Consider the following 258,286-nt stretch of genomic DNA (forward strand, 5'->3'; position numbering starts at 1 on the left):
GTCTTTGTAAGCCGCTCACCGCCGTCAGCGCTTTAGTCACGCTCACGCAAGGAGCTTTAATGGTGTTAAGAGCCAAGTGGAGCCATTGTGTTCGCTCGGAGCTTTGCTCGGCGCTAAACATGGCCGCCAGAAGCGAGTTGACATGCAAATCAGTTAGGAATGCAACTCTTTTTGCCATCTGTTGCGATAATGATGATTGTGTGTTTACGGCAAATACTATTAAATGTCAAATGCTGCAGGTGCCGAGTATTATCTGTGTCCAAGAGGATTGTTAACCCCAAGAAATGTACAGAAAGTTCCAAAAGCTATCCAATGATTTCAAACACCTTTTTTTTTTTTCCTGATAGAGACTCCCACTACTAATATTTCTAGAAGGGTATTTGATTCGGACAATTACATAAACACTCTTCTTCCCCAACTTGTGCTTCCTGAATAGCAAACATGCAACGCAGCGCAACGCACTGCACTCTGCACTGACATTTGCAATGTAAATGTGCATGTGTGCTCTGGCTCTCTATTGAATTGTTTTCTTAATGGCTTCCTTTGTGCCAAGAAGCAAAGAAAACAGATTGTGTCTGAAGAGCATTGAAAGTGCCAATGACCCCAACATTAGGAGTGCCAGAACAGCAGATAAAGAGCCAAAAGGGTCAAACACTCTGTCTTGCCTTGATTGCTAGGACCAACATTTTCTCATCAGCAGGAAAATTCAAAGAAGAAAAACAAAAGAGCTCGAAACGGAATTTACCATTGCTATTTATTTATTTAGGTATTTATTTATTTATTTATCTATTTATTTATTTGTTTGTTTGTTTGTTGCTGTGTTTCTTGTAAGAATTTCTAGATGAACTAATACTTATACACCAGTGCTGGTGAATGTATTTTCTGTTGCACCCAGGGAAAAGAAAACTATTTGTAATTAAAAAAAAAAAAAAAAAGGTCATAAGTACACCCCTGTATACCATTGTATAAATATATAATAAATAAATAATAAATATAATAAATAAATATATATAATTTTTATTCAGGATTCCAAAATAGAAAGAAACAATAGAATGACTTTTTTGTCATTTAAGATCTTCTACCGGAAAGAATGAAAATATATTTCTAAATGCCTTTACAGGAAGTCCACAAAAAAAACAAGCGGCAGCGGCAGCGGCTGAAGGATGAGAAGCAGGCCCCGCAGATAACAATGTTCTGCTGGAAGAAATTGGTTTAATTAATAGGACATTTTACATAATGATTACAGTGTAATTGCGCCGACTAGCAGAGTGTCATTAAACATATCCTTGCTCCTTTACAACACCCTCCGGCTAAAAATAATGACTTACATTGGAAATCACTATGCAACAGGTTCATAAATAACATTTAAAGCCATACATGGCAAGTACTTATAAATAATAAATATTTGCCTTTTGTATTTGATGGGAATAAAAAAGGACGGACTGCCTTCTTTTCCTGTTGCTGCATGTTTCTCTGGTGTGAAGGAGAAGGACGCCCCCCAAGAGCTGAATAATTTATTTGCCGCCTAATAGTCAACACTGTCAACACCTGGAGGTTAAAATATACCTGTGTCCGGATAAATGCAGTAGCAAGCCGCAAAGCGATTATGCCCTGCTCGCAGTTATGCTGTCACTGTATATACTGCAGTAAATCACCAACTTCCAATTACCTTCGTCCATAAAACAAGCCTTGTATTCAAATCAGGCCACAAAAGAGGAACAGAGATGGGGACAAGTGAACAAAAGCCTGGGGGCTGCTGCGGCTGTGTGTAGGCCTATGTGTGTGTCTTGTGAGTGGAAAGAAAGAAAGAAAGAAAGAAAGAAAGAAAGAAAGAAAGAAAGAAAGAAAGAAAGAAAGAAAGAAAGAAAGAAAGAAAGAAAGAAAGAAAGAAAGAAAGAAAGAAAAGTTCACTTTGGAAAATCAAGCCACTCCACAATCAGGCACTGCCATATTATCCAATGACCAAAGTGGCGCTCATTGTTTGATCTGTCTGGGGCCCAAAACCAAATTCTGACAATCAAATGACCAAAACTGAATCACTGAAAGAAAGGATTGAAAAATGCTGTAGTACTTTAAAAACCTCAAAAAACATACAAATATATGTATATATACATTTTTTTGTCCAGCGTGTCATGTATCTGATTTCTGCTTGTCAATGTGAAGAATACAATTGCATTTTCTGATCTAAATTTGACAAAGGACTCCTTCATATGTCTCTAAAAATCAAATTAAATATACACATCTAAATATAAATAGAATATATGCAAGTCCATATTTTTGAGGTCCAATCAGGTCTTAAGGTATTTTGTCCGCATGAGATCATGTCTTTTTCACTTTTTGCCATTGACTTGAATTTCCATGATTGTCTTTTTCGTCATGTCTAGTCATGGCCAGCATTATATGTCAACTCATCAGCAGTCCTTTTTTTCCAATCGTGGCTCTTCTTTGCCTGCCGATGATAGCGATTCCCATTTGATCACTTCCACGGCAAGGCGGGGAATGAAAAACACTCGGGACGCTCCTGAGCACGGCACACGTGAACGCAACACAAGTCATTCCCCTCAGTACCTATATTCCACCCGTCGACGCCATCTGTGTTCTACGAGACGCATCGCTAATCGGACAAAACTAAGAGGCCTTGTCAGGGATGGCTGCTTGTCACAGCCCCGTTGTAAAAGATCATCTGAGCCGCAATCGGGCATTTGTGGCATGGAAATTTCCCGCTCCTGCGCTCTCATCGCTCGAGGCGGTAATCACCGCACACGGAGGCCTCACGGAAATGAATACGTACATAATTTTCATTCAAACGTATTAACAGTCCAAATATGGGGATTTGTCACGGCGGCCAGGGAGGGAAGCAATCAGGGCCTCTGCGTGTGTTCTTTGTCTTTGGCAGCCAAAGAGACAGTGCGCAGATTACTTGCGCCAAGCAAGGCTGTTTTGCATAATGACCTAGCTACCCCCTCGGTGCTTTTAAACTTTGCTGCCGATCGATCCATTAGGTTTACCGAGCTCGCTTTCCCGCCTGTCTTTAATATCACGCTGCCTTGGAAAGGAGATCGGGACGAGCATTTAAGGACCTTTTTATTAAGGTGGCCATGCGGGCCTCCATCCATCTTCCCCATCGGGAAGACACGTTTATGTTCCATGCATGGGTTATGTACCGCCATCTTAAAGAGCGAAAACTTGCCCTTTTTACCTCGTTGGGAAGACGGGGGAATTTTGGAGACGGGCGGCTGCGCTCAAGGACATGAGAGGACTCTCCCAAATGTCTCAGCGTGACACATTTGAGATCACCATAAAGATGTGTCGAGCTTGCAATTTACGCATCCAAAAATCATGCCTGTTTCTTTTGGCCCATCCAAAGATATGCCTATTAAGAGCACGGAGAAACATACATACGTGGTCGTTCTCCTTTTCAGGATCGGGCTTTCCATGGCAAACGCTAATGTTTTCCTAAGAGTTGTAACCTCTTAATGATCCACAAACACAATTGCAAGATATGTCTTTGTAATATGACTTTCAGTGTCTTTCACTTAGCGGCACATTTGAGGTCAGCGGGGGTGCAAAGCTCAGGAAGAATAGAAGCCTAATGAAACATTTCGGGGATCGGCGTAAAGCTAGTGAGGGATGCTCTCATCATCTGCCATAAAGTACGCCCATGCAAGGCAAACAGCCATGGATCACAACTCTTTTCATTACGCCGACCAGAGGATTCGTGCTTTCCATTTCTCGCCATCAGATTTAAGCACTAAAAGCAAAACTTTGATGTCAAGTTCCATCCTAAAAAGAATAATAATGTTTCTGTAGTTGCTGCTTAATGAATTGAAACTTGGCTGAGTGCTGGCACGGAGCTTTATAGATCCATTTTTGCCATATTCTTCTCCTCTAGACGCAGGCCATATGAAGTAAACTCTTCTTTTCAACACTCATTTTAAGCAAGCAAAAGGATGTTACTGTATATTCATTTGTCCCGTTGCTAGTATATGATCTTGAAATGCGCTATATCTATCAAGAAAGTTATATTGGATCATATTTTCATCTTGGATCTCTCTGATTTTGGATTTGTGCATTGAACATCAGAGCACAGGTGTAAAGTTGAGATATCATATTTTCACGTCCAAACATACTGTAGGCTAAATGATATATCCGACTTTGTAACGGCATAACGCCAGTGAATCTGACTCCTGACACATCAGTGATTCTGATTTTGGATTGCCCTCTGAGGAACAATTTGAAGATTGAACTGAACGTGAAAGCGTTTCAGAGATGCTCTCAATGATCCGGTCCGGTCTCGGAGGAAAGCTACAACGTGAGAGTGTCATAATGATCGTTAATTTAACAACAAGAACAAATAACGTGGACATTGGGCAGAACTCTTTTTGGTTATGTTATCATCAGCCAACTGGTTGTGACTATTGGGTGAATGTGCTCACCTCTCTGGCACTAGATGCATATGGGATCCGGTGGCAGGTGTCCATTTTATAGAGTTATTCACTTGGCTCGGGATGGGGCGGAGAGGCCTGGCCAGATGATTGTTACTGCCCAGCTGACATCTCACAGGCTGCCCTCTTCACTACCATACTATTGGTCATTCCTAGCCATATCACACCTCCTGCTGCTCGATGGCTAAAGAGAAATGAAATATGAACAGCTGTCATTGGATGAGACCCAGCACAAACTGGTGGATTTTCTGCAGAAGATTGAACTTTATAATAAGAGCGATGGCACCAAAATCACGTGACACCACCTGCGCCACAACTTAGACCTGTTCAGAGGTGATCTAACGTTTGGTCTACTCTCCATCACTAAGGTCCGGAGGGATGTGGGAAAGAAAACAGCCTGAGTGCTCATCCCGCTCCGTTCCGTGACATGCATTGTGTACGAAAAAGCACCATGTATTCTCAAACACGAGGCATGTTTTTTTTTCTTTCATGTGTGTGTTTGAAATGTTGAATTGGAAAGAAAACTATGGAGAGCTAACACGGGGTATTCATCAGACCGGTGTAGATAGAGTGAATAGCAATATTCAATTTGCCAGACACATGTGCAGATGACAAGGTACTTTGCCTGAGTGAGTAATGAGATCTGAAGGCCCCCGAGGTGTCGCTTATGGCTGCTGTGGTCTGCTGGGCAGCTGCTGGACCAGAGGATCCGCTCGCTCGCTCGCTCGCCATCTTGTAAAAAACAGCGGGAGAGACTACCAGTGAGAGGGACAAACAACCCATCCCGTTTTATCAGTACATATGAATGTCGTTGATTTTCCACTTTGATTTTGTGAAATTCAACCCATCTTCCATCCATATGTTTGCGTCCCCTTTCTCTGCAATTCTCCCGTTCCTCATTGCTGCCACATTTCTAGTTTACACGGCTTGAAAAGGGCCATTCATGAAGGCTATTGTCAAAGGGCAGCATCATTTGAGGGCCCATTATCCCAAAAGAATGTGGGAGACAACGTCCAAGACAGGCTAGTGACAAATGATGGAGCCCATAATAGGCTGCAGGACACGCTTACCATGCTAACAACACGGCGCAAAGGGTGAACGCAGCCCCTGACGAAAACAAACAATGTGCTTCCAATCTATCATTGCTGATGCGTGCGCTCATTACCCCTCCGCGGCGGGCCGACATCAGCATGACAATGCAACACAATGCATTAGTAGCACGGATTACATTCATGGCAGCCATCTCTTATGGGGGGAGTATTAAAGCTGGAGTGAGTGGAGAGAAACAGATTGATGTCATGTTCTCTCTGCACAGAGCACTTTACTTACTGAGTGAGAAGAGTGTGCGTTTGAATATGTGTGTGCGCCGCCGAGCAGGTGAAGTGTTGTGTTAATTCCGTACAGGTTGGCCTAATGCGGCACCCGGGGGTCCTCTTGTGTTGCCAAACGGACTTGCTGATTAGAGATGTAATTAAGAGCAGCTTTGACACAGACACTGTCCTCCAAGCTCTTTTGCAAGCCCCGGAGCGAGTTGCCATTGACGTTTATGGCGCTTCCTCCTTTATCCGACAACAAAAGGAGCACAAACGTCCCGCCAGCTGTGCGCCTGACACGGCCGGCCGGGGATGCACCACGCCGGTGACAAAGGCCCAAAACAAAACAAAAAAAGCCCAACTTGAATTTCAAGCAAAAAAGTTCCAGCATATTTTCACAGACTAACTCTGATGAAGACGAGGGCTTCTCGCGTAGGTATCAATATAAATATTACTGGAAGGTCAATTAATATGTAAATGAACTCCTCCATTTAATTAGCTATTTGACTATTTTCCAAGACATGGACATATTAAATCATGCTTAAAGACCCCTCTAACTAGCCTCCTGACAATAGTGCCAGGGAGTCGTGGGCTCATAAACTACCGGCTTGACCTATAAAGAGCCCCGAGTCTGCTAATTCCATCTCAGCCTAATTTTATGACTTGCATAAAATAACCATAGTGCAGCTTTGTAGCTGTAAAGATGATATGGGTCATAAAATGGAGCCGGGCAAAGCATCAGAAGGCTCTTCTTCACTCGAGTCCTCATTTATTATTCTATTATTCTTTGCAGGCTTCCAAGCTCATGTGAAAGACAAATGACCTTATTATATGAAATCATTTGTGAGGATATTAACCGTTAATCACGCATAAACAGCATTTAAAAGGTATTGATTCTTCAGCACTCTCAACAGCTTGTTAAATTAACATCCAATAACAGGATAAGAGTTAATCAGGCCGATGGTGCCGAGTCGGAGGGGACAAAGAAAAGGAAAGGAAAGGTAACGCTGACCCCGACATTGCCGTACATCTGGCTCGTCGTGTGACCTTGAGCGCCTCGGCGAGTCGAGCCAGTTGACTAGGGTTAACTTAAATGTCAAATTAAAAGCCAAGTACAGTCTAACCTTCATTTCCTTAAATGACATTGATGGTAACATTGAAGTGTTGTGCTACCTTCTTAACTGCCGACTGATGGCGATTTGTAAGCAATTTTTTTCCATTTTCCGAGGGGCTGACTAGATAACGTGGCAGTCACCGTAATCGTGATGTTTCCGAGACTTTTGTCGGCCTCGTGTCTTCGGATCAGCGCCATGACTTTTTGACGCAGCCTTTCCCCCGACCGTGTGGGATTTCTACCTGCGTCCCAAGCTAAATGGGATCCCGTTTAGGTCCGGAAAGTCCTCCGAGTTGCTCTTGGGGGAGCTGACAATACCACAATAATAAATTGGCTTCAGGTAACAGAGAATAGCGAGCCGAGCCGAGCGGCATGCAAATCCATCTTTGTGTCCCTCTGGGGTCTGAGCGTTGGGGAATGGAGAAAATGAAGCCGTGTCCCTCCAAACACACGCTCTCTTTTTCTCCCGGGCCTAATATTCATTTCAAGGGAGTGAGCCAAGTAAGGTGTCGACCCATCTCGGTTCTCCAGCCGCGTAGACGCACCTAGGTTTGTTGGAGAGATGGATGTGTGAGAGGATAGACTCGCATCATCGCAGTGCCTGCCTGCCACACGGCAGATTGATTCATTGTGACAGGGCCTTCGTATCAAGACAAGGAGTGCAGAAACAGAATTTGCTCTGGGTGAATCACCTTTTTCCGTCACGGAGGCAGCTAATTATTATTAGCTTCATTTTTGCTGCTGCTTTTCATTTTGGCCATTCACCTTAAGCAAGACTGCCAAACATAAAGCCCCACTTGTCTCACCAATGACAAAAACAAAGTCATCCACGGATTGCAATTTGATTGGAAACAAGAACTGCACAAAACATTTCAAGATCATATTGGTCAGCCCAGTGACACTCTCAAGCAGAAAGATAATCATCTTAACACTGTGGACAATCTTGGGCCCATAGTCACCCACGACCCTTGTGAAGATGAGCCGTATCAAAAATGGATGGCGGCGCGCTATGGCTTGCACATTTCACAATAGGTCGATGGCGGAGTAATTCAATTACTGTGTGCTAGTGCAAGACCAATTTTATAGCCCGTCCTTAGCTCTGTGAGCGCACTCCCAGCTAAATGAACATGACAAGCAACGGTCATCTCCCCACTTGTTACAAGATAGCTGCCACGGCGGCTTCCCGGACTATTTACCAGGCATAGAACAATTTTCATTTGCTTGGTGGGTTTAATTTTGACAAATGTGCCAATGCTTATCAGTCAGTGAAAAGGCTTATGGAGCACAAAAACAAAACCATGAGTGTAAAATTGCAGAACAATGTCCAATTGATTTCAGCCTTGCAGTTAAGCTTTTTTACGTCATGAAAACAATTCGATATCCATTTTAGATGATTATCTCCACCAATGCTTGAGATGTGCTTTTTCCGTTCATCAAGTCATCCATCTGTCTGTGTATATGGCGCTGCTCTGGTCAACTGTATTGATTCTGATCCACTTTCATTTTTGGAAGCGGACGCCATTTGACGTTGTGTTTGGGTACCTTTTTGACAGCCCTCTGCTGAGCGCTGTCAAAGACTATTTGACAGAGCGGACAAAGGTGGGAGCGAGACAGAGGAGGAGGGACGGAGGGAAAGAAAAGCTGTTGGGCTCAGCAGCGGCGGGTGGCCACGGCCCGCCCGCCTCAGCCTTGGAATCAATTCTGTGTGTTTACAGACCATTTCACAGCCCTTTACCTGTAACATCACTTAAAAGCTGCAGATATAGAACGCTTGAATTAACATCATGGCAAAAGCCAAGCAAGCCCTTGGACTGTGAACGTCCAGCAAATGTCAACATGTTCTCTTCACTAAGCCAATTAAAGGCTATTCAAAGTCCTGCTCGGCTCATCAACGTTAAAGACAATTGTTTCCAAACGGCAAGCTTCCAGCCTCCAGATGGAATGTTAGTAAACACTCATCTAGCTTTGACTCCTGCTGCTCTTCATCTTCAGGCCACTCCACAATTCAACCTTGAAACTTGATGACTGGCTTGGCTTTTAAAATCATCTACTATTGACTAGTTCCCCTGCTGATAGAAAAAGGAAGAAAAAGTTCAGCCAGCCAGCTCTCCCGATTGTTTTGTGCAAAAACAAAGCCTGTATTCATCTCAAGTAATCAGGTGAGAATTCCAGGATCTAATAAACTCACACACGCTCCCTTATCAGCCAGGTGCAATCTCAGGCCGCTGCAGCTTAAGCGGGAATTAAACAATTTTCAATGCCGCTGCCAGCCAGCCAGCACTTTAATTGATTGATGTTTAAAGTTTGCAAAATAAAAGCTCGTTCGCTCGCTCGTTCGCTCGCTCGCTCACGTTATTCCAGGCCCCGCTGATGGCCGATCTCGGATTAGATGTGGCAGCTCTGATTTTGGCCATCAGCCCGCGCTGTCATCTTGACCCAGGCTGGATGTGCACTTCTCATGGAGAGCGAGCGGCAGCTGAAAGACACATGTAGTCCAAGGAAGCGAATCAATAGAACACTTAATGAACAATTACCAGAACAGCTGTAGGCCTGTCAGATAGCCATCTGTAAACAGATCTGCTCGGAAAGAGGGAGAGCCTTGTTGTAGCTCTGAGGCTATGGCTTCAGGACATGTGCCCCCCACTCCCCCTTTGGCCAATCTCCATACATTTTCCACAGCGCTCCCTCCTCCTTCATCTACAAGCCCAAATTAAGCAAGCAGACCTCCATCTACAAGCATCCTTCACCTCCCATTAGCAGCTTAAAGATATGGAAATGGCTGGAGGAATGGGCTCAATAAATTTGACAATCCATGGCATTTAATTAAAATGCCCGCCCGAAGCCAGGCAGTTTGTTTTTTTGCAGGGGGCCCGGCCGGGCCCAGTGTTTATTGCTCAAATGAATACCTAAGTGTATTCTTAAGCATGCAATACATTAAAAGCCACCTCACTGGTCGCAATGGGTCACAAGGAACTTTGCGCTTCTAATGCACCCACAGCACAAATTCATACTGCATTTGTGACGCATAAGAAGATATTATCATTGAGCGCGCTGACAAATGAACGTCAGAAAGTGTCACTTTTCCTGATTTGCCCGTCTGTGAAAGCGTCGACCTTACGTGCCAGTCAGGACGAAAAATAGTCAACAGGAAGCGGACGGTGACACAAATGTTAGATTGTTTCAGCCTTCGTGCGTAGAACGGCAAGCTGTGACTGACAGCTATTATGGCACGGGAATCGGAGAGAACAATATCAGGGGATGGGCAAAAGCTGATCGTTGACCTTGGACGGCCTCTAGGTCGCTCGCTCTTTATTAAAACTTCAGTGAAAGAAGAACAACCCCGGGTGGCGGCGGTGGCGGTGGCGGCGGCGGCGGCTGCCACTGCCGCTGCTGCTGCCGCCGCCGCCACCAACTCTTTAGCCCTCCTGCCATAATGGATTACACAGGCATCCATTACATATTCAGCACACCAAAGTAGGGCCCAAGCTTAGGACCTGCTTAAAAATATATATTTTTAGTTCTGAAAATGAATGTGTTCACACAAGCCACTGAATCATTTTAAATGTTCTTTTTTTAGTGTATAGGTATGTGTTGAAAGGAGCCAGCCAGCCCAGTAGTGGGAGAGTAATGACCTTTTTAATTTATTCATGGCTTGAGTTGTTTTTCCCATTTTTCACCCCTCTGGATGTTACACTTTGATCATCCATTGCATATGGTATCATGTTCAATACAAAATCTTCATCTCTTATCATATGAAATGGACTAAATATGGATGTCGTGGATTCCCACCCATATTTTGAGTTTGGGTGTAAGCCTCCCTCTACATCACACACAGCCATCCCAAATGTTTGACAGGTGAGCAATGTAAGCAATCCCCCAAATCCATCCCAACCTCGGATAAAACTCGCTGGCATGCACGAAGAAACAAGTGGACAGTTACACAACAGGCAATATCCCTCGCTTCAAGCTATGCGCTTGTTCCGGAAGCATCTGCTTAGTAAAAGCTGACACATCCAGGGCCGGCCATGCCTCACAGGGCAGGCGGGAGAAGGAGCAATCTCAACGCACCTCCATCCACACAAAATGCTCATTGCTTTCCTTGTCACCACCTTGAATAGCAATTGAAATGGGGAGACACATCTGTTATCTAAATGTTAACTCCAGTGGCCTTCTTCTTGTCACAGCCCGCGGGGAAGCTTTGGCCCTCTGCCATGGTACACGGCGCCGTTTCTTCAGGAAAAGACAAGGAACACGGTGCCGAGCTATTTCAGCAAATTCTGAAAATTTCAGGAAATTCCATAGCTCTAAGAAAGCGGAAAAAAAAGACGTCTATTTGCAAAAAGACCACACCTGTTAAATTTCAAATATGACACTCATGATGACTTTCGATGACTTGGTCACAAGTCAAACCATATTTGTCAATTTTGGCGACATTTCAACTTAAACTTCAAGGGATCAGTATGATTGACAGCATCTATTTCTGAAAGATTTTGAAGAATGCGACCTTTGGAACGCATTTCCACCTTCTTGTGGTGCTGAATAATGGCAGCACGATGACACTTGTCTGACGTGACTTTTGGCATTCTTGCCCATGTGCCAACATGAGCTTTGGTTTGTTTAGTTCCGGGAAATCATTTGTCAAAACGAAGATGCAATTATTGAAGAATGGAATTTGCATTCTTTTCGTTTTGCTACTCATTTTTATCATTCATCATAGTTCTGCCAGATCAAAGAGGACAGAGAAAATCAATTAAGTGCATGGCAATCATGTCATAAAATGAGCAATAACATCATAAAATCAGATGACTGGCAGCAAGTGCTCTTGAAAATAGATGATTTACTTTCTTGATATACAAATGATTAGCAACCGATAAGTCTTTTCAAACAAACAAAGTGAGTCTTAGATGGGTGTGTTTGACACAAAAATGACCAACTCCTTTCTTTGGTTGGAAATGTCATTGGAAGTGGAGTAGATTTTCAGGAATCTGCAATGTCAATGGCATGTTAGGCAGCTGCCTTGAATAGCATGATCTGTGTGTGTGTGTGTGTGTGTGTGTGTGTGTGTGTGTGTGTGTGTGTGTGTGTGTGTGTGTGTGTGTGTGTGTGTGTGTGTGTGTGTGTGAGGGACGGGATGCTTTGTAAAGCCATATTCCATTTCCCCTGGGCGTGAGTCATTAATCAAATATTCATACATGGCCTGTAAATACATGGAGAACACAGCGGTGGTGTGCCCCCCAGCACAAGCGCTCTTTCAAAATGTCCGCTTCCCTCCTGACACCATTGGAGCCGTGCTCTTTGTGTCCAAGAATGTCGCCGCTCTTTTTGCTCCTGCATATATTTGATGTTGTGGCTAAAAACAACCGCGGCGCCCTACGCAGATCAGACGGGCCATCTAAATGCTGCCTTTATGTGCTCTGTGCTAAGGAGAACAGATGAGGGATTCTCCCGTTGGTCCATGCTCACCCTTGGCCCGGCGTTGCCGCAGAAGGGGCATTTCCCGCCTTTAAAAAGCCTCATAATACAAGAATTTGTATTGTACAGCAAAACAGTCAATGTGAGAGCCATGCCATAGTAACAGAACACAAGGATATTTTCTTTTCCTGCAAAACAGGACACAGTGTCAGTGGGTCACATATTTTCCGGTGCCTGGTTAATGGCCCGGAGACATACCATGAGTTTGAATCGACTGCATTTGACGTTCTGCACAAGATCCGTTGCAATGAGAAGGTTTGTTCAAATAGTTGCTTTTCATTTTTTACTTCCCGCTAAGAACTGGATTTATGGCAGTTTGAAACATTTGACGTCCCAGTGAGAAGTGTTCATTTTTGCAACGTTTCTAACTTTTGCCGCCGGTATTCTATGTTGGAATGTGAAGTACGATTGGAGTCACTGTGACGTACTTGAAGATATCTGATAATGCTGTTTCATAAGCAAGGTTCCTTTATTTCCAAGATACTTATTTACAATTTTCAAATGAATTCAAAACTAATTTCAAGCCTTACTAAAATATGCATCCTATTTGAGATTTGGAGAAGTTCGTGGGGATAACTCTAAAGAAAAAAGTCATCTTCATTCAAGTCCAATCCAAATCATGCCATACAAGTTGTATGCAGGGAACTTAATGTTCTTGATTTGACATGCAGGCGTTGCTGAACTCGTCTTCATATCATAATACTGAAATGTCTGCTGGGAAAAATAAAATAACAAGTGCACAATTGAATGATGTTCCATTTCTTCATTCAGCAGATGTCTCACATTGCAACAATCCAGCTGTTCACCAATCAGTCCGTTTCCAGCGATGGACCCGTTTGAAAAAGTTCAATGTCTCAAAAGGCTTGTGTCAAAGTAGCACAAAGTCGCCAGCAGTGGTGATTGTCCTCCTGGGGTCACGGATGAAGGGCCATTCCCTCTTTTCTGGGGTGAGGCTGGCTGACAGGTCATAATCTCTGCCATGGCCTTGCACAATAGTGAAGGCTGGGTATTTGTCGCTTGCTGATGGCTGCAGCACCTGAAACGGCAACAGGCAGGGTCCATGTTTTGCAGGCGTTCCCCTTACAAAATACTACCGACTCAACTGTTTTTCGTTTCTCTGTCCTTGGGAAGTTTTTCAAAGTATTCCAACAATCACCCAGACTGGGTAACAACTTCTTCTTTCTTTTGACTCATTGTTTTGGAGCTAAACATGCGTATAGAGTAATCATCATATCATTAAAGGAACAAAGGAGTATTTCGAAGCTCCTGACTTTATGGATGGACACCAGAGCCAGTGATGGGAAATAAATGAAATCAATAGCTCAATGCTGACATCTAGTGGTTAACTGCTGGATGATTAAAAAAAATGACAATGAAATAGTGAAAGGGTTGAGTGAATTTTCACCTGCGACAGCTCTCGTCTGATTTTCTCATAGTCTTGGACACTTCTGGAGTAAAATCCTATGGTGCAGCTTGGATCCATCTTCGTGAAAGGCATCTTCTTTGGTGAGGGACAATGATAGGACTAGACAAAAGAAGGAATCTTTCAAATATTTCTCCGCTGACGGGCCAAGTAAATGTGAAATCAGATTTCTCTCCTGTCGTAGCGTCAACACATTTTCTACTACTGTATATGTGCTGCTTATCTTATCTGCAATCATCCTGTCATTTGTCCACCTCATTCAATTGGACAAGTGTACCTGATCAAGTGGAGTGTGTACATTTGAAGATATGGAAGTGACTGATGGCTTGCTTTAAGATTCCGAAGGAGAATGATGACATTGCCATTACTCGGCTTCTTTGTGAAGCGTGCCATTACCTGGAGAGGGAAATCGCTCGTGCTGACGTCCACAAAAGACTGACAGTAATGAGGGTCCATGTAAATCAAGCTGTCATCTGCAAGGACAAAACATAAGACGAGTTATTTAAAAACATCGGATCATTCCAAAAATGGGCCTCCCACCAATTTCAACGGAGGGTCGCTCAAAGTCACCGCCGTGCGCTACCGTTGCGTCAAATATGCCTCCCACAAACTTACTTCTTTTTAATATCCACCGCAGGCGGATTAAATTCTGCTTCATCACACAAGCACATTGTTAACACCCTCGAAGAGGCCCCCCCCCCCCCCATTTAATTTGTGCATGTGTGGGGAGGCTCTGCAGGGCGTGAGGATTACTTTTACAAACACACAATTATATGCATTTGATGAACGCAGGGCCGAGCCGCGCCGCGCCCTGGCAGAAAGAACGTATTGCTTGTCATTTGGATATCATTCCACGCTATATATCACATTGATAAAATGGAAATGCGTAAATATTGACTGCCAAGATGTACAACTGAAGGTTCCTCGTAGCTCCTGAAGGTGATGAAGGGCGGCTCACTTTGGAGCCTGCCAGAAATTGAATGCATGCCTCTTATGGAAATCAATTACTTTGCACAACTTGGGAAGTTTACTTGTGATAAATGGCTGAGCCTTTGATGGGTCACAGAGAATGAAGGAAGCCCCACTTCACTCGCTTCCCCTCGCCGTTTCCCGTGCGCAAACAGGAATATATTAAGTGGCTTATAAGAAAAGGTACACTATGCAAAACAAGCCGCTATCGCTCTCTCAACGACTAACCTTGAAATCCTACAAAGTAGCACGCCTGCTTGGGCTTCCCTCCAATGATGCCGATGCAGTACTCCAGACTTAGTATTCTCTGAGTAACCAAACAAAAAAACACACTTGTTGGTGCATCATTCTTAATTGACCACTGCGTTCTTTTATTACTATCAACAATATGTGTGCAGATTTCACCTTTGCAAAGTTAAAGTACTCGGGGTTGATCTTTTCTCCGCCAAGTCGCACAGGGATGAGAATGACAACAGCTCGAGCGTCGGGCAGGGTGGACGCAGACGCTGATTGGTTATTTTGTGGAAGGGGCGGGGCGGCGTCCGATGTCCCGGCTTTGGCTGCCTTGTGGCTGTCAATCACGTCAGCGCTGTACACTGGAGGACAAACATCAGAATGTTTTTTTTTCACCTGAAACTCGCTGTCTGTCCTATTTTGCTAATTTTAGTTTTTCGACAAGTAACAGCAATTTGATGGCAGAGACTGTACAATGCAGTGACTGGCCACGCCAATCGTGGCCATTGTATTTGAGGCCATTTTATTCCCCCCCCATACCTGTACAGTCCTGGGAGACATAAGCGGTTATAGCGCTTAAGGCTGGCTCTTTGGCTTCATCCATAGCTTTCCTAAAAGAGACACACGGAGAGCCGGAGAGAGTGAGCAATGCTTACACGTGAAATGTAACAGTTAGCTGTGATCTTAGCAGTTGGTCTTCAGGATGGATATGTACATGTCTTGCTATTTATTCTCTCTGAAGCATTTCCACATGGAAGCATCTTCAAGCGATAATGGCTACTTACTTGAGAATGTGCGCTACAGCAGCAGGTCCATACCAGTCCCCCGCCTGTTTCCCCAATGTCAGACCTAAAAGCACCAGTCTGTGTAGACCCAGCTGACCGGAGGGGATGTCCCCAAAGCAAGAAATCAGCGTCCTGTGGTACATTTCTTTTAAATGGGCATCTGCCTCCTCCGCCGGCCCCGGCTCTGTGGCTGATGATTGAGGATTGGAGGAGGGCCTGTTGAGTGTGCCCTGCAGAGAAGCCTCCACGGATTCCACCAGGCGCTTGGCCGCAGTGCTGGTCCATGTCTCGGCATCTAAAGACTGGAGCTGTAGTGCCTCGGACCATGTCCAGTCTAAAAGGAAATCATCAAATAGATCATGTGGATGTTGCGCTATCGAAGGAAACGGCCTATTTATTTCACAAATGTTGGTTCATATTCATGAGGATTTTGTTTATGTAGAGTTTGGGATGGGTGTACTTTGGCTCTATGTAGTAACTAACTTATACGTTTGAAAAGGCATGAAATCCATCCATAAAACTCAAGGTCTTCCTTCCTTTGATTTGCCGTATGGGTGTTAATTAGGGGAAATAATGAGAAGTAATAATTTGACCAGTTCTTTTTTGAGTGATTCCTGAGCCATAACGTTCCAGTTTTATACTTGACTATTAAAAATAGAGTCTTTCAGAACTTGATTTGAACCTTGAGCACTCCAGGGAACCAAAAAGGTATCTAATTAGACATTTGAATGACAGACACACCGTTTCATTTTAATCGCATCTTCTCCTTACAAACAGGTTGAGAGACAAAAAAGGGAGAAAATGGAATTCTCCCCCATTATAAAATGGCAAATTTGAAGCATGAACAATATGACCTTGATCCAAAGGGAATCAAAGTAAAATGGATCAATAAATATTCTTAAATGGCCGTTAGTCATTTTACTGGGAAATATTTTATTGCTGGCATATTTTACGAGAGACAGAAGAGCCCGTTTTAAATATTGTTTTCTAAATGACCGCATTAAAATGGCATGCCTCTCGTTATGAGGAGTCGAGGGCGCTTCAGAGTCAATACGGAGTCAGACAAAGCAGTAAAGAATTTATTCAAGTGCCGAATGCAACGCTTTGTCCCGTCCGTTCAAGGTGAGAAAACCGAAAGAAAAATACTCGTGTCTCAGATCTAGCAATTTGAAATGCTGCTTATCCCCTTTTTGGGGTCACGTGTCCAAATAATTGCAAATGTAGTGGGTCGGTACTCTTAATGATCAAACCTCGACATGTTTTGTTGTAGAAAGCGATTTGCAGCTAATTCATAACGATCAAAGGAGTCAGTACGGGCAATGAGATAAGAGAAATGCAATCACCTCTGCCCAAGACGTGCAGAATAAGCGCTTGGGCTAACATCATCTGTCCAGCCCGCAACATACAGCCCCAGCCGCAGTCAGACGTTAAAACAGAGCCAGGCAGGGGGGGAAACTCTTCCCTATAGGTTAGCCAGATGCGAGATCCAAAATCCCTTCGGAAATCCTCGATATTTCCCACGACACAATCCGAAGCTTCTGAATCATTATCATCTGGGGGGAAAACATGACGTGTGCACTGGCTCAATTCAAAAAATAGCAATTTTGTCCATATTTCAAATGCCATTTTTGGCATGCATCTGATTAGGAAGTGAATATGGACATGTTCATTATTTAAGTTGCTCATGTGCTGAGGAAGTTTGATCTACAAAGAACATTCTATGACAGTTGGAAAAAAATCTTGTCACATTTAATGCCAACCGGGCAAATGAAAGAAAATCATGTCCTCATGTATGCTATGCAAAATACTATACCTTCAGCCTTAAAATGATAACACTTCCCCAGGAGAAGCACAGGGGAATTCCTGCTGAATAAGGTCTTTGACTTCAGAGCCCAACCTAAAAAAAAAAAAAAAAAAATGTGTTACAGTTTTGTTGTCGACAGTGAGTGAGGGAGGGAGGGGAAGAACAGTTTTGGACGCATCTAACAGAGTCTAGACAAGAGTCACTCACTTTGTGCTTTGGCTCAGTCTTGGACATTTGCACAACTACAACAGAACTTTGTTTCTATATATATATATATATATATATATATATATATATATATATATATATATATATATATATATATATATATATATATATATATATATATATAAAAGACACATAATTGACCCACTACATACGGTGGTGACATTGTTCATTAGTTTGAGGAAATGTGAATGTAAGCTTGCTTACTTACTGTACTTGAGGTTTACTTACTGTACTTCACATTATGCCACACAGACATGAACTTGGTCTTCATTTTTTCCACCTCGTCGCGCCCTTGATTGTCCATTTGGACCATCGAGGCATGCGACCCATTCCTACACTTCAGAAAAACACTGCTAAACCAAATCAAATGCTACGTAGACCAAAAATAAAAAATAAAAAAACATCCAATGAGACAATGTCTTACCAGCATGGCTCGCGCATTTACAAAATGACCTTACCGTCTTTTCACTTAAAAGCAAAGGTGTTCGTGGACATGCCACATCTGACGAGCAGGTTATGAAGGAACGTAATGGGTTTTATGTTATCTTCCATTGCTTGCCTTGCGGTGGGTGGACTGCCTGTCAAACGACGGACGATGTTGATGTTTTGGGGAAGTAGCAGTCGAGGGCAGGCAAGTCAGCTGATCTCGCGATGCTTCCGACAAACAAAAGGCGACAGCAGTCTGAGAAGGCTCCATTTGGAGTACAGCGTATCCTGTAAGGGCGGTGCTTAAATCATCTTTTCATCATTATTGTTTTGATAAACCTTGTTTGATTCTGATTTCATTTCGAAACTCATTTGACTACATTTGAACACTGAAAGACTGTATGAATATCTGAATTTATTATCAAGGAAATTTTGTGATTTCAAATATAGCGGATATTAAAATGAATACAGGTTTTATGAACAAGTTCAAATGATATATTTTCTAGAGTTCAGATGTTAGTCTTTCAATATAGCCAAAATACATTTGGCTAAGAAGATCTACTTTATCAAAATCAGATGGAACCATTTTTTATTCCTATTCATTTGCAAAACAGTACATTTGAAGAAAAGTCAAGCAGGCTTGTTTTTTCTTTGCGTGGGTGTGCTCTATTGCACAACATTACAGGCATTACGGTAAGACGCGAAGCTCCTATTCTCCACTTTTCCCGTTTTCCCGGTGGCTGTAGTAGTGAGTGAGTGAGTGAGTGAGTGAGTGTGCGAGCGAGCGAGCGAGCGAGTGGAATTTGCTGGCTGCCGCCTCTCTGGGAATTTCCTTCAAGCACATCGAGCGGCCACTGCCATGGCTGAACGCCGCGCCTTCGCCCAGAAGATAAGCAGGTAAAGAAAGACGTGTCCGTACCACTTTGAAGCTTGCGAGAGGGTCACCCAACATACAACCCAATGGGAAGAGGCCCAGACGGCGGTCAGGCGGGCGGCTCTCCGCTAGCCTGTTAGCCGCATCGCCAAAGATGCTCAGACCCACCCAGAGCGACAGCCGAATGAATTCCTCAAAGGTTCCCCCCGGTTCCAGCCACCCACCTACCCACACTCGCTGCAATGAATGTAAAGCGATCGGACGCAAGGAAAGAAGGCAGGCACGCTTGCGGTGCCCGTGCACCCAGCAGCAATGCATGACAGTAGCACGAAAACCGTTAGTTTCAACAGCTAAGCTATCTTGTCTCTCGTAGCTCCCTCCGTGCAGATTGTCACTGTTGTCATTGTTACAAATGGGACAAACATACGATGAGGCGGACAGGGCAAATATATGTCAACTGTGCAAACAACAATCCCATCCCCGCCCCTCAATTGAGTCCAAATAATCTCTTTAACAATAGGCTCGATCTACGTCGACGCTGTCAGATGCCACCACCCATATAAAGGCTCTTTCTCTATATCATGTAGTGTGTATATAGATTTAAATCCTACAAGCATGTTGCGGAATCCCTCGCATGTCCATTTTCAATTCAAAACTTGGTGCGACATAACAAAATTGGCCAATATAGCTGTCATATTTGGACTGTCATGCCTTAAATGTATTTATCTTGCCATTGGGAGTTTTGTTCTTGGATCAGATCAGATTTTGGGACAGAAGCCATCACTGCACACAAATATGTACTGTATATGCATTCATGCTCAATTGTACTCATGTTGGTTTTTTTCCCCAGTTGCCCATTTTTTTTTAATGTTGGTTATTTACTCAACGTGTCACTTATAAACAGTTTTAAAACAGGAAGTACATTTTTACTCGTTCGTCCTTGTCACATTGTGGTATTGATGGCTTGAGTGAGTCAGTGCTGCTTAAAATAGCGAGCTCCAGATGTTTTTCTTCTATATACTTGTCAACCAGTCACTGTAAAGGGGGTTGGACGGATTCAAATGATAAATGTCATGACTGATCTTAAGTGTACTGGAAACCCAGACTCTTGAGTTTTGTTTCGATTGCCTCACAATTTGTCAGGCAACTTGCTTCTGAAGCTTCATCATTTTTGAAGTTAAAAAAAGCATGCTTTTATGGACTTCATCCCTCATTGAGAGTTGTAAGAAACAAAAGGTTTATTCAGTGGGACACACCATGATGTCAACTTTTAATATGGACTGACTGAAGTCATCAAGTTAATCATGTTTCTTTTCTTTGCAGGACTGTGGCAGCAGAGGTCAGGAAGCAAATTGCCGGTCAGTATGGGGGCTCCCCTCAACTGCTCAAGAACCTTCATGCTGGGACCATAAATAACACAGTGCGTAAGCTTCACTCCTTAAAAAGAAAACGTCTTGGTGGCATTATCCGCTGCTCGAACCGACTAACCACCGTAATACTCGCATGCAAAGTCAATCTGGTTTTAATAAAAGTCATGTTTTGGAATTGCCTTACATTAAAAGATTGCACCCCTTTGCTCACTCTCCAGGTTCCACTGACAGAAGCAGTAGAGCCAGTGGATTTTGAGGAGTACCTCATCACTCACCCTCCAATTGTGGAGTCTGGACCCCTTCGAGATCTGATCGAGTTTCCTCCGGATGACATTGAAGTCATCTACACACCCAGGGAATGTCGCACAGTAGTGCAAGCCGTCCCAGAGGAAGGGTAAGGGATGGCGCCTAACACGCTCAAATGTAATTCAAATGCTTGCGTCCCACCAGAGGGCACTCATTGTACAGGGAATCTTATAACACAGGCTATGCATGTTGAAAATATTTGGCTATTTTTAGGGACACCGACCCTCACGTGCGAGACTGTGTCCGATCTTACACGGAGGACTGGGCCATAGTCAACAGAAAGTAAGACTGCAATGTACGAGAATGGTCTTTCCAAGTCTTTTTTGGTACTAAATGCGACGTTACTTTCAGATATCACAAACTTGGCACAGGTTTTAACCCCAATTCATTGGATAAGCAGAAGGAGCGACAGAAGGGCTTGCCCAAACAAGTGTTTGAGGCTGATGAATTGCCGGACAGCAGTAGTTACCAAGATGACCAGGTAGGTGCGCACGCTCACCCGCAAATTGTACCCGTGACGTTTGTATTCATAAATGGTGTTGTTGGTTTTTTTTGTAGGATGACCTCAAGCGGCGATCAATGTCCATTGATGACACCCCTCGGGGAAGCTGGGCTTGCAGCATCTTTGACTTGAAGAATTCCCTCCCCGACTCACTCCTCCCGCATCTCCTCGATCGTGCCCCCAACGAAGAGATTGACAGACACAATGAAGATCAACGCAAGAGCAACCGCCACCGGGAACTCTTTGCTCTGCACCCGGCCCTCGATGAGGTAGCATGTATTTGTATTTGTTTGGATGGCATATTATGGTCTTTCTTCATATACTACTGTACCTCTTGTGTAGGAGGACCCCATTGAGCGGCACTGCGTGCCTGAAGTTCCTAAAGAACACTTTGGCCAGAGGCTACTTGTCAAGTGCTTATCCTTGAAGTAAGTGATGGGGAACACACACACACACACACACACACACACACACACACACACACACACACACACACACGTGCAGGTTTTATTTATTTATTGCTGTGTTTGGTGATGGCTTTGGTTTGTTTCTCCCACTGTAGGTTTGAGATTGAAATTGAGCCCATATTTGCCAGTTTGGCTTTATATGATGTCAAGGAAAAGAAAAAGGTCAGTTGATGGAAAATGATATCGCTTCATCAGATAGAGATGATCATTTGGGCCATTTCAGAAATGTCATCCATCCCATTTGGGAAGGCCGCCTTTTGGTTTTTGATATCATTGCATCATTATTGCAAATAACTATTATTTGTGTATTTCTTACCAGATATCCGAGAACTTTTTCTTTGACCTGAATTCCGAGCAGACCAAGGCCATGTTGCGTCCACACATTCAGACGGCAGCCATTTCCACGTTAGCGCGCTCTGCCATCTTCTCAATCACCTATCCCTCTCAGGATGTATTTCTGGTCATCAAGGTCAGCCACCTTTGATGTTATGACAGTTCCATTATTCTTCACAATTCTATGCCCATCCATCCATCCTATCATTGCTACACCGAAATTGTTTTTTGCTTCAGTTGGAGAAAGTCCTACAGCAAGGGGATATTGGAGAGTGTGCCGAACCGTACATGGTCTTTAAAGAGTCTGATGCTACCAAGGTACATATCAAATGAGAATGGGCACTTTTTTTTTCGTGATCTAACTATACGACTGTAGACGATACTAAATGAACACGTACTGCTAACCGTATCAAATGAATAGGGCAAAACAGAAAATAGTTGATTGCTGACATTTCGTCTTTGTCTTTTGTATTTTTAGAATAAAGAAAAATTGGAGAAACTCCGCAGTCAATCCGAGCAATTCTGTCAACGCCTGGGCCGGTACCGCATGCCCTTTGCTTGGACTGCTATCCACTTAATGAATATTGTGAACAGTGCTGGCAGTCTTGAGAGAGATACTGAGCTGGAGATGAGCCTTTCAGGTCTTTGCCATTTTATTTACATGCTGTGTGTGTGTGTAGCAAATTCCTACAAATCACAGGGTGATGGGCCAGATATGAAAATGTGGACTTTATCTATGCTAGCGTTTCGATTCTACTCTCTGATTATGTATGCAGAGAGAAAGGGCTCGTGGTCAGAACGACGGAACTCGAGCATCATGGGAAGAAGGTCGCTGGAAAGAACCACCACCGGAGATGAATCATGTAGTCTGACTGGTTTTCGACCTGCCACGCTAACCATCACCAACTTTTTTAAACAGGTGTGCACAGACTCAGCTGCACTTTCAAATTTGTATGGAAACCCAAATGTGATTTGTAATGGAGGCAAAGTGCTCATCCAAATGTGGTCTCTTTTAGGAGGGTGACAGGCTAAGTGACGAGGACTTGTATAAGTTTCTTGCTGACATGAGAAGACCTTCTTCAGTGTTGAGGAGACTTAGACCCATAACAGGTATAAAAAGAGAAATATGTGGACAGGTTGACTGACTTCTTTCTATTTGCTTTAGTAACCCAAGCAATTGTTAGTTGCCCTCATTGCTATTTTTTTTACTTTTCCTGCAGCCCAGTTGAAGTTGGACATTTCTCCAGCTCCAGAGAACCCCCACTATTGTCTGACACCTGACCTCTTGCAGGTGAAACCTTACCCAGACAGTAGAGTTCGCCCCACCAGGGATATCTTGGAATTTCCTGCCAGGGATGTCTATGTGCCAAACACCACATACAGGTACGTGACATTTATCCTTTGATTTATTATTATTATTATTTTTTTGTTGTTGTATTGATTTGTATAGAGTTGTCAGAGACAGGACAAAGCACTTTACAACGTAAGCAATGATGAAAGTAGACAGCAGACAGCATCAACGTGCCTTCTTTTTTTAAATTATTTTCAAGCATTTTATGGAATACAGGCAAAGCTTCATACATTGTTTATCACCAATGTCACGTTGGTCTTCTCTTTTATTGCGTGATGAGCTTCTGGAACTCTTGTATAGGACGTGATGAAGCACATTTACAGAATATTTGTGTACAGTGGACAGGAGTCAATGTGACCCAATAATATAGGAGATACAATGTGTCTGTCTTAGCAGATAACGCACCAAAGTAGCAGGTGCATGGTTTAAATACTTTAGTGAGTAAAACATGAGGAAAAAAATAAAGCGAAACACAGAATGTCACTAAAACACCGTCTCAAACTAAGACTAACTTTCACTTACTTGGCTTTCATCTTTTGGTCAATGAGAGCCTTCCTTGGTGTTGGTAACTGCAGAGCCTCTCCCCAAATATTCTTTAACTTAATACAGCACAAGAAAAACATGGATAAGCATACATGTCAATGACGCTTGAGTGGTGTGTTATAGTGCTTTGTGGAAAAATGCCAGCAGTGTTGTCAGAGTTGGCATGGATGGCGCTTTCAGTTGAAACCTTCAGCGGTTGGCGCAGGCCGAATGGACAACTTGGTCATCTTGAGGGAATATGCTGAGCCCTTGCCAGGTTTCCAGTGGAGAGCCCTTCTTCTCGCAGAGCGTCCCTTAGCTCTCTCCCATTGATACTTTCCATTCAGGTTGTTCTCTCCACATCCAGTAAACCACCAACCACCTGGACACAAGAACTGCTTTTTAGAATGATGCACTTGATCCGTGGCTGTTGAAGGTAGTATACCTGTGGAGTGGCGTGCACAGTTTGGGGCTTGCGGGTTGCCATTATTTTGCTCTTTGGTGGAGAATCGCACACCGGAACTGTTGGCCATGCCATCAACCAGGTCACCCGAGAAGTGGGTAAGATGGAGTGCGTAGTGCTCAGTGGGATCATCTAAGGAGAAGCGGTACTCTGCCCAGTGTTTGTCCTCCTTCCAGTCTTCCAGATCAATTTTCAAGATGTACATTCCTTGTTTTAGAATGCTATGGATCTTCTTCAGGCCCAACCAGAAATCTTCTGCATACACAAAAGGATTTTGCTCAAGTCCGATCTGAACTGGACCGTGAGACTTTCTGCTTGCATTTGCTTTCAATTCATCCGGCCATTCTTTTCCATTTGCATCTATCTTTGCTCGTATTGACGCTTTCAACTTAAAGCAGTTTTCATCCTTACATTGCCAAAAACAAACTGTGTGAGATGGTACTTACTTTCCAGATCGCCAAAGCCTTTCTCATACTTTTGCCATGTCTGGTCAAAATCGGCTGAGCCATCGATCCTCCGTTGGATCACAGTTGAACCGCCATCTGCGGATCGATTGCATTGATGGTATTATATTTTTGATGGTAAAATGCAATTTGGCTGATTGTTAGGATGTTTGAAAAGTTTCACCCACCAGAACCCATTTCACAATAAACGTTGAAAGGCTCCGATTGTTTTGGCTGGATAATGTAGATTCCACTCTTGTTCTCCTTTCTTTCAAATAACTCTGTGCAGTCAACGGGCAAATCTGAAAGCACGGAGAAAATGTATGGCAAATGTATTCATCCGTTGAATTTGATTCTTATTCTTACCGTTGTCGTCCAAATCCGAAGCATTTCTCGTCACATATTCAAATAGCGCCGTCTCCAAATCCACGGCTTTAGCCGCTGTGTCTTGGACACCGTCGTAGTTAAGCTGCAAGACGACACCATCGCATTGCCTTTATTAAAGCATGTCATCACCCACGGTACAAATGACAACAAATGCTGTCTACCTTTTCCTCCATATTCTTAATTTGAATTTTCTGATAGTCAAGCTGCTCGTGCTGCTCCTGCACAGCCCTCAGGAGTCTCGAGATGGTTTTCTCCTGCGTTTCAATCACTTCCTGCCGATCAGAACAATCCACATCGAAATATTGGTGACGTCATCGGAATGGTGTTTTATAGCCAAGCAATTGAAAAGACACGAGAATGAAAGTTCTTGTCCTGAAATGTGCAGTTCTACGATATGGATGCGTCAAGTACAGTATCGATCTGTTCAGAGTGCAGAGCTGTGACAGCTGTGTAGTTATGCAATGCCGCTTGCTTTCTCTCCGTCTAGCATTATCAGATGGAGATTAGTTTTCATTTCTTACCTTGAGTGCTTTGATTTCTTTGAGCTGATCGGGAGAGAGCATATGCTGCGACAGTCCCTTTAACCTCTCCTCGAGACTTCCCACCTTGCCCTGTAGCTGTGCACGCTCCTGCACAATGTTATTGATCTTGGAGTTGATTTCCAGAGACAGGTTTTTGATCTCCTCATTGTTTGTTTTCAACACACTGGTTGTCCTCTTCAGTTCTTCCTCTTCCTCCTTGATTTCTGACGTGACCACTGAAAGCTGGTAAAATGACCTGTCAAAAATATTCAATTTTTGGAAGATGTCATTGATTTGATTCTTGGTCTTGTGCACAAACTCCCGTAAACTCTGGCCCAGCTGAAGGAGGCCGTTTGCAAGGAGGCGCACGTCGTCCAGCATGGCAAAGCGAGACTTTGCTTCCGTCGGACTCGGTGATGTCGCGAGGCTTTCGGAAGGCATTTGAAGGATGTCATCTTGACCCGAGTTTTCCAGGGGAACGGCAGCGCCGGAACTGGCTAGCAGCAGTAACAGGAACAACTGCATGGTGATGTCTATTTCCGACCACCTTCTTGATACTACTTGTTCTCTTGACGTACCGGGAAGACTCTTTTCATTCTATCTTCTGACCAACATATAATCTCAGCGCAGCATGGCGTGACTTTATATACTGGATGAGGAGGGGGGTGGGGGGTTTAGCTGCTCTTTAAACCCTAGCTTTTTGCTGCCGGCCTCCCCCTAAACTCGGCTGCATCCATCCCTCCCTCCCTCCCTCCCGAACAAACAAATCACAGCAGTGAGCACATGACACCCCCTTTCAACCCATTTAACTCCAATCCGCCCTCCTCGGGTGGTGTGGGAGCTTTAGCTGATCAGCAAAAAGCCAACAATGGCCATCGCAGGTGTTTGATGGATAGCCTTGTCTGATCAAGCTGAAAATTTAGAAGCGCGCGCATACATTACTCTGATTGATAATGCTATCTATAACTAATACTCTTGAGCTTGATTTAGCCTCCTGGTGAGTCAGCTTGAGTAGAACAGGGAGTGCTCCCATCATATGTGCCAGAATTAAACTATTAGACAGTGAAAAAAAGATTTGTGGAAAAGCGTCAGCAAAATTGAAACTCGCAACGTATGCATTAGAAGTGGCAGCCTTGTATTTGAATTTTTGAGCCACCTTTTGATCATGGCAAGATCTCTCCCGTTTGATTATCGTTTAATTGGTCATGCAGCCAGATGAGAAAGCATTAAGACCAAAGACATTTCCCATGCTTTTTGGAAGTTGTGTTTCCAGCTGTAATCTCTGCGGAGTCATTCCCAACTGAGTAAAGGACGTCACTGCGGTTTTGTAGCTGATCCTAGGTTACTTTGCACTTTCATGGCATGCAGAGTGGATTTATTCAATACGTTCGGGGTATTTTAATCACATTCAAGCATTCGGTCCTACAAAATGCTGCTGCTTTGTAGCGTTTCTCATTTGCACAAGTTTTTCATTCAGCTGTGGATGTATAGCTGCATTTCAATCATTTCTAGTTTTGTAAAAGACATATGAATATTTTCTATGCAAAAAGCATACCTTCTACACATAGATTTGTATTCAATGAAATATTTCCTGAAATGCAAGTTACATGTCGAAATAGGTGGAATAGCAGTAATTGAGTACGACGTATCTTGACGTTTTGTTTGCAAAATGTGTTTGCCCTGCCATTGGCTGGCAACCAGCTCAGGGTGTCCCCCGCCTACCGCCCAAAATCAACTGGGATAGACTCCAGTTTCAAAAATGGTTGGCTGTTTTCAACTAGATTTGCAAATTTACAATTGCTGTTTTTTTGACAGTAGCACCAATATTGCTTGCTACGTATAGAATGAACTGAAAAGCAATTTTCCTCTGTCGACCTCTTTGGTACACATTACATCACATTGTGGGACTTATGTAATACCCTGTATGTATGTTTTATTTTGTTTGTGCACATTTGGCAGAAATCTGCTGTATGTGAACCCGCAAAGCCTTAACTTTGCCAATCGCCAAGGCTCAGCCCGCAACATTACAGTCAAAGTACAATTCATGAATGGAGAAGATTCAAATAATTCGATGCAGGTACGCTAAGAAGAAACAGTGGCTTCTTCTAATTTTCTTTTCGATTTCCATGTTTTGTCCAAGTAGCTATTTAAACACCTAACTGCATCCCTAAGGTGATATTTGGGAAGTCAAGCTGCGCTGATTTCTACAAAGAGGCCTATACTTCTGTGGTCTACCACAATCGGTAAGAGTGCTTTTTTAATATTTTTTTAATCCCTTAAGCGTATTTACTGTAAAGTTTTGTAATTGGAACTGATTGAAATTGTTTTCATACAAATGCAGCAGTGTCAGATAGCAAGAAGAGGCCAGGTTACAAAATCACTTGTGTTTTTTCATCAAATCTAAATGCTAGTTCCTGTGAGAAAGCGCTCACCCTGTGAAACCTTTTGAAGCCAGTTAAGTCATATGCTTGCTCTTGCCCTGTGCTGTTTATTTTTGGATACTTGTCAGCAGACGAGCGTCCCTCCCACGCAACTATAAAAAGTGTGTTGAACAATGGAGACCCTCTTGATTTTCTCTCTTCCTCAGTTCTCAGTAGACTCAAAAATCACTTCAAATCTACCTGCCTGCGACTGCAGTCATATTGCAAAACTACCCGATAGATATCCACTCTAGGACCGCGTAAAAGTGGCCGAGATCGGATTTGAGAAAATCTGAATTGAGTCTGTCAGGTCCCATATGGGCAAAAAAAAAAAAAAAAAAAAAAATATCTGAAAAGCCACTTTTTAAACAACACCCGCTTTTTCCCTTGATCAGATCCCCCGACTTTCACGATGAGGTCAAAATCAAGCTTCCTGCCTCCCTATCAGACCACCACCACATTCTCTTCACCTTCTACCACGTCAGTTGCCAGCAAAAGCAGAACACGCTGCTGGAGACCCCCGTGGGATACACGGTAGGTAGCCAGCGACCGTAGAACCTCACACGTTGATCACTTTCCAATTCTTCATTTTTGTGGAGCTGCTGTATGCTGCAGCGCAATGGACTTTATTGAGTAATAGTCAGTTCCTTTCTCCAGTGGATCCCCATGTTGCAGAACGGACGTTTGCGGACAGGCCACTTCTGTCTTCCCGTGTCTCTAGAAAAACCACCTCAGTCCTACTCTGTACTCTCACCAGATGTAAGTCATTCAATAGAAATATGCAGTTGACGACAAAGTTAAGTTAATGAGGTTTTCTTTTTGACTTCAGGTCCCTCTCCCAGGGATGAAGTGGGTGGACAATCATCGCGGGGTATTCAATGTGGAGGTAGTTGCCGTTTCAACCATCCACACACAGGTATCCATTTATCGCCAATCACCGTTCTGCACTTTAGCTTTCGTAACATCATCGCGCGTCCCGTCCGAGCAATTTGGATGTGTCTTGCTCTCTCTCTGGCATTCTCTAGGATCAGTACTTGGATAAGTTCTTTGCATTGGTGCACGCGCTGGATGAGCACATGTTCCCAGTCCGGATAGGGGACATGAGAATCATGGAAAACAACCTGGAAGCTGAGCTGAAGTCCAGCATCGCAGCGCTGAACTCCTCACAGCTGGAGCCAGTCGTTCGATTTCTTCACCTTCTTCTTGACAAATTGGTGTTGCTTGTGGTTCGACCTCCGGTCATTGCTGGACAGATTGGTATGCTACAGCTTGAAATGATATTCATGAGAACAATACACAATCCATGCAATCAAGATAGAATTCTTACTGCAAGACCTTATTTAGCCCGCGTAAAAGCAGACATGATTTCTTCAGGGAAATCAATCATTTGTTCCGAAATGGTTTTTCATTTGGTTAGTGAATGTGACGGGAGGGTGTTGTGGACCGATGGTAAGAGATCATGACTCGCCTTTTCACTATTTGACTTGTGGCGAAACCTGTTTGTGCTCTTTAGTGAATCTTGGTCAGGCATCATTTGAAGTGATGGCAGCCATTGTAAACCGGCTCCATAAGTACCTGGACACCAGTCAGGACATGCATGGCCGCAACAGCCTGCTTTCTTCCTACATTCACTTTGTCTTCCGGTTGCCCAGCACTGACCCCAACTCGCCTTCGCCAGGTATTTCATGTAGCCATTTTTAAATCATCTCTTATTATTATGTTTTCCCCCCTCATCTTTTCTAGCCTCATCTGTTTCTTTCTTCAGACTCATACTGTTTTGAACTGTCTCCTTTCTCTTCCCATATCAATTTTGCTTCTGTTTGCCTGCTTAAGACATCAAATCATCCTTAACAGGTATCTATGACATTTTGATCGATACTGAAGCAATCCGTAGGAAATCTTTTTCCATTTAGTAATTACTACTAATGAAGGTGTCAATCGATAGATACATCGTAGTAAGAGCCAGTTCCTTTGTTTGCGTGTTGTCCCAGGCCCAGGAGGGCTCGGCGGTTCCGTTCACTACGCCACCATGGCTCGCTCAGCCGTGCGACCGGCCAGCCTCAATCTAAACCGCTCTCGCAGCCTCAGCAACAGTAACCCCGACATCTCGGGTACGCCCACCTCTCCTGATGATGAGGTTCGCGCCATCATTGGCAGCAAGGTACGTGAATGAGGCTTCAAATGTTTTCATTGAGTTGACATCATAGTGTCTGGCGCTCATGTTCCCACCGCACGCACGTGCACATCAAGAGTTAAATCAATATTTACCAGCAATTGCATCATCATCATCATGTCGTATTGACTTTGTAATGCATTTTAGAAAAGGTTTGATAAGGTGCTTGCACTGCTTTAGTCCTTTTTTAACAGCAGCCTTACATGTGCACAGTGACCCTGAGGTCATTTTATCAACATGTACACTAGACATAGTGTGTCAACAAGAGTTTGGACATCTTATCTCTCTAACCGCTGTAACAGCAGCCTGACATGAGGGAACTTCCATTGAGTTAAAATTGTGAAAGGCAGACAAAATGTTGAGTCCACATTTTCATTGACCTACATCTTAAGGATGCCTTTTATGATTCAACAAATGTGGCCATGCAAACTAGTGCGCGAAGGATGTTTTGTCATTGTGCTTCCTAATTCTGCTCCGCTGGTTTCCGAGAAGGGGGAGAACATCTTAACTGGTAGCCCTTCCAAATGGTTGAGAAATGGACATTTTGCCATCCTTTTGACTAAAGCTACAGCTGGCCATCTTTTGGGCCCTTCATCCAGCAGTGGTGACCTCTTTAACCTGTGATTGCTTCCCTCCTCCTTCCTTCCCCCATGCTGCTCGCTTGTTGCCTTGCTCCTTGCCTGCCTTGTGTCCTTTGACCTTGGCACTCCTAGGGCTTAGACCGGTCCAACTCGTGGGTTCACACCATGGGCTGTAAGAGTGCCCCTTGGGGATCCAGCCCTGGGTCTGCTCCAGAAACCATGCAGGTGGTTTTACCAATGCGCCCATCCTCCTTCCCTCCCACCCTCCCTCCCTCCGCCTCCTCTCTTCTCTTTGCAAACAACTCACCATACTCACGCTGAAAGAATACTGATATATTTTGACTTTTGGTGTTGTATGTTCTCTTTGATAGTTGGGTCTTTGTTCATTTTATTTGTGTTGTCATCCATATTTACTGGTGCCAATTTATCCAAGTAAATTAATTTATCCAGTAAATCATCTGGGCATATAGATGTTTACAATACCAAAAGGTCCTACTATTATAGTATTCTACTCCAATCCTCCCATGATCCCATGCATGGGTTTCACAGTTGCTCACCCACCCCACCCATGTAAACGTAGCTCTGCAAGCGTGTTCCTAATGAAGGCCTCTGTATTGACACAAAACGCTGCAGTCCTTCGTTGAAATCCACTCCAATCCAATCTCCATCACCTGCTCGTTTCCCTGCCTGACTTCCTACTTCCCCTTCATGGAGCATGGGAGTGTCTGTTGTGTTCTTTCGTCTGCTTCATCTCGTGTGTTTGCTCACGTGTCGTCGTAACTACTACTTGCCGTAAGCTTTTCTAGCTCTTTTTCAATCATAAATCCCATCCTGGTTCAGTAACAGCGCATGTGAGCTTGTGACTTTTGATTTTAGGCTGCAAAGAACCCTTGTGAAGGATGAAGTCTGGCACCAAATTTGAAAGGCCTGAAGAAAAAAAACCAATCAACAGAAACTTAGCATACTTCATTGGAAAATCGAGAGAAAGATCGCGATGTTTCAAATCATGTAATCGACGGTCGGTCCTGTGTCCATATCAGTGTATGTCTTTGAGACCACAAAATGCTCGTGCGTGTTAGTCTGTGTCTGTGTTGTGGACCAAGACACCTTTTTTCTTGATGCTGAGAGGAAAAGGTGCAACCCCACGCTCGTGTTGCTCCTCTCCTCCACTAACTCTGTTGTCACGTTCCATTCATTCCACCCATAGGCCATGGAGCGCTGTGGCAATCGCATGTCTTCGCACACTGAGAGCGCCAGTTTCTTGCAAACTTTAACAGGACGGTTGCCCACAAAAAAGGTAGAGCCACTTGCACTGGGGGAGGAACGCACCCCCACCACCCTTTTCTTGCCTTCTCACTTGTCCTGTCTTGTCTTGTCTGTGGATGTACGGCGCTGCTCTCGATTGCTCATTGTTGTATTTGGTGGTTGTGGCGTCTTGCTGAATGTCACCCATCTGGGTTTTGTTTTGAAAGCAATGTTTTCTAATACTCTTTCTTTCCCACCACATGAAATTGTTGGCTTTTGCCAATGCCGAACCCGTGCGCATTGTGCATGAACGTGCTTTTTGCTTGCTGAAATAGCACTCCAGCCAAGATGACCATTCATTTTGGCGCCACGGCCGACGAGCGCTCGAGGCCTCTGAGTTTGGGGATTCCAATCTTTTGCTGCGGAGTTGACATATTCTCCATCACTGGGCACTCCTCCATTGTTGCACGCTTCTTAGATGAATTGAGGAGTCTAAATTGTCCCGAGGAGTGAATCCCTCAATCCTAACCCACGCCACTCTTCTCCCATACGTATCCCTCCCGTGGCGCACAACAACCTTTTTACTCAAGAGTGTATAAATGTATTAGACATGATGCAAAATCCATAGATATGGCGCACAAGCCGCAGCAGGCAGGGTTCAAAGCTTGTTAGCGGCATTTTGAAATGCTCGAAACGACTGTTGTTGTTTTTTTTTATGTTGCTTTTCATCAGTTATTCAATTTGGTAGCCACAAACACATAATGCTCCACCCGACCCGCGAGTGGAATATAGTCGTGTAGATGCTGTCATATAATTGCCTGTTGTGGTAAGCTCTTTGCCTTATTTTTGGTATGATATTTGTAACAAAGTGAGTATTGTGTATCAATCATGCGACCCTTGACGTCATCCTCTTTGTTTCCTCGGCCTTCCCCACGTAGCTCTTTCACGAGGAGCTGGCTCTCCAATGGGTGGTGAGCAGTGGAAGTGTCAGGGAGGGAGCTCTACAGCAGGCCTGGTTTTTCTTTGAGCTCATGGTAGGAAAAAGACATTCTTCTCCCTGTTACTCATACTATCCATGCTAAGCCATGAGTGCATTTTTCTTTCTCCTTGCAGGTGAAGAGCATTATCCATCACCTGTACTTTGCTGAACGCCTGGAATCACCCAGAAAGAATCGATTCCCCGAGCGCTTTATGGATGACATAACAGCGCTGGTCAGCACCATTGCTGGCGATATTGTATCACGTTTCCAGAAGGTGAGGCAGTCATACCTTATGATTGGAAATTCAGCCAATTTCACAATTGTGTTTTTTTTTTTTTTGTTCTTTTTTATTCGTCAGGATCTGGAGCTGGTTGAGCGACTGAATACAAGTCTTGCTTTCTTTCTCAATGATTTGCTCTCCGTCATGGACAGAGGCTTTGTCTTCACCCTTATTAGGGTCTACTGGAAACAGGTAACCAAGCAGCTACTCTAAGATTCGTGTCGGTGTCTGTGTTGCAAAACAAAAAAGCCCTCTGCGTCCTTTCAATGTATTTTTCTGCACTCGCCTCGCAACAGGTGTCCATCAAGCTTTATGCTCTGCAAAATCCCACCTTGGAGTCTCTGAGGCTGGATTTCTTGAGAATAGTTTGCAGCCACGAACACTACGTCACCCTCAACCTGCCTTGCAGCTTGCTCACGCCACCCGCTTCACCGTCACCATCTGTCTCTTCGGCAACTTCACAGGTCAGATTTGAACAAAAATTCCATCCAAGCAAAGCAGCTACGTAAAACATGTCTGTTGTAGATGTAATACTACTTTTACTGCAACTGAACTAGAATCAATCCTTTGTCTGATGCACAACTTTGGATCAAAACACACATCTTAAATGATTTAAAAGGAAAACAAGTCTGGATGTTCTCCTCTGCATGTAACAGAGGTGCTCTTGTCATTTGCTTGATGTTCACGTGTGACTTTTCTCTGTCTTGTCTTGTCTTGTCACAGAGCTCTGGGTTCTCCACACATGTTCAGGACCAAAAAATAGCAAACATGTTTGAACTGTCTGTGCCCTTCAGAGAGCAGCACTTCATGGCTGGCCTGGTACTGTCAGAGCTGTCTGTCATACTTGACCCAGAAAATGAGGGGTTGGTATCTTAAATCAACGTCACATATTTCCCCCTCCTTTCTTGTAAGTCTAAATGAAATGTGTTTTCCTCCCTTTTCCTAGGATGTTTGGCTTGCATAAAAAAGTGGTTAGTGTTGTACACAACCTATTGTCCAGCCACGACTCTGACCCGCGCTATGCAGATCCGGAGGTCAAAGCCCGAGTTGCTATGCTGTACCTTCCGTTGATTGGCATCGTCATGGAGACCCTGCCACAGCTCTATGACTTCACGGGTAATCCAGCAATCTTATTCAAATATAACACTGCGGCTGAAATTGAGTGTCTAGAACTGAATTCAATCCGATCTGACTAAAGTTGAGGAAGACGCAAAGGTATCTCTGAGTCGCCCATTGTGATTTGTCACTCTTTACCATCTCCTTCCTTAGAGTCCCTCAACCAGTGGGGTCGATCAGGCGGTCCCCAGGGCACGGCTGTCTGCAGCAATGGGGAAGATGTTGAGGCAGAGGGAAACAACATGATTAATCAGACTGTTGCCATGGCCATAGCGGGCACCACCACTACCTCTCCGATGTCCCGACCCAGCAGCTTCTTGTTGAATTCGCAGGTAGAAGCGGGCGGGACCCGGGGACTAAAGTCGACCTGATTGACGGTGTCTAAAAGTTGACTTTTCTCCAGGCGAATCGTCAGCACGGAAGCTTCTCAGCCGAGTCGAGTCGCAGTCTTCTCATCTGTCTGCTGTGGGTGCTTAAAAATGCCGACGAGCTGGTGTTGCAGAAGTGGTTCACAGATCTTTCGGTCTCGCAGCTGAACCGTCTGTTAGATCTCCTCTACCTCTGTGTCTCTTGCTTTGAATACAAGGTGAGATACCCAACATCTTTGTGCACATTGTTGGCCATCTATGCACTAAATTGGGATTGGGAAATCCAACCTGCTTTGCTTTTGTTGCTGAATTTCCTGCTTTCTTCTTGGAATTTGTTTCTGTCACTTTGCATGCTCTGCTTCCCGAGTGCTGTGCTGCAAATGACTTTGCTGCTCTTTTCTCTTTTGCCACTCACCCTCTATCTACTTTGTGGATGCAAGGCCCATGTTGTGTTCACCATGCAGGGGAAGAAAGCTTTTGAGCGCATGAACAGCCTGACGTTCAAAAAGTCCAAAGACATGAAGGCCAAGCTGGAGGAGGCCATCCTGGGTAGCATCGGCGCCAGGCAGGAGATGGTGCGACGCAGCCGCGGCCAGCTCGGTAGGTTCGACCACAAATACGTTGAAATGCGACACAAAGCCGATACGTGTGCTTTCCCCAGAGCGTAGTCCTTCGGGCAGTGCCTTTGGAAGCCAGGAAAATCTGCGCTGGAGGAAAGACATGACCCACTGGAGACAGAACAGTGAGAGATTAGACAAGTAGGTTCTTTCCTAGTACTTGTTGCCCATCAGTCAGTAACTGTCTTCAAAAACAAGGCAAGCCACACATCAGTGTCTCTTTTTCGAAACAATCGAAATCTTATTTCAAACGTATTTAATCAGTTGTATTGATGTAGCTTTTGGTTCAACTGTTGAATTTGTGTCCTGTCTTGTTTTGGCTTAATGATTGTATGTGGCTGTGTGTTCATGTAGGAGTAACAGATCACTCAGGTATTGTATGTCCCACATTTGCTGTGTGCTATTTCTTAAGTTCCTTGAGCAACGTGTTCACTTGCATGTGGAAGTATGAGTCGTCGTCGCCGCCACTGCTGTGGGTGGGGATGACAGGTTTCGGGAAAAAAATCGGATTTGCTTCAATCATGAGTTTGTTCATCCATTTGTTATTGCTATAGGGCAAACATATTGTTCAGAAATATTTGAAATAAAGAATCGCTCTGCATATTTATGCTGGGAAAGCTAGAGTCACGTGATAGTGATCATTTATTGATAATTTCTATCTCGATATTGAGTTGCTGTTCGAAATCACTTGTTGTTGGGTTCGACTTTGTAACTTGCACATGCACATGGATGCCCAAGAAAGTCATACGCTGGTTCTTACTGTTTTCCCCCCTCCTTCTGTCCCAATAACCTTGTGCTTGTTTGGATTGGTGGTGGCTGAGTTTGGTTGGCTTTTTTCTTTTTATAAGTGTGTATTGCTTATTTTTAGCCAGAGTGTGGTGTGTTTTCATCCTTGCAGTAGGCTAAAAAAAAAAAATCTATCTTCTATTTATTTCTCCTAGAGTGACTATATGTATTTGCCTAAGTCATTTATAGCCTTCTAATTTGACAGTGTGTACGTGCGCCCCCAATTTAAAAGCAATCTACTATGTCAATGATTTGAAAATGGACCTCTAGCCTTCTAAGACCTCCAACAGCACGTGGAAACATGAAGACAAAAACAGCTTGTGTGAAAATCAATACTGCACTGCAAAAATGGTCCTGAAGTTTCCTGTGACATTCATTTCTTTTGACACTTGTTTCCATTTGTGTGATTGTAGGACTAGAGCAGAGTTGGAGCATGAAGCACTTATTGACGGTAACCTTGCGACGGAGGCCAACTTGATCATTCTTGATACATTGGAGATCATCGTGCAGGTATGTGAAAGAACCAAATTTGACCAAATACACGCACGTATGCTCATTATTTGAACTTTTGTAGCAGCCGTTTTATTGAATTGTGTATCTAATAGCGTGGCTAGTAGCTCGAGGGTAACTTTTTTTTTGTTTTTTATTCAGACGGTATCGGTGACAGAATCCAAGGAGAGTATCCTGGGTGGGGTGTTGAAAGTGTTGCTTCACAGTATGGCCTGCAATCAAAGCGCCCTCTACCTGCAGCACTGTTTTGCCACGCAGAGAGCACTCGTGTCAAAGGTGGGCTCTTTTCATGTGATCATTCCGCAATTTCTGTATGAGCGCATTCTCTACTCTATTTGTAGCCTTGCATTTTGCTCCATGTGCCTTTTTTTAGTTTCCCGAACTGCTGTTTGAAGAGGAGACGGAGCAGTGTGCTGACCTGTGCTTACGACTGCTGAGGAGCTGCAGTAGCAGTATAAGCACCATCAGAGCCCATGCCAGCGCCTCCCTCTACCTCCTCATGAGGCAGAATTTTGAAATTGGCAATGTGAGTCCCCTTTTTTTTTTTTTTTTTTTTTTGCAAGCCAGCAATTCATGGGTTGCTGTTAAGACACCTCACCTGGATAGAAATCATATGTACATATCTAGTGGTGCTGGTTGTCTTTGTTAGCTATTAAGTGGCATCAGACAGTTGTCCTTTTTTCCCCCCACTTAGAATTTTGCTAGGGTGAAGATGCAGGTGACCATGTCCCTTTCGTCACTGGTGGGAACATCTCAGAATTTTAATGAGGAGTTCCTGCGTCGCTCTCTGAAGACCATCCTTACTTATGCAGAGGAAGACCTCGAGCTTCGGGAAACAACCTTTTCAGACCAGGTACTGATTATAATATCATTCGTTCCACTTTAAAAAGTACATTATTTGGATTTTCTATTTGTGTTTAGGTAAATCTGTCTTTGTTTATTTCTAGGTGCAAGACCTCGTTTTCAACTTGCACATGATTCTTTCTGACACAGTGAAGATGAAGGAGCATCAGGAAGACCCTGAGATGCTAATCGATCTCATGTATAGGTATTGTACACAAGTGACAATCTTCTCAGCTGTATCCGCCTGTTTTCTAACCACGCTGCCTCCACGTCCACGGGCAGGATAGCAAAGGGTTACCAGACGTCACCAGACTTGCGGCTCACTTGGCTCCAGAATATGGCTGGAAAACACTCGGAGAGGAACAACCATGCTGAAGCCGCCCAGTGTTTAGTGCACAGTGCTGCCTTGGTAGCAGAATATCTCAGCATGTTAGAGGACCGCAAGTATCTGCCTGTGGGCTGTGTCACCTTCCAGGTTTGAAGCTCTGGCAAGAGTTTTGCACGCCAAAATCTTCTGTACAATATTTCTTTTCCGTTCAATTTTACTCGTAGAATATCTCATCCAACGTGTTGGAGGAATCTGCCGTCTCCGACGATGTGGTGTCACCAGACGAGGAAGGCATCTGCTCGGGAAAATTCTTTACCGAGCTGGGTCTCGTGGGACTCTTGGAGCAAGCTGCTTCGTCGTTCTCTTTGGTACTGATTATGATAAGTACCGCACTGACAGTGCATGCCATTTTTGGGAGGTTGTGGAGATTTATTTCCTCACTTTTTAATTGACTCCATCTACCTTTGCATGGTTTCTTTCTTTATTTCCTCCACAATCTGTTTGTGCCCTTCAAATTGTGCTTCCAAGTGGTCACAATTTGCACTGATATCTTTTCTCAATCCCAAATTCTATTTTTGGTCAGGCCGGCATGTACGAGGCTGTGAATGAAGTGTACAAGGTACTGATCCCGGTACATGAAGCCAACAGGGATGCAAAGAAGTTAGCCACCATTCATGGGAAACTCCAGGAAGCCTTTGGAAAAATTGTCCATCAGGTGAGTATGTATTATCTACTGAATATGCGACTTTTGAAAAGTTACAAATTGTACGGACAGAATTCATGAAAAAAACAAAAAAAAAACGGTGGGTGGTGGGGTTCAACATTTGTAAACTTCAAATGAGACTATACAGCTCTGCATGTTTGTTTGTTTTCCTCAGTACATCTGAATTCAGCATAGATGTTGATTGATTTCCAGCATACTGCACTGGGTCCTGATATTTTCTCTCCCTAGATAGGTTCATAGCTGTCTCACACACAAAACATGACAGATATTCTAGGAATTCCATTGATTTATAGCACACCAGTTTCTAAGTGTTACTTTGGCAAATACCTGGCATGATCTGTGTTGGGAAACAAAGTCGCATGTGATTTGGCACGGAACGGGTACGGATGCTGTAACATCACTGAATAGGCGATGTTAGCGTGCACAGGGTTTTTTTCTCAATGTGAAGTCGTTCACATGTTTTGTGTTCTCTTTTACACACAGAGTACTGGCTGGGAGGTAGGTGGTTAAATGAATGGTTACTGCTTGGCCCTGCTCGTCTTTTTTTTTTGTGACAATTTCATTTGTATTGAGACTCATATCATTTGCTAGCCACAGGCTTTTTGTTTCTGCCTTTGCTTTTCACATACACTCCATCTAGTCCATTAACATCTGCAGACAACAGTGACTGTTTGCTGCCATCCGGGACACTTACTGCATTGGCAGCAAGACCCTTGATTTCTATACTTTTTCTTTTCCCATACGTGACACCGTTAACCGGCTGTGTGCATGGGAGCCACAGACACTAAACATTTGTGAATGCATCACATGCGCACTCCTCGTCTTCCATCTCGTGTTGATTCGAGGTGTCGGCCAAAAGCCACGCGTTGGCCGACAACTCCCACAGACCTCCTTGTCTCTCGTCTTTACAGCCAGGGTTCGATTTTAGTGCATTGTCGTTGTTGCCCTCTCTGGTTTAACCACCATGTGTTGCACTTGTAATTGACTTTGAATGATGCAAAATGGCGTCAGGGTGGCCATCAAATGTCTCAATTGTTTGTCCAAAACGCTCGGCGAGCCCTTGTCAATTTTTATTTGTTATTCTTACCCGCCCCTTCCCCACTTTTCAATTGTTATAGACTAAATCGACCCCTGTTTATTGTGATTTCTTTGAAACGTTCCTTGATTTGTTTTGTTAGCGACATTAACCTTTCCTGGTTTGTTGCATGAACGGAGCACTCGTTCCTTCAGGAACCGCACTGACAGTGCATGCCATTTTTGGGAGGTTGTGGAGATTTATTTCCTCACTTTTTAATTGACTCTTCATCCATCTACCTTTGCATGGTTTCTTTCTTTATTTCCTCCACAATCTGTTTGTGCCCTTCAAAAAAATGCAAATGTTTTGTTGTGTTGTTTTTCAAACATTTTGGAGGAAGTTAATTGTGATTAAATTGTGTTCTGTTTTCTCCTTTTTGATTTTCCTGGTTCCCGACCCCTCCTCCCCACTTTACGTAATTGTTTCTTGTGGTAAGTTTCTTTGTTTTCGGGGGCTTCTCACATGACATTTACTAGTCGACAGTGAATTTGAATGCGAGGTGGCTTGAGGTGTCCGTGTCGTTTTGATGCTGACGTCAACAGGCCCTTTTTCTTATCTGCACATATGAGCTGTTTCAACAAGAACTTGCCACCTCGATATTGACGGCAGTAAACGAGTGACAAGATATTTCCTGAATTTATATGTTGGCGGTTGATATCGTACATGTGGGTTGTTTATTGTTGATGAGCTGTGGCTACTTGAAACACGACAGTCTCGTTTCCGTCCCACTCAAGTTGACTTTGCGACAATGAGTATTGCTACAGTTAAAAATGGGAAGGTCACAATTTCAACTCCTATCAATTGTTGCCTGGATCTTGAGGCACTACAAGTGTTCCAAATCTTTGTAGCTGCCAGTCACTATCACTTGGCTGGCATGCGTTAGCAGCTAAGTAGCTTTTACCTAAATGTTCAAATCAGAGATGCTCGCACAAAAAGGGGATTTTCACTTTTTGGAACAGGAAACACGATTCCCTCACAAATACACAAACTTTGGTTGAACTGCAGTTATGAAGCAACGTTGTGTTTCCTTTTTATTTCGTGGAATGGGGTCACAGTTGACGCCTTGATGTACTAGTCAACACTTTTTACACAAACGTGTTGTGATGTAGTTTGCATTGCTGTTTTTAGGTCGCACTTCTAAATCTTGTCTCTTGTCAACAGGATGGGAAGAGGATGTTTGGAACGTACTTTAGAGTTGGATTTTATGGTTCCAAATTTGGCGACTTGGATGAGCAGGAGTTTGTGTACAAAGAGCCGGCCATCACCAAGCTGGCGGAAATATCTCACAGGCTGGAGGTCAATTTAAGACACGATCACAACCCCATTATCATGACACAAAAAATACTTGTGTACATGTGGTTTGTTTCACATAGGAATAAAGGTTGACATTTTATCAACGATTAAAGCTCTTCTTTTTTTTTTTGTAGGGATTTTACGGAGAACAGTTTGGAGAAGATCAAGTAGAAGTCATTAAGGACTCCAATCCAGTCGACAAATGCAAGCTTGACCCAAATAAGGTCAGTGTCATCAACTCAATTGTGAATGCAGTAAAAAGTAAGCGGTCCGCGTGGTACTTTTCAGGCCTTCGTTCAGATCACATACGTGGAGCCCTACTTTGACACGTACGAGATGAAGGACCGCATCACTTACTTTGACAAGAACTACAACTTGCGGCGTTTCGTCTACTGCACCCCATTTACGCTGGACGGACGGGCCCACGGGGACCTGCATGAGCAATTCAAACGCAAGACCATCCTGACTACCTCCCACGCCTTCCCGTACATCAAGACGCGCATCAATATTGTCCATAAAGAGGAGGTAAACGGGACAAGCCGGTCGATGGAGGGAGACCCAGCCGGGCGTTTTGCCTCGCTCAACGACGCTGCGGCTTTTTCAGATCATTTCCACTCCCATTGAAGTGGCCATCGAGGACATGCAGAAGAAGACGCAAGAACTTGCCTTTGCTACCCACCAGGACCCTTCTGATGCTAAGATGCTGCAAATGGTCTTGCAGGGCTCAGTGGGCACCACTGTCAACCAGGTCAACATTCATTTCAAAAGGCCTCTGTGAACATTGGAAAGAAATGTCATACCCCGTCCCGTCTGTGTGTTTTGTTAAGGGTCCTTTGGAGGTTGCTCAGGTGTTCTTGTCCGAAATCCCCAGCGACCCAAAACTCTACAGACACCATAATAAGCTACGTCTCTGCTTCAAAGACTTCACCAAAAGGTCCGTTTTGATCGAGCCGCCCTTTCCGAACGTGCGCTTTAGGTTGAGCCGCTTTGCTCGGGTTTACATTGCGTGTCAAAGTGCCCATAACGGACAAGCATCCTGTGAAAATGCAAAGTGCTTTTTTTGAACATCCAAAAAAATAGTGCTTTTGGACTAACCTTCCCTCAGGTGTGAAGACGCCCTGCGCAAGAACAAGAGTTTGATCGGGCCTGACCAGAAGGAGTACCAGAGGGAGCTGGAGCGGAACTATCACCGCTTGAAGGAGGCGCTGCAGCCGCTCATCAACAGAAAGATTCCTCAGCTTTACAAACCTGTGCTACAAGTCAGCTCACACAGGTACAGATCTTCTCCTCGCTGGCTTGATTTTAGGTGACTGGTCTGCTTATTCTTCTCATTTCACTTGAGTGGAGGGAGGCATAACCAAAGCTAGCTCACAAGTCAAACAGCAAAACAATTAAAAAAAAAAAAAAAAAACAGGCAGGAGCTGGTAACCCCCCAAAGAAATGAAGATATCACTGTATTTTTGTAATGTGAATCTTTGCTTTGGCTCTATAATAATGACGCACCCACGCAGCAAATGGACCGCTTGAGGAGGTAGCTTGATTCTTTTTGACCACTTGTGTGTGCTGACATTTCTCTCCAGCTACTCTGGCACTCACATGCATGTACTATAAAGCTTAGTTGAAGGAAATCTATATGGAGTCACTACGGTAAATGGTATGCTATCCATTGATAGGTGGCCCATTAAAAACAAAACACAAGGTGAAGAAAATATGCATGAAACAAAAGAAACACGTTCACCTCCATCAGTCTCATTCCACTTGACTATGCTTTTTTTGTTCTTTTGGAAGATAGCACATCTAAACTGGGGCTCCCTCTCTTTTCCAGAGATTCTTTCAGCAGATTGAGTCTTCGCAAAATTGACATTTGAAGATGAAGAGGGTACACGCGCACAAAGCCACAGCAGAAGATGCAATATTAATTTATTCTCCAGTGTAAATAGCAGCGTGTTCACAATGGGTCACAGTGTTTGTTACTGAAAAAGGCTTCAAGTGTTCCAACTTGGTACGTCATTCCAGTGTCTTAACTTGTTTACACATAAGCAGGACGAACAAGCGGATCTGATTTTAAAGAGACACCTTGACCTGCCTTGGTATAATGAGGTACGAGACGCTGCCCGCTGCGCAACCGGTACCACGAATGTTTGCATCCCGTTCGTTATTGGTTCCAAAAAGTGCCAAAAAACTTTTTACACCAAATTCTTTCACAAAAATGTTTCCAATGTCAAGGTGTCTTTTTAATATTGTATGTGTTTCAAAACAAAAGCTGTATTTAATGTGTGCACTTTTTTTCCTTGTTTTGTTGTAGCAATACATTTGACAACTTGAAAGTTGGGAAAGGGGTGAAGAAATTCAAATTTGCAAAACAAATTTATTTATCGTATTGCTTTAACACATTTTGTTAAAACAACAATGTTTTAAAGTTAGGTACTGAAAATGTATCATTTTATGTAGTTCTGTTTTGTTCATTTGGAATATTTTACAAAATAAATATTTTAATGTTCATGCCTATGGCTGATGATGGATTTATGTCTCATCCAAATGATGGAAAAAGGAAGGATTTAGATTGATGCGTCAGCTTTAATTCACCACTTTGATGCTACATCATTTGCAGGAAACTCAAAGATTAACCAAGTACAAAAAAAAAATCACAGAATGAGAAATCCAACAATAGTACACTGACAGTGTGAGAAATTAATTGAAAAAAAATTAAATCCAAGGGTTCAAATCCAAAAGAAAACCTGAGGGAATTTTGCTACAGATGTTGCAACTAAGTCCACATCATTGTTCCTTTTATTATCCGAGAAAATAGACCAAAGTACATTTCAGGGTAGAAGACGGACGGACGGTGCTGTTGTCAATGTGCCGACTCGACGACTTTCTTGTAAAAGAGCAAGTAAGGTGTTGAAGACGAGCAGGTCTGAGGGCAGCAGGCTCTGAGAACATCTTTTTCCTCAAACAAACGCACTTTGGAATCATCAAACAGTAGCCATTTGCCTTCGTACTGAAGGAGATTGTTTAAAGCCTGCTCTTTGGAGGCTTGCTCTTCCTCACTGCAAGTTGTTTCGCGCTTGTCTCCAGCTTCAAGCTGGACTTCTGCATTTGCTTTTTGACTTTTTCTCTGCTCAGGTTTGTCTTTGGCCGCGCCGTCTTCTCGCTCGACGCCGCTGCGACCCCGCTGACCTCCCAAGAGTCCGAGCCCACGCTCCGGAGGCTTGTTACTTTGGGCTTTGCCGCAAGCAGCGCCGGAGGGTCGCCTGACGGAGGAGACCTCGCCGTCGCTGCGGTACCGCGCTTCTTTGGTCTCGGGCAGCTGCTCGCTTTCACGCAGCCGGAACTTGGCGTCTTTCAGGTCGCTCATCCGGACGTAAGCGGTGTAGTGGCCGCTGCCGATGGACACGCCGCTGTGCATGACCACGGCAAAGAGCTCGTAGGAGTGGCCTCCGCGGGACGAGCGCGGAGTGCACCACTCCTCCAGAGACAAGGTCAAGGGCGTCTGCAAGGGCGCGGTCACCTTGGACAGACAGGTGTGCGGGTCCATTCTAGACAGAAAGAGGCGTGAGAAAGGAGGCTGACAGCGAGAAAGGTCTCGACCGGTGAGGCCAGGCCGCTCACTCCAAACCGCTGGCAGAGAAGCGCTTCAAGTGAATGGTGACCACTTGGGGGGTTTTGTCAAACAGAAGACTCCTCTCGGCCTCTGCGTAACGGCGACACGTGTCACAGAAGTATTTGTCCTCTCCGGTCATGCGCTCCACCGAGGCAAACTGCCCGATGGCCCATTTCAGGCTCTTCTCTTCTGGTTTAAGGTATGGAGAAACTGGAGACAAAACATTGGAGCTTTTCATTCATCAGGTTACGTATTATTTCTCAACTTTCGGCGTCTCACTTGAAAATTGGACAACTGAACAGTCTGTGGTTTATTTCTGCTAACCCGAAGAGAGCTGGTCCAGGCTGCCGGGCTGCTCTTCCAGCACGGGGACGCTGATGTCCTGGAAGTCTTCTCGCCTCTCAGTGAAGCTTTCGCACTCCAGACAGCGAGTCCGTAGAACCAGCTGGCCGTGGAACAAGCGCTCCATCAGGTCTAGACCATCTGCAAACATTTAACATCTTATGATTGTGAAAAGAGGGTAAGTTCACACAAAAATTCTATTTATAAAAAAAAAAAAAAAATACCTTGATGAGCCGGCGTCTTGTGGACCTGGTTCCCATTTGGAAGCATGACCCCCTCATACTTCTTTTCATCCTTAGGTTGGTTGTCATTTTCCGTTTTGGTTGAGATTTTGGCAAATGTGGAAGTGAGCTTTCCGACAGTACGAAACATGGACATGATGCTGCGCTGTTTCTTAGCAGGCCTCCGCCAGCCCCTTTTACGGCCTTTCTTCTTTTTGCCATCAGCCTCTTCTTTCTCTTTCCCTTCCTTGGTCTCCTCTTTCTCTCCAGCTTCGCCCATTGCGTTGTCACGGAATAGCTTACTTTTGGAGCGGGTGACGGGGCCGCTGAACAAGTGCTCGACCTCCGCTCCAGATTTGCTCGACTTGGGCTTCTTTTTGGCATTGCCCATCTCTGTGTCGCTTTTCCTTTTTCCAGTCCCTTGAGCATCCTCATCTTGGCCTTTTTGTGATTCTGCCATTAAACTGCTTTCATGTTCCACTTGGGTGGGTTTGTGTTCCTTCCTGATGGTGTTGCAGGCCTCCTGGATGTATTCCAGGATGCACTGCAGAACCTCTTGGGCATCATGTTGAAGATAGCCTTCATACATGGGATTCAGTTGCCTGCAGGGCATCAAAAACACAACATCTTGAATAAGCTTCTTCTATCCATTCATTTTTTTTTTTTAAATGAAAGTCAAGCTGGCAAAAAAACAAACATCCATCTTCTTCCAATACGCATGAACCCGATCTAATGGTATTTGTTCATGCCCATACATCAAGGAAATGGGTTTACTGGAATGTTTTCTTGACCCAAACTTTAGGCTGGCCTAATATTTTCAAGATACCTGAGCGTGTTCAGTACTTTACGAGGTGACGTGTTGAGCTCATTGAAGCTGTCGGTGCTGAGCAGAAAGTTAGACTGCAGCTGCTCCACGGAATTGATCAGACTGTGGAAGCTCTCCAGGAGCTCCATGTGTGCAGATACATCCTCGGCAGCCTCCCCTGCTGGCTACAAACGAAATTGAAGAATGAAATGTAGTGATCGATGAAATACACTAGAATGAGTGTCTTCGGGGAAATATGAGCTAACCTTTTCACATTGTTTTGCTTCTTCAGTGGATGTAGCATTCTGTTTCGACAACTTGTATAAGGACTTGATTCCCTCTTTCAGGCCCGGACAGTGATAGAGGACCTACAGAAACAATCCCACATTTACATGTTATCTTCACCTGAAGGAGGAAAAAAAACATCCATGCACCAAAGAGCAATATATGAGCAAACTGCAGAGGGTACGTGGAAACATATCTGATCCCACGTCAACTCAAGCTGCCCTGACAAACTGGGTGTGTGTTTAGTCTGCAGGGGCGGTACAGGTATCGGGCGGGGCTGGTGCCGATGCCTAATTGACGCCTGCTGCGGACCGGCCGGGTCGGTGTCTTTGCAGAAGACCCACCGCTGCAATTCACACCGGCTGCGGGCGGACGACTGCATTGCATCCTTTCGTTCACATCGATCCCCTTTCGGGACATTATTTCCAGGGATTTCTACCATGGGTAAGTAGGTTTTGTGTTTATAGAGTTGTTGTTTTGTCATTCATTTCACCTGACTTGCCACTCTCAAAACAAAACCAAAGATCCTTTGTATGACTTGAAAATGGCAATTCACCTGCAAGATGCTGTTCAGATAACAGGTGTTGCCCTCGTTGAGGAGCCCCACAAATGGCAAGGTGTCCTCAAGCCTCTGACATGACAGCGGGAGGTCATCGGGCGAGCTCGCTAGTAGAGATGGAGCCGGCACCACCTGATCACAGCTGTTGAGAATCATATGGCATGAACTCGAGGATGGATTATTTCCACCAGTACATGTACACTCACTCGGCATCATCTGCTTGAGGTTCGGAGAAATCCAAGGCTCGTTTGGTTTCTGTCTTCTGGAAAAACTTCAGAGACAGTTTGCTCCTCTTGATGGGGCTCCCCAGCGAGGCCACGTGTTCACTCTGCAGACCAGGCATCTTCACATTTCAAAGAGTTGCAAAGTGCCCCTATGTGGAAAATGGAAGAAACACTTGTCATACATATATCAAAGTTGCAAACAAACGCCGGGGCGGGCGCACATGGCTTACGTGTCAACTAGCCTGCAAATACTGTGGCAAGGATCCCATATCAAATAAAGTCGCCTGTTGGAACTTCGAGCGCTTACGTACTGGTAGTTTGCATTGTCAATAGTTTTTTTGTAGTGACTAACCATCAACATCGCCGACACTACTCAGAAAGAAAGACGCTGGGAGTTTGCAGTTCGAAGCGCCACTTTAAGTAATCTAACTTCAAATAAGTAACATATCTGCAATTGTACCTTTAATAAACCAGTTCAGGATGAACCCGAATGCATTTTACGGTTGTTTTGGATAAAACCACATTTTAATCGACGCTGCACCAGAAGTTGGCGCTTTTTCTCCACTGTATCGTTCAGTATCTGCTTCATCGCCGGTGGACCATTGTCGCCCGATAAAACGTCTGTTTTTTTTAAAGACGAAACTGTCGAATGAACTAGTCTCTTTATCATTTACTACACCTCACAATGGTGAATTAAAGGCATGGAGTTATATAATTGCAGGAACATTTGATGACATTTTATCTGGCGTTTGTATTGGACACCAATATCCTGTCTAGACCCACTGGAAGCCATTTTTGTAGTCTTTAATTTGTGCGGAGGAAACAGTTGTAGTTCAAGAAGAAGAATCAAGCTGAAGTGTATCGTGCAATTTCCTCTAAATACAAAGATCGTTGTTGTTCATCCGGAATGCAGCGTAATTTATCGTGATACCTGTTCTGCTATAAAAAAATGGCATCCTTACGTTTTGAAACTTAAAATCTATTCCACACACTGCAAGCGTTAAAAAGCAATGTTATGAATTGGCCAGCAGAGGGCGCTCTTGTAAATGATATCGTCACGCCGTCTAACGGCGTCCAATCGTCCACAGTCACTGGACCGTCTCCACATTTGACAGTCAGCTCCAGCAATCCGTCTGCGATTTTCAACGGTAAGATACGATTTACCTTTTCGTCTCTGGTGTCTTAAACCAAAGGAGGGGAAAAACCCAGCAGAATTGCTTCCGTGCGAACGATTCCTTTGAATCAGGTGCAATGTTGATCTAAATAAGGGGTGGATGGAGAATAGTTGTCTTCCGAAGATGCTCGCATCACTTTAATACGGATGGAGGAAAACAAATAATGAATGCAGTGTTTCTTATTTCACGTGCATCAGCACGATGATGTGCAGGAATAACAGTCTGCTGCTGCTGCTCCTGCTGCTGCAGAGTGGCTTCATGGTCAGCACATGCATATAGATGGATGGACTCGTATCAGCTACATCTTCCTTAACCCGCAATCAGCCGACCGACTTGGTCACCGAGTGACGCTGTCAGACACTCGTGGGTAAATTGCAGTAGTAAGGTGGTACCTTACCTCCCGTGGCTATGTCATATAGTATGGTAAGAACAGCAGTGCAATATACTTGCGTGCATCATCATGCGTATGTTTTCATTCAAGGCTATAGGATTCAGGAATGATGGACTATAGACTAGGGCCAGCCAGGCGCAGCTCATATACTGTACCACACAATGAATCTTGATTTAGATTCAGTATGACAGACTTGCATTTACAATGTTTTTTGGAATTGAAAGGTCAGCAGGTGTTTTATCAAGGAGGAGTACTTGCTGCGCTGGCATTTAGTTTTTCATAGTCCATCAACAGCAGTGTTATGATGCGTTTTATGTATTTTGCAAGTCTTGAGTTACTTTGGAGTATCTGTGGATTTCCCTTCAACCCGGATGTTGGTGAACGTGTCATTTAAGTAGACTGAGTTAATTTTGGATTTCTGGAATGTGCAATCAAGGATTGACTTAAAGTCTCACTGTCAAGTAGTTGCTGTTTATGATCTATCATGGATATTATTTAGCGGGATACCGACAAAATGAAGAATAATTCAAACGTCTGACCTTTTACCTGAACAATATCTCAAAATGTCACTGAATGAAACACAGTGATGATTCATTGTTATTATGTCTTTAGCACAGCATCTTGGGGCAGGCAGCAAGGTGCTGTGGTGGTTAGCATGTCTGCCTCTCAGTCAAAAGGTCATACCGTGCACAATGTTCTTAGCTGACTCACACTACAAGCAGTGGAAGCAAACATCTGTTGGGAGAGTTCATTTGAGATATTACATACAAAAAATGTTAATACAGAAGCCTGGTGCTCCATCATATGAAAAGATCCCTCATTCCTCAGCCAAGAGGGAAAATGAAGGCATGATGAGAGATAGGCCCTCCAAGAATGCTACATTTCATTCCATGCTACAGTTCACTGGGCAGCTTGCCAGCTGATTTTATTAAAACTATTCTGCAAATAACAATCACTTCCCTTATATTCAATAAATGCTCCTGGGCTGAAAGCCAGCTTTTTTGGATTTGGAACTCCAACATGTCCAACCTTTCAATTCTTCAAACACAAGGATGTTGAGAGAAGATTTATTTTTATTTATTTTTTTCCCACCTATTGCTGGTTTGATCTTTGTACCTGTATGTGCAGTAGGCAAAATGAGATCATGCACTGCACATTTGCGAGCTTGTTGAAAGTAGACTCCCTCTGGCTGAAGAGGTGGGTGTATCCACTCAGCCGCTGTGATGTTAGGAAGCCGTAACCCTTCCATCCTACTCAGTCTGCCCCGGACTCTCGCCGCTCTCCTGTTTCACTGGCTTCGCCTGCCTGTCTGTCTGCTCTCCGGTGGAGTTTCACTTAGCACTGTTCATCAGCACCGAGGATACACGAGAGGAGGGAGGACAGGCTTTTTGCAAACAATTATTGTGGCAAAAGAGATAGAAAGTGAGAATCGAGCACTGCTGAGGCGTCGATATTTTCCAAAGGATTTCAAAAACAAGCTCCAGAGGTAAGGGAAGATCAAATGTGTGTGTGTGTGTTTTTCACTCAGTTCCTCTCTCAGCTGTTGATGGGGTCCCATAGTTCTTTTTCTTGCTTGTTGTTACATTCTCGTTTTCCCAATTTTATTGATCTGCTTTTCTTGTAGGACTTTTTTATGTGTTTTTCAGGCACCATATTTGTGTCTCCAAGAACACATTTCAATTCTAAGCAACACACTTTGTTTTGTGATTGTGCATTTATTTGGATCATCCGTAAGGTAAAGAGTGTTGACGGAAAAGCAGCTTTCAATGTCATTCCGTCTTCTCCTTCTCTCTGTGTTGCTAAGCCAGTTGATAGCAATTCCTAAGCTTCTCATTATCTGTGGCAGTTTTGAGTAAAGTTACCTGCTGGCTTGACTAATGTCTTCCAGCTGGCGGGCAACGTGTGCACATGTGCACGCAGTTACAGTACACACACTTGAGAAGGTAGGCCTACTCTAATCAGATGCGAGGGGTGGAAGGAAATGTTTCAGAATGATAATATGGGCTCGCACAGATCTGCATGCGTTCACTCTGCATCACTGCGTTGCCTGCATTTGCTCTCTCTTTCTCTCCCCCCCCCCCCCATTTGTGCTCTCTCAGCGTGTCCATGTATTCACAGTCAGACTTGCATGTCTGCCACACAGAATCGGCCACGGTTGGTTGGCAAACCACAGCTAGACAACATTCAAAAGAGCACACATTACAATTAGAAAAGACTTGTTTACAATAAACCTCACTGCCTCTGTGTGTGTGTGCAAGGGTGCCTCTCTCTCTCTCTCTCTCTCTCTCTCCACATATCTACCTACCTAGCTAGTCTGTCCATCCATCCATCCATCCATCCATCCCTGGTCAGAACGAAAACGCAGGTCGAAAGGGCACGGATGTCGAAAGATATCCGTAGGTGGTCAAGTGCAATATGTCTTGGTCACATTTGCGCCTGGTCCGTCACTCTGTGTTCATGTACGCATTTGCGCGTCAGTATGATTTCCTGGGAGGTGCTGAGAGGTGATTCATTGTGGCTCATGGCTTTTCGAGCCCTTGCTGTAGCGATGCAACCATGTGTATATCTGTGAGATGTGCCCGGGAATCATACGCCCACACTTTTCTCATAATGACCATCCAATGTGAAACCTTTTCCAGGCTCTTGCTGTATCTTCTATGCAAAATGGCAGACATGCTGCTAGAATATTGCACAATCCAATCAATTGATTCATCCAGTTGGGTGGCTTGATGCATGACCCAGCCAGACTTGAATATTTCCTCATCATGGTAGTTGATCTCATCAATTGTGAAGAATTCTTTGTAGATTTTAGGGCACACACAATGTAAGGAAAGATTTCGCATCCACCTGCAAGTAATGAATGCAAGCGTACACACACTCTCTTCCCTCCCAATTTGAGCACTTTAGCTATAGAAGCCTTGCTAGAAACACAGCTAATATATCAGGATGCAAGACGAGGCTTTATTTATAGAGCAAGACCACGAAAACAAATTGCCAACAAGGTATGGGCAAAAAAAGCCCCTGCATTTCATTTCCACTCGAGGCCGACTTCACTTTTGCTTCTTCCTTTTGCGTGCGGCATTACAGCTAAATGCTGCTTCAGCATCTTTGTAATGAGGCCATTGAAAGATCAAGCGATTGTTGTTATTTTGGTTCTCTATCCTTACTTTTGGCCTCGTGTGGCTGACATTCTCCAAATACACCATGTGTCTGTATTAACTTAGCCTGATCACTTGAGGGCAATAGAAGTGAGAATTGTTTTGCTGCTATTATTGATGCACGGAGACAGAACGTTCCGCCGCTAAGCCGCCACTGGAGGTAGTCCCTGGCAATTGTGCTCGACAAAGAGCCCTGCAGAGCTACACCACTTTGACTCACAGGATTTAGTCTAGGCTGGCTTCATCTTCACACTATTTAAATGTTCTTTCATCAAACACGTGCTGGAGACGGTGTAAGGAGCTTTAGGGCTTCTAAAGAGCTGCTGTAGGAGGAAGAGGGACTCCCTAAAATCGTTTTGTGTCAGTCAAAGGACCACACCGAGAAGACACGAATTAGAGTTGACGCCCACACATATACAGGGATAGGACCGCTAATGAAATTGCGTTGACACGCTATGCTTTCCAGTGCCTCTTTTGTCACTACAGGTGGATCACATCCAATCAAGGATGTCTTTATTGGGGCTCTGGAAAGCACACCCGACATTTCATCATCAAACTTTTGCTCATGCTCTCTGCTATGTGCTATGTGCTTTTTTTTTTATTCGTCAGTCCGTCTCCCATGTTTGAATCTACCCGTGCTTGTGTTATGGTCCTGATCTTTGCCCAACATGATTGACTAAATGCACACCATCACCACTACTGGCAACTTTGTTGAATCCCGTCCATTTTTTGGATAGTTGCCAGCCATGCCTGATGCGCTTGCCAAAGTCGGCAGATTTTCGTCCTTGCTCTGGAAGCACAATTGCCATTAAAGCACTGTCAGCAGGCCAACAACTATTCGCAGCATGATCTTGCGACACCAAAGTGCATTGAACTTGTGTACTGTGGGATGAATTCACAATTTCCAATTTCGGGCAGCGGGACATTTGTTACTGGTCCACTCGCAGAGACTGGGAAAAAAAATAAGAATCATATTTTATTGATGATCAGAGTCTGAAAGAAATTTTATTTGGAAAATCTGATCATGTGATACAAGTAAAAATGTAAAACCAAAAACAAGCTAACGTGTTTGGAGAGCTTCTTCGGAAAGAACAGGCCAAATACTGTGACAAAAAGTGCCCCAAATCTGAAAGAAAAAAAAAAGAAAGAAACTCCAGAAAGGAGCAAGGTGGGGGAGCGCCATGTGCCAAAGCGATGATCTGACTGGCCTCTTGATTGACAGCAAAAAAACAAAAACTCAAGAGAAGTTAGGAGCAAGCAAGCAAGCAAGCCAGGCCCCATTCACTCAGCTCTCTTTTTAATAGTCAGCACAGGCAGGAGCATTGTTCCACTTTGTGCTTCGCGGTTCAGCCATTGCGTCATTTCTTTCAATTTTATATCTTGTCGTATGAGGAATGAAAAAAGCTTACGTAATTGGAGTATAGAAGTTTGACGGGAAGTAGATGTATAAAAAAAAAAAGACATTTATTTATATTCACGTTACAAAACTGTGCAATGGTGAATTTCACATTTAATCATTTATTTGCTTTATTTACATCGTTACTTGATAGGAGTCTGATGACAATGCCGATGTGTCCGATTGTTTCTTCTGAGCTTGGCAACTTTTTCAAGAGGCAAGAGTGAGGAACAATAGCTGGGTTCATCCTTCCATTGTCTCCCAACACATTTCTTAATGGGTTCCTGGTATTGACAGGCAGGAAAAAACATTGTGCTTGGAGAAGAGCAGAGGGAGCTGAAGGGAACACGGGACTTCCTTCATGCTACCTTGGCTTTCTTATTGGCCGGCTCAAGGAGGAAGGAAGGTCCTGGTCGAGTGTGGATGGAAGTCAAGTGGCCACTCCCTGCTGGAAGTCCAAAATGTTTGGCGTTCGGCTGCTGCTGCTGCTGTTTGTGGTACAATCCTGTCTGTACTGAAATAACCTTTGGCTTTCTTAGTGTGTGTTTAAATGGTGTCTGCATGCCTTCCCGCATATTTCACAAAGGTGGTCCACTAAATCAGTCTTGTCCCACATTGAGCTCGCTTTGCTGGCTGGTATGTGGGGGGATTTGAATGTTGCTCAAAGATCTCCCTTTAGGATTTTGGAAAATAAGGCTACAACTGTGACTGTTATCTAATGAGTGATAATGTAAGAGCAGAGTTGAAAACCAGTTATCCTTAGAACTGGAATCATCTTTATTCACCAAGTATGTAAAAACAGGAATTGTTCTCAGGTATTTTGAGCTCCTCTAGTATTTACAGCTGAAAGATGAGACATGCTTTAATATGACAGCTCAGCTCTCGGGGTCCCAGGGGTGACGAACACTTTGGAGTTGTTAGAGTGCCACACAGGTAGAGAGAGTTCAAATAAAACCCAAAAAAGTGTTGGCGGCGAAGTCACTCTGTGTGTGCACAAATCCTGTTTGATGTTCCATCTTTCAAAGAAACCTCTGTGAGATAGCTCCCACTAATGGCTTGCATGAAGCTCAGGAATGTAGATCAACTGATGAATGAATACCTTGCATGCACGTGCATCCCATCCACACACAAGATACACCATGCGAGTGTGTGTGCGTGTGTGTCATGTGAGTGTGTGTCTGGGGCAGCAGAGTGTTCAGCCTCAATGGAGTTGCCGCTCTTCCAGAATGGAGTGATCCTTGAACTCTTTCAGCTACTCAACCTGCAAGTGTGGTTGCACTTTGTACTTTGTCACGTCTTGCTTGACCACCAGGGACTTGAATAGCACATTTTGTACGGGAGCATGTTTTCTATTATGGTACAAACACGCACGATGATTTCTTCTCTGATACTTGCATGACTTAGAAAAGATCAAAGCTTTGCCTTATTTGACACGTCAATCATCAATCTATTCTGCTAGATCCAAAAGATCTTAGATTTTAGAAAAGTCAATAGCCTGCTCATAAATCAACAACAATATTTATACACATTTTTTTCTGCAAGACAGGACAGGGAGAAACACTGTGTCAATCCATGACCTCGTTTCAACGCGCACCTACCAACATTAGACACATTTTTGCATTTTTTCACCATTTAAAACTGTTCCCAGGTGTCATAAGAACATATCCAAAGGATAATTACGCCACCATTTTCATCTTCTTTTTTTCTACCCATGGTTTCATGTAAATGAGTCACTGTAAAAAAAATACACAAGAAAAGGAATGTGGCTTATCTGGTAAAGTGAAGAATGCACTCATGTAAATATTGGGGAACTTTGTTTGAATGCATTTCGACTGTCGGTCTATGCTTGTATTCGCACTCTAAGTTTTTTTTTTTTTTCTTCCCCCCAGCAACTAATCTCTACTTATGACGAGCAAGCAGATAAAAGATAGAGTAGCCCCAGTCAGGGTTATCTACTGTACATTCTACTAGTCAAGAGCATTTTTTTTTTCCTCGACATAAAGCATTCAGCATGTTCACTCTTTTAGACTGAGGGGGAAAAAAGGTGGCTGAGGGTGAGCTTTGCATTCCATAAGGAAAACAGAACCTGAGGACAATGATTTGAGAAAGAGATTCAAAGCATTTGTTCATTAAAATCCCGTCTCATGAATGTTTTACAGATTGTAGTGAAGCCATAAAATTGGCCCAACGTAGGAGGGGAAGCCGCGATTGGAACCCGCGCCCCTCTTATTTGTGAGGCGGACACGCTATCCGCTACTTAACAGCCACGGGCCTTTTCATTTCGTTTGCCTCCACTCCTACTTTGTGTTTCAATAAAACGCCCATGAGGCAATAAATGCTCTTATCTCACTCGGGTGGATTTAACTGGTGACAAAAGATAATTTGTCGAACAAGTACTTAATACTTGGTCAATGGAAATGAGCTTGCGTGCAGTCGGCCTGACAACCTAGAATCAAATCAAATAGTAACAATTAATACCATTTCTAACAAGCCTTTTTTTACAAGCTTGTAAAAAAAAGTGCAATTTGCACTTTCATTTGCTTGAGGTCTAAAATATCATCCTCGCCACTGAACTTATAAAATAATTGACAATATTGTGAAAATATTTGCCCAATACGATAAAATAGTATTTGTTGATAATGGAAGCAATTTTTTTTTTCTTCCACGGGCGTCACAGTGGAGCACTGGTTGGCACGTCCGCCTCAAAGTTCAGAGGTGCAGGGTTCAGTTCCGGCTGTGGCCTTCCTGTGTGGCGTTTGCACGTTCTCCCGGTTGCCTGCGTGGGTTTCCTCCGGGCGCTCCGGTTTCCTCCCGCATTCCGAGCGCGGTGGGCTCATCGAGCGCTCCAAATTGTCCCTCGCTGTGGATTTCGATGAAAGAAAGACGTATTCCCTCTCCATCCTTCTTGAGCCTTCCCAAATATTCCTGCCGTGGATATTGTTGTAGCGGCCTGCAGTATGGCCCAAAGACAAATCCCAAGTGACCTAGTGACACTTTTCTTTTTCTGTGCATTGTCTGCAGCTGCCTAAGCTGCTTGAATCCGCTCCATGCCATGCAGCCATTGGCAGCAAGCCAGATTTCTTCTAAAAGCTCTATGGTGCCAACTGTGGCTTAACGTTGAGAGAAAAAAGGAGCCTCAATAACGAACCCAATTTGCCACTGGAGCTCTGGCAGATGGGGGAGTGTTTAGTGTGTCTACTCGGTCCAGTACTGTGGTCTCTCTTTATCAGAGCGTCTTAACGTTTCAAACACTTTAATGCGTGTCAGCATTGGGTGGCCATCTGTTGCTTTGCTGGAAAAGGAAGAAAGAGTTTGGCTTGTACCTTCCACTTTTATTTGCCGGTAGATTTGAGCTCGTCTTCTTTAAAGGTGTCAGAGCGTGCGTGCGTGCATGTGACCATCTGCCTTCTTCATTAAAGAGGAAACATTATCCTCTCATCCGTTTGATTTATTTATAATACCATGTACTTTAGATGAGAAAATCTTTGGGCGGAGAACTGAAGGAATTTTTTTGAACCCTCTGACTCTCTTGTCCCAATAACACCATCTCATCATTAGTTGGCTCCTCTGGTCTTTTTTCGTCGTATATTAGCAAGCATTTTGTCGATTCATGAGCGTCCTTTGAAAAAGAAGCAGACAACTCCAAATGTTCAATTTTCTCCACCTCATTGAGCTATTTATGATCAACAGTGGCAAAAAATGATCGATGCAGCTCGTGTATTGGACGTAATGTCATGAATGACGCATTGCTGCCACGTGGAGGGAGCTCTGCATACATCTCCATATGTCATAACGCTTTGCGGCAGGTTCAACAATGGCGGGAAGAGGAGTGGCTGAAATCGTACTCTTGCATAGGATTACCATGCTGGAGCTTTAGCTTGATGAAAGTGTAATCCTAAAGCGATAACCATGCCTCTCCACATCAGCCAACCGGCCATCTTCTTCATAGAGCACCACCATGCTTGAGATATGATCATACAAAGGCTATCTTCAAAGAAAGCAGCCATGTCATGGGATCCTTCTCTATTCCTAGGATTGTACCCCTTTCCCGGATTTCTGTCCAGTTCTAAATTGATGAGCAATGTTCTAATTCTGGCTGGCTATTCCGAACCCGGCCGGCGTTTGAATTCAATGGTAACAGAGAGATTGAAAGTTTCTTTTGCGATCCAGATCCTTTAGCAATGATTTCATTTTGACCTGTTCTCTTGACAGTTTGTCAAACTTGACAGTTGTTTTCTTGCAACGCCATTCTTACTGCAACACAATGCCACTAATATCTCATTTATGTGTTTCTTTTGCAATACATATCCTTTAGCAATGATTTCATTTTGACGTGTTGTCTTTACAGTTTGTCAAACTTGACAGTTGTTTTCTTGCAACGGCATTCTTACTGCAACACAATGCCACTGATATCTCATTTAATCTTTCTATATTTTGCAGGATAATTAGTTCACTGTGTCATGTGATCATGCTCAGTTATTTCTGGTTCTACTGAAACGAGGGATGATGTAATTTCCCGTCCTTTATCCTCCTCATTTGTCAAAGTGTGAATGTCCAAAAATAGTCACTGTCTGTAGCCGTCTCTATTATCGTGCAGTGTGGCAATTGTAGGCACTTTTCCTGATATTGACATTGTGTAGCTCTACCCAAAGTATGAAACGGTGAGAGAAGAGCGTTAAGTAGTCAGTGGAGCTGGGGACAGAGCGTAAGCAACAGGAGATAAAGTGCTGAGCCATAAAGCCAGTGGACATTGAGTTCTGAGGAGGCAACAAATGTCATGGGAGTGTAAAGTGTATTTACGACATGAATCCCACTGCACTGACCACTTGACTATTTCTCCTGCTCGCTTCCTGTTTGTGACTCCCTCTTGTCCTCACCATAAGGTCGTAGCCTTTGAATGTTTCCAAAATACACTGCTGTGGTTGTATGTCAACAGGACAGCAACGGTGCTTATGTCAAGTTGTCTCCACATCGACGATTCAAGTTGGCCTTCCATTTCTCAACCTTTTAGAAATGATCAACCTTATTTGTTTGAAATTGAAGATGCACTGACATTCATTTGCCGAGATAAAGCGGACCCTAATCCGGATGCACCGGCAGACATGCGGACAAAGCCAACATGGAGTGTAGCCTAAGCACAGGCAGGTTTTCGCATGAGCGCTCTGTTTTCCCATTCACTGCCTTCTGCTACTGCACAAAAGGAAGCACAAGCGCACTCAAGCTGTAGTTATCTATCGCTGTCAAAGCGGGCAAATGTCTGTCATTTTGCCACTGATGCATTTCAGTGTCAGGGATTTTGGAGCTTTCGATTGACTTGGCTTATCTAATGCACCGAGTCACAGCCACTCAAATGTCGAGTCAAGCAAAGTGGTAAAAACAAATCAAAAGGTCATGACCCCCAAACTTCAGAAATATGACGCTCATTAAGGCTGTTTCTACATTTGAAATTCTTCATCGACCGTAAAAGGATATTTGTGTCAGTTGTATTCGGAATGTGCAGGAACCAAAGTGCCTCATGTTCTTTTAATGGGCATCAGATGAGTGAGTTGTTTGAATGAAAAAGGCTTTCCTTTCAAATGAAAAACCTTCTTCCACTCCTTCCAATTGCATCTCACATTCCCCAAAATGTTCAGATGTCCATTTAGGAGAGAATTGTTCAAAGAAAGTCTCATAAACATGATGAGGATTATCCAAAGAGGCCATCTGGTTTGTTGAGTTGTGCTCTCACCTGATAAATTGAGAGAAGTTGAGCGAGCGTTTACTTGCGTGTAGATTTCTGAAGGCGATACGAGCTAAAATGTTGTTTGCGTTTGAAACGTTACTACGTAATTGGCTCACAATGCCACAACAGGCGACTTATGATTGCTATTGTGTAGCATGGTGTTCATTTTAGAAAAGGTTTCTTCCTCCTCTGGTCTCGGCAGTAAAACTTAATGGTCATTCAATCTTAGCGGAGATTGGTGCTCGCCTATTTCAAGAACCCGCTCATTTGGGCAAGTAAACAAGGCTTGCAGAGTAGCTGAGCGAACCAAGCGCCTGTCTGCTTCTAACGTGACACATTGAAATGAAGAGAAACGGCCTGAAATATATGCACATTCCACAAATGGAATATTCCTGTCCTGTCGTGAAATGAATCAGCTATTAGCACCCGTCACGGCTTTAGCGTTCTTGCCGTTTGTGAGATAATTGCTGGTTGCAAGATGAACAAATCTATTCAGCATTCCATCCACAATCCTGGCAACATTCTCATTACGCTCTGTAGCCTAGACGCAATATAACATGCGTGAATATTGTGGCCAAGGACCACACTCCATGTGCCGTATGATCATTAAATTGCGTCCAGTAGTTTGACATTGTCGAGCAATGGTCTGCAATAATATTTGCTGACCTTTAACACTTAATTGGGCCGTTGCACTCGAACTCCATGTGTGTGTGAATGCAATATATGCTGATGGACTCAAGTGTAAGATACATAACGAAGCACTGCAAATCATTCTCCCTCTCGGTTTGGGTCTCTTCAAAGCCTTTTATCTTTCTGTCTGGCTGGCGGAATTTTCACTCGTCTTTGCCTCTGCTCCGAGTCGACGCGGTGACTGAGGGCTTGTGCTGCAGCTGCACGGCATGTTCTCCTTCCTGCTTTTTGTTGTTGTTGAAGAATCTAAACGGAGGCACTTTTCACATTGTCGCCAAGTATGCCAAAGCTTCAGTGTCAACATATTTTCAAGCCAAGCCTTTTGATGTCATCATTCTCCTACTGGAGTCATCTGACTGAATATGTTACATCATTTTGATCAATCATCTCTGAATGAAACAATTGCAGTGGCCAGCAGAAATCCCAATGATCTGTTCTAACCCGAAGGGCAAGACAGAATGGAAGTGACCTTGGCCACCTTTTGTTTCCTTCTCCTTTGACTCTGGGTAAGAATGGATTTAATTTGATATCATCTGCCTGCCCCCCCCCCCTTTTCTGTTTCAGCTTTGCTATCTGTGGCTTTAATTTACAGCCGAATAAAAGCTGCCCTTGGAATTATTGGCTTGTTTCTTCAACTCCATCCCCGTCATTAATGTCATTCTCATTTGGATTTTTATGCGACAGGCTGCAGCTAGATTGCTTTAAAATTTGACAGTCACTTGAGATTAGCACAATGTGACTCTAAAAATAGTTATATCAAAATTCCAGAATTGTATATACAGGGATTTTTTTTCTTCGCTTTTAAGAGGAGTGATGTGATGCTTTTAGTATCTCAAACCCACTGTAAAATGTTTGGCCTTCACGTTCTACTACTGCTCATTTCTTCAAACTTCAGCTCTCCTACAGAGTTGAGAACAGATAGATCATAAAATAAAAATTCATAATTGTTTGAGCGACATGTCATTCACAACAGGGTGTTGCCAAATCTCACATTTTCAACATATTCAGACAGCTTGATAGGCGCCGGGCGTCCGTAACACATCTATCTACCGGTCTTTCTCATCCACCTTGGGAACAGTTCACACAAATATAGCATGAAGACATTTCATTAGCAGTCAGGAAAAAACATGAAAGAAAATCAAACTGCAGTGTAGCACCGTTCTTGTGTGCCTGATGCTGCGAGTAGAATAGCTTCTTCAAGTTTGCTTCAATGCAGTCAAGCAAGCCGTCATGCCGTGCCACGCCATGCCACGCCACGCCGCTGATCCAAATTCTTACTCTTATTATAATCATTCTTTTTCTTCTTATTATGTGTGTGTGTTTTGTATCACCCACATAGACATTGACAAGCAGATGGATGGTCTCCACATCTCATCAGCTTTTCACTATAGCACCTCTGGGCTGCTGTCATTATTAAAAAAAAAACAAAAACACTCAGACAGCTGCTCTTTGCAGCTCAACTGAGCAACACCTGGCAAGGATCCACTCCAAATGCCTATGCTGCAAAATCTCAAAGCACAAATCGAACGTTGGCATGGGTGGGATCCAAAATAAAAAAATAAATCAATAAAAAAAAGCCAATGGATCAGCATTCTTGAAACTAATGCAAGTTATGTTTTCAACCACTATAAAGCCATGTAGAAGCTCCCTGCTGACCAGTCTGAATTTCAGGGAGATCCTATTCAGTCTTCCGTCACCTGACCAGGATTCATTTTCTCTTCTTTTGTATTCTCCTAATCTTTGAACACAACTTCTGATGCTTTGCTGCCTGGCAGCCCGCCTTTGGAAGTCATAATCTATCCGTCAAACTGTACATGATCCCGAGTTGCATTAAAGCTGCAAATCGAGTGGTGATCTCGTTGAACTTTGGAACAATTCTTTATGGCTAAAGCATCCAAGGTCTTTTTGGAGGAAGCCTGGTGGCTCTCGTTCCCCTCGTGCCAGCCAAATATGTTCTCGCTTTTCTTGGAGTAGGACACCTGCTTGCCTGCCCGGAGGGCTGCAGGGCTCTGCCGCGTTCCCAGAATAGAGGGATGCAAAATGGAGGGCAACAAAAAAGGGAGATAAATACTGGTGAAGAGAGATGATTCTTTGCTTCCTTGCTGTGCTGCAGGCAGCTGTTGCTCTAAAACGCCAGCAAGCAGGCCTCTTGACTTCCAGATGAGTCTGGCACTTGAGCTTTTGAAGATTGAAAATCACCGTGTGTCAATCTAACACATGAATGACGGGAAGCCTCTCTTTTGCCACGCAACTCCAGAACTGTGCATTTCTTCATCCAACACCGAGTATAGCCGTCTCTGTTTTGTGTGAATAATACTCGTCAATATTTGATGATTGTTGCAATTAGTTATCTGAGTAATTTCTCCACAGACACGGGAGGAATCTGCTTTCTCTCTTTGTTCCGCCGTGTTTTCACAAAGTGGAAATTTGCCTGATTTGTTGAGACAACAAAATGTCGCAAGCATTATAAAAATACACACACTTAAAAGAGGGGATGTGAAAAAACTGGATTGTGTCTTTGGTGTCCTCCCTCCCTGCCTCGCATGCACAGACAGCTTCTTCCAGCTGACCTGCGATGGCGAGAAACGCAAGCTACCAGCTCGGCTCTAATATATCTCTAATAATCATTCGAGCCAAGAAAGCCCCGTTTGAAAGGGGAGGAGGGATGACACTACTGTACTTCAAGTTCCTGTCATGGTGGTGTTCATTCATTGCTATTCTCATCATCGTAAACAGCTGCGATATCTTACAAATATCTGGAAGGCATCATCAAATGCGAGACAAAACAAAAATACAGAAGAGGATGACTATGCAGGATCACTGGATGCTATGAATGGCCAAGCTCCCAATTCCCACGCAAGTTCATCGGAAAGGTCAAGTTGTTTCATCCGACCGTGCCTTTACGTCTCCTACTTTGTCGGGCTGGATTAGAAAAATAACTTTCCATCTTTTCACACAGCATCAACATATCTAAAAATATCTTGAAAACTAAGGCAAAGCCTGGCTGATTCATTCTGAAGCGTGAACTATAGGACTATCCGCTATATAAATCACACATTTCTGAAGGTGAGGAGAAATGCTATAAAAAATGGAATTATCACCTCCCCTGTTTTTTCTTTGAACATCCACATAAGTGATTAGGAATAACCTGTGAATGCATTTTGGCTTTTTGGTTTCAAAATTGCTTGTTTTTCACGTCAAGCCCCGATCCACTTGATGAATGCTTCTTTCCTCGCAAGGCTCCTGTTGGCGTGTGAACGTTGCCCCTCCTGACTCACACGTGCATTCGCAGAGGTTCAAGTGTGTTTTGTGTTCAGTGCTGGGCTGGGCTGTGTTGGTCTGGCGTCTTTTCCCTGGCCAAAGGCCTTATCAGCAACTGGCCTTCCTCAGGATGACTGCCTGCCTGCCAGCCAGCCAGCCACGTCTGGCCCACGCCGACACACTTTGCCAGTGGGAAGTTTCCTTCTTTGTTTTTCCATCCTAAAACCGTCTTTTTGATCGATACTTGTACAAAGTATAAAGGAGCAAGCCCCACAAGGATTTCTGTGCACTTGAAATTGTTCATTCTTACCAGTGGGTTGGCTGTATTATCAAGTGGCTTATACAATTCCAAACAGTTCTTTGAAATGTGTCAAAATGTCTTGAAATAAATAATAGCACAGCCTCTCACAGTGAACACAATAGAAGCACAAATGCTTCATTTAGTAGAAATGGAAGTCCGGGTGAGCTGACCCAAGTTTTATTTTGACACATTTTGGATAACACTTCCCTGTTACTATTTTAATGTTTGAACACCACACGCTCAAGTTTCATTCAGACAGATCTTGCTCCTGATATTTTTGCCAGACACTTGAGCGAGCATAAAGCACACATACGCATGACTGTAATTCTTTCTATGAATGGGAAGCACCGTGTGATTACGCCAAGCAAGCATGCATTGCGCCAGACTCTTTTAACCAACCAACCCCGCCGTCATGTGCTTTGGCTTTTTCCCCCTGTCTGATTGTTACGAGACGGTTCAAGCCCTCACCATGTAGAAAGATGGAATGCGCCAATGAGATCAGTTGAATAGTTAGCAGGACTCTTTTTGTGTGCAAAAATGTACTGTAATCAGGAGAAATGATGTGGATGGCGTGCCAATTCAATCTTTTAACATGATCCAAGTCGACGTGTTCTCTCAAAATGTGGTTGAAGATGCGACTCCAAAGGTCCCAGGGGCTTATGTGATCCCTCCTGACAGCAAACAGTTGATGCGATAGGAAAGCGAGAATCTTAACCCCCCCTGGGCCCTCCCTTTTTCACTTGGCTGCATGACATGAAAGGGGCCAAGATGGTTTTATGCATGTTGGGAGCGCGGCCAGCCACAAAACACGCCTCGTCGACGTCATTGCTTCATTTGACAAACACAATGCAAGCATATGCTCACTGTATAAAAAAGTGATGTCATGGTACTCTTCATTGTATATTTATGTTTGCTGTCCAATGAAAGGCCGAGAGTTGGTTCCAAATAAAATAGCTCCCCTTGTTAATTGAACCCTCTTATTTTCTAAGTCATCTGATGTTATTTGGATCACTGTGCTGGGAAAATCAATAATGTCTTGTTTCTACTGGATATCCAGCATAAGCCTACTAGGGTCAAGACCCTCTTTTCAATGTGCCATATGAACAGATGAATATTTCATGTCTTCCATTTTCCTATGCACACTCCAGCCTGCATTCTGTAGATGGTGCTTGAGCCTTCGGTTTTGCATTTGTCAAGCTGAAATGACTAAAAGCGATCAAATTAAAAAATTAAGAAAACTAGACCATTAGCCAGCCGGGCAGTTAGCTTATTTAAAGGCTGTTAATTATTTACCTCATTTACTCGAAGGAAGCATCTGAGCCTTTTTTAATTGTGATTGGACTGAAGACAGACATGGAAGGAGCGTACTCATCTGACGGAGATCTCTGAGATGCCTTTCCAACAAATTGCTTTTGCATGTCCTTTGGTATCAACGAGCGTCCTGGAGGTACATAACTGTCATTAGACTGCTCCATGTTGAGACGCAAACATATGACGGATGAATGAACATACACATATCTGTCCTCCGGTTATTTGCTCTCCAGGAAAACCTCATCCTTTTACACATCCTCAAAACAACCACGAAACAACTCAATATAAAATGAATACATACAGTGAAAATGAATTTAAAAATCAACACAACTAGCTCCACCATTAAAGGGGTTTCCTGGACACACACAATTCCAGTTATCGTCCCCAGTTTCTTTCTGGCTATTTTCTCCAGCCAGCCAGCCCTGCCAACAACCTCCACCCATTTCCCAGCCATCAGGCTTTGTCCTCCCTCCCTCCTTTATATCTTCTGTCCACGCTATGGGGTGAAGACAGACAAGGGTCAGATACTCCCACACAAATCGGAAGGACATGGGGTGAGGAATTGTGTGGCAGGCAGGTGAGCGAGGCGAGACAAGGCGAGGCGAGGTAATCCCCTGGAGAATTCTCTCCTTTCCCTTTGAGCTCTTCTCGCTTCTCTCTCTAGAACAGATTGCTGATCCCGAGTTGATCTATAATTCCAATTTGCTCGCTTGACGTTGATTCACCTCACCTCCCCCTTTGTATTTTTTGCCGGGTGGAATATAGGTCACACGTTTTGCCTCGGCTGTGTAAGAAACAGCGAGACAATGGGTATACGTGTGAGATTGTTTTTTCTTTTATGATTTAGTTTGGCTTACATAGCTTGAGCAGCTGACAATGCAAGAGGAAGTTGACAGGTGTGCCATCAGCAAACACTTTTGACACAATGTTTGTGTGCAAATGGAATCAGAATGCTCCCAAAGATCAATAAACACCAAATGAATGCTGTTCTCTGCTCTCCAGAATGTGCAGCTAGCTCTAGTGAGCAGCCACATGGGCCTGTGAGCTTCGCACCCACCCCACCCCACCCCACTGGTGTGAGGGAGGGGGGGGGGCAGGCTGGAGATCACATCGGGAGTGTTTATGTGCTCGTATCTGATTCAAATTCCTTCAGCGTGTGCATTTGTGTCCTGTCACTTGTCAATGTGACAATACTAATGAATGAGGCATCGCTTGCGATTGCATGCTGTAATTGATTTTATTTTCAGAAGTCCTTTTTTTTGTTTCATCCAGCTCTAATGTTCTGTTTTTTCACACAGTTCATGGGGACATGAGTGAGAATGTACTATAAATGTTCTTTTCATTTGGATGAAGAGGATGTTAAAGCAGCTCATCAAAGAATAGAAATGAATTGGCAGGTTTTAGCACATGGTGTTTATGGCCCATGCACAGTAAAACACTTTTTGACATTCACACATAGATTTGGCAGCAGCCAGATTAATTGTGTCACGCAACGTGGATTGCGCTATGTTTGAAATTCAGAACGTACCACCAGGATTGGAGACATTTGCATTTGTGTATTTACTGGCCACCACTGCAGAGACAATAAAACATCAGTGCTCATCACTCAAGCCTGGCAAAAACAGAAGCCTCATCTTTCTCTTCATACACCACTATTACTTAAGATGATGAACACATATTTTGTTTACATTGTATTTGGATGGTTGCAGATTTGGATGAACTGACAAAACACGGGAAACACGGCCACTTTCATGGAAATCATTGCGTCATTGGTGCTGGCTTCAATCTTGTGGCACTCAATCACAACAAAGGTTCTTCTTATTGGAAAAAAGAAAATGTGCTTCGTAAAACAATCAAAGTGGATTGTCCTTTGTCAATTTATAAAAGATGCTTCATGCCATATTTTTTAGAAGAATTTCCCAAGCGTGTGACTGCGCTGAAAATAACAACTAGATATGAATGCGTACAGCTGCCACTCACTCCCGAGCCTGCCTCCATTTTGACTTTCTGTGGATTTGGCTCATCTAAGCGGCGCTCACCTCCCTCCTGTCTGCTGACTGCACTCGCCGCTTGTATTTCCTGTGGGCCTGTCATCTCCGGAGCCTGCTCTGTGTCACTGTTTCAAGCTAATGGCATCTCTAGTTCACCAAGGACCATTAAAAGCAATGATTTTCTTATTTCCTAGTGGGTGGATTGGGTCAGGCCAATTCAACCTGTTTAAATACAGCAGGTTTGATGACTGCCTGAGGGGTTTTTATATCCGTGTTGAATTAAAGTAGCGAGCTCAGAGGCGGCCGTTCTTTGAACGATTCCGTTGGTATCTGCTGAAAATAGCCTCTAAATAACAATGGCGATGACATTTAATGACACGCTGTTGTCGTGTTTTTTTTCCAGTGGCCTCTCAGCCAGCTGCTGTGCTCTCTGTATTGGTGAATGTGGCATCCATCCAACAGCTCTCATACGCTGACACACTTCACACTTTGTCATTTTGTCTGGCACACATTGCAAATGCTTTTCTTTACATGACATCGATTGACTCGTCAGTAGGTACACGTGAGATTATATCACGCAGCAAAGAAACTTCTCATTGAATGTAATGCTGCGTAACGTGAATTAGGCACACGGAGGGCTTGAAATGAATCTTTACCTCTAAAATAAATGAATGACTTTTCTTGCCTTGTCATTTAATTGGACACACTGCATGCCTTTTGAAAGCTCCCCTAAATGAAAAGCCTTTCATGCAACATAATGCATTCAATTAAAAGTCAACTTTTACAATCCTCACAAGTGCTCCTTTCCTATCTGGCTTTTGACTATTTTGTTCATTCTACCACTTCTTTTGCTTTCTTTGTCCATCGACTCGAGCTCTCTCTTCAGTCAAGCGGGATTGTTGTGTGTTGCGTGCTCACTATGCAGAATTGCAAAAGGCCTCTGACTCTTCCACCAATTACGATCAGCATTTTTCAGCTCCCAAATTGGCTAATTAAGCCTTAAGGACAGTGAGCCGTAGTTCCATTAAACACCCAGAGAAGTCAGGAATGCCGATGCTTTTCTTTCCTGGGACATACAGGGAGGAGCAGCTGCTTAATGAATGGTCGCCACGGCAACAGCCACTTGCTGTGACATTCAATGCAAACCGCTGTCGGTCGAAAATTGAATTCATTTTCATAAGAGAAGCAACGATAGTGCTCCAGATGATGTACAATTGTCTTATTTTACGTTTCAGCCCCTGCGTGTAGCAGTCAATTTGATCGACAGCAAGTACCGTCGAGTATATGTCGGCTGATTTCATCTTAACTATTTGTTAAGAAGATTTGAATTCTATTTGACTAATAACCACAGCCCATTTTGCACCCTCTATGACCTGAAAAAAATATGGCTTGAGTGAAGAAGGTATTTTCATGTTTTGTAATAATTTGAAGATTTTCTCAAATGTGTCTGTTTTTCCCGTTTGTCTGTAGGCCGCTCCACCAAAGCGTTGTCGATGACTGAGATCTCTGCATCCCATGATGGACAAAAAAAGTGGTGAGAGTCACAAGGGTTTTTTTTATGGGAATGGATATGGATGATTTGTGTACATCTAGTTCAAAGTCAAAGTCCGCTTTATTTATCTAGTTGAGCACATCATGAAATCCTGGGAGATATTTATTTTAATTTGATGACAGCACATGCTGTAGAGAAAATGACATCAATCATTTATTCTTCCTGTTGTGCCCAGAGGCAGCTAAATATTTATTTTTCAAGAACAAACTTTTTATTTGCAGTTTTTGGAGAAAGGTTTCGACTAATCGTCTGCGCTCTTTCCCCCTCCCAGCCAATGGCTTTCAGACAACGGCCAGTGAAGGCGGTGTTCAGAGAAAGCAACTTCCCTACTCTGTCGAAACTCCTTATGGCTTCCACCTGGATTTGGACTTTCTCAAATATGTGGACGATATCGAAAAAGGCAATACCATCAAAAGAGTCCACATCCAACGTCGGATCAAGGGTCCTCCTAAATTCAGTACACTACCCAGAAATTTCAGTCTCCCAGGGCATGGCATCCGTCCAGCCCCTAAGGATAGCCCATGGTCTGGGACATCCACCTTGGGACCAAAACCGAAATTACGGCTGACAGAGGTTCCGCAGATCTCTGATTTGAAAGCAAACGAAGGGGGAACTTTAAGCCGAGTGACAACCAACCAGCCGACCAATGTTATTTCAGCTCGACTTCGAGATGAAGGACTTCTGGGCTCTCAGAGTATTGAAGAAAAAATGAAGGGCACTCAAATGCGTCCCAATTTGCTTCGAGCGTCAAGTATGCCCGTCACGTTGCAACAGCGGAAAGGTTCTGATTCAAGTAGTCCAGACCGTATTGCGGGAACGCCAGAGAACGGTTCGACTGAAAATGTTTTTCGAGCGTCACCGGATATAGCGGAAAGAAGAAGCGCTCCCCAAGAACGAGTGGGAATTCACCAGCAGATCACGGTGGCTTTGAAGCGGGTCAGAGAGCTGGAAGAACAGGTCAAAACCATCCCTGAACTGAAAGCTCAGATCTGCTCTCTAAGGTTGGAGAGGGAGCAGCTGCTACGTCAGCTTCAAGCCCAGGAAAAGGCCCAGGCTGCGACATTAGCATCTAAAATGGCCGCACGTGATGAGGCCCAGCCACAAGCAAGCAGACAAGGCTTTAATTTGTCCCTGACGCCACAACTTCATCAGAATGTGACAAGAAAGGCAGTGACTAAGGAAAACAAACCGGAGAGCTCAGAGGCCAGCATGCTTGAAAAGGTGAAGAATGTGTCTATTATTCAGCCAGAGCTCCCCGAAATGTGCCACCAACACAAAGAGACTGTAGGTAGTCCACTTGAACACGCAGGGCAGGACGAAGGCGATTCGACAGAAGGAGATCATTTAGGGAACTCCAGTAGTGTACAGCAAAAGCTTGTATTACTCGAGGCTAAACTTCTTAAGGCTAGTCAAGAACTAGAGAGAACTAATGATATGTTGAAAGAACAAATCGTGGAGAACCAAGTGAAACATGAGAAAATAATTCAGCTTAGCGAGGGAATAAGAGTCGAGGTGTCTCCGACAGAACCGCACAGCAGACCGAGAAGAGAAAGTATAGACGCAGGGACAGAGACCGACAGAGTAGACTATGCCAACCAGGAAACAGAGACAGAGTCACCCGGTACAGTCGATCAAGGAACTGATACCGAAAGAATCTGTATTGAATTAGCCCTTCCCATACCAAGCTCTAGATGTATTGATAAAGAAACGGAGACTACCATTGTGGACACTCAGGACAAAGTGACAGAAGTTGCGCCACAATTATTGGAGAGTAGCCCAAAATTGCCCGTAGTCAACAGCATGGAACAGGCTACGGTGACCGAAATAGCCATCAAGAAGAATCAGACGACTGAGACAACCATCGCTCATTTAGAGGAAGAGACGGACTATCCACAGAGGTCAAGGGCCAGCAGCGTTGATCGGGGGACAGAGACAGAGAGGGTGGACACAGTGGACAGGTTGACAGAGACAGATGTAGCACAGATGAATGATCAGCAGACTGAGACAGAAGTGGAAAGAGCTCAAAACAATAATCCAGTCAGAAATGCTGAAACAGAGACTCAGGACGTTGAAACTCCAGGCAATAAGAGGAATGAGGATAATGTTAGGCTCAGTGAAAGTGAGGAAGGCAAAAACATCAATGAAAGAATCCAGTCAGACCACAGAGAAATTGAACCTCTTACAGATAGTCCCGATTCACTTGAAAGAAGTGGGATTCAGGAAAAAACCCAGGCTGTTAACCAAACCGAAGAAAGGAGACCATCACAAGTTGGAACAGGAGAACTTGCAGAAGCTGGAACAGAAGGAAACCACGTGCAAAATAACTCGGAAACTAAAGCAATATTACTTTCAGGAGGTGTTGAAACACACACTTTGAGTACTGTCACTGTTGTAGTAGCATCAGAGCGAGCCTCTGTGAAGACAGGAGTTCCAGTAAGACCTCAGAGAGGTCATAGGCCACCCGCAGATCAGTCACAACCACTTCCTCAACCTCGAGGTACTCCTGTGTGTCCCCCTAGTGGATCCGATGAAATCCAAGGTCATCCTTCAAAAGCCTCTGCAGAACTCTGTGAGCCACAAGTCAAACAAGAATCCCCATCTCGAGCTACTCCTGTGTGTCCCCCTAGTGGATCCGATGAAATCCAAGGTCATCCTTCAAAGGCCTCTGCAGAACTCTGTGAGCCACAAGTCAAACAAGAATCCCCATCTCAGGCTCAGTCTATGGACAACACTACAGACATAGCATGTGAAAAAGAATCCCAATCACAACCTCAAAGTGACGTTCAAAGCCTATCATCAGGCACCAAGGAAGTCCAAACGCGACCAAAATCTATCCAGGCTCCATCTAAAACTACAACTCGACGGGATTCAAAGGAGCCCAAAGGAGCCACTAGAGGATCGCAGCCTTTAAGACGTGGATCCGGCGACGGCCGCACACGCCGCTCATCGGGTGACATCCAACCTCAGTCTCGAAGATTGTCCGATGAGAGTCCGGTGCTTAAGAAAGAACCTGAATCGCAAACGTTACGCAGAGGCTCCAGTGAAAGAGTTCAGCAGCGGAGTTCCGGTGAAGCCGCGGCCTCACGGCGCGATACCGACGAAGCTCAGCAGGCACGCAGAGGCTCGAGCGAATCACCGACTTCGCCTGCGGCTTTGGGTCAAGTGGTAACCCGGATAACGGGGCTTCTGGGCGAGCAGTGGGCTCAGTTGGGGAGCAGCTCCGGAGCGCAACCGTCCGTCAGCCAGCAGCAGAGTGCCAGCGCGCAAAAAGCCACGCCGGAGACGGGAAAGAGCGCCTCGGCCAAGCCTGCGGGAAAAGTCGCTGGGAAGCCTGCCCCCTCCAAGATGAGCTCCATTCAAAGTCAGTTGGTCAGTTCCCTGAGTGTTCTTTCTGCCTTTTACTCACCAAGCGCAAAAACGGCTGGCAACAAACAGCAAGATCAAGGTAAGCCCAATGCCATATCACGTGAGCTATGAACAACGCGAGTGTTTTTCATGAAACAATGAAATGGACTTATTTCACTGCAGACATCAAAGTGGTGGCTCCCTTGATGTCTCAAAAGTTGCTTTATGGCCCGGGAGCTGAAGTACAAATGATCACGTGTATTTTATCTTTTCAGTTCATTTTAAGTTCAGTCTTGAGACACAATGCATGTGTGTGTGTGTTGGAGGTCAGATGGATGGATGGATGGATGGATGGATGGATGGATGGATGGATGGATGGATGGATGGATGGATGGACGGACGGACGGATGGACGGATGGATGGATGGACGGACGGACGGACAAGAAAAATGTACTTTGAACCCTGTAGTCACTTTGCCCTCTCTTATGTTGCGCCCTTCTCCCCAGGTCTCAAATCTATTATGAAGAAAAACGGGGATGCTGACAAGAAAGGGAATAAGGCAACCAAGAAAAACCTGAAGTTTGTCGGAGTGAACGGAGGGTAAAATCACTTGAATCCGTGTCCAATATGTCTGTGGCTGATAGGCTCCTTTAGGTTGCATTCGTACGTGCGTGTATGTACGTATATCTTTGTCTTTGTCTGATTGATGGCTTTTCTCCATCCAGATATTTGCATAATTCACAGAATATCCAAACGAATACATCAAATCCATTGAACAAGAATGAATGAGTTGTGCTCTCCCCCACCTCTCTCTCTCATGGCTACACATTTGTGAGCAGCTAAACATACCTTAAATGGAGCTTTCTTTACCTGCCTGGCTCGCTGCAAAGGATGATTTGGAGGTGTGAGCCAAAGTTGTATGAAACAAGCATCTTTTCATTCCACAGGAATGACCTTTGCTGTGTATCTAACCTTAATTGCTTTCATATTAGCATTTCGCTGTGATGTATGTATATTTGTTCAAAGGCTCTACACATGGTTCAATTTAGCTTCGACACATCCTGCAAAGCCCATAGCGGACAAAATGTTATCTGTTTGCTGGTGGAGGCTGACAAAAAAAAAAAGAAGCCAAAAGCACTTGATATCCAAGTCAAAACATTTTATTGCAAGAGAAAAAACAATGGAGGCTGTCGGAGCTCAAAGCACACAGTGGGAAGACTCGGCCCAAATAAGGATGAGCAGTCAAAGACCGAGCTGACACTAAATAACTCACGGAAGCAAGAGCTGATTGCAAGAGACGTCACGTAGATGACAAGAGAGAAGGCGCTCGAGAGTGACACCAAGGAAAAAGATCATTCAAATCATTAGAAACTTGACGATACAAGAAACCTATTCAAGGTTAAAGTCCAAGTGGATTTGAAAGGCACGGTTTAGAAAACAATCACCATGGTGCTGTTTCCCGCCTGCCAGGTACGAGAGCACGTCCAGCGACGAGTCCGGTGGAGAGGAGAAGGCCAAAATGGATGTTGAGGGGGGGAGTTTAGAGCCAGAGGAGGAAAACCACAAGGAGCCGACTTCAGCAGAAAAGCCGGAGGAGGGAGCACATGCGCAGGGCAAAGATGCTGAGGAAGGTGTGGTGGCCCCGTCGGCACACAAAGACCTGCTGGATCCCGACACCAGCCAGGAGCTCCTGGGGGAAGAGCCTGAAGGGTGAGATACATTTACATAATAGCCGTCATTCACCTCAATGTGGCTGTGGGTGGCAAAACACAAGTGATCTTTTGTTGCCATTTGAATAATGATATTCAAGTTTAGCTCTTGAATCATGACAACTTTTTCCTGGTCTTTGATTTCAGAGAAAAAGTTGACAAGAGCTTTATAGACGCTTGCCTTTATGTAAAAGATCGCATGGAGGAGGTAACATCTCCAGATAAAGAAATGGTAAGGATTTGAAATCAACCATTGAAGACAGGTTTTCTTGTCCCAAACAAATGTTGACATGTTGATTTCATGTTTCCCTAGCTTTAAACCCTAGTTTGAAAGCCTGACCATAGTTTGAAGCCCTAACCCTAGCTTTAAACCCTACTTTGAAACCCCAAGCCTACTTTGAAACATTGTAGATGAACGTTTTGTCAAATAAAGCTTGCTTTCTTCCTCTCCATTTGGAATGAAAATGCATGCCAGGTCTGTACTTTCCCCTTGGAGTTTTTTTTTTCTTTTTTCTGCTGGGGAAAAAATACCTTGCAATGTCCTGTCCCTAATTACATTTTTGTTAATGTAATTCAATCATATATATTGAAAGACAAAGTCTCTGGCTCTTTGAAAGGAACAATGTCGAGTCCTCATGTGCTCAGTATCAATGGAAAATGATGCTATTTTTCGAATCGCCATCTCTTTTCCTATTTCTCTCCTCTCAGCGTCAGGTTTTAGTGGTCCTCTACCAGGAATGGTTCAAAGTTTCCAGTCAGAAAAGCTCGCAGGCCGATACGGTCCGCTTCTACCTGCGGCAAGTGGGCTTGACCACACCCACTCTCCTGCCATACGTTGTTAACCTGACGGACGGCAACGGTAATATGGCTCTCCACTACAGTGTGTCGCATTCCAACTTCCCCGTGGTCAAACTGCTGCTTGATACCGGTGGGTTGAGCCACAAATGGACGCTCCAAGGCCACGCAGCAGTTGATTTTGCCAATGCGTTTCTCTTCAGGACTTTGTGAAACAGATAACGTGAACAAGGCGGGCTACACTCCAGTGATGCTGGCCGCACTGACGGCTGCCGAGAGTCCCGACGATTTAGAAGCGGCGCAACAGCTGCTTGGACTGGGTGATGTGAACGCACGCTCCAGACAGGTGAGAAATTTCATTCTCCACGACTTGCTCGAATTTGAATGTCCCCTTTCCCTCCAGATGGGTCAGACAGCCCTGATGCTGGCCGTGAGCCACGGCCGCCTTGCCATGGTGAAGCTCCTGCTGAGTTGTGGCGCCGATGTAAATGCTCAGGATTGTGAGGGCTCCACAGCCTTGATGTGTGCCAGTGAGCACGGCCACACTCACATTGCCCGCCTGCTGCTGGAGACGGGTCGCTGTGACACCAGCCTCACAGATAAGGTACGGCAGCAGTGTCTTTGTCACCAGCGGAAACGGAACGTCACGTGTCGGATCGTACCAAAGGCAGTAGATCTTAAATGTCTGTCATTATTACGTAAATTCAGCACATTTGACATGCATTCAAATGTTTTGTTCATGAATTGGTTTGAATTTGTCCCCCCCTCATACTAATGCAAGTCAAACCTGTGTACAGTAGACTCAAATGAGAATGCTCAAATGACGCCACCATGAGGAGTAGAATGTTCACTACATGTACTTGGAAAATAACGCCTACATTTTGTGCTTGCGCCAGAATGGACAGACTGCAAAAGAGGTGGCAGAGGGAGCCTCCCACCCAGATGTTGTTGACCTAATCAAGGCCCATGGCCAGCCTGAAAAGAAAGCTGAGAAATGATGCCAGCACGCCAGCCAGCCAAATGGGCTGCTTACCACCTTCAAGCTCTCTGTGGCTGCGCACAAGCAAACTTTGGAGACGCTCAAGTATGCCCAAAGATTGTTCCACATTGCAGCCAACACTTTGCCCGGAGTTGCTTTCCATAGATATGCTGCATCAACCAACCAACCACCCACCCACCCAGTGGACACCACGAGAATCGCCTTGATTGATTCAACAGGTCACGTGACAGTGAGAGGAATTTTCAATCGGAAGAGAAAGATAACTGCTGCCTGCCTCTTTATAATACGCTTCAGAATTCAAGCATAATACTAAGCACAGAATCTACCTTTTCAATCAATCAATATATAGATATATATATATGTATACAGTATGTAAGATATTCACCATGATATTCTGAATTTCCTTTTTCTCTCCATTAACATATTTTTGAAAGGTAGACGTCACAATATTTCATCAGATTACAAATATATTCAAACACAGAGTCTGTATTTTCTACTATGTTCCTATTTTATTTTTGTAGATATTGTTTTGTAAATACTCAGATCGTCGTCCAGGCCTTTAGCTGAATTATTCAAATGAATTTAAAATAACAATAATATGGTTTCCCATCACCCAGCTGATATTTTACATGTATTCAGTGTCTTATTTTATAATAATAATAATAATAATAATAATAATAATAATAATAATGAAATGTGATTTGCGTGTGTGTGCGTGAATTTGACAAGAAACACTGATGTTTCAATCTGCCATAGTGTGGCAGTTAAACAGTATCAAATGTATTTTCTAACCATTATTGCTGCTGTCGGGCTGAAAACGTGCACCTCTAAAAGAGTCACTGTTCAGGAGAATGGCGTATTTGTTCAACCAATAATGTTGCATTACAGCCATTGTGAAAAGAACAGCCACATGTGTGGAATGGCCAACAGTATGGATTTTTAAACAATTGACCAAATTGTGACTTAGAAGGTTTCGGCCCGACGGTTGAGATCTAGCGCTCATATTTCACAAGTACTAACTTATTGGCTTTTTTTTTTTTTTTCCTTCAAAGAATTGTGCAGAAATGACATACAGTTGATTTGTTTTGTTGGCTGTTGTTTATGAATATTACTCATTCTTTTTCTTAGGCTATCCAACATGGTGAATGTATGACTGGCTTATGCATTCCTGAATATTAATAATAACAATAATAAGCAAATGTAGCAATGATAACTATTGGGACAAACTCCCAGTATCCATGAACTTTAATAATTGCTTTTGATCGACAAATCTTGAGACTGTATATACAGTATATGAAAATGAGCACATTGTTTAACTCGTAAGGAATGTTAAAGAATCTATAAAATTATGAATGAAAGTGAGTTTGACTCATGTCATATTTGACTGTAATGTAGAGGTGAGGCTTCTCTGTTATGCTCTTTAAACAAGCCAGTATTCCTTCAATTTCTCCAAGCAGGAGTCTGATAAGACATTTCCACCCTATTTTTATCATATACTACTAACAAAGCTTTGACTTTGGTAAAAACAAAACAAAAATCAACAAGAGTGTTTTCCTACTAATGGATCCGTTTTTAATACAAACCTTTCACCACATGTCAAGAAAAAATAGTTCTTTCATGGTGACTCTAAACATTGAGTGCTTTGTACAAGCTAATATGTATTAATATTTGTGCTTATATGAAAACACATTTGTTGGCTCATAAAGAGTTATTGGAGGACATCAAATATGTGAATACTATCAAAGATATACTGTGAATAATTCAAGTCGGCAACGCAAATGATTTTCACGAGTGGCAATCTCACAATTATTTGAACATGATGTGACACGTACATATTGTCTCAGTTGTGATTTTGTGCTTGATTGTGTATCAGTGCACAAATTTGGTGCCTCTCATCTTTCAAAATATGCTTACATTTGTGTTGTGAAAACTTTGTATCTGATCTTCTGTGCCATCCATGAAAATGTCCAATACATACAAAGGTTTTGCTGCCAAAGACTTCGAATTCACAGGAGTTAAATATGTCTTTTATTTGTTCTTGTAATGCCAGCCAAACACATGTATATACAGTATTGTGAGAACTATATAACCTCTATTGTCAAACAATATGCTCAACGAATAATATGAAATATTTATTTGAAATAATATATATTTTTACCATATAGTAAAATATGTACGTATGCATGGACAATTTATTCCAGTGATTGACCTTTGACATTGAGCAGTGGCTAATGGAGTGACTGGTGGCTGGTGTAGTATTGGTGACTCTTTCGTGTGCCCTTCCTTCCATGTTACCAATGACACGTTACATCGATTAAAAGTATATTGAACAGAGAGTATGCTGAAAAGCATTGAACATAATAAGCTATATCTTTATGTATTATCTCAATGAGCTGATATGTTGGAAAGCAGAAAACTATTTCACAATAAATATCAACTTTCAAATACTGGTCTTTTTTTGTTGTTGTCCCATTTCTTTTATAACAGAATATGATATTATCCATGACTAGAATGTTTTTACCGAAGTCTTTTCTTCTTTTGATAGTACTATTCATAATAATAATCGTTCGTTAGTGTATCACAAGATTGGAGAAGTAGCCACAGGGTGGCGCAAACTCTTCAATAGTTGCTTTATATAGTTTGTCGGGGAATTTGTGCCACCTTATGGCAAAGAGTAATTGATGTGCATTCCAATTCTTTTAAGTGAACTGAATCTTCAACATCAGTTCACTCGAAAGATTCGTTCAAACGAATCGTTCAACAAATCGTCCCCACACACACACACATTGATCCTTTTTTTGTTTGTTTTAAATCATTCATTCATTCAATAACAAAAAATTATGGTCAAAAATTAAAAGAAAGTGAAAAGTGCCACGCCCGCCCTCATCCCCACTTTCTGATTGGCTGGTTGATCTGTGACGTCACTCGGACACTCCATTAGGGACGCCGCCATTTTCAGGTGTACCTAATAACAGGCCACTTTAGGGAAAAATCATGGTCAAAGCTTAAATGAAAGTGAAAAGTGCCACACCCGCCCTCACCCCCACTTTCTGATTGGCTGGTTGATCAGTGACGTCACTCGGACACTCCATTAGGTACGCCGCCATTTTCAGGTGTTCCTAATATCAGGCCAATTCATTAGGGAAAAATCATGGTCAAAGCTTAACTGAGAGTGAAAAGTGCCACACCCGCCCTCACCCCCACTTTCTGATTGGCTTTTTGATGTGACGTCACTTGGACACTCCATTAGGTACGCCGTCATTTTCAGGTGTACCTAATAACAGGCCATTTCATTAGGGAAAAATCATGCTCAAAGCTTAAGTGAAAGTAAAAAGTGCCACACCCGCCCTCACCCCCACTTTCTGATTGGCTGTTTGATGTGACGTCACTTGGACACTCCATTAGGTACGCCGCCATTTTCAGGTGTTCCTAATAACAGGCCACTTCATTAGGGAAAAATCATGGTCAAAGCTTAAGAGAAAGTAAAAAGTGCCACACCCGCCCTCACCCCCACTTTGATTGGCTGTTTGATGTGACGTCACTTGGACACTCCATTAGGTACGCCACCATTTTCAGGTGTACCTAATAACAGGCCACTTCATTAGGGAAAAATCATGGTCAAAGCTTAAATGAAATATATATATATATAGAGCTCGAAAAGAAACAGCAGTAGGCAAAGAACAATTTTTATGAATTTAATATATCAATATATATTGTAGAGATATTTATGAACAGATTGATTTCATAGAAACATGAGTGAGACCATTTTGGCATACTGAACAGAACAGATAGTCAATGTAAGCAGAAGAAATTGCTAAAGTTTAATCTTCAACAGATATCGACGCACCAGTTAATCTCGTCTGTCCTCCTCCAGACACGGAACACAGAAAGACAGAGGGTCAAAGTATACAGGAGCACAAAACAAGGCACCAATAAATTAAAAATGAGAACCCCCTTTCAAATGTACACCCACACAACAAAATCTATTCAACAGAATTAAATACAGTATGAACATAAACTCTGCAGTCCTGTTAAAAAGCAAAACAAATGCAACAGACAACAGAAGAAAAACAAAGTCAAATAAAACACTTTGGCAGATTATTCATTTTAGTTACAATCAGGTAGTAAAGAAATCCAGTGTTCTTGTGTACAAATAAATTCATCTACTATTCTACACTCATCCACCCCACAGAGGTTTATGTACATCTTTCCTTCTTCCTTTCTTTTTCGAGATACATTTAAAACACTATCAAAAAGTTGTATGAAAACTATTTACAAGTCACAATTCAAAACCATTGGACTGTATGTCTGGACGAGCTCTCTCCCCCCCACCTCCCCTATCTTTTTTACACAGTGCAGAAGGCTTCTTGAAAGGTTTTTGTGCAACAAACAGCATAGAAAATGTCCACTGAATGTCTGTGGAATGAATGGAGGACCCCCTCCCTTCCCCTCCCTTTTTCTGTAGACAATGTCAGAAAAAGATTTTCCAAAACAGCTGGCAGAGCCAGATGAATCAATATGGATATTAGCAATGCCCCCAATAATGTTATGGGGTTCTTATTTTCCATAGCAGTAGAATTGTACTTCCAGTATTGCTAAACAGAAATGTCATTCCTTGAACTGGCAATAGTTTTAGATCAACTGTTAAAAAATGGCCAATTAGATCATCTACAGGCTGAAATGATTCATTTGGAGTTGAAATAAAAAGAAACACAATATGAGATACATAATAGTGTCTTAGGTAGAGTTACAAAAACTGAGTCGAGATCATTTTGTGGTCCAAAATGCAGGAGAAGGAGGAGCGGCTTCTCTTGGAGTGTCTTCTTGACAGGTTTCTTGTCGTCATTTTTGGGAGGACTTTTGCCTTTTGTCTTTTCCCTTCTTATTGTGCGTCTACCTTGATGGCAGTGATAGCCCTTGCAAAGAAAAGATGTTGATGCGAGGATGAAGATGGGATGGCAAGAGAGATTGGAGACTATCAAGGTGTAACAGGAGCGTCACAAGCACTAAAAACTACAGATGAAAACAGTTAAAACCTCATAGCTGGTGTTACTCTTTAGCGTTATGGAGTGCATGCAGTGAAGATGTGGAGACAAAAAAAAAGCCGTTAGAAAGCATTCACTCATTTCTGTGAATGGAGAGATTTGGAAGACCCTGTTTAAAGCAATGACTTTTTGGACAGGCAGCGACATTTCATGAACAAAAGCTTTCAGAGCCATTGAATCACAATAAGGAATATTATCATATAATAGGACAAAGTGGGAGTAGAATTCTTTCCTATCAGAGTCGAGAGAGAGATAACTAACTAACGTGTAAAGGACAGTACCGTCGTTCTTAGAGTCACTTCAACAAATTGAAAGTTATCAAATTGATTCCATGCGTTCTTGACGACTGAGCTTGATTTTGGGCTTCATAAAATAACAAATCTTAAGCCAGCATTCATTTCAATAAATGTCCTCATTCATTCCCATTTGAAATTGTGTGAGCCCATGATATTAATTTCTCATTGTTTCTCCAAAATTGTCTCGACTCCCACTCTGGAAGCGACCAGAAGAAGCAGCAGAGGCAAGCAAACAAAGTCTACAACATCCTGACTGAGAAGAAACAAAATTGATCGTAAGCGGTGCGCATACCACCTCACATGCCAACACAGAGGATTACTCATCATGCTCTTTTCTGCCTCGCTGCTTTTTGCCTTGAGGCCCAACCATCTGGTGACTTAAATCTTCATGTTCACATTGAAAAAAAGAAAAGAAAACAAAAATTATTCTCCTCTTCGAAATGATGCCCAACCCCAGTATGAGTACTTCCTATATTTGCTATATCCGTTGCGTATGTGACTGGAAAAGATTTTGATCCCCTGCCAATCCGACTAAATATCAGCCATGCAAGCGGAAGAACAGTCTGTGCCAAATAGCGTACATCATTTGAATCGAGTGCAAACATTCATTTGCACAGACGACAGCTCAGTGAGGTTAGTTGAGTTTGTAAATGTTCATTAGGGCAAGGTGGTGGTGAGAGAGAAGAAATGGGCGGAGCATAAGCGCTCTACAATTAAATAGCGGAGCTACTGGTGGGAGTCTCGCAACTACAGTTAGAGCACCATATGAGAAAGCGGCAGGCAATTTACTGCTCCTTAATGGAGAGGCAAAGGGAGGAGTGTCTCCTCTGCGCCGAGCCGGGCCTCATTGCGGAGGGAGGAAGAGAGGGAGGGAGGGATGGAGGGATTGAAGGAAGAGGCTGCATCCCTCCTTCAGGGATAGCCATCGTCCTCCAGACTCAGTGCCACTCGCTGCAAACAGCACATGAAACATGTTACCAATGTAGAAAGAAAAACAAAACAAAAAAAACCCGGCTTCAGCTATCTGTCGATAATTTCCACTTCCCCTTCCTACACTTGACCTCCTTGTCTTCCTTTTTTGGAGGAACGCAGGCCGCATGCATGCATGCATGCCTTTGGCTGCAAATGTTTCTCTGGCTCTCTTGAGATGCCACAAGAGAATAGGACAATATCTGGCTAGAAAACAAAAAGTTTCACCTCTGTACCACTTCCTCACCCAAGCACATGAGTGAAGAAACAATATTCATGGTGCTTGTAAATTGTTTGCCTCTCTCCTTGCTGGAGTGACACAAAGGAATCAGTGTTGCCATGGCAACTGATCAAAGCGCTTTGGGTCCCATCGCGTCACATCGTATCGCATCCCATCCCCCACCTACCCACCCAGCGATGATCCTTTTTGGCTGCCCTGCACTGCACTGCATGCTCTGCTACTCTGACAACAACATATGACACGGAAAGACTGTTCTTACAGCGACTTGAGTCCCCACCTTATTGCACCTCACAGCTGCTCTTGAATTGATACAACTGTGGCCTGGATGGAGCCTGCACCGATGTGCTGGCAGAAAATCCAAACTTGGATATGTTTTGGGTGGCTCTTGTTTCTGATTTGTGCTGCTAATTACAGATCAAGTTGACACAGTGTGAAATCCCAGGCCGTCCGTCCCGTCAGCTTTCGTGCGGCGTGTGAAACTTATCAAACTATTCTTAGGTAACCAATGACAAGTTGGCAGCGCTGGTTGCGGTTTTCTGGCATAAAATGATATGAAGCCTTTTTACATTAAGCAAAAAAGGTGAGATGTCAGTGCATGTTTTTTTTTTTTCTTACATCATAAGATGATGTCTTTCTGAAGAAACACAAATAAATAGTAAAATCACAAAGTCAAACGACAAGGATGCAGTGTGATGGGAAAGGATTGATCAAATATGTCACATGGTGTAGGGCTTGCTTCAAGTGTTTGGCCTTTTCGGTGACTACTGCAAAAACACGATGCGAGTGTGCGTGCGTGCGTTGATTTGTGTGCCTGCTTGACTTTCAGCAACAAGTAGGCTTCTGTGACTCCTACGCACGACACGGCACGGCTCGGCTCGGCTCCTTTGAACCATTCCTCCTTTCATTTAGCGCTGGAGAGCATGGGCGCCCCCGAGTACCAGTGAGAGTTGCTGTCGCTGACGCCGCTCCCGAGAGGAAGGGCTACGAACGGCTGACTGTGGCCGCCACTCACTGCTGGGTAGACGTGTCCCACCGACTCGCTGTGACGCCCGATATGGATTTCGTCGTCGTCGTCCTCCGTGGTCTTGCGGTACACGGGATTATCGAAGTTCATGCTCTTGGTGTTCTTGCGCCGCCAGTTGCGCCACACCAGGTAGGCGCCGGTGCAAAGGAGCCCGATGACCACTGTAGCAAGGATAGGGACTGCATGTGTTTAACACACACACGCACACACACACACACGGCGGGAGCGTTAACACAGCCCAGGGGACACAGAGCGAGCGGCACTCCAAGCACCTCCACATCTACGCACTTTCTTGTACTGAGGGCTCATTCTTTTCATTCGCTTTGACTGATTTTGTGCAATATCAGTTTGGCTGAGAAGACAACACAATGAAATCTTAGGATTGTCCAGAAGGCTGCGTGGCCTAATCGGTTGTAAAAGGAGAACTCAAGGCCACACTGCCTAGAAACAAATGATTAGCTTGACAAAAAAGGTGGAAAACAATGAGCCCTCATTTTACATAGCAGTCATTTTCAATCAGAAACACAGAATGCACATGCGCCATTTGCAACAATGCATGAATGTGTACACTAAAACAAATAGTCATAAAGATGGGCCGGTTCAAAAGGTCAACATGCACACAAGCCTGCTGAATGATGGAAATACTCTAGGCCTTGTGGTGGGTGGACATGCCCTTGAGAGCCCTCCTCACCCCAAGACGCTTTTGTCTCATGCAGAATATTTGCGTCTAATTACAGCGCAGAATTTGCCCAAGTACTGAGCTGATCCCCCTGGAGAAAGTGTTCATTAGTGACGAGAAGCCCAGATTCCGGCCTGTGACAATAATGAATGTTTCAAATCTGCCCAAAAAGCAGAATGAGCCGATTGACTGCCTGAATGAATAGCAGCAGGAGGCGACAAGGAGCAATGGATGAGCTGGGGTAAACAATTTGGAGGCTTGAGCTCATATCTCAATTGTAGGGAGGCGAAAATAGCAAATTGCCTGCTGTCAAGTCAATCGTGAACCGAAGATGTCAACAAGGAATACGTCAAATATTTGTTTTAGAATTTCACATGTTTTGCATTGCAACGAGATGTTTTTTCCCCAATCAATTCTAGTTCAGCCTTTTGGTTGTTGTTTTTTGACTTCCATATCTGCTTGTGTCAAATCTGGGTTGCAATGTGTCATAGCAGTTCGATCGATCGATCGATAGATAGATAGCAGTGGGAGCACGCTGTATGGTCAAAGTAGGAACTTAATGCGGCTGCTCCAATGTGACAGCAAAACATGAAGACAATTCCCCGCTTGCGGGAGGGAATCCGCTTAATGTGCGCATTACAAAGGCCAGCGCTGACTAATGAGCTTACTCGCTCATAACGGCTTCCTCCAGCAATGGATGGGGCCAGAATTGGAGAAAATGAACAATCCATTGGGTATCAGCCATAGATGTTGCCAATTAAAGGGGCACGTCCAGTCCATTGCTAACGTACTTTTGAGGTGAGGCCGGCCGCAACCAGGCAGTGAAGAGGTGTGACCCATTCAAGTCTAAGGAGGCCTGCGAGTCGTGGATTGTGGACATGCAAATTCCATAGAGATCCACGTGGAATATATTTCACAGTGGAAATGTGCATATGGATCCAAATTCTGATGCTCCCCCAGTGATGTGTACGGCTCATTTAACCAGCTATTTGGAAGTAGGATGAAAGTAGCTTCATATCATGGCTGAATGTATATTTGCAGCTCTTCCATTAGTTGAAAAAGCAAAACGCTTCAGGATGGGGGAATCTGCGCAGCCCCAAAACGCACCTTTCCGTACTTAAGCACCTGAAAGAATGTTAGTTCAATCAGGCGGGTGGTCGAAAAAGACTCAATAAGTCAAACTCACGTATGCTGACACACACCACACACACAACTGCACATGGTATCCAAAAATCACAGCGGTAAAAGCCAGGAGGGAAGGGAAGGGAAAAGCAGGCAAGCAAAAAGCCAAAACAACACAGCTAGACAGTCTTTCGAACTCACCGATAGGAATGACTATCCCCAAGACAGCTACTGTGATGTTGTTGCCTATGAGGTAGTGATCACCCCCCGCAGCTGAGACAGACAGACACAGCGAGAGATGCAACAGTCCAATGTTATTTTCAAACCCAAACACCTAGCTCAAAGGGAAAGAAACGTTTGCTGCTGCAAGGAAGCATCATGTTTGAAACAGAGCTAATTGGAAAAGGGTTTCCACGTATAGGCATCCTTTTTAATCCTACATTTTGATGATTGGATGTACAAATATGCAATCTATGGCCAGCGACGGTTTGAAGTGATACAAATGAAAATGCATCTCCATTTGTGATGCAAATAAAATGGATCTCTTAGACACATTTAGTGTAAAAACGGAGCAACTAGGTTGAGTACGGGGACTGCATTTGAACTGTACATAACATCTGCTGTTTAGCTCCACTCGCGCTACAGAAGAAAACGCTGCTAAGGACATGTAACAGCTGACGTGGAATTAAAAAATGATCATAATTGGCCTGTGGGTATGGAGACATGTTTTGTTCCTGCCCTACGTTTCACTCTGTCTGCTGGAGCTCATCTGGAGCGTGCAGTGAGGACGTGACACTCTCTGAGACAGGAGAAATTACGTTTTTGCTTAGTGGGGGTGAGGGGGGAGCCGTTCTCCGTCATTCCCCCGTCACCCTCAAACAACTTTGCACGTTTGCCGTATTTGTTCTTAGTCATCACTTTCCAACATGTCGAGGCTCATAAATAGCACCGAACCGCTACGCTTTCTTTTATGCACTCGTGATTTTTGCAGAGCAGTATATGCTTCCAAGGAGTAGCGGTAACGTGTATTTGAAGCCGTTTTAGAGAGTGCAAGTGAGGGGTGGAGGGGAGGGAGGGAGGATGGGGACAGGGAGACAAAAGAGATGAGGTGTATGGAGGAGGGAGCAGTCGGGACCCTTGTTTGGTAGTTGTGACAGCGCTCTTACATGCTTCTCATAAGGGACACCCTGCAAAGGGCTACAAAGAACCAAAGAAAGTGTGCAGATTTCTCCAGACAGAACCAAAGAGAAAGAATTTCTAGACAGAAAATGGAAGACTTCTTTTTTTGGAGGCGGTCGAGCCGCCAGCTGTGATGAGGGCAAACTGCAGAGCATCTCACGCAAACCAAACGTAATTTCCATCTCTTTGTGTGTCTTAACATGTGAAGAAATTGACAATAAAGCTGACTTTGACTTAGCTAAGGTGCTTTGCATCCATCCTGCTTACCTCTGTGTGACAGGTTGGCGTTGCTCTCTTTATGAATGCTGCTGGGAGCCACGGCGCCCGCTAGGGCTGGGTGAGTGGATGTCCATGGCTGGCCGCTGCTGGTGCTGCTGCTGCTGGGCGTACCGGTGGAAGCAGGTGTTCCGAGCTGCTCGGTGGAGGTTCCCCTGGGATTTAGGGGGAGTTTGCTCGTGGCCAGATTCCTGCTTGCGGTCACGGGTGCGGTAGAGGCAGCGGTCGGAGCGGATGTTGTCGTGACGACAGGTGTGCTTTTGGGTGTTGTGCTTGTGGTCGTTGTAGTGGTGGTAGTAGGAACTGCTGTTGTGGTTGTTCTTGCGCGCACTGTAAAAAAATCAATCAACTTTAGTCAACTGGAGTTTACATGTTCTACCCCAAAACAGGTTCTGGACTTACCTGTGACACAGCGCCTCATATCTGGTCCCAGTTCCATTCCATCAGGACAGGCACAGGTATATTTGGGGGAGTGCTCTGTAATCTGGGGGGCCTTTAAACAAAGGTACTCGCAGCCACCGTTGGGAAGACTGCCTACGTTGCAGGTGTCTGGAGCTGCACACAAGACGGTTGTGTCAGGTCCAATAAAATAGCAATGGATTTGAAAATGTGTGAATCCCAGTGTTTCACCAAGGGAGGGACACGACTCTATAAAAAGCCGCAATGTCCAAGTATGAGGGAAGGCGGAAACGCTATTAAAAATGAAAGAGCCTACTTTTCACCTTAGGTGTGTACATACAAGTAACATTAAGGCATCAGTGGAATCAGCAACAACTTAGCGAGAGCACGGAGAGCATGCATGCACCAAAAAGGAGTTTGCATGTCTGGGACTCTTTTAGTTGCCAGTTTCTGTGGTCTATGACTTCTCCATTTGGAAGGCTACACACTAGTTAGCCACAATCTTGAAAATGCATGCAAAAGTCTCTCGCTCTCAATTAGGCTTGGAACTCAACGAGCCGGTTTGCTTGAAGTTGAGAGTGGGCTCTTTTTACACTCAAATACTGAAATATTCACATCCCTAACCCAAGACTCAAATATGAAATGTTATGGAAGAGACAGCGGAAATAGGTCAGCTTGTGGTCGTTACGTGTTGTTTTAGCGAGTGCTCCGTCAGATGAAGGAAGCAACAGCGGTCGCGCCTTCTCTGAAGAGTATTACAGCAATCAGGCAAACTTTGGATGGGCGATGTGAAGGAAAATGGAGCTTGGTCAATTCTTTCATTTCTTAAAATGAGGATTTCAAATGGTATTGCCACAGACGAATGAATGAAAAGCAACTGCACAAAGACAACTGACAAGGAATAAAAGGAAGGGATCGGCGGAGGCATCATCACAGCAAATCAGGAGCTCATTTGGAACATAATTGTTCATTCTCAGGCTTTTGCTGGCATTTTGAAGAAAACATTGCTGTGATATGTCTTTGAGCTGAAATTTGCAACAATGCAATTAATTCCCTCCTGCTTTGGGCTTTGATTAAGGGCAGGAAATGAGGCGTGAAAATATTGGATGAACTCTAATTGTCGTGGTAGCGCACAAAACACAAGTGTCACTCAAACAAGGCATCTTGGAAGATGGGAAAGCACCAATATTATTGGAGTATCTTATTTTTCTTGAAATCCTACCTGCTGTGCAAGGAAAGGTGTGTGGCCTACCTTTCGGCTGCCTTTGCTCATGGAACACCACGAGATCCAGCGGATTGTTCAGATGCTCTGCTACTTTTGCCACATCGTTCCCCGTCAGGCGGTTGGCGCTATATATTGCTTCATCCTCCAAGTCGGTCCAATATATGCGGTCCTGGACAGAAGAATGACCAAACTGAATACAACCATCATTTATCTCCCCAAGCATGAGAATGAAATAGCTTCCATATCAAATCATATGACTATGAGGCTCTCCCTTGATGGTACAGACTACTTAACATTCTTTTTTTATGTCACAAATCAAACATAATAGGCAGGCAGACCATGTTAAAGGCTGGGAGCTAATCAAATAACTGACTGTTGAGTACTGTCAATAAAATCGAAAGGTTAGTTTCCCTCCCTTCTTCTGGGCCTGTTGAACCTCTATTTGCCACGATATGCTATTTTTGTCATGGTTTGAGCATCAGAGTATCTGCTATGTTGCTGCGTCCCTTTGTTGTGGACATCGGTGGACTTTATGAGCTGCATAGCCTTTTCAGATAACCTTTACTTCCATGACAGTAGTGCTGGCACAAAGGAATAAATAGCAGCGGCGAAGACTCCGATTTATTCATTCAATGCTTTTGTCTCGGAGGACAACTATCTCTAAAACATTCAGTCCTTTTTTTCATTTATCAGTACCGGTCGCTAGAAAGCTACAGAAGTCAATCTAAGACTGCGCATCAAAGCATCTGAGCAGAGCAAATGATCAAATGGCAGCCAGGTCAAGCGTTTTCCACGTGAACAAGCATCTTATCTCTTCAGCTTTGTTTGGACTTGCTGCGGGGAAAAGATTTCATCTGAATGGATGCTAACCGACCTTGATGATTCTTCCCCGAAGCAACCTTCTGAACAAAGCTGGCCATCTGTCTGTGAGCTTACAGCCTGCTCTTATTTCCACATGAAATATATATCAAATGTTGGGACTGACCAGTACATTCAAAGGATTCATTGACTGCAAGAAATAAATCCATGAAAAAAAGACCTGTTCATTCTCACCTACTCGCCTGAACGACACAGTTTTGTATTTTGATTTGTTTTCTACTTTGTAATATCAGTTTTATTGTTGGATTCTTGAGAGCCTTGAAAGATGCTGACAGATCAAATGTTTTATTGAGATGCATCATCCCATTTTGAAGGGGGTCTTCAGAGCACCACGGCTGAATGTCAACAAAGCCAATGCAATGAAGACAGACAGACAGACAGACAGACAGACAGACAGACAGACAGACTATCGGAAGCTCACAATCAGAGGAAAGCTGCGACCCGAACAAAGCAAACCTTATATACATATGGACTAGTCATTATAAATTCAGTTTGAAAGGTGTGGAATGGGACTTTCAAAATCATTTGTTTGTGCCCTTCAGCGCCATCATTTTCCCTCTTGTCAGTGTTGATTTATTTGTTTATTCCTCCCAGGTTGTCCTTTCAATTGGCATGTTTGCCTACCTATACCGCTTTTGAGTCTGCAAGTAGTAATTCAGTGACATTGAAGATGACACAGGAAATAGGACGTTCCGCCTTGCTAGCGTCAAGATTTCCTCAGGGCTTGCCAGGAGCTGGACACAGCCTAACTCTAGGTTAATCATATTGGGCCCACGCGTGTTTATAAAGGAACCAGGCATGTTAAACAACAAGCACCTTATCCTTAAACATACAGTAGTGATTTTAAATTTGAAGATGCTTGTCTCATGAGGAATTCACACATTTGGTGATGTTATCACCCTCTGTTATTCCAGCTTCCACAGCAACTCAGAATATGACAAGATGGAGAGAAAAGGGATCTTTGCAGTGAATAAATTGAACCAAGCACGCTTGCTTTAAAAACACAGAGTCTTTCCGAGCTTTGCCTTATTGGAAGGGGAAATGCTTACTGTGGGATCTTTAATTTAGTTTATATGTTAAGCAGAACGGATGAGAGAGAAAAAAAAAAACACAGAGGGTGATCAATCTTCAGACACAAACTCACACACCCGTGTGCACACTGGCACCACCAAACACACCCACACGCTCAGCAGGACATGATGAATGCCACCTCTTTTCTTCTCATCTTCACAGTGGGTGCAGCAAAAGGAGGAATGGAGAAAGTACTTCTCACTGATCACATTACTCCCCCTCCATTTTCACCCCACCGGATCTCGTCCACACCTTCCAAGTGGAATACTAGATTGGCTCTTTCAGACAGACTCATTCCTGCCTAATAAATTTTTCCAAATGAGTTTCATTGATTCTTCTGCTGGAGCCTTAAAGAGTTATCATGGGCTATCAAACATCTTCATCAGCCTCAGACTAATTTAGCGTTCCATCTTCTTGAGCAGATTGAATCACCCCACTTATTTTTCTTTCCTATTTCATTTACAGATTAGGCTGATGTCATAACATGCTGTATACTTGCCAGGAAAACCGTCCCCCCCCCCAACTCATGCCCCTATTTTAATATTTCTAATTGTGTACCTGAAAAAGAGTGAGAGCAAAGGGATGTCCCAGGTGGTGATGGGAGGACAGCAAGACTCTTCGGTTGTCCCCATTCAAATCCACACTGGACAGCAGGTGCAACTTGGAATCCACCCAGTAGAGGCGCCTGTTGGACAAGTCTGGAGGAAAGAAGGAGCCGTTATCCAAGGGGAAAAGGAGAACGGTGAGAAAGGGAGAGAGAGAGAGAGAGGTCAAACGTAGAGGGGCGAGAGGTTTATGAATGCTGAGCCCAAGTAGCTACGCCATCCATCTTGTGTGACATAAAAACACCGATGTGATCGTAACAATGCAGCCAGCCGTCTGGACGCCGCTCTGGTCAAGTGTTCCGGGCATGGAAGCAGGCCCCGCTATGAAAAATAATTATTATTCACATGGAGTGAATAATATCTTACAATTCCACAGTGTGTGGTAACTCTATGCTTGCACAGGTAAGAGCAGCAGGAAAAAATTGGCTGCTGGGAGGGAGTTGAAAGCGATAATGGGAGGTATCGACAGAACACGGCGCGTGGCTTATTAATTCAACCGACCATATTTGTCAGCTTGATAGATGAGAGCCAGACACAAAGTGAAGCACAGCAATAATAGTGGCTCAAGGGTTGCAGCGCCACTCGTTTTGGTTTTTTCCCCTCCTGGTTCCATTAAAACCTTCACGGCACTTCAACATTTTTTACTAGAATAACGTCACGTTCTAAGATGATTGATTATCCTGGATCCCAATTTTCAAAAGTCATATTATTGACCTAAAGTTATTCCATTGGGCCATTCGATATGCTCAGACACCAGAAGTTGGCGATCCACTCCATTCATCCCAGCTTTCTCGATCTTGGCCTGTTCACCCCAGTCTGACCAATACATAAACCTGGGTAAAGAAACAAAGCACATGTGTTATCAAATCAAATCAATTTATTCATATCGGTGTAAATGGGGTCGTCTTGGGGCAAAACAACAATTGAGCAGCACTGTGTATGATGAAAATCTTCATGTTGATATTGAAGAACTATAACATTTTCAGCAAACATTCAACTCTATTGCACTGGTTTTATCTGCCTGAATCGATTGTGAATGTCTGGAGTGTGTCACTCATTTGTATTGACATGGAAGATCCATATATTTCATGGCAGTGTCATGGAACTGATTGAGTAAACATTTGATGTGAATAAATTGTCATTTCTGTTTGGTGTTCTAACAGCCAAAAGTGCTATTTGTTATTCTCTTTGTCACCTCCTTACCCTTGGTGCGGGTCAACGGCGATGGCCCGTGGCTCACTCAGCTCAGTGACTATGAGCATTTTTCTCTTGCTGCCATCCCCCGTGGCCACAGAGATGCTCTTGTTGCCCGAGTCGGTCCAGTAGATGTTCTTGTGAACCCAGTCCACGGCGAGGCCTTCGGGGGAATGGAGCGCCTCGATGAGTGTGACTTGCTGCGAAGAATCGTTGGCTTTGTTGATGTAAGCGCTGGTTGATGGAAGAGAGGAGAGGAGAGGAGAGGAGAGGAGAGGAGAGGAGAGGGGAGGGGAGGGGAGAGGAGAGGAGAGGAGAGGAGAGGAGAGGAGAGGAGAGGAGAGGAGAGGAGAGGAGAGGAGAGGAGAGGAGAGGAGAGGAGAGGAGAGGAGAGGAGAGGAGAAGAGAAGAGAAGAGAAGAGAAGAGAAGAGAAGAGAAGAGAAGAGAAGAGAAGAGAAGAGAAGAGAAGAGAAGAGAAGAGAAGAGAAGAGAAGAGAAGAGAAGAGAAGAGAAGAGAAGAGAAGAGAAGAGAAGAGAAGAGAAGAGAAGAGAAGAGGAGGAAGTGCTCAAGTCAAATGTTGCGACAACAAGTCATATGCCAAACATAGATGAATCCCTCAAATGTATTTGCTGGTCCTGAAACATGGCTCAATGTGGGCCAATGCGTTCGTTTGCAGATAATGTCAAGGGCAAGCCAAGCTGCCGCCTCTATCAAAAGCTCATCGAAGCAGTCGCTCAGAGAGAGAAGGAATGTGTCCAGCTCAATCTGCACCTAACAAATCAAGCAGACTCCTCCTCTGTTATTTTCAATTGATTTGGAACTGGCTTCTTGCCTTCTTGGTGGCTCGTGCCTTCAGACAAGGTGCATTATTTTCTTCCCCACATGTGGGCTGGCAATCAAACAAGACAATACAAGACATCCTTGTTGAAAGGTTGCAACACTGTGCAACATGTGCATGCAAACACAGGTACGGATGGTGGCATGGTGACATTTCATAAAAGTTCTTTGGGAATACCTCATGTTTTTTTCAATTGTTGGTTTATTGTTTTGTTGCTCGAGTATCCTTCCAGAATCCATCCTGGTTTTATTCTTTTAGATCATATCCTGTTATCAGAGCTTTTTTAAAATTTCCAAATATGATTTGGATTCCCTAGTAATACAAACAAGATAGCGCTTACGCTTTTCATGCTTTTGCCCTTATTTTCAATGCCACAAGCATTTGACGATTCTGCATTTTAAGTGTGTGCCAGAATACGTGTGTGTGTGTGTGTGCACAAAGTAAACGTGATGCAAAGGGCCTTTCAGCATCACAAATGAACCATATGGTCTTTCTCTAATCTTACTGCCTCAGTAATCATGCTCATTATTCATAGGCATGCACACACAAGCACGTGCACACACAAATAACAGTACAGTATAGCTACTTCATTTGAAAGTGTGTGTGTGTGTGTGTGTGTGTGTGTGTGTGTGTGTGTGTGTGTGTGTGTGTGTGTGTGTGTGTGTGTGTGTGTGTGTGTGTGTGTGTGTGTGTGTGTGTGTGTGTGTGTGTGTGTGTGTGTGTGTGTGTGTGTGTAAGTGTGAAGGACAAACAGCTCTCCACCTTTAACTGTCATTCGTTCAGTGACAAAATCCCCCAGGTGTGACTGACACACACGCATATATGTACACTGGGGCAGGCAGGCAGGCAATGAGTACTTTTGGGAGTAGAAATAAATGAACAGGATACATTTATATTGGTGACGGGCTATATTCAATTGAACACACTACAAAGACACAATATTTCTCATTCAAAGCAGCGGTGTAACGCTCTATTTACGTAATCCATGTGTGAGAGCCTTACTTGATTTACTAACAAGTAAAAACTTGATCATGGGTGAGTGGGTATACCTGTATATTTTGTGATGATATAAATCACTCCAGAACATCTTATTGGTGGCAACGTCAACATCCAGCGCCACGGCATTCTTCAGTGTCGGAACTACTTGCGTGTATTCGCTTTTCAGTAGATCAATACGACGGATCTCGTGTCGGTTAGTGAACATCAGGTAAGGACTCTTTCCTGAGGACGTACAAAGAGCAAGAATGGACAGCGCTGTCGTTCAATACATTCGCAATTCATCACCTCTAATGGTTGGATTAACTGAGTTTAGTCATCTCATGTGCGTATGGGGGGGTCATACATTTGGAAAACTCTTTTCAATACACACACAGGAATCATTTGGGTGTTCTGCACATTAAACAGCTTCAGAAAAATAAATACATCTCAAGAAATAGGCAGTGCTATGTGCAATGTGCAATTTGGTTTCAGTAATTTGCTAAGAGAAGATGATCAAATATTCATGAAATCAAATAAAAAAGAGGGGAAAGAAACAATCAAACTATTTCTTGGAGCTGTTAGCTAGCTCGGTTGCCACATTTAGACTCTCATCATACAGCATGTAAATTTAATGCTGTGACGATTAATAAATCATGCAAATAAACCTTTAAAGAAGTGGTTTTCTTGACACAGACAAGAAAAGCTTGAGGCACAATCCACAGCCATGCACTTCATTATTCAGACTGTACTTTTGAAAAAAAAAATGGAACCATAGTCGTTAGGAAAACACATGTTAATTGAGCGTTTCATATTTCTGTAATGGAGTCAATTGAGTTGGAAGATAAAGGCCAAACAACAACTATGAATGAAAAAAAATGGGCTCCTGCATCTGCGCTCCTCATCATGTGTTGGTCACCAGCACATTAGTTACTGGGAAGGGGGCATTTTTTTTCAGCGGGATTCAAGGCTTGCAATGTTCAAAGCACAATTTCTACTAGATTGTGCAGCTGTACACAATCTAATCTGGACTGCCATTAACAAATGGGATTTTTTTTTTTTCCTCAAACGGCAGTTTTGGAAAGACCGTTTATGTGCTTCACACCCTTCAAAATGTACAGACATTTTTTTCCAACTCACTGTCCTATGCCAAGAGTGAGGGATGGTTTTTGCTTTTTCATTAGCACTTCATTCCGTAATGACAGCCTTCGACCCGTGCTAACACAATTGGTTTTCTCTTTGCACGCACTTGAATTGGCCATGGAACTAAGCCAGTTAAGGAATCCAATTCCACAATAAGACTAAGACAAACGCTGCTGGAATGTAGATGCCGATGTCAAGAACAAAATAGATAAATGATGCCACCAAAAACTATCAATGAAGAGGAAAGACACCATTGTTGAGCCATGGGCTCCGTTAATATGACCTCAACCGACAAAAGCACTGTTAGTCTTTGCTCTCGTAAGCAGGCAAAAAGGTGGTTGTTACTTCAGGATTCCAACTCCTCTTTAATCCTTCACTTTACACTCCAGGGAAAGCATGGCAGCTGGCTGAAACCTTTTCATTTGTAAAGGCAGCAGCAGCAGCAAATATTTATCTTTGAACAGACTGCTGAAGAGGGTGTGCATACAAAGCAGGCTTCTCTTCCTTTTCTTTCCAGGGGATCCCACCGAGAGATAAGAGCAGAGGATACAACGAGGATTGCCGGAAGTAAAGGGCAAATGCAATCTGCGAAAGGCCGGCCAATTGTGCTTATGTTTGCACGTGTGTCTTTGGGTGATTCAATATTGTGTGTGTGATGAATGACTGACCCACGGCTTTGCAGGTCTTGGAGGCAGGATCCATCAGGAAACCTTCGTAGCATTCACACTTATAATCCCCTTTGTAGTTGATGCAGACCTGACTGCAGGCGTCGGGGTTCTCGCATTCATCGATGTCTGTAGGTACAAGACATGGGTACAGAGTCAAATTCGCATCTTAAATGGTCTTTCCATACTGAGATGGAATGCAGATGGGATGAATGGTCGATCACGTAAGTATTCATTTGCAATTCAGGAGGTTTTTTTTCAATATTGAAAAGAACTTGGAGTGAGAAATGCAGTGTGCGTACACCGCCTTTATTTTGATTTGATTTGACAAGGACAGTGTAGATCAATTCTATCCTATTATTGTAATTGTAACAGTAACATCCTGTCCACTCGGCGAAAGTAAGCGAGCGGCATGAACCTGGAAGATTGGTTATTTGCAAGTAAAGAGGTTTTTTTCTTTACCACCACAAGTCTTTTTGTCCAGAAGTTTATACCCAGAGGGGCAGTCGCACATAAAGCCAATCCTCTGGTCCCTGCAGATGTGGGAGCAGCCACCGTTGTTGTCCGAACACTCATTCAGGCCTGCGCAGATGATAGTCAGAGAAGCAATCTAGCAGGAGTTGGGCAGAAGGGATGTGACTGACACCACAAGGGCGATGAATAAAACAACAGGCAAGTAACTCTTAATGCGTGTGTGCGTAATTCATTTTGCTAGGATAACATTTTTTCATCAAGAACAAGCGGATAGAAGTGTATTACTTTGATATACGTACCTTGATCCAATAACTCCTAAAAAATTAAATGTGGCCCCACCTGCCCACATCTTTTGCACATTGTGCTCTCCCCATGTTGTCCTATTGGCCTCATTGAATTCTCCCCACTTTCCTCCCCTGCATGTCCTTTCTTTGTTGTATCTGTTTTAAAGTTGGCATTTATCCTCCTGTCTTTCTTTCAGTTGCCCCCGGGGAGGAATCGCTTCAGAGAGCCAAAGTAGTTGCTGCTACTGCTGCTGCTTCATTACCGGTTTACATGAAACATTTAAGCTTCAAGGCTACATACAGGTACTGCTTGGGCTGGGAGAAATTTGAGATTCAAATTTGCTAGGATATTACAGTAGTACTGGCAAATATTGGGATCCAGAAAAACAAATGTTTATCTGACGTGTATGTACGTACATGGTGGTACTTTGCACGTCATGCTGTTTGAAGTCCTCTCGTTACGCAGCGGTTCAAAATGGACCGTTTGAAAGTTTGAAAATCGAGACCAAAATATTTCAAAAACTTCTGGCTTGACTTTGATCTTATTGTACATCTTCACAATTGTTTCATTTGATTGGCAGTCGTGCATCGGGAGCATTTCATCACTCCGAGGCAGCTTGGCTCAAGGTTTGCATTTCCAAAAAGAGCTGCTAAATTGACAAAAAGGTGTGGAGACTGATCTCGCCAGCCAGCCAGCACAGATCGAGTCTGTCAAATGAGCTGGATTGCTGCACCGCTCATCTCAGGCACGCTATACTTTCTTCGATAAATCTTGACGAGCATCCAATCATACGTGGTACAAATGTACATTTTGATTGAAAACTAATCCCGATATACATTTGCAAATCCGTAATACGTTTCCCCAACTCGTGGTGTTTTTCTCAACTGCGCCAGTCTGTTGACTTCACCTAGCGAGAGGCTGAAGCGAAAGCCGTGACCGAAGCTCGCCGAGGGCAAATTTGTATCTATGGCGTGCGGATAATCTGTGCGCTTCCTAATGGCCAATGTAGTCTGATCACATTTTCCTGTCTAAGATAGCACCAGAGGGCAGAGGCGCCAAGGTCTTTGATCATAACAAGGCACTTGAGAAATGTCCTGATTTAGTCTGCCTTGATCAAATTAAGCTCCTCTTATCGGGAAGAGTGACTAGCCATATTTGAACAACTGTGCCTGAAGATTCAACGGTTGAGCGTACAAGATGTGCGGGATGCTTTCAGTAAAATGAGGATTAGCGTGTGCACGTGCATCTTACCACACTCTTTCACAGGTTCATCAGACCAGTCTTTGCAGTCTTTTACATTGTCACACACCTTGCTTCTGTCAATACATTCTCCATTCTTACAGCGGAAGTGTCCGGCACCGTCACACTTTGTAACTGTAAACACAGGCACGCATTTATGATGATGATTATTATTATACATGCATACAAAAATGGCACAGCACATTTATATATTAAAACAAAAAAAAATGCTTGCGGTACTTCTCCAATATTGAGTTTCTTACCATTGACGCAAGCGGCTTCATCACTGTAGTCTGGGCAGTCATGGACCTTATTACACTGTTTGGTGCCGTGGATACAGGAGCCATCGCCACACTGGAACTCATCAGGTCGACATGTAAGCAGCGCTGAGGAGGAATAATACAAGCAACCCCCGATGATTACAATTTGGAACACGTCATTCACTGTCCACTCTGTCTATTTAGTGTGTGCTATCAGTCGAGCTATCAATCGCATAAAACAAAACAACAGCACTTTGCCAAAGTGGTTCAAACAGTTCACCATAGAGCCAACTATACGTACACGTCATTCAAAAGTCACTTTTACACACACATTTCAAGTAGGATCACCCAGGGATCTGTCGAATGAACTTTCAGCATGGTCATGCCAGGTGGGAGGGAGCATGTATTGCACAAAGCCTCTTTTGATTGTGTGCCACGTGCAGCAATCAAGGAAGCCAGCGCAGGTCGTATGTTTGCCACATCAATTAGGTCCCTGTTCAGTGTTGGTCCTTGGAAAATGTATCTTTGGAAAATGTGTGTTTGGAGTGCGCGTCCTTCACGTTGCAAGCACGAGTCTGCTGTCATGTCCCCGAGGAGTGTGAAGAGCAGACCAGATGGGCTTTGTGCTTCACCTCCCACACATGCACGTGCACACGCAACAAACACACAGGCGCTAGCTATCAGCTTGTCCTGTTTTTACACATCTCACAGTTGCATGGCAACCCATTCTTGGATCATGATGAAGTTAAGTTAGTCTTGATCATCCTTCAGTCATTTTGAAACTCAATCGACGATACAACATGTACTCGAATGATTTTCCAAGGAAAACATGATATGGAGTGACCTCTTGGTAAATTGAACACATTGGCTGGCATGGCACCAGTTGTTTTGAACCAAATGGGAAACAATCACTTAAGGATAAATGACCATTTACTCACGACAGTTTGTCTCATCGGACTTGTCCTTGCAGTCGGCATCTCCGTCACATTTCCAGCTGATGCGGACGCACTCTCCACTCCCGCACTGAAACTCGCTGAGCATGCAACGCGCTTTCTGGGGCTCGGTCCTCCGACTGCAGCGCTCCATGGATTCATCCGACTTATCTTTACAGTCGGGATCGCCGTCGCAGCTCCACAGCGCCGGAATACACTCAGAGTCATTGCAGCGGAACTCGTGCTGGCCGCAGGTGGGGTTGGAGCACTTCTCTTCATCCCTGCCGTCGCCGCAGTCGTCGTCGCCGTCGCAGACAAAGATGGCCGCTATGCACTTGCCGTTATGGCACTGGAATTCCTTCGACGGGCAGGCGTTGGCGTCTACAAGTGACATGGAACATACAGGTGCTGATCATTCATTTCAATATTCTGCAAATGCAAGGAGAAAAGAAACTCAATGATGAAACTCAACGCAAAATTGTGCAACGTGAAATGTCTATGTTTATCAAATATATGGTCAAACCGAAATAACAGGACATACAATGCTATGAGCTTCATGAAGACATTAACACCGACGGGGTCACAAGGTAACATTTGGGCATTTGCCGTTTCTTGGGGCACAGTGCCAAAAATTAAATTGAAATGCATCTGTTTTGTAATACAGTAATCCCTCCTACTTCGCGGGGGTTACGTTCCAGACCCACCCGCGAAATGGGAATTTCCGCGAAATAGAAACTAGATTTTTTTGAGCTATTCTTGGAAGATATTCTATTTTTATCGCTGACATCAACCAGCTCGCTGCTAGGGGACTTTCATATCAATGGACTGTGCGCTCCGCATTCATGCCTTAGCGACGAGACTAACAGTGTATTGCTATGTCCAGATGAAGGCCACCGCCGGTGGAGAGTGTTATATCTTTACTATTTTCCAGGTTCTGATGTAGCAAGCATGGTTCGGACAACGACGTGATGGATACTGCTTTATTCCTTTCATCACAGTCAGTTCACTGGCCGTACATCACAACACTGAACGTCCCCGAAGCTCCCCCTCCCACATCCGGGGTTTTCCCACTACGGAACATGAGTTAGTCCAAAATATACAACATCTAAATATACAACAGAGAGAACGCCCTGAAGTCACATGTGACGATAAAGTATACTGTACTGACTCTTTAATTTATTCATTTCAAAACAAGAAAACAACTTTTAAACATAAGCTATCATTATTAAAGGAAAATGAAGAAACTCAAGTGGCCGCGAAACCTCGTGAAATGATGAAATTTCTGCGATAAAATCATTAATTTATTTTTGAAAACCCGCGATACAGCGAAGCCGCGATAGTTGAAGCCGCGAAGTAGGAGGGATGACTGTACTGTGGAAATTTGATAGATTTTCCCAGAAACGCAATTTTACCATCACAGGTCATCCTCATCTCAGAATATAACAGATACAAACTCTTATCAGAGACGCTTTGTACCATATGTCCCAATAGCAAAGACCTTTCACTCAGTCTCAGTGACTGCAGAGCAAAAATGATCCTCTTTGCGAGCGAGTGCGGGGGAGCACTCCAGTAGACATGCAGCAGGTTGAGCCACTTAGTGCCACTAAGTACAATAAGCATCCCCTACCAAAAGGCAGCTAGCATGTAGGTAGAGAAGTGGCAAATTTGGTGACATGTCCTTGCTTAGACCTTACACACAGAAATGGAGCTTTAAAATGTTTGCTATTTGTTAATGATTCTCACAAAACTATACCTTAGCTCAATTCAAATTGTCATTTCAAAAAACTGAAATAAAACTCTGGGGGACTTGAAATTCCTTCAATACAATTCGTTCCCTGAGGTTGTCAGCAACCTGCACAATACAGAGCTTCTAGAAGGTTTTATACCTCTTATCCCATGTCAAAATGCTAAGCTCATTAACCTTTCTCTCAAGGACAACTGACTCTGGTCCAGCCACAACTGAAAGGCTTTGAATGTGTTCAAATCCAGGTGCACGTGAAAGGCGTTAGCCATCCGAGCACATCTGGCTTCCTGCTTTTAGAGCATGAAATTCAACCAACCCTACTTTGACATGATGTGAAATGAACTATGTCCCGCTCGTGTGTTTTCCCTTCTTTGATCATGTGTGTTTGCCAAAAACAAACAAACAAACAAACAAACAAACAGATGAGCTCCACCGCAAAGGGAGTTTGATTACACACAATTCAAAATAAGACGTGAAAACAAAACGAGCGGCGCAATGGGCGAGTGTTATGATCATCTATTTGATGAAATATTGATGCCTTTTCTTGCATCCATAAATGGAATCAACAGCTCATTTAACTGTGGCTTGGCATAATAGCAGATGGATGTGTGCCACAAAAGGGCATGGACCTTCAACTGGAGAATGGCCCATTTGTGGCGATCAAACGAAATCTGGCCGTGTACGCGTGAAGAAAAGAAAAGAAAACTCTTTCACGATATTTTCAAATACAGGACAAAAATGTTTCACAGAGGCAAACAACCAATCCGACTAAGCACCAAAGCGTGTGTGTGCAAGTAACCTTGAGAAGACCAAAGCATGACCATCTCCACATAGAAAAAGATGCAAAGCCTGACCAAGGCAGAAGGCCAGTGTTTTCATCTTCATATGCACCTTCTTTGAATGGAGCAAAGCTGCTGGCAAAGGTGAAAGCAATGATTTCATGGCACCTAAAACAAAAAGTGCAACAGCCTTTGGGGTGCATAGGAGCTTGCGTGTGCGTGCATGCGTGATCCTTGCTGCATTACATTCCGCCTACGCACGCAGTGAGAATAGTCAAAGGATTGAGACGGGAAAAAAAACAACAACATCAACATAAGAGGCTACAGACACCTCTGAAGAATGAAGAAGCTAAATCCCGCTCCAGTAATTTTTCATGTGGGTGGACTCTTTGTGCTTCTCTTTGGTGTGCTATTAAATGATGGAGTAGAGGATTCATTTACTGTGCACCGAGGGGCAGCGTTTTTATGCCAGTGCACTTTGCATCATTTGATTCTCTGACCAGCCTTTGCTTTTTGCGAAAATGATGCACACAGAGATCTCCCGAAACCAGCAGCCATGGATCCCGCTGTAGCGGCTTGCTGTAATGTAACAAGTGATGTTAAAAGAGCAACAGGTCCCCCAGGGCCCACGGGACTTTCTCAGACGACGGTCCTCTCCCTCTCTGTTTTGCAAGCACTGCAGACAAGCCAGCGACTGTCCCCAACATACAGCGAGAGTCAATCTGATGTTTGTCTGAATGGGATTCGACAAAGCATCCATTTTTTGCCATAAGGTATGAAGATGGAGACTTCATGTGGCGTCAGGCAAGGATTGACCCAAATTGCCACCTTTCCAGACGTGTTGCGTGCTTCAGGGGAAAGATGTAATTAGAAGGTCTATCAAACCGCATCACACCTGGATCGCCAAACTCCGCGGAAGCTCATTCTCGAGCAAAGTCATACGTACGTGCCTTGGAGCATGGTGGTAAAAATCAGCTCTTTACAACTTTCAAAACTTCTAATCAGCAATTAAGCGGAAATAACATGGACTCTCCATAAAATAAAGTGTGTGGATAAACAAAGTGATTACAAAAGACTCAACTCGCAATTATTCGTTCTTTCACAGTGGAAGAACTCCAGGCAACATTTCGAGCAATTCACTGCCAAGTCTGTGGACCAATCCAATTCAATGAACTTTTTAAATTGAATCACTGCTGGATGTCCTTTTGAAATCGGAGACAACGAGAGATCGATGAATCCCGCAAAAGTCTGCTGTCATTCATCCATCCGTCCGTCCGTCCGTCATACATGAAAAAAAGGAGATGTTGCACTAGGTTTTGCTTAACTCCATAAAAGTTCCCTCTTTTAAAAGTTGCATTGCGTTCACTTCACAGTTTTGATAGGAGATAAAAAAAACGTTGAGCATGAAAGCAATGATTAAACGTCTGGACTTTTATGTGTGAGTTTGAGGTCATTTCCACAACGTCAGATTGCCTTTCATCACTTTTAAATGATAGATGAAAGAAAGAATCATCCTCACAGGTTGGAATATTGGCTCAAGTCACTCTCACGGGCACACTCAAAACACTGCAGAAAATCAATCATCATCCAGACATTCATGAATTATTTCAGAGCTTGATTCTCTCCTTGTTCACACAGCCGTTGGAGATGAGAGACAATAAAAGGATTTGATTGTCTCCCATTACTCATATATATATTAATGCCCAATGTTCACAAAAATACTCGGATCGGTCATTTCAATGGTGTAGTTCTGAAACTGGACAAAGCACTTCTAAATTTTGGAAAGAAGTGCTTCTTCTTTGATTTATACACATATCAAATTGTTGTTCATATCCTGGATTTGGATTGGAACTAGAAAACTGATGGATGGATGGATGGATGGATGGATGGATGGATGGATGGATGGATGGATGGATGGATGGATGGATGGATGGATGGATGGATGGATGGATGGATGGATGGATGGATGGATGGATGGATGTTTTTCCCAGCGAATAAGAAAGTGATGAAGTTCACCTGCGGCACAGTGCTCTTCATCCGCTCCATTCTCGCAGTCCCTTTCCCCATCACATCGCCACGACAAGGAGACACACTTTGCGGCCGTCCCGCCGCAGTCAAACTTCTCCGGTGAACACGTCTGCCGGCCTGTTGTGAGAGAGAAGGAATGACCTTGCAGCCCAAATAGAACAATAGGCCACAAACAGCAAATGTCATTTATTTGCTAACTCGATGATGAAGTGCCGTTACTTTGGAAGGAAGTGAAACAAATCCTGGCTGGGTTCATTTGAATACGATGTACAAGTGTCATTTATTTGCTGATTAAGTGGTGTAACTTTCCAGTCAGTGGGCTGATAACCATTTGTTTGAATATGTTTGTCGTTCAAGACGTTTTCAAGGAATGTCCACTATTGATGGTATAAAATAAAAAATCGGAACCGTGTTTTGAGTGTTTACTCGATTTAATTGTGACTCGGCCGACAGCTAGAAGGCAATGATTGCACTTTATGGGTGCTTTGGAATCAACAAAGTGGATTTTGAAAAGCTTTCGGTGGATCCTAAGGTCCAAAACGCAATCCGCAGTTTCTTCTATTCCAATGAAAAATGCTGGGGATTTGTTATTCCCCTCACAAGGTGGGCCTAAGTGACAATAATGTGCACGGTGTAGGGCTGGACTGAGCTCAGCTCAGCTCAGCGCTGTATGCTAATGAACTTTTGATGAACTACCTTCCTCATTTGCCTTCACGAGGAAGGAGGGAATGGGAGCGTTTCAGCATGACAGCCAGTGCAACTGCTTTTCTGCAGCTGATTGATTTGGACAGTTCATAGCCTCACGGGATAATTCAGAGATCATTTATTGAGCACGAGTTTGAGGCTGGCAGGTGATATACGTTGCCCTCGACTCACTGTCTGTCACATTGGCAAAACAAAGGCACGTGGGAGGAATACAATTGAACATCATTGCATACACACTTAACCATTTTACTAGAATTGCATCACAGATACATATGAACTCACTTGACTGGATATTTCAAAAGAACAATTACAATCGTGCTATTTAAAAAAGATAAAAAAAACTTGATATCATTACTTGACTGTATTCACACGAGGTTGTCGAACATTAGTGACGTACGTATATGGAAAGATTATGATTGTTGATGGAAGTGGAAGTCTTTGTTCAATGGCATTTAGGTGATGTTTACACAACAACTCGAACTTTGGAAGCCCAAAGTTGAACGCATTTCACGACTACTACTTTGCAGGGTGTTTGCCATATAACCATAGAGGGAATATACCACTATTAATAAGTGCTTGAAACTAAAGTTGGAATCTTCTTTGCATACTAGCAAGCACAGATACCTTTCTCCAGGAATTGCAGTGCAAGCAGTTCCAACAAAGCTTTTCCATTTTGAGAGCGGTCTGGAGGAAGAGGACGGGCGGGCGGGCGGGCGGGCGGACGCATGGGTGGGCGGGCGGGGTAGCCATGGGAGCTTGCAGAGTGCTCCCGTGTGAACATCAATGATTCATGCAAGACTACAGATATATGGATCAACCACTTAGTCACCTGCTAAAGACTCAGTTGAACAATGCTGCAGTGATGGATGCATGCATGTTAACCTCATTATGACTTGTTAAGGTGCTTTGAGTCTGTGGCTTTATATATGTGCTGCCATTTGCTACAAGTGTGAGTTTACTAAATGATGCATGCAAAACAAAATGACTTGCCTCTTCTTTTACTGTGCTGATACACAGAAACTTGAACTTTAGCACATCCAATCAAAAATCCACGAGTTTGGGCAAGATGCAGAGAACATTTTCTAAGTCGGCAGCAAAAGTATGGCCCTTCATGTCGCTGTTTCACTACCTTCATCCTCCTTTTGTCCTTCAAATGTAAAATCCAATTTAGACAACGTGCGTATGGATAACATCGGATTACATTTTAAATTAAGGTTAGTGTTGATGAGTGGCTTTCATCGGAACACTGATCTGCAATTATTACCGCTCTGTTTTAAAGAGACGGAGAGCCCGTGTCGGAGTGGGCGCTGATCAAAGTCACGGGAAATGAGAGAAGAGGAAACCCGCTCGGAACCCAAGTAGAAACTGACAATAAAGGATTATCAGTCGGAGAGGAAAGACACCATCATGAATCATAAGTTAGTGAATGCAGTGAAGGAGGAATAAGGACATATGAGAGGGGCAGCTAGAAGTTTATTGGAGCTGGAACAAAGCGCTTTACGTTTAACAATGGGACCACCACAGTCACAGTATATGTATGTATGTAAGGCATCGTTTCCAGCTATAGGCTTGTATTAAAGCTATAGGCCCCGTTTTACAGCTCCAGGCCGGGCTGGGTGACGGAGTGATGAGAAAACATTAGTAGCGCTGACACCATGGGCCTGTCAGTGCACCCGGCTGGGGGAGGTCGTGATCAGGGTAAGAATAAGACAGCAGCAGCACCAGAGAGTCTTGCTACTTCCGAGAAAAGAACAACTTGCTTTCCACTCATAAGTGGCTGCTTAACTGCAACGCTCCAAATGAGATGCATTTAGCCAAGAGAACGAGCACTCCACACACAATGCGTGAAGGCTTCTCATTCCTTTTCCAATGCACTGGACAATTCCTTCTTTTGCCCATTATGCATAAATGGTCCTTGCTTAACAATGTGGAGCAACTTCCTGAAGTCATTTCCTTTTAATTAGGCTTACTTGGGGAACTGATTATCAAAACGATCTCAATTATTGATGTTGTATTGGAATAGCAAAGATAAACAACATCCCCAGAAAAACCAAATGTTGATTCGAAGGAAATCCTTCATGTGTAATCGTTTGGGGCACAGCGAGTGTCCACTTTACATTCCTCCTCAAGTCTAAACAGAATAATACAACGGGCTTAGCAAACCAAATATAAGGGTCAACAGATTGAAACTCTATAGAGCCACCTGTTTTTGACCAAATCATATCGTATTGTACTGGCAAAATTGTTGTTCCACCCGACCTCGCCAGCAGAATGTTTTGATTTCTTAAGCTGATCCAATTGTTAGGATAAAAAGGAGGAAAACTTAAATTGGGCAAATACAATGTGGCCCAGCATCCATGTATTGAAGACAATAAACAAAACAGCAAGCTAGGAAATGAGAATTCTATCCATGAGCAACCACAACAAAATTGATCAGTGGAGCAACCTAATTCAATCATTGTTGACGATTAGATGCATTACTTGGTGTTTTGAGGGCCGGTCGTGCAGTAAGGTGGAGAAATCAGTGATGTTGAAATGAAAAGCATGACTGCAAACTGTACTGCACATAATTATGTTTCATAAACCCATTGGCAGTAATGTCTATATTTCACACTACAATCTGGAGAGATAGTGTGAGTGAGGTAGATCAAAAAAATATACAGCTCAAATCCTGATTGAATGCTCATGGAAATGCCAATTATTCATATACCTGCTTGCAAATTGCTTACTAGTGTATTATGCCAACAAATTCATTTTAGTTGTGATCATCCTCCTGGTGAATTTCAAAGCAAGTCATCAGTGTGAATTGGAATATAAATTTGCTATGCGAGTGTGTGTTGGTTTATCTATTAACTAGCGTATTTATTTGTGTGTGTTGAGTTATTGAACAGTATAATTCACAAGAGCAATCATACAAAATGAATGTGTCTGTCAAAAACATAATGAATTCAGCTTATTCCCATTTCCACATAATGCCTCTCTCTGCTGGATAATGTTTAGCTGACGACAATTTTATACACACCATAGAATATCGTATAAGTGGACAAATAAAAGAATAGTGGAGATGAAAGCCTGAAATGATGACTTCACAAGAGAGCGTGAGACTTCATTGTTTGTCTTCATTACAGTATCATCCATAATGTATGACCTTTATACACACATCCAAAGGCAATAGCTGTCAAGATTCAGTCAGCGCTCGTACTCACTGGCCAAAGTTTCAGTCAAAATTAGCCTTGAAAGCCAGACATCTCGTTCAAATTATTTTTACAATGTCAAAATTGAGTCATCTAATCACAGTGGCAATTTTGAGTTTGGAAGAACTTTTTGATTTATTTTGGAACTTTGCATTGTCGCAGATGGCAAGGCAGAAACGGGGAGGGCCAATCAGCTGGGAAATGATGCTTGCCTTGCAAGGCCTCATGCATGAAATTGAAAGCATCAGACAATGCAATTGACTGCTTCCTTCCTGTTCATATTTACAAATATTTAAGGAGCCTCCACTCCTGAAATGCTGGCACGTGTATGGATGGGAAAGCTCCTTCCCGCATGGAAGAGGAGCCTGCAAAATGCGGACAAAATTGCCAAAAAAAAATGCTTTAAAATGCTGCTCTATGCTGCTTCAAACAGATACAATGCATAAGGTCCAAAGGGTGTTGCAGTTGAGTTTATTTTTAACACAAATGAAAGAGGCTCGCTCGCTCAGTGCTATGTAGAGGGCTGCACTATATCAAATGCTCACTCACCTACTTGTACCAATTTGGACTAGATACGCACTGGACTGGCACGAAAAGGAAGAAACACCTGTTTTTACGCATGCATGGCCATTTTTGTGCTGTGGCATTGGCCTAGTTGAACATATTTGGGATGCGTGGCTGTGCCTCACTTAGCATTGGCTGTCCCCGCAGCGTATCTGCAAATGTGATTACAAACAGTCGACTAAATCAGCAAAAAATCACGTCTGGGGCCAACGTGTCAGCTGACGTCATTCTGTGACATCAATGTCGTCTTCGGGTGACGTCAGTACCGATCACTCTGTGATGTTTCGACAACTCTATCGACACCTGCTGAAAAATCCCAATTCCTTTACATCATTGAACGTTTCTGAAAAAATGACCTTCCCATTCAATTACTAATTCAATGACTTTTTTGGAACAGTAAGTGTAACTAAACATTTGAGGTTCCACTGTATGCCCGTTTCCTAAAATATTGGAAAGCAATTCAGAGTGAATCGATTCTGGTTTTGAACAGTAGCTGGAAATTGTCAAGGGTGTTCCATAGCAGCTCAATACGCAGGTGAAGGTGTTGGGCAGAATGTATGGTGGTGCAATTCAATCATCTTCAACCTGTTTATTGAGACGCTTGCTTGCGAGAAGGGCTCAGGTTAATCCCCTTGTTCAGTCTGACAGGCCCAAATGAGTGTGTGTGTGTGTGTAAGTGTATTGTGCACACGGACACACATTGCACGAGTAGCGCTCCAATGAGCACTGATTGGCGCACTTCAGATGCTTGCTAATGCCAGTGGGAATGAGCAAAAGCTGACTTGGTGCTTTCTTGACCACGCTGGCAACTGAAAAACACTTGAGTCCGAAATGTTTTGAATGAGACAAATTGCACTCTATACTATCAAATATTAGGTAATGGCATAGTTAATACAATGATAAAGAATAAAGACTTTGGTCACACTTCCTTCTCCAATGCACATGTTGTACCTTGGCCACCTAGGAGCTGGATAAGACCATTCCAAATGGTACCGCTTTTGGGGCGTTTGACTTTGATTCCAAACAACTGCATTTTTTTTTGCATTTGTGTCTGGAAGGAAGCCAGTGTTTGTGTCTAGGTATCAGAAGCATCACTGGAGATCCATAGTTAATCAGTAGTCACCGGAGGTTGCAGGGATCAGCACATCGACCCTTTCTCTGGCAAATCAATTCAATAAAAGGCCTTACTTAAGCTGAACTCGCATCACAAAGTGTGGAAAGGACTGAGAGGATTAAATGCTACATTGTAACGTGATGGAGGGAAGTTTACCAGTCCCTATGCTGGAGATAAGAATGATTCTAAATAATGGAATAAAAGAAGGCCCACTGGTTATTTAGCAATTATGCTGACTTGTACTATTTGGAGGATGGACTCTGAGAATGCCCATTGTCTCCATTCGCTAGTTAAATATACATCCATACAGTTGTGATACAGGAAAAAGAAAATAACTAGCCCTGTCAATGAAGCAATTACCTGCGATGTTGACAGCTTCAAATCCTGACTGAGTATTTCTGATTGTCAAATGCATCTGACTAAACAATATCAAGTCGGACTCGTGGAAAAGAAAGAAAGGTGTTGTGAAAAAGAATGGCCATTAACAAACAACCATACTGACTGAATGAATAGTTTTTTATACCTACCACCGAGGTTTTAGTAGCCTTTAATGTGCCATTTATAAAATGTAACTGCTGGCAATGCAAAGCCACACCATAACCTAGCGGTAATTGTTGTCACACTCAACCCGGTTTAAATTCACAGTCTATTTTTTATTTTATTTTTATTTTAATTGCAGCATGAGCGGCTTACCTTTTCAATCAGACCTTAAGGGAAGAAATGGACCTACCTTTAATGACATGAATGGCCTATAATACAAAGGCTAGACACAGAACAAAGACAGACACGCTTTAAATGCTACTACATACTGAGAAATCTCTAGACGACAACCACGATTAAACTGAGAATTAACATTTGTTTCTCTGAGGCAATGAAATGTTGGTTGACAATCTTATCTGAGCATCCACACTTTAAAAATGGAATTGTCCATAAAATTCATTAATTGACAAAGTGTGTGGCCGTCTGCTTTGTGATACAACCAGAGCAAATAAATGATTTATTGTGTGAACATTTCTTTCACAGAGTACGTAGGTATGTATGATTGCAGAAACATGGGACACGCAAGCATCTCAATGTGCCAGAGGGACAGCATCTGCATATCACTTCATTTCAACGTACGCACGCTGCTGAAAAATCACGGGAAGTCAATTTCCACTAGCAGCTGGACGACAGTGACCAGCCAGACTGCATCGCTCATCTATGTCGAATTGGCATCGGGTCTGTGGGGCTACTTACTGCAGATTGCGTCAGCCTCGTCGGAACCATCTGCACACTCCTGCTCCCCGTCGCAGCGCCACCTAGCGGGAACGCACTGGCCGTTCTTGCAGGCAAAATCTGTGGTTGCGCACGTCTTCTTTGCTGTAAAGAGCAAAATATTAGTTAGCGTATTCTGAATGCATTTACCAACTTGCCACAAATCATTTGAAGATCGAAATAGCACCGGCGGCTAATCAAGGTGGCCTTGTTTAGTTGAAAACATACTTTGGTGAATCCTGATGAAACATTTGAGTATGTTCCAGGTTATTTGTCATCTATCTGACAAACCATAACGGTTGGCCAAAAAGCACAAATGCAGATATTCTGCAGCTACACAATGATAATTGGCCCTCGTCAAATGTGGTTCAAAGACGGATTTTGCCATGCAATGCTTGGGAGATGACTTGACTTGCTTTAGCAATCTCCCTTGTGTGCGTGCGTCATGAATCTGTTGATGTGCTCCCTTGGGGAAATGTTCTCTTTCACTCATTTGGAGAAAACAGACTCTTATCCTTTTTCCTCATTTCTAATTCCTCAGAGTGTTAGTTTTGCTCACTTTGATTTGCCAGGCATTAATGTTAAGGGTTGATGAAAGCAGATGTGCTATATAAAAAAACAAAAAAAGCCACTCAATTGAGCAAAGTGCAATGAAACAATGAATTGCAATGAAGTGCAATGAAGTGAACTTGTTTAAGTCAAGAATGGATACAATGAATGCCGCATACATAGCAACACGCCCGCTTTAACCTTCAATCATGCCATCAGACATTTATTTGGGATGAGGATGTGGCCCATAGCCAAGCACGACAATCGACGACAGTGCATCTGTACAGTGACAATTCCAGCTGTTATGGCGATAAATATGTTACATCTGGGATTTAGCGGAGATGGTGCACAACCGCAGAAATTGTGTCAATGGATGTGAATGAATGAATAGCCCCCAAATCCCAGCTTGATAAAGTGACAGATTTTGAAAGCGGCTTGAGTTAGGGAGTCCAAAGCTTTCAGTATGCCTGCAGACCACAGAAGTTTGTTTGATGAAGCTTGATAGGAAAATGGTTCATGACAATAACCAGAGCAATTTTACTTTTGCACTCACAACCACGGGACAAGCCACCGAGCGCTTGACTCTGTGTTGTGGCAGCTCCCAGAGGAAATGGAAAAGCTCAATAATCATGTATTCCTTGCAAAACGAATTAGCACACCCACCCGGAAACACAAAGAAAACAAGCAAACAAATGTTCCTGCTGGCTGAATGAATCGACGCTCGCTGTGCAAGTCCTCTTTTCTGTATCGTCGCCATTCATGTCCCGAGCTGCACACATGCAGCGAGCGCACTGTTAGCCAGCCCACATGACAAATTATCACTGGGCTTATTGTCCAAAATCATGCACGCGCGGAATTACCTTCAGCTTTTGAAGACTTGCAGCGTTTGGAGCCTGCTGAGTAGCCACAGACCAAAACCACAAAAGATCTACCTGCTGACCAGAGAATCCAACAAGGTCAGCAGCTGTTAGTTAATAGGAGCATTTGAATTTGGATTTTACAGAGACCAATGGCATCCCTTGCGTCTTTCTGTTTGATATGGCTTCAAAGGCTGATAGAGCAAACCATTGGTGGTTTGTGGTCAAGGTGAAAAACACAAAGGGAATCCCAAAGCGCCAGAGGTGAATGTGGATGTGGGAAAAATGCCTCAAATTGTGGATGAAAGTCAAGTGTTATGTAGCTGTAGATTGGTGTTTTGGTTACCAATGACCTGAAGTTACCTCTCAATGTGTAGCTCTCTCTTTTTGTGGCTATCAAGGGCACGTTTGTGATATAACCACTCTCCCACTTCTTCCCTTGCATGTTTCCCAGTCACTAGGTGTATCCACGGTTACCCCGGAACACTGGGATACAAATACGCGCGCACACACCAAACACACCAAACTAGCCTGTCTTGGGTCCTGATCCACAGTGTCTCACACACACACACACACACACACACACACACACACACACACACACACACACACACACACACACACACACACACACACACACACACACACACACACACACACACACACACACACACACACACCATCATCCTTCATTAACATATTTGCTGTTTTCAACCATCGAGGAGATTGATCAGGAAGAACATTGTGCTAAAGGGCCGCTAATCAGGACTGAACATTTCCGTGCCTCCGATCCGTGCCCATCGAGACAGTCGAAAGAAGGTAGGTATGTGCGCTGGCCCAGGGAATGTCAATAAAAGGACTCCCAGCAGGTACTTCTGGCTGCCGCACAACACAATGGTGCAATAGTTGTTGGCAGAAGCCAGTTAGGGTGAAGGGCAGAGGGTGGCTGCCGCTTGGCAGCTTTTGGAGGGCAGCAGCTTTTTTGCTGCTAACCAACAAAGCCCACCTCTTCATAGCCATCCAGAGATGCAAATCGCTCTTCATCAAAGTTTCACACTCGGCTTGCGGTGAACAAAATGCCAATGGCCGCTACTTGGCAAGGACTCTCTGCGCATCCTCATCCTCTCTTCACTTGGACTCCTGTAACTGGCAGCAAGGTGAGTACACTCGTTCACTTGCATAATAGCCAGGCACATTTTCACACATATTTGACACGTGAATCATGTAAAAGCACTCTCATTTATTCACCGAGGCCTATCTTTTATTTGGAAAAAAAGGATAAGTGGTTCAGAAGGTGGATGGATTGCATCCCAGTGTCACAAAGCGAAACCCAAAATGAGCACAGCTTCCCGGATCACCCATCACAGAGATCAGCTTCATCCTAAAGGACAATATCTTTGTTGTACAGAGATGAGACGATGGACAAATCACATCAAGGTGCGCTTAATTAAACGACGTGTTGGCCGCAATAAGGGACTCCTCTTTTGTCCTTTCTTTTCCATCCTATCATGACTTCAAGCACTTAAGAGGGGAGAGACAGACTTAACTCTCTGGCTTATTGTGATAACAGTACGCTCTGAATATTCTGGGGAGAGCTCTGTGCATTTTTCAGGCTGAGCCAACAGGTCAAACAGCCTACACCTCATTTGCATTTTTGGAGACTATCCCTGGGTGGAGACGTTTTTGTTTTTTTTAATTCCTTTGAGTCTTTGTGAGATTATGAGAGTGCTTTTTGTGGTAGGGAAGAAAATTGGACACCTTGGACAAGCCAAAGTCCCAGTTAACTTGTATGCCCAAGTGTTTTGGAATGACTGCATCTGATTCCACTTAACACGTCTTTTGTCCGAGAGCAAAATTTGGGTCTTCTATTGACAGCGGTAATGAAACCAGTCAATCTAAATGTGAAAAATAGATTGAAAATACGGGAGGGCGCAAGTGTCTCAGGAACCTGCCGGAAAAACAAAAAGCCCCGTGTCTATTGGAAGGTGGCGTGTGCTACCAATGGATCCTTTGAACCAAGAGAATCCCACAACTCCGGCCGGGAAAGGAAAAAAAGGGAAGTCAGGGTTGCTCTTTTTAATTTTGCGCTATTTTGCAAAAACGACAGGGATTATTCAAATGAAGAAGATAGGGCCCATTTGGACCCGGGGGCCACCAAAAATTCTTTCTAATAAGAAGGCTAAAAGCAAGTGCAGTGTTTGGTTTATTTAGGGTCACTTCTTGGTAGTTAGTAGATCAAATCCCCCCTGACTGCTTGGCAAAGCAAAGAGAATGTGCTTTGTGTTGTTGCAGATACAGAAGTGCTGTTGGTTACCTTCCAAATGATTTTATAGTCTGTAAAAAATGTCCACCGACATTTGTGTGGCTGTGTCAACAGTTTGAACTTCTCACTTTAATTGTGTCCTTCTATCAGCAGATAATTACTAAGAGCAATCTGGGACGAGTCATTTATCATGTGTCTGCCATCCGTGACTGAATAGAGTGTGAATAAGGCAAAGGCCTTGATGATTAGTATTCTTTGCAGACAGCCCCCACCCCAGCCCAGCGCTATCAAAATGCAAGGAAGTCCTCATTCTGTGAGGACGAACGAGACAGCAGAGTTGTGTCTACGGTGCAAACAAAGCTTGAAAGAGCTTGCACACCTACAATGCTGGACTGTCTGTCTTCCCTCTTTCCAAGGTATGGCTTGACGTTCTCTGAGATAGGACTGCTTTTGTTTTACCCAAGACTGCAAACATTCTGGTTCAACACGCGGTAAATTCACAACTATCGTGTTAACCTCGCTGCTATTTCCCCAATATCTCCTCTAATATCAGACATTGTTACCCTCCTCTAAGTCTCTTTGTCATTTGTCTCTCGACATACAAAAGAGCTAAAGAGGTTAAATTCTCTTGCGCATTAATTCCATCAAGAGAGTGGGAACTGCTTTTGGCCTTCAGCGACATGACGATATGGCTCAAGGAAAGTTCCAAAAACGACACTTGGTTTAAGTTCACAGGAATGTGCCAAATTCAGAGCAGGCTTGCAGTGTTGCAGATAACCAATACGCTGCAGTCCTTAAACGCCTCTCACATACGTACGTACACTTTCAGCAACTTCATTCAACTATGGAACAATCCGTCTCTCTTTCAGAGCTAAGCTTGTGGAATCTAATTGTATTAGCAGGAGACGTGGGGAAGAAGAGTGAGAACAGAACCTGGTGAGCAAACACCAGAAATGGGATTTTGATCTGACAGATGAGACAATAAACCCTCGCTCTGAACCTCTGAAGCTGATCTGTCTTTCCTCCCTCCCAATACTCTTTCAGGATATGGCTCCTCTTCTTCACAAAGAGAATTTCCATCACAGTACAAAGGTAATGGCAGAAGATTTGAAGAGCCAGAGTTTTGTTTTGCCAGGAGTACCATCCGAAGATTCTACATTGGAGCTCAGGTTCCTAAGGTTATATTCAAACATTGAAAAAGGATTGGGAAAAGGCAAAGAGAGCAGTGAGAAAGGCGTGAGAGAAATGTTTTGAAGGGTTCAACTGTGAACTCATTGCTTTTCTGCCCCAAACAAAGGGTGGCCATTGTTGTTAAGTCAGAGTCAGGCCCCTTTCCCACCCCGTCCCACACAGGCTGACAACTATAGGTTTGAACTCTGAGATTAATGTTGCTCCTCTTTCTGTCCCTAACACTGGCTGGAGACTTTATAAATGCCTCCTCCCCATCACTTAGAGGAAAAACACACACCAAGACCTTGTCTGCAAACGGCCGGCCACAAACAAGGGCGAAAGGATGGAGCAACTCAAAGGCACACAATGTCAAAGGAAAGGACTTTGCACTCAAACCTTTCTTAGAACCTCCTGTTTATAGCCTTCGCAAACTTATCGGAAAAGGAAGGAGAGTCCTCAAAATAATATCAAGTGTGGCAGAACCAAGGAAATTTATTCATGTCAAAATGAAAAGGTTACACGCAGAGAATCGGCCATGACAGAACTCGTCTCCTCACATAAGAATGAACACAATTTGAAAGAAAGCTGAAGACGAGCTGAGAAAAGGATGAGCAATAAAACAAAAAAGCTCCTTTTCTTTTTTGAGAGAGTTCATGAAGTGCATCTCACTTACTGCAGTAACTTCAATAGAAGTGAAAAGATTTTCTTTCGAAATCCTGAGCGGAATAAAATATCAAACGAAAACAAAGATTCTCGCAAGAGAAAAAAAAAAAAAAAGTCTATGATACTGTGCTTCTTGATTACCGGACTTACAGTTCATCGCTAAGCGCAGTCAGGTAGTGAAAAAACTTGATAGCGTCGTGCCACAGGTCATAATGAAAGTGGGCAAGAAGGAGATCAGGTTTTTCTTACGCTGCGCTGCGAGACAATTACTTCTGATTGAAACTTAAGCAAGCCAGCAAGATGAGAGATGGAATGTCAACAACATCTAGTGCTCAAAAATAAATATCTAATCATTCATCGAGACTCACTATCCACATTGCCTGGACAGATATATTTTTCATAAATTGTGCAGCCCAAATTTGCCATCAGTATGAAATCTCTTCAAGGCACTTTCATATCAAATAACGTCATCCAAAAAAAAAGGATCTTATGTGCAAGATCTCACGTTGGACTGTGAGATTTATCGGGATTTGACTTCAAAAGAAGACTTTACCGACAGGAATAATAAAAAAAAATGTTTCATGTGGGATCCAAGAGAATTCTTGATAAAGATTTCAAAAGAGTGTATTGAGCAAACTTTGACCGCCATGACACTCAACACTCACCAACAATTGAATTGAATTGAAGGGGGCTTGTTTGAGAACAAAGAATCAATGACGTAGCAAGGAAACAAGAAGGATCAATATTTCACAGTCCAAAAAAAAACAACAACCTTTTTTTAAGGACTTTTCACAGCAGTAAGAGACTCTGAAACAGCTCCCCGTCATAAAATACCGTAATAATATGCAGAAAAGCTTTCATTTTGGTTTCCTTGCCACTACTGAGCTAATACTTTTCAACTGTTTAATATGAGCACGCAACATTGCCTGTATTGACAACGGGCAGTTTACAGAGCTCAGCTCCATCGATCCATTTGAGCCATGCTTAAGCACGACCGTGCCAGGCTTGCAGGGGAAAAGCAGCGAGGCATTCGCTCAGACTGAGACGTGCCAATGTTCAGACAGTGGCAAAATCTCATTTCATGACTCGCCGGTGCCATGTAGGCTAAAGCGCATGGCTGAGAGCACATCCCCGGGCGGCAAACCTCCCAGAGCCTGCGGTGCTAAATTCAACTTGTCTGGATTGAGGAGTTAACAAAATGGAAACCTGTAGGGTGGAGAAAGCATCTGACCGCATCAGTCCGTGGTTTATTGATTGAAAATAAAAACATTGACATTTTTTTTTAGATCCTGACCATGGCTGAATCAATGTTCATTTGTACAATCACGAGTTATTAGGGGGAGGGCGAGTTTTTGCGGGACAACTCCATTCATATCATTACTGTTTTCATAAAAACACAACCTGGAAAAGATTGAGAAGAACATGCGAGTGGCATGTGTACTGGATGTAGCTTATTCACCTACTTTCTGCTGCAGGCTGCTGTAACAGAGGCACTGGCATTAAAATGGATACACACAAGCAATATTTAAAACAAGGGATTGTGGGAGATGGAAAGTGGAGTTAATCAAAGAGAGGCTGGCTGCCTGGGTGCCTGGGTGCCTGGGTGCCTGGGTGCCTGGGTGCCTGGGTGCCTGGGTGCCTGGGTGCCTGGGTGCCTGGGTGCCTGGCAGGCAGGCAGGCAGGCAGGCAGGCAGGCAGGCAGGCAGGCAGGCAGGCAGGCAGGCAGGCAGGCAGGCAGGCAGGCAGGCAGGCAGGCAGGCAGGCAGGCAGGCAGGCAGGCAGGCAGGCAGGCAGGCAGGCAGGCAGGCAGGCAGGCAGGCCGTGGAGTCTTTAAACTCTGCATGCCCACCAGGCCCGTCCATGACAGACTGCCGTGACCTTGTCTGAACACCACGTTTCCCATCTATTTATTTATGTCAAAGTTAAGCTCTCACAATGTGTTCACTCATAAGCATGTGTAAATGTGTCTCGTGCCTGCACTGCAGTCCTTGCACCCTAATTAGAATTTTAGTAGGGACATTTGGAGATAGGTTTGAATAAGTGCTTTGTCTGCTGTTCATGGCTCACTGAAATGGGCAGACTAAAAATGCACGAGTCCTTTTCTACAGACACAAGTGTCTGATTACACGGGATTTTTTATTTGGCTTCTATTTAATGTGACAATTTCTAGTTTGATTCAATCAAAGAAAATGTGAAATAACAACAAAACGCACGTCAAGCGATTGTTGAAGCCATTGCAGGATGAAAAAAAAAAAAAGAAGAACCGTTTGCTGATTAATATGGTCATTCTGACAAGGTGCCCGAGGTGAATCCACAGAGAATTACCACGCAATTGGATAGCTTAGCTTGCTAAGTTGAAACAGCACGTTAGAACTATACACTCGTTGGTCTTTTATCCGGCGCTCTTACAAAACATCCATCTACATTTTGATGTTAAGTGCCTCCCTCACCTCATTTACAATGTAAATGTGAAATGATGGGGAAAGAAAATCGAGGATGTGGAAGAAAGGAAAAAGTAATATACACGTCTCTATCAGAGGTGGAAATGAACAGAGGCAGCATTATCTGACAGCAAAACAGATGAGCCGTCAGCAACCTTTATGAGGCTGTGACGAAATGAGCACAGACAGCCACCGATGCTGCTGCTGCTCCTGCTCCTGCCTCTTTATGCCTCTCTGAGGAGAAGGGAAGGGAAGGAGGTGCAAGAACAAAAGGGAGCCGATCATGACGGGATGCTAGGTGCAGGTATCCTCGCAAAAGCAATTTGTTTTTCATCAAGATTAGCGAGCGATAGCCGCTCTCATTTCCCTTCAGCCAAATTTCAACTCCAATGAAAAGAAACAGTTAGAGGCAAACAGGTAGATAGACGGCAGTGATCTACTTTATTCCATTTACGGCCAACAACATTGAATCAAAGAAATACATTTCAACCAAGATTCAAATTGGTACATTAGTACGAGCCAAAATATGCATCATATGAGACAATTAGGCAGGAATTTGCCTCAGCCTAAGAGCACCAAAAGTGCCTCGACAAATTCCACACCACAAATTGTAATTATACACAGTGGGAGCTGAAAGCATGGAGGCAATTACTTGCACATTGAAATTATTAAATGTCATCAATAATGCATTGAGCGAGTGTTAGTATTACAAAGTTTCATAACTGTTGTGTGCACAACTCATGAATAATGCAGAAAGCGTTGTAATGGCCTCTTACTGACGGGGAGAAGATACCAACGGGGAAGGTCGAAGAAAACAAAAGGCTTTGAAGACTGATTGTGATCATGCTTTCATTTCATTTGACGTTATATGCGAGCAATTGTTCTGTGCCGTCATGGCAAATCAAGGGGAAGTGAAATTTAATGATAATCTTGGACTTTCATTCAAAATAAAGAAACACGCTAAGGCCAAAGCACAAGGGCACACGGGGATGGACGCATTGATCATTTCAGTCATTTCTTTATGGATCGCCGATTCCGCGGCGTACAATATTTCTTCGGGCGAAAGCAGACTAAGCGGAAAAATGATGTACTCAGTATAAATGGGAACTTTTTTTATGGTTGGCAACCAAATCATCCAAAGAGAGGAAAGAGAGAACACGGCTCTTTAAAAGAGCAGGACAAAAGACGTTTTTGTGTTTCACCTGGCACTGCAGTATCCATCTCATCATCCCTGGTGAACTTGTATTGAGGTCAAGAAGAAGAGGAAGCAGCAGGATGGAGGCAGAAACGGAAGTAGAAGTAACAAAGAGATTGAGAAACTCAAGAAATTAGCCACTGGCTACCATTTGCACCTCTCTTGCTGTGAGTCATGGGAAAGTAATGCTGGAAGCTGAAAATGCTGTTTTTATTGAAGCCAATTCATATGGAGTGCTGCTGACCGAAGCACTATGGAATAAAAAGGATCAAATTCCTTTGTTGGTCCCACACAACTAACCTTGTTAGGCATCACATTGCATCTGCTGTAAATACTGTAGAAGCTTTTCTTTATGGCGGCCACACAACAAGATGAAAATATGCCATTTTTTTAAAAGGCTGCCTCGAAATGAATTCATGCCTGGGTGAGCAAAGCCTGAATATGATCACGTTTGCCATCGAGGGATAAGCCAGTGTTTATTCCGACCGACGTTTTGTGAGAACCGATCCTCAAAGGTAGTAAGAGTCATGATTACGACATTAAGGCTTGAAATGAGCACGTTCCAATTTGTAAATTCACATTTTGCATCTCACGCAATGAAAAGCAAGACTGAGAATTTCTTTTCAGTTTTTCCCATGACTGAACCACGCAAAACAGAAGGCTGATGATATTCTTCAAAGAAAATATGATAGTGATACAGTCAATCGACTGATATGCTTATACGTATTTATCATGAGGAACATTGAAGGAGAGTTTTCACCATGACAAAAATGATATCTGAAAAAACTAACTATGAAGCTTGACAAGCCAAAGCCAATAAGGCAGAGATGGAAAGTGGGATCACGCAATGAGGAAAGAAGTGTGCTTTCACATGGAGAACAGCAATGGCAGCTCTTGTGATTCAACTAATAGTGTCCGGGGTTCATCTCAAGGAACAAATATAGGCCTGCAGCGGAGCCTTTTTCTCACACAGACAATGGATGAGAGTCAAGAAAAGGAAAAGGAACAAGGCAGAAGTGTATCCAAATCACTTCCGCCCCATCAGCCGCTCGCTCACACTCGACACGATGGCTCATTATTGTAGATCGCACCTTGGTCATTGGAGCAGGGGGAAGAGAAGCGGTGAGGTGAAGAAAGATACCCACTGCTCCGTCACCCCGTTCGTCATAATCAGCCCCTCATCATTTCAAGCCAAAGCATAAAGTGCTTCTTCAGCCTTATTTTAAGCGTGCTTGGCGATATTCTAGTCTATCACAGTTTTAAGCACGCTTCCGTCATCCCGTATTGAAACTTATTCAACTCATGGGTGTCATTGAACTTTCATTCAAACATTCAATTCATATTTGTGAGCCCTTGGGCTGATTTTAAGCCATGGACTTTTCTCACCTATAATGAATGGAAATGTATTGCAGATGCAGGCATGCCAACACACGCGCGCACACACACAATCTTTGGGGAATCCAAATAATGTCAATGATCTCTCACTCTTACCATCTATTTCCACGCTCAAACATCTTATGCCTTCAAAGGTGTTAATTATAGTAGCAGATGTTGTGACATCTCTATTCAATACAAGAGTTTGAATTGAAACTAGAAATGATTACGATCACGCAAACGTTTTTTTTTTCTTGTCGAGTTGCGTCGGATTGACACGGCAGCTTTAGGGAAATGAATACTCCAAGGAGAGATGGTTTACACAGACATGAATCGCTTTCATTTGAATGTTCCTCAACATGCTTTTTGTCATTTGGTGGGGTTTCCAGCCACGTCGTGATCATATTTGTGTTTGCTTCCACCTGTCTCTCATTTCAGGCTTAATTCGATTCACGGATGCTAGCACACATTACATATTCACGCCGTCGATGGAATACAGAAGACCAAGGGCACTGGGAGCCAAACTAATGCCAAATCGTCATCAAATGGCTGCAGAAGCATTCTTTCTAGATGAGGCCCAAACAAAAGTATCATCAAGCAGATTGACTTGTGCATATTGATGATTTCATCTCAACTTGACCTTTCCTACTTTGGCTGGAGCAAGAAATATGCCAATATGTCACCTGCGTGTTATTCTTTGCAGTTCGCAATGATACTAAAAGCCTGAAATCCCTCCCTGTCCAAGTTTCTAGACATCGCCCGGAAAAGTGCTTTTCCCAATCCATTTCCACCAGCTATTGATAGATTGCACATTGTTATGGCAAATAAATGTAGAATAGATTGATTGAAAACAAAGGATTAGAAGAGCGCCAGGGCAATAATGACAGAGAAAGTCAACAATTTGAATGCATGCTAATGCAAATGCAATAAAAGCTATTTACCATAATTCACATTTTTAAAGCCCTATTAAATGTCATATGCTGGAGTAGAATGACTTTGTGCATTCCAAGAATGTATCCAAGGTGTGCGAGATAATGATCCTGACAAATTGATGGAGCTCTAAAACTGATTGCATCTTTTCACACAACTGAAAATTGTGTTTGTCAAATAAAATATAATCAGGTCAATAAAAGGTAGCAATAAAAGCTCCGTTTTATATGTCGCTTTCACTCGATCACGATGTGGTTTATTAATTAGGAGCTATCGTACAAGAGCAGGAAAAGCAACATATAGAAAGGAGCATTTGCTTGGTCTCAACGCCGGGAAGAGGGACGGGACGAGACGAGACATATCTAGAAACAGGAAGCGTCATGGATTGCAAACAATAGGCTCAAGAAATGATGCAAAGAAGGTCAAATGAGGATGGCCTACATGGCGAGGTTAAAGGACTGCTGTGTCAGGCGTTCAAACGGAGGTCACAACGTATTATCTGCATGACTGGAACTTCCAATGGACTGCTGTGAAATAGGGGTGCAATCAAGCACATAGATAGACTAACATCACCTTTAATAGGATCACTCACCTTTTCACTTAGAGAGAAAATAATAAAGGAAACCGACAAACTCCGCCAAAATCTCTTAAGTGAATAATGACCATCATCGTACCTTTTAGATCCTTAACAGCGGCTACAGACTATATTTTCTTTTCTCAAATGACCTTGGCTTTCAAGATCGTTGAAGCTTTTCTAATCAAAAACCTTTCGAAATCTCCTACTTTAGCACGGCTCCATTCAAATGTGTTGGTTTTTTTTTTTTTACTAGCCTTCAATATCCTAAAACATTTAAACACACATGACCATACACAGAAAATATTTGGGGGTTTCTGAAAACGATGAAAAATGATGGCATGAGAGGGTGCTGTTTACATTGGAGGAATACGGCGCAGCCAAAAATCCATTACCCAATTTCAAGCCAAGGATTAATGAAAGGATGTAAAGTGACATGAGATTGGAGAATGATAATCCCTTCAAAACGATAACCGTGTTGGTGTGAATGCGGCACGGCAGATGAACAACCATTGTTGACTTACATATCCTATAACACTCAGCGTGAAGCATTCTATTCCAGTCGCACTACAAGTTGTACATTTCTGTCCATCCATGGATAGAAACTCACACTTGAGATGATCTAGATTATGATTGAGCCAAGGAGCTGAAGAACAGTCCGGATGTTGTTGCGTTGCATTGCAAAGGGTCAAATTCAAATCAAGATACGATGAAACCCGTACTGGAACGGTTCCAAGGTATCTTTTTACATGTTGCATGTGCCAGGCACACCTTTCTCTCCAGGTCCTAAGGCCTCATTGAGATGGATGGCAGACAATCAGGCTAATTCCAAAAGACTTCAATTAGCATGGAACGCAGGGCGACCTTCATTAAGAACCTGTGGCTTGCGATAAGGCTCCAGCCAGGGACGAGACAAACCAAGCATCCATCTTACACAATGAGCACACTGTGACACGCCGGAGCCACCGCGTAGATTAACGCCAAATGAAAGCCAAATCAGACCAAGAAGACAAAACAGCGGAGATAAGCAAAGGATGAAGAGGAAAGTCACTCTGAAGGAAAAAAACATTTGACATGGGCGAGCGAGGGCTGACTGTCAAAAGACTATCAAAGTAGAGGAATGCGCAGTGGAGAATAGGCATGAACAAAGGCTGAATCATTCAAATGCACTGCATTTATTCAGCGATAGAGTAGCAAAATGTAAATTCCTATCCGCTTTGGTGGAATCTTACTACTCATAAAAATATAACTGCATTGGTTCCATCTGAGCTCTGACCCTTATGTACAGTTTGACAACGGGAAAATGTGCCAAAGCACGCACAAAAGGGGCTAATCATCCATTTCCCATTTTAAAATTGCGTGTGTGTGTGTTTGTGGCTGCAAATCCCTCTCCATGTGTCCATGTGACAGATGGGCTCTCAGAGTGGAAGTTCAAATCTGGTGCTAGGGGAGAGAAGGACTTTTGGCCGTGACAACCTTCACAAGTACATATATTGGCTGGGTGAAGGCCCAACCAAAGCTGGCCAAAACAACGGCACAAGATTGCGCAAGTGCTTTTCATATGTCACACAATTACCAGAGCAGTTAAATCCAGATTGAGCTGCTTGTAAATTTGAAATGAATTTACAAATCAGGAAGAGAGGACATAATACAAACGGACACGCTCAGCTGTGGAGTTTCTGCGTACCTTTTTTGACAACATATGGTAGGTAGCGCACAAGAATAACAAGTGTGCAGTTAAAGAGCACTTGAAACTTGTGCTATTCATTTCAAACATCAAAGGTATATGAAGAATTTGACGCAGTGACAAGAGTAAGTGCTTTGTGGACGTGACCGCCACTAATGTTCCAGTTCAATTTTTTCAGGCCTCTGATTGAGTGAAGTACTAACATCAATGTCAATTGGTCACGTCTCAAATGTACTTTGTAGACTCGCTCACTCTCTCTCTCACTGGACATAACCTTTCTTTTCCCGTACACTTATTTCCTTTTCATAGTCAGTCCTTATGCAAAACGCTGGTGATGCATTTATAGCACCAATGGTGCTGTAATTCAAAAGTTTCCACACGCAGGTGTCAAGGTCAAATTGTCCTTTCAATAACCCCGTCGCTCAATGACATGCTGATTGGTCTCTTTTTTTCCCCTCAGCTACAAGTCGGCACATTCTTTTGTTGCCCTTCTCGCGTTCATTCTTTCTGTTCTCCCTCTCGCTAGCTTTCATCTTTCCCTTGGTGTTTCTCCCGGCTTCTGAAGTTATGCCACATTCTGCCAATGAAGAAGAAGAAGGAGAATGAAGGGATGAATGTGGGTCACAGGAGGCCGTGCATTTCAAGGCTCTACTCCACGAGTAAAAAGGAAATTGATCTCTGGCTGGCTGGCTGGCCTTCTCTCCTATTCGCTTTAGGACCGGCCTGGGCTCTCGCTCTCTCACGCGAGTTCATGGAAACAGGGTTCATCTGCCGTTTGGATCTCGCACTTTTCCAAAGCAGCAGGTGCAGCCATGCTGAGATGCAGCATCATGCAGTCAAACAGCGGGTTTCGTCCCCTAACAGCACTGTTTATGTGTGAAAGAATGGTCAGCTCCATTGTCAAAATGTCCAAAAGAAATGTACGTATTTGAAATCGACTCCAAGCAAATGTTGTAATATATTACCACCTGCTGGTCTTTTTGAGTCCCTTTTTATGAACCCGGAGGTTGTGCCCATAGTTCATGAATGGACATGGAATAATAAATGAGCAGCCCGCTCATTACTCCAGTAATCGATGGAATGATAGATAGTAAGATTTATTCTAAAAAGATGCATTTGTAACAGCACTAATTACATTTCAATGAGTTCACCTTAACCCCATACATGTGTTCAAATGGATTTGTTCTGTCCATAGATGGGAGGATATTGGATTAATGTACAAGTCTCCTCAATTTGTTTGGAAAGCCTTAAAGCTTCTCTCCATCTTGCCAGCAGGTGCTCTGCTGACAATAATCTGTGAACAAACAAAAACGCAAATTCTTGTCAAAACGTGCGTGTACACCAAACACGAGCTTCTACTTTCATTGTTTTAAGATCATGGTGTTTGGGAATAGTTTTATTGAAATGAATTGTATTTTTTTTATTGAAATGAATCCAACAGAACCCATGTTTTGTCCTTAGCCAGGAAAGGAAACACAGGAGAGAAAAAAAAGCAGTGAATAAAAACAATATGCAAATCAGGGAATAGTCATTTCAAATTAAAATTCCCCTCGAAAGATTGATCCCCCCAAAAAATAAAAAAAAATAAAAAGACACGTAGAATCTCATCGTGGTGTCGAGCCAGCACACGGGTATTAAGAGTTATGTTTTATGCAACGTGATTCTTAGCCGATCCTCAGCTGCATCTGCCGGACAGAACGGAGCACGCTCCAAAATCAGATTAAAGCAAATATAAATAACATAACTGAGAGATACATAGGAGTAGATTTTGTTAATCTGAGCAGCAGATTAAAGCCATGATACTGTGTCAAACAGATGAGGTGGGGGCTTCAAGAGTAGCTCACAATCATAAAAATGCAATGACAAATTTCAAAGTATGCACATGTGATCTGTTCAACTAAAGCAATTTAAAGGGGACAAATGATGGAAAATAGACTTTTCATTGCTTGTATACACACAGTTTGGTCTCTGGAGTTTCTATTGGCCCATCAAGTGTGAAATTAAACAAGGGAAAAGAAATCTGCGCTGCCACATACACAACTCGCGCAATTTGGCGGCACCGGCTCCAAAAGGAAAACTAGAATGCCTGCTGTCTTTGCAAGGGCTGATCACAGTTACTTGTTCAGATACAGGGCGCTCGCTAACTGCTAAGTGTACCCCCCTTGGCTCCGCCTTTAGTTGTCATGGTAACCAAATGTATACTTTCCACGGGCCCAGCAGTAGCTATGTGGAAAGGATGGGGGATGGCGGACTTGCCCGCCCGCCCGCCTGCCTGCCTGCCTGCCTGCCTGCCCGCCTGACTTGCTTGCTTGCAAAATGGACATCCCAAACATATCACCATACCTCTGGACTGTTTTGAATTTCCATCTCGCACGTGTGTGAGCGACCTTGGTAATTGATTGTATTCTGGCTATGATAGCTTCATGAAGCAGTCGGCGACCCCCTGCTTTTCAAATATGAATTTCCCATCAAATTAGAAAGCACCAAGGGGCAACATGACATTAGCCCACACATGGAGTGAGTTCATAGTTGATATGAATGCACTGCACAAAGGCAGGACACAGATGTGTAACAGATGCAAATTGGCCTTAAAATGGAGCAAGAGAGCACCGAGAGAGACGGAATGGCCCTAGGCAAGCACTGACCTCAGCTAAAATTACCTCCGTGCTGCACCCAACACTTATTCAGCATCCTCAGTACTGTTGCTTGATAGTGTGTGATAGTACTGGCTTTGGCAAAAGGGAGTCTCTCGCACACCGTGGCCTTCGCATCGGACAAAACGCTCACCGCGTTTGACGAACAGATGATCACATTTGATTCTTATCGCTCATATGAAGCCATATTCTACAGTCATGTCTTGACATACTGTATGAATGAATGGATGGATGGAAATGGGATTAAGCCCATTGAAAATCAAAAAAGAAATATTTTCTTCTCAGAAGATTCTCAGTCGGCTCTCGTGTGCACGTGTACGTGTCACAGAAACGACACCCCGCGACTTGCACACTTCAATGCAGAGCAGCAGCGTGAAATGTGTTGTGAGGTCCCCTCCATGGGAAAGACTGGATGACTGCTGAAGAGACGCTGCCCCCCCCCTTTGACCTGGCCAGCTTCATTGTCATGCGCTTGCACACATTCACATACCACTAATCAGTGTAAACACCCGCGCGCGCGCACACACACGTACAATTAAAGAATATCTCATAGTAATCAATGAAATCAATCATGATCAATATTCAACAGTTCCTTCGTTATTTACAGAGTAAGGCAAATTGAAAACTAACATAGCTGATTTTGACTGTGCCACAGGGATTAGGCATGTTTAAATCCACTTAAATCTGCTGTCAAAATGATAAGGCCTCTTTTTTTCCGTATTCTGCAACTGAAATATAGGTCATACAGAGGAGAGGAACATTGCCATGTGTTCACAAATGTTGAGCGCTACTGCCTGCCTACATTCACAACAAAGAAAGAAAGCACACGCATTCTCAAAAAGCCCCACGCCGTACGCTCAACGGCGCTTTGCCGTCGTTTCCCTGGGCAACAAGAGCGGAATCTACCGTGTTGAGAATGGAGCTGGAGGAGAAAGAGGAAAGCGTGATGGAAAGCACACATGACATCCTAATCTTCAGCAAGCATCTGTGCGAGAAGTCGGAGGAGATGCCGCACAACAGTACATGCTTGCCATCACATCAAATATGTCTACCTGAAAAGTAGCATTAAAACCAGTTGAATGTCAATTGAACAAAATCAGAATGCTTTGTTTGAATCCGTGTCGATTTCACGCCAGTAAGGTCACATCAATGGACGTATGGCTCCAGAAAACAACGTCGTGCGATGCAGTGCTACTTTTGAAGCACACTTTCTATTATGGCGCAGAGTACCTCGGGAATTTATTGCAACCGGTTTTGGAGGTTGAATTGCATTCAGCAGAGCTAGCGAAGCCTAGTTTAGCTTCAAATTGGGAAAGCCATCATTAAAGTCAAGCAAACAGCTCATTTGAATTTTTTTTAATTTGGCACCAGGGCCAAATTACATTCACATGAGCCCTGCTTGAAATCATCCTGTTCCTTCTGATCTTAACTGATTCAACCCTTTTTGCCTGAAACTTCCTTGCCAGTGAGATTAGGTCGCACAGAGCGGCGACATCTGTTGGAAGAGCTGGCACAGCGCCGTCACTCTGGCTACCGGATTTATCCTTGACCAACCTATCAGCCGACGCTCGGCCTGTGCGTAGTTTCTCTCGGCCCTTTGGCGCAGCTTTACTGACCCACGGGAAGTGCAAAAATGTCGGCTGAAGGAATCAGGGGACTAAAGAGTGCAAAGCAAGTACAAATATGAATGCAGCACAAGTGCAAGGTCAAAGTGAGAGTGTGAAATTTGAGCACAAATATAAAAATATATATATAAAAATAGCAAATATTTGTCCACATGTTTCAGCCAATATCTTTGAGCAAGTCAGATTCATTCAAAATCTGACAACACATTGCAGGCTAGCGCAAACAAGGCATTGAAGAATCCCAATGGGTCTCTCATTGAAAATGTCACAGCCACCCACGGTCACGGGAAAGTCCTACAACGTACGTACAGGCCCAGCGACCGTTGTGGCTGACCGGAAGACAAGTGATGAATCAACTCATTCAAGCAATTAGTGCCATGACACATTCTCAAGCCATAATTACTCGTCTGGTTGTCCATGCAATTTGTTAAAGGCATTCACAAGCAGTCTGAGGGAAAATCAACGCGCTTGGGGGCGTTTTCTCACTTTTTCTTGGACATTTGACATTTGGACAGTTTCATTCTTTTCAGCAGAGGTGACCTTGCCGACAAAATCCGGCCAGTTTCCCTACGTCCGTCCACATCTTTAAGCAGTAATAGTTGCATTCATGAATGCTAAATTTGTCATCCGACAGTCTCATGGCATTGCATTTGTAATCCTATTTCAGGCAGAAATGACCCAAGCGTCGCATAGTGGCGAAATCGTTTGAGTGACAACGGTCCTACGTAGCAGCTGAAAGATTAAAACATAATGTCCGCATGTGAGCTATCAGAGGGCAAAAGGGAATGAGGGAAATTCCTGCGGCCATATGACCTTTTGTCTTGGCTTGTGCAAGTCCTGCACACTGATATCGAAATGAGATTCCAAAGGGGCCCAGCGAGTAAAGTAGCTTACTTCTTTTCAGCATAACCACTTGTTTGAAAATCCTCGCACGAGCCTCATTTGAAATGGCCGGGAAGACCCGACAAGGATGAACGTCGGTAACGTACACACACAGCAAACAACGGGATCGCGAGCGGGATGCACGACTTACGACAGTTCTCCTCGTCGCTGTTGTCCGAGCAGTCGTCATCGTCGTCGCATCTCCAAAGGCTTGGGATGCACCTTCCGTTGTTGCACTTAAACTGTCCGGCTTCACACTGCGATTCTGTATCCATTCCTGGGTTTGAATCAAACAAAGAGTCAGTCATCGTGTTCCTATTATTTGGAAGCAGAGTGCTTGTCACAGTGACAATGGAAAATTAGAAGGGATTCTTTTAGCATTTGCTTGGCTTGAATGAAGATGTCATGTTTTCACAAGACAATCTCATCTTCACATTTGTGTGGTCTCAAGTTTTAGTTTGACACCATTGATTTCACTGCACGAAAATGTATCTCTGACTCATTTGTGCTTTAAGGTGTTTTGACAGACTACGTTTGGAGCACACGTTTTACGGCTCCGCAAAAAGACAAAACATAGATTGCAGGCAGGCAAGGCAGGCAGGCATGCAAGGCAGGCAGGCAGGCAAGGCAGGCAGGCAGGCAGGCAAGGCAGGCAAGGCAGGCAGGCAGCCAGCCAGCCAGGCAGCCAGGCAGCCAGGCAGCCAGGCAGGCAGGCAGCCCACAGTGACTGTCACACATCCCGCATGCCCTGCATGCACAGACAACACGTGCAGTGGTCGTGAGGCTCCCTCCACCTGCCCCCCGGCACATTGTCACCTTGTGTCACCGCTGTGGTTCCGTTCATTGGGTGACTGTGATGGCAAGTCTTTCGCAAAACACGACCCGATGAGGCAAAGCAAAGCGTCCTACCTTTCGCGCATTGGAGCTCCAGAAACAGCAAATGGAAGAGTAGGATCTTGCAGAATCCGGTCCACATCTTGAAGTCCGTCGATTGATCATGCAATCGAAAGTGTCCCTGCAAAGATGTCGTTGCTGCGTTGCGTTGGATGTTTTCGCTCTGTCGTTCTGTAAATGTGTGTGATCCGCCGGGCTGGGTTTGGTCAAGTCTGGGCTGGGCTCGGTTGCTCGGGGTTTCTCGGGGTTCCTCGGTTCCCTTCTTTCTCTCCCTGTGCGTCCGTCCGCCGTCGGCTGCCGTTTGAATGCGTGACGTTTATGGGCGGGCGGGATAGCTGAGCCTGAGCCGAGCCGAGCGGAGCCGACGGTGCTGTGCGCTAATTGGCAGTTCGTTTAAAAACCAGCTTGGGAGGTCGTACCTGCTGCCCTGCCACTGCTGAGTCACGATGAGAAAGAAAGAAAGAAAGAAAGAAAGAAAGAAAGACGCATCTTGAAATATGATGAAGACGATCGCTATCTTAGGCGCGTCTCGCTCGACTCCAAACTTGAAGTTGAATGTTTCTCAATCAGCGCTCAGAAATAAACTGAAAAGTGAAAACTACACGCTAAAAAGGAAACAAAGGTCACACCGAAATATGAGAATGGATTTCTTTCTCTTCTCGTTCATTTTGCAGCATTCATAGGGAAAATATAAAAATAATAATAAATAATGCTTTGAGAAAAACTTGAGGAAAAAGTCATAGTGTACAGCTGCCAAGACTCCTGCAGTCAGTCAAATGACTTATTTCGACGTGCAGTGAAGAATTTGTAGGATATGAACTAAATGATACGTGTCTGCACTGCAGCACCAAGCGGTTTGAAGCAATTGGGCTTTGCTTGCAGGTCAGCTGCGGCTTAACATGGCTCATGTTTTTCAAATGACCTCAGCGCATAAATAATACATGGACTGTAAATGTCATATTAGGACAGTGGTGACACGGTGATTGCAATTGCTTCGGTCAGAAAGTTAAGATTGAACAAAGTTTTTGGAGTCAAAATAGATCAGGAACTTTTTGGAAAATGCTGCTATGATTGGCGTGTTAGAATTTCAGTCCAATGCCGATTGTTTCTTGTGTGGGATGACGCACGCACGCACGCGCGCACGCAGATGGACAGACAGACAGACAGACAGACAGACAGACAGACAGACAGACAGACAGACAGACAGCTGGCATTGGCCTGCATCCTCTCCCCTTGAACTTGAGCGCAATATGATTCATGCAGGCAAAAGTACCACAAATGTATCCCGTGTCATCTCTCATCCATCAAGCCCAGAGGAATACAGCATTTGTGCGCTGCCCTGCAGTAGCGATGAGCTCCAAATAAGAAGGTGAACTAGAGCAGAAGGACAAGTTCGCCGCGCACACTCCGACAACAAACACACACACTTTGGAGTTCAAAGAGTCCAATGTGGCACATTTTTGGTCTCGAGAATCTCAATCGGATGAATCAAAGCGACCAGCCTGGATTTACATCCGAGCGTTTCCAGCTGAGCCTCAGTACAGAGAGCACGTGTGCTCCCCCGAAACTAATGTTGCCATTCTCATCAATTGTCATCGTTCACTTTTGACCTTTAACATACAAGCCATACGCATCTTGTGAATGCATGTGACTTCCTTGGTGTGTCATCAGCGTGACCTTTATACGTGAGCGTTCACTTTTATTAGGCCATCCTTTGAACGATGCTAGACGAGGCTAATCTGACATAAGTGCTAACCGGGTGAGCGGAGAAGCAAGAAACTTGCACTTGCACTCGTGCTATTTCCACACTCAACTTTTTTTCCCTTCCCGTCGGTCAGTGCTGAAATGGTGTTCATCGGTCATCCCTCCCTGCATATTGCAATTCATCTTGGCTGCAGGACACTGAGCGAGTAAGACTTGATACCTTCAAAGTGATACCTTTGCCACACTTATCTCTTTATCTGCCTCTATTTGTCTGTGTTCTCATTTGATTCTTTCTCGCTCATCTGCTTCAGGCATGTGACTTAGTGCGGAGTGTTGATGGGAAAAGGCAACACATCTGGTGGTCAGCAAATGATCTCTCTTTCCTGCAGAGTCTTTCCTCCGTGTAAATAGTGTATTGGCACAGTACTCGTGCACATCTCTGCCATTACGGCTTGTGACCCAAAAAGCAGGATTCCATGATTGAGGTCTTGTCGATCGCTGGCTGGCCGGCTGGCTGGCTGGCTGGCTGGCTGGCTGGCTGACCCGCTGCAGGGAGAAAATGCACTGTATAAAATGGTCACGTCATTAGCAAAATATTTGAAAACGGATTCATAGAAACATGATGTGAAATCATTTTGGATTACACGACTGTGATTGAGTCATTTGCTGACAGCTAAACCCTATAGAAAGAGATTTTCAGTTTTCAGCTTTAAGGAGACATCATTACCACACACAGCCCAGAAATAATATGTCGCCACATAAACCCCATGTATAATTCAAAAGTCAAACATTCCTCATGCTCTAGTAATCTGGTTAAATAATTTGGGATTACATAGCCACATTTAGGGCCATGGCAGATCCCTCCCCTCCGTTGTGTGGTACAAAGGGCATTTGAGACCTCCCTCCATGTACAGATAATCTCTGAGTGGCTTCAGCAATGAACACAAGAATGGTTTTATAGTATCTGGAATTGTGTGTTAACGGCTAATAGGAATGTGTGTTCCGTCCGCCCCCCGGCCATTGGCTCAGGAAGCGCACCGTGATGAGTCGTTAAAAGCCAAAGCCTGTATTTTCTCATTTGCCATGTCAAACAAATTCCACCCGAATGACATTTTTTGTCATATTCATCGAGCGAAACCTGCCACTATAGCTTTTTTTTCCTCAAGTCTAAATCAGAGTCAATTTTCTAATTTGTCCCTTTTTCTAATCGTTTCCCCATCCATCACAGAGACAAATGTTCTTTCCCTTTCACCAATATCAGGCTACGGAGAGCAGCGTTGGATTTCGATATTCAAAAGGTAACCAGGAGACAGAAGAAAAGTGAGAAGAGTGAGGCTGCTAAAGGTAGGATTGAAAGGACACAAAGCAGCCAGCCAGCAAGCAGGGCAGGGCAGGGCAGGGCAGGGCAGGGCAGGGCAGGGCCGGGCCGGGCCGGGCCGGGCCGGGCCGGGCAGGGCCGGGCAGGGCAGGGCAGGGCCGGGCAGGGCAGGGCCGGGCAGGGCACTCCTCAACCCTGCCATCCCCTGGGAAACTGGCCAGATGTATTGAAGGGAGAAAGAAGCCAGATCATTACGCAGAAAAGGTTGAAAGGTCACAGCAGGGAGCAGTCTGCACAAGGAGAGCAGAATAGTACCTTAAAACACAAGGCTCGAGAAAAGAACAAAGTGACGTTTGTTATTGTGATTATTATTCTTATCAGGGTAGGACGCAAGCCCCACTGGAGCAGGACACATGGGACATAGCATTCAAAGAACTTGATATCTATTTTCCTACCTTCATTATTTAGGAATACGGGGAGGTTAAAAAAGGCCTTTTTTTTTTTTTTTCCCTGAGCAGTATCATCATCCCACAGCTTCATGATGACTGTATGAATTTGAATGAACAATGCGTGTTAGAGTGACTAAAAAGGCATGCTCAGTCAGCACTGCTCACTCACTCTCACACCTCCACTATTCCCCATAGGGCAGATTGTAACATTATCCAGTGGAAAAGCAAAATATCCTCATCTAAATGCTAATCATAAACGGCATTTCCAATTATTTTCTCACTGTGTCTAATTTCCATTTACTCACAGGCGAGCGTCTACGTGGCTTTCCCCTTCCTCAACTTTCAACAGTTTATGAATCATTTGGAAAGTGCACACAGCAAACGTGTGCAAAAACAGTAGTGGATGAGCAACGGGGATTGAAATGGAAAGCTGCCACACGTTAATGAAGTGACATGCAAAGTAGGCTATAGGGCTGACCTGCCTCCAGTATTTCAATGGAATTAAGAGGATGAAGACGGAAAATTAAGATCACTTCTAATCCTTCCGTCAAAGCAGTAAACAACTCAGAAGCCAGACACAAGCAAGAACAAACTTGTTGATGGAAGAGAAAAAACTTTGAATAGATGGACATTTGAGAATCATTTGCTGCATCGTGGAGCCTAGAGGAAAGATCATTCTTCAGAAGATTGTTGGAGAGCTGCTGAATGAAGAACTTTCCCATCATGAATGCACGTCCATATTTTGTGTGTGGACGTATACATTGAGCTCAGAGCCTCACTTGTTGTGAGTTAGTGCTCCAACGACAAGCAGTTGGTGTTCTTCACAGGGGTGCTAAAAGAATCTTCCTTAGGGATTAGTGGAAGGATTTAGACAGCAAGAATGAGGTTGTGCTTTATTCTTCTGCTGAAGCCATCATTTGCTATTTGATAGGGGTCTGCATTGACCAGCACATGTTGCCAACAAATTAGGTCAAGTACAGCTTTGGCTAGATAGCCTTGGTCATCTCTTAAACCCTCTTGAAGAGGGTGAAAAGGTGTCTCCTATGTATGTATGTATTTGCCCTCCTTGTTTTTCTTTTAAAAAACATTGGGACAAGGAGCCAGCGCACTGATGGGATGCTGCTGACCTCAACTCGGGACATTGTGAATAGGTGGCTCCATGACCTCTAAGAGCAATTCCAGCAAACAGAGCTTGCTGACTGACTCTTAGGCAGCTTTTTAACAAGGGGAACCGGAGGATGTGCTGCATCCAACAACCAAGTACAAAACAGAAACCTGGCCGGCCGGCCTTCACCATCCTCCACAGCTATTCCAAGAAACACATCTGCTTCTATCCAACCTTATTTAGCCCATCCATACATCCATCCATCAAGAGCAATTTTGCAGGTTGAACCGCATTGTGTCCCTTCCACAACATACGCTCCTTTTCTTCAATGCAAGACAGATTATTTCGCTTTGGCGGCCATATGGTGTTTGCAAAGTGGAGAGAATCCCCAAAACACACAACATGGCAAGGTGAAGGAGGGTAAGCTAGACTGCTTGCCAAAACAAAACCGTGAGCACATTTACGACATGATTGCATATGGACAGTAGGAATATCAATGAGGTTTTGAAAACTCACTCTTATGCCCGCAATTCTATTTTTCATTTCTATTTGTACACTGATGAAATTGGCCAATCAGAGACTGCGGAGACCAAAGGTTAGGCTCATTGTTAAGTGAGCAAGTTCATCAAATTCATTTTCGACAGTGCGAGCAATGGAATTGTGCAAAGGCGCTGTCTTTTGGAGGACTGCTTCCACTATCTAGCGAGCATGATGCAAATGACTGAAAGGGGGCAATGTTTCCGCTAATACAAACAAGTCAACTAACACTCGGTGTGTGGGTACCGTACGTATGCATGCTGGATGATTGCTTTGTGCATGGAGTGCGACGTGGATGCTGGCTAGAAATACACTAGCAAGAATCAGGAGAAGTTGACATGGGCCACCACCGGGAAAGGACTAAAACCACAAGGTTATTTTTTTGGGTGACCTTCCTAAATGGCGTACCCAGCACAGCAAGGGTATTGGGCTTCCAGTCAAAAATTCTCGATTTGTGTATTTTGAATCATTGATGTTCCGTGCGGGAGGGCCCATGTTATTGTATGAATGTGTGGGAAGCGATGCGGCCGGCAGTACATCTCATCTTTACGCTGATGGGGATGAGGGATGGATTTAGCAGTGAGCCAGGGCACCCATTCAAGAATCTAGCCCCATTCACTCGGCCGCAATCCCACATCAGCCCCGCATTTGGGTGGGGTTTAGCAATTTGCCATTGGATTTAGTCCAATTTGACCAATATTCAGCACGAGTATGAACAAAAAAAAAAGTTTTTTTTTTCTCTTTGAGTTTGATTTCTCCGTCATTTGCACAATTGAGGTGAATGTCATCGAGTCTTTTATATGAATATTCCTGCGGATAATTAAGGCTGGTTGCGAAAATAGGCTCAGGAACATGAAATCAATGTCGCGCTATTCAAGAAAATCATGATCTTTGCCCAATTTATACAATATTTGATTGTTTTAAACAACGACGAGAAAACACTCCATTGCAGAGCTCACAGCCAAAGTGGCAGACCCCAATCTTGAATATTTGAAGTATTTGAGTGCCAAGCACGACATGCAGATCGGAATAAAAATAGAAAAGTAGCGTATCACTGTGGCTTTCATCATAATAGATGAAACCACTTTTTTCTTCCATCCAAGCAATACAGAGAGCAAAGCGTGATGACAGAAAGCGCTGGGTGGCAGATAAGAGAATCCAAAGTGGCAACGGAGAGGAGAGGCAGGAAAAGAGGTCAGAATATTTCGGAGAGGGTCGGCAAAAATAGACAATTATGATCAAAAATGAAATGGCTTGCTATGGATGATGAGATATATTACATGAGAACACTTGTCCAAGGCTCATCCCAACTTAGCTACTGAGTAAATGTGATTGATAATGTACACATAGATGGACAGAGAAAAGACTCTGCAGACATCTTTGAGTGGCAAGTGCCTGCACAAAAGTCATGTGACACAAATGATGTTTCCAAATAGAGTACTTCTCAGCATTGCATCGTTGTGAAGTGAAGAGGCTGACTGTGCTTAATTAAGCCGTCTGTATTGGGAGGAAAAACATTCATTGACATCCTCCAGAGTGTTTTGTCACTCTCGTGGTTGAGACTAATCAACATAAACTGCAAACAAGCAACTGCACAGCTGCCAGAATATTCATTTGAGGCCATGGAGGGATGGGAGGCATGAATTTCTCCTAATGAGCCAACCAGCCTTTGTGAATAAAAATGTCAACAAGTTCACAATTACAATACGAGTGAAAAATAGATGGATGGAGCATTGAGGAATGAAGGCGAGCCACGTCTTACTGTAGAAAAGTGAGTTTCTTTTAGTGCTGTGGAAAAGGGATTCATATTCCGGTCACAGTAAACGACTGTCAGCACAAAACCTTTGCAAAAGTCAGCCATTATCATTTCAACAAATGCGTCCCCTCTCAATCTCGGTTGGCGCTCGGGACATTTTCTCTTGGTCTGTTTGTGCTGAGGCAAATTATTGTTATGCTTAGCAGTTATGCAAGTGTTCTAATTCAGGGGATAGAAATGCCTGGCAAATTCATTCAGGTTAGTTTTTACTTTTGGTCCTTGGGATTTTCACACCAGTTTTGAAAATGCAAATGCACACATTTCATTTCAAGTCATTTAACATCTTTTTAGAGAAAGACTGTATGCATCAAAACACAGAAGTGAATGCTATTTTTTATTTTTTAAAAACCAACCGACTCTGATCATTTTGGCTCGCTTCAATTGAACTTTTCTTGCTAATTTGCACCACAGGGATGTCTGTCTGTCGGTCTGTTTGAAATTCTTTGAGCAACTTTTTCAATAATCCCAAAGCTACATGACGCAGAATGACGTCAAAGGGACAGTTGACCAAACAGCTCTGCCTGCCTCTGTGGACTTCCAAAAGATTTGTGAGTGTGTGGTCCGTGATTGCAGAGGCAACAGTGTGCAGCCACGCACTTCCTACAAGTATAATCCCTTGGAAGATTAGATAAGGCTGGATCGACTATTTTAACATGAGGGAGGGAGGGAGGGAGGGAGGGAGGGCAGATTATGTGTGGAAACAAACCCTGTCAGTTAGCAGTGAAAATTATCAGATTATCTCAAAGGACAAAGGGAATTATTTTTCAAATGACCTGTTTTGACGACATCTGTGCAGAAAACTCCAGAAGCACACGGCAGCGGTCCGTCCATCCAATCCCTGTGCACATCTGGAAAAAACAGATTTGATGTATTTATTTGGTATGTGGAAGTGAAAAGAAACACAGAGCCTGTAAGTATTGAAATAGGAGGCACCTTGCTAGTTAGGCTCATGGATACACTCATGCACATGCAAAGTGGGTGCAGTGACACAGTGACACACTCACACATGGGAGCTCGACTCCAAACACCCACGGGACAAAGCTGCGGGCCAAATGTGTTTAGTGAGTCTTTTACTCGCATGACTTTCCACATGATATGGATGCCATATCATTAAGAATGTGTCATGCCGACACACAACTAGAGGCAAAAATGCGCAATATTAAGGAGCTCTATGTGGAACATTTCCAGAGTGACTCTGATTAGATTCTTAACACTCGTGGAATGTGCCGGGAAAACTTGTGCATTTGTGCGCACTTCATTCACATGGATAATAGCTTTTCCACCGGTGCTCTCGTACAATTCAACTCACCTTACCTTTGAGGAAATAACCAATTGAATTCATCTGATGACATTTTTGCAAATGTGTACGTTTGTTTAATGTGATGCATAATGTGCATGTCCTTTTATCACATTTATAGGCAATGAAGGTTGGTTCTTCTTTTTCGGCAGATGTTTCTAAACGCCCGAGGTTTGAGGTGCGGGTGATGACAGAGTTGCTCTAATAGGGTTTGCAGGCCCCGCGTCAGGTCAGTGCACGGCCCTTTGAAGCAATTGTGATGGCCCTGAGGCCAAGCAGCAGCTCATGACTGCTATCTGTGCTCCTTTCAATTTCTTCCTTGCTTCTCATTCCTCCATCATTTTTTTCATTGATTTGATATTCTTCTTTCACCTTCATGACATCTTTTAAGGTTTTATTTCATCATCCAAGGAGTTAGCTATGTCAAAGTTGCATCCATTTCTCCATCCCACCCTTCTGTCAGTACGCTTTTTCTTTCATCCTATTGAGAAGCGCAGCAGCCGTGACTCCTCCGCCCCGCCCCGCCCTGCCCCGTCCTCACCTACTGCATCTGTATTTCCACATGGCCCTATTATCATTTCAAAGAGGGACAGAAGGCTCTAGAGAAGCCGTCTTTGAAATAGCACGTGAATTTGAAATGGACCGTCATCAAGGAGGGTGCCTATTTCATCATGAAAAATGCATCTGAGCTAACAAGGACAGATGTGGAACAGACATAAAAGCGACATCCCAAATTATTCCAGATTGACTTCTGCAGTGACAAAGTGTCATAGTGTCTTGGAGTTACCAAACATTCTTTGGTAACTCCAATTAAGAGTGGGATATGTCTCATCGTGTGGTTCATTGATGAATGCACTATTATTTGGATACTTCAGCAATTAAGACTCAGCCAATGAGCCGCAACGTGGAACCACAATCGGACATATTTGTAGTTTTTTAGCCAAGGTAGACCTTTTGATCGATGAAAAGATGTCAAGGATTAGCGAGAAGCTAACCAATGCATTCTTATTATTTGACACATTATTGAAAAAATCAGCACCTTCAATGCAATTCATCTGCAACTAAACAAACAATTGTAAAAGTATCTCTGCAACACTTGAAGGGTTGAGGTTACATTTTCTACGATCCTGGAGACTTCAAATGCACAATAAAATGTATTTAAAAGTATTTTCCATGATATGGCTCCTTTAAATGCACACACACACAAATGCTCACTGCTTGAGCGTGCAGCCTCATCGTGTGGCCGAAATTGGTTATTGCGGCAGCAGGGTGAGCTTTCTGTTGCTAGGCAACGGTGCGTGCGGCGGACAAGAATAGCTTCACGGATCAGAGGTGAACTTTCTATTCTATCAATTGAGAGCTGATTGATTTTGCTAAATGCAAGCAAAGGAAAAAGATTGGGTCCACCAGAATGCAATTTACGTGGAGATGATCCGGAAAGAACAAAGACAACAAAGACTCCACACCGAGTTTAGCATCAATCCATCCAGAAAGTGTGAGTCGCATCTACTTGTACTTAACGCTCGCTTGTAGAAGACGTAAACACACACGAGTGCCGGTTTTCTCCTATTTGACTCCCATTGTGACTTTCAGTGCACGTTCTACCAGACAAACCTATGTGCGGGAAACCACAAGAAGTGATTCCAGAAAACGGTGAGTTTAGCATCCACAGCAAAAGATGTGCCTGAATAATTGAATGGGTTTTAGTTGAAGAGCTGTGTCTAATTCTGGCTCTGTGAAAATAGGAATGATCACTTTCGTGTCTTGGGCTGGAAATGTGTGTCAACTGCTCGGACTGGCTCTTGCCCAGTTCGTACACATCCTCGCTTCCAAAAAGTGTTAATCTGGGGATGAAGCTCCATTTAAGGCAATCGAGTTGTCGAGAATATTGCTGATCGTAGGCTTTCCTTTTCTCAAGCGGACTTCATTGAAGCGTTCCACAAAGCTCGCCAGGAACCCACAAAGAAATATGCAATGCCACAGACTGAAAGTCAGGAAATTGGATGGGTGTCCACAGCCCTGGTAAGGAGGTTTTGAGAGGACATTTTGCTATTGCTTTCACTCTTCGACTCGATTTGTTTTGTCCACAGATCCCAGCAAATCGCACAGACAACAGATTTAATTTCTTCCGACACAGCTCAGACATCACCAAGCACCGAGAGTCTGTCCTGCGCTTTTCAAAATGAAACTACCAAACAGGTAGATGGAATAAAACCGACAGAAATCATTTCAAAATCTCGTTCACCATTGTAACCTGTACAACTCCGTTGACGTAAAACAATCTTTTCGAGAGGAAATCAAACTAAAGAATTGAAGAATTGTGGTTTTAAAGTCTTCCTCCCTGGATGATGACGATGCCATGTTCCTCCTAAACCGCTCCCAATTCGACGGAGGGCCGTTTGAGCAAAATGTCCAAAAGAAGACTCCGAAATCCACTTGGAGCTCAAGTTGAAGTCCCGCTGAAGAGCCACGAGGTGTTTTCACGAGCGAGCCTTCATCTTTCTACGTGCAGACTTCCCTGGACGTTTCTGTAAGAAAGAAAACCCAAATCAGCGTCTTGAACACGCAGACGTAACGTAGCGCGCGTTTTGTGTAACTTACATTTTGTTTGCCTTTCTTTCCTTTTGGACCCTTGCCATGAGCCAGTCTAGCGTTGAAGCTGGAAACGTCATTGTGGCTTTCTTTTGTGTTCCACTTCTTTCCACTCTTCTTGCCTCCAAAGCCAAACTTCTGGTCCTTAAATTTTCTCTTGGAGCTCGGGCTACGAAAGGAGCGGTCCCAATTCAATTGAGGATGAAGCATTTAACTATTGCTACGGTACGGCAGATGCCAATTTACCCTCTCTTGTTCATTGCCTTCTTGGAACTCTGAGAAGTATCTGCCTTTTGGTCTCCTTCCAAGAAATCCAACTTGTCAGTCATTCCTGTAAGTGGAAGGATCACAAGAGTTGCTTGTCACACACAACCAACGGCAAGGAAAGAAGAGCTTCACTTTGCATCTTTCCAGCCCACTGAGAGTAAAATACAAAAAGGCAATCCTCCTGACCAACCTTTCTGGTATTTCTTGACAGCAGTCATCATTGCCTTCTTCGCCTTCTGTCTCTTCTGGATCACTTCGACTTGCACCTAATTTGACCACACACTATTCTTAATGACTAGACAGAGAGCAATTTCATCCACTTTCCAAATAGATAATATTGGAAAATAACCTTTTTGCCGAATTTCCTTTGCTCGCGTAACTTCTTTGCCTTCTCTGACTTCTCTATTGCTGCCTGTTTTGAAAGCAGCTTTTTCCTGATCTGGAAGGGCGAAGAGACAAGAAAAGATGAGTTGCATTGAACTGTGAAGCCTGGATAAGTTCAAGAGTCGTCAACAGGGTCAAATCATCATGAAATATCTTAAGGCATGTCACAGTTGGGATTGCCAATTGTTAGCATGGAAAAGTGGAAATGGCCCGGATTGGACAACAATTTATCCTGTCCAAATGCTGCTGCTGCTACAGTGATGATATTGTTGCATGGGAAACCACAGAATGAAATAGGACTTACTCATCTTACTGTTCAGAATAAAAATGTCTGCATTTGTTAACCATCAAATTTGAATCATTAGAAATACCCATTAGCTCTTGCTTTCATCCAATGACGGTGAATTTCCCACCCCTTGGAATCCAAGTCCCAATAAAATGAAGAGTAGTGAAGTCACCTTTTGCATTTGTTGATCCGACTTGGCCATCTCAGCAAAGTAGTCATCTGGCCTCTTGGTGGGAATGCCGTGCTTGTTCAAAAGAGGCAGCGCTGCAAGAACTGTGGCTTGCGCTTGGCGGTAGCTGCCAAGGCATTCAACAGAGCAAATCACTCAAACCTTTATGCCACTAAGAAGAAATCAAAAGTTGTCACTCACAAGAACATCTCCCTCTGAAAATCGTCATCTGCATTGACTTCTCCAGTGCCGCCACTTTGCATATTCCCTCCAATTTTAGCGATGACATCCTCAACCGGCGGGTTAGTGAAGTCCAACCTCTCCACCCAGGGGAGGTCTCTCTTCAAGTCAGCCAAACACTGTTTCATGCCCGCCTGCATTGAAGAAGAACGTCAATGGAATTAGTCACATATACATGGCTTCATTCAAATGATGTAAACAAACAAGTCTTACCACATTGTTGATGAACTTATGGGGTTTATCCACCATCAAGTTCATTCCGGGCTTCAACAAGCCTTTGGCGAAAGCTTCCTGGAGCTAAACACACAGGCGACAGACAGACAATCATTCTGGATGTGCTTCCATGAAACACACACAAATACAACTCGGTTATGAGCACGATCGTTCAAAATAAGTTCGCTTTATTCAGTGCGGAAACCATTGTGCACTTTTAAAGGCGCCTTATCTTGAGAGGGTTGCAACGACTGGTTTGTGTCTATTACAATTATAACTGTACTACCAAAAACTCCCACCACACATGCTTTGCTAACAGTTAGCCGACTATGTCGAAATGCCTCACCGTATTGTCTGACATTTCACTGTGTTCGTCTTCTGAATCCTCGCTGAACATCTCGTCCTCCTCCACTAGCTCCATGATGTCACTTGCAATAACCATAGGGTTCAAATGATTTAAGGAGAAGGTATGTATTCGGGCAACACGTTCACCATTCGCCACAGTTCACGTGCGGCGGAAGAAGGGGAGTTTGTGCTATGACTAAAATAGTCCGTCGATGGAGAAACGTGGTGTATGACAAAAGTTCCTACCAAAATCTGAATGGAATCAAAACAAACATTACCCATAAATATAAAACAAAGAAAAATAACATCATGTAATCTATCATCCACGCAGTAAAACAAAAACAATAAAATGGTTGCATAAGAATAAAATAACAGTTTGTGTCATTACGACGACAATCATTGGATATGAAATGTTATCATATGATTCATACCTGGGGCAAACAGAAATTTAACATAGCATATCAAATAAACACTGGGGACGAGTACGGCTGCTTGGGAACACATCCCGTCAGTAGTTTATCCTCCAAGTCCTCAAAGCAGAAAGTGACTCATCCCCAGGAGAGTCATTTTCACTTTTTTTCTTATTTGCAATTTATGCCTACCCTCTGCAAGGTCAGGGCATTTTCGAAAGAGAATCATATTACTTCTGTTCTATTCCTGTCAGTATACTTGCCTAAAAGCGTGTCGGCAATTCTCATCCAACTGTCACTCATCATCCATCCGAGTGACAGGCTACCTCCGACAGCAGATTAAAAATAAGATGAACTATTGAGAGCCAGTAGCACAGCCATCAACAAATGATGGCCCGCGGGCTGAATCCGCTCCGCCAAGCCATCCAATCCAATCCGGCCGCCGACTGGATTGCAGAACTGAGGATCAAAAAGAAAATGGGAAAAATGGTATCTCAACAATAATCACCAAATAATAGGATGCCAATTCCTACAAGTTGATGCAATGAAGGGAAATGTATTTGATGCAAACTTCTCCCTGTTCTTTTAAATGTGATATGCAAATCCTCCCCCCTCCCTTACTCTTTTTGCAATGCTCCCTTCTCTTCCTGACACTGATTCGAAGTGAAGAAACAAATTCAGCGATGCATTGCAGGGTTGCCAGCTTTCTTTGACAGAGGAAAGGCCATTCACTGAATTTCTAAGGGAAATGCGACATCACCTCTCATCAGGGGCGGTTGATGTGGACCTAATCACATTTTGAGGATGAAGCATGGTGACGACACTAGGCGTCATGTGTGTACTGTTGTGGGAGTAACGAGAGCGAGAGAGAGCGAGAGAGAGCGAGAGAGATCGATCATGTGATTGTTGCTTTTCTTATTTCGTTCAGCCCTTTTAGGTCCCTTGTTTTCCTTCTCTTGGCACATGTGTATCTTTGTTTCAGTCCGTCACTCTCTCATCCTTTATCTCCCACCTTGAGTCTAGCCCTCTAAATAATGACCTCCCTTACTGCCTCATTGTCCTCTCATTTATCTTCCCTGGCCCTACCTATCTTCACGATGACCAGGCAGCAAATTGTGTTTCTCAATGTCCTACCTCCTTTGAGCTTCTTCTGCCTGTTGTACTGAAAAGCTTTTATATCTTTGGCCAGCCAGGTACATGTTGTCCTGTACAGCAGCAGAGTAGGATGGGGCTGCCCTATTTTTACCACCACTACATCCACTTCATTTTCCCAGCGCTTGGCTCCCAAGTCTAGGATGGACAGTGCTTGCTTGCCATGTCACATAATCAGAGCCGCCATGAGTTTGAATGGTCATACCCCCAAGAAGAGAAAATGCATTGTCAACTTGTTTGTAATCCAAATGGTCTCGCACTTAACTAGCTTAATTGTCCACTTTACAACCTCTCTGAGCAATAATACATCACAAGCAAAGTGAATGCGTAGCATGGTGTAAAAAGTAACCTAAAGGCAGAAAATGAGCACAAAAGAATAGCCAATAATGTTGAAATTGATTCTGGCACCAAGAAGTCCATTAAATCAGCCTCTTTAAGCAATGAAACATGGTTGTGCAGAGCAGCTCGATAGCACGCTGCATCAATATTGTCCCAAACTTTGGCCATTCATCACAAGTTTTCTTTCCTTTGCCTCAAAGTCCCTTGTCTCGTTCACATCGTGTGCTCTGTGCTAGCCTGTGTTTGCATCATGAAATACAGATGCATAAAAATGCTTCCACCTGAAAAGCCAATTGTAGGACATGCAAACGTCATTTCCAACGATATGACGCAACATAAACATAAACATAAACATGAGTGGCTCATATGCGTGCGTGCGTGGATGAATTGGGACATTCATGAATAAAGATTTGCTTGGAGTGAAGCAGCTGCTCTGTTGCTGGATTGCTTAGTGGCTCCCTCTAATGAGAATTTATTGAAATGCCCCTGCTCCTTTTCAATTTGTTGTTTTTGTGGCGGGCCCCAAGGTGATCATTTTCACGGGGCCATCATCTTCTGGCTGTAGCAGCCCCACGAAATATGCTTTCTTTCAATACACAACCTAAATGCTCGAGATGTTGATCTAAAAGTAAAAGTACATCGTTTCAGTTCAACACTTCACTTTTAAATGTACGTACTTCCCAACCTCCCGACCAGAATGAACAGATTGCCGAACATCTGTTCACCAGAGCACTGCCCCTTTTTGGGAACGGTGCTCGAGGTGGAATATACACAGATGGAGTTTTGCCGCCGGAGGGATTGCCCAGAGAAAAATAAAGAATGGAAGCTCAGAACAGGAACACGGCGAAAAACAAGTCACCATGACCTCTTTTGTCGAGAGAGTCGGTAGAACGGAGCCTTGGTTCATTGACTCACGTACCGACTATTGCATCCAATCAACACAATCACAGGTTCTCGCAAGTTCTTCTGGCTTTGGTCTATAAATAATACTCGTCTGTGCACGTGGCGTACTGTGGAAGCACTTCAATGCGTAAACGATTAGCTGTGAATGAAACACCATCTAAATTTGGAACGTAGCCCTGTTGAGGAAGGAAGTATTGAACATGAAGAATGGGAGATATGAAAAAATGATGACTAGCTTGCATGTTTGTATCTTCATCTATATTAGGCCAATGCACTACGGCCAATTCTAGGCATCAGAAACAAAAACTATTGACAATCGATCGATATGTTTATTCTTTTAGTAATCACATACTAAAATGGCATTTGAGAGCTTTTTAAAGATGATCATTCTGAAAAGTCATTCTTTGTATTGATCCATCCAACAACCATTTTCAACATCGCTTGTCCTGTTCATGGCTATTTTTAGTTTTAACATGTATTGTACACGTTTTATCTTTTTCAATGATAAATGTATATTGTACACCCAATCAAGTTGCTTTATCAATATCAAATCATTCTTTTGCACATTTCTGTTAAAAAAAAAGAGCTCTATCAAATGAATGCTTGAAGAGTAAAAGTCCCGTGTAAATTGAGTCTCACAGAAAGGCAGAGCCCGAGAGAGCAGAGAAGTTGCGTCGGTGCAGAGGTCGATCCACGCACGCCGACCGTGTCCCCTCCCACTCAAGTCCAGTGCGCGGTGCGCCTCGCCTCGCCGCGCCTCGCCTCGCCTCGCCTCGCGTCGCCTCGCTTTGCTCCGCCACCCCTGCAGCAGAGTCGCGCAGAGCAGACCGGGGGTCCGCCCGTTGCTCTGCGGGTGCGCACACGCGGAAGCAGCTCACAAATCGGAGCTCCTTTTCAATCTATGAAGGCTCGAATGCGTGCGTGCGTGCGTGCGCGCGTGCGCCCACGGCCGGCTGCCGCACATACACCTGGCTGGATGCAATTCGGCGGACAGAAAGGAAAGGAAAGGACGCTCCCATCGCGCACGGGAAAATGACACGCATCAGCTGAGCGCACAGTAAGAATGACTATTATTAACTCGGAAGACATCATGTTTTCTTTTATTTGAACCCTTGACAACTTATATCAAGTTGATATAGAGCAAGCATACTATTGATGGGAAAAACGAACATCGGCTTGTATTCTTTTTAGATTGGAGTTTAAAGGAGTGCAAAAAGCTATTTTAACATTTTCATGTAGCCTATAAACGGTTTAAGGATCTAAATAAGGGCGATACCGTATCATACATAGCCTAACCTTTGCACTTGTGGGATGGCTCACAATTTCCATGCAAACTACATGAGGACGTCCTCAAATGCTGTACATACGCACTGAGGTGAGTTTCACTGCGTTATATAAACCACAGACAGTGGAAGTTATTGGGATTGGAACGGGTCAATAATGTGCCCAGGCATCAACTCTGTTCAGATACGTCAGGCGCACAACTTATCTATGAGCAAAGTTCAATCATCTGAACTTGTCTATGGGGGGGGGCAAATAAAACACCAAAACATAAAACTCTACCCAGATGTGTCCAAAGACGAGAAAGCAAGTCAGGCTGAAAACAACATGTGATAGTGCCTCCGGTCACTCACCACAGAGCTTTGGATAGATAAAAGGGTCGAAGGAAAACACATTGAGTGTGAAGCGGCTGCTGACAGACAGCTCTTATTGGCGAGATGGACGGTGCACATGCGCTAGGTCGCTGGTCATGACCCCATCAGAAGTTATTGTGATGTTTTCTTTATCTACATTGCTGCCGTCCATTCGCCAATATTTATTGCAGCTCTCAACTTTCATGATATCGGTCATTTGAAGAGCACCGTCGTAAAGCTGTTGTTGCCAACCATTTCCTTCATCTGGGGAGAAACTCCATCAGAGATCCAAACCCCAGCATGTATCAACTCTGAAACAGACTTACGCCCGCTATTGTTCTCTTTGCTTTACTGCGTCTTTGTTCTTTGTTGTTCCGGCTGGCTTCCACTGTGTCACGCTGTTATATGATGTCATACTAGTATTTACATAGCTGATGCAGATATTGCAGCAGAGACTGAGACTGCAGTAGGACTCGAGTCAAAGTTTAGCGCTCGAATGGACTGTGAATGGCCGGCGACCAGTTCAGGGTCTCAGGCCCGCCCAAAGACTGCCGGGATGAAGGAAAACTTCATGGAAACAAATGAAAGGTGCCTGGAAGTGGATATGAAGATGAGCTAAGTTACAGGACTAGGCAAGGCTACACCACTAGGGGAAGCGGGATTCAGATATAAGATGACGACGACAGATTGCGTTTTCTTATGAACCCCACTTGATGACGACGATGTCCAACGGTCACGGGAAAAGCCATGTAAACGTCACAACACTGAGCGCACTGTGAACGGCTTTGATGCCAGCATATCATGCCACAAGTGTCACGCTGAATTACGCTGAAGCACGGGGGGCACACAGGTCTCTCCTTGCGACACCACAACTCCTAGAACCCGAAGAAAGAATGAAAGGTGTGGAAGGCGGGCCAGATAGGCACATGAGCTCTTCGGCAGATTGAGCTGTGTTCTAAGGGCCATGAAATAGAATGGATCTGTTTCAAGCCTCCACTGACGGACTTCATGTCTACAACCACACTCGGAGCTTGGTGTGGATGAGATGGGCCACTCATTAACTTCTTCCTACCAGTGGTCCAACAAGGACACTGAAGTTTTAGCACCGTCCATGGTCTGGAGCTTCAAACATTTGTTACCCTTCCATACCCATCCAAGCTTTCCCTCCTCTCGCTCTCTCTCCCTCCCTGTGGCACTTGGCACCAGTGCCTATCACATCGACAGATGGAGCCAACCCTGACCCCTCGCCTCGCCTCGCCTCGCCTCGCCTCGCCTCGCCTCGCCTCGCCTCGCCTTGCCTGCAGAGATGCCAAGAGAATCAATGACTGACTAAAGGTAAAAAAGGGGAGACTGAAAGAGACGAGTGTGTTGCTTTGTCACCACGGCAAAACAATACTTGGTGGACCAGCCTTCACTTCAGCTCAACCCTACGATAAAAAAATAGACAGAAAGAGATCCTCCTCTATGAATTTGCTTTCTATTGCTTCCCTTTAGCATTATCTGGAATGCCAGACGGGTATTGACGGCATTCTAAATATAGAGCCAGCCAGCCAGCGTTTGACATCACAAGATGGCCTTACATGCCCAAAACACACGTCTTCAGCAGTGTTCAATTTCTAGTTTTTGGTAGACTGATGGTTTCTTTTTTTAAATTGCTTTGACTGTTTTTGTCTTTTCTTTCTTCATGTTCATTCATTCATTCATTCATTCATTCATTCATTCATTCAGACCTATGTATCTCTTATGGATCAAAATGTGCATAGCTTTTGTACCTCCCTTAGTCCCTCTGGATGTTTCTGCTAGCAGCATTGTTAAATGGTATTTTGCTGAGCGCTAATCTGATTAGCATATTGCCAGACAACCAATCTTGCAGCAACAAAGTATCAACAATAAAATGAGACACTAATGGCCAGTGGAATGAATTCAGGGCCAACATAAGAGAGGAGGGAATACCAAAGAGTCCCAAAGCTTCCCAGGTAATTGGAGTCCACTACGGTGTATTTTTTTTCTTTTCTTTTATGTATTTATTTGATGCCACAGCTCTTTCGGTGACCTTGTAGGACTAAGCACTTCCAAGAGGCAGACAATAAACCATAAAGATTGGGCTGCTTTATGATTTTCCTTTTCCATCATAAAACTCTTAAGTCATTTGCATAACAAAGGCTCCTCCTCTCCTCTCCTCTCCTCTCCTCTCCTCTCCTCTCCTCTCCTCTCCTCTCCTCTCCTCTCCTCTCCTCTCCTCTCCTCTCCTCTCCTCTCCTCTCCTCTCCTCTCCTCTCCTCCGTCAGCCTGTCGTCAGTTCTTTCATTCTGTGGCGCTTCCAGACACTCTGGTTCGGTTCTGGAATAGTATTTGGTACACAACAGTCCTACTATTTCGCCTTTCTCCTCCACAACCGTGTGACACCATCACACCTGACTTGACTGTTCTGTTTTTATAGCGAGCGCCAAGTGACGCCACGCTCCGACCATCTGGGATTAATTAACCACCCGACATAAATGCAGAAACGAGAAAAGGCATTCTGTTACAGAGGATTAAGCACACCGTCCATTTTTATCTTTGTTCAGATCAACGAAGAGCTGAACATTGTTGATAGGCTTGAATGTGAATAGTGTTTGTAGAGATTTTGATACTGCTGAATTGGATTTTCCTCCACAGGATGTGACAAGAGCGATTCCTGTCAGCTTTTGTCGGGACGTGTGAGCGTGCTGACTTTGATAGAAAGGAAGCTGCTGGCAGGTTTTTAAAGAGGAGCTGTTGACAGCCATAACCTTCAGGATGCATGCTTGGATGACAACAACATTCTGGACACTACATGACTGTACTGTAGGACTCATTTCTACACATCTTAAGGGAAGACATGGTTGAACAGAATGATTGGATGACGACAGCAAGGAACGATACATTTGAATGATGTCTAGAGCAAAACTATACGATGCATGCCACTGTTCTACCAAAAGTCAACATGACTGAAGCAAAGCGAAAACGTCGGCCTCGAGAAGTCAACGCAATACATCGAACTGCGAGTCTCCACAGATGAGCTCATTCGGTGTTCCGTGTTCAGAATACGTACCTTCAATGCTTACAAAGGTGTCAAAGTGGTCTGCCTTTTCTTCCAGGTGTGATGTGGCCCTCCATTTGCAAATTGTATTCATGCAAGGACGAAGGTGAACGAGGATCCAGTCTTTCTTCCAGCTCGGGACCTGAATTGACTGGAAAAGTGCTGCCGCGGGCAAAACAATAATACACAGGCAAGTGGATTGCCTCTCAAGAGACCTCCAGGCCGGCTCAAACCCCTGGACTTGCCTTTCCTAACTGCGCCAGCTGTCAGTGAAGGTGACACTGTTTGAAAGGATTCTTAAGTGGATTCTTTATCCTCTGTGGTGGCGGCGGCGGCGGCCATACTCATCAGGCTGGGAGTGGCAGCAAGATGCCTGAACTGGACCATATTCCCCCCCTGAGGAGACCGTGGGGTCCCGAAATGGGCCTCCACGGTCCCGCCGACCCAATTCGAATTCAGCACGGCATCCTGGAGGAACAAGTGGAGCTCTGGTGGTTCCGAGAACCCGGCAAATCTCTGCTGTGCTATTCCGTGGCCGTCTTTCTCATCGTGGGCTGCGGGCTGGGAGGCGTGGGCCTCCTCTCCACCACCACCAGCGTGTCCAGCGAATGGCGGCTGGGCGCCGGAACGGCCCTTTGCCTGCTGGCCTTGGGGGTTTTGCTCAAACAACTGCTCAGCTCGGCCGTGCAGGACATGAATTGCATTCGCAGCCGACGGCAGATCGACATGCTAAAAAGCGGAGGATTGTCGGATTTCCTGGTGGTTTTGATCGCCGGGGTGTCCCTGCTCATTTGTGGAGGGGTTCTACTGCATCTGGCCCTAGTGAACCACATGCCGAAACCTGGACAAGCACTCAACGATATGTACATATCTGGTGTGGTGTTGCTGACCGGAGGAGGGGCCGCCGTCGTGGGCGTGGGAATTTACTCTCTGGTCGTCTTCCTGCTTGAGAGAACGCGACATGGACGAAGGTTTGTCGACACCATTTTCAACATCTTCACCATCTCCGGACATATGGACCACCGGGCTGGCGGAGAAATGACCTCCAGTCTGGCTAATCTCATATGAAATGAAATAGCACAGCAATGACGAAACAGAATGAAAAGGGACAATATTAACAAACTGCGTTTTCTCCCGTTGTAGTTTGGGTATACATGTAAAACGTGTACAGAGCTGTGCAATGCTGCCTAGAAAAAAAAAAAAAAAAATCAAATCAGCACATTCGGCTAAACTTTCAATGAGAAAAAACGTGATGTGATGCGATATTCCGTCAACAGTACAAGGCAAAATGGCAGGCCATGAGATGGTTCTACACAAACAAGCACATCCTGTGATTGCTTTAACATATGTCTGTTAATGATTCATTTAAAATTGCACTGCTAAATTATTTGATATGTGCTATCATAAAAATAAAGAAGAAACAAGAGTTGTATCTGTCAATTCAGCAGTTGTCAGGCAAGCTGTCTCACAGGTCTGACAGGTTGGAATATCAACGCTGGCCTTCCTGTGTACGTCATTCTTTCGCTGGCATTCGGCAAACATGCAGATTAGGTGCAAGGTGCAAAATGATGACTCAATAGCTCTTAAGACTTTGCAGTTCCCTAATTGCATCCATATAGTAGGAAATGATGAAACCTACAAATGGATTGAGCCACTCCAAGTTAAGATAAACACAGCTCAAAGCAAGCTCAAAGCAAACCTTTCAAACGAAGCAACCATTTCAAACAAATTAAGCGTGAAGCAAACTTAGAAGCATGCATCCAAGCACATTTCCTACCAGTTGCGTAAGACCAGGAACTGAAGCGTCTCTTTGCTTTGCTTTCACGAAGAGGCTTTCCCTTCATTGCTTTTCTAGTGGTCTGCAGGCAATACGGCCGTCCTTGGCATCTGACAGGAAGTTTGGTGAATTGTGATCTGGCTGTATTTTTTTTCTGCCCTCTGCAGATCTGGAGATGGACTAAAACTATTAACCTTAACCGTAGTTTAAAACCCCCATCACTCCTTTGAAATCCAAACACTACTTGAAAACCCTGATTTGAAAACCTTACCCAATTTGAGTCCTCACTTTTAAAGCCTAACTCTGGTTTAAAAATCCTACTTTGAAACTTTAATACTAGTTTCATACGTTTGAACTCGAGTTTAAAACCACACTTTTCAATCAGGGTGCTGTGCCGTGGATGGCAAGTGGAAATGGTTCTCATATTAACATCCGAAAAATTGGAATAATCAATTCATTTGCCACAGCTCTGGTATCGGATCTCATCAGATTGTTGGGGTTGGGTGAGGGAGGGCTTGCCAAAAGCCTTTGAAGGCATTTTAGTTTTTGGGTTATCAGTCTCCGCACATGCTGCTCCCACACAAGAGTTACACAGTGAGGTATTGTTATGCTGAGAACAAAAAAAAAAAAAATGGAGGTCCAATGCACAAGGCGGTGGCCTGCAGGGGCTGGCACAGGTTAGCACCAAGCTCTTTTGTTACACACACATAACGCATGCAGACACACTAACACACACCTGCATGCACGCACGCACGCACGCACGCACTCACGCACGCACTCACACAAAGGTCAAAAGTGGGGTTTGATCTTTTTTATTGGCCCGAGGCAAACAAAAATGTGAACAGACAAACCAGACACAATTTGCCTTTGCCTGAGCTGCAGTGGGTCATGATCCTTGGGAATATTTGCCCTCATGACTGACTAGCAAGCAGTCCAGGCTGCTTTCTTTGGCCGGCTTCATTCTAGCCCGTTTCTAAAGCTGCAAATGGATTTGGAGCACAAGGACAAGGTTACGAGCTCTGCGGGGTGGTGCAATATTACCCACCCTGCCTGCCTGCCTGCCTGCCACAGTCTCAGGCAATACTATCACTAATTAATCATTGACCTGCTGGCTGGTGTTAGGTTCACTTGACTGAGGATGATGTTCACAGTGCGAGGGCTAATGATAGTACAGCATCCATTTTTAAGGCAATTCACATCAAATACAGGGAGGGGGGATTCTGCCTCGTACAGTAAAAGAGCTTTAGGTACAAAAAAAGTAGATTCATACTTTAAACACAACCGGATGGAAAAAAAAGAAACACATGATGAAGAAATACATGACGGAAATTGCTCGGTCATTTGTTCATCCACTGGTTGCCGTTGATCGACGGCTGTTACTCACACAAACGACAGATCTGAAAAAAGTTTGGAAATTCATACATTTAGACATTTAAAAGGGGATTTTTTTTTTTTCGATGTCAGGATGTTGCTGAGAATTCATCTTCAAATGAAATTGATCAAAAGAAAAAGTGTCAACATTGGAGATGGACTTGTGGTAAAAAAAACAACAACACAAAAAGAGACAAGATTTTCCTGCTGTCCCCAACACAGGAAGGAGCTGGGACACACGGGGACAGGAGAGAAAGCTACAGAGAGCCATTCGTCGGCAGCATCTTCAGAGCCCTTTAGTTTGTCCGCAGCTGGTAATCTGCCAAGAGATGGAACAGCAAAGCATTAACACGGACGTACCTTTTGTCCTCGTCATTACTCTTGCACATTCCATCAAATCCTTTCAAAAGATTTATGTACACTCGTACTGGCTGGCTCCCTAAATCAAATAGTCAATAATTCCGCTCCTTAGGCAAAGGTGAAAAGAAAGCGCTTGATGAATCACGTACAAACAGAGATTGAGTTTGCCAAGAAGCAACTATTTGAGTTCTTACCTCCACTTTGTGTGATGTAGCGCACCCAAGGCAAGGCCTGGTAACCGCTCTTTTCTATAATCTTTAGGTAACGCACCTGGGTAGGTCGCACAAAAGTCCATTCAGCTCAAATAAAGCTCAAAGATATTGTTTACTAACATAGACTCACACCTGAATGCCAGACACAGTAAAGTAGGGGATCTCAAAGTTAACCATGATTGGTCGTTTGGCGTCCAACTCGTCGCTGTCCACACTGGGTAGCCCAAAGTGTGCCCGCATCAGGTACTCCTTGCCACCCTTCAGACACAAACACAAAAGAGAATCGTTTTTGAAAAGATTTCTTTTTTTTGAAGGCACGTCACGGATTTGAAAAAGAGTAGGACGTTGTGCACTAACAGGGAACGATTTGATGTTCCACTGCACCACATTCTTCTCGGGCAACCACTTGGCACTGCCTGTGCTGGTCTTGAACTTTGGTGAGTCGGCATCACTGGGCACCGGCACCAAAATGGACACATTGTTGGCAGTCGACCTGCTCTTAAATTGACTCCGAGCCTGCGACCACAAACAAAGCCAAATGCCGTCCCGGAACGTTCAAGCCAAAGAAAGCGTGCAAAGCCCAAACCTGGTCTTTCTTTTTGAACGAGCCACGTGTCAATGTTCCGTGTTTATGCTTGCACGTCATTTGTCATTACCTTCACCTTGATCTCGACCCGGCTGTGGGAGAACTTCTCGATCAAGCTCTCGATCCATATGAGCGGCTTCACCTGTCAGAGGGATAGAAAGAGTGGACAAGGTCAGAGGGAAGAGTGGACAAAGTCAGAGGGCTGAGCGCAGACCTCGACAGCATCACAAGAGAAACCATGTTAACCTTAGGGACAAGAGAGAAATGACATATAATGTGCGCTGTGTTTGTGCGAGTCCTGCTCACCATTGTGTTGAGCCGGTAGGACATGAGCTCACTCTCGCCATCGGGGGGAATGAAAGAAATGGTGCGGTCATTTTGGAAACGCGACAGACGGACACACTGATGGAACTTTACATCCTCCAGTTCCACCGTTTTACTCTTGTCTCCTGAGACACACACAAAGAGAAAAAATGCTCAAAGCGGACTTTTGAACCAATCTGCAATGATTGATGCCAAAACTCAGAATTGCAACACTTTTGAATCGATTCTCTCTCTGCTCCATGGAGCTTCCTGGCAAAGGTAAGAAGTAAAGGTCATTTGAGACTGCTCGGAGCTTAGGGCCGATAACAAGAGCGTCAGAGACAAGCCTGTGCATGTGCAAGTGGAGCGCAGAAGATGTCCCTTGTGGTTTGGATTTGTTACTCCTCTCGCTTGGGCTCACCTTTTTAATACAATCCAAAAACATAGCAGTGTCTGCAAATATTTGACTGTTAATTTGACAGAATCCCTGCTCATACTGACTGTCAATAAATGGCTTGAATTCTGCAAGTGGTACTGCAAGTGCTACTATGTATGTATTTCAACCAAACATGAATGCCTCCCATATCCAGAAGAGGACGCTGTTAAACAATGCATAATGTGACTAGGCTCTGCCACGCTCTCCGACAGTTTGAATTTGGCATCAAAAGTCTGTTTCTTTGGTCATTTTTGCAAGGGCTGTTACTTACTGCCTGTGATTTCAAAAAGCACTTTGTCATTGAGGCCCAATCTGAGTTCGGGCATCCCTGAAAGGATGACTTTAAGCTTAATGCAGCCTACGATTTCACTTCGAAGGACACTCCCGCTTGCATTCACCTGGAAGAAACCGGTTCAGGAATTTGTTTCAAAAATTAATCAGAATAAAGTCACAACCAAATACTGCAATCTAACCAATTATGGAGGAAAGCCCGTGTTAAAAAGTCCTCACCAGTAGATTTACGGACTCAATGACATCCATGAAAACTTCATTCTTTCTGTACTTGATGCCCTCTGACCTCCAAGACACAGCATTGGTGACGGTGGCAGGAGGTCGGACAGCCCCAATCTCCAGTTTGTGACCCTGCTGGGTAATGTACCTAAAAGAAAGCAAAGAGAAAGAAACTACAACACTGCTTTCTAATTAGGCAGCAAAGTGTTACAAGACATATACTATGTACTGGAATCAGTGAAAATGATTACTATGAAATAACAACAATTGATTGTGGCCCAAAAAATGAAGCCAAGAGCTAGCTGGGCAAACATCTCCGAGATCTCTACATTCATCTCTAAGCTTGAAGTGAGCGCGAGAAGTGGCCGGAGCAGTGCACTGTGAATTGACAGTAAGACACGTGGTTGGCCGTGCTGTGCTGTGCTGCGCTGCGCTGTTCTGTTCTGTGGCCAAAACACTAAGTCTTCAGTGGGACAGAAAAGGGAGAACACAAACAACCCTGTTAAGAGTGACAAGACAGCATGCTCAAGTGGCACAGTCACTGTCCTCTGTTCATTGCAATCCCTGGAGAAAGCTCCATTATTTCTTGTGGCTTAAGTCATTAGTGATACACATCCTATATTGGTTTCTTTCTTGAACTGAAGGGAACCAAGTATTGAGCCTACTCTACGTGTACTCAAATGCCCAAACAAAGGCAGGAGCCAAACGAGGCCTTTTTTCCCCCTCCCACAGTACAGGACGTAGCAACAAAGGCAAAAAACGACACGCCTGGGAAAACAGCATTCACTAAACAATGAGCACACAAACACTGTCTCGGAGCTCGGCAGAATAACACGAGACGGAGCTCAGGGGAATATACCTGACACAAAAATGGAGGCTGGGCTTGAATAAGAACAGATTTGATCACGTCTCGCTTCACAATGCATATGTTCTGACGTGGGGTTCTTACTCTTGAAGAATCTGGCTGTCAGTGGTTTGTGGGAAACCAAAATCCATCACTTCGTCCATCAGCTCATAGACGGTCACAAAGTTGTCGCGAATGCTCTCCTCCTCCAGCTCTTTAAAGTACTCCTGCAACACCTACGCACAGATGCCAAGAAGGCTAAATGCAAGTGTAAACAGACCTCATCTCAAACACATGAGATGAGAACTAGAAAAAAAATCTTGCTTAAAATGGAAATCAATGAGCACACTTTGTTGAAAAAGTACTTTTATCTAGCTGATGTCTTCAGGAGAGTTTTCTTGCAACATTTATGAAAGTCTAGAGAGTGGTCATGAAATACAGATCTAAATGCATTCAAAGAAAGCCCACTCTGTTGAATAATTCATTGTTTTTGATCAAATCACCTCGCACGTGGATTGTGATCCAATAGGACGTCAAACCAAATCATACACAGTAGCACGAAAGGAACGACACTTGAATCTTACGATTCATTCCTATTAGGATGAAAAGATACAAACCTGCACCATCTTGTAAAGGAAGGAATAGAGCAGAGCTGCATTGGCATTCTTTTTGGTCATGGCCACCACTGAACAAAAGGACTGTTGAGAAATTGTTGGATGGATGGATAGATGGATGCATGGATGGATAGATGGATTTGAAAGACACAATCAGTAAGTACAGTAGGAGATGAAATCTGCTTCAAAGATGGATGCAAACGAAAAGATGGCCAGCCGCGGGGGAGTTTAATGGCTCACTTGCCAGATTGGAAATATCACAAATAACTAAAAATCCACCAGAAATGAATAAAATGCAACAAAGCTGTTAAAGCGTGAATATTATAGTGGCTGACACATCATGCTAAATTCTGCTGACAGCTGTTATTAAAATGAGGGAGGGCCAAATGCTGCCTGGGATCAAAACCCAAATGGAGTCAGGCGGGAAGGAAGAAAGCAGGATTCTCCTAAAAAGTTGACACAATGCGCAAACTCCAAAGCGCACGTATAAATTGGACTCGGATACAATAAAGGTTGTTATGTTTGATCCACAGAAAGTGTGAGGAGCCGCGGGTGATGAGTGGAGTGGTCTCGGCCTCTTCTTCCCGCTTAATCAGGAAGGGCATGAAGTGGTCAATCTCGTTCATATCCATGTTTCCCATGTAGTTACGGCAGATCAAGACCTCGACGCAGAAACACAACAGAATATAGAGACACTGTCAGAAAAGCACAATGCTGTCATCAAATATTTACAGCTTCTGCTCGAGGTAACACATCTGAGCACTCGGCATTCACTAAAATCCCATACGCGTACCGATGGTGACCATTTGTTGTTGTTTTTCAGCGAAAAGTTATGCTGCAGCCTATGTGCGTTTTAAAATTGAACACAGTTGGACACAGTTGCTCATTCCCCATACTTAATGTCAAATGAACTTGGTTTTGAGATTATAAGTGAAATGAAAAACAAGCATTAAATAACCCAATCTATGTTATTCTAGCAAGTGAGCATCCAAAACGCTGGCGCAATATTTGTTGGGCAAAAGGGACATTTGATAGGAATAAAAGTTGCATGGCAGCACGAGAACAGCTTCCCTGTTTTGTAAAACCAGTCGGACAAGTTCTTTTTTCCGTCTGACACGTCTGTCTTACGTGCGAAGAGAAATTTGCCATGTTTTTACAATTGGTGAGCTTATGTTTTTCAAGCAGGTGTTTGCTATCACCTTGCGAACTTACCTTTCCCTTCAGGTCCAAGATAAAGAGCGCCGACGCCGACATCTTCGTCAAGTCCTCGGGTTCTGCAAAGGGGCAAATCCGAAGTGGGTCACTTGTGTGCAGCAATCCTTTTCGCTCCCATCATCTGTGTTCCTCCAGCCTGCGCTGTGCAAGGTCGTCACCCTTTGCGTCCCTTCCCTGGCGCTGCGCTGCGCTGCGCTCGTCTTCACCCTTTGCGTCCCTTCCCTTGCGCTGCGCTCGTCTTCACCCTTTGCGTCCCTTCCCTGGCGCTGCGCTGCGCTCGTCTTCACTCTTTGCGTCCCTTCCCTTCCCTCCTTTGGCTTGAACCTGCTGCGCTTCCTGATCGTGAGTGTCATCTGTCAAGCTGGAAAACGGTATTTCCGGGAGCCGTGCAGCAAATTTAAAAATCGCATTATGAATGGAATCCGTCGTGACCTCCCTCGTTTAGCGACACAGACGGCAGTCCTGCAAACAAATGTGCATGCGTTTTGTGATTTCTCAGGAAAATGTCACGACTCATGATTTGGCAGTGGTGTCACACTAGCTTCTACAGCAGGGGTCACCAAACTTTCAAAGTCAGAAATGTGTTGAGACCCTCTAGCATTTTATTTTACATTCTAAAAGAATTTGACCAGAACAGAATAAATGAAACACAATCATTTACCATTGTGAAACAAATAAGAGAAGAATGATCGATCATTTGCCTGAGCACTCTTGTGATGCTTTGTCTTATTCTTCATATTGTTATGCTTTTTAACACACACTTTTATGATTGACTGCATTTTTTGTCAAACATACAGGGATCCATAGCTTGCGCTCCAAAATAACTCAAGCATATGTGAAACCATGGATTGCTTCCAATGCAAAATGTATGGCTTGGATTTGAAATGATTACAAATATTTCTTTTCTGAAATACTACAATAAACAGGGCATACTCCTCATATATTTCATAGATCTGCACACCAGATTAACTCTTATTACCAGTGTCCTTCAAATGAAAGCGCAAATTTGTGCTTGAGAATTTTTGAATCTTCAATTATTAACTACTTGGTCGCTCATTAAAATGTGGAACACAGAGTTAGAAATCAAGGTTCAGGTGCTTGTGGAGCAAAGGAGAACTAAGAGCCGCTCGCCTCCCTGTAAGTAACGGCAAATTCAATTTCATTCATGCCTTCTTCGTCCATATCATCCATGTTTACTGCTGCTCTTTCTGCTCTCACTCTTTCACTTGTCGGGATGTAGTTGTCCTCGATGAAGCCATCATCGTCTTCAGCACGACGAGGGTTCATTTCAGATTGTCCGTGCACGTCAAAGCCCACGTTCAGACCTGCACGGCAGCATGAGCATTTTTTCACTCGATGGCCTTCTATCAATCATGACAGTCGCTAAGTAGACTAACCTGACTGCTCACGTTGGCTAAGCGTCTCTGTCTCTCTTAACCTGGTGTGCCGATAGCTGGCCAGGTAGCGCCGAACCACTTGACACTTAGCCAAGACAACCATTATTACAGACATGGAGATGGCAGTGGCCAAAACAGCCACCAGGAACTCCCATCTGTGAGAGTTGCTCTTCTTTGTCTCTGAGAGAAAGGGAAAAAAAAAAAGATCACTGCTCAGCATCAATGAATAAGAAATTGAGCAGGTCGGCTCATCTTTTATGATTTCCACCTAGTTTGGCTTTAAAATGATCCAAATGACATTTCGCTGATTTCCTTACCGGTTGGAAGCGTCGTTGCCGTGGCTACTGTGCTTATATTTGCAAATTCTGCCATCCGTCCTTTGTTTGGCTCAATTTGTAGCTTTTTGACCAAGACTTGCAGCTTTTAATGAAGGATGCTAAAGGTTTCGCCCATGAATCTTCTTGTTCCAATTGCCAGTCGCTTAATATTATTCCATCCGACACAAGCAATTGTGCATCAATTTTGCTTGATTGGGATACTGCATCATCTCCTGCGATGAGTTGTACGGGTGCTGTCTTGACCTGGAAGAATGTTGTAGCCACAGAACTCCACTGGAGGGCAAGGTTGACTCTCCCCACATCCGTGTGGATTGTCCTCTTCTTCAGTCAGACTGAGTGAGAAAGGACAAAGTCACATCCACATGTTTACAATGGCATTCTATAACAATGCCATTTTTTGTCAATTATTTGTGGACCAAGTAAATCTTGACCATATTTGATGAGTCTGTCACGCAAAGACAACAAACAAAATCGCTTGTGTAATTGGGTCATCGTGAAATGGAGACATTGCATGGGTTTCTCAAATCCAAATCTCCTACGTAATTGATTTTGAGCTGCCTGGAGCTCCAGAGGGAAGGAGGAAGGCTGAGACCCACAACAGGAAAAGTGCGTCGCAAACAGGAAGCCTCGCCTCCTCAGGTCTTTCTGACACCAAATACAGTATCATATGGAATTCAAAATGGAGCCGGTCGGACATTTTTGAAAAGCCCTCCACAACTGACAACAGTGTCGTTGAAGCAAGTCGGTGATCGACACATGAATGACACGTTCATGTTCACCCGCCACAGGGATCAATCAAATCGGAACCCTGTGAATTCAGCACTATATAACCAAATTCAAATCACTTTCACTTTTTTCTTTTAGGCTGTAGTGTGCCAGTACGATACAGTTTAGAGTATAAACAATAAAAGGCTAATGTCAACAAGTCAGTCATTTTGCTGATGGTTAACCGTGTATTCCGTTTAATAGTTGCTTGAAACGTAACTGACAGACACATTGTGCAGGAAGCGAAGTCCATTTGATATTAAGAACAACAGAAATCAAGCTGACATGATGTGATGTCAAACAGCAGAAAACAACAATGAGGAATCAAGATGCAATTGAGAAGTACCTGATGATCAGTACGCATGTATATCCGCCACTGCCTTGGTAGACCGCCTTTTCACATTCACTCCGTGTGTTTGTTTGTAAAAGCGAGAAACCTAGTGCAAAGGTTTAAGGAGGCGTGCCCAGCAGCTGCTTGCCTGTTAATGAGTAACTTGGGAACTGAGGTGGGCTCCCACCTGGAGTTCCGTTTGCACCAAACCGGCCGCATAGACAAACGAGCGTCTACGGACGATTTGGAGTGCTCACTCGACGCACGTTTTTGGGATGCGGGAGGAAAACCCAGCAACGCGGGCAGGCAGGCGCGGGGGGAACATGCAAACTCCACGCGGGAAAGCCGGAGCAGGAATTCAACCCTGCACCTCTCAAGTGAGATGCGGAAGCTCTCACCGGTGCGACGCCATGTTGTCATTGCCTGGTAGTAAATATCATTTCAACGCTGGCTTGTTTCACTTTTCAGGTGGAGTGCGTGTGAGTGTGTTTTCTTAATGCCCATCCAATTTTGTCCAGCAAGAGCTTTAGTTTATAGAAGATGTACACCCTTTGGGGACGGAACAGACATTGGGAGGCTCCTGAAAGGAAAAACCAGGTGACCCTGAAAACAATAGGGCCACTTCCTGGACACTGCTCTCTGTATGCTTGTCACTCTCCGTCAGTCACTCTTCCCTTTTCATTCCCTATATACTTCCACAATGCATTGGCTGAACTCTAGAAAAGTCAATTGTGCAGACAGAAGCCACATGGTCGAGAGCACGGTGAACAATTTCAGGATCTTTTGCAGCAGGTGCGGGTGAGCGACGAGTGTGTACAGGGGCTTTCCATACTTGTGCTACCAAAGGATGTTTGCTATTTATCCACTCAAAGAGAGGTCTGAGGCCACGGTCATCTCTGAAAGCTTTGCTTAGTCCTTTAAAGGAGGAAATGAGCACACGTGGCAGGCACACTGTACAGAACAATAGAGACCGAGACAGATTTAGAACAAACGACGCACATATTTACCATCACCACGAGACCATCTGTTGGAACTTTTCATTTATAAGGTGAGAACTTCATACTGTATATACATACACTCAAAAGTAATGGTTAAATCACGGTATAATTATTTCCCATGAGAAGAATTCATTGTGAATGAAAGTATGAGGAGTAAGTAACGCAATCAATTCTTCTGCAACATCTTGCCCATGCACGCACACACTGCCGAGATACATACTTTGGTGTAGACCAAAAAAAATGTTTCACACAGGAGCTGAGGGCCTCCATCCACCCTGTAGCACGCTCCACAAGTGCCATTATTACGGCTCCAGGCCTTTCCTGCCTGTAGGTTGACTCCTGCCCCTGTACTGCCTCCACTTCCTCCGCACACATATCAGCCTGGAGCAGCAGTCCCTTTTCCTGAGTCTGGCTCAAGGTCTCTGGACAAGCAACAATAGTTCATCCATCTCTCGCTCTCTGATATGGAGTCAAAATTCAGTTTTATATGAGCTCAGGTGCTTGCAAAAACATCACTTCTTTGGCCTGTCTGCAAATGTGGAAGGTTGACTGACTCCATGCTGTTATGATTGAGATGATCTGCCTACAGTACAGCAAGCTGCGAGGTTAGAAGAGGCGCAAAATGAACATCCGTCAACATCCCGGCACCACGAGGCATTGTTTGGCGTCAGAGCTAAAGGTCGGCCTATTTGGCGTCTGCTGATGGACCCACATCGCCATTCGCCACGGATTGAGGTCGGCGACCGCTGGTGGGTCAGCCTACCCAATTCCGACGTCTTTTTTCGTTCCTAGAGGAATGGAAACGTGGGAAATGACTTTCAGGAAAAGGTTAAAAGCAGAAGCATAAGAAATGTGAAAAGAGCTATCTATCCTTTGAGGAGATTTGCAATTTCCTGCAAGTCCTCTAGCTTTTTATGTTTCAAAACTAAAAAGGCACAAATGAGCTCCTGATTCAAAGAAAAGGAAACTGTTCCTGTGTTAAGTTGGGCGAGAGAGAGCCTTCACTTTGACATTGAGAAAGATTGCTTTCAAAACAAGAGACTTATCAAGGCAAGCTTTTAGGGCTCTTTATCTTTGAGGGAAATCCCACGTAAGACTTTCAGGGCATTTGCAAATGCATCGTTAGGCTCAGCCCTCAAAACATTACATTCAGGGGTCACGGAAGGTGCGAGAGAGCGACAGCCTCGCTCACACAGGCTCTGCTCTCTGGGCCGGCCGGCCGTGCAGGATCAGTGTGTGTGGAGTGGTGCCAGTCCACCACACAATGAGGGGAAATGGGAATTTAATACAAACTTTCTCACAAAGTCGCTTGCCTCCCTTTGCCATCCATGGCCACCTCCCCCACTGCAGCCTCCGCATAATGTCACAAACCATTTGTAATTGACACATTATGAGAGGCCGTTCCAAAGTGTTTGACATTATACAGTAGCAATTGACCGAGGAAGCTGTCCATTCCCTTCTACCTACAAAAGCCACTCTATCCAATATGGCATCATTTTACTGTTGATGAAACAAATCGGTCATGACGGCTGGGATTGCACACCTGAGGTTCAGTCCACAAATACTTCATCTTAAGTGAAACAAAAGGTAAACAAAGCACCCATGGACGGGAGGGGGGGTACCAAGGTTCAACAAAAGGTGCTCCAAAAGGGAGCGAGCGCTCTCCACAAAGTACAACTAAACAATGATGAAAAAGGGTTCTCACTGTGAGCTATGGCACAAAGCAGGGCAAGGCAAAACGAGGTGCACACAGCACATTTGACAACGGACAAGTGACATAGACCCAACCAAGATTGCACTAAAAGGAGGGAAAGAAATACCTGGACAAGAGCCAAGGCTAACCACTACGGGTGGGTGGCGACCAAGCAGGGGAACACATCATGACCATGAACAAAAGGAACCTAAAGCAAAGCCTAACAGACAAAGAACATGACATCAAATGCACAATGGAATTGATTCCATTGAAGAACGCAATCATTATTCTCATCATGCTTTGTTCTGACAGAATTGATCACACATTCCTTGTAGGCCGAAGAAACCCCAGTGAACTCCTGAAATGGAAAACAGGAAATCTCAAACAATAAGGACCCATAGTTGATTGTCTGAAGCGGCAAGGAAACGTAAAGAAAACACCAAATCAGTCTCACACTTATTGCCGCCGAGTAAATGAGCAAAGGCGTGTGAGTTGATATTTCAAAGTTAGCCTTTTACAGACAAAGTAGACACAACAATCATATTGTTCATTATTTCCTGGCAACTCGGGCACGGGGAGTATGGACTCGACTGTGCGGGGATTGGAACAAACTCATTGAAGTGAAAGAACAAAGATGTTACATTTGGCAAAACACCATCCCAGCTGCAATCTATCCCCATGCTTGTTTTCAGAAAAACCTGCAACAGCAATTAGAAGATGACATGTCAGCCAAATCCAAAATAAAATACCTTTTCTAACCCTTATATTGATGGCTGGAATTTAGGTGAGGGCACCTTCTCTCTCTTCCAAGACACGCCATCGACAAGTACAGCATATTACTTTCATCATTCCACCAAAAAAGGAAAAGACGTGTAGACTTTGAACTGCTGAACAATGTATACACCGCATTTAACTCGCAAAAATCTCTTCTCTCATCTACTTGCACATGAAAATGCACGGTTCTAATGAACCCGGTGAGAATGATCAAGAGCTGGAGAAATGATTCTCGTCACGCATTTCAATCGGATAAAGTGTTGCAATGCTTTCGACGGCCACTTTCAACTCCTAGGAAAATGAGATGTGGAGCGCCAGGCGGCTGGCTGGCTGACTGACGCTCTTCCTTCCTTCCTCTCCTCTCCCACCCACCCAAGTGAGTGAGTGAAAACCGAGCCACACTGCCTCTTCAATCTGGGTTTGCTTTCAATCTATGCAGGAGCGCCGTCACCCAAGATTTTCTGGACATGATTTGCTTTTGGAACAGCTATGCGTAAAAAGGCGCAGCGTTCGCCGTGACGCATGGCCGGCCGCTACTTTGGACGGAGACGACTGACAACTTTTCTCCAGAGATTTTGGAGGACTATTGTGTCACCTGTTGTGTACCACGATTCTATACAGTATGAAGGTCCTGTGCCTGTGGTTGTTGTGCATCGTGGATCTATCAGGTTAGAATTGTTTTATTCCTAACTACACCCTCAAATTGAGACTAACATGTTGTTTCTGTCACAAGAAGAACATTTGAAGCCTCTTGGGAGAAAAAGAGCTCATCCATATTTCCTGGCATTGTTCTGTGGCTCTGGCGCTTAAGGAATGTCCGAGAAACAGATATTGCTTCACCACTTGTTGCACTGGTGTACAATTTCGAGACATTTGCACTAATATCAGATGCTACAAATTTCTTCATGAAGTTTGGGATAGGAATTTTGAGAGAGAGAGAGAGCAGTGCATGATGGCCAGGTCCATCCTACTGTAGATGTTTCTGGAATGTGGGAGAATGTCAGAGAGCCAGGTGAGAACCAACAGAAGCAGTGGGTGAACGTGCAACTCGTCACAAGTCAACCTGCAAATTGTGAGGCAAACATTTGAGCTAGCCACTCCAGTGCTGCCCTGACATGGATTATTTTGGTCTTGAAGAGATCCTAAATATGCTGCTTTGGGCAGCCTGGCTTTAAGCATCAACTCGTGTCTTCCAGGTGCCGTCATTGACTTAACAATGATATCCACCGCAGAGGTCATCCAAGTGAATCGCTTCTCCATCTCATGTATTAACGGCGAGCGCACCTCTGCCCACGCGGAACTGGACATCAAGAGAGACAACAAAATCCTCATATTCCCCAAAATGCCCAACTTCAAACTGCATAAGCCGAGGAACAAGAAAGTTGTGGCCAGAGACTTCCGAGATTTGGATAACGTGGGTATATTTTACTGTGAATCGGCACAGGAGGTTCCTCCGCTGGAGACGGTCACAATGATCAACAACTTTGCCAAAGGTGCGCTGACATTCCATTTTGTGATGATTGCATGTTGATTTCAGTCTCATTGCACGTCTGTGTTATCCTCAGCAAATTTTGTCCCAACCCACTTGACAATTACGGCCAATAAAGGAGAAACAGTTCACCTCAGCATGGTGCTGCTGAGCTCCCAAAAAAGGGATGTGACCTGGAAGTACAATGGTAAGCCAGCCTTTTTTTTACACCTTCACTTGGAAAAAAACAACAACATCCTGTTGCAGGATACGTTGAAGTCTATATCAATGCCAATGTACTTTGCGTAGGAAATTACTATTACATGACTCACTGGAACGACATGGTCAACCACACGGCTGTGTTGACAGTGGAAAATTCAGCTTTGGCCAATCAAGGCATCTACAGTGCCAGCTATGTGGGGGACAGTCCTCTTCAGGGTGCCTGGATGAGACTCATCGTCCGAGGTTTGGAATCTAGCAAACAGAAAGATTTTAACACCTTGAGCACGGCACGTAGCGAGGAGACACTTTTACAGCTGGATTGCTCAATAAATCAGTCAAATGTAGTCAATTTTCTCCATTGTCCTCTTCACTCGTTCACTGGCAGCCAACGTCATATCTTTGACGTCTAGCGGTTGAGAGCTGATTACTGATTATAGGAGGGGAAAAAACATTTGATTGAATTCACACTGGAATTATTTTAGATTTTTCATGACTGGAATGACGGTCAAGTTTCCAAATATTGCCTAATCCCCTTCCCTTGCTACAACACTTGGAAAGTGACAGTTAGGTAAAACTGGAGGAAAGCCGATGTCGAAAGAGGTGTCACATCTCAGTGTGCTCTTTCTTTCCACTGGCTGTACTTTATTAGTATTCTTGAGAGACATTCGTCAGGCGCCTCCACCCGCCATCTGTTCTTCAGGATTTGGGTTTTCTTGCTATTTCTCAATTCCCGTGTGTATTGTATGTCACAATTTGATTCAGTAACCAGCTCATAAATATAGTACATTCAAAACAACCAAAATACAATACACTCGTTCATGTACTTAAGAGCCGAATCCGATGTGCATTTGGGATTGTGTGCAATGACGTTTTGAATAGTACACGAAATGAAGTTGAACTTTTCTTTGGTAGCTTGTCCAAATAAGAAATGGGGTCCTTACTGTGACAAGGACTGCCCAGACTGCCTCAATGGTGGAGTGTGTCATGATGTGGATGGAGACTGCATCTGCCCTCCTGGATTCATGGGAACACGCTGTGAGACAGGTTGGTACGAATAGACAGTACTCAGATATGAAATGTGAATCACGGTAGTGCACGTTATTTGTCAGATTGAAATGCAATGCAGAATGTCGACTTGCATAGATTCCTCGCTCCCAGACCGCGCAAGCTGCGCTTTTGGGCTTTTGGTAGATGCAATTTCGGTTCCGCCCGAAAATGATATCAGCTTCCGTTGCCTGACAATTCAAGTCAGCACCCATTTGTCGAATGGCCAAATCTGAAGTAAATCAGGCCCAAACGTCTCCAAATATGCACCCCAAATGAAATGATCTCCTTGTAGTTTAAAAATAACAGCCAGAAATATTTGTGATTCTCTCTGATGGTTTGTAGCGTGCAGAGAAGGAATGTTTGGACGAAATTGCCAAGAGTCGTGCAGCTCGGAGCTGGACTGCAAGGGGCTGCGCTTCTGCCTACCAGACCCTTACGGTTGTTCTTGCGCTAGCGGCTGGTTCGGGACCCGATGTGAGAAGGGTAAGCTCGCTCCTTATGTATATGCTTCCATTTCAAAGTATTGTCCTGTATTGTAGTTGCTGCATGCATTTGTTGTTTTCTTCTCAGTCTGCCATAATGACATGTATGGACCAGACTGCAGGCTGAGCTGTAGATGTCACAATGGAGGCATGTGCAATCGCTTTAGTGGCTGTCAGTGTCCCACAGGATGGAGGGGACAAAACTGTGAAAAGTCTGGTAAGTGTTAGTATTTACTATGACATTTTCAAGATTTGATGTAAAATATCAATATTTTCTTTTTTCATCATCGATGTTTCTTGTCTTTCACCAGACAGGGCCCCAGAGATTTTGGATTTGGACAGTAATTTGGAGTGGAATCTCAATTCAAGCCCAAAGATCTATTGCTCAGCGACAGGCAATCCGCTGCCCAGTCATAACAGCATTGAGCTCCGAAAGTTGGACAGCACTGTGCTCAAGGTGACAGAACCCCACAAACGGTGAAGCCGGTGTTGAACTTCTCCTAGCCTAAAATCGACCAAATTTCTCCACCGCCACACAGCAAAAATGTTTCCACGGAGAGAATCACAGTTGTACCTAAGCAAATTCGAGATGGTGCTGTTTTAATTACATTGAAACATTTTCTGTGATGAACACAATTTCATGTATTTGACTCCCAGGCATCCCACACCGTCATGGACTCAAATAAAAGTATCGCCATGTTTGAGATTCCACGACTGAGTGCTGAGCAAGGAGGCTTATGGGAGTGCAGGGTGTCGACCAACGGAGGCCAGGACTCGCGCAAATTCAATCTTACCGTTAAAGGTCTGTCTGATGGCATTTCAACCACTAAAATAAAGAAGTGACGGGTCAGGTTTGATCTGCTTTTTGTTCAGAACCACCCGTTCCCACCACTGCTCCCATACTGCTGGAAAAAAGGAGCAAGCAGCTGGTCGTCATGCCCATGGACTGCCACAAAGGAGATGGGCCCGTCGTCTCCACCACGCTCCTCTACAAGCCTCTGGGAAATGAAGATTCTTGGTCCTCCATCATCGGTAAAGAGAGCATTATGAAACCTACTCATTAGAAGTCAAAGTACAATTGTCTGTCCCCCACATGTAGTGTCATCGTTCCGTTGTTTTTTTCCTTCCAGTGTACAGTGACAAAGAACCCATCACACTGATGAACCTGGAGCCTTCAACACGCTACCGTGTGCAGGTCCAGCTGACTCGCCCTGGCGCCGGAGGAGAAGGGGCTCCGGGGCCAGAAGCCATCATGGAGACCGATTGCCCTGGTAAGGCCCGCATCTAATCAGATTTTCATTTCCACTGGCTACAAGTGTAGGACACTTACTTGTAAGACTGGGGTGGGGCATCATCCTATGAGAGGAAGGTCCACAATAACCATTGGCAAAGAATTTTGGGGTGAACTCTCAGCGTGGTATGTGTGGAGGAAAGCAGCGTTTGCTTAGCAACAACTTGGGCCCCTGTGCACTTCGGACATGAAGATAAGTCAAAGAGCCTCTGCGGGAGTTTCTTGATTTTGGTTTTACTCTGGCGTGCTGTGGTGTCTTAAGTTTGTGTCTCTTTGAGAACAACAAAAGCCATGCAGGTCAGAATACTTTCAAATGCTCTGCATCTCAGTGGACACTTAAGAGTAGGGGAAATGCAAAAAGGTTGTTAGACCCCCAAGTTCATCCTGTGTTCTCTGTCACCGCAGAGCCCACAGTTCAACCCGAGATTGACATCAGCTTGGTGGAAGGTCGCAATGTCACTGTGCGATGGCGACTGCCCGCCAACGGCGGCGTTAATGGCGACACAGCCAGTGGCTTTTTAGTGCAGCTCTTCGGGCCGCCACCTCACAGGGAGAAACTCCTGGAAGAGACCACCCTGTTAAATGTTCTGTCCAAAATGTTCTACAACATGGAGTATCAACAAGACTACACAGTGGTGGTGCGCCTTATCAACTGTGGCAGCCAGGGGCCTCCTTCCAAAGCCTACCACATCCGCATCAACAGCCAGGGTAACTAGCCATTCAAATTAGCTTGGAAAGGTGCAAGAAAAGAAAAGATGAAATCACAACGCATTTAGAAAAAGAACGGGAAGAGAAGAGTTCTGATGGCTGATGCCTTGCTGGTTGCTTGTGAAGCCTCTGTTAAGGACAAGTTAAGTCGTTGGAGGATCCCCAATGGGTTTTCTATTGAAGCAACATTACGGAATGTTACAGATGTACTGAACGTTCCTTCTTGCTGTATTATTGGAGGATGCCCAATGTGTTTTCAGAGACGTTTCTATTGAAGCGTCAGACGGAATGTTACGTACTGAATGTTCCTCCTCGCCGTATTCAGATCATTTGTTATCCTAGTCGGTCCCGGATCCTTTGTTTCAATTTGTTCTTCAAACTTTTAGTACAACTCTTATTGCTGTATTGGAGTCAAATTCCCTTTTCTTTTGCTTCTTCCTCCTCTTCGTGGTTAGGGTGAACAAATCAAATCCAAGCGCTTTATGTGCTATCAAACTCAATCACCGACTTTGTTCTGGTTCCAGGCCCATCGGCCCCACGTAACGTCCAGGCCCTGTCCTTGTCCCCGTCGGCCATCCAGTTGAGGTGGCAGCCCCCCGAGGACGTCAACGGAGGCGTCACCAAATACGTCATTGAGTACCAGCCGGTCGGCCAGGGGAGTCCGCACCTTTGGGTGGACACGGATGACGGCAACAAGACCACCAAAGATGTGACGGCGCTTAACGGAAGCACACTCTATCAGTTGAGAGTCAGGGCTTTTTCCAAGGTGCCAGGAGAGTGGAGCAACTTTGTTCAAGCCGCTACACAAGGAGATGATGGTAAATTGGATTGATACAACAATCACTTTTGGCTATCAAACGTTTAAGCTTATGGCAGCCACAGTGCGGTTCTACGCCACAATATTACTTGAATAACCTTAATAGGTACCTCCTCTCACACATTCTGCTCTGCATGTTAAGATAGCAACCAAAAATGAATACACTGCATCAAAAGGATATTAGCAAAAGGCTCGACTCGTTAGAGAAGAAGTCAACAAATCCAATCCAGAGCCTTTTGTGGCAAAATGTGTCAAGCTAACACCACTTATCAGTAAATATCTGGACTGCATTTATGGACAGTATTGGGACCATCCACAAAGGTTCAGGAGCGATCTACTCGGGATAATACGACAAGGTCCATTTATCTCCTCTGCCTAAGTCATCTGCTCCTCATTTTGTCTCTTCTCCTCTTTCTTTGCATTCTCTTTTCATCTGCCAAAAAAAAAAAAAAGGGCTAGAAAGTCTAACGCCGACCACCCAGGGTGTGTCTCGGAAACCTGCGGGGGACAACTACCAGCTGTTGGTGGCAGTGGTGGCCTCTGTTACAGTCACGTGTGTGACCATCTTGCTGGCACTGCTCGCGCTTTTCTTCATCCGCAAAACTCTACTCAACCGTCGTCGCACATTCACCTACCAGTCTGGATCGGTGAGCCACAGATAGATCATCTCGTACGCTTTGTTTGTCACTATGATAGCTTTGTATTCTTCCTGAAATGAACTTTGCCGACATCAACAGGGTGAGGAGACAATTCTGCAGTTTAACTCTGGAACGTTGACCCTAACCCGAAGACCTAAGCCCATCCCGGAACCCCTTACGTACCCAATCCTGGAATGGGAAGACATTAAATTTGAGGATGTCATCGGTGAGGGCAACTTTGGACAGGTGTGCCAAATGGATGTTTTCTTCCCAAGTTGCACACTCGTGTGTGTGTGTGTGTGTGTGTGTGTGTGTGTGTGTGTGTGTGTGTGTGTGTGTGTGTGTGTGTGTGTGTGTGATGAAGTAACAAGAATGTTCCAACTTAGGTGATCAAAGCCATGATCAAGAAGGATGGCAACAAGATGAGCGCTGCCATCAAAATGCTGAAAGGTGAAATATGGTTCTTCTGCAGATGTGAAGGTTGTGGCACTTATTCAACATCACCATATCTGCTTTTTCCTGCAGAGTTTGCCTCAGAAAACGACCACCGAGACTTTGCAGGAGAACTGGAAGTGCTTTGTAAATTAGGCCAGCATCCCAACATCATCAACTTGATCGGAGCCTGTGAAAACAGAGGTGAGGCCCTGACACCTAGTGGACTTTTTTCCATAGCCTCGAAAATGAACGCGAGCAATGTTTCCGATACGTAAGGTGCGTTTACGATACGTAAGGTGTGTTTACGTTTCATGGCAATCAATTGCAACATATTGGAATGCGACTGCGCACGGAAGCCACCACAATTGAAAAATAAGCAACACGGGTTTCTTGGCCGGTGACGTCATCGGTCTATTTACATAGCTTCTTGACCCCGTTGTGACTGAGCTGAGCATGAGGTATCTGTTTCCCTGCTTTGATTCTGACAGTGTTTGAAGAAATATCAATTTCAGGAGTTTACAGAACGCAGAGTAGCTTACATTTTGAAGGTAATTGCAGAACCAAATCAGCCTTCAAATGTAAACATTCAACACATTCTCAAGTAGTCCTTTGGCTCTACAAACATCTGCATTCTGAACAGCAGAAGAAAATAATTCTGTCTCGATTGGGATTTGTTGATTCATTCAGCATGCCTCAAATGGCATACGACTGACTCTGCTGGAACCTTAGGGCCATCTTTCACAGATTTGTCAAATGTACCCGTTAGTACATTTCACGTGGTCTACCCGCTATTTGTCTGAGGAGAATATTTGGACCTGTCCCAGGTTACCTGTACATCGCCATCGAATACGCACCTTATGGCAACCTTCTCGACTTCTTAAGAAAGAGTCGGGTGTTGGAGACCGACCCCGCTTTTGCCAAGGAGCACGGCACAGCCTCGACGCTCACCTCCCAACAGTTGCTGCAGTTTTCTGTTGATGTGGCCACTGGGATGCACTACCTCAGTGACAAACAGGTAAACCAGTGACGCTGCCAGTTTCATAGACATACCTTATCATTTCATGTGTTTGGGATTTGGGTGACAGAAAGTGCCACCAAAAGCAAGAAAACAGCGCCCACAGTTAGCCTGGTGTTGGGAACTACATAAAGTATAGTCGCCAGTGTGTCGATGTTTATCGCAATACTTGTAGGAGCTTTTATGAAGTGCTAAGGATTCTTCCAAAACGAGATCTCAATGTGGCAAAAGCCTTCCTGAATTTGATGCTCATCGTCAATGAATTCTGCCGCCACTGTTCCCTGTAATAACTTCTCCCCTCATTTCAAATCAGTTCATTCACAGAGATTTGGCTGCCAGAAATGTTCTGGTCGGTGACAACCTTGTGGCAAAGATAGCTGACTTTGGTCTGTCCCGTGGGGAGGAGGTTTATGTTAAGAAGACAATGGTAAGTAGATAAACTTTAAAGTTCGAGGAAAATGTATGAGGAGCTGGATGTTTGACACGACAGTTGCCTCGGCAGCCGTATTGTATTCATCGAGACATTGTGTTGCTCCCAGGGTAGGTTGCCTGTTCGCTGGATGGCCATTGAGTCTCTCAACTACAGTGTGTATACAACCAAAAGTGATGTGTGAGTAACAATTAGTTAGACAGAGCAATTGGACAGTGGGTAACTCGTATTTTCTTTGACGCATCCATTGGCATGGACATCGATCTACTATGTCAGAGACGACTCTGGAAAGTTGGTACAGTAGCACCAAAAATGACTAATTTGGCCCTCTTGTGAGCTTCCAACATTGCCTGCCTATGGTGGAAAACGGCTGTCAAGAAAAAACAACAAATCATCCCCCTGCGTCTGGAGGGAGGGAGGGAAGGAGGGAGGACAGTAGTGTGTTGCGTGTGATAAGCACAGGAAGTCCTGAGTACAACTCAGCAGACGTTGGGCCGTCAACTGGAAACTATTTATATCCACGGAAAAACAAGTTGGAAGAAGAGCAAGAGCTGCCCGTAGAGTCGCAGCCATTTGTAAACATCAGCATTCAATACATAAATAAACAAACAAACGCAAAGAACAACAACTACCAAAAATACGCATTTCAAGGTGGAATACAATGAGAAGAAAAATGACGACTATGCTAAGCCAATCAAATTCTACGCTGTAGAATTGTACATTTGGAGTGGAATCATTGATGCTAGTGTTGCATTTTGCATGGGACAGAACTTTGAACTCAGATCAGCTTCAATGTTCTATGATCTTTCTTCTCAGGTGGTCTTTTGGAATTCTCCTTTGGGAAATTGTAAGCCTAGGTAAGGAAACACACCAGCTCACTTTCAAATTCAACATTACAGCCTTTCATAATCTGGGTGGGTTGTAAACAGCTTTTTGTGCATGCGTGTTAGGTGGCACGCCATATTGTGGAATGACATGTGCTGAGCTTTATGAAAAACTGCCACAAGGCTACAGGATGGAGAAGCCCAAGAATTGTGACGATGAAGTGTAAGTCACGTTTGGGGTTTTGTTTTGGGTTTTTTTGTTTGTTCTCATTTGAGTCTACTTGATTTGTGCCTCTGCAGGTATGAGCTGATGAAACAGTGCTGGAGGGATCGGCCCTACGAAAGACCCCCTTTCTCCCAAGTCTCGGTGCAGCTGAACAGGATGCAAGAGGCCAGAAAGGTAAAGTTGCTCGAAAATCTTCCCAGCAAAAGGGGAGCTACCACTGAGCTGTCCAAAATATGCCCGTTTTGATCAAGAGCCCCTTTTTCCAGGCCTACGTGAACATGGCGCTTTTCGAGAACTTTACTTACGCTGGAATAGACGCTACTGCGGAGGAGGCCTGACTACCAGCCCCCCCAGGCCCTGGCATGCCACATCACCTCAAGAAGAAGCCCAAAAGATTGTCACCACGTTACTGCCACCTCCCCGCTGCTCACCGCAGAGACAAGAGAAGCACCCAGTTATAGACGGAAGACTGTGAAAGGACACTGTGGCCAGAAGGTCGTAGCGGCTGTGGAGCGTGCGTGGCCTTGGATGGAAGAGATCACAAGCGAGCCATCAAATCTTTGGGCTTTTTGTTGTTGGAGATGTTCCGGACTATGTGGCTTGCTGTTACACCACAGGGTCTGTGGGTGCTCGCTCATGCTGGACCTTCTTTGCTCTTTGGAAACATACAATGTAGCACTTAACACCATTCTTGGTATGATCACTGCCATGTGAACTACTGTACAGAACACTGCACTGCACTGCACTGCACTGTATTGTATTTTCTCATCCGAAACATGTATAGACTGAATGTCATTGTAGAAAACACAAATGCACTAATAGCTGTTTAAGTGTCCGATGGTATTTTGTAAAAAAAAAAAAAAATGTTTTACTGTCTGTTTTTGGTCACCTACAAATTGCAGTTTGGAATTTTGCATCCATTACAGAAGTCACTTGTTAGTTTTTGTGAAATGATAAAACCTGTTTGTGTGCGTGTGTTTTAATTGATCATTTTATTGCTTTGTGTAACACAATATACCAATTGTACATCTTTTTTTGATGTTATGTACGTTACAAAACAGTAAAACAGAGATTATGCTTTAGTTAAAAGTTTAGCTGTTTTGTTTTTTACCTGTGAATACTCAGTAGAGTGTTATACAATCCCAATGTATTATCAAAGAAGTATTTTTGGTTTTTTTTTTTTATCTTGTACAAATGTATTTTTCACAGTTCCTACGGAGAGTCACTTATCTCCTCTGTTGCGTTAAATTGATACGTCATGGCGGTTCCTTTCTCCATAAACAAAGAACTATGTCGGAAGCGTCTGTCAAAAATGGCCTTCCTGATGACTTGCCACTGCTCAACAATAAGAAAAAAAACAAGAGCTTCGTGTCACGCCTGTGAAACACTAAAGTCCGAAACAAACCGATATGTAGATCACGTTGACATAGCTACACGTGTGTTTATTTCCATTTGATTTGAGCAAAGCAGTAAATGTTCAGCAACACACACTTCCTTGTCACATTGGGTCAGCCCCCTGACACCCCCACCACCAGCACCCTCATTGACCTGACATATGCATTTGCGGGCAGATCATGCAAACTACGGCAATTGAACATGAAATCCAACAAGAGCAGGAAGATACTCTTGAACATTTGGATACAGCTGCTTTGTATGCTCTGGATTTCTTGCAAGTATGTGGCTGGCCGGAATCTTTCACAACATGGTAAGACGGGATATACGTACAGTAAATCAATATTGCAACTATCGTTCCTGATTGACTTTTATCATTGGGGAGGGGGGGCAGATATTTCCCTCCTGGAAGAGGAAGATGACCCAAAATGTTTCACAAGGACAGAAGAGGATTTCACTTGCTTCTTTGAGACTACCGACAATGGAACATTTGATCTGTTCTACAAAATGGGCCAGTATGTTTCATATGGAGATTGATTTTTTTGGACCGATGACGTCTTTTCAAAGAAGTGCTACAATTGCGTGCACTTGCATGAACAAATGTCTCATTGAAAATAGCTTTTCCTAAATACTAGCAATCACCGACACATTTACTTTCCAAAGGTTTGATCATCGCGAGGCTTGTTTAGAGAAGATCCTTGCATTTGCTCGACACAGCGCATTTTAGATCCACACGACAACTGTACAATACAACTGTACAATTTGACAATGCAATTGTGCATGTCATCACCATCAAGGTCTGAGGAGAAAAGATGTGAATTGTTGACCCAGAGAACAAAAGAAGGAATGTTGCTGCACATCTGCTCATTTCCTTATTTGGATGTTGTCTCATATGTGGATATCCACCTTCAAGTGGTGGAGCGTAACAACAACACCACCAGCAGACTGCACAGTCGCGTGGTCAGCGTAGAAGACCAAAGTAAGATCAAACGTTTCCTCCAATATACAGTGGCATGACTCCAATATTAAGTCTTTGTGTAAACTTTGTGTATAGTTCTCTTAGAGGCGCCCTTCAACGTGTCTTTACACCACAATGGCAAACCTGGGCAACTGCAGCTTTCATACCTCACAAATGTGCCCAAATACTGGGAGGACAAACTGCGCTATAGGATCCGATACACCTCCAAAGGGCTTGGACAAAGGACTAAAGAGGTACTGGGAAGTATTTGGAGGAAAGGGTGGAAAAAAAAAAAAATCTACATTGAAATGTACAAGTGTGAATCAAGTGTGAAAGGACACAAGCGAGTGAGTAAATGTGATGTTTCCCAAAGTGTTGCTTACCAGTAGATTAGTTTGCATCATAAATCCTCTTTCATTTGCATTTGCCAGCTAACAGCCAATCAGAGTGATCAATTGTCACCACAATTCTGTAGTTTAGTTGATTTGCTCCCGCAGGGTATTGATCATTGGGAGGACTCGGTGATGTCTCTAGTGCCGGGAGAAGAGGTCCGAGTCGAGATCGCGGTCAAGTGCGGCAATATTGAGAGTGCGGGACACTGGAGTCACTGGTCAGAGGCCGTGAGAGATGTGGTGCCGCAAAGTGCAGGTGCGTCCATACAATTACGGACGGAAAATGACCATCGTTTGCCCATTTGGCGCCATCACATTTCATTTCCCCCAAAGTCCCTGGATCCAGACGGGAACAAACCTTATCTCCACAAGCAGCGCCAATGTTTTCATTGAGTGATGCAATTGTTCCAAAATGAGCCTCTTGTCTCTCTCTCTCTCTCCAGATGACATTTCACTCAAGTGCCACACGTCTGATCTGCAAACCATTACCTGCCAGTGGAACAGCAGCGCGTACAGCCAAGCAAACGGTTGCAAACTTTTCACAAAGATGCATCTCAGGTAGTCACTGAAATATGAAAAGCAATCAGGGATGGTAACGCTGCTTTTCTGACATGTCATGAAATCATGTTGCAGTGAGACTTTGGGCTGGACCCATTGGACAGAATGTGTGCCTGACCAAAACCTGACTGAGCAGTGCAGTTTTCAGGGAGAGGAGGAGTGGGAAAAAGTCAGAGTCAAAGTCACCACTGCGGCATTTCCACTCAGCAGGACCTTTTACACCCGAGAGTTCGCATTAGGAAACATCAGTGAGTCCGTTGAAACGGTCATTTTATTTCATGGACCTGTACGATGGCTCCAGATCACGGAACAATGCAATAACACATTTGACTATAGTTTGTGTACCTTTTGGATTGGAGTCCAAACAGAGCCGCCAGCTCATCTGACAGGATTACTGGAGAAGGACAAGTTGTGTTTGAAGTGGGAAGCACCTCTTATGACGCTCTCATCCCATCTGCAATATGAAGTTGGCTGCCAAATCAGAGAGAGCAAAGCATGGGTGGTAAGATGCCATGCTTTCAAAGCCATTTTCTGTCAATGTTGATGGCTTTGAAATCATGATGAAGACGTAAATAGCACTCACAGATATACCTTCAAAGAGAAAAAGAAATACTTGCCAATCAAATGTAGACGTCGTGCTTTTCCCCGGGCTTATTGATGCAACCGCACGGTGGAATTGTTGCTGTCGACACAGAAAAGAATGTGAAAGCTCTGCCGGAAAACAACAGATCGAGAGAGAGTATGCAAGAGAGGCAGGCTTAACACTGAATGTTTCCTCAGGTGATATCCCCCAAGGGCCCAGCAACTGGTGCATGTCTGGAGGTTCCCCCAAGGATCCAGTACAGAGTGAAGGTTCGAACTAAACCTAACGGATCCATTTATTCTGGTCAATGGAGCCAGTGGTCCCGCGTTGTCAGTGGGAAAACTCCTGCTGATATTGGTAAGCTGTTGCACTACTCTTCCATATGAAAAGAACTCCAATTCAGTTCTGACTTCAGACACCAACAACATATCACGCCGTGACTTTTACAGAGACTTTGCTTATGACTTGCATCCCGGCCACACTGTTGGTCGCTGCTGTTGTCCTCATCTCTTTGGGTTTTACTTACTCCCGGTAAGATTGGACATTTTCCCATCCGTTATGATATTCGGCCCTTAAATCATGATGTCGTTCGTAGCAAGCTCAAGCAATGGTTTTGGCCGCCAGTACCGAACCTTGACAAAGTCCTTCAAGGCTTCGTGAAGGAGATCAACTTGCAGAAATGGGTAATTAGGCAATTTGTGTGCTTGAATATTCTCCTTTGCGGCACTGCATCTTCAGTCATGTTTATACTCACTCACACTACAGGGTGGTCCTCCAGTTACTGCAAAGCAATACTTTGAAGAAGGGACTTCTTCCATAGTGGAGGTCATGTCTCAGGATGAGGTCTCAAGATTGGGTCAGGAATCTACGCAGCTTCTGCCGCCGTCACAAGGCCGTCGCACCGGAGAGCAGGAAGACAGAAACCCTAGAACAGAACTGAAATTGTTTCCAGACTATGTGACTCTGAACAGAGAGGGGGTCACTATTTCTTCAAGCACCAACAAGTATGTCTGTGAGCAGCAGCCTGGGGAGATAAGAGGCCCTGGGGTGGAGGGAGAGCTTCTTCACTCTTTCTGTGTCCCTGACAACAACCTCCTCAACCATTCCTACTTGGCTCTTTGTGATTTTGCATTGGAAGTCCAGGACAAAGACACTGTTGGCCTCAGGGGCCCAGGAAATCTTTATAGCAACTTACCTTGCAGCTAAATTCCTGGCCATAAGAAGCCAAGCTGCGGCACGGTGCAGATGATTCCAGGCCTTCTTGCGTGAACTTTGCATGTTCTTCTCGTGCCTGCGTGGGTTTCCTCCGCAAAAGGTCAGACAGTAGTGGTCCTGCTGTGCGATTGTTGGCCTTCTCATGTGGTTTAGGAACCACTAGAGGGAGCTCGCTGATTGCAAAACAACGGCTGATTTTGCTCATCAATACTGTAAAGCTTCTCGAAAATGATGAAAACTATTATTTCAAAAAGTAATCATAATTTCAGATGAAAGTAAACTTTTGTAAGTCAACGTATCAATAGATGGTAGTTTGAGCTTTTGAAGTGACAAAGGCAAAGAAAAGAGTTTGAGGGTTTTGAATATCAATGTCGTATGTTTGTTATTTCATTAGTAGTATTAGATGATTACTATTAGTTGCCACTGATGCTGTCGAACTATTAAAATGTGGACAAACGGTTGAAATATTCTTTTTTTGTGTATGTGTCACGCCAACTCTAATTTAAAGTTTATGTGGAATTGACCTTGGGGTTTTTTCCACCCCCATTAAAAACTTCCCCATTGTGCGTGCAGTAAATGAGTTGGACTCCCCATTATTAATGCAAAATGGTTCATTTTATTGTCGCAAGATGGGGCAGTAGATTTACTGTCCATTTTTTCGCATTTATTTGGTGTCCTCAAGATTGGTCGAAGCTGACAAACCAAACCATCCAATAAAATCCAAAAAACGAAGATTACGTCAACCTCTCTGCTACAGTAACGATAGGGAGCAACTGTATTCATAGTCAAGAAAGCTCAGTTGAATGCTAAGTGTCACTTTATTATGTAAATAAGATGAAAGGGTATTTTCACTTCCTAAACCATCCTACTCTCAAGCAAATGATCTGAGATTACGGCAAAGAATCAGCAGATGGTTAACAAAGCAGAGCAGTAAAACAAAACAAAAGTGAAACGAATCAGCCGCCCCCCTCCAAAGAAACGAAAAACAATCCACAGATGAAATGGTTATTACCTCAATGGAAACAAAGGACAACAATAACAAAAAGCCTCTGATTTGAATCAGTAGGGAAAGGAAGGCCATTACAGCAACGGCAATTTCAGACCAAATAATTATCCAGGATCCTAAAAATGGATCCCCCACTGGGCAAATGCTTTGATTGCAAATGACTTGTGCTGCTCTGATGCTTTCCTTTTGCCAGCTGTTGCCTGGACAATGACTACTTGAATCACGTTGGGAACATAGATGAAGCTGAAGATGGCGTCGCAAGCCTTTCCTCTGAACAGAACAAACCAAATTCTTTCCATGCTTCATCACTGCCTGCTTGCCCATACGCAAGCAGCACCTCCTGATGTCATTTCCTGCTCGGCTCGGCCAGCCTCGCAGTTGTGCTGAGAGGCAGCACAGTCCCGACGGCTTGGCCTTTAACATACGTTCAAATTGTCAAATACTACTAACCTGCTGCATTTACTAGAGCAAAATGATCTCACAAGTAACTGGATTTGAACATGAAGACAGACAATGACTAACATAGTTGCACCTTCATTGGGGCTGGACTTCAACAACCTGAAACATATTCGGTTAGGTACTCTTTGAATAAATTGGTTCACGTAAATCCCGAGAATGGACGTGTCTGCCCATATTATTCTCAACTCTAAATCTGCTTATTCCCCAACAGAGACTGTGTTTAGTTGCTGGACTTCTTATTGATGAGCACGGAGCAGCATGTTAGCGCACCGTCCACTTTGACTTTCTCACTGTTGGACACGGGGAACAGCTTGTAGTCATTCAATTTGTCAAACACCTGTGGAGGGAGAAAAGGATTCACATTCTTTTAATCTCGATTATTGTGAGAACACCTTGGCTCGTATCGGTATCAAAGCTCATTGTGGAAGAGATAAAGAAGGACTGCAGGATGATGGTCCACCACTATTAAGACGCATTTTTCCCCTTTTTGCACCAGGATCCAAAGCAATTTCTGGTAACTTTCATTTCTTACGATGCCAGATGGTCTGTCTAGGCTTTGATACTAAAGCTGAAAGAATGCCATAGAAAAATAGATTTTATGCTCGAGACGAATCCCGTCCGTTTCTCTTCGGGGAGGAAAACTGACTCTCCGCCACGGGTCTCAATCCAAATACGCACATTTTTGGGAATTCTTCCTTCTAAAAATAGCTGGCACAGCTGGGCTTTTAACCACTGAGTACATTTTGAGGTCCAACTTCTGTACATGCAGACTGCAGGCTACTGGATTCAATTTCAGCAGATTCTTTTTTGGAATGAGAACCGCAGCGCCTAAAAGAACAAAACTCAACAAAAATCACTTACGAAGCCAACTAAATAACTCAAATGAATTCTTGCGGAAAAGGTGAGTCATCTTGTGTATGATTGCATTTTGAGAGTATTTACCTCAAAATAAATATCACTGGAATTGGGACTCCAATAATACTCTTGTTTTAGTGATTAGAATCATTGCATTTCTTGGTATTGGTATCGGAGTGGCGACTGGGTCATTCATTTTGAGCAAAGCAAAAGTGTCTCCTGCTAATTATTGAGCCAAATATTACCTTGACACTTTCTGGATATTCCTCTGCCGTACAATGCAGAAGCACCTGTCCTTTATCGGCCAGATTCATGTAGATGCAGTTGGCGGCCAGGTCGTCGGGCACCGTCAGTTTGTCGTAACGATGATCGCTCATTTGTTGCATGATCTACACACACACACACACACACACACACACACACACACACACACACACACACACACACACACACACACACACACACACACACACACACACACACACACACACACACACACACACACACACACACACACACACACACACACACACACACACACACACACACACACACACACACACACACACACACACACACACACACACACACACACACACACACACACACACACACACACACACACACACACACACACACACACACACACACACACACACACACACACACACACACACACACACACACACACACACACACACACACACACACACACACACACACACACACACACACACACACACACACACACACACACACACACACACACACACACACACACACACACACACACACACACACACACACACACACACACACACACACACACACACACACACACACACACACACACACACACACACACACACACACACACACACACACACACACACACACACACACACACACACACACACACACACACACACACACACACACACACACACACACACACACACACACACACACACACGCAGGAGATGAACACAGAGAAAGGCAAATTGCGGGCAGGCAAATTGGGTCCTCGACATCCGCTGTCCTGTCCCTTCCTCAAAGAGCCTCGTTATTTGAATCGGGATGGGAAACTTTGAAGGAGCAGGTAGGAGCAGACTTGGCCAGCCCAGCATAGGCCTGAATTCTAGGTCGAATTCTAGGTCAGCATCACAGTGGTCTGCAAAAGAACTCTGAGGTCTGTGGGGGGGAAAGATGAGGGTGCTTAATGGCAAACACAGGAGCAGACATTCTTCTTCAGCAGATGTCATATTATTTAGGTGGGATGGGAGGAGCACAAGTCAAGCTGAGATGACTCCCGTGATGCCGAGCCGACGTGGAGCGGAGGCAATTGACCGGAGGGAAAGCAGGTGTCTCGTTTTCAACAGCACAATATTTTTGGTCTGATTATTTCCTGATGATCAAAGCAAAGCCGTGTTTGCCGTGCTGCATTTCTGCAAAGGTGGCCACAAACAAAGAGCTTGTGTTTTACAATGGGCCAAAGTGTCTTTTTGAAACATCCCACTGCCAAGAAACATGAACAACATCCGCTAGCAGCAGCAGCAGCAGCAGCAGCAGCAGCAGCAGCAGCAGCAGCAGCAGCGCGAAAGGAAAACAATCTTCATGTGCGTGACCAGCCAAGCTGCCTCTCACACACAGGGGGATTAGAGGGGAGGCCAAATGTTGCCCACAGTCTTACTGCAGCACGTCTTTCGCTTCACATTTCCCTAGCAGCCATTGGGTCTGGCTTGAGATTGTTTGGTAGTCAAGCTAGGTAAGCCTCGTCCCACATATACATAGAGAAACACGTATGTTTGGTTTCATGTTAACTTAGCGCTCTTTAGTCCGGAGGCACAACTCGGGCTGAGGAATCCGCACTATAAACAACCTCCAGGGGAACCCCAAACATCATCCACCTCATGACTGAGAGAGACAGAGGGTGCTGCAATCTCCGGCGGTGACTTCATTGTGGTGAAAGGGATGACGGAAGATGAAAGCCATTTGGTCAATGAGCATTCTAGAAGACTATTCCAATTTGTTGGAACTTTGAGAGCCATGTACGTACATATACCCAATAGTATTGCATGATGATCAAGAAAGACCTGTAAAACACAAACCGTTGCATGTGTACCTCGTTGAAAAGTCGTTAGGCTCCAACGAATGTTTGTGGGAAACTCGATATGAATGGGCACACTATTTAGGATTCAAAGAATATCCATGAGAAACTACACCCACTCCAATTCCAAGGAATACAATCTGAATCAGTAGAATACCAATATGAATCAGCCAAGGCAAATCAGATCTTAGTTAACAGCAAGTTGTCACCTGTCCAGAGAAGAAATAATACAGAAAGGTGTCATTCCTTCCACTTGATCTGCGGTTTTCGCCATTGCTTCATTTTACTTTTTCAAGCTCTGTCGGATTGCTCTAGCATTCACAATGAATGATGAGTGTCAATGTCCATTCAGTCAAGTGGAAAAGAACACATTCCAGCCAAGAGGCTATCAAAGAATTCCAAAAGAAGCAAACCTGCTGTGCCAGTTGAAAGACAATCATTCAATTCTTCCCATAAGCACAGTTGGCAAAATGGTCACGGTGAGATGATTGCATACTTTCAGGGTTTTCTGAGCAGGTTCGCTGGAGCCGATGACAATGAGGCCCGGTCCCCCCATGCTGCAGAGGCTCTTCAGGTGGAGCTTTTCCAGCACGGGCACAGTGGACACGGCATAATCCTACAAAGGGAGAGAGGAAGCGTTGGATTTTCATTTCTGCTCCCCAACATATCAATGTGAACTTTGGCAGATGGTTTGCTTTGGACATTGTAACAATGTGATAAATCCCCTTCATTTCCCTGCAGCATTGATGAGGAACATTCTTTGCTTTTGTGGGATGAGCAGCAGCGTTTGAGTATGTGGCTCGTGCCGATGACAAACGTTGCTTGAAGAATTTGCTCACTTGCGTACATGACTTGATCTCACCTTAAAGGCATCAGCGAGCATCTCGGCTCCTCTTTGATTGGTCCGTTTGGAAAGGCCAACAAAGAACTCTCGACCTGCAGAGATGAATGGAAAATGATCAGGAAGGCTAAAAAAAAAAAAAAAAAAAAAATGTGTGTGCTCTCATATCAACATGACTTTGACCCAATGCACACAGCAAATTCCATAAAGGCATACTTGTGTTTTGTGTGGAACAACTTGACCTCAAGGCCATCAAACACCTACGGGATGATCTCAAGCAGAGAGCGTCACCCAAGTTTTCTCCATCAACCTCGGAAATACTTTTGTGGACAAAAGTGGTAGGAGGCCTAGGTGCAAATGGCCAAGCAGCTTCATATGTTCTGCCATTTTTCATTTCTGTGGCTATCATGGCATTGGGACAATGATTTACTGCAAATGACATCTCACAAATAGAATGTGAAAAATTCGGTGAAACCAAAACGGTGCTTGGAACTCCAATTGCTGGTGAGCAGAGAAAAATGCGGCCAACACGGCAGAGGACAAAAAGAGAAGCGTGAAATTGTCCAAACGCCTGGCGTGCGTGCGTGCGTGTAGCCTTATTTATCCTGCGGACTCTTTATTTGTTATTAGCTGGGGCCATGCCAATGAAGATCTTGGAAGCATGCCATGTGTTGTCTCGGTAGCGCTCAAGATACTATTGACCCACATTTTAAGGACTGAACTGAGAAAAAATCTAATATAGCAAAATACGCTTGCTTCGTCAGTGCAACTAAAGGTTGACATCTAATCTAATCCATGCTGATCTGATTTGACGATGCGGCGTTCTACCGCAGATTACGGAATTTTGCTTAGTGTGCCGAGGCACAGGGTCACCGTGGTGACGTCCCGCTGTGGAATGTCTCTGAGAAGAGAAGAGGACTCCAAACATCAGAGCCCGATGGATAATAGGATTGGCAAGAATAGTGTATATACCTGTGAAGAGAACATCTCCTCCATCCAATGTAGCATTCTCATCAGTCATTTCCACAATGTTCAGATTGAGATCCTTCAGGGCACCTTTCATCGCCTCTGTCTGGATAAACAAGGACACAAAGCAAAATACATAAAAATGAGCTACTGCTATCAACACAGAAATGGAAGCGTAATCTGTAAAACCCCCCCTTGTTATCTTCAGAGGGAATGCTAAACACTTTAGCTGACAACAGGATGAAGAAAATAACTCCAAAGCTCTTGCTGGATTACTTCACAACATGTCGCTTCCTGTGAGACCAGATGCTGTGAAACCGATGACATCATCGTAACGAGCCACCAAATGATGTCGTCGATTGAAAAGTGTTGATTCCAGATCAAACGACATCAAATGGATTAGCCTGCTCCACGACTGGCTCCTGGTCACCCTTTTTGTTTGCCTTCAGCATTTGAAGAAAAACACAGATGGACATTATGGTATATCTTCAAATGCATTCCTGAGACGGAGAAGGCGAAAAGTCACTTTAGCCATTTGGCCTCTATGTGAACTCTGAGCTTCAGCAGGTCTTTGTTTGGCTGCTCCACGGCTGATTTGCTGGCCTGCCTGAGCGCCCGCCCGCCCACTGTGATTTTACTGTGGTGATTTGGGGTCCTACAGGAGTAGTTTCCAAGGCCAGCCATGTTAGTGAGAGAGCATCAGTGTTTCCACAAGCCCTATCTCATTATGACCTCAGCCTGTTCATTGTGCTTCTTGGCTAACACAATGCTTCTGCTTCCACTTATTTATGCAAGGCTAAAGCATGAGGTCAGACAGGTAGAGTGCCATGCACTTTCCAAATAAGCACAAGTGAATATGCACATGTTTCCACCGAATTACAAAATCAGACATTTTAGCAAGGAAAGCCATCACAACATCAGATTCATTTCCTGCTTTCTGCTGAATAGGTGATCCATCTTTTCCTCGACATGGTGTGGCAAAAGCATCGAAATCAAACAGGTATCTCATTGGCATTGGATTAGGAGTACACCAAAAGAGTGGGTCCCTCCCTTTCACGTACGCTGCCAGGCCAGGCCAGGCAGTGGAACGCACTGGCTGTTTTTAGTTCTCTGAATAAAGCAAAGGTTTTGGACCTCCAACCATGCAGATATGAAAAGGCATCAAGAGCTTTTCCAGGCCAATGTACTGTATTTCATTGGAGGTGATAAGAGACTTTGTAGCTGACTATCACTATGTCAAGCCACATTGTATCTGCACAGTGTACTTTGCGGATGTAGTCAGTCAGGAACGTCTTCACACGGGCCTCCAAGTTGAACACATTTCATATCCAAACGAAATGGGCCAGTTATCTGTCAATGTGAGCCAAAAGCAATCGCTCCCTTCCCGAGTGCCGCCAAGTCATTTTGTTTGTAGGCCCCTCTTGTTCCCTTTGTGAAGGCATTTTGTCTCTCTTCACTTCTTGGAGCTTGGCGAGGCAACTGCACCCTGCTTTAAATGAAAAAGGCCTTTGAAAATTCCTTCGAGGTCACATTCGTCCAACTGAAACCCACGGCCTTGCCTTTTTTCTCCATTCTTCTTTCTTCTTACCCCCTGCATGCATTTGGTAGAGAACAACAGCATTCCCAAGATGTCAAACATTTTTTTTCGCAGCAGGTTTGCAGTCGAGTCTTTGCGGAGGCTTTCATGAAAGTGATAAGATTGTCATGCTATCTTACGGATTCCAAATATGATGATTTGGATGGTAATATGGTCAGAAAAGCGGCCCCTATTCATAATTGTCGTCCTACTCGAAATGGATTGGAGAACAGGCTGATTACACATGGTTTGCCCAGTCTAAGAACAGAGAGGAAAAAGTACCCTGTCAAGTTTGTAATGCCAACCAGTGGCATGCAAAAACAGACTCGGGATGGCATGCCCTTGCCTAATTCCCAAAAATCCTGGGAACATACCTGTGGTTAACCAAGCCACGACACGCTCCCATCATCCAGCGTCCCCACCTTTCTGAACAGCATTACATAAATGTTGAAAAGTAGGTCAATACCAAGCCATGCACAGGACTGGAGACCCTCAACCATTTGGCAGCCCGCCTCGGCCAAGAGGAAGCTGAAGCAACAGTGGGATAGGTGTGGACAGTGTCGCTACCGATTCAACCTCGCTGTAGAAAAGAAAAAGGGGGCTGCCGGGGAGGGCACATATTCGTGTTGGAGGACTAAATTAGCGGAAAGTGCCCGAATGCCTGACAACTGTCACCAGAAGTTATTTTCCCCATAACCGCTCGGGCTTTCCGAACGTTGCGGTTAACCAATGCTTATTAGCCTTACAGAATCAAAACTTGGCACCCTTCTGCCATGTCCCGGAGACGATTCAATTGAGACGATGAAAAGGAATTCCCGTTGCGTTAGTTTGAGATCTGCCCGTTGAGGCCTTTTGAAAACCAAAGCAAAAATACCCAAAGCTCCCACATATTAAAGTGCTTTGTTTCAACATTGCTCAAGCAGGAGAGGAGAGAGAGGAGAGAATGTCTAAGCAAACATACCCATGGTTGGAAAAATGGCATCTGGGAGCATGACCTACCACGTGCAGAGGAAAAAATTCACAATTCCCGAAAGGAAGGACGGCATTTGATCAACAGACAGAGATGCCGTGTCAAGACTTAAGCTCAACTTGAAGGCTCCCTTCCTTCCTTCCTTCCTTCCCCTTTTGATCGCTTTCCTCCCACACAGGGATTCCCTTTGGTGTGTGTTGCTCCGAGAAAGAGGAGCCCAATATGTTGTGAAGAGAGACGGGAACTTGAGTCGAGTCAGACAATGGTGTCCTCACGGCATCCGACTTGTTGCATGCATATGCAGTACAAGTACAGCTTTCAAAGCATCCTGTGCCAAGAAAAGCTCTTGATGCCTTTTCATATCTGCATGGTTGGAGGTCCAATCCCTTTGCTTTATTCAGAGAACTAAAAACAGCAAAACTGAACCCATCATACCTCATGGTTCCGCCCACCTTTTGAAAAGAATGGGATGGATGGAAGTGGAAAGAAAAACACGAGGCTTTGCCTGGCAAAGACCAGACTAACTGCCTATTATGAGGGATTTCCCAAAACAGCCCTGTAATGTGAGCTGACAGCAAGGGTCTCCAGTGGAAAACCAAGAAAAGGACTATATGTTCTCATCTTGAAAGACAATGGGCCAAAAGATTTCCCAAATATTGGCAATGATGGGCTTTTCTGCACAGTTGTTTTCCATCATTGCATGAAGCTAGCAGTCGAATGCCAACCAGCCGGAGCGGAGCGGATCTGCCTGCCTGCCTGCCTGCCTGCCTGCCTGCCTGCCTGCCTGCCTGCCTGCCTGCCTGCCTGCCTGCCTGCCTGCCTGCCTGCCTGCCTGCCTGCCTGCCTGCCTGCCTGCCTGCCTGCCTGCCTGCCTGCCTGCCTGCCTGCCTGCCTGCCTGCCTGCCTGCCTGCCTGCCTGCCTGCCTGCCTGCCTGCCTGCCTGCCTGCCTGCCTGCCTGCCTGCCTGCCTGCCTGCCTGCCTGCCTGCCTGCCTGCCTGCCTGCCTGCCTGCCTGCCTGCCTGCCTGCCTGCCTGCCTGCCTGCCTGCCTGCCTGCCTGCCTGCCTGCCTGCCTGCCTGCCTGCCTGCCTGCCTGCCTGCCTGCCTGCCTGCCTGCCTGCCTGCCTGCCTGCCTGCCTGCCTGCCTGCCTGCCTGCCTGCCTGCCTGCCTGCCTGCCTGCCTGCCTGCCTGCCTGCCTGCCTGCCTGCCTGCCTGCCTGCCTGCCTGCCTGCCTGCCTGCCTGCCTGCCTGCCTGCCTGCCTGCCTGCCTGCCTGCCTGCCTGCCTGCCTGCCTGCCTGCCTGCCTGCCTGCCTGCCTGCCTGCCTGCCTGCCTGCCTGCCTGCCTGCCTGCCTGCCTGCCTGCCTGCCTGCCTGCCTGCCTGCCTGCCTGCCTGCCTGCCTGCCTGCCTGCCTGCCTGCCTCGCAGAGAAGTGCAAACTTCCTTCCAGGCACAAGGGCTAATTAACAGCTCATTCTGAGTATGACTATTTTCCCGAAAATATGACAGAAGACATGAAGGATCTTTGAACCAAAGGTGAGCCAGGACTTAGACTTGTGTCTAAAAGGTCACCGTCCTGCCATTTTGTTTCCACTGACCAAACTGTGAATGCGACTGTGCACGCACGGTGTGAGGCCGTCATCTCCACCAGCTGCTGTTAGTCACTCCATTAAATCCTATTGAGAGTTGGGGTGAATACAGGCACGTGTCACGACCCCACTCGACAGAAGTCAATTAGCGGTGGAGAATTTGCTGAGAGTTAAAAGTGGACACCATCTATTTTTCTTCAACTTCTAATAACTTTACCAACTTTTGTCTTTGAAGCTCCAAATGTAAGCCATATGCGTGTCTGCGATGGACTCTTCCACCGTGCACGGACGGCTGTGGAGCGGGCCGGGCCAGGCCGGGCCGGGCCAGGCCGGGCCCACGGAACACCCCTGCCTGAGCTTCCACTCAAAAACATTACCACTGCTGCAGCGAAACGAGACAGACTGTAATGGAAACAGCCCACTTTCCAGACACTTGAGGGAATAGCAAACATCTCTGCCTGATCCCTATAAAAGACACAAGAAGTAAAGACTAGCAACTCTGGTCTCCCAGCCAAGTTAGTCTGGACAACCAACCCAACATCTGGGCTGGCTTCTCAAGCCATTTGAAAAGATGAAAGAATTGTTTTGGATTCCTTCGCATCGTCCTTGATCATTTTTCATCAAGCCCTTCAAGCGGGTTTTCACCTAGCACGATTGTGTTTCTTTGCTGGTTGACTGACAGACCTTAAGTAAGGACCTTGTTGCCATAATTAAACACACTTGTGTAACTGTCAGGAGTGGGGAATGATACTTTTGCATAAGCACTGTGAAAGGGTGCTGATTAGCCTGTCACACCACTTGTTTACGCTCTGCAAACTTGATTACATAACCAGAGATCACACAATGGTCTTTCCAAATATAAAGGAATTTAGGATATATGAAACTTGCATGGATGTTTTTTTTGGTCAGAAGTTCTACATTCCCAATAGGTTTTAAGTTACCTGTTTGTGGTCAAAGGAAAATGCTAGTCAAAAGTGGCCTTTCAGTGCAATTACGCTTGTTTTGATTTGACAAAATGCAGACGTTGCCGAGGGAAAAAAAAAACGCATATCATTTCTTAACTAGTTTGAGCTTATTATTTGTTTGTTGCATGCATGGATTGACATTTTGGAGCATGTGCTCCATTTGTGATGTCATTCGCCTCAAATGGCTATTTCAAACAAAGTGGAGTCATCAACTTGAATACACAAGGGTTAGATAAGGATATCGTAGGGCTGACGAATAGTCATACATTTGGCAGCAAAGAAAAAAAAAAATCGGTTGAGGCTTGTCCCAAAATGACATCCATCCCAATGAGGAAAACTTACAACACTTCACTTACAACCTTGTTCTTTTCAATCTGATAACATTTGGTGATGCTCAAAGCTCTTCAAGCTCATCATTCCTAACATTCTCAGGATTCTGGATGGTGTGACCTCATGGGTAGGAAAATATCCCCCGGCGTCGCCTTTGCTTTAACATGGAAACTTAAGCTCGCAAAGAACGAATGAGTGACTATGTGCAAACTTGACTGCGGCTGTACTTGCGAGTGAAAACAACAAGTTTCCTATGCGAGAATGTTTTCACTCCACTGTGCAGATGGCTCCGGCGTGCAAATTCCAGATTCAAGTGTGAGGGAATATATGCTTGGTGACTGTCTCACCTGAGTGAAATGTTTTTGATGCACACGCTCACAGATTCAAACTTCCGGCACAACCAACTGGATAACCCCGACAATTTAAAGAAAGATGCAACATTTGATGCATTTTCATCACTCAGCAAAGAGAACAAAGCCACAAATAAGTCTCTCGGGGTAGGTAAAGGTTTTTCAGACATAGAAGGAATACCAATGGAAAAAGATTTCATCCCGCTCTAAAAATAAAGGAACTGGCCTCACCGTTCCCATACTTTTAGAGCTGGGAGAACCGGTGCTATTGACTTTTGGAGACCAGTGTCTATTTGTCACAATGATTAACACTGATCTTCTTCATACACACATACACATTGAATTTGTCATCGCCAAGAAATTGAAAGAAAGGAAAAAGTAGGTGGAGAATATTGGATCTGCCAGGCTGGCTGGCATAAATGCCAATGCGTGTCACAGTCCTCAGCATGGAAAGCAATTATATGGCTCTTTGCTTTACGCAATGTTCTTAGCCATCCATTACGTTTGCTAATCAAGCACTTTCCGTAGGCGTGTGTGTTTACTGTGGGAGTATTGGCGTTGTATGCCTCTCACTGGAGCACATCATTACTGGCTGGTGATAAAATAAGGAGAAGGGGCCATTTCTGCAGGGATTTATTGAATGACCGAGGGTGGACACCATTAACTACATAGCGAGGAGGCATCAAACCACAATGTTCAAATTATTAGCTATGGGATTGGGCGGATTTTCAGCAATGCACAAAGCTTTACCCGAATACCAAGAAATCGAAAACAGTGACGCTGCCAAACCAAGGTGGAAAAACATGTAAGCGCAGATGGCTGGCCTTTTTTTTTTTTACTGAAGGCAAGGATCCATTCCATCAGCGTGAAAGTTCTAAAAACAAACTGGAGGATGCATAAGTGGTGTTTTCCCCAGTCAGAAATAAAAGTTTGAATTTGAAACGCCAATCAATGAGTTCTGTGCATATTCTGAAGTAGCAAGTTTGGAGCTTCTGTGAATATTTTGCAGAGGTGATGAGACTTGGCGATGGTGGAGAGATGGCAAGATCAGAAAGCTAAAGAAAGCTTCTCATTCCATTCCACTGCTCCATGCCAGAAAGACAAACACACAGTGAAGCTGCTCTCCTGGTGGTAGGTCTGACCCGGAACATTTTTCTCATTCTTGTTGCCGCCGCACTGTGCTCACTCCTTTTCTTTGTATGACACGTTTTGGGCTTCAAACAAAGCAAAAACTGTCGTTTACGCTGAAGTCAAGATAACACGAGCCTTATTTATCTTTGCCACATCCTCTTGTGCTAATAGGACGTGTTGAAGATGAGCAAGAAATAATCGGCGATATTAAGGATGACAAAGCTTAACGGACAGAGCGAGTGAGCGCATTGCCAACTCCATCTTTTTGCTATAAGCTGCGGAAATCAAGACCAAATGTTGACTTGCGCAAAGTCACCCCGGAGGAAAAAGGTCTGACTTGAGAGATCATTGCAAAAGCTTTCCAAATCCCTTCCAATTTGTTATGATTTCTGGCCCAATCTATTCAGGAGTTTTCCCAAAGATGTCTGTCGGTGGCTCCTTTGTGATCAGCCTCTGATGTCATCAACTCAATCGGAGAGGATTACACACATTCCCCAGGGGCCGGCTGGCCGGCCGGCCAAAGGAAAAATGTACATTGACAAATTACGGCAAGAATGACAGGACATTTGGCTTCACCTTCATCTCCTTAGTCTCACAAAAATCAACACCCAGCTGTTCCAAGCATGTGTTTTTGCACCCCCCCCCAAAATCAAATGATATCCTGTCCTGCATGAGACAGCAGGATATCATTAATGTGATGGTGGTGGGGCGTAAACGTGAAATGCCCATCACTGGAGGAAAAAAAATCCATTCTTCCATCTGTCATTGCCAAATGGGAGAATTACAGTTGGACCACAGCAATGTTTACGGATCATCAAGACAGTAGAAATGGGCTTTCAAGCTGGAAATCCTTTTTTTGGAGTGCTTGTTTCATTCTGTACCGTCAAAAATCAGCATCAGAAAAAAAAAAAAGAAAAGAAAATAATCACACAAGCATAATTGCAGATCAACACACAAACGATTGCCAATACTACGAGTCGTTGCTGAAACATCAAATCTGGTGAAAACAAAAAACAATGCAAAAGATCCAGCTTCCAATAGTAACAATTTTTCCAAATGCTGCTAAACAAAACAAACTGAAGGGGACAGTTTTTTAAAGAAACCTTAAATATGATCATATTAAAGCAGACATGCGGTCAGAGGATCGGAATGTTAAATGGGAATGTCTCACAGGCTCCCGCCCGGTGTGTGTGTGTGTGTGTGTGTGTGTGTGCGTCTTAGCTTCGACACAGGGCAGGTGCGCTTGAAGCGACGGAAGAATCCTTGTTCATGCGCTGCCAGCCGACCTATTCCTACGACTTCAATCTCAGCCAAAGCCTGGTAGCAGTGAACAAGCATCAATCATTGTGTGCCCTGACAATCAACACACACACACATCAGCAGCAGCAGCGGCGGTGTGTATTTCTGGAGGTCAATCTTATTTTTCCAAGCATGTTTCTGTCATTATCATTCCTGAAGTGGCTCATGTTTGAAGTCAGACAGCCATACAAGAGCCCAGCCAGCCAGCCAGCCAGCCAGCCAGCCAGCCAGCCAGCCAGCCAGCCAGCCAGCCAGCCAGCCAGCCAGCCAGCCAGCCAGCGAGCCAGCCAGCCAGCCAGCCAGCCAGCCAGCCAGCCAGCCAGCCAGCCAGCCAGCCAGCCAGCGACTGAGTGTGATGGCTATGAAAAGATGATGGCGAAAGCAGGTGCCATGACTGAAACCACAAGCATGAAAAGTGGGGAGCAACAAAAAGAAGCTTCGTTTTTTGGGGAGGCTTTTTCCAAGCCAAGCCAAGTCGACCTCCGCCTGCTCTCTTTGAAGAGTTTCCTCTCGTTGTCTGATGGCTCCGTTCATCCATCTGTAGACTTGTTTATGTCTAGTCTAGACCAAAACGGACAAAAGTGGGCGGGTTTATTCTTTTGTTTTTACAGAGAGCGTACATGTATCCAAATGTGGCTGACTTCAAGGATCTCCTTCAGACACAATCAACTTGCTTTGAAAGCAACCAGACCAATCGATTGGATCCATGGATAGAAAGATTGGCTGACTAGATGGATTGAGAGGCTTTTTGCAGCAATTAGCATTTCAAAAAGTAAACAACATTGTATTTTGAAGGATTGGTGCACGTTTTGACATTTCCAAATGGTCATTTCTACATAGCAAGCTTTAAACAAATCACATCCATCCATTTCCAACAGCGCATCAACACACACTCTGAAGTGAACCAACTTGGTTGAAATAAGATCTTGTCCACTCAGCTCTGACTGCCCCTTCATTTTTATGCTCGGAGAAACAATGGGATAAAGGCAGCGGAAGGTTACCAAAGGAGGGGAGCGCCAGAGTATGCACGAGAGCAAAACTACCAATGTGATGATTTGATCACTATGACATCGCTCACAAAAGCATGCCAGAGTTGAATTAAAAAATACCAGCTTGTTCATGTTTGTGTGATTCAGAGGAAAGGCAGACAATTGGTTTGAATAAGACCCCCCCCCCCCCCACACTCCTTCATGACAAACCACATTTTGATCTAAAAGCACATTGTTGTAATAATGTCTCGTCTTGAGGATTCCTCTTCAACCTACCAGAAACTACCATGGAAGATATTCGGGCTTAATTCTCATTGACTTGGTCTTTTCTGTGCTCATTGAAAACTTGCTCTTCATAGATACAAAACTATGGCCCGTATCCACCCTTGACACCATGTCCAGGTCAAGAACAAACAGGAAATTGGCTTTGACAGGATGACAAGCGTCTCCGCTTATTAGCGTTTACCATAAACTCATCTAATTGCTCGGGGGGTGGTGGTTGTTGGGGGGGGGGGGGGGGGGGGGTGACTGTGAACCCACAATAAAAACTCCGGAGCAGCAGGAGCTTCCAGCAGCAGGCTTCCGGGAAAATTGGAAAGTGTGGGAAAAGGCGCGCGCACACACACACACACACACACACACACACACACACACACACACACGCGTACGTAAGCACAATTTGGTACTCATTCTTGTTCTTGCACCTGCTGTGCTTAGCCGATACTTTTTCTCGACTTATGTTTTCCTCTCGGCAGATGTTTTATTGCTGAAGCAGGTGCACCCATTGTGCCCATTCATAAACGGATTCAAATGTCCGGTATTGCCTTATGATAATAAGATCTACACAACTAATCTCCTCTACTGTACGTTTGTTGTGCTTCCGTGTTAATTATAGCTGGTGGAGATGTGAGATAAGGCAGCCAATAGGCTGACACATCATTGGAAAGAGCAGAAACAATAACAGAATATTTCCATTCAAATACTTCATACCAAGAGTCGCTAAAAGCCGAGCGAGACCTGAACCTTTGGCTCTTATATAAGTGACTATTTATTCACTACTGATGAATCATTTCCTTACTCAGCACTCATTCTTGCTGGCTCTGTGGAAGCTCTGTGGATGAGCAAGTGGAAGAAATATTGAAGAAAAGGAAGGCGTGAGAACAGACTAAGAGCGGACATCGCACCACACTGTGACGGCTCAAGGTAGACAGAGGAGGCAACACAGTACACAGTACACAGTCACACACACCACCTCGCCCGACCTTCATACCGCGAGCCGGAGCCAATTCCACCAGTCTTGGGGCGGCAGGCGGGCGGGCGAGCTACACCCGGAACCCGTCGCCAGCCAATCGCGGGGCACACGTAGATCAACGACCATTCAGATGGACAATCACAGCTCATTTGGAGCCCACCCACGCAGGGACACGCAGACTCCACAAAGGAAGACCAGAGTCAGAATCCAACCCTGCGCCTACGGGCGGGCGGGCGAATCACTGTATATATATATAAAAAGGAGGAAAAAATAATTCCACCTCTTTATGTTCTAAGCGCATTGTTGAATTCTGGTGTCACACACATGGACAAATAAGACGTAGATGCAAAAGTGTCAGAGGCCTCAATCCTCCTGCTCCTGAGAACATTGTGGCATCTACTCGTCAAATACTCGCTCTTGACGCACACTTGGAAAGTAAAGTCTCGCCTCCAATGTCTGAGAAGGAAGGAAGGAAGGAATGAATGAATGAATGAACGAGTCCGTGCACAGTCTGTAGCCATCTTTAAACGACCTGGGAAAAACGTACACTTGAGCCTTTTAGTCAAAAGCAGACAACACTATGACTTCTAGAAACATGTCAGACACTACTTAACCCAGTGATGTGTTGGTCTAAGGATTGCAGCCTACGGCCTTCAGCAATCTTTGCAAATTTTAATTAATTATTATTATTTAATTTTAATTTTAATATGAATGAACTGACAAAAGTCATCAAGTAAGAAGAGTGCACATTCAAATGGCTCAAAATTCAAACATAGATGTGCCACAATGTGAAAACTATGATGTCAGAAATTCTGCAAAAAATATCAAGGTAAAAAAAAACCTTGTTTGTTAATAAGAACTGACTGGAAACTTGCAACAGTCAAATTGTGGAAAAATAACTCATCAGATGGCATGTAGGTCATAAAGGAGAAAAAGGAATTCAAATAGAAATGCGGCCTTCCAACAGGGTTAGTTAGATGTGCCGTGCTGTGCGACACAACAGTCAATTGTTCGTGTTCAAACTTGAAAGTTACGCCACTCCTCGTGATCTATTTCCAAACTAAAAAGCCTGTTCTTTGGCTTGCAATTACAGGTGTAATTAGCCTCACCTACAGGAAAGCTCCATCCTATTTCATCATTTGCTTCATTGGAAACAACACCATTTAGGGGCACACGGCAAGCATTTGGAAAAGTAACACATCCGAGTGAGCCAGCCAGCCAGCGAGCGAGCGAGCGAGCGAGCGAGGGCCACATGGGAAAAGCACCATCGTGTCAGCTTCAGAATAAGAGGAAGTTGTTGTCGGCAGGCTCCCTCCCGCCAAGTGTCAAGTCCTAACACGTTTCACCTGTACACATTTCGGGGCCATTTTGAGGACATTTCGAGGCAGCTTACGATCTGAGACCAAAGAAAAATTCTTGAAATGGAGACCTTCTTGAAATGGAGAGATTTTGCTTCATTTTTCCCTTCATCAATTTAGATGACTAGAAACCTTGAGGGCATTCAAATTGGTATTGACATTTCTTGAGGCATGTCAAAATCAGCAAATATTGATGGATGGATGACTAACCCTATTGATTGAAGATGACATGCCCTTCAATATCAGCTAGCTTATTTGATATTTGAATCCATTCCTCCTAAAGAAAGTTTGATGCCCTATCTGAGCAAAAAGCGAGTCATTTTTCCTCCCCTCCCAACATCACCATGAATGGTTACTTCCTGTGGTCTGACATAGCAAAGCAGACATTCACACCACCCCCGGTGACGGCCGGCCGGCTCAATGCGAGCACGTCATCTTGCCAGACTGAGAGGAGTTTCGGTTTGCATGCGTCTAGCAGCTGCCCGCCCTGCCTGCAGCCTGCTGCAGGCAGCCTGTTGCATCTTCTGAGGTGACGGAAGGATGCCGTGCCATGCGTGCGTGCGTGCGTGCGTGCGTGGGAAGGCTTGCTAACTTTGCAGACTTGGCGCATGCCTATGGAGGCCAGAATACCGTACGGCACAAGTTCAGTCAAATCATTTGGTGCTGTATAAATCCAATTTGTTTTATTTTTAAAATACAACGTAGCAGGGCTCGGGTCCCATTAACGTTATTTTCCTATTTACTAGTCTCTTGGACAGTGAAAGTAGTGATGTCCCGATCAATATTAGTCTTTTGGACTGTTGAAACCAGTGATGTTACGATCAATATTTTTGAGCTTCCGATCAGAGTTCATGAGGGCGTGCTCTTTCTGCCCCCCCTCCCATTTCTTTGTATTCAACAGCATTTTCTTGAATGAGGCTTTTCCCCCAAAAAAGGTTTAGTAGTTCAGTCATACTTTATGCCTTTTTCCATTCCCGACAATTGGAATATGCATCAAAATGCATCTTGCGCAAAGTGCTGCAAAAAGATGTGAATTTAATGCGGTGTGATGAGGGAGGCAAAGTTTTTTCATGGCTGTAGCCTCGGGCCCGGGGCCCCTTGCAGCCATTGTGCCGAATAAAGTGACCCTGATTTGAATTGACAGCCACTTTCACAGAAGCCGACCGAGCGTTTTCCCCATTGTCTTTGTTTTCTCCACACTCGGACAAGCACTCACACACTTTGTCCAGCAGTGGCAGCAACAGCAAAAACAATGCACAATTTAAGACAATTCTCATCAGCAACAGTCATTTGGGCTATGGAGGCAAAGCAGCCCAGAAATGGCACATTTTGCATCAAAATGTGAGCAGGGTGGGATGCCGTTTCAATTGATAATTACGTGCAGCGACAGTTATTGATCCAATCAAGTCAACGTTAACATCCAATGTTACTGGCGCTGATGCACAGCATATGTTGCCATGCACATTCCCTACCTACCTACCGACCTACCTACCCACCTCTCTCCTCCTGCTCTCTGCACCCGGTCTGGTGATGAGCGCCGTGTCCCCGCACACCACGGCTGCATCCTCCACGAACACGCAGTCCGGCAGCGTCTCCTCCGCGGGCAGTTCCACTACCTCGAGCCCAAGCGTGCTCCTCAAGATGTGCACGTAAGCATCATGCTCCTTTTGCGCCTTGGAGAAATCCACCTCAGCCTGGCAAGTCCGGAGCGATTCTTTGGCCAGAGACCTGGGGACTCCCCGCACGATAGCGTGGGTGTAACAACCAAAACCTGCCATTAAACCGGCCATCTTTCCCTTTCACTTGGTGCGCTCAACTAAAGAGAGGGGGGGGGGGGGTAGTGGGGGGCAACCAAAGCTTGCAGAGACGAATCAGTGAGCACCAGCCGTCCGTCACACAATGGAGCCCGGATTACTGATTGACCACCACGTTGGGCTAAATTCTTAATTGACAGCCAGACGGCATGCATTGAGTGTCAGCGAGCCAACCGCGCTTTCGCCTCCAGGCGGGCGGGCGGGTGGATCGCCTTGCCTTGCCGCGCCGCACCGAGCGGTGACGCGCAACAAGCATGACGTATGAGAAGCGTTCAGCCAGTCCAGCAAGTGACAGCTGCTTCCACGGCTCCAGCTTCCATCAGCACTGCACCTGAAAATAGCCTCGAAATAGGAGAGTTCAATCTGTCCGAGCCAGCCTTAGCTCCTTGTAAAAAAAATTAATAATAATAACTGTGTCACATCACACATTTGAAAACAGATAAAGTCTTGGGTTCCTGTTCATGCAATTGGCTCAGGATATTTGAGATTATTTGTTTCACCTTTAGGCCAACATCAGGACAGGAGATGTTTGACCTGTTTTCTTTTTTAAGCAAAGAAGTACAGTATGGGCATGTTAGAAGAAAAGAAAAGTTGTTTTAATCCCACTTGTACCATCTGAGGCAGGTTTTGGGCTCAGTGAAGCAAGCGGTCTGCATCCACGCAATGTTTTTTCAGAAGCACATTCTTCCACTGCAGGACCTTGGTTTGTCTTTTCTTCTTCCAGGTTCCCTCAATTATCTCCAAGTGCTTGAAACATTCCAGGAGTCCCACATTCCTTACCCCCCACCCCACTCAAGCCAAACTCACCAAGCAAAGCCCGTCCTGACACAAACATCTGCAACACACACACTTAACCTCTTTTTTTTTTCCTCCCATCATTGAAAGATGTGGCACAAAAATGCCCCCCCACTGAGGAATGAAGGAAAAGCCTCATACTTGTGAGACACCTGGCTAGTATGAAAGCAAAGACTGAAAGCAAAGCTGGGAATAAAACGGAACAGTGGTCTGGTATAACTGAGATGAGAGATGGTACAGGAATATGGGGACGGTATTGTTGGCCATTGTGTATCATCGTCCATCAATAGCCACATCTTATTCAATGCAGAGGAATGTCTGGAAAAAGTGAAATGCAAGTACTCATAAAGATTATGCAAAACCTGGATGAGACGGGCGGGCAAAGGAAAATTCCATAGACTTCCTGACAGAATAATTGCTCCACTGAGCTTTACAGTTTGACATATTGTCCATTTTTTGAGAACAGAATTCATGTCAATACAAATGGCCGGCATGTTTCCACACAGTTGCAGCACAGAATTTTATTTCTGACTCAGGAGCCTCCATTGTGTTTGTTTTTTCATCAGACTGACCTGATTTTACAAAGACTGACCCTCATTTCAAGTCCTACCTACTTCACAAGTTGAATAACATTTGAATAGCTAGTCAATGTAGAGGGGGGGGGGGGCACTTCTCTGTTCTGGCATGACATGAATTTGTGAAAATCAGTTGTGGCACAAAAATAATGCAAGTTATGTGTGTCACAGAATAGGAAATGTTTCTGGTCTTCATCACTTGACCTGGACTCGATTTAGAGCTCAGATATTCCATCATGACGCAATTGGCCATCCCAAAGAACAAGCACATGCTAAGTGGTATGATACAGCCCAGCATATTTGTTGGAAAACACTGGCTTTCCTTTTTCTATAATGCAGTGCAAAACCAAGTGGCCATCCAAGAATTTAACTAAAAGGGATACATCCTCATTTGTGTCCAACTCTGCACAAGGAAACCACGAGCATGTGCAAACAATGACACCTCCCACCCCGTCCGGATCGTCTCCTCGCTTGCGCACGCACGCACAGCACCGCGCGCACGCGCACGCACCTCCAGTCAAAGTACTTGCGGCAACAAGCACACCGTTTGCGAATGTGTTTGTCACAATAAAACAAAAAGGATGTAAACAATGAGCATCCTCCTAAATGTCCCCATCTAGTGTCTGGAAAACAGACGTGCGCCTACAGCGACACCATTTCGAAAATGATGGCAGTCAACGGAATACAGCAATTCGTCTTTTTTCCGTCTTTCCATCCAATTTAATGATGATTATGAAATGAGTTGTAATGAAATTGTTGTGCTGACGGGACTTTCTTTTTCTCCCCTCAGAAATGGGAGAGTGAGAAGTGATCAAGTTGCTCCGAGCAATTTCCCTGCACAAAGAGCATATTTAAGCGGCCAGGAATGCACTGCGGGGTCTGCCTGCCAAAAGGGGAGAATCTCTTCGTAATGTAGGCTACTGCCATACCAAATATGGTCAGAAGAGTTACGTCTGCGTTGCGGCGCGCATCTGGAAGCGCTTAACCCGGCGGAATAAAGGAAAGGCACCGCACCGCACCGCACCGGCGGAGAGACACAAATCGATTGTTGAACGAATTGCAGCTCACAGCTTTTACGGCTTTTGTCAACAGTAACCAACAGTAGCGCTTGTTCAAATGACGCCAGAACAAGAAGGACAATGATGACGTGATGAAGGCCAAGAACATGGATTTGATGTAGGAGAGAGAAACTCCAAATGACCAAACTAGATTTGCTTTTGATCCAAACAATATGGAAGGGGATTTTGATCAAGAAGAAGGGAAAATATGAGAGGGAAAAGTTCCTTGCTATGGGCAGAAATCCATTTGAGAGTGAAAGAAAAAAAGCGCACGGTTTAGACAGGGCGGAGCTTGTGTCTTGGATGGAAAAAGGCCGAGAAAACATTCCTGGCATACTTTGGGAACAGTTCAGCAGGCAGCCCGGGGACTACGTCAGCTTCCCAGTAGAGTATATAAACCGGGAGGGCGCCCTGAGCCCAGCAGACTATACTGAGAGCTTGACTAAGACCAGCTCGGACCTCCACAGAGCAGAAGCCAACACACACAGACAGACAGCAAGAGGGAATACTTCACGTTTTGGTCAAAGGATTCCTGTTTGCTAGAAAATGATGATTTTTGTTGTCCTCGCCATTCTGGGGAGCACGGACCTGGTAAGTCACTCGTGTTCATTTCACCTCTTTTCTATTTTTCGGCCGTTTGGGTCCAAAATAATCGTCTTCTTTTGCCACGTCCAGGTGTTCTCCTCTTGCTCATCCGTGTGCGAGTGTCCGCTGGAGATGCCCAAGTGCGCACCCGGCGTCAGCGTGATCCCGGACGCTTGCGGTTGCTGCAAAGTTTGCGCCAGGCAGCTGAATGAGGATTGTGGCCTCACCCAGCCCTGCGACCACACCAAAGGGCTGGAGTGTAACTTTGGGGCCGCCGCTACCACTCGTGGCATCTGCCGAGGTACGTAGCAAACACGCGGGCGGGCGGGTTCCTTCAGGCCGGCGCCCGCCGCCAACCAACTGCGGCGACCCCGAAGCGCAACGGCGAGAGTGACATTCCTCTCTTTCCCTTGCAGCCAAGCTAGAGGGCAGACCTTGCGAGTACAACAGCAGGATCTACCAAAACGGAGAGAGCTTCCAGCCCAACTGTAAACACCAGTGCACATGCATCGACGGCGCCGTGGGCTGCGTCCCGCTGTGCCCTCAAGAGCTCTCTTTGCCCAATCTGGGCTGTGCCAACCCAAGGCTGGTCAAGGTAGCAGGCCAGTGCTGCGAAGAGTGGCTGTGTGACGACGACGGCGCCAAGGACGCAGCGGACATTTTGCACAAGATCTTTGGCAAAGACAAGACGTCCGATGAACTGGAAAGAGACCTCACCAAGAGAAACGAGCTGATTGCCATCGTCAAGGGGGGACTCAAGTCGCTGGCCGGTAAGAAAACCAGCTGTTGCCGGAACGGCCGAAAAACGTCCCAGTCGAGGTCGCTAACGTGACGATTGTTCTTCCAAAACAGCCTACAGGCCACAAGCTGAGATTCAGATGTTTGACAGGCAGAAGTGCATCATCCAAACCACACCCTGGTCTCAGTGCTCAAAGAGCTGCGGAACAGGCATCTCCACCAGAGTCACCAACAACAACAACGACGAGTGCAAGCTGGTCAAGGAGACTCGAATCTGTGAAGTGCGACCGTGCACCCAGTCACCTTACGCCAGTCTCAAGGTAAGCTTCGGCCACCGCAGACCGCGGACCGATGGATCGCCTCGCCACCTCCCGGCTAACGAGCTGCTGTGTTCGTTCATTTGCAGAAAGGAAAGAAATGCAGCAGAACCAAAAAATCCAGCCAGCCGGTGAAGTTCACCTACGCCGGCTGCTCCAGCTTGAAGAAGTACAGACCCAAGTACTGCGGAGCGTGCGTGGACGGTCGCTGCTGCAGCCCCCACGCCACCAGAACCATCCGGGTCAAGTTCCGCTGCGAGGACGGCGAGACCTTCAACAAGAACATCATGATGATCGAGTCCTGCAAGTGCACCTACGACTGCCCCCGTGCGAACGAAGCCTCCTACCCTTTCTACCGCCTCTCCAATGATATCCACAAGTTCAAAGACTGATTGGTGAAGACTTTGCTTGCTTAAGCCCCAAGTCCAGATGAATGATGGCAGGCAGGCAGGGCAGGGCAGGGCAGGGCAGGGCAGGGCAGGGCAGGGCAGGGCAGGGCAGAGCAGGGCAGGGCAGGGCCAGGCAGGGCAGGGCAGGGCAGGGCAGGGTAGAGCAGGGCCAGGCAGGGCAGGGTAGATCAGGGCAGGGCCGGGCAGGGCCGGGCAGGGTAGAGCAGGGCAGGGCAGGGCAGGGCAGGGTTGGCACCAATCTACTAGCTTCTTGTTGTAACTAAATTCCCAAGGAATTGTGGGCTTACATGAGGAGGACTTTTTGAAGTGCACTGTTTGCTGTGACTACATCAGCACTCTTGAATCGCTTCATATTAAGGGAGCATCCATGCTGGCTTCGTTATGGAGCAACATGTAATTAACATTTGTACATTCATGTTATTTGCTGATATCAATTCACTGTGTGTATATTTTGATGTGTAACATCTGACGTGGCCAAGACTGGTGCGGTGCGCGCGGGTGCATACGTATGCACACACGGGACATCCTTTCCCGAAGTGTAAGCTCTCACCTTCTCGAGTGTGCGGTGGGTTGCACGACTTCCTGGCGTGGGCATTATCGTTCATGTTTTGTGGCAGCTAGTGAATGAAAAGAGACAAAACGAAACATGTCAAAGGATGAATGAATGAATGTTTTTAATAATATTATTTATGGCTACTTTATTTGGATATTAAGTCATACTGGAATAAATTGTAAAAATGATTTAATTTTATATGCTACAAATAAAATGACTTTATTTATGAAATCTGACACGGTGTCGTTTTGCTGCGTTCAAACCACCACAAGACACAGATCCATCCAGCAGAGTATTTTCCAATGAAATGGCTGCTGTTCGATCAATTTGCAGATCCCACACATTCTCAGACACTGAGTAGGGCCCGTGTCTTATATAACAATACCTTTGAGGCTCGCTCACTCGCATGCTGGTTTTCTATTGCTTTGGAATGCTCTTCTGAAGAGAGTTCTTTCTTTCTTTCTTTCTTTCTTTCTTTCTTTCTTTCTTTCTTTCTTTCTTTCTTTCTTTCTTTCTTTCTTTCTTTCTTTCTTTCTTTCATCTGGGCAACCAGTTGTCATCAATATAGAAGAGCCAAGTCTTAAGGGCTGCTCTCAATACAATTGATGTCATTGCTTCAGTTCATTGGCTAGCTCCCTTCTTGCTAAGAATAGTGCGTTCGTTGCGTCCAACGGCTCCCGTAGTTGCAGTAAAAATGTTTTGGAGCTAGCGTAAGTTGCCACTGTGGCATCAGCAGCAGCCCTTCCATTCTTGACCTGAACTCAGGCTGCTGATATCAGTGGGTTACTTTGATGGCTCTCATTAAGTCAGGAAGGGGCGGGCAAAACAAAACAACAACAACATAAAAGTCATTGCTGCTGTTTATACCTGGCACCTGGTGCTAAATAGCTGCAGTGGGCTGGTGAGAGCGACGGGTTAAGCTTTTCTTTTTTGATCCAGGTATTGGGAGTGGCTCAGGATTGCAGTAGTGGCTAAGACATCCTGATGGGCGGGCGGGCAGCAGATGTTGGAAAGTTACGCACAGCTAGCAGCTAGCAGCAGCTAGCAGCTAGCAGCAGCAGCTAGCAGCTAGCAGCAGCAGCTAGTAGCAGCAGCTAGCAGCTAGCAGCAGCAGCAGCAGCAGCAGCATGTTCACTTTTGCCAGGAAGGCCTAAAAATATACAAACACTCACTCCCTTGTACTCACTTCATCTAATTGCAAAGTATAAAACTCTTGGATGGTTGGATGTGATTGGGGGAAATTCTCAATGGAGCAGAGCAGAGCGTTGTCTCAGAGGGAGCCAGCCGCACACTGGTGCCCACATAAAAGACTTGAAAGTTGACCTCATCACAGAGATGTGTGCCTTCCCCTGCAGCGCTCACTTACAGTCAAAACAGAGTCAAGATCTTGTTTTTGCTCGATGCCTTCATGCTGCTTCCCAAAAGCACATTTTCATCACAGCCCTTTGGAAAGTGCCATGCAATCAAATTGTCATTTGTCTCGTTAACACAATACACCTTGCTCGGTGATGTCATGTTTGTCATCCGTAACGTTCCTTTTTGACAGAAGGGAGGTCGGACCTTTTGAACATAAAAGATGACTTGATCGAAACAACCTCTCCTGCTCAACCACGCAAACTGTTTACATTTGACTTTGCTCATCCCTGAACTTTTCACAGGCAGGCAGGCAGGCAGGCAGGCAGGCAGGCAGGCAGGCAGGCAGGCAGGCAGGCAGGCAGGCAGGCAGGCAGGCAGGCAGGCAGGCAGGCAGGCAGGCAGGCAGGCAGGCAGGCAGGCAGGCAGGCAGGCAGACAGGCAGACAGGCAGACAGGCAGACAGGCAGGCAAGCGCCTAACCAATGAAATCACCTCCTGAGTTCAAAATGTTTACATGACAAATGCATTCAAATTTCATGATGTCATGCGAGCTGGATGATGAATTAAATGACATTACAGCATGCAACCTGTCATTATCACATAACTTGGGCTGATCTTCACTTTTAAGGAACTTAAGGACAGAAAGGGAGGATTTTTTTGGATAGTGCATTTCACAATAAAAAGCCCCACCTGCTGGTTGGAAAGAAAACATGCATTATGTAAACTTGGTAGATGCAATCGATGGTTACATCATCAATTTATGTGGATGTGCCATTGGAAGGAACCCCATGGCATTTTGGCTTTGCCGCTCACGTGCACAAATTGGGGATCGAGCAGACTCCAAACTTTCAATGTTGTACCATATCATTCTTTCAGAAGTAGCACTTGGAGGTGAAAAGGGATGCGCTCAGATGTGAGATCATTGCGTCAGGCTGGAAAATGTGTCATGGCAGGCTTAAGAGTGCAAAGGTACAAACGTATCATCAGGCTTCCTTCCGTAGAAAAAATGCAAAATGTAAGGTAAATGTAAAAACTGCAAATACAGTGATCCCTCCTACTTCGCGGGGGTTACGTTCCAGACCCAACCGCGAAATGGGAATTTCCGCGAAATAGAAACTAGATTTTTTTTAGCTATTCTTGGAAGATATTCTATTTTTATCGCTGACATCAACCAGCTCGCTGCTAGGGGACTTTCATATCAATGGACTGTGCGCTCCGCATTCATGCCTTAGCGACGAGACTAACAGTGTATTGCTATGTCCAGATGAAGGCCACCGCCGGTGGAGAGTGTTATATCTTTACTATTTTCCAGGTTCTGATGTAGCAAGCATGGTTCGGACAACGACGTGATGGGTACTGCTTTATTCCTTTCATCACAGTCAGTTCACTGGCCGTACATCGCGACACTGAACGTCCCCGAAGCTCCCCCTCCCACATCCGGGGTTTTCCCACTACGGAACATGAGTTAGTCCAAAATATACAACAGCGAGAACGCCCTGAAGTCACATGTGACGATAAAGTATACTGTACTGACTCTTTAATTTATTCATTTCACTTTTAAACGTAAGCTATCATTATTAAAGGAAAATGAAGAAACTCAAGTGGCCGCGAAACCTCGTGAAATGATGAAATTTCTGCGATAAAATAATTCATTTCCGCATTTTTGAAAACCCGCGATATAGCGAAGCCGCGATAGTTGAAGCCGCGAAGTAGGAGGGATTACTGTAAACCAGTGAGATTCAACTTTGTTTACTATGGCAATGGTTTATTCCTCTTTGTAATACAGCCTTATACTTACTTCCTAGCCTTAACAGTGATTTTCAAAGTGAAGTGTCATCAGTCGGGTTCACCTCCGCACTGGTGTCAACAGTTGCCGTCTCTTCCTTAATACAATGATCTGTGTCTTTGCTTTTGGCATCGTCGTCATCATCGCAGGTCTTAATGATTGCGCCGATATGTTCTTGCCTCTCCCCTTCATCGTCACTATCCGCAATCTCTCCTTCTTCTAATTCTTCCTCCCTCGATTGTCTTTTGAGTCTTTTCTCTTGTGGCGACAGCGATTCTGGGCTGGGCTGCGTTGCCGTGAAGGTGGCCAGAGGGCAATGCGGGGATGGGGAACATAGGGTGAGGTCCCGGCTTGAGTGCTCATCGTTGCCTGGCGCCCCTGAAACAATTTGTATATGGATCAAATACTTTGGCTGAAATAGCTGATGATTTTGCTCCTATGTAAACATGAGAGACAAATGGGCGAGGACAGGGACCATGACGCTTAGCTTTGGCCCCCGCTCAGAATAGGGCGACGTGCCAAGCTACGAGTTATGTCATCAAACACTGTGGAAGACTGGAATGTCAAATAAAACAGCTTTCTTTCGACATTTAGTGGAGGCAAATGATTCACATACCTCCATTTGAGTTGACATTTTAGGATAGACAAAGAAATGAAAAGTAAGATACCTTTAGCACCATTACAAAGGTGGCTTCGATCAAATTTGGCAAGCATTCTGGACTCATCTTGCCATTTGCCTGGCCTGTTTACAGAAGTCATTCTATTCGATTGACAGCTCAGCCTTCGACAAAATCACAGCTTGGCAACTAAAAGGACGTCACCGTTGGAATTTCTTTTGAGAACGCCATCTTTTCCCAGAAATGACAATGTCATTGATATCGGAGCACGATTCAAATGGGCTACATCCTTTCAAAGAGCAATTGAATATCCGTCCATTATCTCAAAGCGCTTAGGGTCGGTCAGCGAGGTCGCGGGTGCGCTGGCACGTCGTATCCAGCGCGCGGTGGAGCCTCCAAAGCTTAACCTTGCTGCTTGTTATCACTTTGCGTCAAGCTTCCCGGCCGGCGGTGGCGTGCGCCATTATGGGAATCTTTTTTTAAGCGACATGACATGAAAACAGTGAGACGGCGAGGCCTTATCACAGGAAAACATACCAAATTGCTCATTCATCCGGAATGGGCCAGACAGAGTCACGATATGACAAATGTGCACCAAACGCATGAATGACGGGACCCGGAAGACTCCACCGCAGGGGGCGTGCGTACAGGTGGCTCCTACTACGTCATTTCTCAACACATGAGGGAGGTCATTTGGGAACACTATTTGATCCTCTCTTTGGCTGTGGTGTTTGCTGCCGAGCTTCAAGTGTGATGCAGTGCAGAATATTGCATTTTGTCAGGGGCTGTTTACAGTCCCCGTTGGAGAAACCGAGACCGTTTCATCAAGTATAGGTGTGTATGATGAGACGCATTGGGCAGAAATGCTCACGCTCAAAACATGAAAAGTTTTGGCCGATGGGAATGATGAAATATTTGTAATACATTTGTCATTTACCTGCTTCTTCCACCGGAAAGTCCTTCCAATGATCGCTCAGTACTACGTGGATTAAAGGATACTCGATGAGTATTTTGTAGCGCAGGTTGTCTCGAAGGCTCTTCTGTAAATCCAGTTGATGGTACCTATTCCAGAAAAAATGTGCATGGTTAACACAGGCGGGCAGGAAGGTTCATTGCCAACCACTGTTTTTGGGTTCAATTCTGGCGCAGTGACACTTTGTGGGCTTCGGCAAAAATCTAAGCCATGTGGAAAAGCTCCCATATCCTTGCCTCAAAGCCGTCCTGTCGAGTATTAGGGATGGTCATACTGTCCAAATGGGTTGCTTCCAAAAGCCTTTGCTGGGCTGTCATGACCAAAAGACCGCTACTGGCACAACTTGTCAAAGAGCAAAAGTTGGAGAGCTATTTTTGATTTTGCTAAAAGCACAAGGACTGCGAGAGCTGCTGTGCGAGGCAGATAAGTCCAGACTAGACCTCGTAGTTGGACTGGCCTCTACACACAGTTGGGCTCCTCCCCAGAGTGGTTGATTTCTATTCCACTTTAGAATTGCCCAGAGTGAGCAGGTGGGCTCACAGCTCCATCATGTTCCAACGGTAATTGGCCAACAATAATCACTCATCTCACCTGACCGAGTTTGCTTTGCGTCCTTCTTCCTTCATGAAAACGCCGACATCCTCAATCGGGCTACATACATACCTCTTCAACCTGAAATAGATTTGGGTTTTATATTAGCACAGTGTCAATGCTAAAATGCACACTTGGGATCACAAGAAAAAAGGCTTACTTCTGCCGTATGATAGGGTCTGACTCTGTCGGGTGGATATAAGGCATCAAGATCTGTTCCAGACTTAGCGTGTCACGCACCCTGCGATGGAATTGAATTTGTTAAGAAGCCCTCCATCAACATTGTAAATGAAGTTTACAGTCCAGCTGCAGGTGCAGCTATTTTGCTGTGAGACTTACCTTTCCTGGCTGAATTCTGTCCCGCCGCTCTGAGGGAACACAATCTTCAGGTGCCACAGAAACATTTTTTCCCTAATTGGAACACATTCAAATGGACGCTACGTTAAAACGCTGGCCCGAATGAGATGTATGGAGAATATCGGTAGAATCTTTCCGACCAATAATACGCCAAGAAATGTGAATTTTCTGCACGTATGTAGCTCTATAGCCTTTTATTTTGACAGGTTTTGGTCTAGTTGGGGCAAATAAAATGGCAGCTCACGGTTAGGCATGAATAAACGAGTCTGGGGGATATTCCCTACACAACGGTGGGAGAAGAATTTAGGAGCTTGTTGGCATAGTTTACTGCGTCAGTGTGGATTTGCATAAACTTGTGGAAGCCTTGATGCGTTTCTACATGCAAGAAATGTGGGTGGGGCACCAGGTGTGATAGCATCATTACAGCAAATGGAAACTATGCAACTCTGGGTGAAAACGGGGGCTTTCATCAGTTCAGGCTGACCCGTGAAAAATTCCTTAATTACCTTCCATGACTGAAAGCTCCTGTGTGTTAGTTGTTCATTGAAACAATGACAACGTGTTAAATGTTGTGCTGAAGTCACTCTTTTAAAGTGAACCGGAGGTCTAACTCCGCTGCTTACTTGATATGATTTGTAAGTCGTAGCCTTGATGGATGGCTAATTGGCCGTTTCGGGTATGCGTCGAGACTGCCTTTAATCAACTGCTACGGCTGCTTCCCGGCTTCTTGGCTGAGTCACGCTCATAAACAAATGACTGACTGATACCCATGCACAAAGCACTTTTTTAACTGACAAACAGGTGTCACATTCCTTCTCACTGACATGAGAGTTTTCTTTCTTTTTCCAAAACATATGAAAAGAATGGCGTCCTTATCTGATCACACTCTTACCTTAAATTGAAAATGCTGGAGTTTTCCTTACTCTTGGTGAAGGTTCTGGGGAGGGTTCTCAATGTGATGTTCATCTTCCGGGCATTTACTAATAGATTTTTCACCTGAACGACAAACAAAAATGAATGCATGCAACGTAGTAAATTGTGTCAAAAGCACTTTTAGCTAGAATAGAAGCTGGTTAAGAAAAGGACACTTTTGGGACATTTTGTTGGCTGACATTTCAGACGGTGGGGAGGGAGGGAGGGAGCCAGCCTTCTTGGACAAATGTGTCCAAATAGCAAACATGTGTTCTGCATCACTAAAGATGACTGCGTTCAGGTTTCAGCGTTAATCCCTGCTTTCACTCCATATTTGAAGCATCTAAAATACACTACATTACTTGCAATGTAACTCAATAGAACATCAAATTGGGCTTACTTTGGTGGGACTGTGACGGACATGGACATGAATGAGACTGTCTCTCTGGGCGCCACCAGCAAACCTTCCTGTATCTTCAAGAAAGCGGTAATCTAGAGAGAGAACAGACAAGGACCACTTCTTACACCCAAACATCTTAAGGGTCCAAAAATAGATATTATATAATCATATATTACCACTGAGTAGCGTCATTTCATCAAATTGAGAGAGGTTCAGGAAGGCGCTTTTGTTTCGAACACCGCTGCATCGAGATTCTTCCTTGTGTTTCTTCACACAGAGCAAACTTCAAGACAGAGAGACGGAAGCAAACCAAATCTGGGGTGAAATTGGTCGAACCAGGTTGAAAAGCCCCAAAGACAGTTGGCGGATGTTTTGGACGACGCGCCGTTGTGTCCCTTTGGAATAGATGACATTGCTTAAGCAACAAAAATGATGATTGTTCAAATGTAAAGGAATTTGGTCTGAAAAAAAACAGATTAAAAAAAAATCCTGCCGCGTTTAACAGATGATAGACAGGTATTTGGCTCCAGATAGAATAACACTGAATTAAAAAAAACAACGAAGCAATAGGAATGCTGACTGATGCCTTCAACTCCAGGCCTTTATGAAAGAAGCTTACGGACAACCCCTGGTGCCCAACAATTTCAGGCATGACTTTCAATATGCCAGCAGATTCTTGAGGATTAGGCCAGAAAATGTTTCAACATCTACACAAGTCAAGGAATAGAGCTAAGATTGCTGCCACTAGCAGAAGCATGTTAGTGGAGGCCTCCAACCAAAACAAATACATGGCTCTCTCCCAGTCCAAAATATTCTGCTCAAATAAGATGGAAAGATGGTGCGTATTACATAACCAAGCTATGTCCCTTGACTTGGTTAAAAGCTGCACTTTTTGGGACCAAACCGCAGGGAACACCCATTTAGTTCATCTCATCCGTATCCAGATGAACTGTTGCATATTTGAAAATGTGATGGGACTTGAGCCTCCATTATTCACTGGAAAAACTCACCTACTTGTTTTTCTGTTCAACCAACTGTGTTCACCCATTGACTTTGCATCAATACAGTGTCCAGAAAGTGGTGCACATCATGTCAATCAATTCATCTTTGAAAGCCCATCATGAGAGTTTGCTTGGCCGTCGGTGTTCTTACCTGCATGAACGTGTGAGACAGGCAGGGCACTTGTACTTGGCCTCCCCAAAGCCACACACACCACAACTGTGAAAAGAAAACGTCAATTCAATCATTCCTGCACGAGGGGGAAGCAGAAGCTGAAGCAGAAGCTGAAGCAGCAGCAGCAGCGGCTGCAGCAGCAGCAGCTCCACTCAGCAAACGCCACCGATTCCACAAGGTTGAACTTGTTCATTTCCGAAGGAAGCCATCCCTTGATCTCGATGTGATTTTATTTGCATTTGGTCCTTGCAAAAGCATGACAGCGGCATGATAACTCACACAGGTTCCTTTGCATTCCACACACTTACTTGGACAGAGAAATCTTTCTTTTTGTCCCCCTCGCCTCTTCGTCAGGACTTTTACTGCTCGTTGGCGTCTCCTCCAGCGACATGATGCGTATCGATGGAGAACTCCTACCCTACGCTACCCGACTATGGTGTACATTACGAGTTAGTCACGTTGGTGGGCAAACGATGACAACAAAACCTCTTCCGTCTGCGACCATGCGAGTGTGTGTGCGCGCGCACGCGGCTTCTTGTTGACTAGTTCCGGTTTATACACGCTCTTTAGCGCCTCCCAGTGTCAAGGCGGGTGCATGGCGCCCCGAGAGTCATCAAACCAGCGTTGATGTGTTTATGATACCAAATCATGTCAAAATGGCTCATGTACAGGATAGGATGATTCCGTTAAAGACACAAAAATGTTGGCTAACGTTTCCATTTATTTGTAACACCATATTTATTATTTACACATATGCACCCAACAATTCATATCATTGTACTTTGCTATAAATTAAGAATATGGTGGCTGTGATTAAATTGTTTCTAATTCTGGCCCATTGTAGCTGCCAGTCTACTTAATAAACTGAACAGTGTTATAAACATACAGTTGCAGGTGAAGGAAAACACTACGAAAACATCAATACTTCTAAAAGTGTGGACGAACCAATAGTTCTCTGAGAGTATAACTTACTGTTGTACAGTAATGTGAAAGAGGCTATAAATAAACATACAGTATGATGGCAAAATATACACAGGAAATGCAAAAAGCCACTTTGTTGCAGTATCAATGATAGGATTCCCCTGAAGAACCTACCACATTTTAGCAAAGCTACAATATTAGGGTAGCGCGCTAAATAACGGTTCATAAATTAAGAGCGATCCACTCGACATCATACAACATAATACACCTGGATGTAACCGGTACATACGAAAAGGCGACAAAGCTTCATCTAAGAGCAACCATTCTAAAAAAGCAAGGTAGAGGTAGAGCACCATCTGTCAAGATGAGCAGGTCCGACCGACCGACCGACAATAAAATATCATGATAACAATGTCCACGTAGCCATTTCCTAACGACCACATGCTATTGCACTCATACATTTGGAGCTCTAACAGTGCTCCACTTCAGAGGCCTGACGCACTTCTTGAATGGATGGATGGCTGGATGGGCCCCTGCATAGGATGGTCTGGGCGCGTCTAAGGCCAGGGGAGGTGTCTGCAGGCGTTAGATGAAATAGCAAAGCCCGATCCTGTGATCCGGGGCCAATAGCCGACCTGAGCACCGATCGATTAAACCAGCAAAAACATATTTGACACATGATCTGAATTGCTCTATCCTCGTGAGGGTGTCTTCCATAAATACAGCTACGAATCCAATTGGCTGCTCCATACAAATGATCGGAGTCTCATTGGTCAGATGTTGGCAATCTCCAGAAATGATTTGGCGTTTTGTCAAAGCATTTGTTCATCAAATCAATGAGTATGAGGTGAATTGGGCAGAGGGTCAAAGAAAGCAGACGGGACCGACTTCAATATGTCGCTTAACGTTGCCACGTGGTGTGGGACTTTCCTCTAGCTCTACGATGGGTAGTTGGTGGCTCTCCTGAGTATAGAAGAAGAAATGTGACTCATGCCAGCTGCCATCTTGGATCTGAAGGAGGAAAGAAAGAATGAATGATAGGGAGGGAGGGAAGGGGTCCTACTCAAAGGCAAAGGACAGGACAGAGACATTGCTTCCTACCTTGCACTCATCTTTTGGCACAAATGGTTCAAGTAGTGTGTCGCTCTCAAATATTTGCTTGTTCCAGCCTCGGAAGCGAAGGCGACCGCTCTCTTTTGCTCCGAAGCCTGTGCTGCCGTTGGAGTGACCTGTCAGGCAATGCAGTACCATGCTCTGGCTGGCCTCGCTACTCAGTAAATGGAGAAACTTCATTTGGACCTTTCCCACACCAAACGCCATCTGCACGCACAAACGCAGATGCCATCAATCGACATTCGGGGAGACCAAGACTCTTCAAAGAAATAGCAGCTTTTTCAGGAAAAGGAAGAAATCAATTGAATGCTGAAAGATTACATGTGATTCTGATTCCTTTTTACCTTATTAGTGGCCAGTGGATGTAAACAGGTCTGACCCCCTGCGGTGAAGTTGCAAAAGACCTGGAAAGCATCTGTATTGCAGCCAAGATTCGGATCAATCCAGAACCAGCCTTCAAATCCATCCGCATGAACATAGAAAGAGGGAAAATAGAAAGTGAGCTCGAGGTGAAATAGGAAGACATGTTAGCGTCAGTGTGCCCTCACCGTCTTTGAGCTTTTGATGACAGTCCAGCAGGTCCTTACAGACACGAGTGGGGTTCTCTTTGGTTCCCACAGGCTTTTTGATGCTCTCAATAACGCCACTCAGGTAATGCAAAGTCTTAAAAATCTCTGTATTCTCCTCTGGTAGGCCCACTTGTGAGTTTTGAAAACTCTGGTCACAGATGACAAAAAGAAAAGAAAAAGTACCTGTCAGTCATGTGTAAAAGCATCATCCATCTAACATTTACGAAGCGAAGGCCACTTTGGCGTACAGCATCACCCTGCCTTCAATAAATTACAAAGATCACCCACCTCTTCTTTTCCGAGGGCGGCTTTCGAGTCAGACATGCTGTAGTCATCATAGAGTTGCCTCTGTGGGGTCAAGATCACAGATCCATTTTTGGCTATTCAAGGAAAATCCATACACAGTACTGGGCAGTACTATAGCAGTTCCGCGGTCCAGAAACTTGTTGTTTTCCAATGCTCTCTAGTCATATAAAAAGTCGACAACTGCCCCCCCTCCCCCTTCTGTGAAGATATCTTCTTATCTTACTTACTGTAGGTCCTGGAGCTCCAGGGGGGCCCTTAGGGAAAGAGAGAAGCATAAAATAATGTGGATGGATTGGCGACCATCAATATAAAAATGGTTGTACATAGTTTCAATCACACAAACGAGTGCAACTTACTCTGGGTCCTGGACTTCCGTGTGGTCCTTGGGGCCCCTAAAAACATGTGAAGATGTTACAAAACAAAGTATGGACACAGTATGTACGTACGTACGTACATATTCTGACAGAGCAAGACTGGGGAACTCATCTTTGCATGACAATGCCACTGGGATCAAGCGGAAACACGGCAACAATTTGACAAGGTATTGCAATCGTGCATTAAACATAGTCTTCCATTTGAATGAAGCCAGGAGTGATTTTGCAATGACAAATCTTTGGACACTTTTTGATGATATGTAGATTGGAATGGGATCTTACCATTTCACCGCCGCTTCCTCTTGGACCTCGTGGCCCCTGTAGAAATGGAAAATAAACAAACAACATTGGAATGTAGTCCATCTGCTAGCTAGAAGATAATCAACATCAACCTACAGGTTTTCCCATTGGGCCCATCTTTCCCTCAGGCCCCACTGGCCCAGTGAATCCCTGAAAGGGGCATGTGTTAAGCATGGCTGATCTCTTTTCAAGGGACATTTACAAATAAATACGTCTGAATCTTGCCGTAAGTTTCAAAAGTTACCAGAGTGCCCGTCGGGCCCTTGGGACCAAGAAAACCTTTCAATCCCACATCACCATTCGGACCCTGAAGCAAAAGGCAGGCCGATCGATATGTGTCATTTTGTAGTCGGAACCAATTGAGCACATCTTTTGTACTTTCGTGCTTCAGCAGACGACACCGACCTTTGGACCTGGAAAGCCCTGCAAACCGAGCAGCCCCGAACCGCCCGGTTCCCCCTGTCAAAAGAAGATTTGAATGAATGCTTCATAATCCCCAAAAAATAAAAGCAGGGTACAAAAGAGTGCGTCCATGTCCTGATTGTTTCCGCTGACCGCTGCTGTCCTTTACACAACCCCTCTGCATTTTGAAATAAGTAGGGCACATGCAAAATGGATCATGTCTGGATCAAGTGGAACATTCATCCACACAGTCGGGGTTCAATGGCTGCACCCAACTTTGCCTGAGGTTTGTTGGCCAGGGTGGCAGCCACAATGTTTACACAGCCAGTCATCCACATCCTCTTTCCAGCCAAAAGCTTTTGCCAAGCAACTCTATTGGCTGAATGGTGTAAAAGATCCGACCCTAGGGCTGAAATCTGCTCTGTGTTACATGAACATCAATGGAGAAAATGAGGAAAGGGAGAGGACTCGACGTTGTTTTTCTTGAGACGTTACATAAGTAAAGTGGAGCACCTTTTTTCGGCTCTCTGGAGTGAGAGAACCTTATATAATAAGGGGGGGGGGAATTCCATCTTCTCTAGCTCATTCTTTGACTCCATTTTGGATGGAAAAGTCTCAAAGTCACTACTATTGAAGCACCAAAAGCTATATTTAGAGAGTACACATGAGAACGCTGTGTTCACAGGATGAAAAACATTCCAAGGTTTAAAATGTAAGAATAACAGCGCTATTTTGCACCGTCAGCAGAGTTGAAGAATAAAAGTGAAACATGTGATGTATCAGCCTGTCTTTCTGTCCTATTCATTATTTATGTTGACACGTGTCACTACTAACAAGCGTGGAAAGTACTCACTGGTTGCCCTTTGGATCCTGTCTCACCCTTCATTCCCTGGTCACCTGTAGCCCCCTCCAGCCCTCTGACCCCTGACACTCCCCGATCTCCTGGCAGGCCAATCTCCCCCTGGACCGACAAAAGAATTGATGTCAGCAAAACAAAAATTCCCAAACACTGCTAATAAGCAAAAGAGAAGATGTCCAATTATTACGCCGGGCAGGGTCACCTTTTGACCCGGCGGTCCGGGTTCTCCAGGTGGTCCTGGGAGTCCAATGATCCCTCGAGGACCTGGACGTCCAGGAGGACCAGTTGGTCCCACTAGGCCTCGCTGGCCCTGAAAAGAGCCCAGAGTAGAGGAGGTGAAATTTTCAACCATGTGCTGATAATGATACAGCCAATGGAGGTGTTGATTTGAAGAAGAAAAAAATCAAATCAACATTGTCATACTATTGCATGCAAAAGAGGCAATTACATGAAAAGGTAGCAGTCATGATTTGACTACTCAACATTGGACATGGCCGTTGATGTCTGCTAGCATGGCCTCCTGCTCCTAATATTTCTTGACATTGCAAAGCAAAGTAAAAAAAAAAACGCAGCGCCTATCACAGAGCAACGTTCTCACGCTGCAGACCAAAACAGTTTTCTGCTCCATCAGCAGTGTGCTGAGGCAGGCAGAATGGAGTGAGTGAGAGCGAGAGATTACAATAACACAGTGAGTGCTTCGTCGCTTCGCATATGGCTTCTGTTCCTCCGTGGACGTGATGAAAGAGGATAAGCCCCCAATGAACCTGCTTGGAATCTGTAAGGTGAGCCCCAAAAGTGTAAGCTCTGAGAAGCTCTTGCATAACGAGCACACTTGAGCTTTCATCTTAATTAGATAACGCGCGGGGATTCCATTCAAAATTGACCAAGGTCATCACTGGAATGCACACCAAATGCAAGCGAGCGTTACAAATAAAAAGGCAACACAATCAATGATATATATATATATTCTCGACGGTATGGCGGCTATAAAACGTGCAAAAACCTACGTATTGGAAAAATCACTGACCTTTTCAATACAAAATCCAAATTTGAAGGTAGTAAAGGTACCTGTCTTCCTTGTTTTCCTGCTAATCCTGGTAAGCCAGTGAGTCCAGAAGGACCATCAAGTCCGGGGTAACCCTTCACGCCTTTGGGTCCCGGTAAACCAATCGGCCCCTACAAAATGTCAACATCAATGTTACAACATTGTTCCAGTCCTCGTCCGGAAATGTTCAAATATCAATCTTTGAGCCTAATTTCCGGACAATGTGAAGAGAGGCTATTTTTCTTTTTTGTGAAACAGAAATCAACAAAAGTATTGTGGGCATGTAAAATCCGTTCAGATGTTTAACTGTTTAAGGGCTACATACATAAATAGATAACAGTGGACACTATAGAGAAAGAAAGTGCCCTTTGCTGTGATTTATTTGCCATTGGATTGAGGATATGTGATACTCACTTCAACTCCGGGGGCTCCATTCAAGCTCGTTGCACCTTTCTTCCCCGCTGAGCCCTGAACAAACACACGCAGACAGAGAATAAAACATACACAGACATGAAGAATAACACATTGTTACATATCTAGCTCACGTACACAGTGAGCAACGGAAACTTTGGAGACTTTTCAGCACCGTGTCTAATGTGAGCCTGATGAATACGTGAGTGACGCTGTCTTGTCTCCATTGGGTAGAACAAAAACAATTTTGAAAAATACACTCTTGTTTTTCATCATTTGCTCCAGTACTTAATAGGCCCATTTACTGTATACAAACTAGACATGTTCCTGTTTTCTGCCATTGAGTTCTCTGACTCATGTCAAAGTCAACAACAAGATTGAGCACAAAAAAAAGAAGCATCAAAGAAAAGAAATGGACGTGGACTAGTGCCTTGTGGCATTTGGGCACTTTGACAAGTCGCGTGTTCTATCCAGGCTGTAAAATGATTCTTCTTAATCCACACCACCAAGTTGAAATACTTTCCAAAGTCCAGCCACTTCCAAAAACACTCCAACTGGCCAATTCTTTGATTTCTTCTTCAACTTGAAAACAGTACGAGACCAGAGAGAAGTAGAAGCAGCAGCAGCAGGTACGTCTACATTTAACATGAAACGTAACTCTGCCGAAGTCAAATATTATCATGTTTGTCAACTCCCCTGTTTTGTGCAACACAGTTGTGTTTCAAGAGATGTGAATTTACTCACCGGAGCGCCCATCTCTCCTTTCCGACCTGGCTCCCCCGGCATACCTGCTGATCCCTGAACCGAGGATACAAATAATTGCCTGCTTTCTTTTCAGGAAGATCAGATTAACCTTCACATCTCATAAATAGTCATCCATATACGTACACAGTAGAATTGAGTCTAGTACGGAGGTAGGTCATCATATGAAACAATAAGCATTTATTTAACCTGCACTTGCGTATATGTAACCATTTAGTGTCGAGTTACAGAGATTCATAGCGACTTACAGGTAAGCCCGGAGGTCCGACAGCCCCACGAGGTCCGGTGGTACCAGTATGTCCCTGCAATATTATATACACTCATTGATTTTCTCATTGACAATTTGCTGAAGATTCAAGATTTGCCAAACATGATGTCCTGATGCTACCTGATATCCTTCATCTCCTGGTTCCCCACGATCTCCCCTCTCTCCTGGTGGCCCCTGTTTCAAAACAAATGTATACTCCAAATAAGTCTCCTAATGTTTCATGAACTATTTAATAGCACTTCAAATAATGGGAGGATCAAATCATAAACATTCATTGGTGTGCCAATGGGATGATGCAGGGAGATCAGAAAGGATTTTGAAAGCAAAGCAAGACCTACTGGTTCACCTAAGGGCCCTGATGGTCCTGGGGTCTTATTGTCCTCGCCTGGATAACCCTGAAAACACAACAATCACACACACACAACAATCACACACACACACACACACACACACACACACACACACACACACACACACACACACACACACACTTCAACTTGTACTCAGAAGCCTGATCGATCGATAGAGCACTGACACCAAATCTTGAAATTAGAATCATGAAAGATGTGTAGTTCACGTTACCTTTTCTCCTTTAGGCCCCGGGGGTCCAATAGGCCCCTGCTTACCAGGATGACCCTAAACAGAATAGAAGTGTTCAGTTATTTGGAAAAGCAATCCTGCTGATAAAACAAGGAGGGATGTAGCCACAACCCAGACTTCACACATTTTTCGTATCCTAAATGTGTGGCCATGTGAGATTGATGTGTGTGCCATTTTGCACATTGAGCAACTCACTGTGTATCCTGCCAATCCCGGTTGCCCTTCCATTCCCATGATGCCAGGCCGACCCTTAAAAAGTTTGGAATAATACAAAAATAAACCGTGGCTCAGAGCAATAGCGGTCGGGCGGGTCTTTTTGTACTGCGGTTTAGCTAAATATAACCGTGGCTTCAACAACACGCACATGCTGAGGTTTTACGATGGCCAGATAAATCTTTTCTCTGCACCTATCACAACATGTTCGAAATGGCTTTGGACAAAAAGATTTCAGACCTGGAATTTCCTATTATTTTCTTACTCTCTCAAGCCTGAAACAAATGTTCAGTATTTATATCACTCAAGACTGGCAATCGGTAGATCATAAAAAAGTACTTTTTAATATATTATGAAATAATGAGTAAGTTAATTATGGTTGCAATATAGTCGATGCTAATGCTATCAGGGTTAGGCACACTGCACTAATACGCGGGGGCCAATATTGTGCAGAGCAAATCCAGTGTAAATGAGCACTGTTGTCAACGGGCTGTAAACAAATGAAGAGAAGTGGGAACTAACAGGAGGCCCTCGAGTTCCTCTGGCACCTTTTGGCGCCGCCTCGCCCGCTGGGCCAATGTCGCCGCGGTCTCCGGGTTCACCGACAAGACCAGGAGGACCTTTCTCACCCTGGGCATAGGCAGGGGACACTTTTTCTTAGCATCACATTTGAGGCAAAAAGGCTGCAGCTTCTCACCTTCTTTCCACTTCGTCCCCTGTTTCCTGGGGCCCCTGGTTTTCCTTCTGGCCCCTGTAATACAACATGAGACACACAATCAACAGACACAAACTCCTAAAACAATACAAATGTCTTAAAGGGCGTCGCGTGCCCACGGTTGAAATATTAACGACGTCTTCTGTTCTGTGAGAGCAAACCCTTGAAGGATTTTGTCTGTGTTACTTAGTATTTGCTTTGTTGGTCACATTCTGACATACTGTAGACATACATAATGGGCTGAGACCTTCAAAGGGATCCAGCAGCAGCAGCAGCACTGCAATTTCTTGCTCATTATTTGAAGGCTAAATAGAGTGAAGGCTGACCTCTGCTGGGGCACAGTGGCATTATTTAACTTGGACTGACAAGTAGCCATTTCTTACACGAAAGCCCTGTTTCCCTGGTTGTCCAGGTGGCCCTGCAGGTCCAGGGTCTCCCTCCATCCCTTTGTCCCCTGCTTCTCCTCCTTGTCCACACTCACCAGGATCACCCTGAAATAGAGCCCAGAGCAAAGTCAAAGGAGCTAAGGAAAGGACAAGAGAGATTTGTTAAGTTTCAAAGTGAAGATCAACATTTTGCTTGGCTATACAGTAAATAATGCGCTTTGCATCTCTTTCGTTCTGTAGATGATTTACTCATTGCGTTGCGGTGATATTCACTATATTATAGCATTAAGGCATCAAACTTGAACTACGTTTTCTGACTGAAAAAAAGATGCTGAGCTGTCTGTCATACATAGCAAAGACTCGAATGAGGGTGCCTATGTTTTTTTTTTTGTTTTTTTTTCATTCATTGATTTGATTGATTTACCTTGGGTCCATCATTCCCTTGAGGGCCATCTTCACCAGGCGGACCAGGGGGCCCCTAAAAAAAGGTATGATACCAATAGGCATGACAATTCAAAGACATCAGCCGCCATGCGTCATTTCGACATTGGCACAAGCTGCAACACATTGTAATTCAGTTTCTAAACAAACACAGGATGTCAGACCCAGCAAGGCATCAGGATTTGTTTGTTATGTGCATTGCCCTCACCTGCTGTTTGACGTGGTGCTTTGCTAAAGCTCTTATCTCCAAATAGAATATCTTTCTTTGATGCAAAATGAGTTGGAACATACTACCAGCAAAATGCAGCTACGGTAACTAAGATGTCTTGATCGATCTACTTTTTCACAAGCAAGGTTACTCATGCTCTTCACATCATTAAACACACAACATTTAAAGGCATTTACAACCATGGAAGGAAGAAACAGTATGATTAGGTTCAACACAAAGGTTAGTAGTGTGACAAATACACTCACAAAATGTACTCACTCTGATGCCATCCTGGCCCAGCTCTCCTTCAGCTCCCGGAGGCCCGCTATCACCCTATGGAGAGGCCCAACACAAAAATAAGTCCTACCTGCATTCAACAACGTGCTGGACTCAAGAAGAGCGGCTTCTTGGCTGCGGCTTGAATTTTCAAATCGTTTTCAATAACACTGACCTTTAAGCCTGGCTCTCCTACAGCACCCGGTTCCCCTTCGACACCAGGCCCACCCTAAGGGAATCCGGCAAGATAAGCATTCAAAATGAAGGTCAACAAATACTGAATCGATGGAAGAATAGTCGAGAAAGGAAGAAAAAAAAAAAAGAAATACATCAGGCCCTTGCTCTCCATCAGGTCCTGCCTCTCCAAGAGGTCCTCTGGGTCCCTACAAGAGAATCAACATTGTAAAATACCTCGCTCGGGACTTTTGACGTAAACCTGGGAACAGACATAATACACAAGTGGAACAAGCAAGCGCCAAACAAACATGACGTCGGCGGAAACCCGATAACATCGACAGAAGCAAGATGAGACCCATAAGTGATACCTCCTCCTGCGCTATGGAAAGCTCACACCCTGACAAATATTTGATTGTTTGACATTCTCCATTTCCCCCAGGGTTGGGCTGACTTCCAGGAAGATTTAAAAACGTAGGATGTCTGAACGTGTGCCCAATGCAGAGCGCAAAACAAAAACAAATGGAAAACAAGGCACTTGCGACGCTGCCAAGGTGAAACAACATCTGACAACATCTCGTTTCCAGATGGCTTTCATCATTGCTGCTAGTAGGAAAAAAGAAGGCCTACTTACAGGCGCACCCTGGGGTCCGCGCTCCCCGCTACTTCCTGGAATACCCGTTTTACCCTGAAGACACACAATCATTAGCTTGTGCCATCAGACGCATCGGGAGAAAAAGACAAACACGGTCGCTGATGATGATGATGATGTTTCACTTGGGCCCGGTGCTATGTCACGGGATGGTAACGCCACACGGGCCTTCTGGCCACGTAAAAAAGGCTCTTTGTTGAAGTGTGGACATTGTGTTGCCAAGCTGAGACAGGGCACTAATTTGAAACAGTACTCATAGCAATGGCGGTTGAGAAAAATTTACACTAGTTCAATGCGCTGTGGTTACTAAATTGGGATCATGGAAAAGTGAGCCACAACATTCATCATTACGTCAATGTAAAACCAGCAAGGTGATATCATTCATATCATTTGAGTCCATATCATGTGATGACACATTAGGGCAAATGGCAGGCAGGCAGGCAGCAAGAGGGATGTTTTTCCAATCACTAGAGGGCGCTATCTAACCAGGCATCATGGAACTGTGTTGACAGCAGAAATGGAACTTTTTGTTGTCATAGAAAAGCAGGATGGATATATATTCAAAATAAAAACAAGACTTAACACAGAAGTCCTTGTTTCAAAATGATACTTTGAAATGGCATGATCCCAGAATGAATTGATTCGTTGCTGCAGTTTGTCATAAAACTGGCTGCAGGCATTTTGCGCTTCATCAGTGGAAAAAAACCTTTTCACATTTCGGACTATGTGGGCCATAACTCATTGGGCATTTTTTTGTCTTTTACTGCGCAATCAAAACACACACACGTTTTTGTACAACTCAACAATTAGTGAAGAAAGTCAATGTTTCTCACAGGCTTGCCAGGGTGTCCTCTCTCTCCTGGAATGCCAACTTTGCCCTACAGATAGAGAAACAAGTCTTTGATCAATTCTCTGAACTCAGTATAGTGCCAATTACACACAATATCACGATTGTGAGCGAAATCTACAAATCAGCCAGCCAGCCACTTGTCAGAGTATTCTGAAAAATAGCTCATCTTCTGAGTGAGTAATCTCATGTTTGTTTTCCATGTTTTGATTTTTCTAACTTGTCCACAATAGGTCACTCACAGCATAACTCACAGCCCTTGAAACTGCTGTCTTAAAAAGAATGATTATCTGTGTGTGCTGTGCTGTGCTGTTTGTCCTACAGGATCAGGAAACACACAATAGCTTTTTTTCCATTGCATCTCTCCCATTTTCAAGAGTGTTACTTACTAGAAATCCTGCTTCTCCTTTGAAGCCAATATCACCAATTTCCCCCTATGCCAATGACACAATGAAAATATGGATTTGATTTTTATTGAACTATTTGTATAGGGACAGTCAACATTTTACAAGAAATGTTTACCTTGGCGCCCTCGGGTCCTGGTTCTCCCACTGGGCCATCAGGACCTCGAGACCCCTAAGGGTGACAAAGAATTGACATTTTGCCTCAAATTGATCAATGGTCAATGGGTTCTGGAGACTTTTACCCGACGGCCCTTTGTACCGCCACTGCCGGGACTTCCTCTCTGCCCCTGTAGACCCTGTGTGGAGGGGGGGAGGGGGGTTATTTAGCAATAATGTTTGGAAAATACCATGATGTAAAAAAAAAACATTTTCCAGAGTAAAAAAAATTGTAGGTTTAAAAAAAAAACAACGATTGATTTACACACATACATATGAACGCTAAGAAGCCAAACTAGCGCAAGTGAGGATATGGCACTTACAGGTGTACCTTGCATGCCGATCTCCCCGGGACTCCCGGGCAACCCTGGATATCCCTGCAGATCAAGTTACATGTCATGCATAAAATAAAAAAACAGAATTCTCCACAGGTGTTCAAAGTATCCACATTCACCTGCCCCTCTCATTTGATCTCACAAAAACATTCAAGCTTCTCCTTACATAAGCTGACGCATGCACAAGTAACGTTTGAATCATTTGGCAAAGCATTCAGCCACCAGATTCGTCATTCCCTTGTACCAAAGAGCAGTCAGCAGTGGTTCAGCAAGTCTTCCGTCCAACTAGGTCAGGAACGCTGCCCAGAATCTTTAAGAGTCCCGGGCTGTGAGCAACGCAGGAAAGCTACTCTCCACACAACTACGCATGAGATGCACTCTACTACAGCAGAACCATGGCAGAATGATTTCTTGATTTATTTTGGGCTCATGGAGAAATAGGGAATGCATTTTGGTGTTAGCAGCTTTGCGCTGCGAAGACTATTGTGACAAAAGATGACCACAAAGCATTACCTCAGGAACAAAATGATGAATTCATACTCACTCGTGGCCCTATCTCTCCTGCTGGACCTGTTGGACCTGTTGGACCACGGTCACCCTGGGGGAGGGGGACAGCAAAAAAAACCAACAAAAAACCCTCAGAGATTGTTTTGCGATGACCGCACTGATAGAAGAAAGTGATTTACATCCTTTCTCAGCAAAGAGGAGTTCAGCGGGTCAGAGAGACAGCCGGAAGCATGTACGTCCAAAACAGTTGCTCAGTGAGGTGAACAGCAAAACGAAGCACTAAAGCACCTTCTGAAATGCGACTACCCCTTCCTTCAACATGATTGAAGGCTTTTCAAATCTCCAGATGTTTTGGAAATAAATTCACGTCTATTGTATGACATGAAAGGAATTTCCACTGTGTCAAGGTGTGATTGGCGCTGACAGAGCCAACCAGGGGACGGTTTGACGCTTGAGAATTAACAGAGGAGCTTCAGAACATGTCCCGACACACATGCCCAGTACTTTGCAATCAAAAGGTGCAGGTGGAAGGGAAGGAAGGAAGGAAGGAAGGAAGGAAGGAAGGAAGGAAGGAAGGAAGGAAGGAAGGAAGGAAGGAAGGAAGGAAGGAAGGAAGGAAGGAAGGAAGGAAGGAAGGAAGGAAGGAAGGAAGGAAGGAAGGAAGGAAGGAAGCTTAATGGTGGCAGAGGCTTGAAGCCTTCCTTTTTTTTTATTCAAATGTCTTGAATCATTTTAGCCCCGCCATAACCCAACAGCCAATCGTAGGGAAGCAGGAATGTTCTTTTGGATGTGGTTTGTTTCTCTAAGGCATGTCTTCCTTTATGACAAGTGCAGTGTCTCTGATACTGATGGACAACATAAGACTAAAAGGACGGGTTACCTTTTCACCGGGATTTCCGATGACGCCGGCCATTCCTACCAGTCCTGCAAGACCCTGGAGAGAGAGAGAGAGAAAACATTTAGGCTATGCCAATGTGAGCGTCTGCTCTTCCCTCATCTAAGAGTTATTTCCCAACTTCTTATGACACTTGGAATGCAAGAGGTCGCTCACTGAGGTGAGGTGGGGCTGCTCTCAAGGAAAAGGCAGCCATTTGACCCATGAAGTGTCAAGTATTCAACTCAAATTCATTTCAACATCTGACTAAACTCATGTTGACTTAATTCAAGGATCAATTGACAATCAAGCCAAAAGGAGCTCAAGAGAAGTAAAATGTCACGGCTTACAGAGCGAGTGTCGTCCATCAAAATGTTTGAAATGATTCTCTCATAAACGCAGAGCCTACTCTCATATTGCATGACTTGAATGTGAAGCAGACAGTAGCATAGAAAGAACTGAACACACTAACCGAGTCAGACGAGAAACAGACGGCAAAGATTTAGGCAAAAGCACTTACTAAAGGAGATTTTCTTGTTGATGCCTGAGATTTAACGGGGATGGGATGCAAATCCCTTCATTAGGACAAAATGGGCTCCATTGGAGAAGATGCTTTTAATGACACAATCTATAAGAGGTGAACTTCCTGCCAGACTTTACGAACACTAACCTTGGCACATACATTATGGGCGTGCGAAGTGAGTGGCTGACAGGAAGATGAAAGCAGATACTAGGTTGACATGAGTGACAATTCAGCACTCACCTGCTGGGAGACTTCAAATGGAATAAAGCAGCAAACTCCCCACAGTTAAATTGCGTTTGGATTGACTATGTGTCTCTGCTTAACCTACACCAGTCAATCAGATTTTCTTTCTACATCCACTCCATCCATGGGTTTGGAGTTTCAAAGTGTTCTCTCTCCTCTAACCGCTTTGTTCTTTTCATACGTATGTGCACTCCAGTAACTAAGTTCAACTTGATGGCCTGCCTGGCTTACAACGTGCAGAAGACAAATATTAACATTAAGGGGCCTCCGCTCCGAGAAGAGAGAATGTTCTCTACACTTTGGTCAAGTCATCTGAATGCACGGATGCATGCGTAAACACATTTTACAGTCGAGTAAGCTGAACAAACCAAGCCAAGTGAGAATTCCTAATCATAGCATTGAACTGCCAAATGTATGAAAGCGTTCATGAAAATACACACGAGGATAGGAGTTCATTGCTGTGGTCCTAGCAAGAAAGCAACAACTCACTTGTGCTCCGATTTTTCCAACATTTCCAATGTCCCCTTTCTCTCCCTGGAAGAAGGAAACAGCAGCAAAGTGATTAGCTTCCTGCAATTACAGCATTTCTCTTGAATGCGAGCATCCGGCCGGCCCGCTTGTAGCTCGGGGCTCTATCACGCACGCACGCACGCACACACGCATGCAGACAGAATCAGGAAAATAGACTCACCGGCAGACCGTCTAGTCCGGGTTCACCCAGGTGGCCTTTCCTTCCAGGTCGCCCCTAAAAGAGTGACACAGCCATTCAAACACATCATGTCTTGTCATGATACAAACTACACCCGCAAGAATCTCAAAGTATTTTTTTTCCAATCCTTTGATATTTCTTACAATTGGACCGGGATTGCCAGATAGGCCAAGTGGTCCTTCGTCACCCTGCAAACACACATTACAGTAAATGAGCCATAAAGCAAATTCAGTTGGTAGAACAAAGAGGTAGGTGGTTGGCTCACGTTGGTATGCGGAGAGAGTGAGTGCCTACACACCCATAAAGCCAGATTTAAGCATCGCATCAGTCAAAAGGGCTTTTGCTCTCACCTGCCTCGCATTGTGCAATATGTCGAACTTTAGCTAGCGAAACATGTCGTCGTATGTCGTGTGCATATCATCAACAACTGTGTACAGCTGAAAGCGCAACCCGTGTGCGTTTGCGGATACTGCCACTGTGGAAGCTGCAATATTCCGCCGCCTGGAAAGCATTCAGCTTTGTATTTAGAAGCAGCCAATGTGAGGACTTCACCCGGCTCACTGTCTTCCAAGTGACATCTTCAACAAAAGAGACAGGTTGTGCTATCCGATATCTCTCTTTCCTCACACTTCTATACCCCAATGGAAACTTTGACTTTTGCATTTATCATTACAGAGGAAGTCATCAAGTCAATGCATTGCATTGTCTTGTCTTGTCTTGTCTTACTTGCGTTCCTTTCGGTCCTATCGGGCCTTGGACACCTCGAGCACCTTGCAAACCCTGAAATGCAACACACTGAATAAACGCTCTGGTTTGGTACGGCCAAACACAGAGAAGAAAGGCGATGCTATACCTTTGGTCCGGGCGGCCCATTTGGCCCAGGCACTCCGATGTCTCCTGGAAAGCCCTACAAAATAGCTCAGTGTGAATCCAGCTTGCAAATAGCAAGAAATCTCCTTTCTGCTCCTATAGTTGTAAAAAGAGTCTGGCCGGCCACTAATCGGTCACATGATTGATTGGCTTAGGTCAGTCTCGAGTCTAGCTGCATCGGACGTTACAAATCAAAATCAAACTTTCCGCATTGGATCATTGGCCACCAGAAACAAATGTAAACGTACCTCTGGGCCCGGAGGCCCTGGTGAGCCTTGTGGTCCAATATCTCCAATTTTACCCTGTTGAAAAGACAGAGTTCATTGAAACATTTGACATTTTGGTTTTTGCAAGCAGTCATGACGAATTGGAATGTGATGAAGGGGAGCATTCTCGATTCCAGTATTGTCTGACAGTAGCATTTGGAAAGATGACTTGGTGAAAAAAAATGTCACCCATGGCCTTATGCCACGGTGAAATCATGAAAGTTCAGCTTTTAGTATTCTTTCATCCAAATGAACACAAATTGCCCATTCGAAAAAGCCTTCCTCTTCTTTCTTGCCTGGTTTCTGTCCCTAGTGAGCAAATCAAAGGCTGTAAACTGAAAAGCATCAACTGATCATGACTTTAGTTTACAAACTATCAAAAGCTGCCCAGATGCTGTGTTTACATAGCTTTGTCCACAAATCAAACGTGAATAACACGCACTGACATACTGAGTCAACCGTACCGGTGGTCCAGGTTTTCCTCTTGGACCAGGAGAACCAGATGCACCAGGAACGCCCTTGAAATGCACAAACACAAGGACACACATGAGCGAGCGCACGCTCATCCACAGTTCATAGTTTCATGAGCTCCATACATACCTTATCGCCTTGGAAACCCATCTCTCCTGGTTCACCCTGTTGTCCCACTTCACCCTAAATTTCACAGCATCATTCAGAAACTACTGCAAGATTCATTTTGAAATCAAGCAGGTCAAACGGGCTGGCCTCTCTTCCAAGAAGTGGATGGGATATTTTTTGCTTCGTTTCGCTTATGTGGAGTACGAGAATAGCCACGAAGGAAATCTAGCACAATCTAGCACAATGGAAGAATAAATATTTAGATCACCTGATCACCTTTCAATCCAGGCAGGCCAGCTCGTCCGGCTGGTCCCTGCCACACAGAGAGGACAAGAAAACAAACGATGAATGATGTGGAAAAAAGGAGTGGCAATAATAATCGATTGATTTCATACGTGCATAGCAACATGACATATTTCCAATTCAGAAGTATTTGAATGATCATTGCGTGGTCACCTACCTTTGGCCCGACTATACCGGGCGATCCTCGAGGACCTTCGAGGCCCGGGTCGCCCTAGAGAAAGAAGGAATTGCGACCAATCAGATGGGCCTGAAAGAAAACCATCCAATCCTTGTTCCCGTCAGCTCGTTTTCTGACATTGAGCGTCACACATCAAATACATTCCAGAAAGAACACTTGCTGCTCTGTTTTGCTCGGTCTGATTGGGTTTCAAGAAATGAACGGTCACCACACTGCTGGCTGGGACTGACACGAGCAAATGAAAGTGTGCTTTACATGGCAAACTCCTTTATGAGATCCAAATACACTCAAGCGTAGAATTGATCCAATATGAATCACATCGAAAGTCTCGTTTTGGTTTTCACCTACAGCATGATGACACAAAATGATTTCAAGGTATCAACGTTTATGCTATTGCACAAAACGGGAAGAGGAATTGCCCCATCATGTCTCAAGGCAAGTGCAATATCATCATCACTTAGGAGCCAAGTTCTGAAGGCAAGGGAAATAACATCATCATCATGATCACAAACGATGTAGTACAAGCATCAGCACATATCTGCCAACAGATGAATCAAATATGGATTCCAATCAGAGTCACGCAATTCAAATAGTGATAAGATTGCAAGACGCATACTCACCCCGAGGCCCGGAAAGCCAGTAATACCGCTCCCGCCAACAGGCCCCTGTGAAACATCACAGCAACATTCTAAATAAACAGGACAGTGTACTTCAAGGATTGCAAATTCTGCCTTCCTACCATTTAAAGTTTATCAAGACATTTCAATCCTAAACATATCAGCTTTTGAATGATTCTTGGCCGAGCCTTCTTACCTCACTGCCATCAGGACCGGTCGCTCCCCGTTCACCGACATCACCCGGCACACCCTGCGAGGAGAGGAATCACCTTCACATTCGATCGGATGGACGAATTATGCATGCGTGGAACGAAGACATTTAGAAAAGATACACACTCATGTGTACGCTTGTACACATGCGCACTTAAACGCACACACTTGATAAGGAGGAATCAAACATGAAATAATGTCTTACTTGTCTTCCCTTGGGACCAGCTTTTCCAGGAGGGCCAGGTATGCCCTACAAAATAAGTAGAAAGAAAAATATTATTATTGTTATTATTTGATTGATTGATTGATTGATTGATTGATTGATTGATTGATTGATTGATTGATTGATCGATTGCAAGAACTTCAGATCACTCACTCTCTCCCCCTCCAGTCCTGGTGGTCCAGCTATACCAGGAGGTCCAATAAAACCCTGGAAATCGTCAGATAACAATGACATCAGGTCAGAATACTTTCAGAAACTAAGAAAGAAAACTCATTCTTTAATCAGCTATCTTTGCACATGTTGATCTACATCTATTGAATGATCTCGTGAAGGCCATACAGGTCTGGCATAACGGAAAATATTTGCATGCACTAAATGTTTGAGTATCTGACGTACATGAAGTTCCCCATCCTGTTTTCATTTCCCCCATTACAGTAGTGGTCCCATCCCAGCTCATGTGATCTGGAGGCATTGCTTTGTGTCCTATCTGTCTGTCCTCAAGCCTGAACACCCACATGCAGACTGCAGCCGCAGGACTGAAGCTCTGACACTGTGCTAATCCCTCCAGGAAATGAAGACGGAATATGAGGAGCTACTAATACTTACAGCAACCCCCTTGGGTCCCGGGTTACCTTCTGGCCCAGCGGCGCCCTGTGACAATGGAAAGACTGGTGGTGACAACTTTGTTTGGATGTAAGAAACGCTCAAACAACCAATGCGGAGTCAAAACTAAACACTGATCTGCACAATCGTTCTATATATAGTCACGACTGATAATGATTATAAGAAACATCTGGTTTACTTGCCAATCCATAAACCTTAAAGCATGTTATAGTCTTGACATAGCAAAGATGTTTCTTCCCAACCTAATACTACGTACGTATATACTGTTGATATATGAGAAGCCATCTTTTTTTTTTTTTTTTTTCGCTCTGCTCTCTGGTGGAGAGAAAAAGGAAGCAAAAACAATCGAAGCATATTTGGGGGCTATTTTTCACTGCACCTGCCTGCCAGGGTAACCTGCAGAGCCCACTTCTCCGGGAAGTCCCGGTATGCCCTGCAGGAAGGAGACAAACGGGCTCATGAATGAACAGTGAACGGACGGTGAATAGGTGGATTAGATGAACGGATAAAGGGAAAGAGGAGAAACAAAGTCAAATGAATAAAAAAAAAAAAGTCCTGTTCATTCCAGACAGGCTCCAGCAAGACAACCTATCCACTACGTTGCTGCAAGACTTCTCCTTCTGTTTTTACTCAACCAAGAGTGACATGAAATAGTCTTGATCTAGGTACATGAATGATCATGAATACAGGATTAAAAAAAGAACGCTTGCATTTGCTCTGGCTTAATGCAACAATCATTTCCTGAACTAGCTTCATACCCTAAATACTATACTAGATCTTTACTTTCATAATACTGCATCATTTAATACTTACTCGCTCTCCTGGCAGCCCAGGTGGTCCCGGATAACCTTTGGGACCCTTAAGATTGGAATAAGCAAAAGCATTTTGAGTATATATGTAGACTTTCCATAAAATGACTGTATCGGTCGGTAGCACAGATGCCAAAGTCAATCACAGACTTGGCAAGGTGAGAAAAAGGTTGAGCTTGCTAATGTGCAAATTGCAGCTCACTTCCTCCAAGTGAGTTGTTCATTAGCCATCAACGTGACAAGGGTGGAAAGACAAATAATGACGGACAACCTTAATGGACAGACAAAAAAATAAGCTTAAACGGTTGCCAAGACAGCCTACTCACTGCTAACATTTGTCAATTCGCCAGAAACCAAGTACAGATTCATTTTGAATTTGGACGTCCACATTGTGTGCATCATCGACACCAAAACCACGAATAATGGAATAGGCGAATCCGAAACCATCACACCAGACTTGAACTCGGTCTCTTATTGCAAGCGCAGGTCTCTCTCCAATACTACGGTAGATTGACTCCTTGACCCTGAGCAGAAAGTGAGCCTTTCACTTTGATCTTAAAGAAGATCCCATTTTACCGAGACCACACTATTTCACTGAAAGGCTTGAACAAAAAATGCCTAAGCTGAAGTGACTCATTTATTGCATTTAGGAACAGACTGAATCTTACCTGCAAACCTGGAAAACCATCAGAACCGAGCAGTCCGGGTGGACCTTTGTCACCCTTTGGGAACAAATAAAAGAGAAAAATACCATTGCAATACAGCACCCGAGTATTGTACCTACGTATATAGAGTGATGATGCGGAAACTGATAAATATGGGAGAGTCCATTTGATGGTAGCCTTCCTATCAAATACGGCAGCACTGAAAAGCAGACCCCTTTGGACACGGGAGTCAAGATTTCAATTGTGGCTACAAAGATATCAATCTATTGCAAAGTTACTGTGGGAGCTTCATTTCAAGAAGACATGTTGCTGTGTTGCACTGGAAAATATTTAGTACTGCATTTGGACAAAACAGAGACAAGTATGACATCTGACAAAAGGGAGCATATGAAGAAAAAAAAACAAGAGGAAGGATAGGATCGGATAGGATCGGATAGGATAGGATAGGCTGGCTTCCCTCCCACAGAGCAGAGCAGAGCAGAGCAGAGCAGAGAATGGGAGTCTAGATACAGACAGACAGACAGACAGACAGACACTGGTGGCAGATTCCCTACCTTTTCTCCTGGTGCAGCCAGACCCGGAGACAGCCCCGGGTCTCCTTTTGCACCCTAGATTGACAAGGTCACAGGTTAGGACATGGTCAGTAACCCAAATCTGTTTCCCATTCATCAGCCAATGACAGCGAACCTGTTCTTGTAAATCTCAGACACCACAACCAAAAATCTCCTGCAAGACATTTTATTCATCATATCCACAAATTTGGATGTGGTCATGCTTATTCAACCCTTTTCCTCTCGGGAAGAGTTCATAATTATAATTATTATCCTTATTAGGGCTACATGTGAATTAGCTGATATTGATTTATGAACGTCACTGATGCAAGTTTTCCCAAACAGTGTGTATGTTCCCGCTCAAAGATTGGATTTATCTTTCCCAACGACATGACTCATCGCATCCCACCGAGCAGTTTGATAAAACGCTTTTAAATCCTGCAAAGACATCCTGAAAACATTAGGGATTGTGCTGCAAACACTGAAACTTCAGGAACCTCCTCCACATGTCAACTAGATCAATTTTCCTGCTTTGGAGCAGAAAGTCACAGTCCCTCATTCCGCCCACATACAGCGGGCTTTAGATGGGATCACAGGAAAAACACTGGGGCATTAGATCAGGGGCGCAGATGGGATTTTAGAAGGTGGGGGGCAGGGGGACAGGCCTGTAAAAAGTAAATCAATTGGGATAGGCCAGGAAGAGGAGTGCAATTTGCATCATTTGAATGATTGCAACTTGGTTTAGATCCGAATTTTGAAAGGAAACGGCATTCTTCAATGTCCCCGAGCCGGGGATATGAGGCAGCTGCCGGGGTGCTCCGTGGCAGCCCAATGACGAGCCAAGGCTAATGGGACAAACACTGGTAATTACGCCTCTCAAAGACTTGGATGGATTTTTCTGGATGGATCTCTGTGGATCATCTTGCGCACACTTTGTAGCCAAGCCTTCATGGAGAGAGAAAAACAGGCTTGGCAGCAATCAGGCCCTAGCTTGCCCGCTCGACTCACGTCAACCTACTGTAGGTTAGAGGTGGCAAACTTGATGGGCTTCACGCTATCTTGCGAATCATGCCAATTTGCAATCAAATCAGTTCCAAGGCAACGCTGGGATGCTTTCCCAAGTGCCATATACAAGCGCGCAATTTGCTCATCCTCGGTTTGACCTTTTTCCAAACAAGGGGTCAAACGCACGTCCTGGGGCTGTTGCAATGTCCTGTCATTTGTCAGTTGGTGACCCTGCTACGTATCCTCCCTTAACAGTATTTGGCAGCTCAGTCTGCCAAATGATGATGAATTTCCCCCACACTTTCATTCACACACATAGTTTAAAAAGAACCAATGTTTTTTCATTTGCTTCTGTAAAAAGCAGCAAGAGACTGAACTCCATTCGATTTTGATGGGGTCGCTCGACTGGAGGAAAGCCACGTGTCTCACCGTGCTTGACATACGTACTGTCAGAAACAGTCAGAGATGGCCGAGCGCTCACCTTGGGTCCAGGTGGTCCTGCTGGTCCGGCTTTTCCGGCAGGACCGTCGGGACCCTGAAAGAGTCAGAGCGAGAAGATGGTAAATGCCTCGTCCGTCACTGATAACAGCCAAGTACTGAAGGTGACTCATGTACAATAATGAAGAGCAGCTGCTACACCAAGGCACGCTTTTAGAAACATCTTGGTCTTGGCAGGCTGAGTCATGAATAGTTTTCTCTTGCTGACATACACATGAACAAAAAAGTCACATATCTTTGATTCTTTTATACAGTACAGTCATGGCAACCTTTGTTTCATTTTATTATGATGATTATTATTGTTGTGTTTGGGTTTTCTTTTCTTTTAGCTGCGTGTTTTTCTCACGTGCTCTAAGTTGATATTTCTGTGCTGCTGTTGGTCTACAGTTTGTTCAACTTCATTCATGTATTATGCACCTTGACATCAATTTGTGGAGCACCTTAGGCATTTCATTCCTTCAACTTCTGGTATGCAAGAATTAAAAACACATGCACAGACTCTCTCTCTCTCTCTCTCTCTCTCTCTCTCCTCTCTCTCTCTCTCTCTCTCTCTCCTCTCTCTCTCTCTCTCTCCTCTCTCTCTCTCTCTCTCTCTCTCTCTCTCTCTCTCTCTCTCTCTCTCTCTCTCTCTCTCTCTCTCTCTCTCTCTCTCTCTCTCTCTCTCTCTCTCTCTCTCTCTCTCTCTCTCTCTCTCTCTCTCTCTCTCTCTCTCTCTCTCTCTCTCTCTCTCTCTCTCTCTCTCTCTCTCTCTCTCTCTCTCTCTCTCTCTCTCTCTCTCTCTCTCTCTCTCTCTCTCTCTCTCTCTCTCTCTCTCTCTCTCTCTCTCTCTCTCTCTCTCTCTCTCTCTCTCTCTCTCTCTCTCTCTCTCTCTCTCTCTCTCTCTCTCTCTCTCTCTCTCTCTCTCTCTCTCTCTCTCTCGCTCTCTCTCTCTCTCTCTCTCTCTCTCTCTCGCTCTCTCTCTCTCTCTCTCTCTCTCTCTCTCTCTCTCTCTCTCTCTCTCTCTCTCTCTCTCTCTCTCTCTCTCTCTCTCTCACACACACACACACACACACACACACAAGCAAGGACACACAGTCACAGGCACACACTACAAATATGCTACATTCCTGCACATGTGTATCCCTGCTGCTTACAGGCCAGACTAGCGCTCTGGTCTCCAAACACTACAACTGGAGCCTGGAAGAAAAATCTCGAGTTTCATTTCAAAAGTCTTTTGTCTTCAAAGAGTATATGTCACCATTACATAGTAAACAGCACACAATGTCAAAACCTATTTGGGGTCACCTTCAACCAATGTAACTCTTTCTTGCACAGTTTTCTAATGAACATGAAGCCTATCTTACTTAGCAGGGTTTGGAGTGGTGATAATGAAGCCACATATGATTGATTTGCTTTTAGTCCAGTAGGGTAATTGAGTAGAGGAAAGCGCAATCCTTCTTTTTGCCACAACCACCAAACGATCCCAGCTTTTCCCTTCATCTTGCAATCCCTATCAACATGCAAGAAAATTGCTGCAAACAGCACCTTCAAAGAAACCTCCACCATCTGCGTTGGGTGCCATAGTTAGTTGAAAGGCTTTGATAAGACTTGGAAGCAGAGTACGTCGCTCACACAATGCTGAGCCAGCAGACAAAACCACAGAGTGACCGACAGCGCGGTGCGCCAAACTTCCGACCGCATAATAACTCCAAGCCTGGCTCTGTTGCGGCGCGGTGACTCAGACGGAGGCTTTCCATATGTTCTCCAACAAGTTTGACTTTTGACCAGCTGCTCCGTCGTCGTAAGAAGGCAGGAAAGTGGAAGCAAAACATCGCATGATGTAATCATGAGCGTCATATCGTGATGTATTGAAGAGAAATACCTAGTATGGCTTACAGGGGGTGCTGGCTGATGAAAAACCTGACAGAAGAGTGAAACCTCAATTCCATATCCAAACATCCTCAATTCTGGTTCACCAACACGCCACATTTGCGCAACACGACAAACAAAGATCCTGAATCTAGATTCTGCTGTATTTCCCCAAATGACGTATGTAAAGGATGGGAGTCGGACCCAAAAATAAAAACCTCTGTCTTTCCCTGAATGCGTGACCTTGTGTGGATTGTTCCTTGCACGTACATACATGTACAGCAAAGCATGAAGCCAGCCCAACAAGGAGGGCAAAAGAAAGCTCCTCCATCTTAATGCAGCCTTACTGTAGCTTGCTTTGACATGTAGCGACCTTTGCTAATCTTACTCACCCGAGAGCCTCTTGCTCCTTGAGGACCAGGTAAACCGGGAGCACCGGGAGGACCCTAGAGAGAGAGAGAAAGAAAGAAAGAAAGAAAGAAAGAAAGAAAGAAAGAAAGAAAGAAAGAAAGAAAGAAAGAAAGAAAGAAAGAAAGAAAGAAAGAAAGAAAGAAAGAAAGAAAGAGAGAGAGAGAGAAAAGAAGAGATTTAGAGTCAGTTAATGGCAAGCAATAACAGGCAGCCTCCACAGTCAATATGTACAATTTATGTAAGAGCAGATGAAGTTTCATTTTGCAGAAGAGATTGATACTATCAGACTTTTCAGCCTTCACTCAAAGCATCTATGTTGTGATGTTCAGGCCAATGACAAATACTGATCTGACTGTGACATCCCTGCATGCGTGCATATTTTTATTAGCAGCAATGTCAGTCATTTCTTTTTAACCTGGATGACTTGAGTTCCTTTCCTTTCTTGTTCTGAATGTTAGAACATTTACGGAGCAACCTGTGCATCCCCCAGTGAACTTGCGCGGCGGCCTACTTGGACGCGTGCCTGGAAGGCAGTGAAATTCTCCCCCTGAGGAAGGAAACCAGCTTGTTTCAAAGTTGGAGCGCCGAGGTCATGAAAGACAGAGGCGCTGAACTTCAACTGCATTCAAAACAGCTCAGTGAGAGTAGCCAAGACATACAAGCAAAAAAAAGAGCAGAAAAGGCCAAGCAAGATTTTGTGGAGATAAAAAGAAGCATGCAAGCAGTTGCATATGAAGTCGAAGCTGGTACCGTGAAGTGAAATCAAATCACTTCATTGTAATTGAATTTAACAATCTGTGATTGAAAACAAATCTGAGAAATGAATGAGAATCACAATGGCTTTTTGATGGGTCTCGAAATGATACCTCAATGCCTTACATTCTAGCAAAATCTTTCATTGAGCTGATTCTCATTTCTTGGACTGAATATGAAATAGTGAACTAGTTACTACGTATATTCATGTAAGGATTCGAAAATAGGAAAGATGAAACGACGAAGGAAGGGCACATTGAGCTATGTCGCCTCGACAAGCCTGCAGGCTAGGTAGTATATAAAGGAAACTGACAGGTGAGCCTCAATGTTTGACATTGTTAAGATGAAATATGTACTCATGGAAACATTGCTCGGTTCCTGAAAATCGGCGCTCTAAAATCATGTTTGATGATCTTGACAGCCGGTTTTATGTACATCACACGCCTGGCTGGCTGGCTAAAGAGCAACATTTACAGTGTATATGAACATCCTTCACAAAAGATGTTCTTCTGGCACATAAAAGTCAAAGCAAAAAATGTCAGCCAAGAAGAAGACTGCTTTCTGCTTGTATATTTCCATGCAGACAGACAATGGCTGAAAATGCATCCAAATTCGAGTTCCATTTGCGAAGGAAAAGGAAACGTCAAACAAGACATGTGCTCAGTGTTTTTATGAAGCACTGTCATCTCATTTCTCTGCAAAGACAACGTGCGGCTCAACAATTTCTCTCCTCAAAACGGAATTGACTAAAGTTCAAGTTACTCACCGGAGGACCGGGCTCTCCTTTGGGCCCACGCAAGCCATCTTCATCCAAGTCATACAGGAGGTCTGCCTCTTCATAGCCATAATCGTAGTCGTCCGTATCGTCATAAGCCCCATCCAGTCGGTGTCGCTCAAAGGGTTCTCCATTCATTTGACGATCAAGTAAAGTAGTTCCAATAGTCATCGGATGACTCTCCAGCAGGTGTTGCAGAGCCTCTTGAGGCCTGGAGCTGGAGGCGCTCCCGAGTCCTTCTTTGAAATGGCTTTGCCTTACTGGGGAAACCGGTCGCCCGCCGTCATCCTTCAATGCAGAAATGTGCCCCTGCTCTTCCAGATCTGATTGTGCTGTCGGTCTCGAGGCCGAATCAAGTTTGAGCACAGCGTCAGAGGCCACGCTTTCTTTGGAATGCATCAGCATTGGAGGAAGATTTGCTGTTCCCAGAGAGGACATTGTTACGGGATTAGACGCAGACAGGCTATCTTTTGGCCGGAGAGGCAAAGCGCGACGTGGCCGAGCCGATCGGTACGTGTCGGCCAGCCGGCACTGTTTTCGAAGGTAGTCGCAATAGTGTGCGGCGGCTCGGGCCGCGGGATACACATCCAGTTGGCAGATTCGCCCATCGAACGGCGCCGCTTTGGGCTTCATCCTCCCCAAAGTCAATCGGCCAGCGCAATTCCCAAGCGTCCGAGATCTCCCCGGGGGGGTTTGCTGTCGTCGGTGCAGCGCTCCGCAAGCGGAATAGAAAGAGACCGAGCGTGCTCGAACGGCGATAGCAAAAGAGCGGCGGTGCCAATTGTAAGCAAAGCGGACGGCAGTCTCCTCTGCCGTGTAGACGAGCACCGTGCGCGGCAGGAGCCGAATGCCAAAACGCAGTCTGTCCCTGCCGTCTCTGAAACTGAAAATAAAAGCATTGTTTGCTCGCCAGGAGCTCACAGTTAGCACAACAGAAAACTCCTCACCAAATTGCGGAGGAAAAAGACTGCTCACGGGAGCCTCATAAAGACAATTTGAGTCTAGCGTTACTCCGGCAAACGGGACATTTGTAGGTGCCGAGGGAACATTGGTATACGCGCTTGAAGCTTCGCCGCGTCTTTCGTACGGATTGTCTGTTGTTCTCGGAGGCGTGAGCCCGAGTTGATGGAGGATATCCACTCCTGGAAAAACAAGAGAGACACACAGAATGTAGCCGCCTTGCTTCCTTTCTCAGAAAAGGCTCATCCATTGAAAACATTGCGCTATCAAATACTGGAATGTGAAAGACACAACATCTTTTGTCGAGATGAGCTCTCACGGAACCTTCGTCTCGGTCGAGAAATCAACGCGTCACGTATGTTCTCAATTGTCGTAGTAAAAGAAGAAGTGTAAGATGTGTAATTTCTCTACACAAATTGGAATTTGGAAAACGTCCCCTCACCTAGGCAAGTCTCAAAGTTGACCCTTTGAACTTGCGTGCACGTGCGGCGGTGGGAGTGAATGTTGCGGAGGTGAGATGTCAGCCGCAATGGGAGGTATTTTTTCTTGCAAATCCAAAGCAACTTCCTCTGTATTTGAAAGGTGGCTGGCTGCCTTTTGGAGGGCTTGCATGAATCAGGTTGTGCTGGCTGCCCCGGTCACATCTGCTACTGGCTCCATAGACCTTCATAACTTTTACTGATTCAGAACTCTTCCGTACAAATACATTTTTGGAAAAGCGAATAAAAGAGTGCGTTTGGGAGCCCTCTAAAAGCTTTTTTCACTCAACGTATTTGAACGACAAAGCGCTCGCAATGTGTGCTTTTGGAAGGTTTCTCATAGTAAGAGAAGTAATACTTCTCATCTATGTTGATTGATTGATTGATTGATTGATTGATTGATTGATTGATTGATTGATTGATTGATTGATTGATTGATTGATTGATTGATTGATTGATTGATTGCATGAGTTTCCCAGAATGCTCCCGTTTGTGTGTACACTAAGATCATGTTGAACCTATTGAGAGACGAAGAAAAACAGATGACAGCACTGAATGGAGCAATCGTAGAGAGGTTAGTGAGGTGGCTTGTTTTTATGTGCATTCTGAGGCAGTAAGTGCAAGATCAGACATGTTGAGGGAGGAACCCATGAAAACCAGCCTCTGCCCCTGAGTCACCTGCTGCTCACCATAAAAAACCTTTTATAATGCGATTAAGACCCGCAGACGGTGGCGACACCTCATTAGAATGCCGCATTATTTGGAATATCACAACAATACTGGATGGATGGATGGATGGATGGATGGATGGATGGATGGATGGATGGATGGATGGATGGATGGATGGATGGATGGATTGGGTGGATGGATGGATGGATGGATGGATGGATGGATGGATGGATGGATGGATGGATGGATGGATGGATGGATGGATGGATGGATGGATGGATGGATGGATGGCCGATGGATGGATGGATGGATGGATGGATGGATGGATGGATGGATGGATGGATGGATGGATGGATGGATGGATGGATGGATGGATGGCCGATGGATGGATGGCCGATGGATGGTGCTTTCTATGGTTGCATTCTATGGTTGCTTCCAATGCATTTGAAATATGACATACTTTGAGCTAGGTAGTCTTCTTCTCCAGAGAATGCTGCAAAGCATGCTGACAGGAGCAGGAGAAAGTTCCACCTAAGGGGACATAGAAACAAATGAGACATTGATACATGATCTGTTACAATCCAAGTGATTGGCACCTAGTGATAAAAACTAAGTCACTCTATCAGGCATCTCCACCATGGAAGCTGCTGGCTGACACAATGTGCAGTGGCAATTTGTGGGATGATGATGACAAAAAAAAAAAGGGACTTTTGAAGGGAGTCCCATCAGCCACGGTCTGCTCCTTGAGCTTCCACTGGCTGGCTATTTGAGTGTGATCATGCCTTATAAATGTCTCACTTTGACTATCTCAGAGAAGCAACTCTAGTTTGGCAGAGAGCCTCAGACAGGCAGGCATGTTTGTTTTCCCACACTTAAGTGATGGGAAGAGAAGCACAAGCAGAAAGACACAAGATGAGGATGAGGGAAATGCATGTCATTGCAAAAACACACAAGAATGTCGTCTGGCCTTCATGTCCAAGAACAAAGTACAAAAAGACAGCAGAAGAAAACAACATTTCAGATATCTGCTAAGAGGACAACTTACGACATTCTTCTTAGTTGTCACTTGGACTTGAAAAGCTAAATATAAATGAAGCATTCCCTTTTGGGCTGCTGATTCAGACAACCTTTTCCTGTCGTCACTGTTACAGCTATTTAAGGAACCCCTGAACGGCCCCTGAAGCACACCCCAGCCCAGGCCAGCCCAGCCCAGCCACCAAGATACACACAAGCAAAAAAAAAAACATTGACACTTAAAACATATACTGTCAATGTTTTCTGGAAACAATGAGCAATTGATGGGAATAAGTGAAATGCTTCCCAGTCCGTGCACTGGAAGACAAAGCTCCCCAAACATTGTTGTGTTGACTGAGGGAAATACCACTATGAGGGGAATGGCTGTCATGTCAAGACTATAAATAATCACAACTTACAACAAGCCACTCAATACTTTCACAGTAACACCAATGTGTCTTTCTCCCATCAAATGAGTCCATCTATCCGTCCGTCCGTCCATCCATCCATCATCCCAACCAAAAACAACAACTAAGTGATCTGTAGCCAAGATGTGTCGTTTGTCTTTCCACATGCTGATGTCTATCGATGTGATATTATGAAAGCTCCGACACATTTTGCTTTTTTGCAACATTTGTTCTTCTTCTAATGCCTGGATTCCCAACTATGCTCCATGACTTAAAAGACTACACATGATGCTAAACGTGTTCTGTCATCTCTAGTACCGTCGTGAATTCTTCGGCCGCTACAGCGCTCTCGTAAGATTGGTCTTTGGAGTCAAAAGGTCAGTGCAGACCAGAGTAAAGATTGACTCAGTCCACAAGACGGGGCTGTGAGTAAACGTTCCAGTGGTCTTTATTGGTTGACCCTTTTAGCCTTTTGCAGATGTTGGAAGCCTTAAATCGAGTCACAGAAAGACAGCAGAATTCATCCAGACAGCTTGATTGCTTGTCAACTTAGTGGGGGTGTTGCTTGTCTTTTTGCATCCACGGATCTGTCAGCTCATTGACAAAGGTAATGTGGCAGCTCGGTGACGCAAGGAAAACACAATCCATTCCCTCCATGTGTGTACGTACATCGAAAGAAGGTCTCTTGGTCAGCACAATTCTCAAATTCTAACTGTGAGCAAGCAAAAACAAGAATTGTGATCATTTCAAATCCACTCTCATGTCAAGAGGTAAGCTTCCTTCCTTCCTTCCAGACATTGCAAGGAGTACTCTCAGTTAAATACGAAAAGGGAACTTCAGTCTCTTCCCCATGTCAATACTGCACATTCCTATGAGAACTGTTCCAGAAAGAACTTTATTGTTCTTTTTTTTAAATATACCTCCCCAATGCTGAATAAGCACTTTTTCTTCAAAGCATTATGGACACCCAGGGTGCACATGAGAAAGTGATAAGGAAAGAACGAGGCCACACTTGGCTCAAGTTTTGAAGATAACGAACCAACTGGATGGATGGATGGATGGATGGATGGATGGATGGATGGATGGATGGATGGATGGATGGATGGATGGATGGATGGATGGATGGATGGATGGATGGATGGATGGATGGATGGATGGATGGATGGATGGATGGATGGATGAATGAATGGTTTCGTGCGTGGTATTGAAGTGGTTAAAGTGCATGAAATGGAACTATGTTCAGTCGGTTGGCAAGACGTCAACAAAGGACCAGAATCCCGTTTTCAATTACACAAGCACAAAGCGTGATGAGCCTGTTGCATAAACACCTATTATTATTATGAGTATTATTATTTCTACTTACGTTGCTGCCGCGGAAACGCGTCCACTCCTTGTCCGTTGAGCTCCTAAATGCATTTGTATGCATTTGTCCAGGCAGCAGAAATCTGGGCGAAAACAGAATCACACTCCAAAGGATGCCTGCTCATGGGCGACGCTTTTGCAGGCTGCTCGGAGGAGGAATGCTACTGACTGCCACCTCCTCAGAGAGTCCACATCGTGTGCTAGATAGTCCACAAGAGAGCTCGCTCCGGCTGGCTGGCTGGCTGGCACCGGCTGGCTTTTGCGCTCTTGAAGCGCGCACTGAACTGAACCGAAGCGAAGCGGCCAAAACGCACGGTGGTTGCAGAGAGGTCCAAGTGTCCGTGTTTCCCTATGCATGCATTCATCTGACGACGCCTTTGAGACGCTTCTTGTGCCTCCACAGGCTGGTTGGGCAGGCTGGGCTGGGTTGGGCTGGGCTGGGCTGTGCGCTGCCGCTGCTACCGCTGCTGCCTTGCTGCTGCCTTGCTGCTGCGTTGCTGCTGCGTTGCTGCTGCGTTGCTGCTGCTTTGCTGCTGCTGCTGCTGCTGCTGCTGCTGCTGCTGCTGCTGCTGCTGCTGCTGCTGCGTTGCTGCTGCGTTGCTGCTGCGCTGCTGCTTTGCTGCTGCTGCTGCTGCTGCTGCTGCTTCTGCTGCCGCGCGCGTCCTTACCTCCAGGCGGTGGTTTGCACAATGTGCCTTGACTTGCACTGATGAGAACGCATTCAGCCCAAGACAACTCCAACCTACCAGCTGCTGGTTTTGGATTTCATCAAGATCTTGCCTTGTGACATCACGGATAGAATTTTGGCATGTGCGCACTATGGACAGAATTCTGGCATTTGCGCAAATGTGCCTCTCGTCTACTTGGAGTCTACGAAGGCGCGTATAGCATACTGTCTACGTGGAGCTGTCGCTTGGAATTTCGGCCTCCACAATATACAGACTATGTACTAAAAATGCAAGCTCTGGAGTTGCTCAAACAGTGAACGACGAGATTCTCATCGCTGCAAATCACTTCATCCTAGATGATGATGATGATGATCATCATTACCAGCCTGTTTTGAAATGATTGGCTGCACCTAAAACAGGCTGGATAGAAGGAACCCTTGAGGTCCCCTTTTGGTGACCCCTGCTCTCAGCTCAGTGGACACTTTCTTCTGCAAACATCTTGTTTGCAGCCTGGGAAGACAATCAATTATTTGACTGAAGTTTCACCCAAATGCTGACTATGCCAAACCTCTTGTCGGTAGTGTATGTGGGCAAGAGGTGGCTTGTGTCCTCAGCCGTTTAGGCTCCTTGCCCCAAAAGTCGAGTAGCATCTCTCTCTCTCTTTCTATTTAATCTGATTGGGTAGTTGGTAGAGATCCAGTTGTAGAATTCAAAAAGTGACTATTCAGCACGCTGGAAAATGGCTTGACACGTGTTTTGGGTTCACTGATGCTAAATTCGCCGCGGTTGTGAATGCTTGACTGCTTGGATTTGTTGACTTACTACTTATCAGTTGTCATACTTGTTTGTATACATTTGATGGTTTGGTGCTTTACAGCCTTTTTCCAATCCAACGGGCTATGAGCCATTTCTACTGTTGTGGGTCCAGAAGAACGCTTCAGTTTACAACAAACAGAGCTCTGTGGATCCCCGAGCGGCCCATCCCATCCCACTTCCCTTTGCAGCCTCCCCCAGCTCACTGAACAGACATCGATTGCATCGAAATTCAGCCTTGAATACACTTGCAGTAAAATGACAATTGGAGTCATTGCCTTTGATGCCTTGATAAGAAGTCATGTGCCAGAGGTCAAACGGACACGGAAACTCCAAGTGAGTTTGCCGAGCGCTCTAAGCAGCCGCGAGACTTCATTTTGGGTCATGCACGCAATTTTGTGCAACACATAGCACATTCTGTGTGAATGAGCGAGATCCCCTCTCGGTCGCATCTCAAGCTAGCCATACGATAGAAATGCTGCAGCCGTCAAAAAGACAAGATGTTGAAGTTTGGTCATAGATTGGACACGGACAACAATTACAAGAACCAACAACCAAAGTTTTGCTCGATTGTGTTTTCCTTTCAAGTTCACTGAAGGCTGAAACGACGCTCGAATAGAAGAATCGAAAAGAACGGAACATGGTGGTGCCAGTGGATGGAGAAGGCTTGCTTCGTGAGAATTGATCTGATGCCAGCTGCACAAAAGAAGAGTCGAAAAGAATGGAACATGGCGGTGCCAGTGGATGGAGGAGGCTTGCTTCGTGGGAATTGATCTGATGCCAGCTGCACAAAAGTCACGTCAACTATGAAACAGGTCAGGAAATATTGTCTCCACTTTGGCTTTTCTTGCAGTGAGTTGTGAGCCTGTCCTTGGTTTTGACTTGTACGTGTGACTGGCCCTGACCCAGGGACTGCATGTACCTACGTACGTATTGCTACCTCGCGCTGCCACATCTGAAGCCTCAGATGGGGATTTGGGAGCAAATTGTCTTTCAGATAAATGTGGGAAATGTGCAAAGTTTCTTGTGGATGGCTCCTGAGTTGCTGGAGCATTACACTTCATAAGTTTTAAAACATTTGAGAGGCTTTAGTGAGCCGTATACCAGTTGATTCTTCTCTGCGGCACCATTGTAGCCATTTGTCATGGCATAGGTTGAGCTCTAGGATCTACCTGCAGAGCCACCAGCCACGTGCAAGAGCGGACTCTGTCTCTCATTAGCTCATGCCTCAAATCACTTCTGTCTTATGTGCATGTCAGCAGGCCTGTTATTTTGCTGAACGAGGAGAGAGAGAGCGAGAGAGTGGGCAACAGCTGGGAGAGCGCTCGACAGATGGTCCAATACGGAGCAGTCAATAGCCGAGGCAATGTTCTGAATTGTGTGTGTGAGAGTGGAGAGTGTTTATGCGTTGAGGTGCTTTTGCAGAGCTTAAGCGGCCATGGGAAATCAGGGAGAGGGGCCAGGGGAGTCCAGGGTGAAGTGGCTGTTTGGGCTGAGAGGAAGTTTGGGAGTGCAAAGTGAAAGTCCCATGTTTGGAGGCAGGGCCCAGGAACACTGCATGCTCATTTTGCGTGTGTTCAAAAGTATTCCTAATCAATTCTGAAACGCAAGTTGCAAAAACTAAACCAAAGTGAGTCTCTTTACAATAGTCGAGAAGAATTTGTGGAAGTAGCATCCAAGTTCAAAGAGACCTTGCAGGTGCTGACTGACCGGTGGTCCAGTCATGTTCCCCCTTCACGGCCGGAAGTGCCCAAGCTGAACAAACGTCACACCGTGGTGCTTGCTGCTTCTCCTGCACTTTAAGGGCCACTCAAATATTTCACGTTTGCTCTGAGCACGTTGCAAAGGGGCTTCAAGTAGGAAAACTTCGGGGAGACGGGACACCAAAGCCACTTGAATTGAAGACTTCAAAATAGATTAGAAAAATGAGTTGAGTTCAACCAAGAATAATCCTTTGCAACTCAATGTATATAAATCTTTGGTTTTGCTCCAACCATCTGCAGCATTGCTCTGGTTTCGGCGCCTTTGAACGGAATCGAAAAGGAAGAAGTTGAATAAGTGTGACTGTTCCTTCCCAAATGGAGAAGTGACCTCAGTCAGTCTTTTGCTCTTTTATGTCCATATAGCACTGCTGGCTGGCTGGCTGGCCGGCTGGCTGGTCGGCTAGCTGGCCGGCCGGCCGGCTGGCTTGCAGTCAGCAGCATACACAAATGAAGTCATGATGAAGTCTGTCTGTTCAGGCAGTCCCTCCAAACTTGGCTGCAACCTTGATAGCAAACATATGAATGATAGGAGTGCTGATTGTTCATCTGTGACTTGTGCCAACGTGGGGGGGTGGCACAGCTTTTGCTCCACTGGACGACTGAAGCAAAGTATGAGCCTGAACCAACCTTGATGCGCAAAGAAGGAAATGCCGCTTTCAAAATAAATACGCAGTCGGGGCCGAGTTCTCGTTTTATGTCCCTTCATTGATATGTAGTAGTACTACTTTTGAAAATCTTTTCAACGGAAAAAGCATGTGTGCGCCTTGGCCAGCACGAAAGAGCAAACAGATGAAGTGAACACAATGAATCATTTAAAGGCAGGCAGGCAGAGAGAGAGAGAGAGAGACTGCTCAGAAGAAAACAAGTGAGCATTGTTGACTCCTTCAAAAGCACAGAAAATAACAAGTTGCTCTTGTGCGGCCTATTGTTAGACAGCTGCCATGTCATAGCTAAGGACTTTGTTGTTTCCCCTGCATGGTCGTGCTGTGAAGAATTGCATATTGAAATGGCCTGGACGTTTGAAATCAAAAGTTGTATTTGAGCTGGAGACAGACCTGAGGTCATCATTGAGACTCGCAGACACTTTCAAGCCGACTGCTGCACCCTTGAACTGCACCCACCGATGGAAACCCAAACACTCAACTGGCCAAGATAATATGCTTATGTCATCTCCTATTATATAATCAAGGCGACTTAAGAAATGTCTTCAAAATAGTGCCCTGCCTGCTAAAAGCTCGAACATTAAACTCAGAATCATAAAATGATCTTAAAGCTATATAAATCTGGATTTTGTTTTTTGATCCAACATTATTCTAAACAAAAAGGTTTTTAAAAAAGCTTTTAATTGAGCAGAATTTTGCGGAATGATTTAAAAAAGCTAACACAAAGCTAAACGTCACTCACGCATGGACTGTGAAGTGTTTGCTGGTTGAGTCTCACACTGACTCCATTCACAAGTTAGCAACAAAAAATTGGGTTAAATATAACAAGATGTTTCATTTCATTGGGAAAAATGACTTCATCTTCTCTCGTGCCAGCACATTCGCACTCTCCAAAGTTTATTCCGTGTATGGATATGGGTATAAAACCATGGCGTCATTGCAGACAATCTGGCTGCTTGGTGACTCTTACTGCTCTGCATTTCCTCTCCAAAGCACTGAGACAAGGACACTTGCCTTGATCTTTCCCAAATTGAAATCAGAGTCAATTGCTCAATGCCTTTTTCTCTTGAACCGGAAGGGTGCGAGTTTGTGAGCCAGTAGGAGTAGACCAATAGGATCGAACATAAGAAACAGCCCAAGCTTCGCTCAGTGACTCGATTTTGTCGTCCCATCCAATTGAAATGGCATCAAAACGATCCGCCTGATATTGTCATGGGTTTTCTTCTCTGAAAGCCTCTGTGAATGTTGGTGCAGTTCTCCAGAGATCCATGGCGCATTAGATCCGGGGTCAGACGCACACCTGCATAACTGCACTGCTCAGATGTGTTAAATACATACGCTGCACTGCTTTTGGGTGTGGTGCATTAGAGAAGAGCATTTGCACTCACTCCATCATCCAACCTGGGGCCCCTCCCGCACATCTCAGCCAGCGCTAAACAAAGTCGCAGCGGGCTCCGACGGCCGCCGCCCGCTCTCGTTCAACTCGGCTGGAAGGAATCTTCGGGCGCCTCCGCTTCACCGAGCACAGCTAATGAAAGGGAAAATCACACAGCGAGGCCTCGTGGGTTCACCGCGGCCGGCCAAACAGGTAGTTCGCCGACCAGAGCGAGTCGCCACCCATATGGTGGCTTTTGTTGAAGAAGCAGACGGACCTTCTGGGGAGCTGGAGCAATCAAGCGTTAGGAGGGGAGGAACAAGTCAGCCAGGATTATCTCTTTGATCATTCAACGGTTTCTGTAGCAGCAGCAGCAGGAGCAGCAGCAGCAGCGAGGTTGGGGGCCAGCCCATCATCAAGTTGCTGCCGACTCCCCGCCCTGAAGGTGTGAAAGGTGCCCCCCATTCCTTCCGTCACACAGCGGAAAGAACGGCAACGAGAGCACAAAGTTTGGGCTTTTCAAAAAACAGGACGGGCGTCCACGTCGCATGACACAATCTGCTCATCAACTAATTGGAGAAAGATTTAAAAGCCGTCGGAGAATGTGAAGAAGACCCAAATAGAGCAAATCTCATCAATCTCTTCTCTTGTTCCAAACAGATTTATGGCCCCATTTTGATGTGCAGTCAAACTGTAGACATGGATGGAATTTTCTTTGTTTTGCTCGACTTTCAACAGGTATAATTGGGCGCAATAAGAATGATCATCATAGCGCTTTTCAAGGACCATGAAGATCACACCAAGAAGATCACAGGGAGCTGTGGAAATCAAAGCATCTAAGGAGGGGCATCGGGTGGAATGTTGCATGTGCTTAGTCCAGAGCCATCAACACTGCAGGACATGGTGGAACATGTGATGGGGATCATCACCTTGGACAACCAGCCCAGCGCACCCACCCTGCTCACTCTGACCTTTTCACCCAGATCACCCACACTTTCTCTTTGCAAAATTTTGTTTTTCTCCCCATCACGGCCGTGAGCCGCAACAGATCCGTGATGCAAACAGAGCCGAGCAGAGCCTGGGCTTCATGTCACGAGCTGAAGAATTTCACCTCCGTTTCAAAATGTTAGGCTGAACAGAGAAATCATGAGATAGCAACAGCAATTTTCTCTGAAGTAAGGGAAGAATGCTGATACAAGACTAATCATGATCACAGCTTCTGGAGGATCCCCAAAATTGAATAAAACACAATTGATTGTATCTTACCATGTATTGAGAAAAAGAAATGGAGTACAACTGTGAACCAGATGTGGAGCACAGCTTTGCACTGGTCAGTACACCTCAGAATGCTCTCGGGGCTGCCAAGGGTGTCACAATGGAGGTGGACTTCTCGTTTTCTGATGTGAACTAAATGGTTTTCTCGAAATGGGGGAAAAAAGACTATCTTTTAGTTTTATTCACTCATTCATTCTAATGAACTGGCTTGCAAGCCACTCGGATCACAGACGTACAGGCAGGCATGCAAGGAGTGGAAAAAGCCGGCGGGCAAACAAATCCACAGCGCTTCAGCTGGGGGATGGGATGGGACGGGATCTGGATGGTGCCTTAACTTGTGACTATAATATGGTAGCTAGGATAAATCTGCCAACGAGTAAGATGAAAAAAGAAGAAGGGAATCAAACAAATTCATCAAAAAACGGTAACATGGGGAGAATGCGTAGCTTCCAAGCAAATATTTTCCCATAAATGCCATCACAGGATTTGTTGGAACTAGACTTCCAGCCAATCTTGAGGCACAACAGCCGTGCCGTGCAATCAGGCAGCTAACCTTTGGTCAAAACCTAAACTGCATGTGAAGCAGTCATGGAACATGAAGAGAAAGGAGGGGAGGAGACAGAGACAAGACAGAGGAATGGAACGAGAGCAGTGGCGACTTGGGCGAAATTTAGGATTTATGTACGCTGTGCTCTGTCAGCCAGGAGTTTGACCCGTGCACAAGGCCAAGGGCTAGTCCCGTTCCTGATCACTTTTGAACATGAAAGAAACATGTCACGTTGGAGGTTGCTTGCAGCTGCTCAAGCGAATAAGCACATGACAGGAGGCTACTACGAAATGGCAAGCCGAACACGCGTGCATGCGCGCACGCACGCAGGCACGCAGGCACGCAGGCACGCAGGCAGGCAGGCACGCACGCACGCACGCACGCACGCACGCACGCACGCAGGCACGCACGCAGGCACGCACGCACGCACGCACGCACGCACACATTTTTTTCCGGCGCCTTTGGCTTCTGCATTTTTTTGGGTTGTTTGACTAAACAGACATCTAGTGGTCAAAAGGAGTAGGTGCGTGCGCCGAGAAAAAGAAAGCAATAAAAGAAATGGAGGGGCGGGGCCTTGACGAGAGTCCCGGTTCAAGATGGCGGCCACTCCACATGTCGCAGAATTTATACGCTTGACGACGGTTTGTGATCGCGACAAATATTTACGACAAACTACTTTACGACTGTATTGGAGGCTGGTTCAAAATGGAGTAGGTAAGCTTTGCTGAATCGTAAACGATCGGACGTGGTTTTGTGTGACAATTTAGCTCCAACGATCCATGTGCACCAGTCAACGCATATAATGGCTGAAGAAAAGAAGAGCGGCTCTTTAGGCTTCTTTTCAAGTTACGATGATTTGAGCGACACCAGCGACTCGGACGAGGAGAGCGGCCACCGCCGGAGGGATCCGAGCCCGAAAGCAGAGACAGAAGCAAAGGGAAGTGAACCGATCTCTTCCCAGCAAGAAAGCAAACGAGAAACCGGCGAAAAGCGGTTGCCGAAGCCCGACGAGCTCTTTAACTCGGTGTCCAAACCAGCGTTTCTCTACAATCCTCTGAACAAGGAGATTGACTGGGATAACTTGGCGGTTAAAGCTCCAGAAGAGGTAAGTCACTTGCATGCACTGCGAGTTCCGCTGATGTTTTCCTTGCTAAGTCAGTCATCAATCAGGAGACATTGCTCCAGCTTTCATTCTGCTTCCCTCTGCTCTTTTCAGGCTCCCAGGGAATTTAAGCCCTGGATGACAAATGCTGTACCCCCACCCCAAAGCTATGTAGCAGCAGCAGCAGCAGAGCCAGAGAAGAAAAAGAAGAAGGGACCTCCCCCAGGCATGGACATGGCTATAAAGTGGTCCAATGTGTATGAGGACAATGGGGAAGATGCACCAAAGGCTCAAACAGATAAAGCCCAGTTTCTTCCTCCGGAAGAGCAACATGTCGAATCAGGTATGTACCTACGGTGGTATCCATCCATCCATCCATCCATCCATCCATCCATCCATCCATCCATCCATCCATCCATCCATCCATCCATCCATCCATCCATCCATCCATCCATCCATCCATCAAAGAAGATGCTATCTACATATATGCTAAATTACCTTGAGGTCTGCAACTTTATTGACCTACGCTGGAAAGTGGAGTCAATCTTTTCAGCCTCGACACAGAATTTGCTTTATTCAGTCATGTCAAGAAACACATTTTTGTGTGTCTAGAACAGCCCCGTGCCAATTTAAACCCAATTGATTAGGATTACTAGTCGTACTGTGGTAGGTCTCAAAGGGTGCCACACACTCGGGAGAACTTTTTGGACACTCAGACTTTTGATGAAAAAGGCTGCCTGTCCCGTGAGTCGGTGGGAAGAATACTTCAAACACCTTCTCAATTCCACCGACGTGTCTTGGTTTCACCAGACTCTGAGGTGGGCTCTCCTATGGCTAGTCACCGAGGTAGTGAAGTAGCTCCTCGGTGGCACGGCCCCGCCCCGCCCCGCCCGCGGTGGATGAGATCTGCCCGGAGTTGGTGTAAATTTCAAAGTGTGACAAGTGACCTCTTGAACTCAATCATTTCTGTTGACTCTCTTAAAAATGTCACTCTTCCGTCCCCCTCTTACCTGCCGATCAGATGAGGAGTCCAAGACGTCACAATCAGCCAAGAAACGTCGGGTGGAGACTTTCCAGCAAAAGGAGAAGAGGAAGAGAGACATGGGACAAGCCACTTCTGACAAGAGTTTTGTTGAAGAGGAAAAAAGAATCCTCAGACAAAAGATTGAGTGAAATCAAAAGTTGCTCCAAAATACAAGTAGCAATTTTGCCCGTTTACTTTTCACATGCGTACGTGTCGTCACTAAATCTCATTGAAAGCAAGTTAAATGTAAAGCTTTTGAGTAAAACTGGACAAGTGTCTGTTCAGTGATGTATTTTAATGTGTCTTTAGATTAGCTTTAGAGACGCCTTTCCGTCCGTCCTACATGCTCAAAGGCAAAAAGATGGCAGACATGCATTGCCAAGATGTTTTTTGGTGTGTGTTGGGTGGTGTTCTCAATTTTGAATAGGTTCAAACAATATCAACACGTCTTGCTCTTATGTGGAATGCATGGGTGTACGGAAAGAGGTTGAAAAATGTCTCCATTCCAAAAGGAAATAGGCCATTTGAAAAACTGGAGGAGCCTGTGCTGCATTCAATACAGACTGGATTGAGGAAATAACGGTGTTTGCGGCGCAGCACGGCGCGGCGCGGCACGCCGCGGTGCTCCTTTTTAACTTGTGTCTTTAAATGTTGAGGATTTGTTTCCAAAAAAGCCAAGGTGTTTGCCACTAGTGATAACTAGTAAGTGCTTGCTCATGCGGCTATGATGCCATGAGGTGCATACTGCCTCCATGTCATTTAAAAATTCCTCTGTAATCCCATAAGGATTGGCAAATAGCCCTCCATCTTGCAATATTCATTTGTAGTAGTCCTTTTTGCCATCCTTTGTTCAAATGGCCACTGGTTGTAGTGCAAACGGTCTGTCAAAAGAGCTGCGTTTCACTGCTTTTTGCACCAGATGGCGCCATGACACCATCAAGCCACTGCTTTGTACTTTGTCACAAGTATTTACCAAGTAGCTGGTGATTTTTTTAGATAGGAGTGTAAACAGTCCCATCATTGTTGTGGTGTGAAGATTTGTCCAAATATAAGTACGTCAAGAGACCACCGTGGCTTGGGAGATTCTTGAACACAACATAACACTCCACTTGGAATATAGTGGTCCACATAAAATGAGAATTTTCCAAATGATCAACGTGAAGCAACACACTGGGCAAATGGACGTTAGGAGGGAGCCCACGTACAGTACCTAGCGCTGACTCGTGCTACCCGCAGCCCACTTTGACAATGTTTAGAGCAAACACTTGCAATAGCACAATGTCTTGTGCTTTGTCCAAACATTTGCCGCTTTCTTGTCTTGTGTCTTTGTGGGTCTCAGCGTCGTGCCCTGATCCAGCTTTTCTGGCATCCCATATCGTCAGGTCATTCATGTCCGAGTCAAATCTGACAAATGCTGCTATTGTTTCGCTGTCGGTCAGCATCATGACTTTTGTCCAAAGCACAGGAGCTTGTGCTTTTCTGCAGAAAATGCTGTGTGCGGTCGGTCTGATCTTACATTGGACATCAAATGAAAGCAGGAATGGTGTGGTTCAGATGACTGACGGCAGCAGAATATTTCCAAAGTTGAGCTAACCTTTTTCCACATATCAATGCTGCGGTCAGACTTGGGATTTAAGCTTCAAAACAGACGACTCCATCCGTCCGTCCATTCATTCCAACAAGCAAAGTGAGCTTATTTGCTGTCTCTTTAAAAATGCCCTCAAAGCTGTAGTTAATAAATAACCTCAGTTTGCCTTGGCTATGCTGACTCTTCCTGGGTAGTAGCAGTAGTTTGCATATTGTACTCATCCATGGAGCCCACACACAAAATACAGTATTTCATTTTCCTCAAGATTAACTCCACGTCATCATATATCCTGCTCATCTTTTTCATGATCATTTTTCCGTTTTCATTGCTCAATTCAAATCTCGCAAGCACTTTGAACTTTTTGTCAGTACTATTGTATTCAAAGCACCACAGCCAAATGACACTCAAAGTGAATCATACTTTTTTTGTGTGTAAAATAGGAATAACTCGGAATAATGGGATTGTCCGTGATTGTCCAAGCTGCAGGCTCCTGGACGGGGCTTCTCTGACAGCCATCATCGGACCTAATTTATACCCTGAGAAAGGCTTATGTCTGTCACGTCTCGTACCCAGCCGTTCCTCCATGTTGTCTGTTGTCATGGTTTTGCCCGTGTGCTCGCCCCTCCCCTCCTGTGTGCCCCTGATTAGTTTGATTATGCTCACCTGCCTCTTGTTACCTGTCATGTATATAAGTCCTGTCTGCCCCCCATGCCCCGTCGGATCATTGTCTTTCTGTTGCTGTTGTCTTAATGTCTTCACATCTTTTGTCTCACGTCCCTGTCGGTCAGTCATCTTGTTGGTTTTGGTTAGGAAGTCATGTTAGTTTAAGTCTTGTCAGTTTTGCCGAGTCTGTTTTTGAGTTCCTCAAATAAACCCTGGTCCAAGCTGCACTTGGTCGCCCTGCTCCATTCCTAATCCTGACAGAATGATCCGAACCACTTCAGCGACCAGCACATGGACCAACCTCCTCCACCAGCTCCCGTCAGCGACGCCCGATCCACGTCCGTCATCCGAGCTTGTTCCAGTGCGATCGGCTCTGCTGTCGCCGTCGGACTTCACTCCAGCGACACCAGATCCGCGGCCGCCATCGGAGTTCCTTCCGGCCGCCATCGGGCATCGGCACCACGGGATCCGCTCTACGGCCGCTGTCGGACCTCGTTCTAGCGACGCCGGAGCCGCGGCCGTCGCCGGAGCTCCTGCTAGCGGCGCTAGACCCGTAGCCGCCATCGGGCCCCACCGCGGCTGTCGCTGGACCTGCGTCCGTCACCGGACTTTGAGCCAGCTGCGCCGGACCTGCGATCGTCCCTGGCCCCACTCCCACAGCTGGGGCGCGTGATGGCTCTTACCGCTGCGCACAGCCTCGCCTTCCGAATGCCGATGATTGCGGTATGGACTTCCAGAGTTGCCGCCGATTGCGGTTCATGTCCCCGAGTTGCCGCCGATTGCGGTTCATGTCCCCGAGTTGCCGCCGATTGCGGTTCATGTCCCCGAGTTGCCGCCGATTGCGGTTCATGTCCCCGAGTTTGCCGCCGATTGCGGTTCAGGTCGCCAGTGTGTGCCGCGATTGTGGCCCTGGCTCCCTGAACGCCGCCGGTTGCAGTTCATGTCCCCGAGTTTGCCGCTGATTGCGGTTCATGTCCCCGAGTTGCCGCCGATTGCGGTTCAGGTCGCCAGTGTGTGCCGCGATTGTGGCCCTGGCTCCCTGAACGCCGCCGGTTGCAGTTCATGTCCCCGAGTTTGCCGCTGATTGCGGTTCATGTCTCCGAGTTTGCCGCTGATTGCGGTTCAGGTTCCCAGTGTGTGCCGCGATTGTGGCCCTGGCTCCCTGAACGCCCCCGATTGCGGTCCATGTCCCCGAGTTTGCCGCTGATTGCGGTTCAGGTCCCCAGTGTGTGCCGCGATTGTGGCCCTGGCTCCCTGAACGCCGCCGATTGCGGTTCATGTCCCAGAGTTTGCCGCTGATTGCGGTTCATGTCCCAGAGTTTGCCGCTGATTGCGGTTCATGTCCCCGAGTTTGCCGCTGATTGCGGTTCATGTCCCCGAGTTTGCCGCTGATTGCGGTTCATGTCCCCGAGTTTGCCGCTGATTGCGGTTCATGTCCCCGAGTTTGCCGCTGATTGCGGTTCAGGTCCCCGAGTTTGCCGCTGATTGCGGTTCAGGTCCCCGAGTTTGCCGCTGATTGCGGTTCAGGTCCCCGAGTTTGCCGCCGATTGCGGTTCAGGTCCCCGAGTTTGCCGCCGATTGCGGTTCAGGTCCCCGAGTTTGCCGCCGATTGCGGTTCAGGTCTCCGAGTTTGCCGCCGATTGCGGTTCAGGTCTCCGAGTTTGCCGCCGATTGCGGTTCAGGTCCCCGAGTTTGCCGCCGCGATTGTGGCCCTGGCTCCCTGAACGCCGCTGATTGCGGTTCATGTCCCCGAGTTTGCCGCTGATTGCGGTTCAGGTTCCCAGTGTGTGCCGCGAGTGTGGCCCTGGCTCCCTGAACGCCGCCGGTTGCAGTTCATGTCCCCGGGTAGCTGCCGATTGCGGTTCTGACTGGCCGTTGAGGCCAATTGGACTGGTGCGCTTCCCCCCCCCCCCCCCCCCCCGTTTGCTACGTGGGGGTTTCGGTTTTTTTTTTGGGACGTCGGGGGCCGTCCCCTTGGAGGGGGATACTGTCACGTCTCGTACCCAGCCGTTCCTCCATGTTGTCTGTTATGGTTTCGCCCGTGTGCTCGCCCCTCCCCTCCTGTGTGCCCCTGATTAGTTTGATTATGCTCACCTGCCTCTTGTTACCTGTCATGTATATAAGTCCTGTCTGCCCCCCATGCCCCGTTGGATCATTGTCTTTCTGTCTTTATGTTGCTGTTGTCTTGTTGTCGTAATGTCTTCACATCTTTTGTCTCACGTCCCTGTCGGTCAGTCATCTTGTTGGTTTTGGTTAGGAAGTCATGTTAGTTTAAGTCATGTCAGTTTTGCCGAGTCTGTTTTTGAGTTCCTCAAATAAACCCTGGTCCAAGCTGCACTTGATCGCCCTGCTCCATTCCTAATCCTGACAATGTCCAGCACATAAATTTTGTTGCGGTGCACACTCGGGAAAGCCCATAAAGCAGCCAGGACACACAGAGTGGGAACAATGGCCAGCCATCACCAGCTAGGGGAGGGGGGGGGCGGCTAGGGAGACCCAACAGCTGCCAAGCTCCAACATGCAGTCAGGTGCACGCAGGCACGCTTTCTACGTCCTTCTGCTCTCATGCAGTTTTCTTTCTCTGTGTCCAAGCCTTGAAAAAAGGGGGGCGACTAAGCAGATGTTCTGCCATTGCCTTCACAAAGGGTGCAAGTGACTGGTAGCCGGGGGGGGGTATAGAAAAGACTTCCTCTTTTTTTCAAGCACTGTATTTACAGCAGCATCAAGCGCACAATGTGTGTTTTTTAATCATCGTTTCACCTCGCAAGCAAAACAGAGAAAGTAGGCTATTCCAGGCATGCAAAGATTTCCAGCATTAAATAAGTGTTATTTCTCAGTCCACACCCTGCCGTGAATATATCCTGGAGTGCGGTGCGGTGCAGTGGAGTCCAAAGGTTTGTGAAACGTGGACTCTTTCCCCGCTCCTCCTCCTCCTCCTCTCTGGCTCCTTTTTTTTTCTTCTTCTTCACAAAACACACTGTGCAGCCTGCAGGTTTTGACCTGAAAATAAGTGCCCAGACAGGGTCTAGTCAGGCAGGCAGACAGAGCCAGTGAGGCGTCAGGGCCTCCGTGGCTCCTGCAGTGTAATAACAGATGCTTATCGTGTTTTACTGTGGCTAGTGATGCTTGCTTGTTGGGTTAGGGGGCAGTGGGGAGTTCAGGACGGGACATAGGAGCCCTGTCCATGCATAGCTTTGGCCATAAATGCCCTCGAAGGTTGGAGCAAATGTGTTTTAACAACAGGTCCACTGAGCGAGCGCACAAGCAGCTTTTCAGCAGCTTGTCCTTTTGCACATTCCAGGTAAAGGCAACAGCAAACAAATGGCGCCTTAAGGTTCAAGTGAAGAATGTTTCATTCCGCTCGCCTCTCCGCTGGCAGCCTGGACAAGGGTTAGCCAGCCGCAAGGTCAAACGAGAGGGGATAAGTGCCACTTTAAACATGGGTCCCGATCTATCTAGCAAGTGTGATGTTGAGCCCGCTTTTGTGCAATCATGAAGATGGAAACCACTCAACTATAGGAGATGGAAAGTTAGGCAATGACAAATACGCCACTA

At 44.7% G+C, this 258,286-nt stretch overlaps 18 protein-coding genes across 53 annotated transcripts; 8 read left to right on the top strand and 10 right to left on the bottom strand.

Moving 5' to 3' along the window:
- Positions 1–12,794: 12,794 nt before the first annotated feature.
- atg4c (autophagy related 4C, cysteine peptidase) lies at positions 12,795–18,461 on the bottom strand. 2 transcript variants are annotated; one of them, XM_085928628.1, is made up of 11 exons: positions 18,246–18,461; positions 18,016–18,119; positions 17,569–17,652; positions 17,099–17,308; positions 15,756–16,089; positions 15,511–15,581; positions 15,142–15,332; positions 14,965–15,043; positions 14,164–14,240; positions 13,750–13,869; positions 12,795–13,380 (listed from the first exon to the last, which is right to left on the bottom strand). In XM_085928628.1, the coding sequence occupies exons 2-11, from the start codon at positions 18,098–18,100 to the stop codon at positions 13,213–13,215; spliced, it is 1,419 nt and encodes a 472-aa protein (XP_085784754.1). In that variant the 5' UTR covers positions 18,101–18,119; positions 18,246–18,461; the 3' UTR covers positions 12,795–13,212. The 2 variants fall into 2 exon arrangements, with proteins under 2 accessions (XP_085784754.1, XP_085784753.1); XM_085928627.1 differs by having other exon boundaries at positions 18,016–18,157; positions 18,246–18,460.
- A 480-nt stretch (positions 18,462–18,941) lies between these two features.
- dock7 (dedicator of cytokinesis 7) lies at positions 18,942–43,597 on the top strand. Of its 14 annotated transcripts, XM_085928621.1 has the most exons (52): positions 18,942–19,110; positions 20,411–20,507; positions 20,676–20,851; positions 20,977–21,045; positions 21,115–21,244; positions 21,322–21,534; positions 21,608–21,693; positions 21,828–21,894; positions 22,052–22,201; positions 22,303–22,383; positions 22,544–22,706; positions 22,842–22,984; positions 23,082–23,175; positions 23,286–23,448; positions 27,712–27,829; positions 27,925–27,995; positions 28,568–28,706; positions 28,830–28,931; positions 29,002–29,088; positions 29,198–29,429; positions 29,686–29,850; positions 30,006–30,026; positions 30,164–30,333; positions 31,059–31,151; positions 32,134–32,223; positions 33,110–33,205; positions 33,285–33,425; positions 33,510–33,623; positions 33,728–33,895; positions 34,155–34,294; positions 34,378–34,547; positions 34,701–34,879; positions 34,951–35,133; positions 35,356–35,515; positions 35,577–35,673; positions 35,887–35,904; positions 36,732–36,828; positions 36,970–37,104; positions 37,202–37,354; positions 37,523–37,681; positions 37,776–37,876; positions 37,954–38,146; positions 38,224–38,367; positions 38,583–38,714; positions 39,207–39,221; positions 40,969–41,094; positions 41,226–41,315; positions 41,380–41,616; positions 41,696–41,839; positions 41,919–42,025; positions 42,197–42,364; positions 42,917–43,597. In XM_085928621.1, exons 1-52 carry the CDS (start codon positions 19,073–19,075, stop codon positions 42,957–42,959), a joined length of 6,468 nt encoding a protein of 2,155 aa, XP_085784747.1. In that variant the 5' UTR covers positions 18,942–19,072; the 3' UTR covers positions 42,960–43,597. The 14 variants fall into 14 exon arrangements, with proteins under 14 accessions (XP_085784747.1, XP_085784733.1, XP_085784737.1 ...); XM_085928607.1 differs by lacking the exon at positions 31,059–31,151; XM_085928611.1 differs by lacking the exon at positions 31,059–31,151 and having other exon boundaries at positions 35,380–35,515.
- On the bottom strand, positions 23,464–26,342 carry angptl3 (angiopoietin-like 3). The gene is made up of 7 exons (XM_085928630.1): positions 25,753–26,342; positions 25,393–25,503; positions 25,211–25,313; positions 25,033–25,146; positions 24,848–24,943; positions 24,384–24,656; positions 23,464–24,320 (listed from the first exon to the last, which is right to left on the bottom strand). Exons 1-7 carry the CDS (start codon positions 26,275–26,277, stop codon positions 24,136–24,138), a joined length of 1,407 nt encoding a protein of 468 aa, XP_085784756.1. The 5' UTR covers positions 26,278–26,342; the 3' UTR covers positions 23,464–24,135.
- Positions 43,302–47,794, bottom strand: usp1 (ubiquitin specific peptidase 1). 2 transcript variants are annotated; one of them, XM_085928626.1, is made up of 9 exons: positions 47,592–47,794; positions 47,114–47,280; positions 46,905–47,049; positions 46,330–46,431; positions 46,085–46,248; positions 45,262–45,860; positions 45,020–45,178; positions 44,704–44,905; positions 43,302–44,630 (listed from the first exon to the last, which is right to left on the bottom strand). In XM_085928626.1, exons 2-9 carry the CDS (start codon positions 47,248–47,250, stop codon positions 43,946–43,948), a joined length of 2,193 nt encoding a protein of 730 aa, XP_085784752.1. In that variant the 5' UTR covers positions 47,251–47,280; positions 47,592–47,794; the 3' UTR covers positions 43,302–43,945. The 2 variants fall into 2 exon arrangements, with proteins under 2 accessions (XP_085784752.1, XP_085784751.1); XM_085928625.1 differs by having other exon boundaries at positions 47,362–47,794.
- On the top strand, positions 44,436–77,346 carry kank4 (KN motif and ankyrin repeat domains 4). 2 transcript variants are annotated; one of them, XM_085928623.1, is made up of 14 exons: positions 44,436–44,684; positions 44,769–44,813; positions 44,895–45,215; positions 46,411–46,528; positions 46,595–46,792; positions 67,998–68,061; positions 68,351–71,524; positions 71,931–72,024; positions 72,895–73,134; positions 73,281–73,365; positions 73,842–74,061; positions 74,132–74,274; positions 74,332–74,532; positions 74,825–77,346. In XM_085928623.1, the coding sequence occupies exons 6-14, from the start codon at positions 68,043–68,045 to the stop codon at positions 74,924–74,926; spliced, it is 4,278 nt and encodes a 1,425-aa protein (XP_085784749.1). In that variant the 5' UTR covers positions 44,436–44,684; positions 44,769–44,813; positions 44,895–45,215; positions 46,411–46,528; positions 46,595–46,792; positions 67,998–68,042; the 3' UTR covers positions 74,927–77,346. The 2 variants fall into 2 exon arrangements, with proteins under 2 accessions (XP_085784749.1, XP_085784750.1); XM_085928624.1 differs by lacking the exons at positions 44,436–44,684; positions 44,769–44,813; positions 44,895–45,215; positions 46,411–46,528; positions 46,595–46,792 and adding an exon at positions 49,973–50,183.
- Positions 77,347–78,650: 1,304 nt separating this feature from the next.
- lrp8 (low density lipoprotein receptor-related protein 8, apolipoprotein e receptor) lies at positions 78,651–129,502 on the bottom strand. 3 transcript variants are annotated; one of them, XM_085927764.1, is made up of 18 exons: positions 129,101–129,502; positions 128,343–128,468; positions 109,310–109,432; positions 102,485–102,613; positions 97,952–98,326; positions 97,017–97,139; positions 96,766–96,888; positions 95,218–95,337; positions 94,759–94,884; positions 93,022–93,193; positions 91,142–91,366; positions 90,653–90,771; positions 89,892–90,031; positions 87,411–87,552; positions 86,162–86,314; positions 85,751–86,089; positions 84,506–84,577; positions 78,651–82,664 (listed from the first exon to the last, which is right to left on the bottom strand). In XM_085927764.1, the coding sequence occupies exons 1-18, from the start codon at positions 129,165–129,167 to the stop codon at positions 82,381–82,383; spliced, it is 2,958 nt and encodes a 985-aa protein (XP_085783890.1). In that variant the 5' UTR covers positions 129,168–129,502; the 3' UTR covers positions 78,651–82,380. The 3 variants fall into 3 exon arrangements, with proteins under 3 accessions (XP_085783890.1, XP_085783888.1, XP_085783891.1); XM_085927762.1 differs by having other exon boundaries at positions 78,651–82,682; XM_085927765.1 differs by lacking the exon at positions 84,506–84,577 and having other exon boundaries at positions 78,651–82,682.
- Positions 129,503–138,613: 9,111 nt separating this feature from the next.
- Positions 138,614–140,826, top strand: cfap144 (cilia and flagella associated protein 144). Its single transcript, XM_085928313.1, has 4 exons — positions 138,614–138,806; positions 138,905–138,964; positions 139,230–139,333; positions 139,402–140,826. The coding sequence occupies exons 1-4, from the start codon at positions 138,689–138,691 to the stop codon at positions 139,495–139,497; spliced, it is 378 nt and encodes a 125-aa protein (XP_085784439.1). The 5' UTR covers positions 138,614–138,688; the 3' UTR covers positions 139,498–140,826.
- Positions 139,416–142,030, bottom strand: ebna1bp2 (EBNA1 binding protein 2). Its single transcript, XM_085928304.1, has 9 exons — positions 141,809–142,030; positions 141,463–141,546; positions 141,211–141,383; positions 141,013–141,136; positions 140,520–140,609; positions 140,361–140,436; positions 140,150–140,234; positions 139,913–140,072; positions 139,416–139,839 (listed from the first exon to the last, which is right to left on the bottom strand). The coding sequence occupies exons 1-9, from the start codon at positions 141,902–141,904 to the stop codon at positions 139,792–139,794; spliced, it is 936 nt and encodes a 311-aa protein (XP_085784430.1). The 5' UTR covers positions 141,905–142,030; the 3' UTR covers positions 139,416–139,791.
- A 3,406-nt stretch (positions 142,031–145,436) lies between these two features.
- Positions 145,437–150,725, top strand: tmem125a (transmembrane protein 125a). Of its 7 annotated transcripts, none has more exons than XM_085928305.1 (2): positions 145,437–145,668; positions 147,452–150,725. In XM_085928305.1, exon 2 carries the CDS (start codon positions 149,676–149,678, stop codon positions 150,372–150,374), a length of 699 nt encoding a protein of 232 aa, XP_085784431.1. In that variant the 5' UTR covers positions 145,437–145,668; positions 147,452–149,675; the 3' UTR covers positions 150,375–150,725. The 7 variants fall into 7 exon arrangements, with proteins under 7 accessions (XP_085784431.1, XP_085784432.1, XP_085784438.1 ...); XM_085928306.1 differs by having other exon boundaries at positions 148,904–150,725; XM_085928312.1 differs by having other exon boundaries at positions 149,365–150,725.
- A 1,154-nt stretch (positions 150,726–151,879) lies between these two features.
- Positions 151,880–158,018, bottom strand: ap1m3 (adaptor related protein complex 1 subunit mu 3). 3 transcript variants are annotated; one of them, XM_085928442.1, is made up of 13 exons: positions 157,779–158,018; positions 157,532–157,593; positions 156,825–156,981; positions 156,323–156,390; positions 155,811–155,941; positions 154,862–155,009; positions 154,623–154,749; positions 153,919–154,061; positions 153,683–153,754; positions 153,384–153,542; positions 153,159–153,284; positions 153,009–153,084; positions 151,880–152,773 (listed from the first exon to the last, which is right to left on the bottom strand). In XM_085928442.1, the coding sequence occupies exons 1-13, from the start codon at positions 157,885–157,887 to the stop codon at positions 152,751–152,753; spliced, it is 1,401 nt and encodes a 466-aa protein (XP_085784568.1). In that variant the 5' UTR covers positions 157,888–158,018; the 3' UTR covers positions 151,880–152,750. The 3 variants fall into 3 exon arrangements, with proteins under 3 accessions (XP_085784568.1, XP_085784570.1, XP_085784569.1); XM_085928444.1 differs by having other exon boundaries at positions 157,693–157,903; XM_085928443.1 differs by having other exon boundaries at positions 157,741–157,898.
- Positions 158,019–158,177: 159 nt separating this feature from the next.
- On the bottom strand, positions 158,178–160,447 carry c13h1orf210 (chromosome 13 C1orf210 homolog). Its single transcript, XM_085928445.1, has 4 exons — positions 160,381–160,447; positions 159,249–159,601; positions 158,932–159,111; positions 158,178–158,859 (listed from the first exon to the last, which is right to left on the bottom strand). The coding sequence occupies exons 2-4, from the start codon at positions 159,301–159,303 to the stop codon at positions 158,651–158,653; spliced, it is 444 nt and encodes a 147-aa protein (XP_085784571.1). The 5' UTR covers positions 159,304–159,601; positions 160,381–160,447; the 3' UTR covers positions 158,178–158,650.
- Positions 160,448–164,392: 3,945 nt separating this feature from the next.
- tie1 (tyrosine kinase with immunoglobulin-like and EGF-like domains 1) lies at positions 164,393–174,514 on the top strand. Of its 3 annotated transcripts, XM_085927849.1 has the most exons (24): positions 164,393–164,498; positions 165,027–165,323; positions 165,396–165,506; positions 165,608–165,763; positions 166,433–166,564; positions 166,910–167,050; positions 167,138–167,266; positions 167,361–167,506; positions 167,707–167,851; positions 167,923–168,081; positions 168,180–168,320; positions 168,746–169,048; positions 169,573–169,866; positions 170,319–170,512; positions 170,603–170,749; positions 170,890–170,953; positions 171,029–171,139; positions 171,763–171,953; positions 172,267–172,380; positions 172,493–172,563; positions 173,200–173,240; positions 173,334–173,430; positions 173,508–173,607; positions 173,700–174,514. In XM_085927849.1, the coding sequence occupies exons 1-24, from the start codon at positions 164,453–164,455 to the stop codon at positions 173,769–173,771; spliced, it is 3,402 nt and encodes a 1,133-aa protein (XP_085783975.1). In that variant the 5' UTR covers positions 164,393–164,452; the 3' UTR covers positions 173,772–174,514. The 3 variants fall into 3 exon arrangements, 2 of the variants coding, with proteins under 2 accessions (XP_085783975.1, XP_085783976.1); XM_085927850.1 differs by lacking the exon at positions 168,746–169,048; XR_015067953.1 differs by lacking the exons at positions 173,508–173,607; positions 173,700–174,514 and having other exon boundaries at positions 172,498–172,563; positions 173,334–173,426.
- A 367-nt stretch (positions 174,515–174,881) lies between these two features.
- Positions 174,882–179,056, top strand: mpl (MPL proto-oncogene, thrombopoietin receptor). 3 transcript variants are annotated; one of them, XM_085928074.1, is made up of 11 exons: positions 174,882–175,340; positions 175,623–175,804; positions 175,880–176,037; positions 176,281–176,431; positions 176,619–176,733; positions 176,809–176,981; positions 177,093–177,235; positions 177,514–177,673; positions 177,766–177,847; positions 177,912–177,999; positions 178,082–179,056. In XM_085928074.1, exons 1-11 carry the CDS (start codon positions 174,907–174,909, stop codon positions 178,520–178,522), a joined length of 2,127 nt encoding a protein of 708 aa, XP_085784200.1. In that variant the 5' UTR covers positions 174,882–174,906; the 3' UTR covers positions 178,523–179,056. The 3 variants fall into 3 exon arrangements, with proteins under 3 accessions (XP_085784200.1, XP_085784199.1, XP_085784202.1); XM_085928076.1 differs by having other exon boundaries at positions 175,030–175,138; positions 175,211–175,340; positions 176,809–177,235; XM_085928073.1 differs by having other exon boundaries at positions 176,809–177,235.
- A 737-nt stretch (positions 179,057–179,793) lies between these two features.
- On the bottom strand, positions 179,794–198,580 carry ddah1 (dimethylarginine dimethylaminohydrolase 1). Its single transcript, XM_085928099.1, has 6 exons — positions 198,070–198,580; positions 184,772–184,871; positions 183,821–183,894; positions 183,455–183,574; positions 181,097–181,240; positions 179,794–180,333 (listed from the first exon to the last, which is right to left on the bottom strand). The coding sequence occupies exons 1-6, from the start codon at positions 198,361–198,363 to the stop codon at positions 180,217–180,219; spliced, it is 849 nt and encodes a 282-aa protein (XP_085784225.1). The 5' UTR covers positions 198,364–198,580; the 3' UTR covers positions 179,794–180,216.
- Positions 198,581–200,834: 2,254 nt separating this feature from the next.
- Positions 200,835–202,962, top strand: ccn1 (cellular communication network factor 1). Its single transcript, XM_085928098.1, has 5 exons — positions 200,835–201,406; positions 201,491–201,701; positions 201,817–202,170; positions 202,253–202,458; positions 202,545–202,962. The coding sequence occupies exons 1-5, from the start codon at positions 201,362–201,364 to the stop codon at positions 202,845–202,847; spliced, it is 1,119 nt and encodes a 372-aa protein (XP_085784224.1). The 5' UTR covers positions 200,835–201,361; the 3' UTR covers positions 202,848–202,962.
- A 3,555-nt stretch (positions 202,963–206,517) lies between these two features.
- znhit6 (zinc finger HIT-type containing 6) lies at positions 206,518–212,116 on the bottom strand. Its single transcript, XM_085927795.1, has 10 exons — positions 211,891–212,116; positions 211,562–211,627; positions 210,586–210,692; positions 210,410–210,501; positions 209,990–210,093; positions 209,080–209,151; positions 208,901–208,981; positions 208,741–208,821; positions 208,114–208,238; positions 206,518–206,937 (listed from the first exon to the last, which is right to left on the bottom strand). The coding sequence occupies exons 1-10, from the start codon at positions 211,971–211,973 to the stop codon at positions 206,594–206,596; spliced, it is 1,155 nt and encodes a 384-aa protein (XP_085783921.1). The 5' UTR covers positions 211,974–212,116; the 3' UTR covers positions 206,518–206,593.
- A 185-nt stretch (positions 212,117–212,301) lies between these two features.
- On the bottom strand, positions 212,302–243,591 carry col24a1 (collagen type XXIV alpha 1). Of its 5 annotated transcripts, none has more exons than XM_085927789.1 (60): positions 243,253–243,591; positions 240,929–240,999; positions 238,352–239,502; positions 236,814–236,867; positions 234,557–234,610; positions 233,074–233,127; positions 232,523–232,576; positions 231,859–231,903; positions 231,425–231,478; positions 231,028–231,072; positions 230,575–230,628; positions 230,404–230,448; positions 230,185–230,238; positions 229,992–230,036; positions 229,351–229,404; positions 229,159–229,203; positions 228,912–228,965; positions 228,776–228,829; positions 228,294–228,347; positions 228,029–228,082; positions 227,902–227,955; positions 227,319–227,363; positions 227,158–227,211; positions 226,956–227,000; positions 225,707–225,760; positions 224,864–224,917; positions 224,308–224,361; positions 224,071–224,124; positions 223,947–224,000; positions 223,814–223,858; positions 223,411–223,455; positions 222,560–222,613; positions 222,081–222,134; positions 221,927–221,980; positions 221,755–221,808; positions 221,251–221,304; positions 220,824–220,931; positions 220,423–220,476; positions 220,248–220,355; positions 219,708–219,761; positions 219,495–219,548; positions 219,251–219,307; positions 219,033–219,086; positions 218,893–218,946; positions 218,627–218,680; positions 217,886–217,939; positions 217,495–217,602; positions 216,629–216,736; positions 216,421–216,528; positions 215,571–215,624; positions 215,410–215,472; positions 215,262–215,315; positions 215,148–215,183; positions 214,848–214,883; positions 214,719–214,745; positions 214,474–214,533; positions 214,165–214,333; positions 213,961–214,070; positions 213,605–213,823; positions 212,302–213,514 (listed from the first exon to the last, which is right to left on the bottom strand). In XM_085927789.1, exons 1-60 carry the CDS (start codon positions 243,303–243,305, stop codon positions 213,368–213,370), a joined length of 4,926 nt encoding a protein of 1,641 aa, XP_085783915.1. In that variant the 5' UTR covers positions 243,306–243,591; the 3' UTR covers positions 212,302–213,367. The 5 variants fall into 5 exon arrangements, with proteins under 5 accessions (XP_085783915.1, XP_085783920.1, XP_085783919.1 ...); XM_085927794.1 differs by lacking the exons at positions 240,929–240,999; positions 243,253–243,591 and adding an exon at positions 239,763–239,844 and having other exon boundaries at positions 238,352–239,237; positions 239,308–239,502; XM_085927793.1 differs by lacking the exons at positions 240,929–240,999; positions 243,253–243,591 and adding an exon at positions 239,763–239,844 and having other exon boundaries at positions 238,352–239,243; positions 239,308–239,502.
- Positions 243,592–250,928: 7,337 nt separating this feature from the next.
- c13h1orf52 (chromosome 13 C1orf52 homolog) lies at positions 250,929–253,286 on the top strand. 2 transcript variants are annotated; one of them, XM_085928789.1, is made up of 4 exons: positions 250,929–251,068; positions 251,145–251,459; positions 251,571–251,799; positions 252,478–253,286. In XM_085928789.1, exons 2-4 carry the CDS (start codon positions 251,157–251,159, stop codon positions 252,627–252,629), a joined length of 684 nt encoding a protein of 227 aa, XP_085784915.1. In that variant the 5' UTR covers positions 250,929–251,068; positions 251,145–251,156; the 3' UTR covers positions 252,630–253,286. The 2 variants fall into 2 exon arrangements, with proteins under 2 accessions (XP_085784915.1, XP_085784914.1); XM_085928788.1 differs by having other exon boundaries at positions 250,932–251,064.
- Positions 253,287–258,286: the final 5,000 nt, after the last annotated feature.

The sequence above is a fragment of the Syngnathus leptorhynchus genome, chromosome 13 (genome assembly GCF_054491065.1).
Source record: "Syngnathus leptorhynchus isolate UIUO chromosome 13, UIUO_Slep, whole genome shotgun sequence".
Classification (NCBI taxonomy): domain Eukaryota; kingdom Metazoa; phylum Chordata; class Actinopteri; order Syngnathiformes; family Syngnathidae; genus Syngnathus; species Syngnathus leptorhynchus.

Excerpts from the sequence above, each read along its gene's own strand:
- lrp8 (XM_085927762.1), bottom strand. The coding sequence starts at position 129,167 with ATGTGGACCGGATTCTGCAAGATCCTACTCTTCCATTTGCTGTTTCTG. Across the intron at positions 102,614-109,309 it reads CGAGGCTGACGCAATCTGCA|GCCGGCAGACGTGTTCACCG; the intron begins GTAAGTAGCCCC and ends CTCTCACAACAG. Across the intron at positions 93,194-94,758 it reads CAAGACCTGCAAAGCCGTGG|GAAAGAGTCCTTACCTGATG; the intron begins GTCAGTCATTCA and ends GTACGTCCTCAG.
- usp1 (XM_085928626.1), bottom strand. The coding sequence starts at position 47,250 with ATGCCTGGTCTGCAGAGTGAACACGTGGCCTCGCTGGGGAGCCCCATC. Across the intron at positions 46,249-46,329 it reads AAGCAAAACAATGTGAAAAG|CCAGCAGGGGAGGCTGCCGA; the intron begins GTTAGCTCATAT and ends TTTCGTTTGTAG. Across the intron at positions 44,631-44,703 it reads TTCTCTGCCAGCGGTTTGGA|AATGGACCCGCACACCTGTC; the intron begins GTGAGCGGCCTG and ends CTTTCTGTCTAG.
- dock7 (XM_085928621.1), top strand. The coding sequence starts at position 19,073 with ATGGCTGAACGCCGCGCCTTCGCCCAGAAGATAAGCAG. Across the intron at positions 33,896-34,154 it reads TCTCTTCGGCAACTTCACAG|AGCTCTGGGTTCTCCACACA; the intron begins GTCAGATTTGAA and ends GTCTTGTCACAG. Across the intron at positions 41,316-41,379 it reads GCAAGCTTGACCCAAATAAG|GCCTTCGTTCAGATCACATA; the intron begins GTCAGTGTCATC and ends GGTACTTTTCAG.
- kank4 (XM_085928623.1), top strand. Across the intron at positions 72,025-72,894 it reads TTTGTCGGAGTGAACGGAGG|GTACGAGAGCACGTCCAGCG; the intron begins GTAAAATCACTT and ends CCCGCCTGCCAG. Across the intron at positions 74,062-74,131 it reads CAAACTGCTGCTTGATACCG|GACTTTGTGAAACAGATAAC; the intron begins GTGGGTTGAGCC and ends GTTTCTCTTCAG.
- c13h1orf210 (XM_085928445.1), bottom strand. The coding sequence starts at position 159,303 with ATGGCAGAATTTGCAAATATAAGCACAGTAGCCACGGCAACGACGCTT. Across the intron at positions 159,112-159,248 it reads GGCAACGACGCTTCCAACCG|AGACAAAGAAGAGCAACTCT; the intron begins GTAAGGAAATCA and ends CCTTTCTCTCAG. Across the intron at positions 158,860-158,931 it reads TAGCCAACGTGAGCAGTCAG|GTCTGAACGTGGGCTTTGAC; the intron begins GTTAGTCTACTT and ends GCTGCCGTGCAG.
- ap1m3 (XM_085928442.1), bottom strand. The coding sequence starts at position 157,887 with ATGACACTCACGATCAGGAAGCGCAGCAGGTTCAAGCCAAAGGAGGGA. Across the intron at positions 155,010-155,810 it reads GACAGCCAGATTCTTCAAGA|GTACATTACCCAGCAGGGTC; the intron begins GTAAGAACCCCA and ends GCTTTCTTTTAG. Across the intron at positions 152,774-153,008 it reads CTACATCACACAAAGTGGAG|ATTACCAGCTGCGGACAAAC; the intron begins GTAAGAACTCAA and ends ATCTCTTGGCAG.
- znhit6 (XM_085927795.1), bottom strand. The coding sequence starts at position 211,973 with ATGTCGCTGGAGGAGACGCCAACGAGCAGTAAAAGTCCTGACGAAGAG. Across the intron at positions 211,628-211,890 it reads AGAAAGATTTCTCTGTCCAA|TTGTGGTGTGTGTGGCTTTG; the intron begins GTAAGTGTGTGG and ends TTCTTTTCACAG. Across the intron at positions 208,982-209,079 it reads ACAGAATTCAGCCAGGAAAG|GGTGCGTGACACGCTAAGTC; the intron begins GTAAGTCTCACA and ends ATTCCATCGCAG.
- tmem125a (XM_085928305.1), top strand. The coding sequence starts at position 149,676 with ATGCCTGAACTGGACCATATTCCCCCCCTGAGGAGACCGTGGGGTCCC.
- mpl (XM_085928073.1), top strand. The coding sequence starts at position 174,907 with ATGTTCAGCAACACACACTTCCTTGTCACATTGGGTCAGCCCCCTGAC. Across the intron at positions 175,341-175,622 it reads CTGTTCTACAAAATGGGCCA|GTCTGAGGAGAAAAGATGTG; the intron begins GTATGTTTCATA and ends ATCACCATCAAG. Across the intron at positions 176,734-176,808 it reads TTCACAAAGATGCATCTCAG|TGAGACTTTGGGCTGGACCC; the intron begins GTAGTCACTGAA and ends ATCATGTTGCAG.
- ddah1 (XM_085928099.1), bottom strand. The coding sequence starts at position 198,363 with ATGGCCGGTTTAATGGCAGGTTTTGGTTGTTACACCCACGCTATCGTG. Across the intron at positions 183,575-183,820 it reads TGCTCGCTGATGCCTTTAAG|GATTATGCCGTGTCCACTGT; the intron begins GTGAGATCAAGT and ends CTCCCTTTGTAG. Across the intron at positions 181,241-183,454 it reads CTGCTCAGAAAACCCTGAAA|ATCATGCAACAAATGAGCGA; the intron begins GTATGCAATCAT and ends GTGTGTGTGTAG.
- atg4c (XM_085928628.1), bottom strand. The coding sequence starts at position 18,100 with ATGGTCCAAATGGACAATCAAGGGCGCGACGAGGTGGAAAAAATGAAG. Across the intron at positions 16,090-17,098 it reads TCTGCACGTCTTGGGCAGAG|ACTGGACATGGTCCGAGGCA; the intron begins GTGATTGCATTT and ends ATTTCCTTTTAG. Across the intron at positions 15,333-15,510 it reads TGTCTCCCAGGACTGTACAG|TGTACAGCGCTGACGTGATT; the intron begins GTATGGGGGGGG and ends TTTGTCCTCCAG.
- ccn1 (XM_085928098.1), top strand. The coding sequence starts at position 201,362 with ATGATGATTTTTGTTGTCCTCGCCATTCTGGGGAGCACGGACCTG. Across the intron at positions 201,407-201,490 it reads TTCTGGGGAGCACGGACCTG|GTGTTCTCCTCTTGCTCATC; the intron begins GTAAGTCACTCG and ends TGCCACGTCCAG. Across the intron at positions 201,702-201,816 it reads CACTCGTGGCATCTGCCGAG|CCAAGCTAGAGGGCAGACCT; the intron begins GTACGTAGCAAA and ends TTTCCCTTGCAG.
- angptl3 (XM_085928630.1), bottom strand. The coding sequence starts at position 26,277 with ATGCAGTTGTTCCTGTTACTGCTGCTAGCCAGTTCCGGCGCTGCCGTT. Across the intron at positions 25,504-25,752 it reads AAGAAATCAAAGCACTCAAG|GAAGTGATTGAAACGCAGGA; the intron begins GTAAGAAATGAA and ends TCTGATCGGCAG. Across the intron at positions 24,321-24,383 it reads CTGTGCACGCCACTCCACAG|GTGGTTGGTGGTTTACTGGA; the intron begins GTATACTACCTT and ends TCTTGTGTCCAG.
- col24a1 (XM_085927789.1), bottom strand. The coding sequence starts at position 243,305 with ATGCATTTAGGAGCTCAACGGACAAGGAGTGGACGCGTTTCCGCGGCA. Across the intron at positions 224,362-224,863 it reads CAGGAGAGATAGGGCCACGA|GGATATCCAGGGTTGCCCGG; the intron begins GTGAGTATGAAT and ends CTTGATCTGCAG. Across the intron at positions 221,809-221,926 it reads TAGGAGAGCCAGGCTTAAAG|GGTGATAGCGGGCCTCCGGG; the intron begins GTCAGTGTTATT and ends GCCTCTCCATAG.
- ebna1bp2 (XM_085928304.1), bottom strand. The coding sequence starts at position 141,904 with ATGGTTATTGCAAGTGACATCATGGAGCTAGTGGAGGAGGACGAGATG. Across the intron at positions 141,384-141,462 it reads ATAAGTTCATCAACAATGTG|GCGGGCATGAAACAGTGTTT; the intron begins GTAAGACTTGTT and ends TCTTCAATGCAG. Across the intron at positions 140,073-140,149 it reads AAGGCAATGAACAAGAGAGG|CCCGAGCTCCAAGAGAAAAT; the intron begins GTAAATTGGCAT and ends CTCCTTTCGTAG.
- cfap144 (XM_085928313.1), top strand. The coding sequence starts at position 138,689 with ATGCAAGCAAAGGAAAAAGATTGGGTCCACCAGAATGCAATTTACGTG. Across the intron at positions 138,807-138,904 it reads CATCAATCCATCCAGAAAGT|TGCACGTTCTACCAGACAAA; the intron begins GTGAGTCGCATC and ends TGTGACTTTCAG. Across the intron at positions 139,334-139,401 it reads GATGGGTGTCCACAGCCCTG|ATCCCAGCAAATCGCACAGA; the intron begins GTAAGGAGGTTT and ends TTTTGTCCACAG.
- c13h1orf52 (XM_085928788.1), top strand. The coding sequence starts at position 250,951 with ATGGCGGCCACTCCACATGTCGCAGAATTTATACGCTTGACGACGGTT. Across the intron at positions 251,065-251,144 it reads GGAGGCTGGTTCAAAATGGA|TCAACGCATATAATGGCTGA; the intron begins GTAGGTAAGCTT and ends CATGTGCACCAG. Across the intron at positions 251,460-251,570 it reads CGGTTAAAGCTCCAGAAGAG|GCTCCCAGGGAATTTAAGCC; the intron begins GTAAGTCACTTG and ends TGCTCTTTTCAG.
- tie1 (XM_085927849.1), top strand. The coding sequence starts at position 164,453 with ATGAAGGTCCTGTGCCTGTGGTTGTTGTGCATCGTGGATCTATCAG. Across the intron at positions 167,051-167,137 it reads CGGGACCCGATGTGAGAAGG|TCTGCCATAATGACATGTAT; the intron begins GTAAGCTCGCTC and ends TTTTCTTCTCAG. Across the intron at positions 172,381-172,492 it reads TTTATGTTAAGAAGACAATG|GGTAGGTTGCCTGTTCGCTG; the intron begins GTAAGTAGATAA and ends TGTTGCTCCCAG.